Source organism: Lissotriton vulgaris, chromosome 2_1 (genome assembly GCF_964263255.1).
Source record: "Lissotriton vulgaris chromosome 2_1, aLisVul1.2, whole genome shotgun sequence".
In the NCBI taxonomy this organism is placed as follows: Eukaryota; Metazoa; Chordata; class Amphibia; order Caudata; family Salamandridae; genus Lissotriton; species Lissotriton vulgaris.
The window spans coordinates 1,111,801,399-1,112,089,756 of NC_141687.1; positions in this window are offsets into that span (position 1 = coordinate 1,111,801,399).

Consider the following 288,358-nt stretch of genomic DNA (forward strand, 5'->3'; position numbering starts at 1 on the left):
GTTCCGGATCTGTATGAACCTTGCACTGCTGCTGACCGTGAAGCCTCTGTTGTGTACGCGAGGTAAGTTGACAATACTGCTGCTTCTGCTATGCTATTGCTGTTCTGGATCTATATGAAGATTGCACTGCTGCTGACCATGCGGCCTCTGTTGTGTACGTGAGGTAAGTTGACACTACTGCTGCAATGCTATTGCTGTTCCGGATCTGTATGAACCTTGCACTGCTGCTGACCGTGAAGCCTCTGTTGTGTACGCGAGGTAAGTTGACAATACTGCTGCTTCTGCTATGCTATTGCTGTTCTGGATCTATATGAAGATTTCACTGCTGCTGACCATGCGGCCTCTGTTGTGTACGTGAGGTAAGTTGCCGATGCTGCTGCTGGCTGCAATGCTATAGTTGTTGCGGATCCGTATGAAGCTTGCTGCTCTGATGCATGAACTGGCTCCATAATATTTGCGGGTGAAACTATTTTACTGCCATTGCCAGTTTTCTACCTCTACTGTCTGTACGAATCAAGGTCGAGCTGCCTTTGCCTGTGGTGGTGTTTTCTTTCTGTGTAGGCACAGCCTGCATTCATTCCGTTGTCAATACTGCGGCAGTCTTAAATTAACCACTTCAACATCCAACACTTCAGCCACTTTAACAACAACGACTACACATGTTAATCACAGAAGCCCCTGGAGTTGGCCCGCTCGACGCTCGTTTAATCTCAGTTAGAACAGTATTTCTGCCTGACCAAAAGGGAGGGGGAAACTTTGAAAATGTCTGTGATATATTCTCTGCACCGCAAACTTCGTTTAATTCCAGACAGCTAATATTTTTCAGAATATAAAACTGACACTCTCTGTTTGAGGGTAATGCATTTAAACAGACATTTATTTATCCAGTACCAGACGCATTGAAGAATAATTTAATGTATAAAAAGCTCATTTGGAAATTGTGAGTTTAAGAAATGAACTGCCGTGCTCGCTCTAATACAGAGACATTAATTTTGTAATGAAAGATTTATTTAAAAATGAGATTTTACATCTTTAATACATCCATTCTCTTCATTAAATAGGCTGTGGAGCACAGTTAATTAGATTTAATTCCTGCAAGCCAGGGTCTATGCTTTTCCTTTTGGTTACAAAAGAAACTGCCTAGTCCATTTGTATATTGCTTTTAAATTAATTTTGCAACTGAGCCTCAACAAAGAAGTGCTTTCCATGAAAAATGATCTGGTACAGTAAACAGGCTACCAGGGGCCTTATTACATTAAAGGGCCCCGGGAGCCCAACGGGCGTTTGCAACCGCTTTGCGCGCCCCCAGGGCACTTTGGTATTACAGACGGGGCTGCAGACGCTTGTGCAACCCCTTCTGTAACACCAATAGCGCTGGTGCACATAAATCGCCAGAGCTATCTTCAAGGGGGCATTACCTCATTTGCATGGGGGTGTGCCCATGCAACTGAGGGAATCCCTTTGCCTATGCCCCCGCGCCGTATCACCGACGCGGGCGCTGAGATAAATAGGCCCATAGGCGACACACTGACAGTGTGCCACCTAAAAGGTGGTGCACTTTCTGTGCGCTTCCTGAGAGCTGCCCTCTGCAGGAGGTCAAGGGTGTCCTATAGACTCCCCAGAGATCCCCTTGCAGGCGGATGCAGTTGCCTCCTGCACAGTGAAACACTGGGCAGCTGTAAAGAAGACGCTCCGTATTTCACGCCCCAGCGCAGCATGAGTTCATTGCTGCCCTGGGGCCAGCACATTCCCCATAATACGGCGCATTTTCTTTCATTGGGCTGGGTGCATCTTTTTATGCATATCAGAGGGGTACCTACTCACTTTCCCTCGTTTGGGGGTACCAGATGCTCTGCTGGAGGAGCGGGAGTGGGTCTGGGCTTTTAATCTCTAGCATCTGTGGCTACTGGACCCCACTCGGATGATGCTGTATTAATCTGCAAAGCTATACTACACTGAGGGGCACATTTACAAGTCCCTATCACCACAACAATGTCACTTTTTACGATATTGTGGTGGTGATAGGGACTTTGCCTTATTTACAAGGCAGCATGGCTTAAGGCTGCCTTGTAAATAAGGCACCCTTTCACGCTGCGCTTAGCGTAAAAGGGGAGGCAACGGGTATTGCGGTGCGCATTCCAGAAAGGTGGTGTAAATATGGGGCAGGCCAAAATTAAACCTGGTCTTATCCTGGCGCAACAAGGAGAAACATTTAATTTCTCCTCATTTCTGCTGTTTCCATGTGAGCTGCATTGTTGTCGAACTGGTTTTCTAACCACGTGTGGCATGACTGCTAAATCCCCAATAAAGTATAGTCCACCCTTGTTTTCTTTATATTATGGATGTTTCTATGTACTCCTCTACTCTTGGTGATATTGTTCTGTGGTGAGACGGGGTGGCTAGTGTTAGTCCATGCCCATTTGTGCTATGCACCAATTAGGATTTTTCATTCCAACTGGGGTTTACTGCAAGAACGTTGAGGTGTTCAGTGTCAGGGTTAAGGTTCAATTATTTCCTCTTTTGTATGTTTTCTTTCCTTCTTAGCTTTCATGGTTTTTAGCCGCTTACCGCAGAGCTTAATGCAGCACACATTGAAGTTGCAAAATGCTATTTTATTTATTCATTGTTTATGTGCAGTAAGGGACACGTTCATGCACCTCAACAATTAAATGCCTGTTGCTGTTTCTATGTGTGCTGCACAACGTAGCACACATGGAAACAGCAAAAACAAGGAGAAAAAAAAACATTACCGCTTATTGCACATGTTTAAGACCAGGTTTTCTCTGGTTTTAATGTTGGTGCTGCCTCATATTTGTGCTGCCCTTGTAAATATGGGACAGCATCAAAATCAATGGGAGTTGCTGTGGAACGCCCACCGTAACACCCATTGCCCACCCCTTTCACGCTAAGTGGCTTAAGGCTGCCTTGTAAGACTAGGCAAATATTGCCACAGGAATGTCACTAAAAGTGACATTCTTGTGAGGATAGGTGTTTGTAAGTATGCCCCATAGAGTGAAGGTGGCATTTATTCAAGAAACACATATGGGCTTGCGGGAAAACTATTGATTTGCTGATAAATGAGGCCTCACTAACTTTTTCTCCTCCTATAGCTTGTACACCTGTGGCGTCGATACTGATCAATAAATCTCTCCCTTTCAAGGTTGAGTTTGTTTATCTGGATCCCATGGGCCATTATGTTTACCTGTCCAGTTTGCTCTCTGCCATCCCTCTTGCACTCATTAACTCTTACGCACCAAATGTGGATACACCAGAGTTCTTTGATGCAATTACTATGCACTACCACACCTGTGGTGATACTAATGTTATATGGGGGATTTAATTTGGTCTTGAACCCCCTCCTTGACTCAACGAATCCTCAATGGGCTGGTAATTCTGATGCAGTGCACACTTTGCAGCATACTCTTGACTCTTATAACTTGGAGAAGGGTGGCGAACAGTGTAGGTGATGCTGCAGTATACTCGTTTTACTCTTCAGAGCACAACACTCTCTCGCCTTGTCTTTTGGCTTTACTCTTTGAACATTGGCATGTGGATATGTGATATCCAATATTTGCACAGGACTTTCTCTAATCGCTCCCCTGTCCTAGAGATGGCAATTCCTGAAACTCTTGGGGCCCATAGACTATGGTGTTTCTCCTCTGCCTCGCTGCATGATTCAGTGTTTGGAGCGGATATAGCCCAGGTGATTGAGTATTTATTTTTTTATTAATATTTGATCAGTCCCCTCTTTCTTTACAGTGTGGGAAATGTTCAAAGTTCATATGCATTGGACTACGATCTCCAGACAGTCGGGTGTTTTGAAGTTGCTCAGATCTCAACTTAGATCTCTTGAGATCTGACTGCCAGTAGCACAGGTGCAGAATGACTCAGTGGGGAAACGCCTAAAACTGCCTGTAGCTGACCAGGGAACTCACCGGCTAAATCCCTGCAACGTTTCTGCTGCTGAATCCATCTCTGCTTGGTCGCCCTTTTTGCCGTCGTTGGACCTCGCGGTACCCGCTGCGCGGGTCCCGCATCGCCCGTCTTGCTGGGCATTCCTGCTGAGGAGTGGGTCCTTCGCTGGAGTCTTGTGTGGGCTGCAGGGCGGGAGGAGAACACTCTACCAGGGCTGCGAGCGCCAGGTGAGGGACAGGGACTCCATTTCCCAGGAGTCCCTGTGTTGCCATCACCTGCACCTGGACGCTCTCCCTGGTTGCCCCGCCCCCAACCGCCTCATCCCCTATTAGGAACAGCTGATCCCCGCTACGCGGGACGCGTGCGGGACGCCCGGGGCTAAGCCCGGGCAAAGGGCGGGCCCTCTGTGGCCCTCAGAGGCCTGAGGAGCCTGGACTGGGCCACTCCCTTTGTCATTTGTCTGCCAGCTTCTGTGGACTATTGGACCTTTTATTATAACTGTAAGTCTGTTTTCCTATTTTTATTTTTATGCTGTTATCATTATTATCATCGGGACTAACATCAGAGGCTGAGTCACCTTTTCTTTCTTCCCTACACTTAATTTCTGCTACTCTGCGTTATTAAATTTCTGGGGCTTGCTATGAACTTACGTGAGACTAGAAGTATGGCAGCTGCTGGAGCCAAAAAATTGACAGGGACCCTTGATGATTTTATCGTCCGGACTCATGCTTTAATAGATGAAGGGATCATATTAATGGATAGAAGGGTGTCTCAGGACCTGGCAATGGCCAGGAGATCTTCTTTAGGACCTATAGCGCAGGCCCGCACTCCACACGCAGCGACTGGCTCAAACACCCCTGCTATTGTACATAATGAGGGGGCCCATGATGATATTAGCTCCCAAGAGGGCTTGGAGGCAACACCTAACCTTGCCTTGTTAGTTGAGAGCGATTCTTCAAATGGGCCTGAAAATGTTTCTGTGGTTAATGTATACGACAGAGGTCTGAAAGAGGGTGCAATTCCCAAAAAGAAGTCCAAATCAGCCAAAGGTAAAGGAAGGAAAGCACTGACCACTCAAGACCCAGATCAAACCACTTTAGACCTGGCGCCCTCGGACAGCATCCTGGTTGCGCATGCCGCTGACCCGGATGGAGCGGTCCAAACTAATGTGCGTTTATCCCTAAGCCTACCAGATGATACGGTCTTAGATAGTAGCTTAGAGGAAATACTGAATTTGGGTGATGATATAGATAACCATGTTAGAAGCAACGAGGATAGGAACAGCTTAAACATGGTAAATAACAACATCCTGGAAATGTTAAAAATCCTGCTTGAACCAATTGAGGTCAGGTTGCGTTGCTTAGAAACCATCCTAAAAAACATCCACAAAGATATAAGTGCCCCAAGTTTTAGTTTGGAAAATAAGAAACCCCCTGTAAAAAAGCCCACGGACAAACCTACCACAGCTGACAAAAATACCCTCTCTCAAAAAAAGATTGTACCCACTAATCCCACCAATGTTACCATCTCAGGTGGCACTTCTTCAAAAACCACTGATTCCAAGCAAACAACGAACCCAGTAAAAACCAAGGTAACCCCTCAGGTTAAGTTTAAAGATCCAACACCCCCGGCCTCTAAATTAGATCAGACCCCGAAAGAAAAGAGAGAACCACGGAGAAACATCCACCTTCCCCCGGATGCATGCTCCTATGTAGTGATTCTGACTGGGGTCACTGAACTTGTAACAACCGAAACGGAGTCTTACCAAGCCTTAAAAAACAAGGTATGTCATTGGCTGTCTAAAAATTACCCCTTACCGCCTGGCATGCCTAGTAACATCCTAATGGTAGAGAGAACCCCATGGGTGGGAGGCAATAGGAAAAACCTACAAGGTGACTGCGTTGTGGTCACCTTTGAGCATCAAGAGGTAGTAAATTACATCTGTGCTGGTACACCACGCCATCAGGCGAGTACGGTCACTGCCAGGCCTCTCTCCTATTTTTATGTACAGGGGAATCAACCAGACAGTAGGTGGAGCTGGTTAAAGGGCCCCCAGGAGCTTAACTATCGACAGAAGTACAATCCCCCATGGGAGGCTCAATCACGTGGTTCGGAGGAGAGGGGGGAGGACGGGTGGAACGTGGTTAGAAGAAGAAGAGCCAGACCTTTTCAGGGCGGGTTTGTTGCAGGCCCCCAAAATAAATTTTCATATCATGACCATCACTACGTAAATGGGCAAGATAATTACTTTAACGTCCCAACGTTTAATCATTACGATCACCCGTCCTTTATGGACTGGCTAGATTGACAAACATTAGGCCCCTCCACAACACGAGTTTTAATTGCTCCTCGTATTACACCACAGGGCAGTGAACACTCACAAGAATTAAACCCCGAGCCAATTATTGAGTCAATGTTAACCTCAGGACAGGGTCTGGAGGGAGGGACAGCCTCGTGTGTGATTGATGGGAACAAAGGAAGTAGACGGGTGATTGCAATGGCCACTTGGAATATAGCGGGCCTTAGGAATAAGATTGATGATCCTCATTGGAGAGACTTAATAGGCACTATGGACATAATTGCCATGCAGGAAACGTGGGCGACTGAGAATTTGCTCACACTGGATGGGTATACCACCTTTTACCTCCCAGCTGTTAATTCATTGAGAGGGCGGGCTAGAGGTGGTCTGGTTACCTTGATATCTGCAAAAATCTCAGGCATATATAAAGAAATTCCCACTGGAAGCCCCTATTGTTTGGCAGTCTTAATTACATATAGGGGATTCAACGCTGTACTATTAGTTAACTTCTACAACTCCTTTGATAGAGAACATCCACTTGATAACCTGTTGAGGTTAAATTCTTTTTTAATTAGTTTTCAGGAGTCTATGGAGGCTAACTGCATTGTAATTTTACTGGGTGACTTCAATGTTCATAGTTGCAAGGAAGAATGCCCCCCGAACGTTTTGTTTGGTCCCCCAGAAGAAGAGAATATTCATTTTGAACACTCAGAACAGGGATCCTGTCTAGAATCCCTGTTAGCTGAAAATGGTCTAATGTTGCCTGTCGGGGGGGAAGAGGGTATTCCAACTTTTACGGGACATGGTAGTGGGTCTACCATTGATTACATTTTTTTAAGCAGCAGTTATAGTAGTCATATTCTCGGTTATACCGTTGTAGGGTCTCATTTTAGTGACCACAATTCTGTTGTATTAAAAATTGAAAATGTACTAGCTACCAATGTTAGCAATGTGAGTCCAGTAGATAAATGCGATTTAAGAACATCTGATCAGGCCCGCCGAATCAAATGGTGTAAAATAATTCCAGAGGATTTTTTTGGTAACCTATGCATAAGTAGCCAGGAGGCCTTTGCACTCTGTATGGATGATCATGTGGGAGACACCGAGGTGTTAGAGGCGTATAATAGGGTCTGCGCCAATATTGTGTCCAACCTGACACAACAGTGTAAAAGGAAAACACAAGAAAGGGTGGGCTGGTTCGACAACAAATGTTCTGCTGCTAATCGCAAATTAAAATCAGCTTTAAAATCGAATCCAGTAGATAGAAGACTTGTGGCTACTCTGAGGAAAGCATATAAGATCGCCATTGAGAGTAGACGGCGCGAGATCAGAGAGGACGCTTGGGCTGACCTGACCTCAACTGATGTTTTGAAGAGCAGCGCCAAATTCTGGGCCGTGGTCAACCAACCATTTTTTGCGGATTCACACAACAGTGAGTTGGACTGTGGCATCCAAGAAGATAAATGGCACCTGCATTTTAAATCTGTGTATGAACAGGAAGCTCCCGGGGCCGAGGGCATGACCAGCTTATACCAACTTCCTTACAGCCTAACGGTGGATGAGGTAGAGGTGGGTTTAGCCATTGAAAAAATGACCAGCAATAAAGCTCCCGGGCCGGACGGGGTTCCCGCCGATCTTTTTAAAGTGGATATTTTATTTTGGTCCAAAATTTTAGCTAGAGTCTTCAACAGCATTTTTAAAATAGGTATCCCAGCTTCATGGTCCCAATCAGTAATTGTCCCCATTTTCAAAAAAGGAGACAGGGGGGAGCCGGGAAACTACCGCCCCATATCCCTAATAGACTCTGCGGTTAAGGTCATAGGGAGAGTGGTTCTCAGTAAACTTACGGATTGGCTAGGTGAGACTAACATTCTCTCACCCCTTCAGTATGGTTTTAGAAAGGGAAGGAGCACCATCGACCAGAGTCTAAACTTACAACTGTTGATAGGAAAATACACCATAGCTAAGCCTGGATCCCTGTATATCGCCTTTATGGATCTGTCCTCGGCCTTCGACCGAGTTAACAGATCCAAGCTGTGGGGTCAGCTCCTCAGCATAGGCATTGATCCAAATATTGTGTACTTCCTAGCAGACCTCCACAAAGACCTTACCGCCACTGTTCGTTATGACAGAAAAGGGAACTGCACAGGGAAAATTCATATTACCAACGGTGTTAGGCAGGGCTGTATCCTTGCCCCCCTGTTATTCACTTTATATATCAACAATCTGGGCGGAATACTGGGTACAGCATGCATAGATATACCTAGGGCAGGGAAATATACACTGCCCGCATTATTGTACGCAGACGACGCTGCTCTTATAGCTAGAACCGCAGTAGGTCTGCAAAGTCTGTTGAATTCCTTTTATAATTTTATTATAAAGCTGGATTTAAGCATCAATTTTGGTAAATCCCACGTAATGGTAGTAGGGCCTAAAACAAAGGTAAAAAAACAAGCCATGACGTTACACTGTAATGGTCACAAATTATCTAGAGTTCCCAGATTCCCTTATCTGGGTGTAGTGTTTGACGATCGCTCTACATGGCTTCCCCAAATGCTGGAGAAGAAAAAGGTCTTGACACGATCCATATCTGCAGTTCTCGGCTTCTCACGTAAAATCGGGGTGAAACCTATAGAGGCCGTTTTAAAAGTGTACGCTGCCAAATGCATAGCTATCGTTATGTATGGCGCAGACCTGTGGGGTTTTAGGCCTGTCAAATTTCTTCAAGTGATCGAAGACAACTTTTTAAAATCCATTCTTTCCTTACCAAAATCCACGGCAAGCTTTATTGTACATCAGGAATGTGGGGTGGATTTTTTGGAGGATCGGGTCGCTATGGCTCCCCTCCTGAAATGGATATCTGTGTGGCTCAACCCAGAGCTTGAAGTCAATCATGAAATCCTGAAGGACTGCCTTAAACTAGATCACTGGAACAAGATCCCCTGGCTGAATTATGTTGAGCAGTTGTGTGCTAAGCTAGGAAGACCTGAATTGTTCCATAACCCCTCTGCCCTTGTGAAGGCAGACTTGAAGTGGACAAAGAACACTTTTTTGTTGTATAGTGGAATGGACAGGGAAAACAGGGAGTTGATAAAACCTTCGGTTAGGTCGCATCAATTGATTGTTTCCTCAGACCATGATCTGGAGCTTTATTTGAAGGTCGTAAACAACCCAAACCATAGGTACCTTCTCACCAAGTTCCGCCTGAACAAAGTTCACTTGTTAATTTCTGGCCGCCCTGGTTGGACCAGGGACTCGGAACTGAATTTATGTACTTGTGATGGACATTCAATTATGGACACTGCCCACTACCTGTTCTTTTGTATCCACTTTAAATCTATTAGGGAAAAATTTATTATTCCCCTGTTAAAAGGGAGAGGGTTTAGGCAGGTCAAACCAGCGTTATTATACCTTCAGATGCTAAATGATATCTGGCAAATCTATAATGTGGCCAAATTTCTAACTATCGCAGTCAGACTGGGTAAAAAGATTAATTGGGTGTAGAATACCTACCAACAACAACCACGCTCACTGTAAAATTGAATCTAGTTTTTAAAAATCTTGTAATGTTTTTATTCTGATTGATAATTGTAATCCTTTTTAATGATATATTGTGCTTTTTGGACCATTGTTTATGTGTGTCTTGTACTTTTATGGTTTTGAAAATTCAAACCGAATAAAGTATTTCTTGACTTGACTCAGTGACCTCCGCTGCAGCATTGGCCACTCTTCACAAGCTGGTAGCCCCGTAAAGGGATTCTTCTGACCAAGAACCTGCCTACGTAAGCAAGTATGCCCAAGCAAGGGTGCACAGGTGGGGTGAAAGACACAGAGGGACATTGGCCTGGCTCCTTTGTGGCATGAGGCCCGGGACTGTGGTTCCTGCTCTGCACACCCAATTGGGTGAGTTGATGGCTAGAGTAGATATGATCCTCCAAGCATTCTACACTTTTTATAGTGAGCTCCATAACTCTAAGTTCTCCCTTTCGGAAGAGCAGATAGATGCCTTCATAAATGATGTCATGTTGGCTTGGGTGACGGGTGGCCCTTGACAATTCCTTTTGGCACCAATCACATTGTCTGAAATACAGCAAGCCACTGATGGTTTCCCTGGTGGAAAGGCCCCTGGATCTGATAGCCTCACAGCTGAATTCTTCAAAGAGTTCAAGGAGCTTCTTATCCCTGTGATTATTGAAGTTCTAAAGGATGGCTTTTAAGTCTGGATTCCTTTTGCCCCCCACAAGGGATGTCCTGATCTTGATCATTCTTAAACTGGGGATAAATCCAGCAGATATTGGCTGCTATAGACCCCTATCCCTCTTGAACATAGATAGTAAGATGCTTTTGAGGGTCCTGGCTAATAATTTGACGGCCTTAATGTCTAGGATCATGGTCCGGGACAAATCAGCTTCATCCACGTTAGGGCTACTTTGAATAATCTCAGAACATTGTATTTAATGCTACATTGTTTAAAGCCTTTGAATCACATGAATTGCCTTTTACATATGCTGTTTTGCCTCAGATGTTTTGCCTCAGATGTGCCCTGGGTCACTACCTTAACTGTTATACCAGGGGCCGACAGCTAGGGTTCAGGTAATAGCTATCTGACCCCTGTATTTGATGCAGGCAGGCGCACCCACCAGGGGTGCCCTCTGTCACCAATATTGATTGCATTGCTGTAGAACCCCTTGCCTCCCTCTTGTGTGAGCAACATATACAATGAGGTCTGTGGTTTCCTATGTGCCATTACCATCTCTCAATTTATGCTGATGATATTTTATTATTCATTAGGGACCCTGGGAATAATTTTGCACAATTATCTGTGATATTACTAGCTGTGCTGATTTTGAGGGATTACATAAAATTGGGGTAAATCGGAAATATTTCCTCTCATGGGTGACATACTGTGGTTCCCCTTGATCTCGGAGCATGGAGGGAAGACTCAGTACTTTACTTGGGCATACAATTTCCCTGGGCAGTTGACTCCATTTTATGAGATCATTTTGCCCCTAAGGCGCATCAGCTTGAGTCACAGATTCAGCGCTGGATAGCCTTCCCGCTGTCACCTGCTTATAGGGTGGCCTTACTTAAAATGGTGGTTCTTCCCAAACTTTTGTACCTCTTTATAAATATCCCTATTTGCTAAGCAGACACCTTTTTTCCAACTCCTGTCGCTGTTCATTTGACTGATATTGGGGATGGCTATCCGCGAGTGAGTAGGGAGCAACTCCATAGAACTCACAAAAGGAGTGGCTTTACAGTCCTTGATCCCAAGCGCTATTATCTTGCTGCACAAGCACACTACACTATTGTTAGGTTTTCACTGAGATGTCTGGCTGCACACCTCCCGATCAAAGAGGGATCAGTTAGATAGAGGCTATCGGGCTACAGCACTCGTGAATTCTTTGTCCCAACCAACCAAGTACGATTTTTGTGTTCAGCACCATAGTTCTCAATTATCCATGTAATCTATACCATCGGATTTCCTTTGCATGAGCTACCTGCATCATACTTCATGGCTCCGAGTAGTTGCACCATGTACCATGTACTATGTTTTGTGACAGTATAACATGTAAAATAATTCAAGATTGTGTTAAAGGCCTGTTTACAGAAATTCAGCATAGGTGCAATAATACAGTAAATAGGGTTTGGGTAACGGAACGAACAAACTCAAGCTGGAAAGCCTAAAACAAGTACAGCCAGCAAATAGAAAGCCAACAAATGTGAGTTACCAATTCCAACGCCAATGGTGAGCAAGGGGCAGAAGGCATTCCATTGGGAGCTTTCCAAATGTCCCCAAAATATCATTAGCAAATCAGACAGCACAGGTTTCGACCTAATAGGAGAGAGGAAGGTGAAGACATTTGCGGGAAGGTTAGTGAATAGCTTTTTTATAGGACACTTAATAGCGCTATTGTAGTATTATTCAAGGTGCTACAAAATGTAGCTTGTGATTGTACCCCTTCCTATTTTCTTTGTCTTGCTTGTAGCCTGCTCTATTTCCATTTAGTGTTTTTAACCCCTTCAGTGCTGATGACGAGCCCAGGCTCGTCATGCAGCACGGTGCTCGTGTGCTCATGACGAGCCTGGGCTCGTCATGAGCCGTGGAACGCTCACACGCGGAGCTAATTCCCCCGCTGTGCTGAGCGTTCCATTGCGTGGGCGGGTTCATGACGAGACCAGGCTCGTCATGAGCACACGAGCACCGTGCTGCATGACGAGCCTGGGCTCGTCATCAGCACAGCGGCGCCGTGCGCAGCCCCACTCCCCCCCGCACCGCGGGGGAAATAGCCCCGCGGCGAAGGGGTTAAATGTTTCAAATAAATAAACCAATAAGGTCCAGTATGGGAACTCGGTAAACCATAGTGACCCGCAAGTTTCATGTTTGAATGCTCACAGTATTTAATATTTTGAAAGTTCAAAATTAGTACCATGAACTTGGGTAATGATAAGGCATTCTTATTAATAGTGTTTTTCTTTTCCCAATATCTTTGGCGCTGGTTGACGAATCTTCATGAAATTTTCAAAACTTATGACACGCTCTAGTCAGCTCCGATCTTGGAAGTTTCGGGGTGATTTGTCAAGTGGCGGCAAAGAAAAAAGGGAGTCCCAAAACTCGTTTTCCCCCATGTTAATTTCCATAGGAAAAATTGGAACAGGCTACAGCCCGAACTGCTAAACAAAATTACACCAAATTTGGCAAAAAGGTAGCCCTTGGTTCAGAAAGAGCCCTTTTTAGGTCTCACCTAGGCAGAGCATGCGCTGTCTCATTGAGACATACATATATGCTTTAGTGATGGAGTCTTCACCTCCGTTTTCCTATTTGTTTTTAAGTGTGTCTACTAAAATTTCTTACTTGCTATTGGGTTAGCGTGTTTTATGTCCCTCCTTTTTCCCTCTTGGGCACGCCTATTGCTATTGGCCCCTTTACTGGTGTTAGTGCTTTTTTTTCTGTCAGTTGTTTTTGGGTGGATCTCTTCTTTTTAAAACTTCAACAGAAGCTGGTTTCACTTTTATTTGCGCAATCAGTGGTGGGTGCAAATGGCGCTGTGCTACGCATTGAGAACACTACGCCTATTGTCTCCCGGAGCCTCTACTCATCCCTGCCAGTCCCCAGAATTGCATCATCATCATCCCTAATCGCCTTACCACTGCTCCGCACTAAGGATCCGGTCCGAATTTACACTTGTGCCCACCAGACCGAGGAAATGGATGGGCTGGGCAGACTCTGGCCGCTTCCGGCACTTTTCTTTGTTCCCCCCGGACGCAATCACTCGGCTGCATAGACAATGGCGGGTGGGGCGTTGCTTGCCTCTGTTCACCACACTCCCATAAGCTGCCCTGCCCTCTGGAAGCAGGGGAGGTCCTTGATGGCTCGGGCCGCTTTCCGGTGCTCACGCTCTGCAGCTCTCGATGGACTCCGATACCAGGTAAAAGTCAGCCATGTCTTTTTAGTAACTTATGTTCAGTTTTGTTCAATAAACTTTGCATATTACCCGCAGTTAGGGATTGTGCGGCTAAGCAATAGTTATGCAAAATACACCGCCACTATAGAATTGCTTAATTCCAGTGGTGCTGCCTCCTGTGTGCCGTGCCTCACTTGCTCCCATTTTTCGAGTTAACAAATTGGCCCCACGAAGGCATGCGAGAAGCGGGTGACGTTTGTGCTTAATTCTGGAAACCGGTTCAAGGCACGTAACCTTATGTGTACATTCCACAAGTTCTAGCGAAGATTTCCTTACATTTGGCGCACCACGGCCAGTTTTACTTTCGAAGATGGAACACTGGCCGCCGTTTGTTTGCAATGCCATAGGCCTCACATTTAAATGTGAGAACTATAGGATTGCTAATATTTTTATTCATGTGCGCTTTCACATTGTGGCTTAAAGGCGGCTGTGTGCCTGCAACCCCCCTTTATCAGAATTTGAGATCGGGATTCCCTAGAAGGAATTTGGGGTGCTCCTCTCTAACTCAGGCTGAGGAGCTATTCAGAGCGTCCTTCTCTGGGGTGGCGTGGAGTGGAGGCTAGTGCCTACACAGTTTGAATCGGAGCAGGGACTTGGTCATACAGCAGGGCCGTGCTCCTCTTGGAGGCCGTTGGAGAGTTCTCCCTTTTGGGACCTCTGGGAGGTGCTGAGAGGGTTGGCTCCCCTCAGAGCGAAGCTCACTCTGCTGTGTCTTGTGGGAGCGTACGTGGGGAAGGCTCAGCAGCACAGGAGCCCCAGGGATCTCACCCACTAGCAGCCATGTGGTTCTGTAGGCGGCTGCTGGGAATCCTGTGGCCCGGACTGCAACTTTGAGTGTTTGCGGTGCTGCTCTGCGGGGCACGCAGCAGCGCCTGCCCAACATCTTACAGCTGTTTTGGGGACCTGGTGAACTACAGTCGGAGGAAGTTAGCCCAAGTACCCAACAGACTGTCTGGATGGACCGTGCAGCTGTGAGTATCTAATGGGTTGCTGGGTTATCAGTCATTACAAATGTGCGCTATCTTCAGTATTTCCGGAAAGACCCGGGACTGCTGTATCCGCTGGTGGAGGGTAGCTGTGAGTATAACAGTAACTGCAGTAAGAAATTGATGGAGTAGCGGGCCAGCTGTGAGTATGGTGGGGGCCGTTGGAGTGAGGTGTTATAATAAATGAGGCTGGAGTTTTCGTCATAAAGGATAGGGGATATTAGGTTTGAGTTTTTTAGATGTGTGCACTGGTACGTCTTATCAGTGACACCTGAATGGAAAAGACAGACTTAAGGCCTTGTGAGTATTGGAGGTAAGATTGGGGCTGTTGGAAGTATTAGATATACCACAGGCTAATGTCTTCTTGAAAGGGTACATCTGCTAGTAGCCCAGGGGGCTGGGAGGTGCCGTGATTAGGTAAACTCCAGGGGTTCGGACGGGCCTTGTTATTAAAATCTATTAGTGTTTCCTTTTATATATTGGGCTGCAAAGGCTTTCACTTATTGTCTTTTTTACATTTGTGTTTTTTACATTTAATTAGGCTTTAAGCTTCTCTGGTCACTGCATTTTGTTTTCATAATTAACGCGGGCCCACTTTACGTTCGGCGTGCATTATCTAGTTTATTTACTTTGCTGAGTACAAGCACTTCCCAGCAGTGTTTGTGGTTTTTTTCATCTTTAATGCAAGCTTTCTCAATCACCTCGCTTAATTTTGGTTACTTATGTTAGTGTTAAACGTGGAGCAGGTTATCCATTTTTAAAAAATACTGGCGTGCTGGCACAGTAAACATTCACAGTTTCCTGAGCAAAATGTTCAATGTTTTTCCCATCTTGCTTTGAGGATGGCAATCTTAATGTTAGGATTTCGGGCCCAAAGTTTGATAAAGTCCATTGCCTTTGCTTAGGTCAACAGGTTTGCCCCATTTGTGTTTCAATCCTTCAGCAGTATTGCCATGTGGCGCTCCCAACAGCAGACACTTCTTTGATTTTATTCTTGTGGTCGATGCCTTTGGACACAGTTGTAGTGTTGTCCTCTATATCTCTTCCAAAGTGGTTCCTCACATGGCCAAGGCAGCCACTTCACAGGAGAATTCGAAACCGACATGGGAGATAACTTTAAATATGGCGGATTGACCACTTTCACTATGGTTTCACTATGGTTGACGAGGAATTTATGCTACCCTGCTGGATGTGAAATCTGCGATAAAAATATTAATTCTGGTCCTTGGCCTTATTCATACACACTTACCCTGACTTCTAGTGTGAAAGTGATTCAACACCCACGCTAATGTGCTTCATAGCTAAATACATATATGCTCCTAGTGGTGAGACCAACTGGCATTGCACCATTACACCATTTTTAAATGGTGTAAATCCGTTCAGTAGTCCCTGAGAAATTAAAAAATGAGCACAAGCTGCCAACACTCCGAATCAGGAAGTGTTGGCAACCATCTTGTGACTTGGTACAACTGAGTCACAAGAAAACAGAAAAAAGAGCTTAAAAAAACAATACAAGGGGGCTGGGTAGAAACACCCTGGCCTCTTAGGCCTGCTCAGGGGGTCCCACAAGGACCCCCAGGGCCCAGAAAAACAATAAATTAGGCGGAAATTGCGATGGTGTCGTGAATCCCGCAAAATTAAAAAAAAAAAGAAGGGCGGGCTTCCACACTTTTTTTCAAAAAGCCCCCGGGTGGGCCAGGTCCCGGGGGCACTGTGAATTAATTAGCGGGGGCCCGCAGGGGCCCCTGCAGCCCGGGGACCGCCACCTCCCCAGGGCTGTGAAGAAAATGCATGTTGGGGTCCCAAACCCCCCATGCTGCCCAAGGGAAAGGCCAGGCCACAGGGGATGGGGACCCCGGGGCTAGAAGTGGCCCAGGAGTGGGGTCACATGGCCCCCTCCTCAAAAAAAGGAAAGGCCGGCCCAGGGGGATGGGGTCCCCGGGTCATAAATGGCCTAAGGAGGGCGGCCACTCGGCCCCCCCCCAAATATTGTTAAAAAAAATTAAATACCTGCCAAATACCGGGGGATGGGGTCGCTGGGGCCAAAAAGGGCCTCGAGAGGGGGGCCACGCAACCCTCTTCCCTATATTTGAAAAAAAATTACAAATAGAGGTCATGCCCTGGGGGATGGGATCCCCGGGGCCCAAAAAATAGGAAAAGAATGGGGGCCATACTGCCCCCCTTCTAAAAAATGTAATTAAAAAATGGCATTGTGCCGGAGGCCCGCCCCCTCCGTGCATCACACTGCAAAAGCGGCCTGTGGTGCGTTGTAAGTTGGAGAATTAATTCTCCTTGAATACTGTCGCTCCATGGGGGGCCAACTAGCCCACCAGGTACCTCCAGTATGTGCCACAACAGCTTTTCTGCCCCTTCAGGAGGAGCAGATCAGAGGATTCCCCAGTCTGACCCCTCCCACCCCAAGTCATAAAGACTTGTGAAGAAAGCCCACAAAATGAAGCCCACAAAATAATGACTGCCCAGAGAAAGGTGGTTAAAAAAAGACAGGGTTTAATGGCCATTTCAGTCATTTTGCCATGCCCCACTCTATTATAGCATCAGCTGTCTCCCTGTTTCCTCTCTCAAGTGGAACACATTAGGATTTTTGCTCATTCTCTACCCCATAGTAAAAATGGGTGGGGTGTCTTTGTTCCACCTGGTATGGCTACGCTCTCACCCAGAATGGGCCCACAGTTTTTCCATGGGAGAGTTTAGCCCAATCCGCCTCGCTAGGGGGCAAAAAGAGACTCCCACTGAACACCAGGAATTTTTTCAAAAAAAGAAGGGGTAGGTTGGTAGTGGGATAAACTGCCCTGGCATTGGGTTATGTCTCTACAACAAAATGGGCCAAATAGCCTTCCTGATCCCCCCTAATGGGACAGCCCACCCAGGTATCAAGCAAGACCCATCACATAATGGCCCCAGGGGGCAGATTGGGGTTTTGCTCCAGTCTTTCCCTCCTTGTTGGAAAAAAGCCTAGTACAAACCAGTGATTAATAGTTCCTTTAAACAAAATACATAGTGTTGGCCTGTGCAGGAATCAGGCCCGACTACCACTCTAAAATGGGCCCAAAGCTCTTTCTGTGCCTACCAGGTCAGGTAAGCGGAGCATGAAACCCAATAAATATCAGGGATTTTTTTTCTTAAAAATCATGTTTTGTTAAACATGTGATGTCTCTTAATTGTGCTTTGGGGCTTTCCATGTTGCAGGTTTTAGGCCTAGCCTCACAATTTGGGATACCATTTTTACTGTTTGAACTGTGGAAACACTGAGTAGTTGGAATTTTGTGGATCCCTGTAGCTGTCGGATCATCTCTCACAGAAATGTGAAAAATAATCTTGTTTTTAGCTAAAGCCTTGGTTATGCAGGGTATTATGGGTAAGAAAAGGTGACAGGATCCACGCATGTCAAACCACCCTAGACTCTCCTGTGTGTCTAGTTTTCAAACATTTCTGGGTTTAGTAGGCTTCCCTGCGTGAACGCTGAGCCCGGGCCCAAATCCTGCAGCTACCCATATCGCAGAAACTGATTATTTTTCTTGCAGAATCCACAAATCCTCAGTACATTTAGTGTACCAAGGATGTTCGGAAAAACTCTGCAAATTTGGCCTGAATAACTTTTGTGGAAAAAAGTTATGATAGTTTAAATACAAACTGCCCAGAAAGTCAGAAAAGCATTAAGAATTCTAAAAGGAAAAGGCTTACCAGCCAAGAGGATAAGATTCCATGCATCATGCACCAAGGTTTTTACCAGCTGGAAAAAAATTGACTATCCCAGGTTTTACATAAGTATCATCCTTTGAGAGCTATCTGCTCACAACATCAACTTTTATTTTGCACTACTGGGATCACTATATCACAACAGTGTACATTCTTTCAAGTTCCTCGGGGCTCAGCTTTGGATCCATATTCCGTTACACAAAAGAGGAATTTTTCACTCCCTCAACTTTAAGAAGGCTATCAGCAACCCTCTGTATTTTTTTTAAGCCTAATTGCCCCTGACTGTTTCTCTTTTTAATCTGGCTTTGAATTTATGGAAGTCAAACATTTTTGTTAAGTAGTAGCAGGATTTAGAAGCATAAAAAACAAATCAATTTAAATTTAGATCATGTGCAGCTAACATATCACTATCGGCGGGAAATGCTGCTACTCAGTTTTTCACAAAGGCACATATTTAAATTTACTCCCCAAGGTAGATGATTTTGCTGCTCTATGGATGCTCATCATTTAGTTGGACTTCCATTGACGTCAAAGGGGCCTATGTTCCTAAATGGATTGCAACTGGGCCCTAGGTGAGAATGCTTTCCTAACTGCATCGTAATCGGGCCCTCGGTTGGAAAGAAACGTCCCAGATTCGATTTGGACGGAGCAAATGCCATTAGGACGCCTTCCTAAATGCATCAGAATCAGGCCTTAGGGTTTTCCTGTTGATTTATTATTGGGGGAGAGGATGTGGCTGACCTGGAAGCTGGGAAACCGGGTTCAAGTCTCGGCAGCGACGCTCAACATCCTGTGATTCTGGGCAAATCACTTAACCTCCCTGTGCCTACCAAAAAATAAATATGCCCTTCTGTAAGGCAACTGGTGCTCATGTAAAGAGCTCTGATAACTTTGTGGCAAGTTTACGCTATATAAAACTCCCCCACAAAAAAATATTGGCAGCTTTTTGCACAATAACCGGTTTTAAATCGTAAGGTAAAAAAACATTCTGTGTCATTTATAAAGCACTTAAGCTGGCCTCAAAATAACAGGAAGAATATAATTGGCCACTCGCCTTCAGCCCCGTGTGTCCAACCAATACGGTGTTTCTTCATAAGGCAGGGAGTCCTCTGGCATCTGTACATGCTGCTTAAATAGTGAGGACCTGTTGTTTACTATTGGCAGCTTTCTGCACAATTACCGGTTTAAAACAGAAGATAATAAAATATTCGGTGTTATTCCTAAATTGTGAAGCATTTCTAACTCAAAATAATAGGAAGAATATAATTGACCACTTACACTCAGCCCTGTGGTTCTAACCAATAGGGTGGTTTCTGATTGAGGCATGGAGCCATCTGACTTGCTTCTTCCAAACCGCATCCACGATTGTTCTCTGGAAAATGAATAGTCCTGGAGGAGCTTCATTATGGAATAACTCGGCCTCCCCAACACTGCACAGGAAAACAGACATAGCTGCACACTGAGTTAAGGCTCGCCCTGCATTTCTGTGTGTGGGCAAGGCTGATGCCCAGTTAATGAGCACACAGTGACAGCTTCGCAGCCTACCAGGGCTGCTGGGTGGTGAAATATTTACAGCCAATGACAACAATCTACAAGGCCCATCGTTACAGCACCCTCAGTGCAAAGGGGTCTATGCACATGCCAGCTTCAATGATGAGGGAAGAAACAGTCACAATGATGGGCAGTTGTACATGGATATTAGCAAGTGCCGAAATGAAATAAATACTAAGTTGATTTTTTGAAAGTTGGTGCTTTCCATTCCATAGAAAACAATCACAAAAAGCTAAGAGAGCGTGTGCATATTTCCTTTAACTGACAGTTTTATCAAACAAAGGAACAAATCTTGGACTCTGGGAGGCTGGTGAATGGTAAAATATGATGCAGAAGAGGTTGGCGACCCTGCAAATGCTTCTTGTGTTTAATTATTGCTACGCAAACAAATGATGGACTAAATGCTGAATCAATCATACATTCACCCCAGTCAAAACATCTGAGTTAAATCCATCGTTCTTTTGCTCACCATGCCACCCCAGTTTAAACCCAGCCATATGCAAACAAGTCTTGACCCTGTGCCTCATGGGAACAATCCAGACCGAACTGCCGAGCCAGGTCCTCCCTGAAATTGCTGAGCTCAATAGGGGTGCCTTGGTGAACAGTTTTACTGCACTGGTGCTGTCAGCAGTAACTTCGATTTAAAAAAACACAATTAACGAGTATTACCTGCTTGTCCATCCCCTCGCTTGTCGCCATTACACGTGAGGCCTCTCATCTCACCGAACACCTGTCCCACAAACTCCTAACAAATAACCCCCTCACCCCCACACCTCCGGTTTTTCCGTGTCTCCTTATGCCAGTCTTGGTTGGTAGTAGCAGTGCCGGCCTGACTGTCTTGCTCAGAAATTCTTTTCAAGGAAGATTCAAGGTGAAGTTTACACCGACATGGGTACGTGATCAGGGACAGTAGGACTGGTGTTAAATTGACAGCATTATTAGAGAAAGAGCATCAGCTCTGGGGGATTACGGGCCACACTGCCCGAGTCTGCTCTGCTGTGAGGCAGTGGAGTCTCGTGGCATCATGGGGCACCGAGAGGGAGTCTGGCAGTCCAGTTGCAGCTGGGCCACTGCTTCTCGGTGAGCAAGGTGAAGAATCCTGGCTCAAGTGCAGTGCTGGTGAATTTGGGAACATTTTAAAGTATTTTGATGGAATCTGCCTCCTGTTTTGCCTTCCTGAAATGGCTGCAGAAAATCACCTGGCTTATGCCATTCCCAGGTCATAGGACTGTCATTCAGGCACGTTTTATGTCAAGGCTGGATTACGGTAACATGCTTTATCTTGGGACTGATATAAAGCCTCCATTAGCCGGTTACAAGTGGTACAGAATTCTGCAGCCAGAATGCTATATAGACTCCCAAAAAGTGCATCAACTTTGCACCTCCTCTGGGAACTCCACTGCCTAAAGGTGGAGAAGCATACTCACTTCAAAACCTTCTGCTGTATGCACAGAGCAAGATCAGGGGCTGGTCCAAGACATCGTCATGAATTTGTCATACCTTATCATCTGGCCTGTCCCCAGCGCTCCAGTGGACTTTTCCTCTGCGTTGATCCTAGAGTGATACTTACACACATCAGAGGGTGGTCTTTTGCACATCAGGTCCCCAAGCTGTGGAACGCCCTCCCAGAATCTTTGAGAAGCTGTTCTTCATTTACAAACTTTCGAAGACAGCCTAAGACCTGGCAATTTTGAGCTACTGTGACTTGGATAGACCTAGCCTGTTGTGTAATCACCAGCAAACACCAAGCGGGTAGCGGAGAGATATATAACATTTCTTAAAAATAGTAATAATCTTGGCAACTGATGATTGGTAGCTATGAGACACACTGTGCTAGTGGCTATCATTGGTTTATTTACAGTATTAAGTTTGTTATTGGAGGAATATGGGGTCCTGTGAGTATTTAAGGCTGCTTTTTGGGGAGAATGTTGTTATTCTTGACTCCTTTATGTGGCTGAATGATGTCTGGGATGCCTGCTGTTAAGAGAAAGCATGTCGTTTACTCTTGCTCTTCCTCGGATGAGAACGGCCGGATTCCAGCGAAGGTGCTTTCTCCTAGCGGTGCCGCAGCAGGCCCTTTACCTCCGTTACAATCACAGTCTGAGGGGCAGGACTATATTGAGTCTGCAGTGGCCAAGGCTTTGCCTACTTCCAATAAGATGAAGAGAGGCAGATCCTCTCATACTTATGATGCTTGGGAGTCCTCTTCTTCGGATTCGGAGCGACCTTCTACATCTTCAGGCAAATATCTATGGCAAGAAGAAATGTGGGACACCAATTCTCAGGTGCACAAAACAATCACCCCTACAACACATCACCTTGGAATCATGGCACAAGTGTGACTGCGTTGTTGCATGGCAGCCCATTGTGCACCGGCGCAGGGGAAAAGGACAGTAATGTACCCTATCTTGCAGATAGGGTGCATCCTTCCCTTTTCTTTTGACACATGGCAGCACAGCAGGAAGGCTTGCTGCACTGCTGTGTGTCAAATTATTGCAAATTAGGCCCTCACTGTTTATACCTAAGACGCCTCCTGGTCAAATTGCATTCTGAAACTATTAAACAGGGCTGACTTTAGCAATGGCGGCGTCTGGTGCGACAATCTTTTGTGGTCCCCCCTGCACCACCTCATATGACCTCCTCTTTGGATTCCCTGACTATCACCTGGACAAAGGTGCCCCTCATCTCTCCATAGCCGCTCTCTCACATACATTTCATTTGTTTTTAAAGCACTGGCAAAGGCTGGCCTTTCTAATAAGAATGCATATTTACCCAAACAACCCCGTTTCAGCAACAGTAGGAATAGATAATAAAAGGCTGGCAAAAAAAACATAACTTCCTAACCTATTTTAGGCCGTCTGCATGCAGCTCTTTGAGGACAGCTCATAACAGTCACTGTTCTATATTAGGGTTGTATCTTATGAACTGTGGTAACAAAAGGGTCTGTGTGGCAAAAGCAATAACCCACTCAGCTGGCCACATAAAATACAGATCTGTGATCTAAGCGGTATGCGTTCTTTGCAGAAGGCATATTAACCCTCTGTGCTACTTCATGGTGAGTCAGCACTGCCACCAGATACAATTCTGATCTCTCTCACTAGCGAGAAAATTAATCACAAGAGTTATCTTGACATTTTTACTGCTGCCTGAAAACTTGAGTACAAGGAACACTGCCGCATGTGTGTTTAAGTCGTAAGTTAATGCTAAACACAGTGCCCCCTGAGGTCAGCCCCCGTCCCAAGGTCAGCAACTCAGCGCCCAGTGCTGTTGCACCAGTCACACTGCCCTAAAGCCTGCCCTGACTGAATACAATTGAATGCAATCTGAATCTTCAGATTCCTATTTGTTAGAGAACTGAAATGGGTTTTTAAATTACAAAGTGACAAATTAAGATTGAACGACAAAATACCATGGGTTGTACTGTAATTTGAACCTGAGATTTTACAGCTATATGCGTAATTTTGATTGAGATGAGGAGAGGGGCTAAACATATATTTGTACCATGAGATACAACCATATGGGAGAGGGGCTATACATTTCTTTGAGCCATGAGCTATAACAATACGAGTGATGAGGACCCGTATTCCATTAAGATGCCTGATAAAACTAGTCTTCATGGGTCTCTATATGCAAGTGGTGTGTATCTAATAATGTTGAGCGTCATACCCGAAAAGATTTGTAGTGAACATGGTCCATTTCATGTAACCTCTATCATCAAACTGTGCATATATATTGCACACATCCCTCGGTCGCATTTATAAGCATAGACATGGTACTATGAATGAAAATGAAGGGTTTAGCATCATTGAACGTATATCATCCTACCATGCCCCAACTACATGGTGTGCAAGGAAACAACTGCTGTAATCACATATACTACAGGCGTAAAAATATGATCAAATGGCTTAGCTCCAGTACGGAGGCTAGTTAGCGACATCCCCTATATATATGAGTGGTTGCGCACCTGAATTAACCGTGGTTATTCAACAGAATGTTTGTTGAGCTCCAGAGATTGGCAGAGCACTTGTATTTCTAAATAAAGACCATGGCCTAGATGTATCATCATTCCCATTTGCGATTTCTTAATAGCGATTTTTACCGAATCGCTATTAAGAAATTGCAAAACGGGATGTATGTTTAAATTCGCTTTTTTTTTTGCGATTCCTTATTATTCCTAATTTGCGAATTCGCAAGTTGCGAATTCGCAAATAAGGAATAATTTCCCATTCATTCCTATGGGCCAGGAGGCCCATGGGAATGATTGTGAAATAATTCTCAAATTGCGAATTCGCAATTTGCTAATCGCAATTTGAGAATTATTTCAAGGGTGCAGCTGTGTCTCATGGACACCCTGCTGCACCCTTGAAACTTACATGTGTGTGCATATGGGGCACATACATGCCCTATGGGCATGTATGTGTGCCACATGCCACCTTCAAAATTGCTTAATTGTGAATTTTGAATGGAATTCGCAAATTAACACCAACCTCAAATTGGTGTTAATTTGCGATTTCTTAACCTGAATTCGCAAATTGAAATTGCTTCATACATGGCATTTAAGGAATTGCAAAATTGTGATTCCTTAAATGCTTAAGCAAAATAAGGAATCGCAATTTTTTGCGATTCCTTATTTTGCTAATTTCTCATACATCCCAAAAGATGCAAAATGTCCGTTTGCGATTCATTAAGGCCGAAATTCTGCGAATTTCGGCCTTAACGAATCGCAAAAGGCTTGATACATCTAGGCCTAAATTTGGCCAGATGAAGATATTCGACATTGCTATTTGATAACAAGAAAATCTAGTCAATTTAGACATAATGACATCTGGTGTCCTTGATTTGTATGGCCAATTATACATTGCATAATACAAGAACAGTTTGGGAGTCTTTCTCCCTGTTTTATTCAGTACGCTAAATTTAGGGACTACAATTCCCATGATTCCTAGCACACTAGTTTCTGGCAAGCCATATGACTCGGGTGGGCCCAAACATTGCGTGTGACGCACTAAGACTGTGGTTCTTTTAAAGTTGGTGTCTCCCTATTTTCGGTACCTCCCCAGATGGCTTAACGAACCACCAGAGGTACCCACGGACAGGTGAGCATGCAGCATTTATTTGCGGACACAGCGCGGTTTTCTGTGTTTTCCCATTTATATATGAGTTTGTAGGTTGGGAATCGTACTCGTGCATTAGCATAGTTGTTAAAGAATAATCCACTTTTGCGTTTTTGTTTCCGAGGGAGGTATACTGAGAATTCCCCACAACTAAGTAGCTTGATCTGAAATGTTTTTATCAGTATATTCAGCCCAGCTCTGTAACTGGGTTCCAATTTTTGGGATACTTGTCTTCCGTACACATAGGAACATGTCTAGTGACTGTACAGCTCTGTTTCGTACGGCATGAGCTCTGTTCTGTTGTGTATGAGCACAACCAGATTGGAAGCCTAAGGCAATTGTTTGAAGTAATACAAGAGAGAGGGCTCGGGTCATGTGGTCTTGTGGTTGGCTTTCTGCTAATCAAGCATGTCATATCATGCCAGTAAACCCATGTGACAACAAGTGTTACAAACTAACCAAGAATACGAATATACATGCAGAGGCTGTTAGTACAATGACCATACTAATAATAAAGAGAAAGAGAGCAGTGGAATGGCACCCCCATCCATAAAAAGTGCTTTGCAGTACAGATTTAGCACATATAGAAATAGCTTTAAACCGAGTATGTAGCATGGTAGAATTCAACACACTAGTGTATAAGTCAGCATTTTTAGGTTTTAGTCCTGGGTCCAGTTGTCATTTGTGTGCATGGTGGTCCTTTTAAACATGAGATCAATCAGGGTAAAGTGAGAATAAGGTCACCATGAAAATGTTTAGTTTTTTCCTATGTTCTCTCATAGAGCGGTGCCTCCTTTTCCTGAGCCGTGGCCAGGTGAGGGGAGGTCTTTTCCTCGTGCAACACGGGTAAGCATGAAATACACACAATGATGAAATATCATAAATTATAGATGATGATTAAATATATCACTATATAATGTTTCAGTGTCTTGAGCTCGAGTCCCATTGTAAGTCGCGTAAACCTTTACTATTGGATCGTTCTTTTACTCTTTTGCAGATGCTAATAGTAATCTGTCACTTGCAGAGGACTTTCTAATCCCTGAACACAGCTGACTAGGTTGCATATGTTCTAACCTTTTCTTATGTATATTTAGTTTTTCACTATTGCAGTAGCAACATTTTTGTGGTCCTGAAGAAGGCATATGATGAATATATCCCTATTTGCTGAAACTTGTTGACCCCTATTTTCTATTCACAGACAGTAATTTGTTGAAAACTGTCATTTGCACTGTTTTTAAGCTTGAGCTTTGAGAGATACTAATAAAAGGTTTCATCTTTCACTCTTTAATTTTAACTCACTAACTTTCACTATTTTGCACTCCACTCATCACCTCTACACGTATTGATTGTTCACATCTGTAGGACCAACCACAGCATGTTTTATCGCTTCCATCTGAATAGCATAAAAACATCTGCGAGCTCCTCTTTCCCTTTGAAAGGGTTGCAGTTCTTAGTGACACTATTGTGTTACCAGGAGGAGACCCAGATGATGAAGCATGTCACCAATGGTGAGTGATGGGAATCCATCCTTTTAAGGGATATTACTTTGTTGCCTGCAAGAGGTGTATAGGTTTGTGGTTATGGTTTCTCTAGGTCTCATGTGGCTCCAACACATAGAAATTTACAATGTCTTTATGAATAGACCTGTGGATACTGTGGTTTGTATCTAGCTTATGACTGGGGAGTATATCCACGCTAGGTCTTAAAACATTAGCTTAGACCATTCCCACGTCTTAGTTTTTCTTGTACGTTGCAAGCACCAGCAACACCAAACTGCAACACTCCCCCTCTTCCCACATTTCCACACACATGTATACATAAGGACTGAGAAACACAACTCACAGCAAGCGCAACTGGGGGTAATATCAAAACAGGTAGCCCCAGCCGGAAAATAGTCTCGGGTAGGGGCCAAAAGAGCAACCGTGCTCTTACACATGCACCGGGCAAGGCGTTTTTAGAAAAACTGTTACACCCATAGAACCCCGCGAGAGCCACAATCTTATCCCTTCCTCAACTTTTGGGACCACTCCACAACATATCTAACACTGATCTGACCACCCAGAGACACAATGTCGGAAATGGTCTGAAAACACCCTACTGGGATAAGGGGGTGTTCTCAAAAGCTTATAAAAATAAGATATGTCATTAATAATGTTCATAGTAATCACCTTTACTACCCTAATCACTGAAAGATGTATCCAACAATTGTCACCTTCCAATACCTCACCAGACCGCAACTAATAGGTTGATGAGGTCACACCCCTGTGGTAAAATGCAGGTTCTCCAAAACATGGGGAACAGAGTGTATGTAACTAAGCTGAATTAACATTCAGAAAAGTTATTTTTCAAAAACAGATAGCCGGAAGAATATCAAAGTGCACCAATGCTGACTTCTCAGCAACCCCCACGACCCAAGGAAAAAAGAACATTACAGAACTGGAACAAATTGAAGAAGGAAAAACCACTGTTCCTCAGCAAGGGGTCTGCTTAACACCCATGGCCCTCAAAGAGGAGGGAAAAAGTGCATTGGTGTGCATTCCAATTTGCAGTCGAGCCCTTCCATGGCAATATCACCCTAAAACTATAAACTGCAGACTCACGAACTGGTCAGCAGGAACACAGCCACCGGAGGAGTGCAGACGTCTCCTAGGAAAGCCAAACTGCAATGTCACAAAAAAAGTTATGTATATTTATATGGATGGTAATGTACGATCAGCCTACTATGGATAGTCCGGCACTTGAGTACTACTGAGGAAATGCAGAGTCAAGAGAACTTCACTAAAAGGGAACTACGGCGCCTTTGTGGGGATCTCATATATGTTACCTACAATTACACCAAACAGAACACCAGCATCTCACATGCACTACACTGCTCCAATTTGCATAACTTAAGGTACCAGCACATGACCACAGTGGGCTCCCAAGCATCAGCCAGGTCATGTTATGTGTATTCACTAATCCCACATGATGGAGGCACAAACAGGATTTACTTGTCCCACAAAGAAGCCCCTGAGAAAGCAAAACACCTCATGTACCTCTACCTATGTAGCACAAGGGTTAAAATCCATTCCAACAATACAGAACCACATAGAGTAGTTGTAAACATAACCCGATGCGGCATCAACCCAACAGCTCTATACATACTAACTGAACCCACTGATATTCAAAGTGAGCTGGAGAGGAAGGGCCACATTGGTGAAGATATTACATGGGCCCAAGATTTCCCAGACAAAAGATTTTTGGAGGTGACAAAATCTCAAACTCTGTGCGTAAACATGTGTGCTCCAGTGTCCATCTGTTGACCGAGTGTGACTCTTAGTGTAACCGGGACAGTCTTCTTAACAACAAAAGGTCTCCTAACATGGAATTCCTCTGTAGGGCTGTCCAGTTCGGGGACAAAAAGGGGATTGGGTCATAGAGAGAAGGGTTAAATGAATTATGACCACCCCATGTCAGGAAATATGGGACACTGAGGTGTTTGTATACACTTGGTTAGAAGGGAAAGGGCAACCTCTGACTGTACAGAAACTAACACTTAAGTTTATGAGGAAAAGGAATGCTTCCAACGGGTACAAATGCTAACTTAGTGGTGGTATTATATATTCCAACATGCAATGGAGCACCTGTACATTGATGGACCTCTCCTGGCAGTGCTGTGATTACCCCAATAAAGCTCACATGGCCAGAGGGGATATGTACACTTCTAAAACACCATAAAAAGTCAGATGCCAAATGAGTTAGCAACACATAGCCAATCAGGACCTAGAACACATAGTGATCACACACTCCCCATGCTGGACATTTAGACACACTTATTCACTGGCCAAATTGTATCAACAGGAGGCCAAGACCCATCTGTGGTAACCATAAATCAATTAATGTATGACTCCAATGGCAGCAAACAACACTCAAGTAACACTTTTCTACATGTAGTTTTGCATATTCATGCTTCTCCCATTGTCCTGTACTGATTTTCCATTTACTCAACACAATTAGTGGTTGATATTCACCATTTTCCTGACACTCACCTTCCCATTCCAAATGTATCCCTGATTAGTAGGTTTGAATGTGCAAATCAGGATTGGCATAGTTATAAATCTCTGACTTTACATTTGTGAAGAGTCATCTATGAGCTAGTACGAATAGAACTACTATTTCTCCACGTCAGAAATATTTTGTGAAGTGTGCCCCATGTGTATGTGGATCACCATTTGGCCAGCTCTATGGATTATTGAGCACCACTTAGTCTCTCATTAAGGGTTGCACAGTACTGGAGGGATGCAAACTCCACACGCATCAAATTCACGTTCCTGTAAGGTAACGCACCACCAGTGTTGTGCAATTATTCATTAATCCATCAGAATGGGAATAACAGGGTATACTCGATTTTACTGGGAAGAATTTTACTTGGTTTTCTCAGTTTCTTGGCATTAAGGCTCACATTTACCAACTGCCATCAGTAAGTGGTAAATGTCAGCTGAAGTGCGGATGCTGGAAGGGAGGGCATAGAGCAGGTTGTAGAAGGAGAAAAAGGTGCCCTGACAATGAGAAAAAATACATGCTCCTCCCTTACTGAACAATAGTCTGGGCAAGGACAGGCAAGATGCTTGCCAGCAGAAGCCACACATGATTTTACCGGCTGGAACAACCAGCCAGTAAAATCAGGCTTTGTGTTCTCGCACCCAGAAAAATCACGTACGGGTACACTAGGTCAGTCATGAGTAGGCAGAGCAGTATCCGACCCGGAGGTACCACTCCTCCTGATGCATATGGAAGCCATTCTCTTTATATTGCTCATCATCGGGACAACTGCTTATTTTATTGAGCACCACAAACTGCACATGTTTCGTCAACCAGACAGCTCCATTTATCATATACCTCTTGTATATGGTTCAGCATCTGGACAGAGTCTAGTATCAGTGTGCAGCACACACATGGGGCCTTATTTATGAGGCCATGCATCGCTTTTATGCCGCCGGTGCATCCCTTTTTGTGACGCACCAGCAGTGTAAAAAATGTGCCATGTTGTGTCATATTTACAAATTGACGCATCTAGGTAGATGCGTCACTTTGTAAACCCCTGCGCCACATTATACCTGCGCCTGGTATAATGTATGCAGGGGGGGGGGGGGGCATTTGGGTGCAAGAAAGGGTAGTAAAAGTGCCACAGTGAAATCTATGAGATTTCACTGCGCCACTTCTAGTACGCAAATGCGTCAATATCTTATGCCTGCCTCATGGATGGCGTAAGATTGATGCAGGCACATTTCACATGGGACTTGCCCATGTGTAATGACCCTTTGATGGAGTTGCATCACTTTTGTGACACACTCCAAGCAATGCATCATTTTTGCGCCTCCAGATATGTCAGAAATACTGATGTATCTGTAACTCCTTGCGCGATGATGCATCATACTGTAAATATGACGCATTATTGGTGTCGCAAGGAGGGCGCAATGAAAAGTGACGCATTGCTGTTTTCTCGCAGCGATGCGTCACTTTTTATAAATGAGTCCCATTGTTTATATTGACAAGCAACTGGACAACTTCCAGTATCATCAAGCACCGCTCACTGTATATATGATCCAGCACCCGGAGAGGTTCTTGCATCAGTGTTGGCATTCCCTAAGCAATGATTCATCACCTGGATGATACTTCCTTGTGTCCAGGTGTGCCACACAGACTGAGCTCGATTCACAAGGAAAAGCTGTTCTTCTTCACTTCTAAAGGAACACCTATTCATTGCTGTGAATATTTACTTTTGGCTATTCACAAACCTTCCTAATATTATCCCTGGAAAATGGTACCAGCTATAGCTTTCCAGGCATACTACGCCATCTGATATTTCAATAACTCTACAGAGGGGAAATTTATTGCACTGTAGAAATGTTTGTTTTACTTTTTAATCAATGGGTAAACATTTTCCCAATGAAGAAACTCTTCCACATACCTCGACAATGTTTTGTGGTTTTTCATCGCGCTATCCACCCTAGAAGAAGAGTTGTTCCAGTTTTTGGCGTTTATAAATGTCTGACTATTTGCAGGTTGGAAAGGAATCAGAGAGGAGTTTATGAATGGCAACAAACTCACAAGTTTTTAGTCGTTCACAAACTCCTAGCAAATTGCGTCTTGAACGTTCCGCTTCTCACCCCATCCTTGTGTGAGGTTTACTACTCTGTAATCTAAACTGTTATGGCATAAAATTTGCCAGTAGTAAAATAATTTATGTCAGACAGGTACTCCTTTGCGGATAGCTGCCAGGTGTAAAGTTAAACATTTTGGTCTATAAACCTAGGTTTATATGCATAAATGGCTCTATGAATCAACATTTGCCTATATGGTTCAGCACCTGGACAGCTCCCTACATCAGCGTGCACTAACCGCGTAGCATATTGTTCAGCACCTGGACAGTTGCCTGTGGCAATAGCATCTGGACAGACCACTGGGTTACACAGTGCGCTCACTATACATTTGGGTTAACACTTGGACTGTTGCCTATATTAGTGAACATCACACACTGTGTATGGTCCAGCTTCTGGAATGTTCTCTTTATCAGTGAACACCAAACACTGTGTACGGTTCCGCCTCAAAATAACTCTTGTGGGACGGCTTCAGTTTTACACACATCTTGCTACCTTTAGCACTATTTAATTAAAAGTTTAATTGTAATGTCTTTTTAAAAATATGTTAGCTTTCATAGTGGGAACCTTTTCAGTATCAGACATTATTAACTTCACTATGATGCCCTAATTACAAACACGGTGGAATTTTAAGTGAGTATAGGTCTGGGTCATAAACTACTATAACGCCTACTATTCCTAAGCAAAATGTCAGTGTTTCTAATTGCTTAGACCCGGTAACACCGAGTCGTTTTCCAGCCTCTTGTCAGCTATTCTGTGTTGAAAACCCTTTGACATTTTCCACCTGATCTAAGGAGCTAGAAAATCTCCGTGGATGGGTTGGTGGAGGTGGGAACCAGAGCTGCAAGGAAGGCTTGCGTCTGTCTGGGAGAGCATTCTTTGCCACCCCGCAGCAAGAGGTCGGTGAGTGCCGAGCAATTATGGAGCCTACAGCCGATGTAAACGTACTAATTAAGTGTGATCTGATTTCACTGAGTCTGAAATTATGGTTTTTAGAGTTGCCTTACCTAATAATATGAACCACAGAGAGACTTGCAATAGTTTGATGCGGAATTTCATCCAGAGTTATTATTCTGGGCGAAATACCACAGCTCGTATTGCAGGTCTTTGCACTTGTCTTTAACGATTATTGTGCAATTCAATTAAATGTAAAGGAATCTTAAAATGCCTAAATATAGATATTACTCAGGGGGTAATCAAAGCGGAAAGTGAGTCTTTTCTAAACCACGGAATAAACCGGGTTTTTCAATTTTACCAGCTGTGGAAAGCTCTGAAGCTTTTGCGGCTAGGAGAAGATGGTGTAGTCTATTCCTTCAACCTGCAAACCTCTGCCCACCAAGACATTGAATGGAAAATCTTTGTCTGATTTTTAAAGGTATTTGTTGAAGGTGTCAATGATGAAAGCGGAAGATGGCGTGGTCCGATCCCTGAACCTGTACACCTCTGCCCACCAAGACACTGAGTTGAAAATCTTCATCTGATTCTTAAAGGGATTTGCTAAAGGTGCCAGTGACAAAGCAGACGATAGTGCGATCTGTTCCCTGAAACTTCATATCTCTGCCCACCGAGACACTGAATGGAAAATCAATGATTCCTAAAGAGATTTGCTGAAGATGCCAGTGAGAAAGACAGAGCCTGGCTAGAAAATAGCTCAGTATTAATTAGTAGGTAGACCATGCTTGTTAGACATGACATCCTTGGCATGTCAGCAACTGACTTTTTTGCCTACTGTCCTCCTCTGTTTCTGACTTCGTTTTTGCTGGCTTTAGGACTCTGGGCACCTTACCACTGCTAACCAGTGCTAAAGTGCATGTGCTCCCTACTTTACTAATAGCAACATTGGAATATCCACATTTGGCTTATTTAATTTACTTATAAGTCCATAGTAAAGTGCACTACATGGGCTCAGGGCCCGTAAATGAGATACTACCAGTGGACCTACAGCAATGGTTGCTCCACCCACTTCAGCAGCTCTTTAAACAAGTCTCAGGCCTCCCATTGCAAAGCCTGCAGGTGCATTTTTAAACTGCCATGTTGACCTGGTAAGTTAACCCTCTTACCAGGCCCAAGCCTTCCTTTATAATATATATAAGTAATCCATAAGGTAGGCCTCTGATAACCCAAGGGGAGGATGATGTGTATTCAAAAATTAAAAGTAGGACTAATACATTTAAATTTTACATGTCCAGGTAATGAGAACGTTTACATTCGTTTTTCACTACTTCAAGGCCTATCGCTCCCATAGGTTAACATTGAGATTACAGTTTATAAGTGTAGTTTCCAATTGGGAAGAGATGGGGGCCCCAAGTTTGGTGTCTCTGGAACCACAATTTGAAATCCTAAATTATGGCTAAATTTGATTTTAAATTGTAATTCTGAGAATCCACTTTTACAAGGATGGCATTTTCCCACCTTATCTATCTGGTGCCTTTTGCCTGTCTCTGAATACACATCTGGGGTGGGTGACAGCTGGGCTTTGTGCCCTCCCTCCAGACAGCCACACAAAAAGGGAGCTTAGGTGTTAGTAATGGGCCATCCACATCTTGATGGGCCACCCTGGGCAGGATGGGAGGGAGGAGCTGACACTTACACATTAATAGATTGTGTCCTGTCATCAGACAAAGGTCTGCGTGCATCCTTGTAGTGAGCCTTGAGCCAGAGCAGGAAGTGCAGGGACTCTGTGCACTTCAAAGTCCTCTCTTTGATGGCTCCCCCACTTCGAAGTCACAACTGCATAAAAATACTGGACCCTTGACACCACCATTTCAGTTCACCTTTGGGCCTGTGGACACTCTGCCAGGAAGAATGACTGCTCTGATGCTGAAAGGACTTTCAGTCTGCTGGACTGTGCTAGACTCCTGCTCTGATGTGCTGACCTGCTGACCTCTTTGCTTGGGAGTGAGAAGGACTGGACCTTCATCTCTATAACTCGAACCAAAGTGAGCCCAAGGGGTTTCTGGCTTGGCTCCTGTTGGATTGCTCATGGACATCAAGAACTTCAATCCACTCATCTACAGCACCACAACTCTGCTTGCCCTACCCACTAGTGTCAATCCAGTCTGGGGCCCTTGGAAGTATGTATAATGTACTGAAACTGCCAAACATCCACGCATCGCCGGTATTGCGCAGCTCAGAACCGGTGCATTGCCCTCGACACTGACACTGACGCACCAAAAACATTGCATCACCGACTGCGTGACCCATCGCCTATAGTTCTGATGCATTCTTGACCTGCGTGGCTCGATGACAGCCCATCGCCTACATCTTGGGGTTCGGGACTATGCATCTCTGACTTGCAAGGCTTGGAATTAATTCATCACCTACATTTGAAGGGATCAACGACAATGCAGATCCTCCTCTGCTCCATGCATCGGTTCTTCGTTGATGACACAAGAAGGTACTTTGCAGCAGAATAAGATTGGTCCCTGTATCTTTCCTGCACTCCTCCGTGGTCTGCCTGAACTTTTGGATTTGACCTGGTCTAGCGCGAACAGATAGCCCCGGTTGAAAGATTTTGCTTTTAAGCACTATATTTCAAGATATTATTTCTAAATTCATAACTCTGGTTATACTTTTTGGACTTTTGTCATTTTGGCCTTGTTTTGTTAATTAAATTAAGCTCTATTTTTCTAACCACATGTGGTATCTTTTTGCATGATGTTTTCACTGTTTTACTATTTGAAGTGTTGCACAAGTACTTTACACATTGCCTTTTAACCCCTTCCATGCTGATGACGAGCTGAGCTCGTCATGAATATAGTAGAATATCAATTTCCAGCACAGGGGAAAAATAACCACAGCAGCGATGTGGTTAAGTTAAGACTGACTGGTCTGTGCCAAGCTACCAGAGGGTGAGCACATGTTAATTTAGGGTGTGTATCTGACTTCCCCTGACTAGGATTGGGGTTCCTACAATGGGGCATACCCCTGCCAACCAGAAACCCCAATTTCTAACAATACGCGAAAGCAGTCACAAGCAAAATGGTACCCTTGTCAGCAGAAATTTATCTTTAATTAGAAGGGTACAGATCCTTTTAATGCTGCCAGCTTAAAATTGTGTTCATAAGTTCAAAGGAAGACCAGACATTTTTATAGCTTAACCGCATCACTGCGGCGGTTATTTTCACGCTACGTGGCTTTTTTCTAAAAAAGCCTCGTTAGATGACGAGCTCAGCTCGTCATCCGCACACACCCCCCTTGGCTGATGACGAGCTGAGCTCGTCATCAGCATCGAAGGGGTTAATGTTTGAATACACATTTCTTGGTGGTTTGATCTAATGTACAAGCTTATCTTTGAATGAGTCTTAATGTTCTGAATTCACAATTTACGCCATCTTTATCCGCACACCGTCTGCCTGTTGTATAGGCATTTTATTGCCAATGTCTTTTTAACAGAGCTTTGTAATTCATTATTAAGTGACCAAAAAGCATTTTAGAAACGAAGGAATACTGTTTGATAGGGACCTGAAGTTCGATGTCAAGGATTGGAAGGAGAGGGGCTGTCTAGTTTACAGTGGTTCATTCTCAGCTGGAACCTGCAAGCATTGTATAGGAGGTACAATACATGTGAAGGCATATATCTATGTTATGTTATGTTAAATTGTTTTATTGAGAGCTCGAATGCCCAGAAGACCTCTTGGCGCTAGCAACAAGAGACCTCGCCAACGACAGCCAAGCTCTTCTCTGCACAGACAACTGTAAATGGATGTTTATTTATAACAAAAGACATCCTTGACTTGTGCCGAGATCTTGGTCAGGCTGACATTGTTTATGTGTTATAAATAGCTCTGTTGCCATATGTACAAAAGAAACTATCACATTTGCACAATGCATGTATTAACCTTGTACATGATGTGTCAAGGTAACATGATAGCATTTTGTGAAGAGGGTAACCTCTTTGTTTGAATTTGGTACCTATTTCTTAGGAACGCTCCACATTTGATTCAATAGCATTTACATCCACAGATTATCACCACCGTCTCGTTATTTGACATTTCCGCACACAGAGAGTCTTTCGTCAGTTACTATGCACCCCATACCATGTGACCGGAATAGACCTTAAACCAGCACCCGCAATGGTGAACACTCTCAGGAGTGGCGTCCATATTCTGTAGACGAACACACCCAGAAGCTGCTGCGAGGCCGCTCAAACATACACACGAGGTTAGTAAACAATGCAACAACCCGATAAACCATGTCACTAACTGGTTAAACATGCGAACCCGCGAGAGCTAATCTTCCCGTTTCCTACGTTCTTTTCAGCATATAATATCCACGATCAAGAACAGGCATGTGAGTCTCAAACACTTTCATTACTTTTGTCATGTGGGCCATAACATTTGCACAAAATCATTGCGTGAATTAGACAAAATCACAATGTGACACAATATAACCATGTTTTGTTTTAAACATTCTTTGTTACTTTTGTATTACTTTTCCCACAAGGGATATCAGCTGGTGAACATAATGACATTTGTATAAAACCTTGTAATGTATCAGACATAATTACAATGTGACACAATGATCAAACACCAGTGTATCGCTACTGCAATTAAGTTTTGTTTCTTTTTATTGACAGTATCATTCCCTGATGAAGGGCATCACATATGCCCGAAATGCATTGGATACAAAGTTAAATTGATGATGCCTCATTTGCTAAAAGTTGAATGAATCAAATAACTATCTTTGAAAATACAAAAGAAATAAACATTTGAAATCTTTTTTTGAAAACCACAAAACTGTGTGGGAATCCTCTTGTGAACAAAGAGGAGAATTGAGTGTTCCCTCAGGGATGGTTCCGGTGAACCACTGGAATCACTTATATGTAAGATTGATGCAGGCATATTTCACATGGGACTTGCCCCTGTGTAATGACCCATTGATGGAGTTGCATCACTTTTGTGACACACTCCAGCAATGCATCATTTTTGCGCCTCCAGATATGTCAGAAATACTGACGTATCTGTAACTCCTTGCGCGATGATGCATAATACTGTAAATGTGACGCATCATTGGTGTCTCAAGGAGGGCGCAATGAAAAGTGACGCATCGCTGTTTTCTCGCAGCAATGTGTCACTTTTTATAAATGAGGCCCATTGTTTATATTGACAAGCAACTGGACAGCTTCCAGTATCATCAAGCACCACTCACTGTATATATGATCCAGCACCCGGAGAGGTTCTTGCATCAGTGTTGGCATTCCCTAAGCAATGATTCATCGCCTGGAGGATACTTCCTTGTGTCCAGGTGTGCCACACAGACTGAGCTCTATTCACAAGGAAAAGCTGTTCTTCTTCACCTCTAAAGGAACACCTATTCATTGCTGTGAATAATTACTTTTGGGTATCCACAAACCTTCCTAATATTATCCCTGGAAAATGGTACCAGCTATAGCTTTCCAGGAATACTACGACATCTGATATTTCAATAACTCTACAGAGGGGAAATGTATTGCACTGTAGAAATGTTTATTTTACTTTTTAATCAATGGGTAAACATTTTCCCAATGAAGAAACTCTTCCACATACCTCAGCAATGTTTTGTGGTTTTTCATTGCGCTATTCACCCTAGAAGAAGAGTTGTTCCAGTTTTTGGCGTTTATAAATGTCTGACTATTTGCAGGTTGGAAAGGAATCAGAGAGGAGTTTATGAATGGCAACAAACTCACACGTTTTTAGTCGTTCACAAACTCCTAGCAAATTGCGTCTTGAACGTTCCGCTTCTCACCCCATCCTCGTGTGAGGTTTACTACTCTGTAATCTAAACTGTTGTGGCATAAAATGTGGCAGTAGTAAAATAATTTATGTCAGACAGGTACTCCTTTGCGGATAGCTGCCAGGTGTAAAGTTAAACATTTTGGTCTATAAACCTAGGTTTATATGCATAAATGGCTCTATGAATCAACATTTGCCTATATGGTTCAGCACCTGGACAGCTCCCTACATCAGAACGCACTAACCGCGGAGCATATTGTTCAGCACCTGGACAGTTGCCTGTGTCAATAGCATCTGGACAGACCACTGCGTTACACAGTGCGCACAGCAGTTACCAGGCGTGTGCGAGTTCCTGGTCCTGAGCAGGGCCGGGTTGGAAATATCACCGGCCTAGCGACCTACAAACGTCTCATCTCTGATGATTTAGCCCTGATGAGTCACGGGACTTGACTTTCCCGAGACGAAACCCGTGTCGGCTGGCAGTTATGAACATTAAACGAGATTACACCACGGACATCTATTGTGTTTCTCTGACAGCTGCAACTAGCTCTTTACATGTCTATTAAGACGGAGAACCTTTTTACTTGTTTTCCCTCTGGATGTGTGTGAGAGGAATTTGCTGTACAAACACGGTGGAATTTTAAGTGAGTATAGGTCTGGGTCATAAACTACTATAACGCCTGCTATTCCTACGCAAAATGTCAATGAGGCATATTATCAAGGGGGTTTATCTCCGCTTTTTTGGCTTTAAAAGCCAAGAAAACGGAGATAATATTATCTCCCTATTACCAAGCTGTCGCTAACACCAGTTAGTGACAGCTAATAGGAGATAGCGACCATCTTGGGCCTTGCTTTGCATGTCAGTGATATTTATCACTAATGACATGCAAAGTGGGCGTGCCAAGATGTTAGCGACTGGAAACAGTCCCTAACATCGCTATCTCCTATTACCAACTTTTGGAGATATTCGCGCTAAGCGCGAATATCTCCAAAAGCTAACACCTGCCCTGAGCAGTTCTTAGCCATGTTATCCAATGGGAGGTGGATAACATGGCTAAGAGCATTTGCTCGATAATGCATGAATATCGCTGACTTTTCAGCGATATTCATGCATTTCGGCCGTTTTTTATCGCATTTGCGATAAACCTTGTTAATAGCAAGGTTTATCTGCGATAAAAATCGCCGATGTGCGGCGATAATTTTTGTCTCTAAACAAGTTAGAGACAAAAATTATCGCTAGTTGTTGGTAATATGCCCCAATGTTTCTAATTGCTTAGACCCGGTAATACCGAGTCGTTTTCCAGCTCTTATCAGCTACTCTGTTTTGAAAACCCTTTGACATTTTCCACCTGATCTAAGGAGCTAGAAAATCTCCGTGGATGGGTTGGTGGAGGTGGGAACCAGAGCGGCAAGGGAGGCTTGCGTTTGTCTGGGTGAGCATTCTTTGCCACCCCGCAGCAAGAGGTTGGTGAGTGCCGAGCAATTATGGAGCCTACAGCCGATGTAAACGTACTAATTAAGTGTGATCTGATTTCACTGAGTCTGAAATTATGGTTTTTAGAGTTGCCTTACCTAATAATATGAACCACAGAGAGACTTGCAATAGTTTGATGCAGAATTTCATCTAGAGTTATTATTCTGGGCGAAATACCACAGCTCGTATTGCAGGTCTTTGCACTTGTCTTTAACGATTATTGTGCAATTCAATTAAATGTAAAGGAATCTTAAAAAGCCTAAATATAGATATTACTCAGGGGGTAATCAAAGCGGAAAGTGAGTCTTTTCTAAACCACGGAATAAACCGGGTTTTTCAATTTTACCAGCTGTGGAAAGCTCTGAAGCTTTTGCGGCTAGGAGAAGATGGTGTGGTCTATTCCTTCAACCTGCAAACCTCTGCCCACCAAGACATTGAATGGAAAATCTTTGTGTGATTTTTAAAGGTATTTGTTGAAGGTGTCAATGATGAAAGCGGAAGATGGCGTGGTCCGATCCCTGAACCTGTACACCTCTGCCCACCAGGACACTGAGTTGAAAATCTTCATCTGATTCTTAAAGGGATTTGCTAAAGGTGCCAGTGAGAAAGCAGACGATAGTGCGATCTGTTCCCTGAAACTTCATATCTCTGCCCACCGAGACACTGAATGGAAAATCAATGATTCCTAAAGAGATTTGCTGAAGATGCCAGTGAGAAAGACAGAGCCTGGCTAGAAAATAGCTCAGTATTAATTAGTAGGTAGACCATGCTTGTTAGACATGACATCCTTGGCATGTTAGCAACTGACTTTTTTGCCTACTGTCCTCCTGTGTTTCTGACTTCGTTTTTGCTGGCTTTAGGACTCTGGGCACCTTACCACTGCTAACCAGTGCTAAAGTGCCTGTGCTCCCTACTTTACTAATAGCAACATTGGATTATCCACATTTGGCATATTTAATTTACTTATAAGTCAATAGTAAGGTGCACTACATGGGCTCAGGGCCCGTAAATTAGATACTACCAGTGGTCCTACAGCAATGGTTGCTCCACCCACTTCAGTAGCTCTTTAAACAAGTCTCAGGCCTCCCATTGCAAAGCCTGCGGGTGCATTTTTAAACTGCCATGTTGACCTGGTAAGTTAACCCTCTTGCCAGGCCCAAGCCATCCTTTATAATACATATAAGTCATCCATTAGGTAGGCCTCTCACAGCCCAAGGGGAGGATGATGTGTATTTAAAAAGTAAAAGTAGGACTATTACATTTAAATTTTACAGGTCCAGGTAATGAGAACTTTTACATTCGTTTTTTACTACTTCAAGGCCTATCACTCCCATAGGTTAACATTGAGATTACAGCTTGTAAGTGTAGTTTCCAATTGGGAAGAGATGGGGTCCCCAAGTTTGATGTCTCTGGAACGACAATTTGAAATCCTAAATCATGGCTAAATTTGATTTTAAATTGTAATACTGATAATCCACTTTTACAAAGATGGCATTTTCCTACCTTATCTATCCGGTGCCTTTTGCCTGTCTCTGAATACACATCTGGGGTGGGTGACAGCTGGGCGTTGTGCCCTCCTTCCAGACAATTGCAAAAACAACAAGTGATGGACTGGATGTGGATCAATGCCACACACTCCCCCAGTCAAAAGATCTGGGCCCAAATCCATCGTTTTTTTACACTCCACACCACCCTGGGTTAGACAATGGCGATATGCAAATCAGCTCTGACCCTGTTGCCCAATGGGAACAGTCCAGTCCGAACTACAAAAGCCATGTCCTTCCCAGAACGGAATCAAGCATCCGAGGACCGGACCGGTTTCGAGGTAACACCTCTCATCAGCCCGGCTAGCTTGACTCCAAGTGGTGTGGAGTGCCTGGGACCCACGTCTGGGCATCCCCAGCGCACTTAGGGTGGCAATTGCAAAAACAACAAGTGATGGACTGGATGTGGATCAATGTCACACACTCCCCCAGTCAAAAGATCTGGGCCCAAATCCATCGTTTTTTTGCACTCCACACCACCCTGGGTTAGACAATGGCGATATGCAAATCAGCTCTGACCCTGTTGCCCCATGGGAACAGTCCAGTCCGAACTACAAAAGCCATGTCCTTCCCAGAACGGAATCAAGCATCCGAGGACCGGACCGGTTTCGAGGTAAAACCTCCCATCAGCCCGGCTAGCTTGACTCCAAGTGGTGTGGAGTGCCTGGGACCCACGTCTAGGCATCCCCAGCGCACTTAGGGCGGCAATTGCAAAAACAACAAGTGATGGACTGGATGTGGATCAATGTCACACACTCCCCCAGTCAAAAGATCTGGACCCAAATCCATCGTTTTTTTGCACTCCACACCACCCTGGGTTAGACAATGGCGATATGCAAATCAGCTCTGACCCTGTTGCCCCATGGGAACAGTCCAGTCCGAACTACAAAAGCCATGTCCTTCCCAGAACGGAATCAAGCATCCGAGGACCGGACCGGTTTTGAGGTAACACCTCTCATCAGCCCGGCTAGCTTGACTCCAAGTGGTGTGGAGTGCCTGGGACCCACGTCTGGGCATCCCCAGCGCACTTAGGGCGGCAATTGCAAAAACAACAAGTGATGGACTGGATGTGGATCAATGTCACACAATCCCCCAGTCAAAAGATCTGGGCCCAAATCCATCGTTTTTTTGCACTCCACACCACCCTGGGTTAGACAATGGCGATATGCAAATCAGCTCTGACCCTGTTGCCCCATGGGAACAGTCCAGTCCGAACTACAAAAGCCATGTCCTTCCCAGAACTGTTCAGAGCTGATTTGCATATCGCCATTGTCTAACCCAGGGTGGTGTGGAGTGCAAAAAAACGATGGATTAGGACCCAGATCTTTTGACTGGGTTGAATGTGTGACATTGATCCTCATTCGGTCCATCACCTGTTGTTTTTGCAAACTCCTTCCAGACAAGCACACAAAAAAGGGAGCTTAGGTGTGACTAATGGGCCATCCACATCTTGATGGGCCACCCTGGGCAGGATGGGAGGGAGGAGCTGACACTTACACATTAATAGGTTGTGTCCTGTCATAAGACAAAGGTCTGCGTGTATCCTTGTAGTGAGCCTGGAGCCAGAGCAGGAAGGGCAGGGACTCTGTGCACTTCAAACTCCTCTCTTTGATATCTCCCCCACTTCAAAGTCACAACTGCATAAAAGTGCTGGACCCTTGACACCACCATTTCAGTACACTTTTGGGCTTGTGGATACTCTGCCAGGAAGAATGACTGCTCTGATGCTGAAAGGACTTTCAGTCTGCTGGACTGTGCTAGACTCCTGCTCTGATGTGCTGACCTGCTGACCTCTTTGCTTGGGAGTGAGAAGGACTGGACCTTCATCTCTACAACCCGAACCAAAGTGAGTCCAAGGGCTTTCTGGCTTGGCTCCTGTTGGATTGCTCATGGACATCAAGAACTTCATTCCACTCATATACAGCACTACAACTCTGCTTGCCCTACCCACTAGTGTCAATCCAGTCCAGGGCCCTTGGAAGTATGTATAATGTACTGAAACTGCCAAACATTCACGCATCACCGGTATTGCGCAGCTCAGAACTGGTGCATTGCTCTCGACGCTGACGCACCAAAAACATTGCATCACCAACTGCGTGACCCATCGCCTATAATTCTGATGCATTCTTGACCTGCGTGGCTTGATGACAGCCCATCGCCTACATCTTGGGGTTCGAGGACAATGCATCTCTGACTTGCAAGACTTGGAATTAATTCATCACCTACATTTGAAGGGATCAACGACAATGCAGATCCTCCTCTGCTCTATGCATCGGTTCTTCGTTGATGACACAAGAAGGTACTTTGCAGCAGAATAAGATTGGTTCCTGTATCTTTCCTGCACTCCTCCGTGGTCTGCCTGAACTTTTGGATTTGACCTGGTCTAGCGCGAACAGATAGCCCCGGTTTACACATTTTGCTTTTAAGCACTATAATTCAAGATATTATTTCTAAATTCATAACTCTGGTTATACTTTTTGGACTTTTGTCATTTTGGCCTTGTTTTGTTAATTAAATTAAGCTCTAATTTTCTAGCCACATGTGGTATCTTTCTGCATGATGTTTTCACTGTTTTACTATTTGAAGTGTTGCACAAGTACTTAAAACATTGCCTCTTAAGTAAGGGTGGGCGGGCGGCTACGCTCCGTGCACGGAGTGTGCATAGTGCCGGCTTCTACGCATTTTGCGTAGCAGGCGTAGAATCCGGCACTACGCACGCTCCGCAGACGGAGCATAGCTGGCCGCCACCCACCTCCCTCCCGCCCTCCCTAAATACTTTAAATTACATCTGTAAATGAATTAAAAGGCACTAATCTTGCCCGCCGCTGCCCACCGCGTCCCCGGGGCTCGCTCTCTTCGTCGCTTCCGTCTTGGGTAATATTGCGCATGCGCGGGCGGCCGTGCATGCGCCTTTCTCACGAGAAATGCGCATGCGTGGCCGCCCGCGCATGCGCATTATTACCCAAGACGGAAGCGACGAAGAGAGGGTGCCGAGGAGACGCGGCGGGCAAGGTAAGTGCCTTTTAATTATTTTACAGATGTAATTTAAAGTATTTAGGGAGGGCGGGAGGGAGGCCTGTGGTGCGTAGTGGGGCTACGCGGAGTGCGGTGGTGGGCGTAGTTTTTCGCCCACTTCACGTAGCTCCGCGAAGCCCCACTACGCCCACTACGCCCAGGGTTACTCTTAAGTTAAGACTGACTGGTCTGTGCCAAGCTACCAGAGGGTGAGCACATGTTAATTTAGGGTGTGTATCTGACTTCCCCTGACTAGGATTGGGGTCCCTACAATGGGGCATACCCCTGCCAACCAGAAACCCAAATTCTAACAATACGTAAAAGCAGTCACAAGCAAAATGTCACCCTTGTCAGCAGGAATTTATCTTTAATTAGAAGGGTGCAGATCCTTCTAATGCTGCCAGCTTAAAATTGTGTTTATCAGTTCAAAGGAAGACAAGACATTTTTATAGCTTAATGTTTAAATACACATTTCTTGGTGGTTTGATCTCATGTACAAGCTTATCTTTGAATGAGTCTTAATGTTCTGAATTCACAATTTACGCCATCTTTATCCGCACACCTCCTGACTGTTTCACAGGCATTTTATTGCCAATGTCTTTTTAACAGAGCTTTGTAATTCATTATTAAAGTGACCAAAAAGCATTTTTAGAAAAGAAGGAATACTGTTTGATAGGGACCTGAAGTTCGATGTCAAGGATTGGAAGGAGAAGGGCTGTCTAGTTTACAGTGGTTCATTCTCAGCTGGAACCTGCAAGCATTGTATAGGAGGTACAATACATGTGAAGGCATATATCTATGCTATGTTAAATTGTTTTATTGACCCGCACAAATGCTCAGAAGATCTCTTGGCGCTAGGCAGAGAAACAAGACCCATTATGAAGAAGTAAAAAGCCAAGATTTGAGGGTCTTTCAGAAGATCAGAAGATTTGGGGATGTATCAGAATTAGTGCAGGAAATTTGAAATAATCAATGGAAGTTAGGGTAGGGCTATCTCCACTAAAAAAACAACAATAGCTGAAGAGGTGGCAGCTACCCTGTGCTCCTAAAGCATGTCTGGCAACAAGACTTAAATGATGTTATCTTCTTAATTGTGTAATGAACTATTTAAGTTAGGGCCGTTCCAGTGTTTCTGCTTTTAGAATTATAACAGTGGGGCATATTGTACAGTCACATTTTTCGACATGCTGTTTTATTCTTTGTAATGCTTTTATGATATATGCATATCGAAATAAAGCAATCAACCAACCAACCAAAATATGAAGGATCATATGCAACCCCTGTGAGTGTAATAATTCTAGTGCCTGTGAGAGAGTAACTGTCGGTAGGAGTAATCGAGGTCTTGTCATGTGTGGCGAGGCTTTCATATGATAATAATGCATGGTACATACACGACAGTCCTTGTAGCCAGCGACGGCCCGTGGAGGGAGTTACGGTGGGGCAGGAGGGTGGGGAGGGGGAGGGGCAGGGTGGAGGTTGCTAAAAACCGGCATATGGATAATTGCAGGTAAGTAAACAATTTAATTAATAAAACGAATTTCGTAGCGCGCCTTGCATCGCAAAATGCAATGCAGTGCGAGCTACGAAATTCGTTTTATTAATTAAATTGTTTACTTACCTGCAATTATCCATATGCCGGTTTTTAGCAACCTCCACCCTGCCCCTCCCCCTCCCCGCTCTCCTGCCCCACCGTAACTCCCTCCACGGGCCGTCGCTGCTTGTAGCACATAAACATGACCCCATCTAATAATAGAGAATAGATGTAAAAAGCACAGGAAAACAGTTAAATTATTTGAACACTAATGCTAACACATATGTTCCCGATTGACATGTTTCTGTTGAGAAACTCCAGTTCAAACTAACAAGATAGGGAGGGAAAACTTTCCACTTCCTCTGTGCTTGAAATGTAAGCAGGAGGACTCACAGCTGCAGCGGGAAATTACCTTTCAGAGACCTGTCTTGGTATGAAAACAGAAACAAGTAGTATTATCTTCCGCCGCTTTTGTAATGCGTGAAAGTGAGCATTGTTTTGCTCTCTTTTGTAGTAAAGCAAGAGCTGAGTGATCCCAGAGACATCGCTGGTGAAAAGGTATGTAAGGTACCGATGTGATGAGGTCAGGCACATGGACTGATTGCTGAGGTGAGAATTGGAATGACTGCGTGCTGACTCTTGACCTGATTACATCATAAGGCTTACAAGGAAACTACACATGGCTTGGAAATATGTATGGGGTAGTAAAATAGTTCCGCTGAGTAAGTTACATATGCTGAAAACATTTAAGGCGTGATATACAAACTCATTTTGCAGTCAACAACAATGTGATTCACAAAAGTAATTTGGTTTGCGACCACAAAATTGGCTTTTTGATATGTATGGTACCCGTTTTGTGGTTAGAAAATCATTTTTGGCTCATAGCATGGGTTACTGACCCATCCTGAATTGCAATTAGGACGAGTAAAAAATGAAGCATTCCTTCTTAGCTGCAATCAGAGGGGAATATTACCAAGGGTGGCGATATTGAATTATCGCCGGTTGAGCGGCCGTTTTCGGCCGCTAAGCGGTGATAATTCTATTGCTTTATTACCAAGCTGTCGCTAACTGATGTTAGCGACAGCTTTAGGTGATAGCGAGCGGTTTGGGCCCCGCTTTGCATGTCAGTGATATTTATCGCTAATGACGTGCAAAGTGGGTGTCCCCAACCTGTTAGCGACTGAAACAGTCGCTAACCTCGCTATCTCCTATTACCAACACAGGCGTAGCGATGGAAATATTCCCGCTATCGCCAAAAACTAACACCTGCTCTGACCAGTTCTTAGCCATGTTATCCAATGGGAGGTGGATAACATGGCTAAGAGCATTTGGTCGCTAGTGCATGAATATCGCTGATTTTTCAGCGATATTCATTCATTTCGCATGATTTTTATCGCTTTTGAGATAAACCTTGATAATAGCAAGGTATCTCAGCGATGAAAATCGTCGAAACGCGGCGATAAAATTATCGCCGCTAACCCTGCTTAGCGAAAAATATTGCTATTTCTTGGTAATATGCCCCAGAATTTTATTTATGAATGGTTTGCGGCTCAACTTGTAGTCTCAAACTATTGATGAACTACCAATACCTCAAAAGAGATGATCAATAATTTACAAAAGGGAATATGTCTCTTTGGAATACCTTCCCCTTGTGAATAGTTTCGGCAGACTTGAGGGGGGGGAGTGGTCTGGGGCCAACCATGTGCTCCCTCAGTCTTTTCACATATAGGAAACTTTTTGTTATTTAAAGCACCATTAGTTTTGGTAAGAAAGACTGGCTGCTCTAAAAAAAGTTTCCCATTTGTATATGTAAGGACAGGAATGGTGGTTGGCTGTTCTTTTCAGGCTGCCATATCTGTGTGTGGAACAAATCACATGCCATTTCCAAGAGTGAAACGTACATTTTGTAATTATTGCACATGTTCTTCTGTAACCATCTGCAACAGAATATTTTGAGATGCAACCTGTTGCTACATAGGTCACATCACAAAATAAGCGTCAGGTAACAAATTGTTAATGCACAATTTGCGATCACTATTTGTGACATGTTTCTTTGTGCATCAGCCTACATATATTTTAGATAACGAATAGACTAATAGGTTAGGCATGTGTGATGAAATATGATCGAGACCTATTTAACATTTTCTACACACAACATATATCATACACGCTGTTCATCATAATTATGCTGATTCTGATACACATGATTTTCATGTAAATATAAAATATTAAATAATGTTGGGAGGGAGTGTTTAAGCCCTGTAAGATGGCAGACTCATAAATCCTGTGCTCCCAACCTGGCCTAATTTTCTGAGCCCCAGTCCAGTGGCAGTAGATCCCTCACTTGCAGCTCTTCCCCTTGAGATGGTAAATGCCCGCTGGACTATTGAAGGGCTCATAGACTCACCAGACTGGTTCTAACCACTGAATTGCATCCCTGGGTGCACCGTGGGTATGCCATGGCTCCAGTATCCATTGCCTAGTTACTAGCAACAAAGCTTGGTGCTCCTTGTTGGTGGTTTGAGAGGAGATTGTGCTGAGCCGCTGGGCCTTGGTCTATGTGGGCCGCATTTCGAGCCTGTGCCAAGCTCATCCATCTGTGTCCCTTCTCCATTCATACCCTCTCTTGGATGAGGTGGGCAGGGTGGGAGTGGTGAGTGCTTACCTGTGGCACTCTGCTTTGTCCCTTGTTGAGGGTGAGGCCCGCCACTCTTCCTGCCTGCACCGCCGACTCTTGCCATTGACCTTGCCTCCAGAGACGCCTGGAATCCTGAGTCTAGGGTTGCTTTGGTCCCAGGTCTGCTGTGTATGATTTTGGACTGCATTAGGTCCACACCAGATCTATGTCTCCATTTAAGGGCCCACCCTAGACATTATGCCCCCTCATGAAACTTCTTCATCAGCTTGGCCGATGGCCATCTCAACCGGATGTATGACATTACAACGCATGCTTTTACCACGCTTGCTGTTACAACGCAGGTTTTACCACGCATACCATTACAACGCATTACACTTGGGGGTGCTGGATAGTGAATAGTTTAATTTACTATTCCAACTCCAGTCCCCGTGGACACTAGGGAAGGTGTTGGACAGTAAATCAAACTTATTCCTTATCCTAGAGCGCCCCCCAGTGTAATGCGTTGTAATGGTTTTCGTTGTAAAACCTGCGTTGTAACAGCACTGCGTGGTAAAAGTTGCGTTGTAAAGGATGTTCCCCATCTCAACCATCAGTTGGTCATCCTTTATACTTTCCTCAAATATTCCTCCCAAAAGGATTGGTCACATCCCATGCCCCTTCAGCTCTTCCATGAACTTCACAAAGACATCAAAGGAATTAAAACCGCTCTTCAACATGACCTCTGCGGCCTCCAGTGTGACCATGATGATATTGGGGAAAGGGTGGCCCAGTCTGAAACCTCTATCGACCAGCTGACTGAAGAGAGTGATGCCCTGCAACAATGCATCCTTCAACTTGAAGATCAACATATTTTTCTGCAACAGAAGTGCAAGGACCTTGAAAACAGATCTCATTACAATAATATTCTGATTAGTGGAATAGCGACCACAGAGGCTGACATCACTAAATACCTCAGACTTATTCACGAGAGTAGTGGGGGTGAACCTATAAATACATGGATAGAGCCCATATGGTTATCCTTCTCCAAAGAGCTGGGTAGCATACACCAGATGTTCTCACCCGCATCCATCATTTCGTGGATAAGAAGGTGATTATGGCAAAGGCAAGACAGGGGGCTCTAACTCCCTGAATGGCGTACAGCTTCTCCTTTTCCAGGACCTCTCAGTGGCCTGCTTGCTAAATGATGAGGCTTCAACTCAGTAACGAATTTCCTCATCACCCAAGACACTAAGGGGGATATTTAAAAGGGCATTTTACCACCAGAGCATCACTTTTTACGATGTTCAGGTGGCGCAATGCCCTGCTCCATATTTACAATACGACGCTAATCCATTTTGCGTGGCTTAATACTGCATTGTAAATATCGTACCCTTTGATGCAGTTTTCTGCATCAAAGGGGGGGGGGGTGCAATGGGTGTTACTGTGGGCATAATCACAAACACCCATAGCTTTACACTGCCCCAGGTTTACAAGTATGTGCAAATCTGAGGCAGCACCAAAAACTAACGCCATTCAAAAGGAGGCGTTAGAGTGGCACAACGAGGAGAAATGCTTTTATTTCTCCTCATTTTTTGCCCTATCTAGGTGTGCTGCAGAAGTAGCAAATTGGCATTAATGATTGTTTACGTTCGGAAAGTGTCCCTTACGGCACATAAACAATCAACCCTGAAGCGCAGGCACCCTTGCACAATGACCCAAGTTTGCCTGCACTCGCGCTAGGTAGCTTTTTTAGTGCCGGCGCTGTGGTGAGCACAGGGATGTTCTGTATTCTTGTTAATATGGTGCATCCACGCGTTTCTGTAATGACGCAGTTTAGGAGATTTGCTTGCGGCGCTCCACTATTTCATTATTAAAATGCCCACCAATATTTCTGGCCAAACTTTTTCCACATCGTCTTTTCATGGAGTGGCTGTACACATGCTACAACCTCACTTACGCAAAGAAATCACATCTTGGGCGGTCATGTGTCCCACTTAGGCCTAGAGAGAAATGCTGCCATTTTTTACATGTACATGGGTTTCTTCCTAAACTTGCCTTCACTCTCACTCAATGACTTTTGCCACACATTTGCAACTGCGACAATGCAGATTCGTTTTTATGAAACTATACTTGCTTACAAGCCAATTTCACAAAATGCCATCATGTTACCTTGACACATCATGTACAAGGTTAATACATGCATTGTGCAAATGTAATTGTTTCTTTTGTACATATGGCAACAGAGCTACCTATAACATATAAACAATGTTGGCCTGACCAAGATCTCGGCACACAAGTCAAGGATGTCTTTTGTTATAAATAAACATCCATTTACAGTTGTCTGTGCAGAGAAGAGCTTGGCTGTCGTTGGCGAGGTCTCTTCTTGCTGAGGCATCAGCCCAGCAGCTTGCTGATGTCTCTGCGAGGGTTTCCAACTCATGACCATGACAGGAGCCTACATTCTTTCCCTCAGGTAACAGGGGTTGGATCATCCAGTACAGTGTTTCTTGGCAGAACACACACACCCTAGACACGTAGGGTAGGGGGACGCATAGCATGAGTATGCTAGATTTTCTATTTTATTTTATATGCTTGTATATATACATTGTTTTACCACAATGGTAGAACTTTTCATTCTGTTCACTATCCTAATACTTCTAATAACTTCCATTTGCTTCTGACTATTGATCATTGCAGCACATATATTTTATACAAGAATCATGTTGGCCCAATAAATATTGAAAATGTCCCGCAGCATATTCCTTATATGTGTCTCTGAGAGTAAGAGAGCATGAGTGACTGAGCAAAGCATTGCAGATCTGTTACCACGATACCTGGGGGAATCAGGGTTGTCATATTCAGTGGGTGCCAGAACCATTTGCTACCCGCCTAGGGTTAGTGGGGCTTGTGGTGGCGCTGTGAGCTATAGGATGGCATATTCTGAGGGGGTGTATGGAATCAGCCTGGCACCATCCCAATGGTTCTGCTGTCCACAAAACATGCAGTTCCTACTGTAAAGTGGAAATTACATGACAGGGCCTGCCTGTGGATACTGCAGGGGGGGGGGACCCTAAGAATTAAGGGGCACTATGACCACAGGGGTCCAGGTGGAGCATTGTCTTGGGGTGACTGTGGCAAGGCCATCCCAGCCCCACAGAAATTGTGATTAGCAAGGCGCAGCTCTTGCAACAACTGCTGACCCAGCAAATGACAACTGACAGGACATTGAAAAGGAAATTGACCATCCCAGTGGAGCTCTTCTCTTTTCTACTAATGTAAGCCTGTCGTGCTTTGGGCTGGTCATGCCTCACACTTTTTCCTTTATCTCTGGGTATGGGCAGGTGCCCAGAATTGGCATGATGTTTACGCAGCCATTAACTCCTGTTCGACCTTCTCCAAGGATTGATATAGCCCATATGGCAGGGCGGCTAATTTGCTTGAAGTTTTTTATTTTTGAATTCTTCCCATTGATGTTTGTTATGTGTTCCTGTTCTTTGAGTTAAGGGGTTATGAGGAGGATGAGAGGGTATGCACTGGGGTTCAACCTTCATGGCAGCTACATATCTGGCAGGGGACAGAGACAGGAGTAGCATCATTTCTATATCCCTCCGTTTATACACAAACAAGGGGGATTTAGAGGATATATGGACCTGGGCCCCCCTCCAAAGCCTGACATATGAAAAAAACAAGGACCCAGTCTCTTGCTGTGTGGAGTTCTTAGTTATGCTTGTTCCTTCACTTTGAGGGAAAACCATAACGTTTTCTGTGAAACCCTCACCGACAAGAATTACCCCTTGGTGGCATGCTTCATCATAAGGTCGTTACCGTTCCACTACGGAACAGGGCGTGCTGCGACCAGATGAACTATGCGGGAGCACTGAAAGTTATGACTATGTGAGGCAGGCTGTTCTGCTGGGGAGGAGTGAGGTAAAGGAGGGGTGTGTTTAAAAATACCTGGGTAGTGGGTGATGCTACTTTTATTTTTACCACCAGTTGGGATAGTTAAAAAAGAGGGAAACAACGTAGGACTTATGGGATTTAATTTGCCCAAATCCTAATGGCCGAAATATTTCTAGCCTACCCCTATGGCTATTCTTCAGGACCTAGTATCTGATATTGGTGTACCTAGATCCACTCCTACAGTTGGCCTGCTAAACAAAACTCAAATACAGTGCCACACTCTCACGATTACACTCAGGTGCTGTACAAATTTTATACTAGCTGGTAATCCTACTGTGATTAATCTAAAATTAAAAAGCAAAAGAACAGTAGTTATAATGTCTCCACATTAGTTCTAGTTATGCCGTAAGGAGGAGTTGCCAATGTCCCTCCTTACTAGGTGGATACCTCTTTTGTGAGAAAAAAACACAAGTGACTTATTCTCTCATGATTACCACTGGCACATCTAGTATGGTGATCATAAAAAAGTGGTGATTCATTCATTGAAACGTTGTCACTTGTGAAATTTTGCTTTCATTCACTGGGGTGACTATCAGTGTCTATTTCCATGGTTTTTAGACCCTCTTTAGCTTTAACATGAAAGAACATACAACATGAAACATACAAACACACCACAGATAACACATACTTATCAGTGCTGAAGCCAAGGCTGCACAAAAACAATTACGAGACGCGTTTTCCTCTTTCTATGTTTGCTGCAGATTGCAGCACACCTAGAAAGAGGAAAAAACTAGGAGAAATTTGAACATTTCTCCTCACTACACTTGTTCTATGGAGGAGCAACGTTTTGGTGTTGCCCCAGGTTTATTTGATGTTGTAAATCTGGGGCAGGATCAAATTCCATGGGTGTTTAGTGGGGACACTCACAGCAAGACCCATGGAACTCCTCTTTCTTGCAGAGTAAGGAGAGGAAGTGACTTGCGCTATCTTGCCTTACTCCTTATCAACAAGGCTATGAATAGCAATGCAGGGTAGCCTTGTAGATAAGGTTAACCTCTGTATGCCACCATAACGTCACAAAAAGGGACATTCTGGTGACACACGGGGCTTATAAATATGCCCCTTTGTTCATTTCAACTCAGCTATTTTGTATTCTTATGAAACTTTACATACAGAATGCTCTACTGTAGACTGCTGGAAAAGGCCTTTATGTAAGATTCTGTTAAATTAACATTTTTTTATTGGTTATGAATTTACACTGTCACTATCTTTCTAAAAGCGTATACACAGCTAAAAGACAATGATAAACACCTGGAAATAGAGAAGTGGGCTGACTTCTGATATCTGGGTTTTTGGTGAAATTCAGCCATAATTTGGGTTTTAATTCAAAGATGCTGCTAAGATGTGTTGTTCTCCTCGGGCCACCATCCCTCATCTCCTGAATGCACCATTACATGATGCTAGAAAATGGCTGGCATAAGTGTTGTTCTCAAAACAACATTGACCCAAAGACCCTGTGTCAGCAGAAGCTGGACGGGCAGAGGTAATCATTTCCCTACTAAACAAGTACATGGAGGATCCTCAGCACAGATTACTTGTGTCTCCATGGCAACTGCTGCATCAAACAATAAATAGGGGCTTATTAGGGAGCTGTTATAGGGCAGGAACAATATGTGCAGAATGCTCTTCTGCGCTGTTTGTAAATTAGCAGCGTCTGTTGATGAATGCGAGAAAAAGACAGTCCACTTTTGTTTGCAACAATTTGAAAAGTGTTTAAGTTGCAAACAATATTCAGTGTGTTTTCTGTAAAGTCTTTTTTTTGGAGAAATTAAATGAACTGTAATGGGCAGTTTACTGGGATGGAGTGAGCGGGCACTAGGGCTTACACTGAGATTTAGGGAGTTTGTGGGTAAATATTAAGAGATGGAGTGAGACGATGGAGTGAAACAGTAGAAATGCGTTAAAAACTAGAGTGAAGGATCATGGTCAGAAGTCGGACTGGCCTATAGGGCAACCAGGCAGTGCCTGATGGGCTGGTCTGACAGGTCAGTGTGCGGGCCAGTTTTTTTGCTGTTTGTATACCTCTTTTATGGTCTACTGGATCGGTTTTTAGGTATCGGCTCTAGAAGGCTTGCATGCTCTTTTTTGAAAGAGACCTGTTGTATGAAATTTTTTTTTTTTTTTTTTTTTTTGCTCCTCATCTCAACCATGGCTGGCCCAATAGTACCGTGGACTGGGAAAAAATGTGATTTTGAGAAAAAGACATACTGTCTCAGTGCAGGACTGGTAGAGGGTCGATCGTAGTGAGGAGGCGCCCGGACCCTACAGTCATGTCGATTTCACTGATAATCACGAACCCTTGTGTACTATTTCGGTAGTGTATGCCATTAGCCAGATTCCACCATTGCCGTAAACACCAATTGACCTTAAAGAAACAAGGACGTAGGTGATAGAGCAGAGAGAGTGTGTCATGGCTTCATAATCATTGGAACTGTGGGAAAAAAAAAACCCACTCTCTTCATTGGGACCAGTCTAGTTTCAACCAAAAAGCTCTTTTGTCGATTTTCCCAGCCCTAGAAAGGTCCAATTTTGATATATGAAGCATCGAAGAACTCCAGTCCCACAACGTCGGTGGAGAGGCCTCTTTCCAGCGCCTACAAATCTCACGTCGAGCCGCCAGCATTGAGTAGAACAAGAGGTTGTTATTAGTACTACGTTTTTTGTCCATTACCCCAAAAATTACCAGGCTAAGATCTATATTCACAGTAGAACCTATTGATGATGTTAATGTATTGCCTATTGATTGCCACAAAGATGTTAAAAGTGGGCAGTCGTAAAACATATGAGCATCTGAGGCTGCGACTTGGCCGCATCGGGGACAAGCCACTGGTGAACCTGTTGAAAATTTGGACAACCTCTGGGGAGAATAATAAGCCCTGTGAAGGGTAAAGAGATGGTTTCTGCGTAGCCAGGCAGGTTTAACAATATCCCAAAGAACGTTGCAAGATGTTAGCCAAAGTTCATTCACATTTGCTGCAGGCAATAAAGAACCCCATAGCTGGACCGGAAGGTGAAATGTTCTGTCTATCTCCTCTAGGATTAAGTTGTAAAAGTAGGAAACCTCTTTACATTTTGGTGTGTTGTCAAGTAAGCATGATTCTAGTTGGCTACTTCCTCCCAAAGGTCCTTGTTGAAGGCGTGTGGAACCCAATTTTTGTGCTTGCGCCCAACTTGAGATTTGCAAGAATTTAAGTCTGGAGAGATTGGGGCCTACCTGACTCACTAGATATTCCCAGGAAAGCATTTCCCCTTCAAAAAACAAGTCTCCCCATGTTGAAATTCCTGCATCTTTTAGTGGGCTTATCAGTGCATCCTTAGTCCAGCCCGGCGCAGCAGGAAGGTCCCATATAGGAGCACCATTAGAGTAGTAGCCTATTTTGGTTGTGGTTCTAAGGTTATACCAGGTTCTTGCTAGGTCCTGCAGTACCTTCAGCTTGATTTTCTTAAAGAATTTGGGGTCTCCAAACTTAAATAGAAACCCCAACTGACTTAGGCCTTCGCATTGTAATAATGCTGAAAACATTAACCCAATACCCCGGTCTGATGGAGTTTTAAGTAGCATTCGGGCATGTGTCAGCTGAAAGGCCCAAGCATAAATCTGAATGTCTGGGCCGGCTAGTCCACCCTTCTCCCTACGACGTCTTAATTTATTCCAAGAGATTCTAGCAGTCTTGTTCCCCCATACAAATGAGGTAATGTCGCTCTGCATCTTGGCTATCAATTTCTTATCAAAGTAGAGTGGTAAGCTGTTAAAGATAAAGGTTAGTGTAGGTAGGATGGACATCTTAACTAAGTTTGAACGACCTAGGAGCGTTAATGGAAGATGTCTCCAAGAACTCATTAGTTTCCTACATTCTTTAGCCACCATTGTGAAATTTGAATGGGCGATCAGATTAATGTCTTTTACAATTTTTATGCCTAGATATCTCATGTTGTCACAAGGTTGTACTGGGAGTCTCTGTATTATGCTGTTCCGTTCCATGCCATAACCTCAGTCTTTGTGGCGTTAACTTCATAGCCAGAGATGTTACCAAATTGTTGAGCTAAGTTTATGACTGTCGGGAACGCTATGCTGATATCAGAGGTTATGATCATAAGATCATCAGCATACAAAGATACTTTTTTTCCCCAATCTCTATACTTAAATGGAACGATGTTAATATCATCACGAATTATTTGAGCAAATGGCTCTATATAGATATCGAAAAGTAGAGGGGAAAGCGGGCAGCCCTGCCGAGTGCCCCTTGTGATGGTAAATGGTTCCGACAGTCCGCCATTAACCAAGACTGAGGCCGATGGGCTATGGTACAGTAATTCAACCGCTCTGCGAAAGGCCCTGCCAACGCCAAATTTTTCCAAGGCCCCCGACAAGTATACCCAATTGACCCTGTCGAAGGCCTTGGCTGCGTCCAAGGTGAGAATGGCCAAGGGTTGCGATGAACTGGTTGCCATATCAATCGCTCCTATTAAGTCATATATCAACTCATAGAGTTGACGACCTTTAACAAAGCCCTTTTGGTTAGAATGTAGCACTGCGGGGGCTACCTGACCTAATCTCTTGGCTAGTAAAGACGCGAAGATCTTATAGTCAGCGTTAAGAACTGAAATTGGGCGATAGGAGCTGCAGGCGGTGGATGCCTTCCCTGGTTTCAGAATAAGCGTAATAGAAGCTTTGTTCCATGATGTAGGGGGTAAATCGCCATCTTCCAGAATTTGATTGAATAACTTGGTGAGGAAGGGAGCGATATCTGCTGCTATATGTTTATATATCTGTTGTATGAATTTTGAGGCTTCAGCACACCCATAAGTTTCCAATATGCTGGCTCCATTGTTGCTCTATTATTTGTTTGCCCCATTTCTCCATGGGATGCATACATCATGACTCTCCAGGGTTTATCCTTTCCCGAGAGCAGTGATCAACTACTCCTAAACGTACTCATTAGCCATTTTAAGGCATTGTTTCGGGACTCGTTTTTTAGTTCTTCAAGAGCACTTTTAATGAGAACTCCTGTTATGTTTTACCTGCGCTGCACACTGTACATACCACATACAACAAAGTGAGCTCAATCCCTGACTCCCACATTAGCCAAGCTTTTCCCCAGGGCAGCACAGCACTCACCTACTGTATCTCTAACCCTACCCACGTTCAACGTTTCTCGTCTTCTCTGCAAGCGATGGTTGCTAACCACTGATATCACTTTGAAGGCCATAGATTTTGAGAAGCTTGCTTACAGCACACCCTTTGTAAAGTACCCAAACTGAGATAAAACATGAATAGTAACTAAACTGAAAAACATGGTGAAACTGTTAGGTAAATAAAGCAGAAACATTTGAAAAGTTTTTTTATATTTTATTTTATGATTGTTTACAATTTTTTATATAGTGATTCAAATGCTAGCACCAAAGTTGGTAATGCTCTTTCATATTTACTTTTTGTTATAAAATTCCTGATAAGAAAGATGGCTGCATCCAATGTATACTACCCCAGCCTTTAACTAATGCTCTGTGTTAGTGTTGTCCTTTGTCTATCTCTAACAACTCTGCTAATAGTGCCATTACAGCTTCAACCCTGAGATATAACATGACATACATATGTAGTTTCAAAGCATTATTCTCATGGGAGTTGCAGTTTGCTAACAGCGTATTTAAATGTTAGCCGACATTTACCATACTTCATGAGCTTTTCTCAAGCTGACACAGAGTATTGTTGCTTTAAATATTGGAGTGTGTGGAGACAGTAAAACATAGGGAAATAGGGAACAAGAAAAAGAGAAAGAAACCAAGGTAAGTACAATGTTTTTGTGGTGCTTTATTTCCCTGCTTGTAAGCTGCATTACTTAATTTGCTGCTTCTGCATATAGTATAGTAGTGTGTAGCTAAGCTGTAACCTTTCTCTATGATGATCATTTTCCATGTGTTTTTCTTCTTTAGTGCTCCTTCATTTTTGTTTTTATGAATTTACTTAACTGCCAATTCTTATTTTGTTCTCCTTTTATTCATCTACTCTGCCATCGTGCCTTTTTTCAAAGTGTCACTTTCCTTATCTGGGAGTACGTTGTTGTTTTCTTTAGTGCACTCCCCATGCCAATGTCAAAGAACCAGGCATTGGCCAATAAACAATGACAACGCCAATAGTTCTCTCATTGCGAGACCTAGTGGATTTGCCAATGCTTGTTACTGTTGAGTTCCCTGACTAAAACAAACATTGCCTGCAGCAATCTCAAATCCATGCAGTTTTCCATACCTTACAAAACAATTCCACAGCGTGTCTTTATACGCTCAAAACTGAGCTGATTTGTAAACATGGGGCAATTTTTTGGTTATCTAATTCACTAATTGGGGCCACTTATATTTTTGTGCCCAGGTTTATTTTCTGTCCCACTCGACCCTCGAGAGGAAAGGGAGATAGAAGCAAGGCATGAAACAATGGTAGAAGCAGTGATGATAATTAGGACAAAGAAGAGGGATAGTGAGAGTTGGTGGGAGGTGATGGAAAAACATTAAAAGTAATATGAAAAAGTGATAGCAAATTGTTTCGAGGTTAGTGACAAATGCTGGGCTAAAATGATTGAGACAGTGGAGAGTGACTGAAGGATGGGTAAACAGGAAGGGGGGAAACACGGAAAGATGGGCTGATGCGAATCGGGGGGCATATTACCCTAGGGGGGCGATAGGCAATTATTGCCAATTTACGGGCCGTTTTCGACCGCTAAGCGGCGATAATTCTATCGCCCTATTAGCTTTTAGGCAATAGCGAGCGGTTTGGGGCTCGCTTTGCATGTCAATGATGTTTATCGCTAATGACATGCAAAGAGGGCGTACCCAACCAGTTAGCGACTGAAAGCAGTCGCTAACGTCGCTATCGCCTATTAGCAAGGCAGGCGTAGGGTTGGAAATATTCACGCTAAGTGCGAATATCCTCAAATACACCTGTCCAGACCAGTTCTTAACCATGTTATCCAATGAGAGGTGGATAAATGGCTAAGGAGCAACAGGGGGGAACAACAGGCTTACCTGACGCCTTGGCCATCGGGCATTGCCGTGAGGGGAACGGCGGAAAAAGCAGCAGCAGGAGACACGCGGCGGGAGGCGAGGAGGCGTCCCGTGTTACCGGACCACACCTCCCAGCATTCCCTCAGCAACCAGCGCGCCCGTGACGCGCAGTGAGCGCCGGAGGCGCCGATTAAAGGCTGACCCCCCGGGAGCCCAGTGGGGGAACAACAGGCTTACCTGACGCCTTGGCCATTGGGCATTTCCGTGAGGGGAATGGCGGAAAAAGCAGCAGCAGGAGACACACGGCGGGAGGCGAGGAGGCGTCCCGTGTTACCGGACCACACCTCCCAGCATTCCCTCAGCAACCAGCGCGCCCGTGACGCGCAGTGAGCGCCGGAGGCGCCGATTAAAGGCTGACCCCCCGGGAGCCCAGTGGGGGAACAACAGGCTTACCTGACGCCTTGGCCATCGGGCATTGCCGTGAGGGGAACGGCGGAAAAAGCAGCAGCAGGAGACACACGGCGGGAGGCGAGGAGGCGTCCCGTGTTACCGGACCACACCTCCCAGCATTCCCTCAGCAACCAGCGCGCCCGTGATGCGCAGTGAGCGCCGGAGGCGCCGATTAAAGGCTGACACCCCCTATCGCCCCGCGAGTCGCGCGCGGGAGCGACCGGGAGAAGCCCGGGACAAGGGCGGGACAGTCTACGGCAGTCCACGGCAAGTCCAGGCAGGGCTGGGCCACCCACCGTACATCTCCTGCAAACATGGGTAAGCGGAAAAGCGGAGCTACCGCAGACGATGGCGGGAAAAAGGCTAAAGTGGCTAAACAATCTGACTCCATCCTGTCCTACCTTACTTCTGCGGTGGGGGCTTTAACTAAAGAAATTGCCACAGCACAGCAAGAACTGGGTTTAATAGCTAAGTCCCCTTCCTCAGCTATATTACCCGAAGCACAAGCCATCCCTTTAGAGCCTGATGTCATCATAACAAAACCCATTACTGCTACTGTTTCCACTTTACCTCAAGCTTGTGCATCCCAAACTTTGCTTCCCACTGTGAGTCTGGACCCTTTGGGAATTTCAAAATCGTCCTCGAAAAAACGTAAGAAGAGGGAGGTCCCTCCTCGAGTTACTCATGGGATGGAGGAGTCCCTGAAGGACCTTATTGAGGCTCTTTTCGAGGAACGGATTGAACCCCTTTTAGTGGGAATTGCAAAGGACATAGTAGACACTATGAACACATGTCTCGAAGGCTTGCTAAAAAAATGTGTCTTGATAGATGATATAGTAAAAAAACTTGATAGCTTGCATCTTGGCGATAAAAAGGTCGTAGATTGTCACAGAGCACAGCAGTTACCATCACCACCCCTTGAGGCCACTTCCGAGCCCATGGAATTAAACATAGTAGGCTTACAGGTTCCCCAACCACCCATACTTATTACCCGACAGGAGGTCCCCTCAACATCAGGGGAAACTAATTACGTGGGAAGCAAGATTCATCTAAATCTGCCCCCTGCGGTAGTACCCTATGTAGCTGTTTTTCTATGGGTGACCCCGCTAAGGCAAGGCGAGGAGGAGTCAACTCCCGCACTTATAGGAAAAGCAAAAAAATGGTGCGATGACCTAAGTAGCGGTGACTCAAACACATCCTCTAGCATCATAGCCGCAAGAAGGGTAGGATGGGTGGGAAAACGGGCTAAAAATGTGAAAGGTGACTGTGTGGTGATAAACTTCAATAACGACCATTGCCCGAGTACCCTGTTCTGGGATGGATCAGATATTAAGGAAAGCGACAGTCTCAGGGCAGTTCCATTAGGCTTCTTTTACCCCCCACAGCCCCACTTTAATCCACATAGGATGCCCCCCCCAAATATGGTCCCAGCAGCTAATGGGTGGCAAACTGTAACTAGGAAAGCGAGTCGAAATTCACCAACGTACCATAACACAGGCCCTATTATGGATCTGGTTAATCGTTTTAATCCTTTAAGTGACTTGAACACTAACGATTGACTACCCACACCCCTAACATCACCTACAATAGCCATGCCTGAGAGGGTAACTTCCCTACCATGTACATTTATGACCTGGAACGTTGCAGGAATAAGAGCTAAAAGATCGGACCCTACTTGGATACAATATATTTCTAAACATAAGGTCATAGCGCTGCAAGAAACATGGGACACTTCACTTTCCTTTTCCCTAGATGGCTTCCTAAGTTTCATAATACCCGCTAGTACCAGTAACGCGGGGAGAGCAAAAGGGGGGCTTATTACATTTTTTTCTTTAGACCTAGCAGGAACTTTTATACTACTGAATTCAGGTTCCCCAAACATTCTAGCAATAGAATGGACAGTCTCCCCAAGCTGTATCATACTAGTAATTAATTTTTACAACGCCTGGGGTGGACCAAATGAATTTGAACACGTGCATTGTTTGGAGAACTTGATAAATAAATACAGTCAAAATTCACATACTCCTTTCGAAATTTTTTTAATGGGTGATTTTAATAGCCACAAATGTCAACTGCCCTGTCAATCACTAGATGCAGATTCTCCTGCCGGAGTCTGCATTCCTCACTTTGAACACACCAAAATGGGGGAGTCACTTGACCTATTGTGTGCCAATTTTAATATATACGATTCATACAAAACTGCTTCTAATGAGAAGGTCCCCACCTTTAAAGGCACAACTAAGGGGACGATAATTGATTACATATTTATGTCCGTAGGCTTAATCTCAAAGACAAGTGACTATAAAGTTACTGTCTCACCCCATAGTGATCATAACCCTCTGTTAACTGCAATACACTGGAGTGACTTATGGCGCAGACAGGTGGATCAGCCCCGGGTTTGCGCCTTGGCGGTGCCCAGTGATCAGGGCAGACGGCTCAGATGGGGTATGGCCATGGAGGAACGGTTTATGGAAACCTTACTTCCCAAAATTGAGGGACCAATAGAAACTTGTCTAGACCAAACTGCCTCGAACCTTCAGGTTGTCACAGCTTTTAATTGTATCTGTGCACAAACCGTCAGGGATCTTACAAAACCCAAATCTAAGTACCCCACAAAGCCCCACAAATGGTTTGATAGCAAATGCTCAAGGGCACATAGAGAATTGAAACTGGCCCTTAAGGCCAAGGAAAGGGATAAAGAATTAATCTCTAATCTGAGACGGGCCTATAAAGCCAATGTGAGGGCAAGGAAAAATTAGATCAAGAACAATGCATGGAATGATCTACTCAATGTAGATGTTCTAAAAAATAGTAAACAGTTCTGGGAAATCATTAACCACTCCTTTTTTACAGGGGAGAACAATCTGAACACAGATTGTGTAATTCCCTATGAGAGATGGGTACAGCATTTTAGCAATATTTATGGGGGTGAACCATTAGTCTGCCCAAGTACTATTGAGGTGGCTCACTGTGCAGCCACAGTGGTATTTACGGAAGAGCAAGTCCTAAAAGCCATTATGGATACCACAAAAAATAAGGCACCAGGCCCTGATGGTGTCCCGGCAGACTTTTTTAAATATTGCCCAGTACTCTCGAGTAAAGTACTGACCAGAGTGTTCAGAGCAGCAGCCGAAGGATCCATACCTCAAACATGGGCAACATCCATAATAGTTCCCATCTTTAAGAAGGGAAATCGGGAGGACCCCGGGTGCTATCGCCCAATTTCCCTTATCGACTCTACTTTTAAAATCTTAGGTAGAGTCCTTTTGGTCCAACTAAGGGAAAATTTAGAACTAAATGGGGGACTCTCGAACATTCAATACGGCTTTCGTGAGAATAGGGGGACATTGGAACAATGTTCCAATCTCCACCTTCTAGTCTCCAGGTATACGGTGGTCGGGGAGGGGTCAGTTTACTTGGCCTTTATGGACCTCTCCTCGGCCTTCGACCTGGTGAATAGGAGTAAGTTATGGACTATTCTACTAGAGCTAGGTATAGAGGAGCCCTTGGTGGCATTTATGGCAAGGTTACACCAAGATCTCAAGGCAAAAATAAGAGTCACCAGGGACGGAAGGTGCACGGAAAGTTTTAAATCTGAAAAAGGGGGGCGTGGCCAAGATGGTGGGGTGAGCGGACGCTTCCTCCCATAGCTCCTCCGGCCCAGCTCAGCCTGAGCCCTGATTTCTGCGCTTCTCTCCCCCCGCGGCTGCACCGCGGGTGAGAGGACTGTGCCGGAGCTCGAGGGGCACATTTTGGTGCCACTTTGACTTCTGTGGCCCCGGGGGAAGTTCCCGAAAAGTTTATTCGGAGATCGCTCCGAGGAGTAGAGCCCGGGTCGCCCCGAGGAGAAGAGCCTGGAGGCGGAGCGTAGTGCGGCGCTGTCCGCGCGCCTCGGCTGGCCCGAGTGCTGAAAAGCGGAAAGCCGGAGATCCCGAGGGAGCGGACTAGACGGACTCCGCGGAGTGAGGTGGCTTCCTGGCCGGTGCCCTGGTGGCGGGCACCATTGCTGGGCGACGGACCTTAGCCCTGCACCGGCGGTCTCCCCCCTCCCGGGGTCTCGAAGGGTGACGACTTGCGAACTCCGCGCCTGGAGGCGCTGGATGGCGGAGTTCGAGCAGTGCCCGAGCCGGGCAAATCCACTGGTGGTGGAGGGAGGCATCGGTTTTATACTTTCCGGACTCGTTACCATTTGAGAGTCGCCCACGGACTTGCTGGCCCGGGCTGCCTTCTTGGGTCCCACCCTCCCGCCATCTTGTCTTTGTGTGCTGAGCCCAGTGACCCCGACCCGCGCCCTTCTCACACGGGAGCCTCGGCTCGTCCTGGCACCAACTCATCGGCTGCCCTCCCTGGGAGCACGAGGCGGGAGGCCTACACTTCGGACGTTGCTGCCTGCCCTACTGGCCCGGGGGCCGTCTTGCCCCAGGCTCAGACCGCCATCTTGTCGCCTGTGACGCACTACCCTTGTCCTCGGCGAGGGCCTCACATCTGGTGCCCGCGAGCGGCGGCGCTCGCCTACAGCAACTGACCCTGGGCTTTGCCGGGCCCCAAGATGACTGGAAGACGTGGCGCGGCACGAGGAGATCGCACTTTGCCGGAAATGCTCGGCAGGACCCAGCAACTACGCGACAGGACGCAGCCGTCCCCGGGGGCCTCCCGGGCATCAACGGACGCAACTGTGGGCGAGCCGCCGGTCACGCGGTCCTTCATGGAGGACTTATTCAGCTCCCTCAAGGAGGAATTTCAAACTCTTAAGACCGAAGTGGCTGGAGAGGTCCGGGAGGTGCGCAGGGAGGTCGAGGGCCTGGGCGAGCGGGTCGATGCTGTGGAGACGGCGGCTCAACGTCGCGATGAGGAGATAACCCATCTCCAGCAGGACGTCCTCCGCCTCCGGGAGCAATGTGTCGAGCTCCAGGCCCATTCGGAGGACCTCGAGAACAGGTCCAGGCGGAACAACATCCGGGTGCGGGGTGTTCCATCCGCGGATGAAGGTGCGGACCTAGTGGCTTATCTGCAGGACCTGTTCCGCGACATCTTGGAGGAAGGAGCGGATTTCCCAATCCGCATTGACAGAGCACACAGGGTGGGCCGCCAACGCCAGTCATCGGCACCCCCGCCTGATATCCTGGCATTCTTGCCGGATTTCCCCCTAAAGGAGCGCATCATGACGGAGGCCCGCAGGAAGCAACCACTGACCTTTCGAGAAAGACCTGTGGCGCTCTATCAGGACCTGTCCGCCATCACACTGCAGAAGCGCAGGTCTTTCCGCATCGCTACGGACTTTCTGCGAGAGCACGAGACAGCCTATTCCTGGGGTCACCCCTTCCGTCTTATCTTTCGATGGAATGGGGTGCTGCATCAGCTGCGCTCCTTACAAGATGTCTGCGGAGTGCTGGGCCTTACTGCTACGGAGGAGGAAGGGGCTACACCCGCATGGCGGCGTCCCGAGCGGCGGGGCCGACGGAGGTCGAGAAGGCGCCCATCGTCAGCGCCAGCGAGTCGTCCAGACTCGCCCACCATCAGAGCTGAAATGGCGGAGGCCCTGAGGACTGCGGCCAGGAACTTGCCTGAATCTACTGGTGTGGCCTTAACGGCCTAACTTTTCTCCGGAGGGAGAGGCTCTTAGCTTTAACGATGCTGGGCTGGGGGCTGGGGGGGCGAGGGGGGTGGTGTGTGGCTGGACGTCCACTTGACTGTTTTCTGCAGACTCGCCAATTTGGGCTAGACTGAGACTATGGGGTGCTGTTTTCTGCTTTTTGTTTTGGCTGGTTGCCATGAGTGGGTTTTGGGGGGGTTTCACTGTTGGTTTGTTGTGGGGGGGGTCCCGTCCGAAACTGTCCGAACGTGTACGATGCCGCTTCTGGCCTTCCCTGGGCCCCTGCCCCGCGCGCCCCCTCCGCTGATCCCCCGCCTGCTGCATAGCGCGTTGTTTCCCTGGAGGCGATGCCACCCCTGAAAGTAGTGACCCTTAATGTTAAGGGTCTGAATAACCCCGTGAAGCGTAGGGCGATCCTCTCCCTGTTGGAGGGGTCGCAGGCGGATATCTGCCTCCTGCAGGAGACCCATTTGCTTCCCAGAGATTGCCATAGGTTGCGCTCTGCCAAGTTCCCCACGCAACTCTTTTCCTCTGCTGCGACTAAGACCGCTGGGGTGGCCATTCTTCTAGCCAGCTCCTTTAGGGGGGAGGTGTTGTATAAACATGCTGAGCAGAAGGGGAGGCTTTTGGTGTATCGCATGCACTTCGGAGGTGTTGCCTTTACGGTTGGTTCGGTTTACAGCCCCAACGACCACCAGGATCGTTTCCTGGAATCAGTGTTGGTGGACGTTACTGCCTCGCCCGATCGCAATATTATCTTGGGGGGAGACCTGAATATGGTCTTCGACTCCACTCTAGATAGGTCTGCCCAGCGCTTTCCGCAGACAGGGGAGCTTTCTAAGGTGGTACAGGACCAGATTGCAGAGATGGACCTGCATGACCTCTGGCGCACCATGCATCCCACCGTTAGGGACTACTCATATTTTTCCCACGCACACCGCACTTATTCGCGGTTGGATTATCTTTTGGTGAGCGGCCCGCTTCGCTCGGCCGCCACGGCGGCGGACATCGGGGTCTTGTCCCTGTCCGATCATGCGCCGGTTTCCGGGGTCTTTGCTTGGCCGGCGGCCCCCCCTCCAGAGGGATGTGGCGGCTTCAGGACACGCTTCTCCATAAGAAATCGGTAGTGAAGCGAGTGGAGGAAGTCATCCAGGACTACCTGACCCACAATAACAACTCTGACACGTCCCTGGCTACGCAGTGGGCGGCTTTGAAAACAGTCGTCAGGGGAGAGTTTATCTCCATTTCCTCGGCGGAAAACAAGGAACGCCAGCGCAAGAGGGAGGAACTGACGGCGCAGGTTAGGGAGCTTGAGCAGGTCCACCGCCGAACGGGGGCTCCTCGTGTTTGGAAGCAACTGAAGGCGGCACGGAAACTCCTCTCTGCGTTGGATCTAGATCGGGCGGAGTACGCAGCGCTGTGCCTGAAACATGCCTTTTACACCGGCGGAGACAGGTGCGGTAAGCTCCTGGCCCATAGGCTCAGGGCTGCGCAGCAACGCAATGTGGTGAAGGAGCTGGTGGGAGTGGATGGGATCCCGGTTTCCGGTGACGCGGAGGTGGCAGATACCTTTCGTTCCTTTTACGAGGCACTGTACGCTTCAGAACCTTCCCCACCGGGAGAGGCTGAGGCCTATTTGGAATCCGTGACCCTCCCGGCCTTGGACCCCTCCCAGGCGGACCACCTTGAGAGGGACATTCACGTGGAGGAGGTCATCTCCGCGATCGCACGGCTGAAGCATGGTAAAGCCCCGGGCCCGGATGGCTACACGGCCTTGTTCTACAAGACCTTCTGTCCCACCGTCGCTCCTCTCCTGGCTCGCTTGTTCAATTCCTTCTCCGAACCGGGTGCCATTCCACCGGACCTCCTCTCGGCGACTGTGTCGGTTATCCCCAAGCCGGGGAAGGACCGGACCTTGTGCGGCTCGTACCGGCCCATTTCGCTCCTAAATGTGGACCTCAAGCTTTACACCGGAATCTTGGCGGCCAGACTGGGTCTGCATCTACCAGGTTTGGTGGAGGTGGATCAGGCCGGTTTTGTACCCGGTAGGCAGACGGTCGACAACACAAAGAGGGTGACGCACGTGCTGGAAAAGGCCTTGCGCGTCCCGGGGGAGCGGATGCTGCTATCGGTCGACGCGGAGAAGGCCTTTGATAGGGTTCATTGGCCCTACCTCGAGCTGGTTCTTGGGAAACTGGGGATCGGCGAGAAGTTCCGCACTATGGTCTTTAACTGCTATAGGAGACCGTCGGCGTCAGTACGTGTCAATGGACACAGCTCCAGCAGCTTCGCCATTGAGCGCGGCACGAGACAGGGTTGCCCCCTCTCGCCGCTCCTCTTTGCCCTTTATATGGAGCCGTTTGCGCAAAGGATCCGCGACAACCCGGACGCTATTGGGGTGAAGATGGGGCAATACACACATACTGTCAGCTTATACGCGGACGATGTCTTGCTGACCCTAGATGACCCCAGGCGGTCACTCCCTGCCTGCGTCCAGGAACTGAACGCTTTTGCCCGCGTCGCGGGCTTTAAAATGAACATGGCTAAGTCGGCTGCACTGGATGTGTCGCTCTCTGCCGACGCCAGGCGGGACCTTCAAAGTCTCTTCCCTTTGCAGTGGTCCTCCTCCACGGTGCCTTACTTGGGCATTTTGCTTGCTCCCTCCCTGCCTGCCATGGTCGCAGCTAACTATTCCTCTCTGGGCAAAAAGATCAAAGGGGAACTCGGCCGATGGAACAAGGGCCTACTCTCGTGGCTGGGCCGTATCGCAGCGGTGAAGATGACGATACTGCCCCAGATCCTGTATCTTTTTCGCGCTCTACCTCTTCAGCCCCCCGTGGGTTGGATACGGCAGACGCAGGCAGACATCTCCCGCTTTGTGTGGCAGGGCCGTAAGCCTCGGATGAAGCGGGTCCTCTCCATGCTTGCCCCGGAGGCGGGAGGTCTCGGAGTCCCGGACCTCCGGAAGTACTTTCAGGCGGCGCAGCTCCGGTACCTAGTGGAGTGGAGCCGGTGGGAATCGGACAAACACTGGCTCTTTCAAGACCAGGCAGTTGCAGGCCGTACCCTCCAGGAGGTCCCGTTCCTGCGGCGCATTCATCGCCCACCTAATCTCTATGCCTCCTTTATCACCCGGGTCCCGCTAAGAGTGTGGGACGCGGTGTGTGAGCTTCGGGAGCTCACCACTTTTCCATCGCCGTTCACTCCCATTGCTGGCAACCCGGACTTCACTCCGGGTCTGGAGCCGGGGGCCTTTTCCCACTGGGTGAGTGCGGGATGCAGAGCGCTTTTCCAGATCTACGGGCCGGAGGGCGTGCTCCCCTTCCAGCAGCTCCGACAGGAGTTTGGCCTGACGGAAGGGGACAGACTGCGTTATATGCAAGTCCGCCACTGGGCTCTTCAACCCCCAGTGCGTGACGTCGCCGCCCGTTCGATTACGCCCTATGAGCGATGGTTGGTAACCCGGGCCTCGGACGCCAAACTCATCACTGATTTGTATAAGTTTCTCCAACCCCCGCCGTTTCATTACCATAACCCAGGGAGGGAGCGCTGGCACAGGGAACTGGGCAGGACCCTGAGCCACAAGGAGTGGGACAAGATTGCATATCGGGCGAGGCACTCTGCGTACCACACTGGGCTGACGGAAACCCTCACTAAAGTATCCACCTATTGGTACTATTGGCTCTAGGAGATGCGCAAAATAGGCGATAAGGGTTGCTGGCGCGGCTGCGGACAGGAGGGCACCCTCATGCACATTCTCTGGGAGTGCCCGGTGCTGTCGGCCTACTGGAAGGAAGTCTTAGATGAGGTGGATAGGCATTTTGAGATCGAGCTTCCGCGCTTCCCCGCGTATGTCTTGCTTGGCCTCCCCAATGACCTGATGTACCCGTTGAAATCCCGCAGGGGCAGGCAGATTGCGATTGCGCTAGGCTCCGCCGTTCAGAACATACTTGTACTTTGGCGCACCCCCACTGCCCCCTCTATCACTGGTTGGCTGCATAGGCTCTGGCAGGTACTGGGCATGGAGAAGATGTCGCTGACGGTGGCTGGGAATGTTGACCAGTTTGAGGAGCTCTGGCATCCCTTTTTGGCACTGCTGTCCAAGGAATTTCGCGAGCTTACGTGTCCACGGTACTTGCGCCTCCTTAGGCTGACGCCGCCGGCGCCAGCGGCGGAGTGAGTGTGCGGATTGGGGGCCGAGGGTCGGGGGTGGGAAGTGGAGTTATATGCTTCTAATGCTGACTTTCGGACGGGGATGTTGGGGTGTTGTTTTCTTTCCTCTCCTTCTTTGCTTTTCTTTCTCCTTCTTTTCTGGGGTCTAGGGGCTGGTGGAACGGTATGCTTCTCTTTTACTGTGTCGCGGAGTCCTATTCTGGCTTGGCCTTGCCTAGGGAGTGGGGGCCTACAGGGGGGTCGTTCACAATGCCTTATCGCCTTATGTCTTTGCCTTGTTACCCTCTGGGGCATCCTGCCTCCCTCTTTTTCTTCTGACTCGCTGCAATGTTTTGCTTTTTGTACTGTATGTTTACCTGACTTCCTGATCCCCTCCCCGTGTTTTTTTTATGCCTTAATAAAATACTTTAAACCTAAATCTGAAAAAGGGGTGCGCCAGGGTTGCATCCTGGCCCCCCTTCTTTTTACTATTTATATAAATGGCCTGGGGAAACACCTAGAAACAGGATTGGCTGATGTTCCCCGTGTAGGAGGAGCTCAGATCCCAGCCCTCCTATACGCGGACGATGCCGTCCTGATAGCACGAACAGGGATTAGCCTACAGATTCTTCTGGACCGCTTTGGTTCCTTTATGGAGAATCTAGACTTGAAAATCAACGTCTCCAAGTCCCACACTATGATTATTGGTCGTAAAGTAAATATGTTGCAGAAAAAAACTTTTATTTGCAAAGGGGAGATTCTCTCTAGGGTTCCAGTCTTTCCTTACCTGGGAGTCCTTTTTGATCAAAGAGGGTCCTGGGCCCCCCAGATCAAAGCAAAAAGTCTTAGCTTAGCACGATCCTCATCAGCCCTGCTGGCCTTTACAAAAAGACTGGGAGCCAAACCAATGGAGGCGGTGATTAAAATATACAACAGTAAGTGCGTTCCAATCGCTATGTATGGATCTGCGATTTGGGGTTATGCAGGGACGGCAAAAATACAGAGGGTAGAAAACGGTATCATTAGGAACATTTTATCTGTCCCTGATTCCACACCCACTTTCTCTATCCATGAGGAAATAGGTTTACCATATATCTCTGATAAACTAAAATGAGCCCCCCTCCTTTTCTGGGCCAAAACATGGTTGAACCCCGAGCTGACGCTAAACCATGCCATCCTTAAGGACGTCATTGCAAGGGATAACGCCATGAGAATTCCCTGGCTAAAATATATTAAATCTACATTACTAATGCTGGGGAGACCGGAACTTTTTAACGACCCATCCAGCATCAGGAGGGAGAATGTCAGATTGATTAAGCAGATGTTTCTGGAGAGGGTTCGTATGGATAGAGAAGAATTGGAATTGAGGAAACCCATGGTGAGGGCACATATTGTTTTAACGACTTCGCCCACCATGGAACCCTATTTAAAAATCGTGACTAATCCTCTTCATAGACTCCTACTAACTAAATTCAGGATGAACTTAATCCATTACTCTCTAGGAAATTTTCCGGTGTGGTCAAAACCTGATGATGGTCCGCCATGCGGATGTGATCAATTTTCAGTTCAAGACACCCTTCATTTTATATTTTTTTGTGACTTTTATAGCAGCGAAAGGAAAAAATATGTATTCCCTGTTTTGAAAGCGGCGGGCTTTACTCAAATAAGGCCAGCCTTAATCTTCCTCCAAATGTTAGCAGATTCCTACACCATGTTTAGTGTTGCTTGCTATCTAACCGCTGCATTTAGATCTAGGAAAAAAAGACTACCCCAGATAGACCTGTTTTAACTCAAATTTGTTCTTAAAGGAAAATTTTTAATATTTGTAAATAGATTTGTACTTTTGTGTAACAATCTGATGAAATGTAATCATTAAGCAGAAAACTTTTTTGTAATGAGATCGAGTGATGTTTTTAAAAAAATTGTATCTGTGTTTGCTTTATGTCTTTTATGATTTTAACAAAAATCGAATAAAGAGTATTTTGACTGACTGGCTAAGGAGCATTTCGTCGCTAATGTGTGAATATCGCTGTATTCTCAGCGATATTCACGCGTTTAGCCGCTATCGCTGGATATTTTAGCACAATGGAGAAAAACATTGCTAATAGCATGTTTTCTCCGCTAACATATCCAGCGATAGGCAGAGATAAAAAAAATCGTCGCTAAGCCTATTTAGCGATAAATATTGCTACTTGTTGGTAATGTGCCCCGAAGTGTGGTGAAAGCTATCAAAACAGGTGAGAAACGAGATATTGTAAGAATAAGATGAAGATGCAAATAGCTAAATGGAAAGGGGCAAGGAAAAATAGATTACTTAGATCAGAGCTGCAAGTGGGTTATGAAGGGTGAGAGAGGCTAAGATACAGCAGGCAGAAATGGGGGAGAACTGATGATGTATAATGAAAGAAAGAATAAGATAAACGTTCGAGAGAGCAGGGCAATCTAGTTGAAATTATGTTGTGAGAAAGAGAAAGAAAGCATGTGAGAGATAAAGCGCTAGAGTGACAGAGTAAGAGAGTGAGAGAAAAAGAGAAAGATCATTTTAATAGAGAATGCTGTACAACGTTATATAGACCTAACTATAGGGAAATATTGATTAGAAAACTGAATAATGAAAGAGGGAGATGATGGAGAGTAACCCGATTGTTCAAGAGAAGTAAACAGTACAAGCTGGCAGTAAAAGAAGAGGAAAGATACTCTTGTATAGGGTGATATTTCTCTTGTTCATATATTACATATTCTTTTTATGTCTTTATTAACAGCTTATTAAATATATTGCGCTTTTTCTTTCTTTTAGACTTCCTTTACATAGCAAACAATAGCACTTTCAATGGGGAGAAATGTTGTGAAATTTAGGTTTCACTGTATTGTCAATCACTGTTAATGACCTGTTACATTATACATTTCATTAAGATACATAAAAATAACTTGTAAGAAATATAAAATCAGAAAGTTCATGTCCTTTCAAAGATGCAGAATCACGAAACCTTTATCAATCCAAGATTTCAAGCTTGATTTTTGAAAAAAACACGAAGGCCCGGAACAATTCTAATAAATTGCATGAATATCAATCCCCAGTCCAATGCCACACAACTTCTCAAAGCAGTCGGGTTGTTGTCATGAATCTGACGGAGAGGGCATTTAAATAATTTACTTATCACAAATGCAAATGAATTCTGAAAGGCTATGTGCCACAGCTGAGTAATTAGAAAGCAGTCCGAAATAATAGTTAGATGGATAATGGGCATTAAAGTGAAGGTCCCACAAAATAAAAATGTTATTATCAATTTAAAAGAAGACACTCGGGGCCATATTATCAAGGAACGATGATAACATTTACGCCACTTTAGGAGCAGGAAAACGGTAATAAGGGGCTTGATAATATGCCCTTGTGAATTCCCATAGAAGCCCAGGTTCTGGTGTGAACCTGGGCTTCTATGGGAATTCACAAGGGCATATTATCAAGCCAATTATCTCTGCTTTAGTAGCAGTTACCTGCCGCTAAAGCGACAATAATTTTAGCACTGTTCTTAATGTTATGCCCATTGGGCTTCAAGTAACTCATTGCGACAGAGGAATATTTTAGAAGAGGCAGCTGACACAAGTAAAAATCCAAGAAAATCGATAGTACTTAAGAACAAAAGGAGCACCACAACACAGTGATAAATGTAAAATCATACTCATTTCTTGTACTAAATGTATTCCTGCTCTAATTACAAAAAAGGTCATATGGGTGTCATACCAGGGGGCTTGGTGCAGCCCTAGTCTAACTAAATGTGAAAAATAATTTCTAAAATGTGTCATCCAAATTAATATGGGGCAAACTCACTTCCCCCTTCAATGGGTCCACAAATAATCATGCACCTTTTTTCTGAAAAAAGGAAACCGCACACCACAGATATTTAAAAGGTATTCCTTGTATGTGGCCCAACATCGTTGGCAAGATAAAAGGTTCTCCAGTCCAGCTCACTGAACTCTGGCAAATGGGGGTATCTGCTTATAAAATACCCCCATTTAATCCTACGGATGTGCTTTTGTTTTCATGGAAAGATCTGATCTTTGCCATTCAGTGAGCAGCCATAGATTCCAAATATGCTCTTAGTATCCATTATGAGAAGAGCTCTGCCTTGGAATCTGTAGTAGATGTCATCCAGATTCTTCAACTGTTTTGCAGAGGTAGACTGTGTTAACTAAATCCTTTCTGGAAAAGTATCAGTACAATCCTGTTACTCCATTGATTTAGTCAGGGTCAGGGTAAGACACAATCACACCATAAGTTAACCTGTGCTGGCCAACTGGTAGCTGGCACAGAGCGTTCAGGCTTAACTTAAGAGGCAATGTGTAAAGTATTTGTGCAATACTTCAAACAGTACAACAGTGAAAACACCACACAAAAAGATACCATACCTGGTTAGAAAAATAATGCATAATTTAATGAACAAAACAAGATCAAATGACAAAATTCCAATAGATCAAACCAGAGTTATACATTTATAAAGATTACATGAAAATATAGTACCTAAAAGCCTAAAGCACCAACCAGGGCAATCTAGTCACACTAGACCAGGACAAATCTGAAAGTTCAGTCCATCCACGATGGAGCACGGATTGGATACAGGGTCTAGCCTTGGTCTGCTATAAAGTACCTTAGATATATGGTCAACAGAGCCGAGATGCAGGGAGTAAAAGGTGATGTGTTGACTTTGAAGTACTGGATTGTAAACAATGCATTATTGTTGAGCCACACAAATCGGAGTTGCGTTATCCTCGAACCGCAGGATGTAGGCGATGCATTGGGAACTGGAGGCAATGTGCAGCACATTCAGCAATGTGATGGTGTTGGTTCTTGCGGCAGCAGAAATGCGCTGAGGGAGATGCGCCAGTTCTGATAGACACAGCATTGTTGATGCATGGATTTTGGCAGATGCAGCACTTTATACCCGCTTATAAGGGTCCAGGACTGGATTGGTACCATTTGGCATGACAAGACTTGCAGCAAACAAAGTCTAGGTGCTGTTGTAGGTTAAAGAGATGTCTTAGATATACCTGAGACTTAGAGTCAAGTCAAGTCAAGTCAAAACCACTTTATTCGATTTAGTTAAAAATCATAAAAGCATTCTACAATCACATCAGAAAAAAGGGGCAATACAAATTCATGAGACTTAGAACATAGGGCAATCCACAATGCCCTAGGAGTCACAATGGGTTCAAGTGAGTAGTACAGTTCTTCCTCAGTAGGGTGAAGGGTAGCTAGCAGCAGGCCAGCACAGCAGAAAAATGGTTGTTCCAGAGCAGCAGTCCAGCAGAGTGGCAGTCCTTGTTGCAGAACAGCAGTCTTTCCTCCTGGAAGAATTCTTTACAGGTCCAGTAGGGTATTGAGTTGGTAGGGTCAGAGGTCTAGCACTTACACCCAGTTGTGCCTTTAGAGTGGAGGTGACTTCAAAGAAGGGTCTTTGAAGTGCACAGAGGTCCCTACTTCCTGTCCTGGCTCCATACTCACTCACTACAGGGGGGTATGCAACTGTTAGCGTGGAGACAGGACATAGCCTATTCAGGTGTAAGCATCAGCTTCTATCTCCCATCCTGCACAGGATGACCAATTAGGATTTGGATGGCCCATCAGTCACACCTAGGCTACCTTTGAGTGTGCTTGTCTGGAGGGAATGTAGAAAGTCCAGCCCCACCTACCCTAGAATTGTATTAGAGGTAGGTGGTAGGCACACTGGGCTAAGAGCAGAAAAGCGCCAACTTTCTAAAAGTGGCATTTTTAAAAGGGTAAGGATAAATTTGACTTTACCAGTAAAGAGGATTTATCATTACCCTTCCATTGATATGAAACATGACAGATGTACTGCTTCTCAATCAGGAATTACAACTTAAAAGGGTTTTAAGGAATTCCCAATGATAACTCATGAAAGAGGTTGGCATCACAGTAGTGAAAAATGTTTTTCACTACCAGGACATGTATAACTTTAACAAACATGTCCTACCTTTTAATTACACAGCATCCTGCCCTATGAGCTTCCTAGGGCCTACATTAAGTACTGCATATTTTTAATAAAAAGGGAGTTTAAGACTTAGCAAGGGGTTTTAAATGCCAAGTTGACATGGCAGTGTAAACTGCACACACAGACTCTGCAGTGGCTGGCCTAAGGTAGGTTTAAAGGGCCACTTGACTGGGTGACAAAATGCTGTGGTAGTAAAGAAAGTCATATAATAGGAATGCTGTGGGCCCCTAGGAGCCTCAGAACCTGGTGTCACTGCATCTGCTGCACTATTTATAGCTTTGACCCTGAAGTACATGTGGAATGGATCCCCTCCTGGTAAGTCATAGCAGAAGCATTTGCTGAATGTTGCATATGTGTAATTATATATATATATATATATATATATATATATATATATATATATATATATATATATATATATATATATATATATATATACATACATACATACATACATACATACATACACACATATATATATACTGGTAATTACAATTGCAAAACCGAATATGCTGTATATGTCCTGACGTGCACCTGTGGGCTGCGCTATGTGGGTAGCACGAAGCTACAGGTGCACGTCAGGATATTGCAGCATATTAGGGCCATCCTGCACAGCGACGCAACATACCCTGTTGCCAGACATTTTAAGAAAGTGCCTGCCAACAACATCAATTGCCTTTCTTACTATGTAATTGACGCTGTGAGCAGAAAGAGGAGAGGAGGCAATAGAGAACGCCAACTCCGGCAACTGGAGACCAAATATATTTTGGACCTAGATTGCAAATGGCCCAACGGGTTGAATACGACGGAATACATGCACAGCTTTCTGTAGAACAAGCAGGGCGGGCATCCTCTTGACACGTTGGTTCAACAATTAGGTTTTGTAAACATTAACATTACTAAATCTGTCCTTGTAAATAATACTGTATATAAATTCTTCACATACATTGCACTTTTCCTCAAGAAAAATTTCTCAAAATGTATTAGCTGATATTGAATAATATTTTATACATTCAAATGTTTTTAGGATTCCAAGAGACTGTTTAATCAGTATAATTAATGAACTAAGCTAGTTCTTTTTGTGTACAGATGATGGGACCTAGCATACACATTTGATGAATTTGAGAAATTCACACCATTTGCACTTGCACTTTACAAATTTAACGGGATGCACTCTTAGCACTTTCTAGTTACCTCTCCAATTCTATAGACTACATAGTGTGCGAAAACTAAAAGAACTGTTTTAACTATACTTACATCTTATGGTGCATTAAACAACACAGGGGTTGATTATAAACAGATTTAACCGGTTATATATTTCCCCATATTCAATGACTAAGAATACGGCAAATACAAAAGGATTTATACTTTGTAGAGAAGTAGTTTTAAATGAAATGAACTGTATTTATTATTTTAAATAAGTTCAGTGGCACGCGTGCAATTAATAGGTCATGGCAATGTATATATGTAAATATGACTATGTTATCTGATTGTCCTGTGTCAATAGAGATATGCCTTTCGGAAAAATGTTGGTAATGCAGATGACAACAATACAGCAGGATGTTTTCTATGTCATTGCACATGTGATCTATGACGTAAACAGTGGGAGAGGCACTCTTGCACTTTAACCCCTTCGATGCTTGTGACGGAACCATTCCGTCATGCCTCACGGTTGAGCTGTGCGGATGACGGAATGGTTCCGTCACGACCACACCCGCAAATGGAATGTTCAGCACCGGGGGAGAATCGGCGCCGCACGCAAGGTGTTAAATATAGATGATGGTGTATTCAAACTGTGACACGTGATCAAGGGCTTACGGGCTTGAAGCGCGTTGTGTTGGGTCACTTGAAATAAAAATCACTGCCCATTTGAATACCTCAGAGGTCTGTAACTCTTTCCTCGCCTGACTGCCGCTGCGAGACTTCAGGAAGTGGTTTGAGTGTTTATATATATATATATATATATATATATATATATATATATATTACCTACTGGCTATCGCCAGTAGGTATATATAGTTAGAATTTTTTCCCTATGGGACTTTTGAAAATTCTATGTCTAATAACTTTGGCGTTTGTGGACGGAATCGGCTGAAATTTTCAGGAAAATGGCACATTTTGTTTCTGAGCAGCCCCTGAAAATTTGGTGGGGTTTCGTCAAGGGGGGGCTGAGAAAAAAGGGGGGTCCCAAAACGCGTTTTTCCCATTCATTTTTCCATAGGGCGGTTGGACTCACTTTTAGCTCGAACGGCTGAATGGATTTGCACGAAACTTGGCAAAATTGTAGGGACTGTTAGCCCGATGTGCCTTTGCTAGGTCTCAATATATGTGCTCCAGTAGTTTTTGAGAAATTAACGTTCAAACCAAGATATATATCTGTAACAGCGCTCTGGGCAGCGATCCGGTCCGCTTACTTTTCGCTTATCGGAACTTTGCGCGCAGAAAGCTGATTGGCTCTCCGGTGTCTGTCAACATTCTAAACAGTCCGGAGCGGACGCCATCTTGTCTCTCGGTAGGATCGAGAGAGAAGAAGAGGTGGAAAACGAAGGGGGAATTTAATGAAAGGGGGCAAGGTATCCCCCTCTTGACCCCCTAGGAATGTTGTTGGGGTTATTAAAGGGTCCCGTGGGGAAAATAAAAAAAAATTGATTTTTCACGGTAGAAGCGCGGCCGCGAACTGGTAGCGAAACGGGAATTCGCCATTTTGTGCTTCGTAAATTAAATTACTAGTTATAAGTGGGTGCGGGAGACGTATCCTAATCCCCTATGTTTCCTGAGGGTGGGTGAGGAGGCTGATATATGTTGATACATCTCTTCCAGCGGCTGTGCGTGAGCTTTTTTTTTTTTTTTGCTGCGTGACAGTCCGGAGCGGCCGCCATCTTGTCTCTCGGTAGGATCGAGAGAGAAGAAAAAGTGAAAAACTAAGGGGGAATTTAATGAAAGGGGGCAAGGTATCCCCCTCTTGACCCCCTAGGAATGTTGTTGGGGTTATTAAAGGGTCCCGTGGGGAAAATAAAAAAAAAATGATTTTTCACGGTAGAAGCGCTTCACGGGCCGCGAACTGGGCCGCAAACTGGTAGCGAAACGGGAATTCGCCATTTTGTGCTTCGTTAATTAAAGTACTAGGTATAAGGGGGTGCGGGAGACATATCCTAATCCCCTATGTTTCCTGAGGGTGGCTGAGGAGGCTGATATATGTTGATATATCTCTTCCAGCGGCTGCGCCATCTTGCCTTTTTTCGAATGCCACAATTTTGTCGTGCACGGCAGCCATTTTAGATGCCAGGCTGGTCCCAGGCTATCACCTACCCCTGCGGATGTAGTTTATGGCCCCAGCTGTAGAGAATTCAGACATGCCAATCCTCCTGATTCAGGCGTGTGAGTACTGATTTCAGTGCTAGTCTCCCGCCTCCCGATTTCTGCAAGCAAAAACCCGGGGGCATATTACGAACAACTAGCGATAATTTTTGTCTATAACTTGTTTAGAGACAAAAATTATCGCCGCACATCGGCGATTTTTATCGCAGATAAACCTTGCTATTATCGCAGAAAAGTCAGCGATATTCATGTATTATCGACCTAATGCTCTTAGCCATGTTATCCACCTCCCATTGGATAACATGGCTAAGAACTGCTCAGGGCAGGTGTTAGATTTTGGAGATATTCGCGCTTAGCGCGAATATCTCCAAAAGTTGGTAATAGAAGGTAGCGATGTTAGGGACTGTTTCCAGTCGCTAACATCTTGGCACGCCACTTTGCATGTCATTAGTGATAAGTATCACTGACATGCAAAGCCGGGCCCAAGATGGTCGCTATCTCCTTTTAGGTGTCACTAACTGGTGTTAGCGACAGCTTGATAATAGGGAAATAATTTTATCTCCGCTTTCATGGTTTTTAAAGCCAAAAAAGCGGAGATAAACCCCCTTGATAATATGCCCCACGATTCCTTGGGGGTTTCAGCTGACAGGGCTTGGTATTGTGTTACATGGTAATTTTTCCATGAAACGTCAGAGGGTCGATGTAGGGGTTCTAGAAGAGGTGATAAACCATTTAAGCCTCATGAACAAGCGCATGGTCTTTTAAAGATTTGTGAAGTACTCGGGGCGGCGGTGTGTGTGTGCCCTCTTTCAGGAGCGGGCGGGGGGGCACTGCCAGCAACTTGCCAGGTCAGGTAGTGTTCAACACGTGCATCACCCTTTCTCTGCCTGCTATTGCGCTCCATGCTTCGGAAAGGTAAGAAAAAGAACGTGCATTTGAGTTTGAAATGTCCGATCCTGCAGCAGCACACTTCCAAAGCCCACACATGACAATAACCCGATTCAAGGCCCCATTCACCCGTTTTTCAAAAAATAGATAACACTCCAACAAATTAAGGTTATAAAACTTTATTAACTTTTAACGATAATGAACAGAACAAAAACTAAAAACATTTAAACATTTATTAACACAAAAAGCAACAATGGTTAGAAGCTGTCTTTTGTGCGAATAGTCCCAAGGCAGCACAACGTGCAGAGTTCTGGACGGCACCCAGGTGATGTCGCCTGGGTGCCGCACTGGTTTAGGGATCCTACAATGCTGCTCCGAAAATTGGCGTGGGGCGTCCCGGGTGGGGCGGGGGGAGGCCTCGTCAGTAGCGGTCTGTTGTGCGAATAGTCCCAAGGCAGCACAACGTGCAGAGTTCTGGACGGCACCCAGGTGATGTCGCCTGGGTGCCGCACTGGTTTAGGGATCCTACAATGCAGCACAGAAAAACAGCGTGGGGCGTCCCGGGTGGTGCGGGGGGAGGCCTCGTCAGTAGCGGTCTGTGTCCAGTGTCACATGGCTGACACAACATGTACGACAGGCACCCAAGTGATGTCCAGTAAACTGCCGCACTGGTTTTGGTATCCTACAATGCTGCTCCGAAAATTGGCGTGCGGCGGCCCGGGGGGGGGAGGGGGGAGGCGGCGTGAACGGGCCTCCCCAGGTGGCGGCCATCTAGCTGAGTTGCGCTCGCTCTTGCGGCCACAGCGTCTCGCTCACCATGTTGTGGAGTTGCTCCCACTCTTGCAGTGCAGCGATAGGCGGCTGCCACATGGCTGTCAAAATGGCGGACGGCTCTTCGGTTTTGGGCCTGGTCCACTGAAATGGCCCTGGGACACCTTGGAAGTCGGACGCTTGCCTGCTAGGGCTTGGGCTCCATTCTCGAAAAGCGTCCCCTCAGCCGTGAAGATTGTATAAAAGTCTTGGGGGCCCCCGACTCCCGCAGGCTTCCGGTGGGGAGCGGCTGACATGATTGCTCGCGGAATGACCACGACGGAGCCAAGAGATGGTGGTGCTCTCATGCTGACGCCAGCTTCAGTCTGAATGATCCAGAAACAAGGTGGGGCTTTCATCGTTTGGGAAAAAAAAATGTTCTAAACCAATGAAAAGTGTTATTTTTAGGTCATATGACCAAGCCTTCCATCTTTAGGAAACCAAAAGTAAAATGAACCAATGAAAAGTTTTATAAACAAGTCACATGACCTGTTATGCGACATAGGGCTACAAAAAGCGTAGAAAATCCGTTGGCACGTGAGGCGGCGTCAGTAGCGGACCGATGTGCGAATAGGCCGAAGGCAGCACAACGCGCCGAGATCCGGATGGCACCGAGGTGGTGTCCAGCAAATTGCCGCACTGGTGTGGCCATCCTACAATGCTGCGCCGAAAGATGGCGTGTCCAGCTGAATTGCGGTCACTGTTGCGGTACAGTGACTCGAACGCGCCGAGATCCGGATGGCGCCGAGGTGGTGTCCAGCAAATTGCCGTACTGGTGTGGCCATCCTACAATGCTGCGCCGAAAGACGGCGTGTTCAGCTGAGTTCCGGTCACTCTTCCGGCACAGTGACTCGAACGCGCTGAGATCCGGATGGCACCGAGGTGCTGTCCAGCAAGTGGCTGCACTGGTGTGGCCATCCTACAATGCTGCGCCGGAAGTCGGCGTGGGGTGCCCCGTTGGCTTATGAGGTGATGTCAGTAGTGGACTGATGTGTGAATAGGTCGGAACCAGCACAAGGCGCCAAGATCCGAATGGCAAGTCCTGGATGTTGAGTGCCTCAGTTGAGATTTCTGAGCAGTGCTTGTAGAACTGTCTGAAGCTTATTTGCACCTGCTGCAGCTTCACTAGGTCCGGCGGAACTTGTTGCCTTTTCCTTTCTGCTTCTTTTCCTACAATGCGTTTCTTCTGAAGACACGACCAGGTCCCTGAATGTGTGCAGGGGGACGCTATTGAATGAATGAACGCGCCGAGATCTGGATGGCACCGAGGTGGTGTCCAGCAAATTGCCGCACTGGTGTGGCCATCCTACAATGCTGCGCCGAAAGTCGGCGTGGGGTGCCCCGTTGGTTTATGAGGTGATGTCAGTAGCGGACCGATGTGTGAATAGGTCGGAACCAGCACAAGGCGCCCTGCACTGTTGAGCCTTTTTCAATGTCTGTTTTTTGTTCTTTCCCCTCCATCAAAAACAAAACAAAAATACAAGGCGCCAAGATCCGAATGGCAAGTCCTGGATGTTGAGTGCCTCAGTTGAGAGTTCTGAGCAGTGCTTGTAAGACTGTCTGAAGCTTATTTGCACCTGCTGCAGCTTCACTAGGTCCGGCGGAACTTTTTTCCTTTTCCTTTCTGCTTCTTTTCCTACAATGCGTTTCATCTGAAGACACGACCAGGTCCCTGAATGTGTGCAGGGGGACGCTATTGATTGAATGAAAATGGCGGCTTGACACAAAGCTGACTCAAGCGTTACTGTTGGTGCTATACAGACAAAAATTGGTTTTCAGTTTGTACATTCTTCAGGTTTTTTTTTCCATCCAAGTCTGATTGAGAGTTTGTAGAAAAATGGCTTCAGATTTTCCACATACTACTCTTCAACATTCTTCCTAAATGTAACAATGTGAAACTCACTAGGAGAACGGCTGTTTCTGTTTCCTTTCAAAATGCTGCCACCAATATTTTCTGAATGGAAGACACCATCTTGTAACATAAAGGGCCGAAAGGGGTTCTGGTCTGGCCGATGGTTGGTGGAGACATTTTGACTATATCTTGGACCTGCCCGGCCTCGCCCAAAATGGCGCCGGTATAAATGGGACTCGTAACTCTTTGCCCGCAAATGTATATCTAGAAAATGTTATTGTAAGTGGCCCTGTCGTATTTTAATTACAAAATGTACGTCCACCGATTCCGCAACTGTTAGACACCTTTGTTCTTGTCACCTAATGGCCCGCTCGTTACGTTCTTCTACAGTGTAAATGTCTCCTCATCATATACGATTTGAGTTTGCTCCGTGGCCGGCCCACGTGGTTATAGGCCCGTATTTGTATACTGACATTTTCACAATAAAGGTTTTTAAAACAAAACACGGTAGTAGTATTTTCATTTGTAAAGTTTTTACTTTTAGTGACTGTTTTCGAATCAGTAAAAGGCAAGTGAAATAAAGCAGTCCAATTACATGACGGATAAAAGGTATAATATGTAGGAACGCAGTAAAGATAAATGGTCAAGGGCAGTTGTGTTTTTCATGTCTGCAACATAAAGTGATCGATAAGAATCTGATAATCAGGCGTATCGGCGACTAAGACAGCAGGCCGAATCTCTTTTACTCAACGGCTCCGTCATGGAAGGAAGAAACGCCCTTTTTCTCGAAAAAGGAATATATTTTACTTGCAAGACAGTTGTAAATTTTCCGGGAAAGTACATTAGCCTGGAATATTATAACATATGTTTGAAAAAAAAATATTGTTCGAAAATAATAAAAAGCGTAATTTTTAGGTCATATGACCAAGCTTTTCATCATTAAATTAACAAAAGTAAAATGAACCAATGAAAAGTTTTATTAACAAGTCACATGACCTGTTATGCTTACGTTACGCGCTGCGCGCCGCGCCTCGGATCACTTCCGGGTGCGCTAACGCGGCGTGTCATAAAACGCATTACGCGACAACGTAGGTCAAGAATATAGTCTAAATGTCTCCACCAACCAGCGTTCAGAACACAACCCCTTTCAGCAGTCCAAAAAGTTCTGTTAAATGACAACAGAGGGGACAGGCAACAAGAACCATCAGTCAAAGAGGGGAGGGCAAGTTCTTCTCTTCCGGGTCATGTTGGGGCGCTACCGGAACTGATCGAATTGGTAGTCTACAGTGTTTCTGGATGTTTCAGACTAAAGCTGGCGTCAGCATGAGACCACTACCATCTCGTAGCTCCGTCGTGGCCATTCCACGAGCAATCATGGCAGCCGCTCCCCACCAGAAGCCTGCAGGAGTCGGAGGCCCCCAAGACTTTTGTAGAATCTTCACGGCTGAGGGGACGCTTTTCGAGAATGGGACCCAAGCCCTAGCAGACAAGCGTCCGAGTTCCAAGGTGTCCCAGGGCCATTTTAGTGGACCAGGCCCAAAACCGAAGAGCCGGCCGCCATTTTGAGAGTCCTGTGGCAGCCGCCTATCGCTGCACCGCAAGAGCGGGCGCATCTCAACTACATGGTGAGCGAGACGCTGTAGTCGCAAGAGCGGGCGGAAAACAGCTGAATGGCGGAAGAGGCACAGTGTAGCAAAAGCGGGCGGAATGGCAACTAAAACGATAAAGGGGCGCCTCACTACAGCTTGTCTTCAGGTCAAACGGATTGTGGGACAAGGTCCAGAATTGAAGAGTCATCAAAAGGCAAAAAGTACCGCCGGACCCCGGGAGCCGGCCGCCTATGTCGGGGGCGATCTCAGGCTACACCAGTGCTATAAGACTTGGGGAGGGTGTCGGAGCCAAGCGTCTTCTCCGAGTCCATGGCCATCACAGCGCCCCTCAGGGGCCTCCGTCAAGCTGTTTAGGAAGGTAACATATCACATTGTTTTCTAATGCAGTCAGGTCCACAAACGACACTCACTTACTTTGAGAATAGTGAAGCTGCAGTAGGTGGAAATAAGCTTCAGACAGTGTTACAAGCGCTGCTCAGAACTCTTAACTATGGCACCCAACATCTAGAACTTATGCTATTTGAGAATGGTAGTGACATCGAAGCATCTCAGGGACCAAAACCATTAACGTACTTTCACGTATGAAAATCTTACTTGGGGAGGGGGCAGGAGCGAAGCGCCCCCTCCCAGTCAGCGCCACCACACCGTATGTTGAAAATCTGAAGCCATCGTTCTACAAAGTCAACCAAACTTGGATTGAAAAATCTAGAAAAATGTACAAACTGAAAACCAGTTTTGGTCTGCATAGCATCAGTAACAACGCTTGAGTCAGCTTTGTGTCAAGCCGCCATTTTGATTCAACAAAGCACAGGCATTGAAAAAGGCTGAAATTCAGAACTCTAAACTATGGCACCCAACATCCAGGAGCTTGCTATCCGGATCTTGGAGCCTTGTGCTGTTTTCGATCTATTCACACATCGGTCCACTACTGACATCATCTTATAAACCAACGTTATGTAAATAGTTTTTTAATAAAATGTTTTACCCTGTTTCTTTGCTGGTGTGTTGTCTATATTTTTAATATTTGCATAGGGTTTGTCATTATTTTGTGCGGGATGGGTGATGGAGCCGAGCTGTCTTGCAGCCCTCATGGTGTGGAGCTCAGTTCATCTCACTATTTTCGTATTTCTCAAGAAGGGTTGTTCCTAATATTTCTATTTTAGCGAGGTCAAAAAGAGATCCAATTAGTGGCCTACTGATTTTGCTCGATTACTTTTATTTTTTTACACGATTTTTCACTATCTGCAAAGACTAAACAGAGTATTGCGACTTTGTGCTTGTTTGTAAATAGAGAATGATCCAAAGAGAACCAATTCTAAAACAGTAAATGCTTGGACAACAATCAATCAAATGGAGAGACAAGGAGGTACGACGGATTACAACGGGGGTAAAGGCCTGCGTTAACTACCCTTCTGTATCTGCAAAGAGAGAGTACTACTAAGGCAAAAGAGGGGGGGGGGCAGCGTTCAAAGCACATCAGCGTGCATAAATACGAAAATGTTTTTATCTATCACGTACTTGACATTTTAAAGCTTTTCATATTTGCTATTAAAAAACCAATGAAATTCACAGAAAAAACCATAGGTTATAGTGGATATATAGTTAGGAATTTGCATTTACAAAACCTTGAAAATTCAATGAAAAAACCATAGGTTATAGGCCATATATAGTTAGGAATTAGCATTTACAAAACCTTATTTTACTCGCATAAAACCATTGAAATTCCATATATAGTTAGCTAACTATAAGCGCTAACTATATATCGCGCACCCGCAATCCACTGCTGATGATGTCACATATTACATCATTCATGACATGGTCAGTGACATCACTGATGACATCACTGATGACATCTCAAATGACATCACTGATGACAACTCAAATGATATCAATGATGACATCTCAAATGACATCACTGATGACATCACTGATGACAACTCAAATGACATCACTGATGACATCTCATTTGTCATCACTGATCACATCACTCATGTGATAATACAATGAACCTCTTCAGACTCTAATATAACCTTACATACACTCAGTATAAACAGACACTCACAGACTGTCACTCATCCATGGAGTTACTCACACACCTAGTCAGTCATGCAAAGAATCAATCACACCTCCATTTCCTCAACTATACAGTTATACACATCTTACTTATTCAAACATATAATAACACATATTTACTCTCTTATATAATCCCTGATACAAGCTCACAGTGATCGATACAGCCACTCACACATTCACTGGGTCTTATGTTCAGTTATTTATATATCTCAACTCTCACATGTATTGTGTTTTACATACGTACTTACTTGCACATGTAGCAATGAGAAATCCATTCACTCACCAACACACCCATGCACAGTCAACCGCCCATATAGCTGTTTCCACATGCACTCTTGAACTCATACTCCTAGTGAATCAACTGCTTACACATCTATGCACAGAGTCACGCACCTCCCAGCCACCCACACACACACTCAGCCTCCCATTCAAATATTTGGGCAACCAATCAATAACCCATATGGCCACTCTTATAGCTACTGATCAACACATGCAGCAGCTTACACAACAACAAACATACTGATGCACGAATTAAGACAGTTTAGTCACTAACCCATGTACTCAGTGAGACACATTTAATCACTCACTCATACAGTCAGTCATGCACCTACTAAATTCTTCATCCAGACACTTATACATCCACTCATTTTTCAATATGTGAAACATATTTAAACTTTACAGACACATACAATCACTGGTTGTTTTGATCAGTGATGTCATCAGTGATGTCACTGACCATGTCATGAATGATGTAATATGTGACATCATCAGCAGTGGATTGCGGGTGCGCGATATATAGTTAGCGCTTATAGTTAGCTAACTATATATGGAATTTCAATGGTTTTATGCGAGTAAAATAAGGTTTTGTAAATGCTAATTCCTAACTATATATGGCCTATAACCTATGGTTTTTTCATTGAATTTTCAAGGTTTTGTAAATGCAAATTCCTAACTATATATCCACTATAACCTATGGTTTTTTCTGTGAATATATATATATATATATATTCGAAAAGGGAAGCCCAATGTGGAAGAGCCTCACAGCAGGTTTTTAAGCATAAATTTCTTTACTGGAAGTTTGCCGTGCAGAGGAAACCAAAACTTGCTGCTTGACAATGTTAATCCGTTAAAATCCGACGCGTTTCATGCTCGTTCTGGCATTTCATCAGGGACTCTGGATTCAGCGCTTTGCTGATGGCAGTTCGTTTTAAATAGCACCTTTGTGAAATTGAAGGTCCGCCTCAATGGGCGTCGCCACCCCAGTGGCCTTCTGGTCCTTGTGGTGCTGCTTTATTCCCAAGTGGGCCCGGTGCCATCAACAATTCTTATCAGGCATAATATTACCACCGTGGGCTGCAGTCAAAGTCACTTCCCTGTTCCGGCATCTTAGAACCCCCACAACCACTCCTGCTCCCCACGCGGTTCTGTAGTTTATACTTCACCGCCGGGTCTGTGTTCGAACAGCGGGGCTCCTCCGCGACCTAGGCCTGGCCGCTAAATGTAAATTCGAAAAGGGAAGCCAAATGTGGAAGAGCCTCACAGCAGGTTTTTAAGCATAAATTTCTTTAATGAAGGTCCGCCTCAATGGGCGTCGCCACCCCAGTGGCCTTCTGGTCCTTGTGGGGGTTCTAAGATGCCGGCACAGGGAAGTGACTTTGACTGCAGCCCACGGTGGTAATATTATGCCTGAAGTTTTGGTTTCCTGTGCATGGCAAACTTCCATTAAAGACATTTATGCTTAAAAACCTGCTGTGAGGCTCTTCCACATTGGGCTTCCCTTTTATATATATATATATATATATTCTGCTCGCTCTCCGTCCTTCATAAAGAGATAGGCACTCCCAGGGCTCATTCTCATCCGTTTTTATTGTTATCTTCAGCAAAACATTACGCGTTTCGGCTACTGCCTTTATGAAATGTTTTTACATACACGCTTTAAATACCGTCATTTTTATTTACAATACTCTTCTTTCGTCATAGCATTTCCGATCATGTGACCAACAACACCAAAAGTGGATTTTGCCATTACAATGCGAGCCACCATATTGTAATGGTTACATTCCATTGGGAGAAATAATATGTATATACACCCAACTTCTTACAATAAATTCATATATCCATATTGTTAACAATGAATTAATTTATAAAGCAATATATTTGCTTTCTAGTATGTTAACAGGGATCTGTTTACGCACCCCGATTGCCGTATTTTATTCCTATTGTGCCGTGTATTGGCTATTACTTCTATTCTCTTACCAGGGAACATTTCAGTTATCATGCCGTGTATCAGCAATTTCATATCATTAAGCAATACCATATTGTCGTCACTATCACATGCTAGATGTTAATACAAGGACCACTGGATTATTGGCCTATATCACTAATTTTTCATTTCTTTTGTTTCACTTTCCACTCTTTGCTAAATCTGACACTAACTAATCTCCTAGATGTACTGCCATCTCTTCTCCACTGACTTTTCTATCAATGTTTGGCTTTGCAAAGTAGCCAACCACTGGTCCTTAAGATGTCAGGTAGACTGAGCAACAATATTTTGCTTGCCCAAACTTCGTTAGTTTGCATCCAGAGAAGCCTGATCGCAGGAGATATTCCCTTCAGTTAATTCCCCAGTAGCTGACCTTCAAATGCAGACTAGTGCTAGTTGAGTAAGAAGGGTACTAGAAGCTCCGTTGCCATTTCTACTGGGCCACAAATTTCTGATGCAGAGAATCAGACATCACTGCTGTAAGCTTCAAAAGCATGCTATCATCTTGAAACAGGATTCTGCATACTCTACCGTTTTTTTACTGTTCCAAGATCCACGATGGCAGATCAGTGCGAAGCTTTACTTTTTCTTTTTTTTAAGCACATGCCCTCCACATTAAGTTTACATATTTAGTTTTTTGTTTTATTTCTTAATTTACTCTACTATTTATTTTAGCAAAGGTGTAGTACTGAAGATTCTGGACCCGTGTTATAAACATCGTCGTATCATGACGATTTTGGTATTGGCAGACCGGTAATGATTAAGATACTATGTACAAGCATTTCCGTCATATTCGAGGGACGAAGTCACCCCGAATTCAGAGTTTCCGTCCTGAACCCTCGGGTTCCATTTTGTGAGTGGCAGCCATTTTGTGATTGCCCTCACCTAGGCACAATGACTGAAGCCGAGATCGAGTCAGAAGGACACGTATACCTTCCCTGACTCCTCTATGACCTGGGCGAGCTGAGTCCACTGCCTAAAGCCAAACCTGTTCGGCCAGTTCCTTTCCCAGTGGCCGAATGAGATTAGCATCAAGGCGCACATGTCGTAAACCTTTTTCATCGCACACCGGCTATGTCTAATCTCACACACACCTGTCTCTGTTTCTTTCTTTATGACTTGCTTTACGATGAGGAGGTGCCCGTTTTTATTGGGGGTCCGTCGATATCTGATGGAAATACTGGGCCTTACCGGATAATTGATTATGGGTTGGACAAACTGAAATATGGGCTTATCATCATGACTCTGATTTTTCTTTGTAGTGGAAATATGTGAATGGTCAACTGTAAAATAAGGAATGTTTGCCTAAAGCATAATATTTTGAATAAAAAGGGAAGGCTGGCTTTGTAAGATTGAGCAGTCTCCTGAGAATATACACGTTGTTGTACTTCTAGGATACCTGTTACTGGCTGCAGCCAATAAATACGATCTTTGACTTCACCTAGAAGACTCTGTGTTTCTGTAGTCCAAAACAGGAGAACTCGAAGTCTTCGGGTGTTGTACCCTGGCACCGCCGGGTTCTTAAAACCCGGTACTTCAGTTGGCGCCCAACGTGGGGCGATTTCAGCGGTACCGGTCCAAGCCAGAGGTTCGTGAGGAGCTTTGTGTGAAAATTCTGGAGGAAGGCCAGCCACTTCATCGACCCCTGTTTGTCGACGTGGTCCGAAAGTCTTTGCTGCGAGGTTGCCCCTTCCCGACGGCTACGAAGGACTGCTGCCCTGACTATCGCCCTGTTTTGGACCCTTGATGATTGGTAGAGCGAAACGGTAGACGAGTCTTCTGGTGACGTCATCAATACCTTCAGTTAAGTATGAGTGGAGCATCTCCTAGTCCTTAGTTTGGTTCTTAGTTCTGGTATCCTTCTAGGATCACTTTGATTTGGAATTTGCAAATCCCAAAGCCGAGGGACTCGTGTATTCATGAAATTATTGTATTTGATAATCCTTAGAAGTTTGAAGCTAGACTAGAGAGCATAGAGGCCTGGTCTTAGCAGACTTGGAAAAATGTTTTGTTTTGGCAGTAATAAGGATTTCCGATTGGAGGACTCGTGTCCGATTCCTCTCATTGGAACTCCAACGTATGAACTCTATGTGAAGCATGGCGTAGGCCCTATCGCATATAATGAAGCATGGATCCGATACACCAGAAAAGATGGTGTTTTAAAATGGCCTCAATACGGTAGTTTTGACACAGAGATTTTTGATAATTTAGAGGTCAAACTTTTTAAGAAGAAAGCCCGGCCGGCAATGTTTGACTCTTTTCGCACATGGCGCAAGGAAGCCAAACAGAGAGAAATTAAATTAGCGAAGAAGAATAAACGAGAGCGAGGTATGTCTATGGTACAAGCACCGGTTGCGTTTAGGGATAATGAGGAAGAGCAGGAAAGCGAACAAATGCTTAGGGTAAAGAAGTTAGCGGTAGATAGATGCTACCCAGTTTTGCCGCTTAAAGACCAGGAAGGAAGGAAAGATCTTGAGAAAGATCCTTTAATGTCACACCTTTTGAGTTCACCACCTCCCTATGCACAGAGTGCTACGACACCACTGCCACCAGTTGTGATTGCACAACCTCCAGTTGTTGTGCCACCTGTGATTCCACCACAGCCAGCTCCTTTTCCGTTGGCTACTCATCCTTTGGCGCAGCCTCCTCAGGGGCCGCCACCTTTGTCTCCTTCTTCGTCTGCTACTTCTACGCCTGTTCTTACTGTTTCCTCCATTCCGACTTTAAATTCTCCTGCTACTGTTCCGTCTTCCCTTATTCTTTCACCTTTTTCTTCTGCTAGACAACGAATGACAACTGCAGTTACTGGTTTCTTTTCTCCTTTGTTGGGACAATTGGGTATGTCCCCTGTTATTGAGCGTAGAGAGTCACGTAGTCGGTTGCCGAATATGGATGAGTGTGCGATTTTGGATCATATGGCGCGTAAATGGATTATGTATGATACCCAATATGATCTTGAGGGTATTATGCATGTTTTTCTTCAATGGGAACCACCGAAGCAATGGTACGTTTTTGATATGATCTGTGATTTCCTTGTTGAGAAATGGGATGAGGAAGTAGGACAAGCTCCTGATAAGTTGTATAGTTTACGTTCCGAATTTGCGAAGGGAACGATTGTGAGTCCATCGGATGTTGAGAAAGCGGTTGCGACATTGTTGTCATTTAGGAGTGAGTCTCCTTCTCGACAGTTGTTTGAGTCTGATTCTTCAGTTGGGAGAAAGGCACGACAATATCCGATGAGGGAAGTTCCTCCTGTGTGGAAGGAAGAAGTGCCTGCTGGTGTAGGTAATAATCCACCAGCTGTACCAGCTAATTTTCAGCGTGTTTGGGTACATGTTCCGTGGAAACGTGCTGAAGTTTTAGCTATTAAGCAGCCTTTGCCTGATCCACGCAAAAATCCAGCAGGGTACTATAAAGAGTTGACTCAAACTGTGAGCTCGTGTATTATGAATTTGGCAGACATCGACATGTTGTTCGGCAATGTTGTTCCGCAACCCATTTGGAGTAAGATTCGTCATACGGATCATGCGGATGAATTAGGTGATACATGGGTTCATCTTAGAGACGCCGACAATAGGCAAGTAGGCGCTGCTAAGCCTGAGGATTTGATTACTGAACTTCCTGAGAAAATTATTGCATATATGAAGACTTTAATGCCCGAATTGCGTGTCAATTGGGACAAGTTGTCTGCATGTAAGCAGAAGAAAGATGAAACAGTGTCAGACTTTTTCACAAGGTTCAAAGAGACATTCGTAGATCATAGTGGTCAGGATATGGCTACCGAAGGTGGCCAGAGATTGTTTGTTGACAAGTTTGTACATAATTTGCTTCCTGAATTGTGCAATAAGTTGAAAGATTCTGAAAGTGTTTGGGCTGTTTCCACGTCAGCCCAAATTTTGGCTACTGCCCTGTACTATGAGAATAGGCGCAAAGATGAGTCAGAGAAAGTGGATAAGAAGACTAAGGAATTGAAGACTAAAGTTCTTCTACAGCAAGCTTATCCTTATTTCTAGTCAGCGTGATTATCAGCAGCCTCAGCAGTATTCTAGAAACTCGCAAATAAACAAGCCTTTTCAACAGCGTTTTCCGTATGGGCCTAATCAGTGTGCATATTGCAAAGAAGAGGGTCATTTCAAGAATAGTTGTCCGGTTTTGTTACAACGCACGAATGGTGCTTCTGGTGTGAGCGGTAGAGGTGCTCAACAAGTGCCTAGAGGTAGAGGCCGTGGACAGAATGTACGTCCTTTGCCTCCGCAGAACTCAATGAATTGTTTTGATCAGCAGCAGAGTTCATCTGGTAGGACAGCACAGTACTATGTGGACGATTACTATGTTGAAGGTGATGAAGCGAATGGTAATGATTGTTAGGACAGCCATGGACAAAGAGAGGGAGTTGTTTCAGTTCCAGTAGATCAGAATGGATCTTATGTTGAAGTGATTACATCAGGTGTGTCAGAACCTTTTCTGTTGGATACTGGTGCTACAAAGAGTTCTATTATGCATTCTAAACTCCCTGGCGCACCTTTGTCTGGCTTTGATAATGTTTCTGTAGGTTTTTCTGGCGCCCCCGTTACAAATCCGATTTCTGATCCATTGTCTCTTTCTGTTGGTCCGTTTAAGATCGAAGCACCCCTTCTTTTGACTACAGGTTGTAATGAGAATTTGTTGGGATTAGATTTGTTGAAGAGATTGTATGCGACATTGTATTGTTCTCCATCAGGAGTACATCTTACTGTAGGCAAAAGAGTGATTTCTCCGATGTACGTGTTGAAAGATTATTATTATTATTATTATTATTATTATTATTATTAAAAGGCTCTTCTATAGCGCATGGCCACTCGGGAGCATCCCAGATTGTCTTCCATCCGAATTGTCTCTCTTACCAGATTCATTGTGGGCTACTGGTCCGAATGATGTGGGTTTATTGGACATTCCTCCATATGTTGTGACGCTGAAGGGAAATGCTAAGTTACCACGCATTCCACAATATCGCATCTCGAGTGATGATGAACGTGCACTTTTAGCAATTATTTACGATCTGATCGAAAAGGGTGTCATCAAGGAAACGAGAGGTAATGTGTGCAATAGTCCTGTTTTGCCTGTTTTGAAGAGAACTGATCCTTCACAGCCTCCTGTATATAGGTTTGTCATCGATCTTCACGAAGTGAACAAGATTGTTGCTCAACAATTTCCAGTTGTGCCTGACATTACGGCCTTGTTGACTCTGGCTCCAGCTACTGCTACATGGTTTTCGGTGATTGACTTGAAGAATGCTTTCTTCAGCATACTGATTGCCATGGAGAGTAGGGATTATTTTGGATTCTCTTTAGGAGGTCGCAGTTTTCGCTTTAAACGCGCTCCTCAAGGCTATTGCGAGAGTCCATCGATCTATAGTCAAGCTTTGAAGATACAAGTTGATTTGTTGACTTACCGGAAGGTGCAGCCCTTATCCAATATGTAGACGATTTGCTAGTCGCCGCTGATATAGTGGAGATTTGCAGGGAAGCCACTTTGTTGTTACTGCATCACTTGTCTGATTGTCATCATAAAGTTTCTCTCTCGAACTTGCAATTTTGTCGACAAGAAGTAACCTACTTAGATCACCTCTTATCGAAGGAGGGAAGGAAACTGACCCCAGAAAGAATTCAAGCTATTGCGAAAATGAGTGTGCCTACCACACAGAGAGAAGTGCATGCGTTTTTGGGCATTACGTCGTACTGTAGACAGTGGATCCCTCATTTTTCATTGCTAGCGAAGCCTTTGATAGCTCTTACTGTTAAGGATACTCCAAATCCTATTCCTTGGACTGACGAATGTCGAACAAGCTTTTCTGAATTACGCAATGCGTTGTGTTCGGATCCTGTGTTGGGTACTCCCGACTACAGTAAGCCTTTCACATTGTATGTCCACGAGAGAGAGGGCTGTGCATTGTCAGTCTTGACTCAACAGTTTGGCGATAAGCAACGTCCATGTGCGTACTTTTCGTTGACTTTAGATCCGGTAGCTAGAGCGTTGCCGAGTTGCTTGAGAGCTACGGCGGCAGCGGCTGTTTCAATTCGACAGTCTGCTGGTTTGGTTATGGACAATACGTTAGTTGTCATGGTTCCACATGCAGTGGATACCTTGTTGAATCATACGAAGACACAGCATTTAACTAGTGCTCGGTTGTCAGGTTATGAGCTGACGTTGTTAGCGAGTCATGTGCACATTAAACGATGCAACACGTTGAATCCAGTCACGTTGCTGCCGATTTCAGTTGAGACAGATGATGATAGTGAAGAACAGCATGGCTGTTTTCTGAGAACTGAGGAAGAAACAAAAGGGAGAATAGCCTTGAGGGATACTCCTCTTTCTGAATGTGATGGTACTTTGTGGGTAGATGGTTTGTGCTTTAAGTTGCCGAATGGTGATACGACTGCGGCATATGCTGTTACGACTTTGCATACAATTGTTGAAACTGCACGTATCCCACATAATTCAGCACAAGCAGCAGAATTGATTGCACTTACGAGAGCATGTGTGTTGTCGAAAGGAAAACGAGTAACCATATATACTGATAGCCAATAAGCTTTTGGCATGGCTCATAGCTTTGGACGTTTGTGGCGTGAACGTGGATTTTTAACTTCGCATGGGAGAAAGATTCAGCATGGACAATTGGTGAATGAGCTCTTGAGTCACTGACCTTACCTTTACAAGTTTCGATTGTGAAATGCAGTGCACACAAAAAGGTTACTGATGATGTTGGCCGTTGTAATGCATTTTCTGATGAGATCGCAAAAGAAACAGCAAAAGATGTAATGAATCGAATGTATGTAGCAGGCCCTGCAAGATGGGTTGGTGATGTTGGAATGTGTGAAGATACGATTGAGAGTGTGAAATCCATTCAAGCTGAAGCTACAGAGAAAGAGTTGGATGAATGGAAAGAAAGTAAGGGTAGATTGGATTCGAATGGTTGCTGGACTGATTTGTCAGAGCATCAGAGATAGTTGTTACCTGATGTGTATGTGCTTGCAGTGGTGACGATGGCTCATGGAATGGCACATATTAGCATGAAAGGGATTTGTAAGTTGTTGGCTCCAGTATGACAGAATGCGGGAATTCCAAAATGTGCAGAGAACTTGGTGAAGAACTGTATGGTGTGCCTGAAATACAATCCTGGTAGGGGAACTCCAACTCCAGCTGGTCATTTTGCTCCTCCAATGTATCCGTTTGAGGTTTTGCAGTTAGATTTCATTCATATGGAAAGGTGCAACAATTTGAAATACGCACTCGTTGTTGTTTACCCCTTTTCAAGATGGGTAGAGGCATATCCCCTAAAGGACAATTCTGCCCTATCCACAACCAAAGCCTTTGTCAAGGAATTCTTCCCTAGGTTCGGAATGCCCAGAATGGTCTGGAGTGACAATGGAAGTGAGTTTGTGGGTCGAGTGATGAAGAGAGTGAGTGAGGGGCTAGGCCTTCAACAGAAGTTCCAATCAGTTGGTTTAGTAGAGTGCTATAATGGCACATTGAAGTTGAAGTTGGCAAAGATTCAAGCGAGTTCTGGCCTTAAATGGCCTGACGCTCTGCCTTTAGCACTCCTATCAACGAGAATGACTATTCATTCACGAGTGGGACTTAGTCCCTATGAGATTGTGTTTGGCCGTCCGGCCAATGTATGGGGAGTGCCAAGGCTGAGGAAATACAGTGAACTCGAACATCCTGTATTGCTTGATTATCTGTACGAATTGACGACTAAATTGCGTGTTTTACACCAACAGGTCTATGATACTTTGCCTCCGGTCTCTGAAACTCCAGGACATCCTATCGATCCTAGATCATGGGTGCTGATCCGGAATTTCCAGCAGACAAAGAATGATCAACCATGTTGGACCGGACCTCATCTTGTTCTTCTCTCAACGAGATCAGCTGTTCGAGAAGAAGGGAAAAAGCATTGGATCCACGGCGTACATTGTAAGAGGGTCCCACTGCCTCTCCTGTATGACCGTAGGATCCAGGAGAATATCGCTGATTCTGAGACTGAGAGTGTGCTTCGTTTTCTGCCTTTTAGCGATGCACGTGTAAAAGGAACAATTTCTGAACAAGAAAGCGATAATATCCTGCAAGAAGCTGTGCCACCATCAAGTCGATTGAACACTACAGAGCCTAAACTTTTGTTTCAGAACCAGACAGTACCTGGAAAGAACCGCTATATTCTGAGGCCGAGAACTATAGACAAATAAAAATTATTTTTATTTTTGATTGTGCAGCTCTCTCATCTGAGAAACTTGCTTATTTTTGTTTTTGAACTGCCATCTAGTTCGGCTGCTAGGGTCGCGGTTGCTTAAGTCTTTGGAGTGCACCTGAAGACGTTAGGTCGACAGTTCTGGTTGGTCTAAGGGAGTTGCCCTGGACTGACAGTAGCATTCCTTAGCATGGAACACCCTACCACCGCGGGAAGCTACTTAGAGAGGATGGAGTTTTTCAAGATGGAGAGACCTGCCAAACAAATGAACTTTAAAGCCAGAATGTGTACAATAATGACAAAGAAAAGATTTTTGATAATATGCATTTTAATGTTGCTTAGTGTAATTATGTTTTTGATTGGATATGTTTTCTTTTCTTTTCAAGTGACCTTTGCATCTACTACACAGCCCATACCTCCTCCCATACCTCCTCCTACTGTTTCTTTGCATTCTTTTCACCCTTTTCCTGAGCATGAGTCCACTAGAAGACTAGAGTTTATCAATAACTCCTTCATCCAGCTTTTGCACCAACACCAATTAATAGTGAATACGACTAATTGTTGGGTGTGTGGTCTTATGCCACATACGACGGATAAAGGTATTCCATATTTGGTCTTGCCATTTAGCTACAATGGTTCTTTGTGGGCGTTTCAAACGATGTTCATATATGCCATCGAACCATATCCTCCTCGTTCCACGAGAAGTAACTCGAGCAACAAAGCATTGGTAGTAGGAATTGCAAATATGAGCAGAACAATTGACTCGTATAGAACGATTCCTAGAGATGAGTTGCAAGCTTATGTTAGATGGAATATAACGAAATATGGAGTTGCTTTGAGTGAGAACAAGCGAGCAAAGAGATCCTCCTCGATTTGGATCGTACCCCATCAGGGTCACCTATGTCTGCAAGGTAATGGCAAGAATCCTTGAGCTCAGTTAGGGAGAAGTGTCTGCACTGAGACATACGTTTTTTCGTCTCAGACTTCCCCTCCGTTTTTAGCAGCTAAGGGTACCTATTTCATTTGCTATGACAGAGCCTATACATGGTTGCCCCCTGATTTCTCGGGCACATGTTTTGTCTCGTTCCTGTTGCCTCCCACCTACACGGCTATAGCAGATTACCACAGGACAAGGATAGTTAGAGGTGTCATAAGTGAAGAAGACACTGCAGGTCAAGAATTTGGAGATTTTGTGAAGGGTTTTCTGCCGTTTTGGGGACCTATGGTTAACAGCAGGAACATAAGGCAATTGACCAGGGTGGTTGAATCCACCATAGTTGAGACTGCCGGTGCCCTTAGTAATTTGACGGCTGAGCTCCAGTCGGATCGCCTTATGACTCTTCAGAATAGGGTTGCATTAGATGTTGCACTTGCAGACCGAGGTGGGGTATGTAAAGTGATCCAATCAAGTTGTTGTATTTTCATCCCCGACAACGCTCTGACAGTTTACCAGTCCATTTCCAAATTGCATAAGATCTCTGAATCTATCCACATGGATAAAGGAGATTGGTCATTGATAGGGTGGTTCTGGGAACTGATATCTGCCTAGGGATGGAAGATTCTGATAGTCATTGGGATGATCTTAGCCATTCATTTCCTGTTCTGTCTATGTATACAGTGTGCTCCTGTAATATGTGGCCTCTGTGCTACATCGTGTGTAAGGAAACCTGTATCAAGAAACGAGCTAAGAAATAGGATGATGCTACAGCAACATCTTAATGACTTTATGAATACAGACCTGGACTCAGATTAGCATGAGTATGGGTTATTGCCTATGTAAGGGCAAAAGGAGGGTCTGTAGTACTGAAGATTCTGGACCCGTGTTATAAACATCGTCGTATCATGACGATTTTGGTATTGGCAGACCGGTAATGATTGAGATACTATGTACAAGCATTTCCGTCATATTCGAGTGACAAAGTCACCCCGAATTCAGAGTTTCCGTCCTGAACCCTCGGGTTCCATTTTGTGAGCGGCAGCCATTTTGTGATTGCCCTCACCTAGGCACAATGACTGAAGCCGAGATCGAGTCAGAAGGACACGTATACCTTCGCTGACTCCTCTATGACCTGGGCGAGCTGAGTCCACTGCCTAAAGCCAAACCTGTTCGGCCAGTTCCTTTCCCAGTGGCCGAATGAGATTAGCATCAAGGCGCACATGTCGTAAACCTTTTTCATCGCACGCCGGCTATGTCTAATCTCACACACACCTGTCTCTGTTTCTTTCTTTATGACTTGCTTTACGATGATGAGGTGCCCGTTTTTATTGGGGGTCCGTCGATATCTGATGGAAATACTGGGCCTTACCGGATAATTGATTATGGGTTGGACAAACTGAAATAATGGCTTGTCATCATGACTCTGCTTTTTCTTTGTAGTGGAAATATGTGAATGGACAACTGTAAAATAAGGAATGTTTGCATAAAGCATAATATTTTGTATAAAAAGGGAAGGCTGGCTTTGTAAGGTTGAGCAGTCTCCTGAGAATATACACGTTGTTGTACTTCTAGGATACGTGTTACTGGCTGCAGCCAATAAATACGATCTTTGACTTCACCTAGAAGACTCTGTGTTTCTGTAGTCCGAAACAGGAGAACTCGAAGTCTTCGGGTGTTGTACCCTGGCACCGCCGGGTTCTTAAAACCCGGTACTTCAAAGGTTTCCATTATGAAGAAAATTGACACCTTGTTTTTAGAAGGCAAGTCGTTTTTTTATGCCAGTTCTCTTCCTTGCAAAAGTCCACACAGATCAAGCTGACATGTCCTGCTGTACCAGTCCAGGAGTAGCTTATAGAAGGTTACATAACCCCAGAAGGCATTCAGTCTTCAGTGTAGCTTACTTCAAGAGCTCTGAATTACAGTAGTGGACAGATGCAACGGATTCTCAACCTTTGGCCCTTTCCCACCATCTGTCCAAACTCCTCCTTTGCTAGGGAACGTGTACATGTGTGTTAACAGTGTGCTTGTCTGAGCGCAGGATAACCACTGTGTTTTGTAAGGGCATTGTGAGGAATGTGCCTTTATGGATTCAGGAATAACGTTGTTTGTGAGTTTCGGGTAAGTGGTGTACAGGTTGCAAGCATTGCATGTGCAAGTGCAGAGTGTGGAATAAACCTGTGCGAGTGTAGCATGAGGGATGTGTCAATGTGAGGGCAATAGTGTGCATGTGGACTCTCTGCATGTTCTGAATTTGTGTGCATGCACTTTGCAAGGGCCAGACCTATTGGCCTTGGTAATGCATTTTTGGATTATGGCTTTGACTTGCAGAAAACAGTGCATGGAGTTCAAATACAATGGTGCGTGCCTGTGCAGTAATGGTAGTTAGTTTTGATATGGGAGATACAGACTCTGTCCAAGGAAGTTAAGGATTGCCGGGCCAGCCGGTGAACTTAAATGTCACCCTTGTGAGACCGGCCAGTTACTTTGATTGCACTTGGGCCTGTGGCAATCTAGCTACGCCACTGCCCAGAAGGGATTCAGTCCAGTGGAATTTTCCCACTCATAATGCGCTTTCCATAACAACATCTTAAACTACTGCCCATTCTTGTTGATAGCTTTCTGAAGGTAAACTAGGTCATAGTCATTACATACTCAGAAACAGAGGTCAGCCCCTTAGTTTCAAAATGGGGTTAGCAGCTTTCTTTTATGCAAATTCGTAGTGTCAAATCAAACCCTTCTAGAAAGCTTATGAGGCAAAGATTCTCCACATTTTACTCTATGGATTGGAATATTTATTTACGTAATCACATGTACCTGAAGGGGTGATTTGGAAGCCCTTCTTACAGTACTCAATCCTTAATCAAATGAGACACTAAGGATAAAGTTAGGTATGTGACACATAAAAGTGAAAGGCTTTAAACAGTTAATTAAATATTATCATGAGTTTTCCTTTGAACCACCAAAGTCATTAAGAGATGATGTCTTAAGAGAACAGATTAAATGGATTTTAATAAACCTCTTCATCCTGTTAAAGAAGGTCTTAAATGTTCATAGCATATTTTTAGCTCAATCCTTTTACCTGAAAGACATGTTATGCTCGACAGTTCTCAACAAAACAAATGGCATCATTTCTGACATTTTGTGTAAGATGAAAGTGGGTGAATTATGCAATCGTAACAGAAACATTTGCACAGTTCTAATTTTGAGGGCATTATCAAGTTTCCCTCAGAGAATACATTAAAATCTGAATTGAAAACTCTTGCAAGCAGAATAGTTTAAATGATGTTATGAAGTATTATCTTACGATATAAGCTTGGATCCAATCAATCAACCAAACATTATTTGTAGAGCGCGGCTTGTCACCCGCAAGTATATCCATATGCTTGATGCCAACCGCAAATGAGGAGTTGGCGAAGTTAGGCTGTTGTCAAGTTCAGTGGCAGCTTGCAGAGGGAGTGCTACTGGCAGATGGGAAGGGCGGGGGGCGGGCAGGGTGGTGGTGTAATGGACTTGGACATACGACGGAACGGAGTTAAGGAAGTAAATAACGAATTAAAACTATTTACCTTGCACTCGCTGCATCGCCAACGTAAATAGATTTGGTTAGTTGGATGGCACACTCAGTCACTATGGCACACTTGCCAGTGCCTCAAAGCAGCAGCTTTCACTTCTGGTGATGTAGTCCACGTGAACAAGTGCTGGTGGCTTGCCAAAATCTTGGGGGCATATTAGCAAGAACCTCGTTAAAATTATCGCTGTTTAAGCAGCAGGAAACTGCCGCTAAAACGGTGATAATGGGCTTGCTAATATGCGTTTTAGAATTCCAATAGAAGCCCAGGTTAGATGTGCAGGACATCTAACCTGGGCTTCTATTGGAATTCTATAACGTATATTAGCAAGCCCATTGCCGCCGTTTTAGCGGCAGTTTCCTGAAACTAAAGTGGTGATAATTTTAATGAGGTTCTTGCTAATATGCCCCTTAGTTCTTCAGCACACTTGAGCAAGTACCATGGCATCATGGGCGCATTTAGAGCCAATTTTCAGGGGGGGGAAGGGTTAATACTTCCAGCATTGTAGAGCCAAATGTCGAGGAGGGTTCTAATACTTCAAGCAAAGTGTCCTTGTATAATGTAACTGGGGCTCATGCAAAGTGACTCAATACCTTCGGTGGGGTTCGAGCTGTATAAAACTACAAAAACCAAAAGCCTGAGTTACTTTTCAGGAAATGCATTCTCTCGCGGAGGCAGCGAAAGTAATTTGCAACTTTAAGGAATGGGCAGAGTGGAGAGATGCAGGGCAGGGCCGGACTGGGAACTAAAATCGGACTGGCAAAGGGCGCGCCCCTCCCCCGCGGGTGGGGGGCCTCTAGGAATGAGTGAAAAAACAGGAACAGCAAAGCCTTGTTATCAAGTAAATGGTCTTTTAAAGATCTGTGAAACACTCGGGTGTAGCTGCGATAAGACGCCAGCCCAGCAAGCCCACAGCAGCCTCAAGAACTGTCTGTGTGTGTGTCCTGGAAGCTGTCTCAGCCCAGGCTGACACACATGAAGAGGGGTGGGGGGAGGTTGAATCCCTTTGAGCCCTATGGGTGTTGCGCGCCTGCATTTCAATGCAAATTTCCTCTTCCAGGGCTCTACAAGGAGGGGCAAGATGGCCGCTGACAGACTGTAGGGAGAGGACGTGTTCTCCCCTCTCTCCCTGAAGGTGACTACCGAGTAGAAGGTGATGCGGCTTTAACGAACTGTAGACGGCATTTTTTTCTGTGCTTCAAGCATTGGCATACGAGAGAAGTGAGGATATGATACAGAGTTCGAAGGGTATCTCCGTAATTTTACCCATAACGGAGTTCAGATTGATTGCCAAGGCACTAACCTCTTTGACAGTGGGATCAGTGCTGGCGTGGACATTGGCTCACACGCGTCAGCTGATGGTGAAAGTTTCTGGCTGGAGGCAGCAGCGTCATCGGCATCAGAGGTCAGCAGTTGTTGCATCCAGGCTCTGGCGTTCAATGGCTCCGAAGATTGCGAAAACTCTGAGGGAGGAGAAAGCTGTCTGGAGCGAGTCGGATGCTCCGGCAGCCAATCTACGCGCAAAGAAGCTGATGCGGACCCAGGAGGAGCGGGAGGAGCTGCGCATTGCCGATCAGGGGAAAAATACCGCGAGAAGTAAGGAAGCTGGTAAAGCAGGGGAAAAAAGCAAGAAAAAGGAAAAAAGTAAGGCGGCCTCCACAAACAAAGGAAAATCGCTAGAACAGACAAACATGAGGCAACCCTTAGTGTCCGAGGCATTTCTACCTGTTGCCGCTGCCAACCCTCGCGGGATATCAGTTGTTGAGGTATCCCCTGCAGACCCCGATGCGAGTTTAATAAGTGACGGTGCTCCCACAGTTCGGCTTCTGGCCCAGGATATGTTCACAAAAAGGGCTCTACAGACGGAAAGGTCTGAAACAAACTTGCAGGTAACTGTTGGTGACAATGAGCATGTGGTTGCTGAGCCGTTGGAAGGGGTAATGACACAGGAGCAAGGGAAAGACAGCAGAGAGACTGCTGCTCAGGTGAGACAAACGAATAATACAACTGATTTTGAGGAAGGGTTGGATCAACAGGAACGTGGAAAGGAGAAGGAAGCGGCAGTTGATATTGACAGTGTTAGCCAGCAGGCTGAGGAAAAGACTCGGTCCACAGACCCCGATAAGATTTTGGCGCTAACAGAGGCATTATCAGAGGCATTAAGAGAGGAACATAGAACTGATAATATGTATGAAGTAACCATTCCAAATTTGGTAGTTACTGTAGGAGAGGATAACATTGGACCTAATTTGAACAGTTTGACTATACTGGGGGTTAATATGGTTACTACTACCAATGATGGTTTAACGGTTTTACCAGGCTCTCCGGCTGATGAGTGTTTCTTTTCTGTAAATGAGGGGGAGGGCGAGGATGAGGGTGAGGATGTGGGTGCGGGTGGAGAAGGGGGGGAGTGAGTCAGAGGACTCTTCTAATGCTGAGGAGGTGGAGAGTGACCAAACGATGTCAGGTTTGGTAACAGAGACAGTAGCCACATCAGGGTCTGGAGAGGTTTCAGAACAAGAGTTGTCTGCAAAGCGTAAATCTAAAGTTTTGACAAAAAAACGAAGAAAATCAAAAGGCATTATGAGCCCTGTAATTACCAACGTTGCAAAGAGACTTGATTGGGATTACTCAGCCACGTCGCAGATGTGCCAAGAGGCTGTTGAGCAAAGACCTAGGCAAAGTCAAAGTGATAATCAGAGTCAGGGCCAATCACAGGGGCAAACTTCACCAATGGGGTTTGAAATTATGTTTTCAATGTGGAAGCAAATTCAAACTGAGGCAAGAGCGGAAAGTCGCAGAGCCAGGCAGGAAAGTAAAAAGATACAAGGCTCCCTCCGAAAAGTAAATAAAGTATATGCAGATTTGGCAGGGAGAGTTACGGAGGTAGAAGAAAGAACTGGGGTTCTGGAAGATGAAATGAAGGGTTGGAAGGAATTCAGACAGGAGCAAGAGAAGACTAACATCGATATGCTATGGAAGCTGGAAGATTTCGAGAACAGGCAGCGTAGAAACAACATTAGGCTTTTGGGTATTGCGGAAGGAAGAGAAGGGCAGGATGTTAGAGCCTATGTTATAGAGCTCCTCAAGGGTGCATTTCCTGATTCCAAAGGCTGGGATTGGGAGTCAGAGATTCAGCGTGCACATAGATTTCCATTTACACAGAGGAAGGGGGATGTCTCAAACAAGCCTAGAGCAATTTTTTTTTTTTTAACATCATTTTTATTGCATCACCAATAGAAATGTACAGACAATATAATCATCAGTAAATATTCAGCATGTACAAGATTAGTATGGTCCAGTCCTTCTCCATCCGGGGGGTCCACCCCGTCCTCGGTGTGGGTGACCTCATCCCTGATCACTTCTCGTAACTCCTCACAACGTCTGACCGCTACATTAGGCAAATATCTCTGGGTTGCTTTTGTGATTTTCACCCCTCCCCCTCCCCAAATTTCGGTACCCCAACACCTCTCCAAACCAGCTTCCTACCCACCCTCCCCCGTGGTCGCTCTGCGTTGAGTTAACAGTGTAAAAGTGTCTGGTGTGTTGCAGGAGGAAGCAGTCATTCGCTAAGGTGTGTTCTCCTGTGTAGTGATAGGGTCTGCCCGGTCCAGTTCGCTCTCGCCCTCCTGCCCCTCATCATCCATATCAAGGAGAGCCTGCACCATCACTTCCCATGCAGTTGCCCTCTCCAGAGCTTTCTCGTCATTCATCCTCCAGGCCATCTGGTACCGCAGAGTACTTTCACACGCGGCCCATCTCAGGCACTCCCCATACCATCTTTTATACGTGGGCCCCACTCTGGACTTCCAGTTTCTCGTGATCTCCCGCTTGGCCAGAATAAGCCCTAAATCTATAAATTTACTAGTCGTCTTGTTCCGAGGCGTGTGAGGGAACCAATGAAGGACGCCAACCGCTTTAGTGAACTGGATATCCCTATCCGTCGCGCCGTTAAGGGCCCGCCCAACTTCCTGCCAATAGTCTCCCAGAGAGGGACAATCCCACAGCATATGACCCAGATCCGCCCCAATTGTGTTACACCTGGGGCAAGCAGCGTCGTCCACCCCAAAATACTGTTGGATTTTCCCCGGGGTGAGGTATGCCCTGTGAATGACATAGAAGTGGATTAATTGAAACCTGGCATTTCTCGAGCTCTTCCGTGCCCGCCTTAGCAACTGGCCCCAGGTCGTGTCAGGTATCTCCACTTGAAGGTCCAGCTCCCACTTGGCCTTCAGGGCTGCCAAAGGCTGCAAGGCCTCCCGCTGCATCCTAGAGTACAGGCACGTGACAGCCTTAAAAGTTCCCGCCGCCATCATTGTGTACTGGCAGGCCATCGAGGTGCCCGGTTCCTGCAGCCCTTCCCCCCATTGGGCTTGCATGGCACCCGTGACTGCTGCATGCAGCAAGTAGTCGCCCCTCGGAAGGTCAAATCGCTCCTGCAGGTCCTGGAACGGCAGCAACACCCCATCTTCATAGAGATCACCCAGCATCTGTATTCCCGCCTCCTCCCATCCTAGCAAGCGCGACCAGTCGCCTCCATGTGGGAGGGCGGTGACCATCCCCAGCGGAATTTCAGGGGCATACATAAGGCGGACACCCGCCCGCTTACGGGCCCGGTCCCAGCAGAGCCGGAACGTCTGCTCCTCGACCGTCAGGTCTCCCACCCGGAGCTTCTGGTGCAGCGTGATGTACGCCAGAACGTGCCGCGGGGTGCCTTCTACTCTCGCGTCCTCGGGGCCTCTATATACTCTCGCTACCTCCTGAGTAAAAATCTGCAGCTGCGCGGCCAGGTAATACCCTTCAAAATCCGGCACCGCCATACCTCCTTCATCTTTGGGGCGCAACAGAGTGTCGAGCGCTATGCGCCTCCTTCCCGTGCCCCATAAGAACGCTATGACCAAAGACCTCAGGCGTTTGAAAACAGAGCTCGGGATCCATACCGGGAGTGTCCTAAAATAGTACAAAAGCCTGGGCAGGGCTATCATTTTAAGCAGGGAGATCCTACCAGCCAGGGATAACGGCAGAGTCGCCCAGAAGTCCATGGACCCCCGCAGGGCATTAATACAGCGAGTGATGTTACCGTCCAGAAAGTCGGCCGGGGTATGATAAACATAGACCCCCAAGTAATGCAGACAACGCGGCTCCCACCGGAGTTCCTGTGCGGTGAGTGGGCACGGTTCCCCCGGCCTCAGAGGGAACAGGCAGGATTTAGGCCAGTTGACCCTCAGGCCCGACAACCGGCCGAACTGCCCCAGTAGCTGCCGCGCCCCCTGGAGCTCGGGGCCCGCATCGGCCAGAAACATCAGCAGGTCATCTGCGTACAGGGAGATGAAGTGCGGCCTGCCCCTAAATGATAAACCTGCGTAGTGGCGGCCCAGTCTGGCCTCCGCAGCAAAGGGTTCCATTGCCAAAGCGAATAGGAGCGGGGATAGGGAACAACCCTGTCTAGTGCCACGCCTGATCGGGTACTGTCTTGAGATCAGAGTGCCGACTCGAACCCTCGCTACCGCCTCGGTGTACAGGACCTTGGTCCATTTTATGTATCCGTCCCCCAGTCCGAAGCGTCGCATCACCTCATACAAGTATCCCCATTCAAGGCTGTCAAATGCCTTCTCGATATCAATGGAGAGGACAAATGGGGAGACGGCACCCGGCCAGTCCGCACCCATCAGTCTCGTAAGTCTACGAATGTTATGAGTGGTGTTGCGTGTCGGTATAAAACCACACTGGTCACCGTGAACAAGGCTTGTCATGTGTACCAGCAGTCTGTTGGCAAGAATTTTACTGAGGATCTTGTAGTCCGTCGTCAACATGGACAACGGACGGTACGAGGACAGAGCCGCACCCTCTCAGCCCGGTTTCAAGAGTGGGATCATGAGGGCCTCGCACATGGAGCCCGGGAGTCGACCCTTCGTTTGTGCCTCATTGTACACCTCGCGCAGCCGTGGGGCAAGGTATTCTAGGTATTTACTATAAAATTCGATCGGTAGCCCGTCAAGTCCCGGGGTCTTATTTCTGGCCATCTGCTTTACTGCACAACCTATCTCTCCAAGAGTGATGGGCCGACCCAGCTCTTCCGCCTCCGAGTCCTCCACCCGTGGTAACTGTAACCCGTCCAAGAACTCTTCAAGCTCCTCCACCCCTCCCGTTCCACCACTCTCATAGAGCCCCTCATAATAAGCACGAAACTTATTCAGGATCCCGGGTTGAGTGTGGCAGGGCTCCTCCCCCGTCTCCTGGATCCCCATGATCGGTACTCCCCTCCGAACTGGGTTAGCGAGCCAAGCCAGCATCGACCCCGCCTTATCTCCCTCCGCATGCGCCCTTGTCATGTACGCCTTGTGGTCGAAGCTACGCAGCCGCTCCAGCTCTACCGCCAGCCCCTCCCGTGCCCCGCTAAGCCCCTCCTGCAACTCAGGGTGATTCGGGCGCCTCTTCTCTAAGTCTCTCAGCCGTGCCTCAGCCTTATCTAAGTCATCCAACAGAGTTTTCCGAGCCCCAGCCGTGTGCCCAATACAGTGTCCCCGCACCACCACCTTGAACGCATCCCATTCTACCGCCCTCGTGGAGGCCGAGCCACTGTTCTCCTCAAAGTACCTCTCAATTCGCTCACCCAGGGCCTCCCTGAACAACAAGTCATCTAGGGTGTCGGGTTGCAGGCGCCATGTTGGCACGCAGTTAACAGTCACCCTCCAGTCCAGAGAGATCAACAAAGGGTTGTGGTCCGATAGCGTCCTGGCCAAGTATTCCGCCCCCCCCCACCGCGGGGAGCACACACGCCGAACAAAGAAACGCGTCCAGCCTCACGTGCAGGTCATGTAGGTGCGAGTGAAAGGAGTAGTCCCTAGTAGTGGGGTGCAACGCCCTCCATGCATCCGTGAGGGCCCAGCTCTCCTGCCATTCCAACCTACGCTTGGCGACCCTATGCACTGGGGACGCGCGCAGCGGGGGATGGGACCTATCTAGTAACACATCCTCAACCGAGTTGAAGTCCCCCCCCAAGAGGACCGGCCCTGCCAAATAACCCGCCATTTTGCCCGAGATGGTAGACCAGAATGCGGGCAGGTCTACATTAGGAGCATACACATTACAGAGAGATATCACCCTGCCTCTCAGCCTCCCTTCCACCGCCACATACCTGCCCTCCGGGTCCACCAATGACTTTGTGACCTGGAAGGGGACCCCCGCCCGTATCCAAATCAGTGTCCCCCTTGCAAAAGCTGAGAATGTCGTGTAAAACAGCTGCCCCCTCCAGCGCCTCTGCAGAGCGGCCCCTTCTTGCTTATTAAGATGTGTCTCTTGCAGGAACGCTATATGAACCCCCCTACGCTTGAGGTATGCCTGAACTTTATGTCTGCGCGTCATGGACTGCATACCCCGCACATTCCAGGTCACACATTTCAACGCCCCAGTACTAGCCATCCCCCCCTACACAACCGGACCAGACAACAAAGAACAGTGTCCTTACAAGTCCCGCGACCACGGGCCCACCCACCCACCCTCTCCAAACAGGAAGCCAAACCCCTCCAACAACAACTACCCCCCGAGCAACCCCAACTGCTCGCAACACCCACCACCCCAGGACAGGCCCCCCCGCAACTGGAAGTACCCCCATCCAAACCAACACTCCCGACCACCCCTCAAGGAAAGGTGGTAATGGTCGCAGTCCCCACTGCGGTGACCTTAGGGGCCAGTAAGGCGTGGCTCGATGCGATAGAACCTCAAAGCAAATCAGCCCCGCGCACTCCACCCCGCAATCCCCACATTACAGCCCCCCAAAACCTCAAGTAATAGCGTTCCACTGCCACGGGCCCAGTGCCCCGGTGTCCAACCAACTAGTTCACTCCACCAGTTCAGTTCAACACGCCTCAAGTATCTCCCCCGAAGTCTGCGGTGTCACAATAGGGCCCCGGGCTCCACCAAATTCCGATTGTCCCGTCTCCGAGCCCGTGCCCGGGTCCTCTGATTCTGTGCCCTTCCCGGACTGACTTCTGGAGGCCCTGGATAAGTCCGCTACCGCCTGTAGCGCCGCCTGCCTCTCCGCCTCCGTCTGCGACATCAATGGTTTGCCGGTCCTCCTGCGGTTCCTCCTGATCCGTTGGGATTGCCTGACCGGTTGCGCCACCTTAGCCTCCTCCTCCCTGGCCTTAGCACCGTCCGTTCCTGCTTTATAAGTGTCCCACCAGTCCCAAGCGTCCGCGGAGGACGTGAAGAAGAGTGACTGTTCATCCACCACCACTCTCAGCTTGGCGGGGAACAACAGGGAGTACTTGATGCCTTCCTTGCGGAGCTCCCGCTTGAGGGACAGAAAGTTTGCCCGAAGCCGCTGCGTCTCAAATGTATAATCCGGGAACATAGTGACTCTGCTGTTGTCCACTTGAAAGGGCCCTGCCTCTCTCGCCCTCTGTAAAAGCCAGTCCCTGTCCCGGTAATGGAGCAACTTGAACACCACTGGGCGAGGAGGGAGGCCCAAGGCTGGCGGGCGCGCTGGAACCCTATGTGCCTGTCCCAGGGAGAAGAAGGGGGACAATCCTTCCGGTGCCACCTCCGTCCGCAGCCAGTTATCGAGGTAGCCCACCATGTCGTCGCCTTCGATTTTTTCCGGCAGGCCCACTAGGCGTACGTTGTTGCGCCTGTTCCGGTTTTCCGCATCTTCGGCCCTCCGTTCTAGCACCTTCAAGCGGTCCATCACTTCCGTCATCTGGGCCTTCATCGTTGTTTGGCCCGGGGCTAATTCCTTAACCGTGATCTCCACGGACTTCACCCTGTCCTTAAGTTTATCATGGTCGGCCTTCAGGAGGCCCAAGCCCGTCGCCACCTGAGCTATATCTTGTTGTAGGGCGTCCTTTGTGGTGGCGATGGCCTCTAGGATACGATCTTGCATCCGCTGCAATGCCGCTTGGTCTCGCTCCGCTCCCTCCGCAGCTTCTGTATCGGTCGCACCATCTCCCTTCCCCTTCGTCTTCCCCATCTGGGCCGGCCCGAGCGGTGGCCTCCGAGTATGGTCCTGGTCGTTCTCCGAGCGTCGCCGGGTTTCGCCCTCCGGTAGGGTCCCCGGATCCAATGTTATCTCCAAGAAGCAGGAACATTGAACGACCGTCAGCCCGGCTGGCGCCAGTCGTGCCAAGGGCCCGGGGCTTTCGTCACTGGGTCACTGCCGCACTATCGCCGCCACTACCAGGGGGCGGTTCCCAGCCACCGCCCGAGGGTGCGCCCAAGGTCCACTCCGGCACCTAGGGAGAGGCGCGATACAACCGCTAGCACCTCCGATTTGTCAGGGAGCAGTCCTTAGTGGGTCTCCGGGCAGATGACTCCGTCGTCTCCGAGTCTCATGCCACCGCCGCCATTTTAGGGTCTGCGACTTCTCGCCTGGGTCCAACTTTCAAAGTCGAAATACTGCTGTGGAATGGCTCGGCGTCGTCCTCCGTGGGCACCGGACCCTCCGCAGTACCTTCCAGTACCGGATGATATCGATTACATCGGGGTCCGATCAGATTTTCAGGATATTTTCCGGGATCGGGCACGGAGCTCCGAGCTCACGCTGCCTACCTCCTCGGCATCCAAGCCACGCCCCCAAACAAGCCTAGAGCAATACTTATATATGTGGGCAACTATCTGCTGAGAGAGGAAATAATGGCGAAGGCAAAACCACAGGCTAAATGTAGATATAAGGATGTCGAATTCTTCGCTAGGCCAGACTTCTGCCATACAACGGTAGAACGGAGGTGGAGACTGCGGGAACTGATATCACCATTTCAAAAAATTGGCTGCGAGGCATATCTAATGTTCCCCAGTAGACTGAAAGTGGTAAGGGATGGTCAGTTTAAAATTTTCTACTCCGAAATTAAAGCAGCTGAGTTTCTGACATGGTTAAAAGAAAGGAACCCACAGAATCAAACACAGTCCCAGACACAGGCTGATAGAGAACGAGCGGTAGCTCTGGTTGCCAAAGGAAAATAAAAGATAGAATATGTACACGTTTGTATAAAAATAGAGAAGAAGCACAAAGAATAGAGAAATGCACTGTATTGAAATGTATATATATGTATGCTGTAAAATGTTCACCTTGTTTGTTTAATTAGGTAAAAGGGAAGGGGGAGGGGGGGACACGGTGGTCCCATGCAGTCACAGCTGTCACACATAGGTCCTACGGACCTATTTGCCTGTAGGGGGGGTGGGACAGTGAGGGTGGGGGCTCAGGGGGGGAAAACGGGGGGGGAGGAACATCAAAAAAGCTGGAATTATTGCAGAGGAAAAGTAACCTGGAACACATGGATCAATAAAATAGAGAAACTATATGAGTTGTATACGGCTGTGAGCCCAATATGTATTATGAATCAGTTCGGTATCTGTAAAATTAAGGATAAATTACCTAAAAAACCAGGATGAACACTCGAATAATGACGTGGAATGTTTGCGGACTTAATGATAAACTAAAAAGGCAGAAGGTGGCTGTCCTGATCAAAAGTCTAAGACTAGATTTTTTAATACTTCAAGAGACACATATACAGGCGTCCGAAATTCAACTGCTTGACCAGTTAGGTCTTACCGTTATAGCGTACTCCAGACAGGGGGCTAGGAATAGGGGGGTGGCTGTAATGGCAAGACAAAGAGACATTACTACTAGGAAAAAATGGGAGGACGCTTGGGGAAGGTGGGCTCTAATAGAATGCTTGATAGGAGAACGATGGGTAACCCTTGGCTCTATCTATGGGTCTACAGGAGACGATTCGGAAATCTTTGAAGAGATCGATATTGAGTTGGCGACCTGGGCCCCATATGTAGTAATAGGAGGGGATTTCAATATCAACGGAGCAGGGGGATTGGGTCTGGGGTTAGGACCTCCAGTTAAATATAAAGGAAGGAAGAAAAGAGTGTTTCAAGCAGTTTGCTCCTTAGCTAGGAATAATGGGTTATTGGATGTGTGGGATACTCTTAAGCCAGGACAAGATGGGTATACGTACTACTCAGCACCACACAAAGTAAGTGCAAGATTAGACTATTTTTTAATTAGTAGTCAAGGCATTGATGGTGCAGATATTGAGAGATTACCAAGATTACTAGCGGATCATAATCCCCTAATTGTCACCTTAAAGGGAATGGTAGTTGCAAGGAGGGTCTCAGAGTGGACATTTGAAAAAGCACTGCTGGAGGATGAGGCATATATTCAACACATGAAGAGCTGGATAACTGAATTTATGACAACAAATAGAGATACAGCAGCTGTAGGGACAGTATGGGACTGTTTTAAGGCAGGGGTGAGGGGGGAGACTATTAGTTTTGGGGCTAGGAGAAGGAAACAGGAGAAAGAGAGAAGTGATGCCTTAAAGAGAGAATTACTGCTAGCGGAGGAAGAATTAAGTAATAGACCAGATCAGAGTAGTAATGGAGGTGCATTAGATCCTGCCTGTATGAAGCTCGCGAAATTGCGAATGGAAGCAGAAGAATATATAGCAGTGAAGGCGGCTAAACAATATGTGGTTAATAGAGAGAATTGCTATGAGATGAGTGAAAGAGTTGGTAAAATGCTAGCAATTAGAGCAAGGCAAAAAGTATCATTCGGAGAGATAAAAGCAATAAAAGATAGCTTAGGAGGGATTGTAACAAGTGTGCAACAAATTAGAGAAGTCTTCAGGAATTTTTATACGAATCTATACCACGAAAATGATGTAAAAGATCCCGAAGACATAATGGAGTATTTGAATCATTATGAAGGGGCTGAGCTGGATGAAACAGAGAAGCAGAGGATAGATAACCCATTAGATCAAGAGGAAATAAAAGGGGCTTTGAAGAGTTTACCATCTGGAAAAGCGGCCGGGCCTGACAAGATCCCGCTAGAGTTCTACAAGGTGTTTTGGGAGGAGATAGGGGAAGATATGGTACGCACTAAGAAACAAGCACAGAAGGGAATGTCAATACCAAATTCCTGGTCCGGGGCTGAAATAGTTGTTATTTTAAAGAAAGGAAAGGTACCGACAGATCCGGGGTCATACAGACCAATCACGCTCATGAACACCGACACAAAGGTCTATTCAAAAGCACTGGCAATAAGATTCGCCAGTGTAATAATACCATTAGTCACTGCCAGTCAACATGGATTTATACCTGGACGAGGGACCACGCATCACTTACGGAAATTAATAACCCTTATGGATACAATGGAGGTTATTGGGGAGCCGTTCGCGGTTCTATTGTTAGATGCTGAAAAAGCATTCGACCGTGTATCATGGATGTATCTGTGGAGTGTTTTGGAAAGAATGGGGTTTGGAAATGGTTTTCTTACAGCGATAAAGACCTTGTATAGGGATCTAGTAGCTAGGATTAGAATAAATTCGGGAACAACGGAACAAGTGAAAATAAATAGGGGTACTAGGCAGGGATGCCCGTGCTCCCCGCTACTTTTTGCAGTATATTTAGATCCGTTAATACGGAGATTAGAAGCAAATGTGAGTATACCTCCAGTTGCCACACCTAGGGGGGACTGTAAGATACTTGCTTACGCCGATGACGTGGCTTTCGTAACACCAATACCCACAGAGGCTATAAGATATGTGGAGCTGGAGGCTAAAGAATTTGGGAAAGTGTCAGGATATTCTTTGAATACTGGAAAAACACAAATTATAAAAAATAACAAGGCTATATGTCAGGATCCACGGGTGGTACAGACAGGAACGTATCTGGGCATAACTATAACCACAGAATTAGAAAAGCTAGTAGAGCTAAATATAGACCCCACTATACGAAAAGTGGGGATAGAGCTAGATAGACTTAATAATCTACATCTCACATTGGTTGGCGGAGTAAATATCATAAAAATGCTAATATTGCCGAAATTTTTATATCTGTTCAGGACAATCCCGCTGTGGTTTGATAACCTTTGGTTTGAAAAAACTGAACGAATGATTAACAGATTTATCTGGTCTAAAGGTAAAACTAGGAGAGCAGCAAGATTTATGGCACTTCCACGGGAAAGAGGAGGATGGGCACTACCGGACCTAAAACTTTACTATTGGGCTGCAGCCCTACAATATATGGTAGGATTAATAGGTGGAGCAGAAGTGGAAGGAGAAGATCATCTGGGTTTATTAGCGATATATGGCATATTGATGGGAGAAGAAGTTAAAAATATATTTTTGAAGCATTTTGACACAGCTTATTTTAAAAGAACACAATTTAAGACTATTTTGGGTGCACATAATATTTGGAAGGTGTTTATTAAGAAATTTGGACTGGGGAAATTTAATAGATACACGAGGATAAAAGAGAATACGATATTTCCTGAAGATATATTTTCTGACTTAGTGTACACAGAATAGTACCGAAAAGGGATAATAAAAGTGGGGGATCTGATGGCCCCACAGGGGATGAAACAATTTGCAAATTTACAGGCGAAATATGATTTGTCAACAAGACATTTCTTCAAATATTTACAAGTAAGAAGTTTCCTGCAAAATAAAAGGGGGGGATTGAGAGGATTTGAGAAAAATTGCATACTAGAGGCAATACATAATGGAGCAGACTGCACAATCAAAAGGTTTTACGCAGAGCTAATTGACTCTAAAACAGATGATATGGTTAAGTGGGGGGAAAGTTGGTCGGCGAAGTTGGGCATAGAGCAGGAGTGCTTTAATATATCAGTAGAACTAGGAAAGAATATCTTGTGCTCTGCGTCTCTGCAGGCTCAGCATTATAAAACCATCTATCGGCTATACTACACTCCAGCGAAACTTGCACAATGGGGGGCGACTACTGGTATAAATTGCCCTAGATGCAGAAGTCTAGAGGCAGATGGAATTCATATTTTTGCAACATGCCCATGTCTATTGACAATATTGAACGAGATAGAATTGTTTCTTCAAAGGGCATTGAAATTATCTATTAATTTAACACCTGCAATTATTCTGTTGGGGGTAGACTCGGGCAATGAACATGAAGAGGGTAACTATTTCATCTTTGTCGCCATGGCAGTCTTTAGATTATGTATTGCCTCAGCCTGGTTAGAACAATCGGCACCAGCATTCCAGCAATGGTTAGCCAAGCTTCTAAGTATATATAATCTAGAAAAAGCAATGTACTCAAGAAGAGGAAAGAATGCAAGGAAACTAGGATTGAAAATATGGGAGCCAATAATGAAATGGAAGGAAGAAGTGTAAAGTGTATATAAAGTGTATATAATGTGTATATAATGCATAAAAGGGCATAAGGATCATCGGGGTACAAGGGAGGGGAACTGGTATTAATAAGAAATAAAGTGATGTATAATTTGTTTATATGTAAATATGTAAGTTTAACGGATGTGTTGTTTTTGTGTTAAGTATTGTCTGTGCAAATACTAAGGTATGAGGGAGAAGCTGTAGATGCAATTTAAGTTATAATGTGTCATATGATGTGTATACTTTAAGATTATATATTAATTTTTTACACTTCCACGGTGGAAGCATTATTGATTTACTTTAGCAAACTGTTCCTCACCCCCTCTCGGTTTTAGAGGGGGGAAAATATCTGTAAAATCTGTTAATAAAAAGATTTAAAAAAAAAAACATATTTCCTCTTCCGCCATGCAGCGCAATTAAGCACAGGCGGGCAAGTGTAACGGTTACATCGTCGAGGTACATCAGTCACCAAGAAAGTAAGGCACAGCCCATTCTTCAGCATTGCAGATGGCTCGGACACAAATAAACAACACACTGCTCCAGGGTTGAATGGCAGATCCGGTCGAGCACACTTCGGCAATGTCGAGAATTCTCCACTTTGGCATCAGGGACTGGCTCCTAGATGGAAACCCTCCATTCACATGCTTTAGAAATCTCTGGGGGGTGGACCCACAGACTCTGGCTCAACTGCTCCTGTTGCCATCATTATTAAGCTCTTCCTGTCGGGATGATTCGCTCTTTCCCCTTCTTACAGGCAGGATACTCCAGACATTGAAAACAGGAAAAATAATTATTTTCCAGTTCAGACTTCATCTGATGTTTCTTCGCCAGAGGGAAGCTTGCTGTCAGGGGCTCTAGGCATGGGATGGAAGACAAGTGCAATATCTGGATGGTGGTGTTTTTGTTGTTGCTGGTAATTACCACTTAGTTGTCTGTTTCCTTATTTGTTTATTTTACTTTTAATTTCACCACCATTACTTTCTCCATTCACCTTCTCCCACCATCATTTACCTATTTGTATTTGTATAAGGCATTTCTAATGCGCTAACTGTCGCTCCGAAAGGGGCATCCTGGCACTGAGCTAGTGTGTACTACAAATATGGAAACTTAAATAGCAGCCATTACCAAACTGTCTGATGAACTGTAAATCCAGGTTTTTAGGTGCTTCCTGAAGACACTCTCCTGGGCTAGGAGTCTAAGGCCCTTAAGCATGGCATTCCATGTCTTGGAAGCCAATACCGTGAGGGTCCTACCTCCCTTGGTTTTATACTTGAATCTAGGGGTGTTAATTAGATTACCACCAGATGACCTCAGGCAACGTGAAGGATCATAGTGTACAAAATGTCTCGCCATGTACTTCAGGCCTAAATTATTAAAATCTCTGAAAGAGGTCAGCAAGATCTTATACAAGATCCTCTTATGTAAGGGTAGCCAGTGTAAGGCCTGGAGTGCAGCCGTGGAGGAAGATCTTCTTGCTAATTTAAGTACCAATCTTGCCGCCGTGTGTTGCACACTCTGCAGTTTTTTTAGCGTGGCTTTTTTTACTCCGGCCATCAGGCCATTACAGTAGTCTAAATGAGATAGTATCACCGCAACCGCTACCGACTTTCTAGAGTCAGTAGGCAGGAAGTCAAAAAACTTTTTTAGTGATTTAATAATACTGAAGCAGCTTCCTGCTGTATTCCTTACATGCTGGCCAAAGGAAAGAGCAGAATCAAAGAGTACACCTATATTTCTTGCCATTTCCACTGAGCGGGGAGGAGCAGGTGAATCCTTGGGCCACCAGTCCTTGGGGCAAAAGTGGACATCTTTACCCAGAGGTAAGATTTCAGTTTTGTTGCTGTTACATTTTAGATGGTTATTGTCCATCCAACGGAAAACTTCAGTCAAGCAGCTCTTGAACTTTTGTTCCGTGTGACTCTATCAATGTAATGAGGGGGACCATATAAACATTGAATAGCAGAGGGCTTAAAATGGAGCCCTGGGGGACCCCAGATAAGACCTTTTTTTCATTGGATAGAAAAGGGCCCAGGGAGACCGTTTGAATTCTATTGGTCAGGAAAGACACTATCCAGGCCGGGGCAACATCAGTTACACCTATATCTTTCAACCTATTGATCGGAATTTCATGAAAGATGGTGTTGAATGTTGCCTTGAGTTCCAACAGGATCAGGACAGCATTTCTGCCCTCATCTTGTAAAAATTTGATGGAGTCAGTGAGCTCAATAAGGGCAGTTTCGGAAGAGTGCCTAGGTCGAAAGCCTGACTGTTGGGGTTGTAGGATATTGTGAGTGTCAATGAAGTTATTGAACTCTTGGAGTACCATCTGCTCGGTTATTTTACCCAAAACTGGGAGAAGTGATATTGGGCGAAGATTGGACAGGTCAGTGGTGGATTTATTGAGTTTTTTCATAAGAGGCTTAAGAATCGCCTTTTTCCACTCTGGGGGGACCACTCCTGAGCATAGTGAAGCGTTGACAATCGCGTTGAAACGGGATTGACTACATCAGTTAACTGATGGAGTATTAAAGGGGGACATGCGTCAGAGGGAGCTCCTGATTTACAGGCCAGGATGATTTTCCTGGTCTGTAAAAGAGAGGCCGGTTGAAAGGCACTCAGGGTATATGGCACTGTGTCACTCTCTTGTATTTTCTTTTTTTTTTATAAATATGATTTCATGTAGAAAAAACAACCAATAAATGGCATTTCATGTCCTCATTCTATCATTATGTTAAAAGCCTTTTATCGCAAATGTATTTCATGTGCCAAAGCTACAGATCTAAATGTCTAAACAAGGATGGTGAAAAAAGAGTAAGAGTTGGGCAGTGCACGCTTTTGAAGTGGCATGGTCCTACGTGCGACCTCCAAATGGCTCTTTTCTCTGATGGTTGTGCTGAGGTGATCATGAGGTCATCTGTGGCCAAGCACAATATGTGCAGTGTGGACTAAGACTGCTTGATATCAATACCGGGTTGGACACTACCAGAGAATGGAGCAAAGGCACAGAGCGGTCAGAAAACCATACAACCGCACAGGGCTGTGGGAACAGAGCACTACTACACGGATATAAGGTTTGAAGAACACCAAACTACCTCCAAGGCAGAGAGCTGTGAGGATGCAACACGACCACACAGGCAAGGTACAGTGAAAACACAAGACTACCACACAGGCATGGGACTCGGTGAGCACACCTCATCTACACTGGTACAGCGTTCTAAAAATACCAAATATCACACAGCAGGATGCAACACTACACACAAGCAAAGGGCACTAAGAACTGAGCACCACAAGACTGAAAACAAACCATTGCCACAGAGACTTGGGGGCATATCCTCAACAAAATGCGATAAGTATCGCAAATCGCGCTTAGCGCGTTTTTTCATATCACCGTCTATCGCTGGATTTTCTCACCCTGTTAGCTGCATATCATCAGCGCAGTGCGCAGAGGTGACGTGAAATCCAGCGATAGTGGCATAAGGCAGCCATAGCGGGATGAATCCTGCGATGATTTTCGGCAATAATGGAAAATCTTGCTAATACACAAGTGTGGACTTAAACTTAGACTCCACCTCCCATTGTAAGGATGGTTTAGTCAAGTTTTGATCAGGTGTACAATACCTGCGATACTTGTGGTTAGCGCTACTTTATTTATCGCTGATGCTGCTTTGAAAATAGTGCTAAGTTGTGCTTCCGTCATTTTTCATGCAATCATTGTAAGGAACGCTCACTTTGCATGCCATTAGCATTAATTATCGCTGACATGCAAAGCGTTAACAAAGCCGCTTCTATCACAAGTAAACTAGCGCTACATGATCTTAGTGTGGCCTTGCTAATAGTACAATAATTAAATCGCCGCTTTTCGGCCAAAAAGTGCAGATAAAGTGGCGAAAAGTCGCTTGATGATATGCTCCTCAGAGTTTTAAGAACACAGCACTATCAATTTGATGTAACATTTTAAAATGACCCACCAAAAAGGCATTAGGTGCATAACTTCTATGCAGCCATGAGGCAGTTGGAATATAGGACTGCACACCGGCAGAAGGAGCAACACTCCACCGCGTTGGCACAAGGTTATGAAGGGATAGAACTACCACTCGGCCAGAGACTATGAAAAGGCAGCTCTGTTACACAGGCCAATGACTGTAAGGCACAGCACTTGTGTCTGTATGAATAATTGGAAGAACAGAGCACTATCATGCAGATGAGGGTCAAAGCAATGACAACATTATCCAAGGAGTATTATTGAGTCATTGCAGCCCAGGAACATTCCTTGAATACATAATCCGGATACTAAAACCCACTGTGCTAATACATAATTATAATTCGGGGAAAGGGCTTAGTAAACACAGCCTTACCACCCATACATAGACTGTGAGGATACTATTACTATAGAGATACAGGCCTGAAAGACCACATCACAGCCATAAAGACCAAGGAACCTAAGACCACAGCGACCTCATTTAGTCAATCAATCAATCAATCAATCAGGAGTTTGTTAAAGCGTGACTACTCACCCGTAAGGGTCTCAAGGCGCTAGGGGTGGGGGGGGTGGGGGGGGGGGGGAAGGTTCCATTCCATCAAGGAGGGGCTCTGTCGAAGAGCCAGGTTTTGAGGTTTCTTGCGAAGATGGGGAGTGATGTTGTCTGTCTGAGGTGGAGCGGAAGGGCGTTCCATGCTTTGGCCGCGAGGAAGGAGAAGGGGCGGCCTCCCGATCTGGTCTTTCTGGTGCGGGGGACCACGGCGTAGGAAAGCTGGGCTGATCGTAGGGTCCTTTGGGGTGCGTGGGATTTGAGTTGGCTGTTCAGGTATGCTGGTCCGGTGCCGTGGAGGGCCTTGTGTGCGTGGGTGAGCCTCTTAAAGGTGATTCTCGCCTCGACAGGGAGCCAGTGGAGTGTGCGCAGGTGCTGGGAGATGTGGCAGTGTTTTGGCAGGTTGAGGACCAGTCTTGCGGCGGCGTTCTGGATGTTCTGTAGCTTGCGGATGAGGTTTTTGTTTATTCCGGCGTAGAGTGAGTTGCTGTAGTCGAGTCTGCTGGTGACCAGGGCGTGAGTGACTGTCTTTCGGTGTTCGAGGGGGATCCATTTGAAGGTCTTACGAAGGAGGCGAAGGGTGTGGAAGCAGGAAGATGAGACAGAGTTGATCTGGCAGTCCATTTTGAGCTCAGAGTCCAGGATGATTCCCAGGTTGCGTGCGTGGTCTGTGGGGGTTGGTGGGTTTCCGAGGGCGGTGGGCCACCAGGTGTCGCTCCAGGCGTCGGGGTTTGGGCCCATGATGAGTACTTCTGTTTTGTTGGTGTTTAGTTGTAGGCAGCTGTTTTTCATCCATTTGGCGACGGCTTCCATGCCTTCTCGAAAGTTGCGTCTGGCGGTGTTGGGCTCGTTGGATAGGGAGAGGATGAGCTGGGTGTCGTCTGCATATGACACGATGTTGAGTCCAAAAGTTCTGACGATGGGGGCAAGTGGAGCCATGTAGACATTGAAGAGCGTCGGGCTGAGGGAGGAGCCCTGGGGGACTCGGTAGGTGTGGGGTCCGAGAGGAAAGGGGGGAGTCTGACCCGCTGCGTCCTGCCGGAGAGGAAGGAGCAGATCCAGTCGAGAGCCTTGTCCTGGATTCCTGCATCGTAGAGTCTGCTTATTAGGGTGCGGTGGGAGACTGTGTCGAACGCCGCTGATAGGTCGAGGAGGATGAGGGTTACTGTTTCTCCTTTGTCCAGTAAGGTGCGGATGTCGTCTGTTGCGGCGAGGAGGGCGGTTTCCGTACTGTGGTTTTTTTCTGAAGCCGGATTGGGAGGAGTCGAGGATGTTGTGTTCTTTAATGAATGTGGCGAGTTGGCTGTTGATGGCTTTCTCGATGACTTTCGCTGGGAACGGGAGCGGGGAGATGGGTCTGTAGTTTTTGAGGTCGGTGGTGTCCTCTGAGGGTTTCTTTAGGAGGGGTTTGACCTCGGCGTGTTTCCAGTCATCGAGGAACGAGGTGGTCACCAGGGAGCGGTTGATGGTGTTGGCGGCTCTGTTGAAGATGTGGCGGGGGCAGGGGTCCGTGGGGGCCCCTGAGTGGATTGACTTCATTGTCTTCAGTGTGTCTTCGGTGGTGAGGGCTGTCCAGTCATCAATCTCTGGTTTCCGGGTGTCGGGGGTGGTCGTTGAGGGTTCAGTGTGTTGGTTGTCTTCGTCGAAGTTGTCGTAGATGCTCTTGATTATTTGGTGGAAAAAGATGCTGAGTTTGTTGCAGAGGTCTTGTGAGGGAGGGATGTCGGAAGACTCGCTGGTGGGTTGGGCGAACTCCTTGATGATGCTGAAGAGTTCCTTGCTGTTGTGTGCGTGGGTGGAGATTGTCTTCAATCGCTTTTTTCCTCGTTTCTCTGATCAGTTGATGGTAGGCGTTGGTGGCGGCTCTGAAGTTGTTGTGGGCTTCTGTGGATTTGGTGTTTCTCCAGGCCTTTTCGAGGCAGCGGCATGTGCGCCTGGACTCTCGAAGTTCGGTGGTAAACCATCTGGCTTTCTTGGCACGGGTATTGTTGTTTTTCTTGAGGGGAGCTGTGGTGTTGGTGCTGTCCGAGATCCATCTATGCAGGGTTCGCGCTGCGGTGTTGGGGTCGTCGTTTTCCGCGATGGTTGGGGTGGACTTGTTGAGTGAGGAGGTGAGCTGGTCATCAGTGAATTTAGTCCAGTTTCTTTGTGGAAGCAGGTGCTGGTGTCTGTGGATGGTGGGTGTTCTGAAGGTAAGGTGGACGCAACGATGGTCAGTCCATGGGAGTTTGGTGGTGTGGCTGAAGGTGATAGAGTTTCCTGTAGTGAAGAGGGGGTCGAGGGTGTGTCCTGCTGAGTGCGTGGGCTTGGTCACGATCTGGCGGAGTCCAATGTTGTGGAGGTTGTCAAGGAGGCATGTGGTGTTGGGGTCCAGTTGATTGTCAAGGTGGAAGTTGAGGTCTCCCAGCAGGGTGTAGTTGGTGGATGCGATGGCCTGCGGGGAGATAATGTCTGTGATGGAGTTGGCGAAGGGTCCGCGGGGTCCAGGGGGTCAGTAGATGAGGGTTCCTCGGAGGGCGGCGGTGGGGCTGGCCAGTATCTTGAAGTGAAGGTGTTCCATCAGTTCTGTGGACTCATCAGGGAGTGTGCTCAGGCGGAGGCTGGATTTGTGGACGATGGCGATTCCTCCTCCTGGGTGGGTGGGGTGGTCCTTCCTGGAGATCTTGTATCCTTGGGGGATGGCGATGGCGATGTCCGGTCCCGAGGTGGTGTTGGTCCAGGTTTCGGTGAAGAATGCTACATCTGGGGTGGTGCTGTCGAGGAGGTCCCAGATTTCTGTGACGTGTTTGTGGAGGGATCGGACGTTGAGGAGGATGCATTGCAGGGTCTTCGGTTCGGTTGTGTTCTTGTGGGCGGGTTGTGCTGGATCCGTGTTGTTGGCGGTGCTGCAGGTGTGCCGGCAGCGGTGACAGCTGAAGGGTCCATGGGTGTCGGCTGGTGATGCTAGCTTGCAGTTTTTGTTGCAGCCTGGGTTGAGTGCGTGGAGTGCTGCTGGGTCATAGCGTTGGTGGGGCAGAGGTCCAGGGTTCCTGGTGCTGGTCGCAGACGGGTCGCAGACGGGCGCAGACGTGCTTGCCTTTGATGCGCCTTCGGTGCACCAGCGGCGCGCCCGCAGCCCACGGCCGCGTAGCGGCCGCGCAGTGGCCGCCATTAAGTAGGGGTCGGGGAGGGCTGGGCAGCTGGGAGGCGGGAGCGGGGAGGGGAGCTGGATTTGGCCGGTCGCGCTGGGGGGAGGGGCCGCGGGGGCAGCAGCGGCGGGGAAAGGTAAAGGGAGGAAAGAAGGGATAAAGAAAAAAGGGAAAATAAGCAGAGATAAGGCACAAAAGAGCAGAGATGCAGAAAAGAGCAGAAAGGTGAAAGATAGAAAGGGCCGAAAAACAAGTGAAAACGAGTGAAGGAGCAGAGGGAGAGAAAGGGAAAATGGGCAGAAATAAGGCACAAAAGAGCAGAGGTTCAGAAAGGTGAAAGATAGAAAGGGGAGAAAAACGAGTGAAGGAGCAGAAAGAAAGAAAGGAGACAGAGGTCCACTGGACCACCCGGGATGAGGCGCAGGCAAACCTGCGGATGGAGGAGGGCCTCGATCACCAACACTCAAGAGTGCAGGGGCAGGGGCACCTCACTTAATGGTGGAGCTGCGAGGGTGGGAGAGCAATTTCACTGACAATGAGTCTGAGGGTGAGGGTTGTGAGAACACTGTATTAACACCCGAAACCAGGCTGCAAGAAAACATCACTAACTCCCAGATAAATGGACGTAAGATCACGGCGCTGCAAGTTGTGGCAACACTGCATCCGGATAAAGAGGTATATGAACCTAACAGTACATTGGCAGCTTGTGACATTTGAAAGTGGTGGGTGTAAAATTTGTGTGGGAGTGCACGGCGGCGAGCAAGCATATCGAGCAAGCCTGAACAACCTGAGGGGGATTTGGGGGGGATCTCCCCCGAGAATTTTTTTTAATAAAGAATGGCCTTACTGGGACATCTTAAGGAGTACAGGGGCCCTGGGCAAAACATATTTAGGGGGCCCCCAGCCCCTGTTACCTACACAGCTTTGAATATATGGTCCAGTTTCAGCTGTTTCATGCCCTCTTTGACCACGTCACTGACAGTGCACAGCCATTCCTCCAAAATTCTAAATGTGTTTACATCTATAACATAGATGGATAGTGATGAAGTGTTTTCAATATTGCAACACAACAGCAGCTCACTAATAATAATGCAAATAATCTCTGTGATGCCATTTCTCATATGTGTGTGAGGTACTGTTTTGATATAGAAGTAACTTTTTTAAGGATGTTGCATGAAACATAAACTAACATTTCTCTGCAAAATGTCACTCTGTAATAGACTAGTCTCCAACATCACCCACATTAAAAACAAATGTCAAGAAAACGGTATTAAAAAAATTCTGTTTATGAAGGTCTAAAGAAAATAATTAAATTAATATCAAAATGGTTAGAAATAGAAAAATGTAATCAGTGAATTTATGCAGTGCAATAAAATCGCTCATAACAGGCAAATGTATGCACTAAACTCAAAATACATTCACAGTGAATAAGCGTCTGGAAGTGAAGAAGTGAAATAAGTTAAATTCTGTCAGCCTGTGCTCAGTCACACCTGCAGCTCGAAATGGAAGGCCAGACTCCACTGACTTGCACACTTCAATCAATCTGCATCCCCAGGGCTCCACTTAATGTGAGTGCTTCTTTCAAAGAAGATTAGCACAGCAGCTTCCTAGGTGGAGGTGTCCTGACCTTTGACCGGCTCCCTGCATTTGTGACACTTATATCATAGGCACTACGATCTCGGCCACTGCTCCCTGCTGAGGATGGACCGGGTGGGAACGTCCTGGAGATTAGGCTGGATTGACCTCTGAGTTTTAACTGGAAAGGACATCTGAAACACAGGGGTGTAACACAGGCCCCGCAGCCCCAGCAGTGTGGGGGACCCCCGTGCTCCAGGGCCCCCTCACTCATGAATTTAATGGTGCAAGCATGCCACTGACTTTTCATTTATTAAATGGTTGGTGCTCATGTGCACGCCCTGGCCCGGCTGGGCCTTGAGGCTTTTCATAAGTAAATGGTGCGCAGTTTTCTCCGCCGGCGCAGGTCTGTGAAAGAAAGTGTGGCATCTGATGGCCCCTGCCTGCATGCAACGATGTGTCAGATTTGGGACACTGTGTGGCTCCCTCACGAGCGTGCCTGGCCTCCTCACACCCCGTGGCCTTGCCCTGAGCCGCGCACACACCCCTCACACTTCCCAGAGAGTAGAAGGTGAGCGCCTCGGCGCCGTAGGTCATGTAGTTGCTGTAGCCCTGCACAGAGGAGTAGAGGCTGCAAATGATTTATTGTCTTGGGGCTGCCCTCCTGTGTGGTGCAGTGCTATTTGTCAAGGGTCAGATGGTTTTGTGTCTTGATAACTGAGATGAGAACTTCGGAGCGCTGGTTTCACAGGTGACACCTAATCACGAGACACAGTGCCCTCTCTGCATTGACAAAATGGCACGGGTGACCCTTCTGAATAGTCCCCAGGTCTCCACACCCCTCTCCTACCCACCCTCTGTGAGGATGTCTATGACCCGGGCCATGTGATGTCTTTTCTGGTTTGAGTAGGTACAGGTGGGCATTGCGAAGGCCCCTTGGCTACCCCACCTCCGCGCAGCAGCATTGGAGCAGGGAAATGAAGCTACGTTGATGGTCAGGAGGGTGGGCACTGGGCAGAAGTCTGGGGGTGCACTTTGGAGGGGCAACAGGGAGGAGCGTTGCACTTCCATGCACAGGGGTCGTGTTTGTGCCTGCTTTCATGTTCCAGGGTACAGGGGTCCATCGATTAACATATGAACACACCAGTCTGTTCAGAGGCCAGTCCTGTGCTTGATGGTCAGGGGGCGGTTGGCTTTGGAGATGGGCCGGGTATGCAATGTTAGCTACCAGCCCTTTTTAAATTCGACAGTCCACGATTAGAAATTAGGAATAAACGGTTGCGAATAGGTGTGCCTGTTGATTTTAATCACACTGCATTGTCACTAGCAGTTCCAATGGTTCTGCTTTAGCGCACTCACACTTTTATTGGGTTCTGTTTGGACACATTTTTTTCTTCTTTTGAATTGAATGACGACCAGTGAGGAGAAAAGGGCCCAATCTGGTATGAATTTGCCAGTTACCCCAAGGGTGGTGTTCCCGTGAGGTGTCATTCTCTTCGCCACACATTTTTCTGACAGATGATTTTTCTGCAGAATTTGCTTTGACACATTTCCAAATAATTTTGGGTGTATGCACTGTGTAGACTGAATTTTTCAGTCTTCTTTGTGGTGTTCCATGCGACTGTCAAGAGATGCTAACCAATATACCAAATCTTCTTTCCTGTTTTTTATAAGAAATATTTTTTTTTCAAAAAAATAGTTCAAGTGTTGGACGCATCGCAGTAGATACCTATGAAAAAATGATAGCTAGGAGGGTACTGCCAAGGCGAACACTGATACGAGACTGATCTGTTGCATGGCACACTGACATGATCTGCGTCCATAAGACAGGGTTTCATTGGTATTGATGTTCTTTGAGTGGAGGGCAACCCTGTTCTTTCTTTTCCCTCTGAGCTCCTTTATGTGATAGACTGCTTGTTCGGCGGCTCAGCCGTTAGAGCTTTTTTGTTACTTCTAAGGAAGAATTGAAAGTATCTTCTTTGGTTTTTAATTGTTACTGTTTGTGGACCCAGTTCCCTGCCTTTTTCTGGTTCTCATTTAACCATTCATGTGATGTCCTGTTTGTTGTGTTATTTGTGAGCACTTAACTTCATTTGAGACACATTTATTCTGACAAGTAGTACACACACTCACCACACAAAATCTAAATGGATAAAAATTGCTCAGCCTTTACTGATGAACAGATAGTGGCAATTTTAGCGGGCCCTTCATTATTCCCTGGTGCTCCCCTTAGAGGTACAACAACAGCAAGGGAGGAATGAGAACGATTGAGTACTTTAAAAAAGAAACAGGTCAGAATTGCTCTACATGGAGCGCAAATGACTGAATACCATACAGCTGGAGTAGCACCAGCTAGTCTCTTAGTAAGGATTGAGCCACGCATATTCCTGGAGGATAGCAAGTTTAAGCTTGATTGGAGCTTTTTTGCTAACAAATGCACGAGAGATTGGCTCATACTTATCATCAACACTGCCAAAAGGTTAAGTGAAGAACTTCTTAAAGAGATCCTTGACCTTGAGGAAACTATAAGGCTTGACACGACCCTGGTGGATACCAAAGAGCAGCTACAAAAGATCCAGGAAGACCTAGCTGATTATAAGAATGATATGGTAAATCAAAAACTAAAAGGACTGACCCATAACTTAGAGAGATACACACACGAATGGGCGTTTCCCTACGTGAAAGACGAGTACTATCAGACGGCTCCAGAACAACAGAATTTAGGGGGACGCCAGTGGGGGAGGGGCGAAAGACAATACACTAGATGCACCCCCAATCACTGGACTTTTGACAACACGTCCAGTGAGGAAAAAGAAGATACCTCTCAGGGCAACCGGGTCAGATTCAATTAGCAAGACCACAATAACGAAGACTTGTGAGCCATTCTGAGGTCTTTTTAAGGTCAGGGTCAGAGGAACAATCCCAGAGGAGGTAGCCAGGCGGGAAGGGGCAGAGGCCGAGGCAATCAACCTCCGCAATGGCAAGTCTACTCCCCCAGAGTGACCCGCAGTCGGGGTCGGACGCAGAACTGAGTGAAAGTATTGTGGTTAATCTCTCGGATCATGTACTCACGAAGAGTGAGGAGAGAGTCCTTAATAACGGGTTGGGCTTTGTCCCCACCCCGTACATGATTCTTTTAAATGCAAGATAGAGTTCCATGAAACCATGAGGAAAATCAAATTAAAGAAATTCTTTGCTAATACTAAACAGGATGACACGAAACTCTTTGGGACCAATCTCAGAAGAACTACTTTTTGCCCCCCGGCCACTGTGGCGGGACCTGCAGTAGCGGTTTTTGAGTCACTAGTCCTACAAGATATAGAAAAGTTAGAGAAGAACCAAAACAAGTTGAGGCATAAGAACAAGACCAAAGAGGATTGGGAGGCCATTAGGAGTCTCCAGGATAAGCAAGCCTTGACTATTAAGTCACCCAATAAAGGTGCGGCGGTGGTTGTCCTTAACTCTACAGATTATGATGCTGAAGTCATGCGCCTTCTGGGAGTGCCTGACAACTATCAACCCCTCAGCCGTGACACTGCAGAGGAGTTACTTAAGATCATACGTGAGATGGTGAGTGAAGCCAGGGAAAGGAAGTGGATTTCTGCTAAGGAGGCAGAGATCCTGGTGAATAACAACCCCAGGACTCCGTCCTTCTATACCCTTCCTAAAATACACAAGTCTGCCCGTCCTCCCCTAGTCCGCCCGATAGTTTCGGGCATCCAGTCAGTTTTGGAGCCCCTCTCAGAGTACGCAGACTTTTTTCTTCGAGAGTCAGTTGTTAATCAGAAGTCATTCATCAAGGATACAAATGAAGTACTTAATATTTTGGAAGACATGCAGTTTGACCTGAGGAATGAGCTCTTTGTAACCATCGACATTGAGTCTCTATACACCTGTATCCCCCAGGACGCTACGCTGGTGGCAGCAGCATGCGCCCTGGGGGAACAAGAGTGGTTCTACGCCACTACCCAAGCATTTGTGTTACAGTGCGTCGAATTGGCTCTCACGAGGAATTATTTCAGCTACAAAGATCAATTATACCTCCAGATCTCTGGTACTTCAATGGGGGCCACTATGGCCCCCAGTTTGGCCTGTATTTACGTTGGGCAATTTGAGGAGCACGTCGTCGACCCTGCCAGCAATCCCTCCCAAAGCCACCTTCGGCTCTGGAAGAGGTATATTGGCGACGTGCTCTGCATCTGGTCGAGAACCAAGGAAGATCTGGTTTCCTTCCTCCAATGGCTCAATGTTCAGGATCCGAGTTTAAAATGTACTTGGTCCTACAACCGGTTCAGGCCAATGTATTTGGATCTGGTCATTGAGTTTAAAGATGATACCATTAACACTTGTGTTCATCAGAAGCTTACCGACAGAAATTCGTTGCTCCGGTATGATTCTTTCCACCCCCGGGCATTAAGGGATAATCTCCCGGTGGGACAGTTCCTCCGCTACAGGAAGAATAGTTCTGCTAACAAAGCTTTTCTGGAGCGGTCAAATGATCTGACCTACAAGTTGAAAAACCATAACTATCCCAACAAAGTGGTCAGACAAGCCAAAAAAAGAGCCCTTAATACACCACGCAGTGTTATTCTTGAAAAAAACATAAAAAACAGACATGACTGCATTCCGATAGTGATGACATTTAACCCCCTGGCAACCAAAATTAGACAGTCGATACAAAAGCATTGGTCGCTCCTATCAAACAACGATTTTCTTATGCCACCTCCCAGGTTTGCATTTAGGAGAGCAAGTAATTTGAAGGACAAACTTGTACACACTCGTGAACCCATGGATAGAGCATTGAGTACCACCTCCATCCCTAATGGGCACTATCCATGTGGTTCATGTTCTGTGTGTCCACTCACGAAGAAGAGCATGAGTGTGACATTGGCTTCAGGCAAGGAGTGGTTCCTGAACCATTTCAGCAACTGTAATACCACGCATGTGGTGTACCAACTGCTATGCCAGTGTGGTTTGCAATATATCGGGCTCACGTCGCACAAAATCAATGTCAGAATGTAAGAACACTTGAGCACCATAAGAGCAGGGAAACTCACAACCAAGCTAGTACAGCACTGCTTCAATAAAAAATGTAGTTTCACTTGGACCGTCTTAGAAAGAGTCAAGGGAACCACGCAAAATATGGAGAACCTGTTGTTAACCAAGGAAGCTTGATGGATCTATAGAGAGAAAAGCGACCAAATTGGGCTGAACGAGATCATAGAGTGGAATAGGATCAAGCTGTAGGCACCTTTGGTACAAACGCTCTGCTCTTTGGTGTCCACTGGGGTTCCAGTGGACTCACCTGCTGTTTTTGGTAGGAAGTGCAACCGTGCATCTGGTTGGATTCTCTTTTGCATCAGCAGCCTTAGCCTTCTATTGTTTGCACTACAATCACTATGCAAACATTTTCCATAGGTATATCTTGATAACTGATTGGGAGTCACATTTTATAGTAAGCATGGTGCTTCATTGCTGAGACTGGCAGCTCTATCTTTAAGAATTTCAAAAATATTTTTAGGGTGCAGCATACTTTTTCGACACCACTACAATATGGCTGCCCATGAGGACTACCAGTTGTTTGGTCCCCGTTTTTTAATCTTGTGCTTAGTGGGCTGGCAATGTATTCTCCTTTACTCACGTTTTTTGTGTAAGGACTTTTGATCAGAAGTGTATTCAGCCTTAGAAATTGGAATCTGGATCTTAATTCATTGCACTTATATGCTTGCTTGGCCATCTTAAGATGGCGGCCGCCCACGCTGACGCTGGTCATGTGACCTGTGTCCTTAGGCGTCTCAGCGTATGCAACGCTTTATCAATGAAAAGCCAGGCGTGTCTCCGAAATCGGTGGAGACAACGCGCTCCACGTTCAAGTACACATTGAGGAGTAGGGGATCGGGGACCCGGGACCTTTGTCTATGGGCTTCCTCGAAGCATGAGTGACATGGTAACCCCGTGTCTAAACATTAGCAGAAATTGCCGATAATTTGCATACAATTACAATGGGCATATGCCGGTGTCTTTATCTACCGACATTTAAAACGCCATCATTGTGTTATCGGCTCATGAGGATTGATGTGTGCAATACTTAACGTGGACATCGCATATCTGTGCTACCTAGCTTACGGAGAACGCAGGAGATAAAGGAGCTTGCTCCCCGTGCTTGAATACAATACATTATTTGTGTTGCGTGTTCTTGTATGTGTTGAAAATGGATATACAAGTACTTTGCACGAAAGAGGCAGGCGGGCTTACAATTTTTTTGAAGTACTCACGGGTCCCTGGAATACCTGCATTAACCCCTTCCATGCTGGTGACGAACCCCAGCCGTCATGCACTACGGTGCTCGTGTGCTGATGACGGCTGGGGTTCGTCATGACCCGCCCCTGTTCGTTTGTTTACCGCACGGGGCGGAATCGGGCCAGCAGGGAAGGGGTTAAACATGGTACATAGTGTACATGAGGACTGTGGTCGGGTATTCACTCGAGCATGGTCGTTTAGTAACATCATTGACTTAGATAATTTGTGATTTCACAAGTTTTAAGAGATAATCCTCACTAGTTATTTGGCTGTCCTGCAACTTATGAGTGAGCCATAATACTAATGTGATACTACAACGTAAGGAGTCGATCCTTTATAACCATGGAAAAGTGTACAGTTTGTTTTTAACAGTCTGACAACGAGTATTGTTAATTGTGTTGTCCGTGTGGTGTCTTGTCCCCTGTCTTTCCTCTTTTTCATATGTGCACTCCAGATTGATGATCACAATCGCGAGGGCCAAAGTGTATTTTAAGAAAACCTCACTGCAGGAGGATCACGTTTAAGCCCATTTCCCTCGACAGCTGGTATGACGCAAGAAAGCTGCTAGAGGGTAACTATTGCAGATGATGTGATTTGAATTGGAATTTGAAACAAGGCAGTCAGGGTCTTTTTTATAACATGTATTGTATTGTTTTCTTCTACTTGACAGTCGCTACAGAAAAAAGTGTCCAACAGTGGTGTGGTGACAAGGTGTGTTGCCCTGACGAATCTGACGTTACTTTTGAGGCAGAGAAACATGTTGGCGATAGGTAATGGTATGCGATGTTAGCTACCAGCCTTTTTTTAATTCGACAGTCCACGCTAAAAATTAGGAATAAAAGGTTGCGAATAGGTGTGCCTGTTGATTTTAATCACACTGCATTGTCACTAGCAGTTCCAATGGTTCTGCTTTAGGGCACTCACGCTTTTTATTGGGTTCTGTTTGGACACATTTTTTTCTTCTTTTGAATTGAATGACGACTAGTGATGAGAGAAGGGGCCCAGTCTGTTGAGAATTTTCCAGTTACCCCGAGGGTGGTGTTCTCATGAGGTGTCATTCTCTTCACCACACATTTTTTGACAGATGACTTTTCTGCAGAATTTGCTGCAGAAAACATTTCCAAATAATTTCTGGGGTATGCACTGTGTAGACTGAATTTTTCAGTCTTCTTGTTGTGTTCCGTGCGACTGTCAAGAAATGCTAACCAATATACCAAATCTTCTTCCCTGTTTTTTATTAAAAATATAGTGTTTTCTAAAAAATTGTTTGAGTGTTGGACGCATCGCAGTAGATACCTATGAAAAAATCATAGCTAGGAGGGTACTGCCAAGGCAAACACTGATACGAGACTGATCTGTTGCATGGCACACTGACATGATCTGTGTCCATAAGACAGGGTTTCATTGGTATTGATGATCTTTGAGTGGAGGGCCACCCAGTTCTTTCTTTTCCCTCTGAGATCCTTTATGTGATAGACCACTGGAGTAGGGTCAAGACTGATTCTCATATGGTGGGTCCAAACTGAGTTGGCATGGTGTAAAAAAAAAATGGACGATGGACTGAGATACAACCCCAAGCAATTAGCAGTGGCAGAGTTTAATTCAACCATTCTATTCATCAGTGTTTTGTATGCGTCTATGTGAAGCCATATGTAGGACAGTTATGCTCAGACAATGGTCCCTTGAAAAATGTGCTACTAGAACTATCTAAAATGAGTCTTAATAAGGATGAAAATGGTCCTGGGACTTGGCCTCAAGTAATTACCAGCGGCTGAGATTAATTCAAGCATTCCACTCATCATTTTTTGTATACATCAGACACAACTGTACCATCAAGAGGCAATGTAAATAGAAAACGCACTGTGCTGTAAATTAATGCAGTTTCATGTAGCATGATATAATCAACAATTAGTCTCACTAAACGGTAAGCTCCCATTAGTTTAAATATACACCACACATTTGGCTAGGCATTGCTTTCTCCCTCCACCCCCTCTTCAGCCACCCACCCATATTCCTTTCTTTTACTAGCTGCCAAGAAGGAAAGATGCTAGCATTTTAATATGCTCACTGCATAGGGGTGTGAGTATTCATAATAGGACTTCCCAGTAAGGCGTATGAGTGCAGGAATACACTGAATAGGCCAGTATCAGGCCAGTCCATCTAGCCATCAATTAGAGACCTCTGATATGTTTAACAGGCAAGTGGTAGATGTTAGGTTCATTCAGAATATCCCTCACTTACACTGCAAACCTGGAAACCATAGAAAATGTACCTGATTTAATATTTCTATAGTGCTGCATCCCTCTGAAATAATGACAGGCTCTACTGTTGGCACAGGTACAGAAAGATGTCTAGCTTCTGAATATAGCTATCCACCAACTCAATCAAATAAAGTTTATTTAGCAAATTCTTCCACAGAATTGAACTGAGTAACCTAATATTTTCCCTCAAAGGTTAATAATTTTTAATTTTAAGATTTCAGTAGCAAAGAGCTAGCAGAATGGAGGTTTCGGTGTAAATAGTATTGGGGAACAGTTTTTCATAAGCATCCAGATGAAAGGCCCCAGGAAAAATGTGGGATCTGGATAATTCCATTTTCTTTACGTTTTTTAAGTGGTTAAAAATCCAACTCAAAATACAAACTACAGCATTTTATTACACCTGGGAGACAAAAGGCCATCTCTAGAAATGTAGACAGCTGAAATTAATGTACTTGCCACCCTAGGTGTGACGACAGGGGCCATGGCATATAAATTGGCTAATGGACCAAGTGAGCACCAGGCGTTCTTCCGGTATGTCCTAGTTTAGACCAGGACAATTCACCACATAAACAAACACAAACCTTGGCAAATCCAATAGGTTTTGCCTATGCAAGAGCTATTGGTTTTGCCAGTTTTTTTAGCCATCTTGTACAGCAGTGTGAAGTGGAGTAGAATAAAGTGGTGTAGAGAGGTGAGGAGTGGCATAGAGTGGATTGGCATAAAGTGGAGTTGAACAGATTGGTTTGGAGTGGCATAGAGTGGCTTGGAGTGACGTAGAGTGAAATGGAGTAGAGTGGAGTGATGTAGAGCAGAGTGAAGTGGCATAGAGTGCAGTGGCATGGAGTGAAGTGGAGTAGAGTGGAGTGCCAAAGAGTAAACTGGAATGGAGTGGACAGGAGTAGAGTGACGTAGAGTAGAGTGGTGTAGAGTGGCATACAGTGGAGTAGGTAGAGTAGAGTGTGATAGAGTGGAGTAGTGCAAAGTAGGGTGCAGTGGTGTAGAGTGCAGTGGCGTTGAGTTGTACAGAGTACAGTGGAGTGACAAAGAGGTAAGAGGCATAGAATCGAGTGGTGAACAGATCAGTGGTGTAGAGTGCAGTGGCACCGAGTAGACTGCAGTGGCATAGAGTGCAGTTGTTTAGAGTGTAGTGGCATAGAATTCAGTGACATAGATAAGAGTGGTGCAGAGTAGAGTGGCGTAGAGTGCAGCAGCATAGAGTGCAGTGCATAGAGTTGAGTGGTGCTGAGTAGATTGTCAGGCATAGAGTGCAGTAGTAGAGTGGTGTTGAGTACAGTGGTGTAGAGTGCAGTGGTAAAGAGTAAAGTGCAGTGGTGTAGAGTGCAGTAGGTGTAGAGTAGAGTGGTGCGTAGTGGAAAACAGTGATGTAGAGTGTAGTGGCATATAGTAGTGCAGAGTATAGTGCAGTGACATATAGGGCAGTGGCCTAGAGTGCCGTGGTGCAGAGTAGAGTAGAGTGCCTGAGGTGATTGGTGTAGACTGTAGTGGCACAGAGTGCAGTGATGTATAGTGAAGTAGTGTAGAGTGGCATAGAGTGTGTAGAGTAGATTGGTGCAGACTAGAGAGTCGTGAAGTGCAGTAGCCTAAAGTGCAGTGGAGTAAAATGCATTGGAATGGAGTGGCGTAGAGCGCAGTAGAATAAAGTAAAGTGGTGCAGAGTAGAGTTTTTCAGAATGTTGTGGTATAAAGTGCAGTGGTGTAGAGAGCAGTGGCATAGAACATTGAAGAGTAAAGTGCTGTTGCATAGAGTGCTTAGCATAGAGTATACGGATGTAGAGTACAGTAGCATAAAGTGAAGTGGCATAGAGTGGTGCACACTAGAGTGGCATGGGACGTTAAGTGCAGTGGCGTACAGTAGAATGGTGCAGAGAAGAGCAAAGTGGCATAGAGAGCAGTGGAGTAAAGTACTTGGTAGGAAGGAAAAAAGCAACATGAAAGCGGAACTGATGGCAGGGAATAAAAGCCACATGGATGGTGATATAGGAGAGGGACTGAAGACACAAGCACTGATACTGAGTGCCTGAGCACAAATAAAAAAGTAGTCCCATAAACGTAAGCAGTAGATGGACACAAATACTTAGACTGTGCTGCAGGGGAGAGCCAAACACAAGATGAAGACATCATGCCTGCATGATATGACACACATGTACACAGGAAATAGGAGCGATGCTGAGGCTAACAAATGGTAAGCTACGGGGCGGGGGGTGCTGTAAGCCTACTGTCTGAAACAATATGTCGCGCAGAGACAGTGCATGTCCTTTCTAGGTAAAGCCTAAAAAGTGCTCTCTCAGTGCAGGTACATACTCTTCTCTTGCAGTCCAGACCGTCTGATTCCATCTCTGACTCTGAGAGTGTGCGATTTACCTTATCTCTAGTAAAATGCCCGAGGAGTTCATGGGACCACTGTTTCCCTTTCATGGGATGTCAGGGGGCGTGAATTTGGAGTGTGCCTCTTCATTTGTGACACATAGTTCAATGTGGCTACCAGTTTCCTTTTTCTGCTGCACCCACATCTATAATACAACAATGGTGAAAAGCAGTGGCATAACAAAGGCCCCTGCAGCCCCCGCTGTGTGGGAGGACCCCGAGCTCCGCGGGGGCCCCTCCAGCACTGGCAGGCCCGTGGCTTGAAAGCTTTCGAATTGATCAGGGGAGTGGGGGCTCCCTGCATGTACTTTGCAGAGGGGGGGGGGCTTAAACTTTTGTTACACCACTGCTGAAACAGTAGAGCGAGGCCGGGCCAGGAGACGCTTCCCTAAACCGGCAAGTTTACAGGTGTGCCTGTCTTTCTGCATTTTTCAAACCTGGCACTATTATGGTGAGATGGAGGGACCTCGCGGCACCACAATTTATACTCGTTGACAACAGTGAATGGGTCGCTGGGGAAAAAGTGTGCGCGAATAGAAGAAATGTGTCCCACTCCATTAAGTGAACGCAGAGAAGCCAGGCAGTGACAAAGAGAAACACAAAAAAGAGCAGAAAAGAACAGAGTCTACATCTTCTGTGTTGTTTGTGCAAATTACACATGTGGGGGTCAGGGTGAAATAGAGCCAATTGTGTTTGATGATTTGTTTAATAGCGAGAGAAAGGAGGCACATCTTATGCAGCCAGGTTTGGAGAACAAATAACCAAAGAAAAAAAACTGAAAGAAAACAAACTGATTACACTTTGAAGAAAGAAAGTAAGAGATAACGTATGATGGAAGCTTTTAGGAAGTAAGAACGAGAATGAAAAGAAAGAGACCCTGAGAGTTGTCATAAGTGGCAATAAAGTGCATGGAAAGGAGACATTAAATCACTGTGTGCGTCGTGAGAGGGAGGGTGCAAGAACACCTTGTGTGCTTTGATTGACCATTGACCCTGATGAAAAAACACTGTTGGTAAATTCCTGGCATGGGGAAAAATGGGCACCTGGGGCACAGCAGAAAGCTGTTATATTCTGCAGCTAAAAACAACCCATCTTGGTAAAGAGGCGAGTGACATGTGCAAATTAGACCTAAAGCGGGGTACGATCTTTTATTCCACAGCTGACGTTAGTGTTTGGGAGCCATTTTTGACATCATCTGCTAATGAAAACTGCAGAATACTGCATCCATTTACAGCACCGAACTACGAACCCACAGCACACTCAAAACCAACTGACATAGAGACTGGTGCCATGTACACAACAGACCTGCCAAAAAAATGTACATCAATACACGGCATGTGGGGAAACAAATGACCGTTGTACTTAGAACTGTAAAGCGCAAAAAGGACACCTAAAATGTGCTGCTGAACGGATGTGTATGAAAATGCAAACACTTACAGTTCATGAACCCTGATGCTAAGGTAGGACTCTGTCTCTCTTACACTTCTCCCCAAGCCACACCTCGATAACAGTAGCAAGTCTGCCTCATAATTAATGGATGGGTATCTGTGCACTCACGTCCCTATCCCCGGGACTCCTTTCCATGTTTGTACATGTGACAGCTCAGTTCTATGGGCTATGAGTCACAGAGGGACTTGGGGCGGGTCCCTGGATAGACCGATGTGAAAGGGACCCACCTCGGCCGAGTTGCTGTTACGAACGGGAATTACCCGGTCATTAATGTGCCTGTCTAGGGTGACCAACTGGCATAGGTGCAAATTCAGGACGGTGAGTGTAAAAATTCAGGACAAAGGGTCAAAATTCAGGACAAAAATTCAGGAAAAAAGGTCAAAATTCAGGAAAAAACTTCAGGACAAAAGGTACGTTTTACAGATACGTCCGAGGTGGTCGAGCAATAGTATATAGGTAAGTAAATAGACAACCATCTAAGTACAAGTCAAAATAGGTTTATATTAGGTTGAGACAATCGTGCACTTCGCAGTTTTTCAGTATGGCTGCAGCTTGCTGCCTTAGACAATTCAAAATTCGCATCTCGCTCCAGCAGGTACATTAATCACCAGCCAATGGTGAACCGCACCTGAATATAAGTGAAGCCGCTTTTATATATATATATATATATATATATATATATATATATATATATATATATATTCACTGAAAAAACCATAGGTTATAGAGCATATATAGTTAGGGATTAGCATTTACAAAACCTTAATTTACTCGCACAAAACCATAGAAATTCGCATGTATAGTTAGTTGCAATAACTATATATCGCGCACCCGCAATCCACTGCTGATGATCTCACATATTACATCATTCATGACATGGTCAGTGACATCACTGATGACATCACTGATGACATCATCCAGTGTTTGTATGTTTCTGTAAAGTTAAAATATGTCTTACATATTGAAGAATGAGTGGATGTATAAGTGTCTGGATGAAGGATTTAGTAGGTGCATGACTGACTGTATGAGTGAGTGATTAAATGTGTCTCACTGAGTGCATGGGTTAGTGACTAAACTGTCTTAATTTGTGCATCATTATGTCTGTTGTTCTGTAAACTGCTGCATGTGTTAATCCGTAGCTATATGAGTAACTATATGGGTTATTGATTGGTTGCCCAAGTATTTGTATTGGAGACTGAGTATGTGTGTGGGTGGCTGGGAGGTGTATGACTCTGTGCATAGATGTGTGAGCAGTTGATTCACTAGATGTATGGGTTCAAACGTTCATGTTGAAACAGCTGTATGTGCGGTTGGCTGTGTGCATGAGTGTATTGGTGAGTGAATGGATATCTCAGTGCTACATGTCAAAGTAAGTACATATGTAAAACACAGTACATGTGACAGTTGACATATATAAAAAACTGAGCATAAGAGCCAGTGAATGTGAGAGTGGCTTTATGAATCATTGTGAACTTGTATGAGAGAGTAAATATGTGTTAGAATATGTTTGAATTAGTAAGGCGTGTATAACTGTATAGTTGAGGAAATGGAGGTGTGATTGATACTTTGCATGACTGACTAGGTGTGTGAGTAACTCCATGGATGAGCGACAGTCTGTGAGTGTCTGTTTACACTGAGTGGATCTAAGGTTATATTAGAGTCTGAAGAGCTTCTTCGTATTATCACATGAATGTTGTCATTAGTGATGTCATCAGTGATATCATTTGAAATGTCATCAGTGATGTCATCAGTGATGTCATTTGAGATGTCATCAGTGATGTCACTGACCATGTCATGAATGATGTAATATGTGACATCATCAGCAGTGGATTGCGGGTGTGCGATATATAGTTATTGCAACTAACTATATATGCGAATTTCTATGGTTTTGTGCGAGTAAATTAAGGTTTTGTAAATGCTAATCCCTAACTGTATATGATCTATAACCTATGTTTTTTTCAGTGAATTTCAATGGTTTTTTAACAGCAAATATCAAAAGCTGTCAAATGTCAAGTACGTGATAGGTAAAAACATTTTCGTGTTTATGCACGCTGATGTGCTTTGAACGCTGCCCCCCCTCCCCCCCTCTTTTCTCTTAGGAGTACTCTCTCTTTGCAGATATTGAAGGGTAGTTAACGCAGGCCTTTGCCCCCGTTGTAATCCGTCGTGCCTGCTTCTCTCTCCATTTGATTGATTGTTATCCAAGCATTTACTGTTTTGAATTGGTTATCTTTGGTTCATTCTCTATTTACAAACAAGCACAGAGTCGCAATACTCTGTTTAGTCTTTGCAGATAGTGAAAAATCGTTTAAAAAAACAAAAGGAATCGAGCAAAATCAGTAGGCCACTAATGGGATCTCTTTTTGACCTCGCTAAAATAGAAACATTAACAACAACCCCTCATAAGAAATACGAAACTAGTGAGATGAACTGAGCTCCACACCATGATGGCTGCAAGACAGCTCGGCTCCGCCACCCACCTCACCCAAAATAACGACAAACCCTATGCAAATATTATAAATATATACAACACACCAGCAAAGTAACAGGGTAAAACATTTTATTAAATAACTATTTACAAAACTGTTTTATACTTTTTGTTGCCCGATCCGGCTAGCTCAATCGATCGAGCATGAGACTCATGCACTCTGATCTCCTTGGCCTCAGTCAAGCATCAATGGTAAGATTTTCATACATGAGTGTACGTTCATGGTTTTGGTCCCTGAGTTGCTTCGTTGTCACTTCCTTGCACAAATGGCATAAGTCCTGAATGTTGGGTGCCATAGTTCAGAGTTCTGAGCAGCGCTTGTAACACTGTCTGAAGCGTATTTGCACCTGCTGCAGCTTCACTATTCTCAAAGTAAGTGGGGGCCGTTTGTGGACCTGACTGCATTTGAAAACAATGTGATGCGGTGCCTCCCTAAACCGCTTGACGGAGGCCCCCAAGGGGAGGTGTGATGGCGCAGACTCAGAGGGGACGCTTGGCTCCGACCCCCTCCCCAAGTCTTGTTGCCCTGGTGTGGCCTGAGATCGCCCCCGACATAGGCGGCCGGCTCCCGGGGTCAAGCGGAACTTTTTGCCTTTTGGTGACTCTTCCATTCTGGACCTTGTCCCACAATCCGTTCGACCTGAAGACACGTCCTGCGGTGCCCTAGTCCGACCATCACATATTCCTGCGCCAGGAAACGGCGTGGGATGCACTAGAAGGGAGAGGCGGCGCGAACGAGCCTCCCCCACCTCCCCAGGTGGAGGTTTTTCAAGTACACCCCAGCGCTTTACGCAACCAGCTGAGTTGCGCCCGCTCTTGCGGCTACAGCGTCTCGCCCACCATCCACTTGAATTGCGCCCACTCTTGCAGTGCAGCGATAGGCGGCTGCCACAGGACTCTCAAAATGGCGGCCGGCTCTTCGGATTTAGGCCTGGCCCACTAAAATGGCCCTGGGACACCTTGGAACTCGGACGCTTGACTGCTAGGGCATGGACCCCATTCCCAAAAGCGTCCCCTCAGCCTTGAAGATTCTACAAAAGTCACTGGGGTCCCCGACTCCCGCAGACTTCCGGTGGTGAGCGACTGCCATGATTGCTCGCGGAATGGCCACGACGTAGCCACGGGGTGCTCTCATGCTGACGCAAGCTTCAATCTGAAACATCCAGAAACACTGTAGACTACCAATTCGATCAGTTCCGGTGGAGCCCCAACGTGACCCGGTAGAAAAGAACTTGCCATCCCCTTTTTTGAGTGATGGTTCTTGTTGCCTGTCCCTTCCGTTGTCATTTTACAGAACTTTTTGGACTACTGAAAGAGGTTGTGTTCCGACCGCTGGTTGGTGGAGACATTTTGACTATATTCTGGACCTACGTTGTCGCGTAATGCGTCATATGACGCGTCGCGTTAGCGCACCCGGAAGTGATCCGGTGCGCGAGGCGCAGCTTCCCGGAAGCGATCCAGAGCGCGGCGCGTAACGTAAGCATAACAGGTCATGTGACTTGTTAATAAAACTTTTCATTGGTTCATTTTACTTTTGTTATTCTAATGATGAAAGGGGTCCCGCTTCGCAGTGGAGGGTCTGCTGAGGCTGTTTGTTTGCTCAGAGGGGCTCTGAAGACGAGAGCGGACCGGGGATTAGCACATTTCTTTTTGCGTTACTGAGGGCAGAAGGAACTCGCCAGCAAAGGACTCTAACTCCCAGGAGCCGGTGCTGCAACACACCTGTGCCGGAGTCACGCCCACTGGCCCACGGGACCTTGATTAACTCTCGCGGAAACTGCTGGCGCGGGTCCCGCTTCGCAGTGGAGGGTCTGCTGAGGTTGTTTGTTTGCTCAGAGGGGCTCTGAAGACGAGAGCGGACCAGGGATTAGCGCATTTCTTTTTGCATTACTGAGGGCAGAAGGAACTCGCCAGCAAAGGACTCCAACTCCCAGGAGCCGGTGCTGCAACACACCTGTGCCGGAGTCATGCCCACTGGCCCACGGGACCTTGATTACCTCTCGCGGAACCCGCTGGCGCGGGTCCCGCTTCGCAGTGGAGGGTCTGCTGAGGCTGTTTGTTTGCTCAGAGGGGCTATGAAGACGAGAGCGGACCGGGGATTAGTGCATTTCTTTTTGCGTTACTGAGGGCAGAAGGAACTCGCCAGCAAAGGACTCCAACTCCCAGGAGCCGGTGCTGCAACACACCTGTGCCGGAGTCACGCCCACTGGACCACGGGACCTTGATTACCTCTCGCGGAACCCCCTGGCACGGGTCCCGCTTCGCAGTGGAGGGTCTGCTGAGGCTGTTTGTTTGCTCAGAGGGGCTCTGAAGACGAGAGCGGACCGGGGATTAGAGCATTTCTTTTTGCGTTACTGAGGGCAGAAGGAACTCGCCAGCAAAGGACTCCAACTCCCAGGAGCCGGTGCTGCAACACACCTGTGCCGGAGTCACGCCTACTGGCCCTATTTATGTGATTGTTGTATCCGCAGCGCGGAACGCGCGCGGACGCGCGCCCGGGCGAAGCCCGGGACAAGAGCGGGCCCTCTAAGGCCCTCAGAGGCCGAGGAGGCCGGGACGGGCCACCCCCCCTTGGCTCGCATCATTGAGGAGGTAGATAGTTTAATACACTTATCTTTTTTATACCCACCCATTGATTTTATCAACGGACCTGAACTTCCTTGTATAAAAACTCAGACTGTGTTATTACGTCGCATTCCCTATATACATCTAAGTCATTACTAATTACATTATGTCTCAGAAAGGGGTCACCACTAAAGCTACCTCACAGAGGGGATCGTGCAAAGGGACACTAGACTATCACTTTAATAGGACAACAGTGCTCACTCCTGATGAAACAGAAGACAATGATTCCCGCCAGTCCATAGTTAGTACACCCACCACTCCCAGCATACAATCTTCTTCGCAAACAGCTGGCTCTGCACAATGCCTCTCACTGTGGGAGGAATTAAATAATCTCTGTAAAACCAGGTACGTTCCATTGGAACCGTTAAACGAACAAAACAATGTCCCATCCTGTACCTTAATTAGTGGCTGTACATCACCTATTAATGACTGCCCGCAGGAACCCCCCTCCCACCTAAAAAAGTTAACATTCAAAGCACAGTACTCCCACAGATCTCCTGTGTTAAAAGGAAGCACAATGGGATTAAACAAAATGGGAACCACCCAAAGCTACAAAAACTGTGCCTAAGACCCTCTATGTCTTCATTGTCTTCTAATAACTCCCCTTTAACCACAGAAACAGCAGCTAAGTTTGACCAGACAGTACCTCCTTCCCAGCAGGCTTTACTGTCCCAGATTGAACTACTGGTCAAAACCCTCTTATCACCTTTGTTGGAAAAAATTAACACTCTAGGGGATAGGCTGACGGGAATAGAAGAAAGGATTAAGGATAGCTTCCCACCCACCAAAATTATCAAAACATCTAACCGCTCTCAGCCATCTGCTGCCTTTAAAGAGACTACGCCTCCTACATTAAGCAAAAGTGCTCAATTTCAGCTGCTAGCCTCTGATACAATAGTCTCAAAAGCTCCAAGGGTCGCTTCCAAACCCGTATCAACGCAGCATAACCTTGCTAGAACAGAGATTACAAAGGTACCCCATATACACCTACCCCCGGAGGCTGCCCCATTTGTGTCTGTCCTGGCGGGAGTACCAGTACTCCCATATGGTAAACCCGAAAGACAGCAAGACTTACTTAACAAGGTTACATTTTGGCTAGCAAATAATAGACCCCTACCACCCGATCTTGATGGTCGAATATTGAGTGCTAGAAGGGTGGGCTGGTTAGGCTCCTCCCCAAAAGATATTCCCGGTGACCTAGTGTTTGTAAAATTTAGGAACAGACACGTTGTCCCATACTTACAAACTTGGCAGCCCCAAGAAGGAGACGGTCCCATATCCACCTGGGACTTACATGACTTTTACCCTAGTGCGCAATACATCTCCCCTTCAAGACCAAATGCAAGGTACAACTACCTGATGGGTAGAAGCGCCTGTGTATGGAATGGTAGTAGCCCTTTCGCTTTCAATAGGCCAGAACCACTGTACAGCAGTTACAAGCGTGGAAAGCGCTAATAATTTGCTTATATTATGGGACAATTTTTTGTAACGATAGAACTATGAATGCTAATCTTTTGAAATACGTGTAACTAAGAAGGAAATTACCCACACAGGCTGGGTGTATGTTTTTTAACTTATAGATATGGTGTTAATGCATGTATGTTTTTATGATTGTTTTTAACTGTACGCTTTTATGATTTTTAAATCAAAATCGAATAAAGCAAATGAAATGAAAAAAAATGATGAAAGGCTTGGTCATATGACCTAAAAATTACGCTTTTCATTGCTTTCGAACATTTTTTTTCCCCAAATGATGAAAGCCCCACCTTTTTTTTTCTCACTCTGACTTGTAAAGCAAAGGACCCAGATGCATTTACAGTTTATCACTAACAATGTTCCAGGCTAATGTATTTTCCCGGGAAATTTACAACTGTCCTGCAAGTAAAATATTCCTTTTTCGAGAAAAAGGGCGTTTCTTCGTCCCATGAGGGAACCGTTGAGCAAAAGAGGCTCGGCCTGCTGTCTTAGTCGCTGATAGGCATGAATATCAGATTCTTATCGATCACTTTATGTTGCAAGAGTAGAAAACACAGCAGCCCTTGACCATTTATCTTTACTGCGTTCCTGCGTATTATACCTTTTAACCGTCATGTAATTGGACTGCTTTTTTTCACTTGCCTTTTACTGATTCGAAAACAGTGGCTATTATTCAAAACTTTACCAATGTACTACTACCATGTTTTGTTTTAAAAACCTTTATTGTGAAAATGTCAGTATACAAATACGGGCCTATAACCACGTGGGCCGGCCACGGAGCAAACTGGAATCGTATATGATGAGGGGACATTTACACTGTAGAAGAACGTTACGGGCGGGCTATTAGGTTGCAAGAACTAAGGTGTCTAACAGTTGCGTAATCGATGGACGTACATTTTATAATTAAAATACGACAAGCCAGTTACAATAAAATTATCTAGATATACATTTGCGGGCAAGTACCATGGGTGACGTTAATTCAAACTTTCAATAGTACAGTAATCAATAACACATCAGAACTTAATATCAATAGGGATGTCGAAATGTTCAATCAATTCTCGTCCCCGCCCGCCATGTGCTTCAAAACTGCATACGTAGCTCGTGATATCAAGGTTGGGCAACCAGTACACAACAAGGAGTTACGAGTCCCATTTATACCGGCGCCATTTTGAGCGAGGCCGAGCAGGTCCAGGATATAGTCAAAATGTCTCCACCAACCATCGACTATGATAATGTTCATAAGCTCTATTGATTAGACTAACACTCCTCTCTCCACATGAAATTAATTTGCCGCAAGTTAAACATGTCATTTTCATTTGTCCAAAGTTCTTCTGAAGATTTAGAACCGTTTCCCTTGCCTCTGATGCTGTCACTGCCACTTCATTGGTGGATGTACTGGCAGGTCGGGGGTTATCCACCAAATCTCGAATTTAGGCAGCACTATAATTAATCGGGTGCCACCTCTCCATATGACGATGCATGGTATAATTACCATAACTATATATTTTTTCGGTTCCTCTGGAGGGTACATCGTGGCAGATGAGGCAGGTAACGTACCGGGCATTTACCTTTTTTGCATGTGGAGGAAAGGAAAAAAATTCGAGCGTCCGAGTTCCAAGGTGCCCCAGGGCCATTTTAGTGGACCAGGCCCAAATCCAAAGAACAGGCCGCCATTTTGAGAGTCCTGTTGCACCCGCCTATCGCTGTAGCAGCAAGAGCGGGCGAAACTCAGCTAGACGGCGCCCCACTGCAAATGAAGTGCCTCCACCTGGAGAGGCGGGAGAGGCTCATTTGCGCCGCCTCCCCCCCCCGCAGCATTGTAGGATGGCCACACCAGTACGGCAACTTGCTGGACACCACCTCGGTGCCATCCAGATCTCGGCGCGTTGTGCTGCCTTCGGCCTACTGTAGCCGCAAGTGCGGACGCAACTCAGCTGGATAGCGAGTGAAACACCAAGGGGCGCCCCACTGCAGCCGAGGAGCCTCCATCTTGGGGGCGAGGCACCGCATCACATTGCTTTCCAATGCAGTCAGATCCTCAAACAGCCCCCACTTACTGACGCCACCTCACAGGCCAACAGGGCACCCCACGGCGACTTTCGGCGCAGCATTGTAGGATGGCCACACCAGTGCGGCAACTTGCTGGACACCACCTCGGTGCCATCCGGATCTCGGCGCATTGTGCTGCCTTCGGCCTATTCGCACATTGGTCCGCTACTGACGGCGCCTCACGGGCCAACGGCTTATTTTGGCTTTTTATAGCCCAAAGCCGCATAACAGGCCATGTGATTTGTTTTTAAAACTTTTCATTGGTTCATTTTACTTTTGGTTTCCTAATGATGGAAGGCTTGATCATATGACCTAAAAATAACACTTTTCATTGGATTAAAACATTTTTTTTTCCCAAACGATGAAAGCCCCACCTTTCTTTTTCTTACTCGGCAATCCAAAAAGGTTCTGTTAGATGACAACAGAGGGGACAGGCAACAAGAACCATCACTCAAAAAAGGGGAGGGCAAGTTCTTCCCTACCGGGTCACGTTGGGGCTCCACCGGAACTCATCGAATTGATAGTGTACAGTGTTTCTGGATGTTTCAGACTGAAGCTGGCGTCAGCATGAGAGCACCACCATCTCGTAGCTCCGTCGTGGCCATTCCGCAAGCAATCATGACAGCCGCTCCCCACCGGAAGCCTGCGGGAGTCGGGGGCCCCCAAGACTTTTGTAGAATCTTCAAGGCTGAGGGGACGCTTTCGAGAATGGGGCCCAAGCCCTAGCAGACAAGCGTCCGAGTTCCAAGGTGTCCCAGGGCCATTTTAGTGGACCAGCCCCAAATCCGAAGAGCCTGCCGCCATTTTGAGAGTCCTGTGGCAGCCGCCTATCGCTGCACCGCAAGAGTGGGCGCAACTCAGCAGAATGGAGGATTTTGGCACAGTGTACCAAAAGCGGGCGGAATGGCAACTGAAACGGTAAAGGGGCGCCCCACTACAGCAGACGAGCCTCCACCTGGGGAGGCCCGTTCACGCCGCCTCCCCCCCCCCTTCCCGGGGCGCCCCACGCCGTTTTTCGGAGCAGCATTGTAGGATACCAAAACCAGTGCGGCAACTTACTGGACATCACCTGGATGCCATCCACATCTCAGCGCGTTCTGCTGCCTTGGGACTATTCGCACAACAGACCGCTACTGACGAGGCCTCCCCCCCCTCCCCGGGGCGCCCCACGCCGTTTTTCGGAGCAGCATTGTAGGATACCAAAAACCAGTGCGGCACCCAGGTGACATCACCTGGGTGCCGTCCAGAACTCAGCACGTTGTGCTGCCTTGGGACTATTTGCACAAAAGACAGCTACTGACCATTGTTGCTTCTTTTTTCAAATTTTTTTTTAAATGTGTTTACTGTTTTTGTTGCTTTGTATATATTTATAAGTTATTAAAGTTGTATAATCCTACTACTTTGTTGGAGTGCTATATATTTTTAATGTGACACATAATTGTAAAAACTTTGATGTACAAAGAGGCATCCCTGGAATCTTCCGCTTCAGGCTCGGTCCCACACACCCTCACAGTGAGAATCCCCTCCCCAATCACAATACAGGATGGTTATCAGATAGTAGAAATGTGTGTGGTGTGACGGATCTCATCGAGTGGGGGCCTTGATCTACTGTAACTCCTTTGAAGAGGGGTAATTCTTTACAGTTGAGGCCATAAACTAAATCCGCACGGCTAGGTGATAGCCTAGGACCGGCCTGGACAATTAGACACAGAGGAAGAGGAGTGTCAGAGGGTGCGGTAGTGAATAGGGTGAAAGGGTGGTGTCGGGCGGGCACAGGGTGTGATTCTCAGGGAAGAACAGCGCAGATGGGGGGAGGTTTATGGCCCATGCATGAGAGAGAGAGCGGGGGTGACCAGTGCGTGGGGGAGATGCTTGCGAGGGTGGGGAGCCATGCTGAGGATCGGCGACGTGCAGAAAGTGGGTCTGGTCAAGGCATCTAAAATGGCTGCCATGCACGACAAAATTGTGGCATTGGAAAAAAGGCAAGATGGCGCAGACAATGTTTATCAATACGGATTAATTTATAACAATTTTTTTTAACAAAATATTTACTCGCAGTGACAAAATGGCGGTCAACACTTCCTGATTTCCTTCGAATCGAACGTTAACAGACGTCACGCAGCAAAAAAAAAAAAAAAAACGCTCACGCGCAGCCGCTGGAGGACATGTATCAACATATATGAGCCTCCTCAGCCACCCTCAGAAAACATAAAGGGTCAGGATGCGTCTCCCGTACCCCCTTATACCCTGTAATTTAAATAAAACGAAATACAAAATGGCGAATTCCCGTTTCGCTACCTGTTCGCGAACCGGGAAGTGCTTCTACCGTGAAAAATCATTTTTTTTTTTTCCCACGGGACCCTTTATTAACCCCAACATCATTCCTAGTGGGTCAAGAGGGGTCTACCTTGCCCCCTTTCATTAAATTCCCCCTTCGTTGTTCTCCTCCTCTTTTCTCTCGATCCTACCGAGAGACAAGATGGCGGATGCTCCGGACTGTTTAGAATGTTGACAGACACCGGAGAGCCAATCAGATTCGCTTCGCAAAGCTCCGTTACGCGACAAGTACGCGACTGGAGCGCTATCCGGGACGCTGTCACAGATATATCTGTTTTTTAAAACCTTAATTTCTCAAAATCCACTGGAGCACATATATTGAGACCCAGCAAAGGCACATCAGGCTAACAGTCCCTACAATTTTGCCAAGTTTCGTGTAAATCCATTCAGCGTTCGAGCTAAAAGTGAGGCCAAACGCCCTATGGAAAAATGAATGGGAAAACGCGTTTTGGGACCCCCCTTTTTTCTCGGCCCCCCTTGACGAAACCCCCCCATATTTTCAGGGGCTGATCAGAAACAAAATGTGCCATTTTCCTGAAAATTTCAGCCGATTCCGTCCACAAACGTCAAAGTTATTAGACATAGAATTTTCAAAAGTTCCATAGAGAAAAAATCCTAACTATATATACCTACTGGCGACCGCCAGTAGGTAATATATATATATATATATATATATATATATATATATATATATATATATATATATATATATATATATATATTACCTACTGGCTTTGTCAGTGGTTGTTAGTTGCTTAAAATAATAAAAACAAGCAGCAACCATGGCTTTGTTGGATATAATATTGAAAATACTTCAGTTAAAAAAATGATGAGACAGTGAAAGAACGATAACCTGTTCTTTTTAACTTATTTTACAGGCTTCTTTATATAAACTGTTTTCTCATGTTGCTAAAGTTGCAGCATTAGCGTTTTGCCTTTTATTTTACAGAATGCCCTGCTGTACACTGAGGCAGGAGGAGGCCGCCACATGATTGACCAGCCCAGACTGCCCCATTGACATTCTGTATGTGGCAATCAGCCCCATACAGAATGACAATGGGCGGGTGGGGCTACTCTTTTGCTCAAGGAGGAGCGCGAGGCGCCCCATCAGGAAGGTGAGGCCTCTCACAGGGGAGCAGCGCTGCTCCCTGTGATGGCCAAAATTACGGACAAAAGCCGTCCGTAAAAGGTTTCCTCACGGACAACGGACTTGAGGTCCAAATTACGGACTGTCTGTGAAATTTACAGACGGTTGGTCACCCTATGCCTGTCAGGCTTTGCCGGGCCTCCGTCCAACTATTGTGTCCGAACTGGCCAGCTCTAGGCATACTTCAGCACTTGCAAGGAAGGGGGGCAGGTGTGGTACCTGGCAGGGTGTGAGAAGAGTTTTGAGAGGATTGGCGGGCACCGGGCCACTGGCTGATTGCTAAAGTGTTTTGCAGTGTTCCCTGTGGAGCAAGCTCTGTGGGTCGGAGTGAAGACAGTGGAAGGTGAGTGTTTGGTCTCTTCAGCCAGCCGTTTCCAGATTCTTCCTGAGTCATGGGTTATACCTCAAGTCGTGGCCAGCATGACGGGCGGGTGGAGGAATCGCATGGGGGTGTTGCACGTTAGTGGGGGAGGTGGGAGGGGTTTATTTAAAACAAAATAAACTCACCTGCCCCGCATCCTAAGATTTCCTTCTGCTGCAGCTCTCCTCAAGAAGCAGCCTCCCACAGGCAGCCTCCCTCTCCACCGCCAATCACAACGCTGCAATGGCAGCATTGTGATTGGTGCGGACAGCGCCAGCCGGGTACCTGTAGGGAGGCCATTTTCTCTGCAGCCTACATAGAGAAAATGGAGAGTGGGCATGACTGCTTTGGTCAGCCCCAGAGGGCCGACCAAACAGTCCGTCCCACAACATTGGCTAGCCACGCCTACCCTGCTTTACAGCAGACCCACCCGCCCGCCCGCCCACAACCAAGCACTTCTGTTTTCTCACAGTGTGAGAAGAAAAAAGATAACATGGTAGTTTTACCATTTTATGTTTCTGCTTCTCGTACTGTGAGAAAGCAGTGGGGCAACGCCCCTCTGCCCTAATGGTGGAGCCGCTCCTGCAACACTACCAATTACAGTTGTGTTTGGGAACATCTACACAAGTAAAAGGCTGTGATTTCAGAGCACTGCATGTGAGCATGAGCTGAGATAACACTGCAATACCACACAGACATAGGACTATCAGATCACTGCACGCAAGCATGAGCTGTGACAAATCTAAAATACCCCAGACAGGAATATCAGAGCACTGATTGCAAGCATGAGCTGTGACAACACTGCAATACCACGCAGACCAGAATATTCGAGCTCTGCATGCAAGAATTAGCTGTGACAACACTGCAATACCACACAAACAGGAACATCAAAGCACTGCATGCAGGTATGAGCTGTGACAACACTGCAATACCACAACAATACCACAACGACAGGAATATCAGAGCACTGCACGCAATCATGAGCTGTGATAACACTGCAATACCACACAGACATAGGATTATCAGAGCAGGGGTTGTGTGAACACTGAACTATCATAGACAAGTCGCGTAATTGAAGGATAACCCTCCATTATTGTCACTGACAATGGCACACACTTTGTGTCTAATAAGATGTGCACATTCCTAGCAAACAATGACATGAGACACTTTAAAGTTGCTTTATATATTCCCCATCTTCTAATGGGTTAGTTGAGAGGGTAAACAGATTGGTGAAGGAAGGTACTCAAGAAGCTCAGGATGATACCAAAGTGTGGTTGCATAACATTTCGCCTCACAGTACCACAGCAGTGTCACCTTTTACTCTCTTAAGAGGAAGGAAAGTACATACAGATTTGGGTCTTTAATGGCTACAGAACAAACAGTGTTTCGAATGGGCAGCTAATGAAGATAATGGTCTTGCAGCTCATGTGAAGCAAAAGTAGCCGACTATGAAATTGAGGCAGGTCGATGGTAAACATTTCTTCAAATACGGACTTGGAAGTAAATGATTGGGCCCTTATTACAAATCCTAGGAAGGTTGCCAAAGGTTTGTCAAAGTTTTCCTCACTAGTTCAAGTGACAAATGTGAGCAAAGGCTCTGCGCTTCTTGGGAACAGGGGCTGATGGAACAAGAGGTCGTTGGTTCACCTCTCAGACGCTCTGGCTTGGTCCTTAATGAAACTTAATAAATGGGAGGTTGATAAATGTGACTGGTCTAGTTGGTTGCAGGATACAACCTCAGATGCTTCTCAGTCTAAAAGCAAAGATGGCACTAGAGTGATCACAGATTCTCAGTGCATCATCTCACCCGGTCGTGTGGACACAATTCCTGTTGTTGAGGGGGTAAATCAAAAGGATCCTAGTTCTCCCTGGAATGTTTCCATGACAATGTTGGTGTGAGCAGTCGTCAAAGGAGAATGCCTTCCAGGTTTGATGATTATGTTTTAGGTTAAGATATGTAAACTCTATGTCATCTCTATTGTTATATTTTGTATTCGTTCATGTTATTTTGTGTGTTTGTTACTTTCTAAAGGAGGGAGAAGTTGTAGTATGGAGGTATTTCGTTCCAACTTGGTGCGCAGATGCCTCCAGCCTCAAGCCACGAGCACTGTGCATTGTTCAAACATCGTTCCACGACCGATGTTGGAATGATGTGTGCGGGAACTCTGGAAACCTTAATTCAGTTTACAGAGACCTTCGAACGCATCTGGAGCCTCTGTTGTGGGTGTCTTGTTTTGCCAGAATAAAACATTCGTAATGCCTACCAGCTTCGCCTGAGAATTAATTTTAACAACTAGCTGCTTCGTAAGGGCAAACCCTAGATGGGAGAGTCAGAAATGTTCAGTGATGCCTTGCAATACAGAGAAGCTCAGGGTGCCTCTTAAAGAAATCAATTTTGTGCTTTAGGTAGTCTCAGTGCTCCCCTAGGGCCACACGGTTTGAGCTGTTAGCTTCTGGGGTTTAGCCTCCTACTTGAATCAGGTTGTTTACTAAAGGCTGTTCAGAGCTCAGGTCCTTTCTTCCTCCTAAATTCCCCTTGAGATAACAAATGGGCCAGACAAGTATGTTCCTTCTTTCTACTCTAATCCGCTCTCGGGAGTGGAACTGGCTATTCATTCCCTGGACCTGCAGAGGAATCTATCTCTCTAATACGCAAAGTTTTGCTACTATGACTCCTGTTTCTTAATTTTAGTTTTGCTAGCAGAGGTCGTAGATTTTTGGTGCCTTCTTCCATGGATGTGTCAGAAATCTGATTGCTGCTGCTTAGCCTGCGTTTGGTGTGGACGAGCTTGATTACTGTGAGATGGTGTATGACGGTCAAAAAACTTCAAAAACTTTATTTGGTTTGCAAAGTAGAAAACCATAAAAGATTACAGATCTCATAAAAGAACAGGACATATCCATATCCTAAGCATATTACACCTCAATCCCATTGAATACATAATAAAATATATAAACGCCATATATGAAATTTATTAAAAAACACCTATAATCACAGGGAGGGTGGGCCATCCAGTTGATAAAAGGAAATACTAATGTTACAGATGAGTAAATTAACCAGTTAAATAGGCCATGTGGCCTCAACACTGTGTTACAAAAAGAACAGCCATCAGTTAAAAATTAATTTTCCATACATGTTCTATATTTCAGTGAACATTCCAAAAATCCAACCACAAATGGGATGCATTCAGGCTTTAACATTTGTAGAAAATAAAGGGCTGGGCGCACTTTTTTTTTAAGTGATTTTATAAAAGAACCTCCGGGGAGCATCATAGAAACTACAGAAGAACATGAAGTGCAGCAGGTCCTGTGGAGACACTCCGTCGCAACCACAGGGTGCTAGCACTAGTCCTCTATGGCACCCCAGAGGCACACCTAGTAAAAAGTGAAAATAATCCATTCTAAACCTGGTCAATAAAAACCGCTCGTGGTTCGACAGAGGCAATAAAAGATATGGCTCAATATCTGGAGTAGTTATTTTTGAAAGTAGGGGACCCCTATATATTCGTACTAGTATACTTGCTATACATAGGGAAGTAAATCAGGTTGGTAACGGTCTATAGCCAAGTAAATTCAAAACTTATAAAAACTGTATGATGTTCATTATACTATGTATGTTTGTCAGTACCCAGTGTTTAAGTGAAAAAGTCACCCAACAAACCAGTTTAGAAAAAGATTATTTCATTTATTTATTATAAAGTTTTTTTCAAAAAGATTTTTTTGTATCTTTTGTTAGTGTTCTTGTTACGTATAAAATTCTTTTTTTCATATTATTACATAGCAGGAAATAATTGATAAATCCCATACATAAATTATTAAAACAGTTATAAACAGACAGTGAGTGAAAATAGAACAAATGGTGTTAGCAATACGGCAAGATGGTTCACAACGCGCGTTTCGGCCAATGTAGCCTTCCTCAGGTGGCCGTGTATTGCTCTGAAATTTTAAAAAAACATATTACGGGTGAGACTTGGACACTTTAATACACTGGACAATATACTACATTTAATTATCTACATCAACAGACAGTTATATGTACATTTGTTTAGACAAAGGTGAGATCCACAGTTGTATACTATCCACATTTGGGACGCATTTCATGATTACATCATAACCTCGCATGTACAAGACAGATTATTATATACATGTTCATCAACATTTTAATCATTATTTCTTCCTCCGATTACCTTGTTTTTGTATCGCATCATTTTGTTATGAAAACTCACTTTATCACCATATTGTCCTCCGTTTCTCAATTCAGTAATTAAATAACATGAGTATATTTCATTTTACCATCATTCGTGTTTCATAATAGAAATAGATACAGACCAATCAAATTATTTGTAATGGTAATTTGTATGGGGGTAATATCGCATAATTTATTGCATATATTTAACATTCGGGTATATGTACTTACGTAACCAAAGGTATCCAGACCTTGATATGTAAACTAGAATAGGTATTTATTATATTTGCCAGCTCTTGATTGTAACACTGAAAGGAAGTAAGAGAAGAAAAACGGAGGGTCATGAATTTCTCGTTTGTGGTAAAGTTGTGGTTAATCCATATTGGACAGACCTCACTTATATTCATAAAAAGTTTCTCATGGACTATTTTCCTTAATCTATATTAGAAGGACCTCATTTATATTCAAAAGGATTTCTCATGGACTATTTTCCTTACATGCTTATACCTAGCATATTTGTCATACTAACTAGGCTGGATAATCTATCTATACGAAGTTCACTTACTTGGATGTAACACAAGTGGTCTTCAAGTAGCTATGATTTTCTAATGGTCGCGTTTTCTAAGTTTATGTAAAAATTTCGTAACCTATGGATAGAAGAATAAGAGGGCGCAATATAATAAGGGACTTTATATGAAGCGATCTAATATACAAGAAGTAGAGATCTCATAACTTATAATGTCTACCGTAGTTAAGAGTCTGCCGAAATGTTAGTAAGTAGCCGTCCCGATGTTGGAATTGGTGTTCCGATATCGCTCTGTTGATAAGATATAACACGGATTGCTATGAGTATAGTTACGATACGTAATACTTTATATTCTCAAGTTAGTTGTGATCAGAGATCTGTACCTGTCTTTGTAGTATATAGTTCATAGGATATCGTCTTTTATTTCTGGTGGCATCTATCTGTTTATATTATACTCCTTGTAATCTTTTCTTATGATAGAAGTGCTCTAGAATGAGAAAACAGAGAGCTGTAAATATATCTGGGTGTTTCAAAATGAGGATATATATACAGTACACCTAGACTGCCCTGGTATGATATCTCGATTTTAATACTATGTGATGATCATAAGTATGGAGACAAACCAAACCGAGGTTTCTATAGATAATCTCCAGTCAGCTATCCGGTTCTATGTTGCTCAACATAACATTGTACATAACGTGATGGAAAAAGAGGAACAGAGATTACTTTCCTGCTGGTTAACCGGTTCTATATGGTGCACGTCACGACTTAGTGCTATATGACATATAACGCAATGGAAATGCTGTAAGAGATAATTACCTAGGCAGTCTGTTTTTAAGTCGGCCGAGAGGCTCGATTCCGTAATAAAGGATCGGTTTCTTGGACTACGATACAAGACAAAGGTATGCATTAATGCTTGTTAGGCAGTTTTCTCACAGAGAGACGCACTTACGGGGCAGCATGCTTACCGTTTTATAGTTGTGTTATTTGGTCAAGAGCCTCTCGGTATTCGGCTTTCAGAGCCACATCGTGGCGGGTCCGGCGTGGTGCGTGACTGATGGCTGGATGCAAACATTCGGTGTTCGGCACGCGCCGTCTTTATATAGTTGGTCTTTGTTAACGCAAACATAGATCCGACGCCCGACATAGAAACTGGACTGGAGGCGCGTCTGTATGACGATGATGGGAAGTGCCTGAGATATGTAATAAACAACGGACTACCAGGATATCTATAAGGTTATAGCACACGGGCGCTGGATATATGACATAGACAGCAGACTAGATAGGTAGTTGTTTTCGTGAAATATAAACCGCAAAGATGTTCGTTTTTAAGGAAAATAAGATGAGTTTTTCCTTATATATGTAACAGAAAATATTTCATAAAAATTGTGATTAGTGAATATCCAAATTAAAATTAATAGTGACGATGGAAGTGGTCTCAATATGTTTCATAGTAAATTATTACTGGATCAGCCGATGAATATGATCACAGTATATTTGATAGTAAATAATTACTGAATCGGCCAGTCGATATTTCAATAAAAAAGGGTCAGTTAGTCGGATAACTGTAACATAAATTCACATATTGATTGAGTTTTGATATTGCTTATACATATTTTTCACGACGGTGCAGTTGGTTGAGTGCTTATGAAGATTATATATAAGACAGAAATGAAAAGATGCTTATATATACGTTGCAAGGAAGTGCTGAGAATATGATTAATTAGACGCTATGTTTTTGTTACTATTTCTATACAACCTGAATGGATGGTAATTACATAGTTGGTATACATGTGCTTAAATGGACCTATACATACAGGCACACATATGGCTACCTAGCCTATATTGACCAAAAAAGTCTCCTTCATAGAATAGCCTGTTCCCATGCAATTTCTGAGTTTAGGCCATTCTCAACAGTGTTAAACATAAAAATATGGTAAACCTCTCTTTTTTTCCTGACTTGTTCACAGCAGAGCCCTGCTGTAGGGAGGATTTTTTCAAGTATGAACCATCGGACATCGTCTGGGGAGTGGTGGTTTTCTATGTAATGAGATACCATGGGCGCAGACATCTTATGGGTACGAATTGCAGATCGATGTTCCGTTAAGCGAGTATTCATTGATCTGGAGGTCTCACCTATATAAGCCTTTTCGCAGGGGCACTTTAGGAGGTATATCAAGTTTTTAGATTTACAATTATTCATAGCTTTACTCTCTACGGTAATGCCATTATGGCATATTGATTTCCCCTCTATGCATTGTTGGCAAGACTTGCAGCCCCCGCATTTAAAGTTTCCGTGAATAGGGCGAGCGTCCACTATGCTACGTTGCGTCATTTCTCTTTGGATGGGCATCACGAATTTCCGAACGCTGGTTTTTGATAGTTCTACCCCATCTCTGTTTACTTTTTTGAGCAAGATAAAATATTTCTTTACAAACACTTCTGCAGTTATAAAATCAGGTCTTAAAAACAGGTCTGGGCGCCCCAAGTCTCCAAAGCAACCCTTCATATATTTTAGACATGGAATATCAAGCATATGGTTCAGACTCACTACTTCTTTCAATAGCTAATGATTAAGGCTTAGATCTTTATTCAGCTAACAATTGAGCCAGAAAAGCAATGGACGTATAGCCAGTGTGTCACAAATAAATGCTGTCCCTGTCTCTTTGTGTACTATTAGATTAGAGGTACCATTGGGTACCCCCAGCAGTTGTTTTAAGAAATTATTCTCAGCCACCTGAATTCCCTCCGAGGCTACATATCCCAATAGTTCACTTCCGTAAATGGCAATTGCTACACATTTTGCCTGGTACATTTTGAGTAATGCCGCAATTGGGCGCTTGCCCATGTTTGTGGAAAAGTTGAGAATAGATGCATTTACTCTTTTCACCTCCCCCTTCCTTCTCCTAACCAGGGCACTCCAATCCAGATGATCATCCATCAGGACACCCAAGTAAGAGAAGGTTGGGGTTATAGGCACCTTCTCTGCATTCACCCTAAAGGAATACTGCTTCTTAGGGCGTAACCCAACTTGCATTACAAATGATTTTGATTTATTTACAGACAAATCGTGATCTGCCATAAAACTGCAAAAGGTGTCTAACAGGGTTTGCAGGCCACTTGGGTTCCAGGCTAGGAGAACCGCGTCGTCCGCATAAAGGAGAATGGGCAGATCCCTTCGCCCCACATACGGAAAATCAGCCCCTGTTTCTATGAAGGTCGTTAATATAAAAGTTAAAAAGAAACGGGGCAAGGATGCACCCCGGTCATTCACCCCTTTCAATACTGAAATCCCTGGAGATCCACAGGTCCTGAGCAAACCTAATATTTACCCTCATATTACCATGCAGATCCCTCAGGAAGTCCACCAGGTTGTCCTCCACCCCCATGGCCCTCATGGACTGCCACATCTTCCCCCAATTGACACAGTCAAAAGCAGAGGAGAGATCCATGAAGGCCATGTAGATTGTCCCTTTTCGGGCAACCGTGTACTTCCCGAGGATCAGGTAAAGATTGAGGCATTGGGTTATAGTAGAGTTATAGTAGAGTGCCCTGGGCGGAACCCATATTGAATACCTGAAAATTATCTTGTTATCTTCCGCCCAGGTTGCCAGTCTATTCAGTAAGACCCCTCCTACAACTATTGCGATCACCTTTTTTGAACACTGGTACAATAGTGGATGAGCCCCAAGACTTTGGACACCCGCCCTTATCCGCCGCATTAAGTACACCCAGCAAGACCGGGGCCCAAAGTGAAGGATTTGATTTAAATAGGTCCGGCGGAATACCATCCGTACCTGGCGCCTTGTTACACGACAGACCAGCAATGCCTTTCTCCACTTCACTCTGGGAAAATACAACCAAGGCATTATTTTGAACGCTAGCTTGCGGTTGAACTAGAGATAAATCACTCTTAAAAATACAGCTAAAATGAGACACCCAATCCTCTTCCGATATGTTGGTACAAAGACCTTTATCCATAACCCTTTCAAAAAGAGGTCTATTAATGATTCCCCAAAATTTTGCGCTACTGCCTAACGTGCTAGGGTCTACCAATTCCCGCCAAGTTGCTTCCTTCAGTTCCGCCTTGCGGCTTGCCATTATCTTTTTATAGTTAAGTCGGAGGGCACGATCCCTCGGGTTATCTTTCAGAGCGTCCTTTAATGCTCTGACTGCTTTAGAGCATGCAGAATTAAACCATTTAGGATCAGTCGAAGACATTTTTCATGCAGGGACAGAAAGTAAAGCCCCCACCTTAACAACAATCTCTAAAAAAGAGTTGGGGACGCCTACTGCTGAAGAGTCAGGAGACACACAAGATGCGAGTTCTGCATCACAAGACTCTTGGACCTTTTCATAGAAAAGGTTTTGGGTCACCTGAGACCATTTAAGGCGACGCCTACCATCTTTCAATTTAAACACACCCGGCACTAACTCCCTGGCCCTCCTATTCAATATACCAACCCCAAATGCACACACACTGGATTGTGGTCATTAAATGGGCTCTCCATAATGTTAAAACCCTGAAGGATAGACTGAAGGCTAACTGGATATTGAACAGGGGGCACTTACCCTTGGAGGACGCTGCTGCCGCAACTGCCCAGTTGCCGCCTGGAGTGTTGGGCCACCTGTGTTGCTGCTCCTGCCTACTCCCGCCCACCCAGGGACTACAATTCCCGGCAGCACTTGCAACCAGGACACCGCCTACGTTGTTCCGGCGCCCAGTGGTGCACAAAAACAGCTGGAATCCCCCGCTTCTCGTGACCCGCTCTGGTTGCGCCAGGCTAAGCCCGGGCAAAGGGCGGGCCGTCAGTGGCTGTCAGGGTTTGGCAGAGGCTGGGCTGGGCCCCCCCTCCAAGAACTTCTGCTTGAACTGTGGTGCTAACTTAGGAACCACTTGTGGGTCAGTGAAAAGGGAGGCTTTTGTATATGACTAAGGGAATAGGGGGTGGTTTGAGATCATTTGCAGGCCTGTGACTAGGGGGTGTTGTAGGTTTGTTGTGTTTGGCTAACTGGTGTGGTCTTGATTGGCCTCTACAGTGGGTCTTGTACCTTTTTTTCGAGTTTTGTAAGTCAGCCCATAAATCCCAGTAGCAACTGTTGTAAGTCTCCACATTATAGACCTTATACATAATGGCCAGAACGGTACAAAAAAGGTTATCCAAGCTCATTCTGCTCACACCACGTGATTCCCACCTGGCTGGTAAATTAAAGGTAATCCCCCCCCCTACACTTGATAAACCAACTGCAATTGACAGAATGTTGCGCAAAGCTATTGGGCAGTCGCTAACGAAATAGAGCACACAGAGAGGTGTCTCTCATTAACCCCGCAAATTGACCTCACTCCCTCGCTACATGATTTTGAGATAGAAGCTTCTTTAACCTCAATAAACACTCTGCCATATTCTGAGCTAACTGACATTCCTTGTGCTCAGTTGGTGACTACTAACGACCGAGAGATACATATAATGGGGGAGACGGCACAAATCGGTAAGAAAAAGAAGACTAGCACTAAGAAACCAAGGCAGAAGAGGGGTAAACCCATCGAGGCTCTGATTGAAAAGCCCAATGCAGCTGCAAAAGTACGTAGAGGGAGCGGGTCACATACACAAGCTCCCCCGACGTGGGTAGCCCAAATTATTAGTGACCTGCAGACTCATTTTGAGCAGCTTATTAATTCTTAGCAGGCTAGACAAGGTAGTAACCCTGGTAAAAACAAAGGGGCCGGGGTGGTATTACATTGCCCCCACCAACCAGTACTACAGCAGTGGAGGGTATTACCACAAACCCGGCCGCGGCACTATCTAGTAATTCTCCAAAAGGACAAATTACCACCGCATACGCCCTTTACAGCCCCCAGGTTCCCAGCAGTCACATACTAGCCAGGCTCCTAATGGTCACACTACAAGCTCAGGCGAGGTCATCCCCGGTGCAACAAAAGGCACTCATCAAGCCATTGTACATTGGCATCCTTCACCCGAATCCCCATCTCGGTTCCAAGCAGAAGGGCCACCCCCCATGGCAACCATCAATCCTCTACCCTGTATAAATTTACCTCCCGAAGCGGCACCATATGTAACCATACTAACGGGGGTCCCGGAGTTGAAGCCAGATCAAACAGAGGCCTATGACGAGATTAAGAACAAAACCATGTTCTGACTGAATTAGCATAGGCCGCTAGCAGGAAATGAACAGGGGGAAATTTCATTGGTCCGTAGGGTGAGCTGGTTGGGGAATAGGCCCCAGGAATTCCATTGGCGACTGCGTGGTGGTAAACTTTAGGAACCACCGCATTGTCAATCAAATATTAAGGTGGGGATTGACTAGCTATTCCAGTAACATCAGATCTATGCCCTTAAGTTCCTTTTATTCAAGGGGTATCCACAGCCCGGGCTTAGATCCCGTCTGGCGAAGTAGAAGTGATAGTAACTTGGTTAGGTTTTGTCGCCCATTCCCATATGCGCCCTTCACAAACCAAGGAGCACTGAACCTGAAGAATAGATTTGATCCTCTAATGTCCTTGGAGGAGTTGGATTGACTACTGAGTGATAGAGTCACCCCCAAGAGACACTGCAGGGAAAAAGGTCCCTCCCCCCACATTGCCCAGACCATAACCACTTCCCATTACCCCTCACTGACTGATTTATCAGGCACAGTCTTAGAGTTGACGGGCGGGACCAGTGAGGGTCTACTAGTTAGGCCCCCAGTTAGTATGGAAACAACAGGGTTGGATCTTATCCCCTTACGCCCTCAGCAACTGGCGAACTCACACAACTCCCCTAGGCCCAAGGAAGTCCCGAATAGCGATAGGATAGAAAACAATAACCCAGCCACACTTCCGTCAAGAGTGACACAAACGCAGGAGGGGTTAAAGTTGCTATCATGGAATATAGCGGGACTAGCAGCGAAATTTGATAGTCAGGACTGGAAGCAATATATCACCAAGTTTCAGGTAATCTGTTTGCAGGAAACCTGGGTGATTGACTGCAACCCTTTTTTTCTAGCGGGGTATAAGTGTTTTTCCGTGCCCACCCAGAAGTCACCCTCAGGGAGAGCCATGGGAGGTTTGAGCACATATGTGGATCTACAGGTGGAAGCTGTGCGGACCAACTTAAATTGGTCATCACACAATATGCAGGCCCTTGGGTTATACACAAATTGTCATGATTTGCAGCGAGTGCCTGCAAAACTACTCATCCCAGAATGCTCGGAGGAAGGGAGGAGTCAAGGACATATAGGGTCACGTTGCGCAGCCGTGCGCTGTACGTGATTCCACACTGGAACCATAGTGTGATGTACTGTGTGTTAGCGTTCTCGGCTGAGACGCTGTTCCTTATTAGAGCCTGTGACGGAGGACGGTGGCTGCCAAAATCTCCGCTCGAGATTTCCTGTCTTGATTCCGCTGCCAGCAGCTGCGGCGGTAGCTGGCCCTTGTGCGTTCTCGGAGGAGACGTTTCCTGTTATTTAGAGTTGCTACGGAGTGCGGCGGCTGCCAAAATCCATTTCTGGACAATTTCTGATCCCGTTACAGCCTGCAGCTGTGGCTGTAACTAGTCCTTGTGTGTTCTCGGCTGAGACGCGGAATACATCTCGAGGAGTGTTTGCCCCCTCCCTCCTCTATGGAATTTCCTGCTGTTTTTTCCTCTTGGTGATATAAGGAGGTTGGAGCTGCTCTCCGGTTCATTACAGGTAGGAGGATGTGTTTAATCTCTACGCACATGGGGTAAGCCTCCAGAGAGGATATTTTCTCAGTTGTTCTTTGACACTAATTCAACTACTCTTCATTGATTGAAAAGACTGTAAACAATTTCTGGTTGGAATTGATGGAACTTTATTTATTCTGTTTATTTTCTTTGCCAAAGTACAAGACTAGTTGTGCCACGCTCTTAGAAGTCTTTTTTCTATTATCATTTAAGACACCCTTGGAACTATTCAATTCCCGGTTACTGGAAAAGGGTTGTTACTTTACTATTGTTTGGGAAAGAGGAATGGTATGTATGGGACAATGTGTGTTGACATATTACGCTTATGATCCTAAGAAGAGGTGGCCAGGAAATGATTGTGGTTTTATATTTTGCAGGCTGCGATTGTTCAATGTAGAGAGGTGCATCTACTACAGGCAGCATAAAGGAAGGGTTCACCTCCAGCCAGATACTTTAGGGTAGGTGTTACACTAGCGAGACTGAAATGAGAGTAGTCTCAAGTGAATGTTATAATATTTGTGTTTTCTCATTTCAGTTGTCTCTTCCGTTGCAGTCCCTTCCCTTTCCTATCCCTCGATTGATTACCTCAAGACTCTGTGTAGGTTTAGGCAGTCAGAGTGTCGGGAAATCAGGAGGTGGACCCCTTTAAGCATCACCCTGATCCTGAGGAGGCGACAATCGTGACACAAATAGGTTAAACATCATCCTGATCAACTTGTATAACACTGTGGGAGCCAACGGGAAGGTATCCACAATAAGAGAATTGGACACCTGTCTAAATGTTGAGACTGCCTCAAGGAAGAGCGCAGTGGCGTCGCTTGTGGTTCTAGCAGGCTACTTTAATTGCCACCTGTGCCTGACCCTGAGACCTGTTATTAAGGATTGGTCCTGTTGCACGGTTGAGGATGGTCCGCACTTCCTGCATTCCCCCGAGGGGATGGAATTGGACAGGGTTTTGAAAAGCTATGCCCTTGTTCACACTATTGACCTTGTGGCACTGGGAAGTGGAGATGAGATCAACCCCACATTTAAGGGCAGAGGATGTCGTTCCTTCATTGACTATATTGTGGTCTCCAGCCTATTCTATTTAAAGCCTGGATTAGAGGGGGAGACATTGAATGGAGTATATTTAGTGACCATAACCCCCTAGTGTTGGAGTTAAAAGGCCTGTCCTCCAGAAGTGTTAGTAGAGGTCTTCGGGGTAGATAGCATAGAGTTGGCAATGGATCAGGGGAGACGACTTAGATGGTCCAAAGTGGATGGGGACACTTTTTATAAATCTTTATTGGAGAAAGGTACAGATGAATTTAAGATGTGTCTCGACCTTTCCGTGGAGGTGTTGCTGTTGTTAAAGCATTTGAGGATATGGCGCACCTAATTGACGGACTATTAAAGACCACTAAGAAAGTGGAAGCAAACACCATCCCCAGACCTTTACCTAAGTAAGGTGGAGCAGTGGGCCCCCTTCCTTATGAGGGTTCTAAACCGGCGTTTGCATCTGGTCTCCCGCGTTCTTGGTCGACAGCAATAATAGTGCCCATCTTTAAAAAAGGGAATAGGGACAATCCCCAATGTTACCAACCGATATCCCTGATCGACGTAACAGCGAAAGTGTTGGGTCGCGTAGTCCTCAATCGCCTCACGGAGTGGGCTGATGCACACCAAATCATTACTGACACTCAATACGGGTTCAGGGAGGGAAGGTCAATAATGGATCAATTCTTGAACCTCTATCTCCTGGTCGCTAAACACACCATAGCTAGTAATGAGGCAGTATACCTAGGGTTTATGGATCTCTCTGCTGCTTTCGATCATGTTAACAGAGAAAAGCTGTGGGCCCTGATGACTAGATTAGGGGTTGCACAGGACTTTGTTAATATATTGAAGCACTGCATTGGAATACCTCTGCTAAAGTGCGCTTCAACTTGAAAGGGGGTACCACATCACCTTTTCCATGTAACAGTGGGGTCAGGAAGGGTTGTATTTTAGCCCCATTTCTGTTTTCTTTATATATTAATAATTTAGACATGGAATTAGGCAAACTAGGAGTAGATTCCCCCCAAGTAGGTTCTCGTCCTGTCCTGGTCCTGTTATACGCGGATGACGCTGTGCTTTTAGCCTGTTCGCCTAAGGGACTCCAGAGTTTGATTGACGGGTTTGTCAGCTTTATGAACACGTTAGACGTATCTGCAAATTTGGATAAATCATACGTTATGCTGACAGGGACCAAACCTTGCAAGAAGTTCTCTTACAAGATAGGTACTCACAAACTAGGGCAGGTTCAGTCCTTTTCCTATTTAGGTCTGTTATTTTATGGGTTTTTAAACTTCAAACTTCTAGTGGAAGAGCGATGCACGAAACTGGTGGCCTCGACCGGGGCGATAATGAACTACGGACGCAGGCTGGGAAGGTGATCGCCCGAACAAGTTATGAACTTGTACAGATCGATTTGTTGCTCTAAAGTGGCATATGGGTCAGAAGTTTGGGGTTTTGCAAATACCCAGCAGCTACAGGCAGAGGAAAACAAATACTTTAGAAAGTTAGTCAAACCCTGCAAAGTATCCCAGCCTATATTATTCACAAGGAATTAGGAGGGGCATACATTGAGGACCTAATAAAGGTTAGACCTCTTATAGCCTAGCTGAAGATCTGGACTAACACTGAGGCAGATCTAAGCAGACAAATCATTACAGACTGCCTGAAAAGGGATAAAGGAATGAGTATTCCCTGGTTAAAATATGTGAAGGGCGCATTTGAGGGAATTAGTTGCAAGAATCTTCTTACTAACCCCAGTGAAGTTACCCCCCATGACAAACTGAGAGTCAAAAATGTTTGGGGGCAATGGGCAGCCTCATGTAGGGCCGCTGTAGAAGAACATAAACCCACAGTTGGTGCTTATAGATTATTGAAAATAGAGGAAGGAATGGAACCTTATCTCGCCCTCATATACAGTGCACGGGACAGATTTTTAATTACCCGTTTTAGGCTCAACCTTTTACATCGCATACTGGCTGATCCACCAGGTTTTACCTCAACTGTTGAGTAGAAGGGTACCTGTGGCTGCGACAATAGGTCTCTGCAGGATACCCTTCATTTTGTACTTTTATGTTCATTTTACACTTTACCTAGGCGTAGTTTTTTAGTAGGAATTTTAAAATAGGCAAAGTTTAAACACGCCAAGGTTGCTTTAATGTTTTTGCAAAGGGCCAATGATCCTCACACTCTGTTTTGTATTATGAATTTTATTAAGGTTATTATAAGGCTAAGTAACTCAAGAGGGCGGTGTTGAATGCATTTATTGTCAAATGTTTTATTACGGGTATATGAATTGTATTTTATGGATTTTTAACAGTTTATTATGTACTTTTATGGTATTTTTTAAAACTGAATAAAGAACTATTGATGATAATGATGACTGAAGGCTAACAGAGATCAAAATATGATCTATAAAAAACCCTCCACTACGCCCTTTAAAGGACGGCATGGGCTGTTTACTAGATAGTACAGCGAAAGACAAATATGAAAACAGATCATATTCGTTAAGCAGATCATTGAGTACATTTCCCTGCGCTGAGTGCTCGAAGTGGAGACCCCGTATCCTCGCACATCCCATATCACCCATCCTAGTTGATTCTGGATCACCACACCGGTGAACATTAAAGTCTCCAACTATCATAAGGCTATGAGAAACATGAGAACAGTGCTGCCTAACAAAAACATTCAGCAGTGTTATCTGGCAGACCCCTTGTCTATTCATTGCATTATAAAAGTTTAATAGACACACACTAACATTTCCATGCTTTAATAGAATAGCTTGGGAGTCACTTTGGGCAAATGGGAGGACCTTAATCCTGCAGTTCAAAGCTAGAGATGTAAAAATAACTAAACCACCCATAGCCCTACCACTTGCTGAAGGGGCGGCAGGGACATAAAAAGCTTTGTACCCCTCCAGATATAGGTTGCAGTTCACCAGCCAAGTCTCCTGTAAGCATATAAGGGAGAATTGACTGATAAACTGCACCCATATCGGGTCTGCAATCTTCTCTGCCAACCCAGCAATGTTCCAGGACAGAACATTACAGTCCACTACCCTGGGCGAATCCCTAGATGATACAATGGGCAAAACCTCTGGTGCCTTTGGAATAGGGAGCTCAAAGTCCCCGCACCTGTAAGAAATGAATGAGCTGGTTCTAAGTTCTGAACGGTTGATGCTTGGGGCTCTAAACCACCAAACAGTCAATCACAGTAGTCCAGCCTTGAAAGTACTGCAAATCAGTTTGGGCCCTGCAGAATGGAAGAAAAATGGCAACTCTCCGGTAATTTAAACCCATCGCAGACAAACCTATCACTAAAGTTTCCAGGTAGAGCTCACTCTTCACAGTTCAATCCCTGCTGGCCAGAGTTCTCCGTACTCATTGCGGTAGTATAAAAGTAACTAAGATCAAAGGGTTGAATAGCGGATCTCACATTCTGATTAGACCCACCGCAAATATGATGCACTGCCCTGCTATCACTAAAATTAATAATTATACAATTACCCTCTATATCCTTTGTTCTGCGTCCTATCCAGCTTACCCTGCGAACAAACAGGATATTACTGTATACATTCAAAGGGAGGGGTCTATTAGTGTTCATCCAATACACTGTTTTGTTCTTTAACTCACTAAAAGACTCCACCCTACCCCTGGCTAATTCTGGTACTCTTGCCAGCACAACAACATAGGGGACAAACTCAGGGGGTAAATCAATGTGTGGCAACACATTCTTTTGATAATCAATAGAGCTTTGTGGTCCCACCAGCCCTCCCTGCTGTTTATTGCCATTCCCCCCTCCCGACAGTTGTTGATTGGCGCTCTTTTCATGTGAGCAGTCTTTATTTCCCTGAATATTATCTCCAGCCAAAATGCCGGGGCCGGCTACAATGTTCCTGGCCGAGTTGCCTGGAGTTGGGTCTGAGGCGAGCATATGAGATGAAGGAATAGTGCTCGATATGTGCCCTGAACCATTCCTGGGGAGATCTTTGGCCTCGGGACACTTTGGCGAGATATTCTTGATAAGAGAAGAATTTGTTGTAGATAGCTGTTCTAGTTTCATCAGTCTATCCTCAATAGTCAGCAGATTATCATATACAGGCTTTACGGAGGCTGATATGAGCTCCCCTAATTTCGTCAACAAACCAACATCAGTCAAAGGCAAAGGTCCATCTTGTAAAATCAGAGGGAGACTATTTAGAGACGGATGATTCTCACCTTGTTGCCCTGGGCTTGAGGGAACCACATCTACATTTACCAAGTTAATCGTGTTGTTTGATTCCGGCTTCTTAGATTTTTTTCCCTTCTGTGCTCCTCCACTTGCTTCTTTTTAGAGGCCGCTGCCGATTAATTTTTTGCTGAAATATGGAGGACTTTTGAGATGGCCCCTGAGGAAGCAGGGGCGGCTACCCCGCACTCCACCTTATCCTGGTCTAACAACAAAACCTGAGGGGACCAGACACAAGTTTGGCCCGAGTCCGCGGGGAAGACGGCTGCAGAATTGTGCGGCACCGGGCTACGAGCCAGCGCCAGGTTTCCCAGAGAAGAAAGTTTAGCAAATATTGGGTCCTGAGAGAGTCGGCGCTCAGTAATTGCTATTTCCTTTTCCAGAACTGAAGTAGCCCTGGTAATAAACTGATCTAATGTCCCGGCTACGTATCCACCCGTAGTTGCTTTCCTTGTCTTCCCTTCACGGCCGGCCATTTCAACCACAGATAGTTCTCAAAAGGTAACAAGAAGGATGATATTGGATTTTACACTTATATACAAGTCGTAAACTGGGAAGTTTACCCTCCCTGTTTACGACTTGTATATAAGTGTAAAATCCAATATCATCCTTCTTCTTACCTTTTGAGAACTATCTGTGGGTGAAATGGCCGGCCGTGAAGGGCGATGTTAGAGGAAAGCCCGGCCCGACCTCTTCAGTCCTCTAACAGGCTCAAACGGGCCCGCCCTTGCTGGTAAAGCTCAGTTGCCTCCCAATCAAATGCTGGTAAAGCACAGCAGCCTCCAGTCAAATGCTGGTACAGCTCAGCTGCCTGCGGATCAAATGTATGACGTTCATATCAGACTATGGAGAAGCACTGCAGGTGGTTGCCATCTGTGATGTCTGCAAGGTGGCCACCTGGGAAGTTCTCTCCATGTGTATTCTCCTTTACCATTTGCAGGTGAAAGAAGCAGTGACCTGGAGCATGACTCCAAAGAGTTTAATGGGGTCTCTGTTCTGACTCTGTTATGATCCCTTATTTTAAATTGCACGTGTGCTTGCAGTATTCGACTTCACGTGGTTCTTATATTGGGGGTTGAATATCTGGTTGGAGGTGCTGTCCTGGTTCCATCTCCTGATCTGAGAAAGGGGATATGAAAGTGGCCTGAGGAAGTAATCTCCATCCGCCTACCAGTGATTTTTATCACTCCCGTGGTCTCATTCCACTCCCTTTCCTTAGATCCCTCCCTCTCGGTCTGATCTTCCATTCTAATGGCAGCTGTAGGTTTGGCAGCCACAGGAAGTGGAGGTGAGAAAGAGAACTTTTCCATCTGCTCCCTGCGGCCTAAGGTAAGAGTTAAACAATAAGAGGTTGTGTTCTTGGGGGAAAATATCTTGAGAGGTGCCATTCTTGGTTATGGCTCTCCTCATGACACAAGGACAGGGATGAAGAATCTGCTCTCAGGAGCCTTGAATATCATTGATAATCGGGTGAATACTTGTTTTCTTTATGCGGTTCATTTTCTCTAATCTGAGTAATACACCTATGGTCGCCTGGGCCTTGCTTACACTATCGGAAACCACAAGAATAAATATATAAACAAATAAACTGATAACTAGATCACATTAGTCATAGGCTCAGGCAGGGATAAGTTACAGGTACTTTTTTAATGTGTCAACAATTCCAGTGGTAAATATTTCGGTACACATAAAACAAGAACATGAAAACACCAAAGGTCTGGTGGCTCAGAGGGTTAATGTGTCCACTGCAGGGGCTTGTGTTCTAGCTCATGGTCACAGGTTCAAATCCTGGCAGGTCTACTCAGCCTCTCATTCCCCTGAGGTCAATAAAATCCGTTTGGTAAAAATAAACTGCTGTTATTCAGTGCAAAGATGCCTCCGGTTGAACGATGCTTCACAAATATACATGTTATGAGTATATGGTAAGGGTATGTTTTAGCGTTCAGTTTATGGCTACGTATAGATTTAAGTTTAGAGTGAGTGTTACAGTCCGTGTTATGGTCATACTTAGTGTAAAGGCCAAGTCCAAGCTTTGGTTAGTGTTAAAGTTTAAGTGTTACTTTAAGGATTGATGTTATGATTAGTCTCGATGTAGAAAGGTCAGTGTTTGGTTTATAGTTAGTGCTAGATTTTGGGTTAGTTAGAGGATCTTCTGCAGTTTTTAATGAAAACAGTGTGAGACTGATGAAACGATTAAAAGAAAAAGAGGATAGGAGAATGCCATTTTTACTTTGAGAATAATATTTGAAGATTCACCCAAATTCATGTTTTTCGCCCATAATTTGATATGATAAGGGCCATTGTTTGCGCTCTATAAATATCATTAATAAATACATAAATAAATAAATACCATTCCACATAAAGAAGGACAAACTCCCGGCGGAACTCATAACTATCCCTATGAACAGAGTCTGGAATGCAGCATTCGCATGTCTTAATTCTTTTGGTTAAACTATTTCCACCTCAATGCACAATTACAAATACTAAAATGCAAATAGATGGTAATTGTGGAGGACACGTTGCTTCGCCTGAAAATGGGCAGTGTGAGATCCTTCCAGGATTAAGAGGTGCTGTACCTGCTGATAGAGTTGCCTCAGCGTCAGCGGTCGCTTTGAATCACCCATGTTTTTCTTTTTACATTCCTGGCTCACTTCGTATGCTGCATTTGATGGTTGGCTAGGCTGATGCTTCTCTGATGCCTCCCCGATAGAAAAGAATGCTCTGCCCGGAATGTCAAACTTAAAAAAGAAGATTGATTGATGTACTTCAAGACGATGATTAAGAGCGCCGCTCTGTAGCAGACACAATACGTGGCTATGTGAGTTAAACTTAAAAAGTATGCAGAACGTACCCGCTGACATTAAATCTGAAAACGTTGAGTCATCTGGGTCTTGTCACTCACCAGTATATAAAGTAGCCTGCTTGCTGTGAAAGAATATTCTCTGCTTGTGTTCCTATTTCAGATAATCGCAGTGCGCATGCGTAGTACAAGATATTTTAGGCCAGTCTGCGTTGACATCAGTGTGAGCCAAGAGTTGGAAGAGCCGGCGCTTTGCTCACCTGCCAATCACTTGCATCGGCGCTGCGTCTTGGCTCGTGTTGCAAGATACAGACCTTACCCTTTGTGATAAGCAACAAATCTAGAGCCAGGAACCGCCTCACACCTCGCCAATATTATCAAGGCACGTGACGTGACGCTAGGTGTGATCAAGCGGAGAAAGAAAGCATCCTGCCATCCTAGAAGCAGCTGGCACTGCCAGAGCCCCAGGCCTGAGAGCTTCAGAGGGAGATGCACAGATGTGTGCACACCTGGCATGGAGGTACAGATGTCCTATTGATGTCCTCTTAGTGGGCAGGACATCAGAGAGCTATCTCTGCCCGCGGGCACACTGCCATGGGCAGCACAAAGCAAAAGGGCCTAGTCGGCGAGGGAATGCTTGCAAGCACGTAGGAGACGGGTCTCTTTAACTCCCCGGCAGGCAGAGCACAGAGAAAACGCTTTTATTTCATGATCTTAGTCGCTGTGCGACTTCTTTCAGTTCGCTTGATGGGGGCCCAATCAAGGAACCCATTTTGTACAATAGCTGAAAACCCTCCATATAGTGCACACGAAATGGCGTTTCCTAGCCCGTAAGTATACCCATTACTACACCATGCGCGAGTAATTCTTGCTCATTTGCCGTTAGGGGCGCATCCCGTGCACGAACTGAGCACTATATATATATTTGTCATGTAAACATACAACAAACATTTTATTAGAATATGGCAAGATGTCTTCAAGATTCAAAAAAAAGAATATTTTTTTAACAAGTGGAAGCGCTTCACCTTAGTGCATCTGATTATATATCTGCATCGAGTATTTATTTAAAAAGTGAGCGTTTTAAAGCATGAACTATGGAACATTATTGCACTGATGACAATGCAATTAGTGAACTAAGAGGCAGGACAGGGTTCATATATACACAGTATGTAGGTTAAATTCTTATTATAAATGGAGAAACATCATTACATTTTAAATTCAAACACGAGAGGCTATTGTAAAATCAACATCATGAAGAGGCATATTTGAAGGTGCTTTCATATAAGATAATAAACAAAAAGGAGGCTTGGCGAAATAAAGTATTTGCCTAGGAATGCACAATTTAGTCAAACAGAGAAAAGTGGATTGATGCCAGATTTTCTAGGGACATATTCTCAAGAACGTGTGATAACCATCGCAAAAGTAACTTAACGCAACTCTCAACATCGCAGTCTATCGCGGGAAATTTACGCCGTGTTAATGAAGTATTCAGAACACGGCGGTACTATGCATACTCTCCAGATAAAGCATAAAATGACCGCGTTAAAATCAATGCTACACCGCAAAAATGTGAAACACAAACGCAAAAAAAGTTGGGATGAGGCCAATCTCGATACAAAAAGCAGCGAAAAACAGCGGCAGGCTTGCAAATCCCACGCGTCTGGCTAGAAAATGCACTATAAAAGCTACAAAAACAACACACGAGAAACATTACAAAATGCGTAGCAACATGGATGCACCCTGACCAAGCGCAGAGGCCAACGCGAATCCCAAAAGTCCCACAGACCACCAGCAAGGAACAACGGGGTCGGGGAAGGCCAGGGAGAAGAGGGAGAGGAAGACGGGGTGCCGTCTGCAGGAAAACCAGATCAGCGTCACAGAGGTGACAGAACACTACCATCAACTGACCCACAATTAGACTACTGTGAATGCAGTCGGAGTGTCGAGGAGGCCAATGGAGGAAGCCAAGAGGCACTGGCATGATGTGAAAATCTAAAACAGGCACAAAGCCGCTGCCAACAGGAAGGCAGCAACAGCCACAGGAGGTGGGAGTCCTGTGCCACAGGAGGAGCTGGAGGAAACAAAGGCCACAGTCATCAGTGTGGAGACGGTGCAAGGAGTCGGGAGTCCGGACACAGCTCGGGAGGACCTGACACAACATCAACAGGGTGAGTAATGACCAGGGACTGGGGGGGTGGGGGTAATGGGCACAATGGCACACATGCACAATGATGTGTAGCACACTGCACACCCACAATGACCCTGGATAATTTCCCTGATCCCCGTGGCACACTGCAGCACACACACATAGCAATAACAGCACATCCACATTGACACCAATGTGGTACAATGCGCAAACCCGGCACTGCAGAACAGAGGACTCAACGGGCTCCGCAGATGTGCAGAAACAGGCCTACTACATCTGACAGCTGAAATGGAAATGTACACGTACAACCTCACATCCGTCATGTAGTCCAAATGTCCACTGTCCCGCATCTAAAACCAGCATCTCCAAAACAGTCACAATGTACATTGTAATACAGTCTGCATGTAAACAAGAACAATGCACCAACATACATGTCAACACAATGTCAACATGCATCTCCCCTTCACATTGTAGAAGTACACACAGCACCTCCAGCAGAGCAGAGAAGACCACTTAACAGTGATGCCAGAGAGGACCACCACACCTTCGACACCGACACCCTACAACAGTCCATGAACATCCCACGCAACCCACCACCAGGACCAGGGCCGCAAAGCTACATCAAGGAGAACACAGCCCCTGCAACAGACCACACCCGCAGGCACGGCTGGCTCCCAACACTTCACCGACTCACACATGGCATCCCAATGTCAAGTGTCAGAATACCAAAAGGAGGTGGCCGAACAATTGCACGTGGGGTCCAAACCGATGGAAGGCGAACTAGATCACATATGTGGGTGTCTAATACCCTTCAGGGACCACCTACACCCCACAAAGGAGACCCACACTGCCACAGAGACACATGCAGATGCATATCCCCAGTGCAGAACTACGCCCAGGGGCACGCAATTATCAGTCACAGAGCCACGTTGGCTTGGCGTATGATTGGCCCAGTCCACTTCTCTTAGGTATTGAGTGGGTGACGACAAAGCTACATGTCCAAGCTGAAACCCGCTGCCTGTGGTGACATGTCTGCCTCCGATGTACACAGCACTATGTAATGTAGTAGTGGCCGGGGCCCTCATGCATACAACCAGACCAGAGGGACACACGCAGGTAGTATGTGGAACTGGCTAGGGGCACATGCGCCCGGCCCCTTTATTGTACAGTGACGCCTGTGCTGAATTTGTGTGGGGTGAGTGTAAGTTAGCCCGCATGGAATGGTTGGTGCTGGCAACAACTTGAACAGTGCACATCATTGAAACGGAAACAGAAAACACCAGGATACCAGAGTCAACTGCTGAACAACATGGAGGGAGCCAGAGCAAGTACAGAGGTCACCCACAATTCAAACAGAAGTGTCAATAAGTTGCAGTTCACTGAGGTTGGGGCACTAGAGCTGAGCACGCTCATGTGAAAAAAATGTCTAGGATTGTGTCCCTTCGGGATATTCCTGATGCAGATGCAGTAGGGTGTGTTATACCTGCATCATCTTCCTCATCAACATCCCAGGTCTCCCACCCTGCCTGAGGTGACATTGCTGCGCAACCTCTTTACAGCACAAAACTCAATCAGTAACGGTGCATGGGTTGCAGTGCACTGAATCAGTGGCACCTGGAGTGCTGAGCAGGGTATCAGACAGATGATGGCATCCACGACATGTGTGAGCAACTCCGTCAGTCTGCCAGTACCACTGTTTCAACTCTAGCAGATGGCGGTTGGAGGGGGTCCTGCAGATGGTGGTGTATGCCTCCTGCGGTGATGCCATGTCCGGGCCAGTCAGGACTCCATTGGATGTGTGAGCCGTGGTGGACCACAGTTGAGGCCGGAGGCAGCGGACAGCGCAGGGCCACAGACACATGGCGTTGACAACGTCAAGGCCATCATCTCAGAGGCCATAAAATATTGAATTAAACAGGGTCCCTGACATGAGTTGTAAAGAGTTAGTGGCCTTGGATGTAGATCGGCCAGCACAGGCACACCACCATGGGACGGTGACTTGCGGTCCACTGAGGTAGGGCCACGCAAAACGAGCGGGTCCTCTACGATGTCCAAGGGGACTGTGGTTAAAGGTCATGGTGGACAGTGGAAGGTGTCCTCCAGAGCATGATGCAGAGTGCAGTAGCCGTCCAGAAGCAGCAAATGGAGGAGTGGAATGCTACAGCCTCGTTGCCACCACCAATTCGGTATCAGCTACATGAAGAGAAAACTACCCCCTAGTCCATAGACCCAGATGCCACCAAAGTTCGACCAGAGAGTGTCCATGAATATCATGGAACAGACTAAGTGGCACCAGGGTTGAGAGGGGATGCAGTCTGCGATGATGCCGGTACACTGATATAAACTCTGCCATTGCTAAATCAAGACTCTGTGAGCTACTGAACCACAGTGTAGTCCGGAGGCAGCGGTCAGCAGTGGCCCACAGCCATGTGTCATAGGCTCACGATGCACAGAGTTAGTGACACCAGGGCAGTTGTCAGTAGTGTTTGAACACCTCCGTAACTATGATCCTGTTTTCATCCCGACTGCAGCACATCACCCTCTTACCCCTCTCCTTGCATGCAATAATATGTACTCTGTCTTTGAAAAATCGATGCTCAGTTCCAATTGTGTGACCTACTCATGTGCAGCGTAGGCTGAGGGCAGTAGTCCAAGTGGGCCCACATGCACGTGTGGTTGTGATGCTATGCACAGACTTGGTGTCACCACATCGAAGGGAGTACAGTGACATAAAATCAGCCATAATTAATGTTCTCTGCCATGGTGTAATTAAGACTCAGTTTCAAATGTGTGACCTACTTGTCCGCTGTGTCTGACGGTAAAGTACGTCAATGAAAAAGGAGTACTGCGGGCCTGTGTTGCAGAGGCCTTGATGGTCTGAGGAGGTTGCCAAGGTCACGGGCCTCAGCCTTGGAGCTTGCACCAGCATGGGGCCCTCTTCGACAAACCCCAGTGTCGACAGGTGGGCATTGAGGCCTGGGTGCGCAGGGGCGGGCAGTACAGGTTCAGGGACCTGGGTCCCGGGGTGCAGCAGGCGCATAGGATCCCAGGCAACACCGCCATAGCAAAGGCCTCATGGTGGGGTGGGAGGCGCCGCCCTGGCGGAGATGTTGGGCATTCAGGAATCGGACCATGCTCAGAATTACATGCTTTTAATTCGCATCCCTACGCTGGCCTGCCGTATGCCGGGCCAGCCCACTCCGCTCACACTTACAGGGGTCATAACAAGCTACATTTCTGCATTCTTCCCCACTGGCTGGGGGGACATGGTTGCATCCACTGTCCACTATACTCCAAACACCAGCGGTGTGTGTCGACATGGATATGTGTGTGATCTGCATACAGAAGTCTGGCCCTCACATCCACGCCACACTTGGCATTGTGTACATTCTCATTCATTGGCCTCCTTTGCACATGCCTGGTCCCCACCTCATCCCACATTCTGCTATTGTGTGGCTGAGGTGCCATGCCATTGATGGCTGATGTACATGGCTGGCCCAGGTTCCACCAGCAAGTTGTGCAGTTGTGTCTGGTGGGTGTGCATGTTGTTCGGCATGTTGTATGTGACCTTGTGATGTGTGCATTTACAGTGTTGTGAGTAGCATGATTGTGGAGTTGAGGTGTGTGGTGTGTTCATTTGGTGCTTGCCAACGAGCGGTGCATTTCCGTGGGTGCAATCCTGGTAGCGCAGGTTGATAATGGACTGTCAGAATGTGTAGGGATCATGCACACTGCCTGGGTGTTTGGCGACGACATTGGCGGAGATTCCCCTTTGGTCCACTATTGCCTGGACATTGGAAGGATACGTGCCCTTTCTGTTGCGCTTATTGTGTGCAGTGTTGCCAGGGGGCACAAGTAGGACATGCGTGCAGTCAATTGCCCCCTGACACGTGCGGGAAGCCAGTTGTGGCGTAGATGCCTTGCTTGGTCTCCGGCTGTTTCTGTGCAGTGTAGGGGGAAGTATAGATCGTGGGGTACCAAGCTGATGGTGTCATCCATGACCAATGTGAGGGACTTGGATTGGGCTGGCTGTTTGACTCCTCCGTCTCAGGCGGTTGTTGGTTGGAGGGTACCACAGGCTGACTCATGCAGCAAGGCCAGCTGCTTTGTCTGAGGTGGGATGTTGGTTGTCCGCTGTGTTGGTACCGTCACCCTGCGGACAATGGTGGTCAGGATGCGGAGGATGGTTGTCCCTTTGAGCATGTAATGGGCAATGACATTCTCTGGTGTTGGGTCTGTGAGATTGATGCATTTTCTCAGGGTCGCTGTCTTTGTCTGCGCTGCCTCAGCGTTAGTCAGGGGGGGTTCTGGGTGTTGTGGCGGTAGGTGTTGTGGCCCTGTCGAGGCTCCGCACTGCATGATTGTTGGCTCCATGGCATATGTTGCCCTTCAGATGTGACTCTGGTCTGGGCTCCCTTTTGTGGTGCAGGCTGTCGTCCGACTTTACACCAGGTCTGAGCAGGTGTTAATTTCCTGCTGCTAACGCACCTCATCGCATGTTTTGTGATCTTATCGCCTATCTAGCTGGTCATTGAGAATGTTGCGGAGGGGTGTTGTTGCGGCTTTTGGCACAGGAGCGCCTACTCTGCATCTCATTAGCGATAGTTGCGGGGGCCATCTATGGCGATGTTTTTTGCTGCTGCTATCGCAGGTAAACTGGTGATATAGGTTGTTAACACCAGCTTGTGAATAGGGCAATACATTTATCACCACTTTGGCTGTGATAAAGTGTCGTTAACTCAGCGATAAGTCCTTGAGAATATGCCCCCTAGTTTCCTACTGTGAAATTCAGACACTAGATTGTTATCTCTTTCTGACATCAAAGTTTAATGCTGTGTCCTTAATTCTTGGAGGATGAGATTAGAACATAGGTGAAAGGCATACCGCACTTTTTATTTTTGGCACTGTTACATAGTGTGCACTGTTCTCAAAGATGCATTGCAACACACACAGATATGTAGTGCTCTTTTTTTCAGCCAAGCAGATTTGCTGTGAGTCACAGGGTGGTGAGTCGATGCCAGGATTCAAACCTAGTTCCCCATGTTGCATGGTCGACAGCTATAGCCTATACGTCACATGGATTCCCATGAGCACTCAGCATGGCTTGGGCTTGAGGTTCCAAGAGTTCCTCGAGCTGAGCCAGAACAAAGCATCTAGCTCAAGCCTGGCCGGAGTTTTCAGTAGCTCGTCCACCTCTACCAATCAGATATAACATTGAGCAGCTATGATTTAGCCAGATACAGGATCCACATTAATCCCAGTGAAATGTGTTGTGCCCAGTGCAATTTGCAGACATGGGACACATTTAGTGATGCCAGCACTTTGTATGCTTTCTATCCAGAGCAGCAACCAGCAAGGTCTCAAGGACATGTCTTATTTTATGTTCCTCCTATTTTCTGTTCCATCTGCAGCCAACACAACTACCTTGCTTCAGAGCCAAGAAGGAAACAAAGAGGGTTTTTAAACAATGAACTCACTCTCTCCATTCAAAAGAGGCCAACCACCTACCCAATCAAAAGCCCAAATGTCCATTTGACCCTTTCCCCAACTTCCCTTCCCACACTCTCCATCCACAGCAGGCCGTCCCACCAAATAACATATTTAGAAAGGGCTTTGAGGGCACCCAGGTCATTTTTAATGTCTGCTACCTCCCGGGCCAGGTTCTGCCGTCCACATCTGAGCAGCACCAGCTCAAGTAGGACGCGGTGGAGGAGGCAGTCTGTTGTTGATGACAAGGAAGGGGGCTGGTTGTGTACGCAGCAGTCAACCCCGACTGCAGGCAGCATCAGAGGTGGTGTGGTTTGATTGGAGGCAAGCCTGGCAGTCAGCCCAATTAACTGGAGGACCGTGCCTCCTCCTCTTCCTCTCCCAAGACCATCAGCCAGCGACATTCTTCTGCCACAGCCCCTAACTTTTGGCACGGAAGCCAGGTAGCCATCTCTCGCTCTGATGCTTGCTGGCCAGCTCCAGCAGCAGGAGTTGCTATATTAATAAAGAAAAAAAAAAGAATCGTGATGCTCAGTGCAAACACACATTTATACGGTCTATAGTGGCATGGCACAGGAGCAAAACATTGCTGGTCCCCTAATGCCCTTGGAATTAAATTTTGATGTGATTAGTCACGGGGCCAAGCTTTTCCCTCACAAGCATCACATAAATATAATGTAATAGCATTAACTGCAAGGACAGAAGCCAGACCACTAACATAATTGAAAAGTGATATTAGTTTAAAGGATTTCATAGTGAAACTGAACAGACTATTTATGTGTGTTAATAAATGAATTAAGTGCTGCCAGTAATGAGTAAGGCAAATGTATGCTGCACAATAACTTAACTACATGTGCAACAATATTGGAGCCAAGCTGACAGGTCTGCTACTCTGCAGCATGTTTTTGGAGCAGCTGTAATGGCATGGTATTAACTATTATCATTACATCCAGTGGCCCTGCTCTTCTCCTACTCCCTGTTCAATTGTACAAACTTAGGGGCTGATAGTTAGAGTCTGCCAGATGGGATAATCCATCAGACATGTGGCGGATAACATAATTTCCCATCCGCCATATTACAGTAGACAGCGCATGGAATATAAATGAGGCACTGTAGTACAGAGAACTGGATATATTTTTTTTATTTGTCATGTTTGTAACGGAGTATAACATCGGATTGGCTGTTTGATCTTCTTTATGTTAGCAAAAATCTTTTCTTTTAACAGTATTACACAAGACATGTAAAAGAGGGAAAGGGAAAACGTACCAAAAAAAGGAGCAGGAGAAAGGTACACACAGGAGAAAGTCAGCTGCGAAAACAGGAAAGATAGAAAACACAGGGAAATGCAGTGATAACTAACATTAGATTGGGGCGTTGAAAAAAGAGTTTTGCAGCACCCAGAGGCCTGTTACTGATATTGTATACTCGTTAGCTATTGCCCTTGCCTGACTCCTACCATCTGTAACTATTGCCCACTAATGGGGGTCTTTCAACCACATACACAAAAATATTAATCTTATCTCTCCTGCCAAAGAACACTTTCAGTACTAAGGGGCAAATTTGCGAGCCCATTGCATCACTCTTGCACCATGCAACATGGTGCAAGAACAACAGAATGCAAAAAAGAGGTTTCTGAAGCCACCGAAGGCCATCTCTTCTGGCCCTAAGTAGTTTAATAAATATCAAGTAGAGTAACACAGATCAAATCACTGTGATCCCTTACTCTGTGTTGAGGTTAAAAGGCAACTACCATGGCTTTTGACACATTCCCAGAACTAGTAAACCTGGGAATGCGCCAAAAGATACTCCTCCCCAGGTGAGGTGTAACGAGGACAAATATCTTTATTTCCACTCATTACTTCCTCTTTCTATGTGTGCTGCCTTCTGCAGCACACATAGAAGAAGGAGGAATTTGCCTCTCAGGATGGTTTTTGTGCAGGAATGTGCCCCTTCCTGCACAAAAACAGACCTGCCTGCAATGCAGTCACCCTAGTACCATGGTGCAAGGGTACCTGTGTTGGGGCTAGGCAGTCAAAACAGCACCAGTGCAGGCATAAGGACAGGAATGCATTGCATTCTTTAAAATCCTGTGCATTCTTGCCCTTTACCAGTAACGCAGCACAGAGCAACAAGGTGACTTTCTGCACTGCCTTGCACTACCTTACCATAAATATGGCCCACAGTTTTTAACTAGTTCTTACCTGAATAGATTACGTGTTGACTGCTACCTCAATGTTCCAAAACCTTAATGTAGGGTTCCCCAAAAGTCCTTCTTCATTCAAGTGATAGTAGCAGGCTAGTGCTAAAAGGGAAAACATCACAAAATTAATGGGTCTGACTCGCAATGATGCTTGCGAGGTGAAATATATCTGTAGGATTATTCAGAAGGATTATATAGCACATGCTAGTAGACTGAATGAAAACACAGAGTTAAGTGGGTAATGCTGGACTGAGACCTCCATGACAAAAAAGTCATAGCAAACAACGACGAGCAGTAGTGACTTGTATGCAATCTGGGGAGCTAGTATTTAATTTATTAAAATTAAAGAACTAACTTTACAAAAACGTTGATTCAGGAGTTGGAACACAGGATAAGGTTACCCAATGTTGTATAATGTTTGTGAACAACAAAAGGCATGATCCACAAAAGGAAAGTAAGTTACGCTTTTGGTGTTACTTTACTCTTGCAGTGTAAGTTTACGACTAGTAACTTCTCCATCAGCAACTTTACTTTACGAGTAATAACTTTGCGAGTAGTAGCTGTAAGTATCTCTTATTATTTAGAAAGGAGTTACTACTAGTTTGTTACAACTGGTAAAGTAACTTGTAGTGCAGTTACACTCTAAGAGTAAACTTACACCAAAAGTGCTACCTATCATTGGATAGACATAGTTCTAAGACTCAGCACTATGGCGATGTACCTTTCATTGGGACGTGATACTACATTATTTTCAAGAGGGAACCCTGGCAATAGACAGTCCCCTGCGGAGTGTAGAATCCCCAATGAGGGAAGACGGGAGTAACGATGGTGAGCCTTCAGAATTCTCTGCACCTATTGTGCACCACTCCGGGGGACCGATGTCTCATGTGCATCACTAGATAATTGCTGTCAATGAGCACCCTTGGTGGGTGATGACTACCTAATTTGTGTAGGATAGGGCCCAGCTGGAATTAGATGGGCTAAATTTGTCCTGTTTGTCCTGTTATTCATGATTTGACATACTTCCTTTCCCTCCGCCTCCAGCTCCCTGCGTGTCACAGAGAGAAATGATGTATCACACTTACCCACTGGATGTTTAAGGCTGCCCCACCTTTGCCAACCTATCTATCATAAGGGTTTAATGGCATGACTTATCAATGGCACACTCTAGAGAGCACCAGTCCTTCCACACTTTGCCCCACTTTGCCCCACCTCCTCCTCTGGATACTCCGTGTTAGATGAGTTCAAGGGTGCCTGCATGATCATCGGTCAGTTATAGTTGAGGATGAGCGGCGGCGCCATGTGCTTTTCTCTCCAATAATGAGGAGCCTTACTTTACCTTGCGGTTGCAAGTGTGAAAACCCATAGGGATGCACACAGTTCTTTGATGTTCCAGTTTCTTTTTGCTTGGTTAATATAACTCAAGAATCTGACCCCTTTATCAACTATGTTTATACATTATGTTTTGCCATACCCCCACTCTAATTTGGGAACCACCAGGCGGAGGTCAAGCCCGTTCTGGGGATGGGTACTTGCCAAGCAGTAGGCTGTTTTGCACGACACCATGCCTTGACACCTGTTGAACTGTATGGGTGACCGAATGGGTAATTGTTCCGGTAATTGATTTTCAATACAGATATCGCCAGTCATTCATAGAGCTTTGCTGTTGTTATGTCTTTTTTTGATATATAACTGACTGCTGTGATACTTATCATCTGCATTGCTAAATTTATGTTCGTACAAAAGTATAAACTTTAATAAACAGATTCAAACAAAAAAAAATGATGTCCCTTTCATGCCAGGGTGGGTGGTGGGGCTGGTTTGGGCTAATGTTTAGTTAAGAAGATCCTGTAATAGATAGCACAATCTGAGGAAAGGGGTTAGGGTATTTGTGAATGGATGGGAAGGGGGTATTTGGAAAGGAGAACTAAAAAAAAACACAACATTTATCAAGATGATGAGCAACACATCATCATCACATATGTTGTGGAAGGAATGACACAGTTCAGCTACCAAATGCAAACAATCTTTAAGTCCCAGGGTCCCAAGCTATCTAATTGTTATGTTACTTAGGGTTAAAAAAATACAAAATAAGGAGGACACACACAATTCTACAAATTGCTAAAATGGATGGTGGATTTGCATTCTTCTACCTGGAATGTCCTTTTTGAGTGCAGGGCTGAACTGGTCCAGTAAGCAGGAGTGTTATGGACATTTTGTGTAGAAGAAGAAGAGAATGCCTGAGGAATGCAAATAAATAAATGTCAATATTGTATAGTCAGGGTATGCTTCATGGTGGATGAGGCTCAAGAGGGCAAAGCATAGGCTGGTGCCAGTCATTTGCATTTAGCTGAGAAGTTACAGCAACTCTTTGCCACCAATCCCAGACAAGTGGGAAGTTGCATGTACCTGGCTGATCAATCTCAAAAATGTGAATACCATTTAGCTGTGTGTGTGTGATGTGAATCCAGTGACTGTACCCCAATACCAAAAACACCTAATTAGAGTTTGACATTGGAGCCAGCCAACTGCAATGTGTTTGCTAATCAACACACCTCTCTCCAGTCCACAGGGGTAGCCCTCTTTGCGTTGTGTTGTTTGTTTCCCATTGAAATAGATAGGCATTGTTCCTAACTTTCTTCTTCTTGGTGATGTAGCAGTCCCGTCCAACTCCCAACCCAAAAGAGACAGACCTGTAGTGTTGAACAAGAAAAGCACAAAAATATGATCAATTTGTGGAGTTTTGAAACTAAACTGACTGGTCTCGAAATAATCTGAAAGTACATGAAAGGAGTGGACCATGTAAGTAATTAGAAATATGAAAGCAAGCACAGCAATCATACAGCAAAATCATTCCCCAGGCCCCAAACACTGTAAATTAAGTTTACAAATTAGTCACAACACCCTCTCAGCTACAACACAAATCATCGATCACTCTATATATCACTCATTGATGCCATAGTTACCTGTTCCAATCGTGGTGCGCATTTGTCTATTGTATCTGTTTTCCAACTGAAGTGACTCTCAATGGCAGTCATTTATAATTAATTATCCTTACAGGCAGTCCAGATATGGAATGGAAAAAAAGGATGGTGGATAGGATGCACTGTCTTATGTCGTTTAAGTGAATGGGGTGGCTTCTTGTGTACACACTGGTCGACTCCATACATGTGACTTAATAAATGGAGCTGTGTAAGTCAGTCAAACACCAAATAAATAAATGACCTTTGTTAGACCTGGCTTTCTCAGCAGGTTTATTCCCAGATATTTAGCTTTTTGTTGGTTTTAGGACTCTGGGCACTTTATCACTTCTGATCATTTCTAGAGTGCTTATGTTCTCTGTGTAAAATGTGTTTAAGGATTGGTGTTTCCATGATTGGCTTATTTGACTTACTACTAAGCCCCTAGCACAGTGCACTGTGTGTGCTCAGGGACTTTATGTCAAATGCTGCTAATGGGCCTGCAGCACTGATTGTGCCACCCAAGCAAGCAGCCTTTTAAAAGGGGTTCAGACCTGCCACTTCAGTGTCTGCGCATAGTCTCTACTGCCATGTCGACTTGGCAAGTGCATCCACTTGCCAGGTCCTAGCTTTTCCTTTTATTAAAGAGAGTCACCCCTAAGGTAGGCCCAAGGCATCCCTGGGTGCAGTGTATGTGAAAGGTAGTACCAAGGACTTTTTAAGGATTTTGGGTGCCCTGGGTGAAACGTATCTTGGGGCCTCTGTTCGGAACAGCTTAGATTTTATAATCCAGTTTCAGCTCTTCCATCCTCTCTTTGGTCAAATTCTAAATGTATGTACATCTGGTATTCAGGGATAGTGATGTGTGTTTTCAGTATTGCAACACTGCAGCACTCACTAATATAACTGCAAATCTTCTCTCTCACACCGTCCCATTTCTCATATGTGAGGTACTGTATTGATCTAAAAGAATTTTTTATATGGATGTTGCATGAAACATATACATATTTTGTTTGCAAAATGTCTGGAATAGACTCTCTCACATTACAAGTAAAAGATAGAAAACACTATCTACAACAATCTGTTTAAAAAGTATTCAAGATGATCAGGACAAGACTCTCTGCAAAACATAGCTGGCTCTATCAGGGGAGCCCCTGAAAGGCTGGGGCCCTGGATTAGAGCCCAATTTGCCCATGCCTCAAAACGTCTCTGGGTAGGACATGTACTGGTGTGTGTGACATGTCCTGATAGTGAAATACAGTATTTTTTGTTTTTCACTATTGAAAAGCTATCTGTCCCATAGGATAGAATGTTTTTATAACATCTTATAAGTATAACTTCCCTTTGGGACAAGGTAGGAATATGGAGTTTAGCATGGATGAAATCAAAATATAAAAATGCATTGCTTAGTAAAGATGGGTTTTTATGTTGTGTGTTTGAAAATACAATTTTTATAAAGTGGGTATTTTCTTGTTTAGCCAACCTGTGTGACTTTGATGGTTTGTGGATTGACTGTCTGGTTTTGGAGTGACAGAGGCTGGGGGTGTGCATTCACTGTAGAAAGCAACTGTGGGGGGTGTTGAGGTGTGTTATGCTTTTCCTGGACAAGTCAGGGCTGGGCTGAATAGACCTGGGCTGCATTTAGAGTAGTGGGAGGAGATTTCCTTGCACCTGAATGAGCCTGGTCTGCCTTACACAATTCTGTCTCCACCTCTTGCCGGGAAGCTGTACCAGACAGGACAGAACTGTTTTTGACTGAGCACAGAGCCTCTCTTCCACAAGAGAACAAAGAGAAATGTAGTATCAATATTGGGGCCCAGACAGCAGAACTTTAGAAATCTTTTGGACTCAGGTGGAACCTCTGCCAAGGAGAAGAGCTGGGAAATCTGAAGAAGAAGTACTGCCCATTTGCTGTGTGCTGTCTGGGGTTGGCCTGCAGTTGCTGTTTCTGCCAAGGAGAGGACAAAGACGTTGCTGTGTGCTGTGAATCCTGCTTGAAGAAGATTTCCAAGGGCTTGAAGTAGAGCTTGACTCCTGTTCTGAAGTCTCAGGGACACAAAGACTTCACCCCCATCTCCCTTGAACTTCCTAGCTGTGGGTTCTGACCTGCCAAGAAGGGCCTGTTTTAGTGTTGGACCTCTGGGGGTTGTTCCTGCTGGGAGCTGGGAAAAGAGACACAACTAAAGAAGTGTGACACATCCATACCTGTTTCCAATGCAACACCGATGTGCGGGAAGAATTCCCATGTAGTGCCACTGTGCTGCTGAAGAAACCGACGCAGCGCCTGCCTGCGCCTGGAGAAGTTGGTTCATACCAAGTCTCATGCACCGATCTCTGAAGTCTGAGTTTACCACACCGACTTTGATGCAGACCCTGCTGTGCGACAACAAGAACCGATGCATCACCCCCACCACATCGAGCACCAGCGCATCCCCGAATCCCCCTGCATCACTCCGGGGCATCAAGACTACAACAATGCTGGGGCTACAGGAAGAAACCAATGCATCACCTCCCCGCAAAGTAAGGAACCAAAGCATCACCTCTCCTGGAGCAAGAAGCCAACACATCACCTTCCCTGGTGTAAGGAACCGATGCATCACCTTCCCTGTGGCTGTTTTTGTTTTTGATGCATCCAAGGTACTTTCGGGCACATTATGATGGCGGACGGACTTCTGTCCATCCGCCATCATACCGGGGCTTGAGACTGGCCGCTTGTAATGCTGCGGTCCCGCACATGAGATTACAATGCAACTGCCTCCGTGTGAGTCACATTGTATATCTCTGACATTGTGGTGAGGGCTCCTGGCTTCAGCTCCCGCCGCAATGTCTGAAATGCACTGTTTGCATTTCCCTGCACTACATGCCGTGCCTGCCACCTGGTGCAGGGAAATGTAGGGGGTACCCCCACAGAGCACACTCACCCCCAACACAAGAGGGCCTCCCGACAGGCCCCAAAAGAACATACCGGCCAGCCTGTGAGTGGCAGTTGAACCGCCATATAACGGCTGGCGGGGAAGCAGCATTGTAATATGGTGGATGGTGCCTGCTAGGCACTGCCACCATTTTGTAGATGCAGATGAGCCTGCCAGGTAATCGTATCAATTGTCTGTGGTGACTCATGGCGGACAGACTTTGCATCTGCCAGCACACCACCCGCCATCGTAATTTGGCAGGCAGAGAAGTGCTTCATGATGGCTGTGAAACTGCCACCGGCAGGCTGCCGGTGGCGGTTTCACCGCCATCGTAATGAGCTCCTTTGTGTTGAAAGTGTTGCATCTATAGTTTGCTATTGACAGAACTGTTTTTACTTTTTAGAAGTCACACCTTGATAAATGTATGTTGGATTTTTGTTGTTTTGGTCTTCTTTGGTTTAGATAAATATTGCCTATTTTTTCTAAACTGGTGTGGTGTCCATTTATAGTGTTTTCACTGTATTACTGTATGTGTGCACAAATACTTTACACACTGCCTCTGAGATGAGCCTGTCTGCTTGTGCCATGCTACCAAGGGGATGAGCAGGGGTTAATTTAGAAGTGTATCCCCCTAACCCTGACTAGGAAGAAGGGTCCCTACTTGTACAAAGGTGCAAACCATTGCCAACAAGAGACCCCCATTTCTAACATTGGGGGTCAGTGGTGAGGTTTAGGATTCGCATTTGTGCCGAACATACAGTGATTGGAATACACTGCTAGTATAGTGCATACCATTACGCAACCACATACTGTTTTTTTCTGTTTTCTGGTGTCCTCCTCGATGTATTTTTGATACTGAATAGCTGTTGCACCTGTGAAGTCTTAACAAAATGGAAATCAACGTTTGTCACCTGTACATCTACACAATGAAGGAGATAAAAGCATTTTGCAAGGAGAGGGGGCTGCCTGTGGAGAGAGATCCACAAGGAGGATTCTTGAGGCACATCTCTATTCTTATGAGGTCACACTTTGGGAAGTAAGACTACTAGATGATTCTGAGGTGGAGGATTCCTCTGACAGTGAGAGAAAAACAGAGAAAAATGAGTGGCTTCTACCTGTTGAGTGGAGGCCTAGAGAGTTCGACTGGGATCTGAAGAGGGCTGAGACCAAGAGGGCCATAGCCTAAGAAAAAGAAATGTGTGTAGCTCAAGAACTGAGCTTGGCTGGGCTGGAAGTGGAGTCCATCTCAGATGGTGGCAGCAAAAAGGTGTTATTTAGTGCTGAGGGAAAAGTACACACACCCAGAGATGTGGCGTCTGACTTGAAGGAGGAGGTTGACATACACCAGGGCATTCAGGGTTATGATGTAGCTCCAGTGGTGCGCAATGTCCCTGACTTAGATTAGGAAACTGGCACAGGGGATCATATTCCTAGTGGTGGGAGGGATACTCTACTGACTCTAGATTAGAGGTACAGGGAGAGGGTTCCCCCATGGCTGAAGTCCTGGTATGTGAGTGTGGAGACCACACAGAAAAGTGTGGGTTGAGTGACAGAGACAGTCAGACACTTTCTTGCCAGTCACAGGAAGGTGATGTGGAATACTTGTGTGAGGCACTGGATGGTGAGGCAAAGAGTATTTTGGTTAACACCTGTGTGGGGCTGTGTGATTCAATTGTTGGAGAGCATATTTTAGGTCCCTGTTTTCCATAGCTAGGCCAAATCTTGGTGGAGTGTGAATTCTCTGACCCCATGGAGCTCGCACCAGTGGCAGACCTTTTGGTCGATTCTAGAGGGTCTGAAGAAGCATATGGGGGTGATCCTAAAGGAGATGGCTCACGTTTTCCCCAACCAAGTGAGGTAGGGGATGGTTATGGTAGCCCAGATAGGTCCCAGAGTAGTGGGAGGGGTGTAGGGTCCCATGTCCTGTCTCAGAGGAGAAGGAGTGGGAGTGGTCTGTGTCACGAGGGGCCCAAAACCCTGTCTCAAAGCCTGGTTGGTTCCATGAGGGAACACAATGAAGGGGCCTGGTCTGTAACTGGAAGCCATCTCCTGAGGGGATCCCAAGGTATTAGGTAAGCTGGGGGGGCTGCTGTAACAAGCGCCCCACTAGTTCTGGTGTCTGGCAGCACCTCTCCATTTGGGAGGGTGCACAAGTCCGGAGAGAGGGATGAGGGGAGACCAAGTCCCCAGTTGAAGGACCAGTGGGTCAGGGGTCATCGGCTCTGAGGCCAGAGCACCCCAGGACTGACCCTTTTGAGGCCATTTCTGGCCCAGTGGATCTTCATGCTTGGTCAGGTGGTCAGGAGGCTGGAGACCTGCACCAGGCAGACTCTTTCACAACTCCGAAGGAGTGTGTTTACCTTGGGAGGGGTTGGTGTACTCCCCCAAAAGTCCTGGGTTGTCTGGCACCGGTCGAGCCTAAGGGTGCAGACCCTGAGTTGGAGGGCCAGGTTCAGGTTGTCCCCCCTGACCGGGAGGAAAGGGTAACTGCTAACAGTGCCCCTTCTGGTTTTTATACTGGGGGCACAGCCCCAGGTGGGAGGATGCAGGGCCCCAATAGGTGGGTGGAAAGATAGCAGCCTCAACCCTGACCCCTACCCAACCTAAGGGGACAGACCCACGGCTGGGATAGCAGTTGCAGGATAGCATACCTTAACTGGTGGGTGAATTGTGCAGGTCACCTACAACAGGTGCCCTTACAATTCTAGAGTCTGGAGGTACCCCTCAAGGGGGAGGGTGCAGAGCCCCCAGAAGGAGGACTGGGTATGGGAGAGCTCACCCCAGCCCCTTGTTTAGCCTTGGGGTACGGACCCTTGACTGGTGCACCAGTTGCATAATAGCACCCCTGAACTGATGGGAGAATTGTGCAAGACACCAGACACAGGTGCCCTGACAATTCTGGAGTCTGTGGGTACCACACCAGGTGGGAGGGTACAGAGCCCCAGGGAGGAGGACAGGGTGTGGGAGAGCCCACCTCATCTCCTCTCCAATCTCAGGGTACAGACTACGGACTGGTGGGTTAGTGTCAGGATGTCATCCCTGACCTGACAGGAGTGAGAGTGGACAAAGGGTGGCAGGCAAATGGGGTTACGGCCCCCTACTCTCTGATGCCACATGGGTTACAGAACCATGAAAGCCCTGGGGCTGAGGCTCATCACTATCAGTGGCCATTGTGGGTTACTGTCCTGGTGGACAAGTAACCCCTGGGGGAGACAGGAGTCACACCCCATGGGTGGACTGGGACACACCACTGTGTTGGCCATGTGGGTACTATCTGCCTGCTGGGACACATTTGTGAGCAAGCTAAGGTTAGGTGCCACGCAGATGGCGTCCCCAGGTGAGAAGGAGAGCTCCCCATGCGTTAGCATAGTAGGCCATGAGAGCATGGACAAGGGTTACAACTGGGTTTAGCAAGGCATAGAACCAAAACATGCCCGGGTGTTGTGGGCAAGGTCTAGGTTCTATAGCCCCAAGAAGGGAAGTCTATCAAGTAATTGATTAGTCTACCCTGGAAGGAGGTTGATTTAGACCTGGATTTTCCAGCGGGTTTATCCCTAGAATTTTTTATTTTTGTCCTCCTGTTTTGACTCCATTTTTCTTGGTTTTAGGACTCTGGGCACTTTACCACTGCTGATCAGTGTTAAAGTGCATATGCTCTCTGTGTGAATAGTGTTTATGGATTGGTGTTTCCATGATTGGCTTATTTGACTTACTACTAAGCCCCTAGTACAGTGCACTGTGTGAGCCCCTAGTACAGAGTACTGTGTGTGCCCAGGGCCTGCAAGTAAAATGCTGCTAGTGGGTCTGCATCATTGATTGTGCTACCCAAGCAAACCACATTTTAAGAGTGTCTCAGACCTGCCACTGCCGTGTCTGTGCGCAATCTTTACTGCCATGTGGACCTGCCAAGTGCACCCACTTGCAGGCCCTAACCATCCCATTTATTACAAGTGAGTCACCCCTAAGGTACACCCAAGGTATCCCTTTGGGCAGGCTTCAATTTATATGAAAGGTAGGACATGTACTGGTGTGTGTGACATATCCTGAGTGTGAAATACAGTGATTTTGCTTTTCACTATTGAAGGGCTATCTGTTCCATAGCATAGGATGGGAGTTTATTTATAACATCTTATAAGTATAACCCCTAATTGGGACATTGTAGGAAGATGGAGTTTACTTTGGCTGAACTCAGAATATAAAAATGCACCTCATAGTAAAGTTATATTCTGTGTTTTTAAAATACCACTTTTAAAAAGTATGAATTTTCTTGCTTAGCCATCCTGTGTGCCTCTGCTGGTTTGTGGATTGACTGTCTGGCTTTGGGGTTACTGGGGCTGGGGATGTGCAGCCACTACAGACAGCCACTGTGGAGGGTTGAAGTATTCCTGGATTAGTCAGGGAGGTGCTGAATAGACCTGGCTGCATTTAGAGTAGTAGAAGAGATTTCCTTGCACCTGAATGGTCCTGGTCTGCCTTACACAATGCTGCCAGGAAGCTGGACCAGAGAGGTCAGGACTGGTTTTAACTGAGCACAGAGCCTCTCTGCCACAAGAGACCAAAGATAAATAATGTATAAATATTGGGGCCCAGAACTTTAGAATACTTCTGGACTCAAGAGGAACCTCTCCCAAGGAGAAGAGCAGGGAAAGCTGAAGGAGAAGTACTTCCCCCTTGCTGTGTGCTGTCTGGGGTCAGCATCCAGTGGCTGTTTCTGCCAAGGAGAGGACACAGACATTGTGCTGTGTATCCTGCTTGAAGAAGATCTCCAAGAGTTTGAAGTAGAGCTTCCCTTCTGTACTGAAGTCTAAGAGACATAAATACTTCACCTCCAGCTCCCCTGAACTTCTTGCTGGGGGTTCAGACCTGCCAAAACATGTCTGTTCATGTGTTGGGACCCTGAAGGCTGTTCCTGCTGCTGAGAGCTGGGAAAAGAGAAGCAAATAAAGAAGCATGATGCATCCGCACCTGTTTCTGATGGAACAACACAGTGCAGGAAGATTTCTATGCATTGCCATTGTGCTGCTGAGGAAACTGACGCAGCACCTGCCCACAGCTAGAGAAGTCGCCACATGCCGAGTATTGTGCACCGATCTCCAAAGTCCGAGATCACCATACTGACGCCGACGCAAGCCCTGATGTTCGACAGCAAAAACAGACTCATTGTAGGACTGTTCCTGGAGAGAACAACGCAGCACCATATCTGCCACCTCCGCATCGAGAACCAGCGCATCCCTGGATCCCCACGCATTGCTCTGGGGCCCCAAGTCTACAATAAAACCAACACATCACCTCTCCACACATTAAGAAACTGATGAATCACCTCCTCCCCAGTAAGGAACCAAAACATCCCTTCCCTGCACATAAGGAACTGAAGCATCACCTTTCCTGTGGCTGTTTTTGTCTTTGATTTTGACGCATCCAAGGCACTTTGTGTTGAAAATGTTGCATCTATAGTTTACGATGGACAAACCAGTTTTTATGTTTGTAAGTCATGCCTTTATTAATGTATGTTGGATTTTTGTCATTTGGTGTTGCTTCGGTTTTGATAAAGATGGCCTATTTTTCTAAACTGCTGTGGTGTCCATTTGTAGTATTTTCAGTGTATCACTGTATTTGTGCAGAAATGCTTTACACACTGCCTCTGAGATAAGCCTGTCTGCTCGTGCCAAGCAGGGGTTATTTTAGAAGTATATTCCCCTTACCCTGAAGAGGAAGATGGGTCCTTACATGGACAACAGTGCAAACCATGGCCAACGAGAGACCCCCATTTCTAACATCCTTCTGCATACTTTTTTAAAGCAGTTTGATGAAAACATAAGCAAGTTCTCATCGCTACTGTTGCATGCCACTGAATACCCTTGAAACGTTCTTCAAAGCGGGGAACTGCAGACAGCTGTTGCCTAATCCCCACAAAAGAAATCCAGTGTACAGTGATACACAGTTGCTTGACAATGCTCTTTCAACAGGTAGATAGTATGAACAGAACTCAGCTGCACAGCTTGGCCAACCAATTGCCGCACATCATCGGGGAATACTATAACAGCAACTCTGGCAAAATAGGTCCGGCTGGCAACCTTCTATTTTGGGAAGATGACTACCACAAATTATAAAAATACCACTATTTCCAGAAAAAACCAAAGGGGGAGGTCCAGTGCTAACATTTTAGCTAGCTTCCCATTGTTTAATCATTTTGCTAGGTGGTTGCTTTCGTCAGGTCCTTCCTGCCCAAACATGCCCATAATAGCAGCCTGGATTTTTTTTTATTTTGTGATGCCACTGAAAGAGGCTACTTTTGGAGGTAGACTCAATGTACATCTTGGGAGTATCACTGTATGCAGGGTGTATGCATCTGAGTATTGTGCGATTTAGAGTTTCCTGATGCGGATGATGCTAGCACACTACAGGGGATAAGATTGCTTTGTGTAATGCTGCCCTCCTCTTCTTCCTAATGAACACCTTCTACTATCACTGTGAACTCACTTGCTTTTTTTCTCTCATCACCATCACCAGCTATCTTTTTAAGGTGCTCATCCCACCAGACTGCGTGATGTTCCTATAGATTGTTACTAAGAGTGTTGTACGTGCACTGCTGATTTGTTTAAAGAAGATTCTCTGATGTGCCCTGCTTCCTGGGTACCACGCTCTGAACCAGAGTGTTACTGTGATTCACGTAATAGCATTCTCATGAACTTGGGGTATGTCCCCAGGGCACTGGTCAAAGGTCCTCCAATTGGGGCTCACCATAAGTTTGAATGCAATTATTCTTTATGTAGTTTCTTCACAATGCAAAATTTCATGGAAAATTCAAACACTTCATTTCCCACAATGCATCATTGGTGCTGAACTTCTCACCCAGTACAAGAAAGCCATATTAGACACAAAGAAAGACTATTTCTCCTCAAAAATCCAACTAGCGGAGAACCGGCCGAGAGAAATCTTTTCTATCATCCAAGACCTCGCCTTCTCCGACAGAGCTTCACTCAAACCATCACCCTCTCAATCACTATGCGACTCCCTTAATCACTTCTTCCTAGATAAAATCAGTAAAATTAAAATTAAAATTCCCCCCCCATCCCCGACCTTCACGGACCACCGACGTCCTCCAGCCACCGCTAATCTGGACTTAATTCCCCCCCTATCGACCGACTCATTTCTTTCCATTCTTCCGTTGGTCAAGTCCGGCTCCCCGCTGGACCCCTGCCCTGCTTACATCTTAAAGCAGATTTACACCTTCTGCCCCCTACCACCTTTAGTGCTCCTCAATAGCTCACTGGCTCAGGGCATCGTTACCCCAGCACTTAAATAAGCAGTGATCGTACCGATCCTCAAAAAACCTGGAGCGGACCCTTCCGACCCTGCTAACTTCCGTCCAATTTCCCTCTTGCCTTTCCTGGCAAAGGTATTGGAACGACACGTTGTCAAAATATTGAGTGACTTCGTGGAAAGTCATGGGGTCTTGGCCCCAAGAAAGGCTGGCTTCCGCCCAGCCCACTCAACTGAGTCCGTCATAACATCAGTTCTGGATAACCTCCGACAAGGAAAGGACACCAATCAACATCAGGCCCTGATCCTCCTAGATCTTTCCTCCGCATTCGACACCGTGGACCATACCATCTTACTTTCACGGGTCGAGGCGGCGGGAATTCGAGGAACAGCCCTACTATGGTTGTCCTCCTTCTTGAGCGGTCGGACTCAGGCGGTGCGTCTGGGAGAGTTCTCTGCGGAATCTTTACCCATCCAGTGCGGTGTCCCCCAGGGTTCCTCACTATCCCCCCTTTTATTTAATCTCTACATCGCCCCCCTTATTTTTGCTTTACAGCAGCTGGAGGTCTCTGTGTACAACTATGCAGATGACCTCCAGCTCATCTTCCACCTGTCCTCTGCCCCAGAGTCCATGTCTAAGGTTCAGTCCATCATGACCTTTATCCAGGACTGGATGAACTTCAACCACCTGAAACTCAACCCCGATAAAACGGAGTTGGTGTTGAGAGGTGGTTGCTCCAGTCCCTGGTCCCCCTCCTTCTGGCCCCCATCATTAGGTCCCCCACCCACTCCTGTATCCTCTGTCAAAACCCTTGGCTTCAAAATCAATAACCAACTTTCCTTACATTCCCAAGTCTCTGCTGTGGTGTCATCAGCCTTTCTGTCGCTCAGGACTATCCGCAGAGTCTCACGATTTTTCGCCCCAGACGCGCTCAAACTAATTCTTCTGGCCATGGTGACATCTCGCCTAGATTATGGCAATGTCCTATACCATGGCATGCCTGACTACCTCATGAGGCGCCTCCAGCTGGTTCAAAACCAGGCCGCCCGGCTGGTTTTTAACCTTTCTAAATCACACCATGTTACTCCTCTTCTTCTTTCCCTCCATTGGCTCCCTGTCCGGCAGCGCGTCTTATTCAAGCTTGGCTGCACTATCTTTAAAGCCAGGACAGGTTCCGCCCCTTCCTTCATCAACTCAGCTATACATTCCTATACTCCGTCACGAGACCTCCGATCCTCCTCCCACCACCTTCTCGTGGTTCCCCGTTTCAAACGGAAGAAATGGGGTGGTTCCAAATTTGCTACCACGGGCCCAGCTTTCTGGAACTCTCTCCCACTGTCCCTCAGATCCTGCACTCAATACCCCCTCTTCCGCAGAGATCTCAAGACTTTCCTCTTTACCCAAGCCTTCCCATCCTGAATCTCTTCACCGTTCTCCTTTTCCGACCGACTGAGTAGCTGTTATCAGTGAGCGACAAGAAACCGCCAGGTATACGAGCGCTATACAAATCCCTTCAAATTCAAATTCAAATTCTCATGATCATAACTTTACAAATCCAACTGCATTTCGGCCTGAAAAGGCCTTCATCCGGGGATAATTTGTAATTTTAATACAGCATGTCTTAATATACAAGGTCACGGGGTCTAGATGATAACGTGCACTCTAGCCAAAAGCGGTGAACTTGTGCCTTTAAAAGTATCACTAAGCGTGCCTGAACCAAGACATAGATGCATGGCTGGGCAAAATAAAAGATAAAAAATGTGTGCGGTCTCGGTAAACTAGAAAATATTGGGTGATCTGCGAGTCAAACGTTTGAGTGAAAAACATGTGTATTGTGCCATAGAATGTAATGTTGGGCCTCAGGCCCACATCCTATAAATAATGGACACCGACTTCAGGAGGGTTAGTGTAATAACTGGCCTCGAGTACGTGCACCCGGGCCCTTTTATTGACTGGGCCAAGTCACTTGTGGCACCCGTGATGGATGGGAGTGGGGGTGCAGTGTGTCCAGCCCTCGAGGGAGTGGCTGGGGTTACAGCTTCCTGCGGAGCACTAGAACGGCTCCAGCAGGACACTACACATACTATCAATATGACAGTCATTTCTCACCAACAATCCGTAAATATTGTTGTTGACTCCTGGCACATCAAGGCAGTCCTACTTTCCCAACATGGCAGCGGATTCTTCACTAGTAACCCGTAAAGATCGCTATAGACTCCTTGCACTTCACGGTAGCCCTAATTTCATGTTAATAATTCCTCGCACGTTTTTTTTTACCAGAGCATATAACTTCTCTAACACAGCTGACGAGAGGAGAGGAACGCGCTGTTACAACTTTACGAGTAAGTCGCTGCAGTCACACATTTTTAATGCCACAGCTTTTTTACATTAGACATCGGATTTTTTAACATCTACACACGATTATGTAGCTTGTCATTATACAGCACAATGCACATGTTTTTCAATCAAACATTTGACTCGCAGATCACCCGATATTTTCTAGTTTATCAAGCCTGCAAACATTTTTTATCTTTTATTTTTTATTTTACTCAGCCATGCATGTATTTCTTGGTTCAGGCGCACTTAGTGATACTTTTTAAGGCACAAGTTCACCGTTTTCAGCTACAGTGCACTTTATCATCTAAACCCCTTGACCTTGTATATTTAGATACGCTGTTTTTAACATTACAGATTATCCCTGGATGAAGGCCTTTTCAGGCCGAAATGCATTGGGATTTGTAAAGTTATGATCATAAGAAGCACCAATGATGCATTTTGGGAAATGTAGTGTTTGAATTTTCCATAAAATTTTGCATTGTGAAGAAACTACATAAACAATAATTGCATTCAAACTTATGGTGAGACATCATCTTTTTTAAGAGTTAGAGCCCCAATCGGAGGAACTTTGACCAGTGCCCTGAGGACATACCCCACGTTCATGGGGATGCTATTTAGTGGTTCGTACAGATGGGACATTAGGCCTCCAGTACCGTAGTGCTAACCTGACTTATCTCAACCAACACTCGCGTAGCAAATGGAGCATATTGCAATGTTATCCCCCTGCTTGCTAATCATGAAGAATCCCAAACTGGGGATGAGAACTTTTTTAGTGTGCCACTGCAAATACTTGAAGAAGTGGAGCTAAGTGGCTGTGTTGTTATCCTCTCCGTTGGGCATACTGCAACTGTGGTAGGGGTAGGTGAAGGTCTCGGCTTCGCGGTAGTGATGGTGATGATGGAACCACTTCCCTCTGAGCTGGCTGGGTCAGAGGGGTCATCTGAACCGTCCTCCATTCACTTTCGATAATTCTAAGGCTTTCAAGAACTTTCCTTTCCCCATGTATCTCAGGCAGGTCTTGGACTCATAGGGCGTCAAATCTATGTCTAGAATATCATTTGGGGTGTTTGGCGATGATAGTGGAATAGCCTTTATTTTAATGCTGGAGATTGTGAAGCCATCGGCTGAAGTGCAACATCTTGCTCAGTTGGAAGCTGAACCTTTTGTTCTTCTTCTCCATTAGGAAGTACTGCTGCTGGCTGTGGCTCCTGTTGTCCACATTCCTATGACGATTGGTTACTTTGCAGCTTAGGCAAAGCCAGTTCAGACTCATGGCTTGCTGCCGTGACTGCAGTTGCTGCATTGCTGAGAGTCATAGGCTTGGACTTAGCCTCAGTTTTGGGTGGTGTTGTTGATGCGGGAGTGCTGCTACCAGGCTTTTGCTTCCAGCGGAGGGTGCAGCAGTTACACCACATTTCCTGAAAAAGGTCTATTGCAGAATGCCAGTGGTGGCAATATCCTCCTTCTTCTCCCGTTCACTGGCCACATTCCTGGCAGGAGCCATCTTCAAGATTGCTCTGGCAATTGCCACTTAGCTGCGCAAGCAGAATTGTAGGAGGACTTAGGTGTGTCACTGTCAGTCTTCTGCCTGGCAGTGCTATGTGTGATATCACTTGTGCACCTCCTTCAAAGCAAAAAACAAGAAAAGAATTCAGTTAAACATGGCATTTTCAGTTTGAATCTAGGACAATATTATTTAGTGAGGTAATCTCAAATAAATAACAATAGTGTATCCGTTCAAAACCTAACATATTATATTTCAACACATAGATTGAAAAGTTTACTTTATGTGTCTCTAGGGCCTATGCAACACCTATGGAAGGAAGGGGGTGCTAGGAAAATGGAATAATCCTTAAAAAAATGGCTGCTGGTGTGCGCCTATGAGTCAACTTTGCCAGGCAGTGGATGCAGGGTAGAAATTGAATAATCATTAAAATAATTATGAGTGAAGCACACCTATGGCAGGCAGGGGGAACAGGGGAAAATGGAATAATCCTTAACTAATTATAGGTGGTGTGCACCTATGGCCTGTTTCAGTCAGGGAGTGCAAAGGAAAAATTGAATAATCCTTAAAAAACGATTGCTGGTATATGCCTTTGGCAGGCAGGGGGTACAGGGGTTAATTGAATAATCCTTAAAAACATGATTGCTGGTGTACACCTATAGTCTATGTCAGGCAAGGGATGCAGAGCAAACTGGAATAATCCTGAAAAAATAATATTGCAGGCGTGAGCCTATGGGACCTATGGCAGGCAGGGAGTGCAGGGGAAAATGGAATAATCCTTATAATAATTATTGCTGATATGTACCTATGAGATCTATGGAGGGCAGTTGTCGCACAGTGACAATTGTATAACCCCTACTAATGCCGGTGTGTGCCTCAGGCCTTGAGACACCTATGGCAGGCAGGATGTGCAGAGAAAAATCCAATAATTCAAAATAAATATTATTACAGGTGTCTCCCTCTGGACAATGAGTAATCCTATAGAAGGCAAGGAGAGGAGGTGGAAATGGAAAAAAAAATAAAAAACACGTTTTGTACATACTACAATCATCTTCAAGCACATTATACTGGGCATATCTGGGAAGAAAAAATGTATTAGAAAACAAAAAGGCACAGGTCTCTCATATCACTGTCCCTAGAAAATGGCTTTGAAATGTTTAAGAAAAGGATTTAACACACTGGCTACATAAATTGGCCACCCTCGAACATGGCAACCAAGGGTGAAGGCATGGACAACAAAGAACACATGCATGACTAAAGCAAAAGGAAAGCACGCTGGTTACACAAAATGGACTCTGTCACATGGCCAGTGACCCCCAAGGGCAAAGGCATGTACATGTTCAAACAACCAGCAAGAAGGAATGGACAACAAAGAGAACACATGCAGGCATATGGCAAAAGTACACTGACTACACAAAAATGTCTCTGGCTACAAGTTCAAGCAACAAGCAAAAAGGCATAGAGAACAAAGACAAAATGGTGGCCTGTGGCAAATAAACACACACACACCCACTGGCCACAAAAAAATAAATGTCCACTTGGCCAGCAAAGAAAGGAGGCATGATAAAAAAAGAAGAAAGCACTACCATTAATTCAACAATGCCAAAAAAGAATATTATGTCAAGTTAGAAAAATGACCCACCACAAAAAACCCAGAGCATAAAAAATGAACGCAACAAAATACTTTTTAAAACTTGCAGAAAAAACATAAAACACATTTTGCCTTTAATCCAAAGCCATCATTAAATGAACAGCTGTTTCTAAAAATAATATACCACGGAAACAATTGTTTAATATATACCCAATGCCTAGTAATAGCTGGCCGTGGATGTGGGCAAACTAGGGCCGAAAGTAAAAAATAGTGCAACATGGAAAGAAATTGTTTTAAACGTTTTAAAACCAGTCTCCCTGCCCTGCTAAAGCAACGCAAACATTTACCCATAGAAAAAAACCTAAAAAAGTTAATTGCAAAATAGTCTAGTATTAAAAATTCAGGCCACCCACAATCTAATTTAAAAATCGAATTAAAAAAACCTAAAAAGGAACAAACTTATCCAGACATTTTTGAACTTCATTGAGTGGATATCTCACAAAAAGTCCTTAAATTCCAATAGTAATTATGCATCAGGGCTTGGAGATAAAGATAGTGATCCTTTCACCTCCATCTCCAAATTAAAGGTCACCAAAAGATGGGTAAAGCACTGGGAGAAGGCTTGTGGAAAGGAAGAGGAAGTTGAAGTCTCTGTGAAACTTCCTTCCTGCTGAAAAAAAGATAAAATAAAAAATATGTCTTTTGTGCTAAAAAAGTTCCTGAACTGTCCATTCAGGTAGAATAGTTACTCAAATCCTATTTTGCTGCTTCTCGAGTAGTTAAATATACTCAAGAAGCAGCCCTCTGAATGCAACAGCTTGTGATTGCACACATTAGAAAATGGCACCAGAAGGCTTCCTAGTGACCATATATCATGCTAAAGAATGCCAAATCTTGTTAGCGCTTGCCAATTTGCTTGATGGAGCCTTGCATTGTTCCAGGTGTCATTGCTTTGCTCGAACAGAAGCAAATTTCTGCCACGTGGCAATTGGCAGAAATTTCTGGGACTCATGTTACACTCTTTTTGAGTAGCTGCAACCATTACAAATCCCATAAACATAAACATACCTCTGATACGCTCTCCTCTTTGTTCTCCTAAGGCTCCCAAAGGGACACTCTTTTTGAGTAGCTGTACGCATTACAAATCCCATAAACATAAAAGTGATGTGCAGAGACCAAATTACGACAATTCCGTGACATGTTGGTGTGTGGGCAGAAACAAGCCGCCCTCGGACACTAGAGAAAATAACACTGTCACTATGTGTACCTTCTGTTTTTAACCTTGCCAAGGTGTCTTTCAAATAAAGCAAGCTTTGAGGCATCTTAAACAATTTTTATTTTAGGATTCCCCCATAGCTATCAAAGAGCTCCTTTGGCTCTCAATGTTGAGTCTGTCAGATACTTTGGATATCTGCATGAGGACTCGTTGATGAGGTATGTTACTATTAACCCTGGTGGGCAAGAGTCCTAATAAAACCCTAGGGAGGTTTTATTTATGGAAGTAGATAGAGAACAAGTACTAAGGGGTTCTCTCCTGTTGATATTTTGTTGGTTACTGAAAAGACATTTCAAAGCCTTTGCCAACCATCTTTACACCAGGGACTACCCACCTGTGGAGTGCTGGGTGCAAGGCCATGTTATATAGTCAAAACACAGTGCCGTTGGCAAAGACTATGTAAAGTGGGAGTCTATAAGTTATGAATGGTTGGGTGCACAACTGAAGATTATGCTTCACTGCTCAGGGATCAAGTACACTGAAAGGAGGAGACACTCATAGATGATTAAGATGTAGGTGTATTTGAAAGCATGGTCCTATGGCTACACTCCATTGTTCACAGCTGATGACTGGGTATAGCATGTGTTAATCAACTCTGGAAAATTGTCCTAAGGTCCTGGCTTAAGGAGACAACTTAGAGGCCAATCCTTGCTGCCCGTTGCCAAAGGTTCTGGGGCAGATTTACAATAACTGGCACATCCCCAGGGATGCGCCAGTTATTGTGCGCCGCAGCTCCGCCACCCATGGTGCGCCGCATTTACAATGCGGCGCACCATTGGGCAAAAACGGCACAGATGCGTGACGCATCTGTGCCGTAAAGGCGGCCCATTGCTGGAGTTGTGTCGCAAGCGCGACGCAGCTCCAGCAAGGCTCAGGGGTGCCCTATCTGTCCAATGCTGCGTCAAGCCTTACACCTGCTTCAAGCAGGTGCAGGGTTTTGACGCAGCATTGGCCTAAAAGTGACTATGGTGAAATCTTGTAAATTTCCCTCAGCCACTTTTGCGAGGCGCACCTGCCCCGGAACGCCCACCCTGCGCCGGAACGCCCAAATGTGGCGCAGGGCTTTACAACGTGATGCATCTGCCTAGATGCGTCACGTTGTAAATGGGTCGCAGGGATGCGCCACGTTTACGCCGCCGTTGCGTGACGCAAATGTGGCGCAAGTCCAACATAAATCTGCCCCTATGTGTCTTGTGAGTTGGTTGTTCACACATGACCAGGCACAATACTGACCTGGTGCCTAATTGTCAGTCCGCATGGCCAATGGCTGATTAGTCATATAATTGGATAACATCGTCAGTGATCAATAAACATTTAATACAGGATGTAATATGTAAGCTATGTTATGTTATGTTAATAACAATTTCTTGAGTGCACGTACACCCTTGGGTTTCTTGGCGCTTTAGGTTCAAGACACTAGGCACAATTCTAAGCGTAAGCCTGTTGGAAGAGCCACGTTTTTAAAGACTTTGTTGTAATTCAAAAATCCTGCCTCTCAGGGGTGTCACTGATACGTAGTCCATAAAGCAGTAAGAGACTGACACAGAACTCTGAAATATCAAAGGACAGTTTATTACACTCATATGAGGTGAGGCTGCGTCACCCAAAAGCCATGGCAAATGAATGAGACAGTCTGAGGAATTCAGAAGGCTGGCGCCTTAAATACATTTCAGACTTACACAGTAAGCATACATGCAAGGGGCAGTCCTGGCTCCTGTGAGCACACCAAAAATACCTAATATGGACATACAAGTTCTCTTTGTTCAACCAAGTGGGAGGAGCTAACAGTTTCAGAACGTAGTGAACAAATTCCTATGTAAAACTAATCAGTAACAGCTGCAGACTCTACCAGACATTTCTGAGCATGCGTGAAAGTGGAGGAGGCTAAATTACTGTTACTGTAACTAGGCAGACTTCAGGCGCAGCTAAAAGGAAAGTAGGACAAAGCACATGGTGAGCACGTGGCAGCAAGATGGCTGCTAGGAAGAAAAAATGGCTTCTAAATAGCAGATAAGATAACTTCTATATGCAAGATGGCTTCTGCTAACGCTAACCCATTTCTGCCAATTTACAACAGTCGCCCGTTTTAGCGTTTGCTGAAGACATTCATATGATCCAATAGAAACATAGAAAACAGGTGCTCATTAATTTGCACATAATTTCGTCAAGTTCCTAATTCATTGCTAGATAAGCATCTCCATTCTAAACATTTCAGCAAGGGTATGACCAAAAATACTAAAGAAGAGGACATTAGGTCATAAACATACATACAAACAGTAGGAGAAAGTAATGACCACTATTACAGAGAAAATTAGCATTTTCACAACCCTAAGCAATAGCAAATCCTAAAATCTTTCAGAAAACACTATATACTCATGTGAAACAGTGGCAATGCAATCCTTTTTTTTTTTTTTGTCCTCATACGCCAATAAAGATATTTTTAGTATTTGATTGTACCAAGAATCTTTATGGGAGCTCTTTGTGCAGACACCCAGTAAAAATCTCACAGTGCCACAATGTGGACAGTCAGCTCAGTCTCTCACTTTTCCGGACCCTTTGACTGATCTTCGGGTGGATCATTCTGCAGAAAGGGCTAATCATTGGACAAAGTTGTTATAAACCATCGAGCCAAATAATGCAGGGAGTCCAAAAATGCTTCCTTCTCTTCCATACCATAATATCCAAACTGAGAGTGTGCCTAATTGCCCTAATCCAATTTACATATGTCGGAACAATGGTGCTCACCCATAGTTTACATATTTCCCTGTAGGCTAAGACAATTAGATAAAAAAATAACTTATTATTATCTCGTGATACATTCTCATAATTAGAAGGAATTCCAAAAAAACTTGTTGCGTACTAACCTGTATTTCATACCCAAAAAGGGCTTTCATACCTTCTTGTATATCAAACCAAAATTCTCTAAGTGCGGGACAGGTCATGAACATGTGCAGGTCATCTGCTTTTTCCAAATTGCACAACAGGGAGTAGGCCCCTTCGAAAATTTGGCAAGCCTGGCTGGAGACCAATATACTCTATGGAGAGAAAATAAGTGGTTCCGCTTTAAATTGGCAGGTGAGACCGTGAGATGTAATAAATCAAAGGATACTTGCCATAAATTCTGCAAGTCGGTATCCAGTACTTGATCCCTCCATAGCTGATCTGGGAGGGCGAACTCTCCATCTTCTTCCTCAAGTATTGTCCAATAAAGGAATGATGTTTTAAGAGTTCTAGGTTTCTTCATTAGGAGCTCATCGAAAACAGTCTTGACACCTTCATCCCCTGTAACAGCCTGGGTCCAGCTTTTAATTTGAAAATACTTGAATTTAGATAGATTCTTATCTGTAAGAACAGAAATGTCTTCCCAGCTCAAAAGGTTCCCTCCAGGCAAGAACTGGCCCCATGTTCTGATATTTGCATTCTGCAAAGCGATAGATAATAAATCTTTAGTCCATTCAGGAGAGTCAGGAGAGTCCCATATTGGGGCGAGAGCGGAATAATATGGAATATTCAGCGCTCTTCTAGCTCTGGCCCACACATATGCCATGTCTCTAAAAACCTTTATTCTCACTTTTTTAAAGTACCACATGTCTCCAAACTTAAACAAAAATGCATTAGATCCTCCCTGGATCTCTGATAACATGTTTTGAAACATAAAGTCTGTTTCTGTCTCCCCTAGGGTGTCAAATAACCTTATTCCCGCTTTCAATAATAGGGTCCAGGCATATACTCTCAGATCCGGTGCGCATAATCCACCCTTGCTTTTCTTCCTGCGAAGCTTTTTCCAAGAGATCCTTATGCCTTTAGAGGCCCAAATAAAGGAGTTCAATTTGGCTTGAATCTTGCTTAGTTTGGCTTCATTGAAGGCAAGTGGAATGTTCTGGAATATGTATATTAATTTAGGTAGCAGCATCATTTTTACTACATTGATTCTTCCAATTAGGGTCAGAGGCAAGAGTGACCAGCTTTTTAAGGATTCCTCAATTTCTTTCTGAATTTTAGAAAGATTTTTTTCTGCAAGTTGATTTATGTCCTGCGTGATTTGAATTCCCAAATATCTGATTTGATGTTTCAAAATTGGAATGGAGTTAGCATAGGTTATATTCCAACACATACATTCTGATTTGGATTGATTAATCAGGTAACCAGACACTTGACCAAAGTTCTCTGCTGCTTTATATATGAGAGGAATTGATTTGATAGGGTCAATAGTGTACAACATGAGATCGTCCGCATATAAAGCAACTTTTTTCACCCAGTTGTTATATTCAAAGGGTATAATATCTTGATCTTGTCTAATCTTTTCTGTGAACGATTCCATATATAGGTCAAAGAGCAGGGGGGAAAGCGGACACCTCTGTCTTGTTCCTCTCTGAATTTTTATAGGAGAAGATAAGCTTCCATTTATTAGTAATCTAGCTGTCGGAGCCTGGTAAAATGCTGCTATTGCCCTACAAAAATTTCTCCCTAGATTAACTTTTTCTAATACTTTAACTAGAAATGCCCAATTAACGCAGTCGAAAGCCTTGGCGGCGTCTAATGTGATAACCGCTAGTGGGACTTTAAATTGAGAGGCAGCATCTATTGCACCCACCAAAGCTTGTGTAAGATCTTGTATAGAGCGGCCTCTGACAAAGCCCTTTTGGTCTAGATGCAATAGTTGGCCTGCTACCCCATTTAGTCTCTCTGCTAATATTTTTGCCATAAGCTTATAGTCCGTGTTAAGGAGGGAAATCGGCCTATATGAATCACACTGGGATGGTCTCTTCATTGGTTTTAAAATAAGAACCACTATGACATCATTCCAAGAGACAGGAATTTTACCTCCTTCCTCATATATAGAGGTAAAAAGCAATTTCAAAACTGGTATTATTACAGGTGCTAGCACTTTATATATCTCGGAAGGTAGCCCGTCAGGGCCTGGAGCCTTACTTTTTTTAGCGGAATCTATTGCCGAAGCTATTTCAATGGGGTTAATTTCTCTGTTAAGATTGTTAGAGGCCTGATCATCTAAAGCTTTAACCTGATATTGATCTAGCCATGACTGTATTAATTGCTGTTGTGGTAGGAGGTCTTCTCTATATACTTCATCAAAATGGTGGTAGAAAGCCTGATCAATATCTGTACTTTTATCTGAGATCACATCCGTGTTTGATATCTGTACTTCCTTAATAGAGTTCTTCTTGATATCTTTTTTTGTTTTCCAGGCTAAAAGTTTTCCGCTGGCCTCGCCATATTCGAACTGTGCTAATGAGCTAGCCTGCCAACGTTTCCTCAGCCTTTCATCTAATAACTGTTCCAACTGTAATTTACATGTTAGCAAATCTTTCTTATTATTCTCTTGATCAGTCAGGCTGGGATCTAGTGCATCCTGTTGAAGAGCTTTAATCCTTGTTTCAATCAGTGAAATTTGTGCCTTGTATGCTGAATATTTTGCGATCTGAAATGCTAAAAGGCGCCCTCTCAAAAAGGCTTTATATGTGTCCCAGACAACCGAGAATGTAGCTGTACCTAAATTAAAAGTAAAGAACTCGTTAGATTCCTTAAGTAACTTATCTATTATTTCATCTTCCAAGAGAATACTTCTGTCTATTGTGTATCTTTTAACCAACTGTGGACCTGACAATTTTAAAGTTAGAGTGACCGCTGAGTGATCAGAGATGTGGGCACCAAGATATTTTATCTCCACCACTTGCTGAGCTAGGTGTCCTGCAATCAAAAAAAAGTCTAATCTAGACTTATTCCGTAATTTCTTATTGTGGAAAGTAAATTCTCTTTTTGTACCATTTTTTTGTCGCCAGATATCTTTCCATCCAAACTGGATAATCGCATTAGATAGGACAGCTCTAGTTTTGGAATTATGTGTGAACCTTACAGTGGTAGATTTATCTAGCTGTGGATCAAGTACTAGGTTAAAATCTCCTGCAAGAATCACCGGATCCTCATAATCTAAAAGTTCAACAAAGAGGTCTTTAAGAGGAAGGGTGTCATCCAGATTAGGACTGTAGTATCCCGCAATCGTAAACTTAAATGCTTGTTGCTGTATTTTTCCTATAACCCACCTTCCCTTTTTATCACACTTGGATTGTAACAAAGTTATCTCTGAATTAGATTTAATCAGTATAGCCACCCCTTTGGTAGTAGTTAATTGCGAGGTGGTTATCACCTGCTGAATCCATTTTTTTCCCTTGAAAATATCTCTTAATTCTTGTTCGGTAGAGTGGGTCTCTTGTAAAATAAAGATTTTTTCAGGTGCATCTTTTAAGTACTGAAGAATTCTCTCTCTTCTATGCTTAACCCGTAACCCATTAACATTCCATGAAAGAATCTTAAGGTATGATGAATGAGTTACCCTATCCTGCATTATTTCTCATAATGAATGTGTTTAAAATCAAACTTTGAATGTGGCGATTTTGACATTTTTTTTTTCCCCGGATGCTCCCCACCCAGTGCCTTCCCCTCCCTCCCCCCCCATCCTGACCCTCCCGTGCCTCCCTGGAGAACCCCCCTCCTTTTCCTGGCCTACTTGGGCCATTGAGACTCTTTCTCCCGGGTGTCTACTTCATATACATGGAGAGCATTGAAAATATATAGCTGAATTTTAATGATAGTTGATGCATGAGCTAAAATTCTCAGTGCCTTGACTGTTCATTGTCTTGTTCTCTTAAATTGTCATCTGTGAGTAATTGCAGGTATTCTTCTGCCTCATCCAACCTTTTTAGGACTTTCATTATATTTTTATACATCACTTTCAGTGATGCCGGAAATTTTAGCTGAGAGGTAGCGCCAAGTTGTTTAAAAGGTTCTAGCAGCTTACCAAGCTCCCTCTGTCTAGATGCTGTGATGGAAGACACATCTGATCTGATCTGATAAGAAAAGCCGTCTATCAAAAGCTCGCTGGTTCTTAATGCCCTATTGAGGATCTCTTCTTTTAGAGTGTACGTCAGAAAATGTACTAGGATCTTCCTAGGCCTGCTCTTGTTTGGGTTCTGCCTGAATGGGTCCCTGTGAACTCGTTGGATATCTTTTATTATTTCTTCTTCAGACATCTCTAGATCTATTGTTTGTTTAATCAATCTGGCCACAAAAGCTTTGATCTTTCCCCCTTCTGCCCCTTCTGTAACTTTTAACAGGCGTAAGTTATTTCGCCTTTGTGCGTTTTCTAAGGACTCCATTTTTTCTTGGAGTCCTTGCTCCTTCAGTCTGAGATCCTCAAGCTTTTTAGTATGTTGAGTAGCAGACTTTTTTAGTTCTGCTACTGAGGATTCTAGATCAGTAGTTCTAGCAGCTAAAGCATCGAATTTCTCCTTAATCTCCTGCTGATTAATTAGTGTTGCTTCGAAACCACTTTTAACCTCATGACTCAGGGCTTTTAGCATTAGTATCACTGACTGATCCATATCTGAAATATTTGTGGAAACTGCAGATAAGCTGTCCTCGCTGTTAGAATTCATTATATGCGTTAGAACTTCTCCAGATTCAAAATCCTTATCCTCAGAACTATGTATAGTGTTTTGTTTCGAGGTTTCTACAGGGTCAGAGACTTCCTCGAGCTCCAAGTCCATCTCTAGCCCCTCCAAAACTTGGTACTTGTTAGTAGTTTCCAAGCTGCTTATAGCTACCCCACCTAAAGCCTCTTCCGACAATTTAAGTTCTAATACTGAAGGCACGGCTTTGAAATATGCCTTCAAGGAAGGAGGTGGTTTCGTCTTTTCAGCTATTATCTGAGCTTTAGCACCTTTTTTTCCAGCTTTTTTTAGAGATTTTATCTTGGATTTTGATATAGCAGTAGGAGGAGTGTCTAGAGGGGCATTTAGATTGGGTTGCTTTCCCCCCTTGCTCCTAAGAGTATATCCCGAAGCCAGGGAGCCTTGAGTCTCTCTTTCTGACATATGCAAGTCTGGGGTTAATAAAGCTAGATCCTTCAAAATCTCACTTGGCCCGTTGCATTGTGGGTTTGGTGGTTTTAAATTCCATTTTATAGTTTCAATTTTTCCCCCTGGGTAGTAAAAACAATATCTGTATCCAGCTCTTCTCCCCTTCTTAAGCTTATATGCAGCCTTAAACCATCGTATTAAACCCTGTTTTGAGGCCTCATATGTTCCTACCTCTAAGATGCAGGTAGTAGAACGTGGTAGAAGAGGAGTCCTGGCCCCTGCCGTGTCAGTATGAGTAAGCCTCTCCAGACTGTTTGTTTTTTAAGCTCTGACACGAAGAAAACAGGAAGAAAATGATGAAAACGGAAAAAACACCAAATATCAGCAAATCTGTTCCCCTTCAGTAACCAGCTCTGTCTTTTCAAGTCGCTCTCGCTCCCACCGCCATTCAGTGCTCAGGAAGCTCAAAAAAGCCGGTGCAAGCACCTTGTGCCCCGGGCTCCGCTTTCCGCTTTCCCCCAGCCTGAGTCGTTTTGTTTGTTTTCATTTGTTTAATTTTGATCTTTGCGGCTGCTCGAAAAGCCGATGGAAAGGGAGAAAACGCCAAAGCTCTAACACAAAGGAAACTGCTCCCGCTGTCAACGTCGTAGAAGCTTGGAGCCGGTACAAGCACCCTGTAGCTCGGGCTACGGCTCCGCCCGCTCACCTCCGCTCTCCGCCAGCCAGCCTGAGTTGTTTGTTTAGTCCTAGTTTGGCGGCTGCTGTATTGCTGTAGCAGTTACCGCTTGCGCCGAGAATACCAAGAAGGAAAAAAGGTTAGAACAGCATTTTTTACCGTTCGCTGCCCCGCTCATACTCCGCACAGCACAGACACACTAGGCTCCAGAGTCACCCGACTAGCCACGCCTGCTAGCCGCCATGTTCTCCTCCAGCCTGCACCGGTAATGCAATCCTTCAATGCTCTCATGTTGAATAGGGATACTCTTCCACAGAGAATGAACTTCTATTTTACCTGTACTAAACAGAATACTACTCTAAAATACTGCAAGCAAGACAATAAAAATTAATTCCACAACACCCAGTAATTAACCATTCAGGAATCACTTATATGATCACGACTTATACCCAGAGTCCAATTCCAAGTCTCTCTGGCAGACTTTTATTGTTCATCGAATCTCTTCTTCCATCACCGCATGAGCCTCTTCATTTCAGGCCTTCCATGGAAATGTGTCTCAGCATCCGTTGGAGTGCCCTTTTGGCAAACACTCATAGTTCAGTCGAAAGTCTCAATGTCTCAAGGCAGTGCAACAGTGTCTCTCATCTGCAGCAGACACTACAGATATTATGCTCTTCTTTGATCATGAGCACAGGTCATCTCGTGCCAACCAGAACTACATTCTCAAACTCCAACACTCCTTATTCAGTGTCAGAAGACGCTCAAGCTGCTCATTCATGGGCACCATAAGATAGTGCCTCTTACCAATCTTGAATTCTCCATTGCACTGCTCTTCCGGTAGGCAAAAGGGGAAAAAGGGAACGATGTAGCCAAACTCAGGCAGAGACTCAGGCCAAGACTCAGACCAAAGGGCTCAAGGGGCTCAGGCCAAAACTCAGGCCAAGGGGCTCAAGGGGCTGTACACTGTCAGATGTTGCCAGTACATAACAGGTAGTTTTTGCCCTTTTTCCAATTCAAATTCTGTTGCAAAACCAAATCCTCTTTTCTCTCTGTCGTGCGGCACTGGCCAATGAAGCAAACAAAGGACTTGGAAATACCATTGATGGCGTGCAGATTCCTTACTGAGTGCTGGGACTATAGACCAAAACGTCCTGTTTTCATCTATGGCTGTCAAGGATAGGAGTTAGAATTCGTCTTGGTCATTCGTTCTGGAGGGTGCCACTCTCCCTTTGACTCTGTAATATCCTGCAGAAGCTAGTGATGTAGGAAATGTGACACAATTCTTAATTTCCTTCAATTTAGCACAAAAAACAATTCAATATTTAACGAGGGGACGGCAAACAGTTGGCCTGCAATGTTCAAGAGAGTGGTCATACGCCATGGGACTATCATGATCTAAAATACACTATCATTCAATTCTATCTGAATAGATGTCCTTACACATAGTGGCATCATCTAATGGGCTAAACATTTTCCTCAGTGAGTAAATCTAAGTGTTCCTATATCCCTCATCTAGAACACCTCAAAAGCGAAATCACATAAAACAGATGATATGGGTCATTCAGACAAAGGCTTATTTATCAAAAATGTGAAAACAGAGAAAAAACACGAGCTACAAAACTCCTAGTGTTTCCATTATTAAAACACATGTGGTCTATCAAATATTAAAACAGCAGAAAAAAGAACTGAGAACCTAATTAGAATGGGCATTACATGTTTCACATTCAAGAATGAACATACAGTGTCTCCCATTGAGATGGAAAACTTTTCTTACTATACTATTAAATCAGTTAACCAATCTATCACTAAGCTGACAGTCAGACTGGAAAGCATCAAAAATATAGGCCTAAAGAAAAGTCTTAAGAGAAAGAAACAGTCTGGTCAGGTCATACAAAAGGGAATTATACATAATGTGGTGTTCCTATTACATCTCTAATACCAAGAGTATGGGTAGTACACAAAGGTCACAGTAGCTGAAAGTTGAACTCTACTGCTGGCCGCTACACCATATACGGTAATCTCAGCTAATGGTCCAGTTCCTTCTTCAAGGGGAAAAAATGAAAAATTTAGGTCACCATTAAAAACAGCCACAAATCTATAATTTCATCCTTAGGTCCAATCAAGGATATGTATATAAATCTAGGCCTGCCTGTTCCTTAAGGGAGAAGGGCAGTATTGAAGCTTCCTGTATATCTCTTTTATTTTACTTCAATACTATTATGGCCAAATTTTAACATTCACTGGTGAGGTGATGTATTTCATGTAACATTATGTCTGTGAAATTTAGTATCAACGCAGATATTAACCTCGTGGTGTTCGGTGACACATACCGTCATACATGTCTCTTCACAACACAGGCAAACTTGTAATAATATCAAAAAGCAGCTACATGAAACAAAACAACATTATCAAGCCATCAAATATACATGCAGTATAGTAAGCACAAAAAGCATAGACAAAGCACAATGGCACATGTAACATACAGTAACGCATGCATTCATGCAACCCAAAACCCAAAATCCAGGCCTGCTTAATTTGTCAAAATCAAAATTACACCAAAATTACGCTTTCATTTACTCACACCCCACTTTTGCCAGGTGATCATCAGTCGCTGGGGATCAACTGGCAAACAAAAACTTACAGTGTCACTTCTGACACACAGGATGAGCAGGAATTATTCATAAAGGAGAAAATGCAAAATCATGAAAAAAAACACACAAACATTTCTTTTCAAAGAAGTCATAATAAAAAAACCCATCTATTTTCAACATACTGCTAACACAGCGCATATTAGACAAAATCTCAACTGTTAACCAACCATCCTTCTTTTAAAACATGCTAACCCACTTTAATATTGACTGTCCAAAAATAAAGTACTTTCACAGACAGGCACTGCGTCCCGTGCACCAGTCCATCCTTGAGACCCTTTAAGACGCTTGGCCCTCGAGGCCCTGGGGGGCCTTTAGGCCCTGCTTCTGTTTCCTCTCTCCAAGGCTTGTCAGGAATGCACTTCTCGGAGACAAAGCCCTAATGTAATGAGCTGCAGATGTGGACGTAAAAGCCTCACGCAAGCCGTCTAATGTGCAAGCTTGAAATTCTGCTAGTCAGAGAAGCTTTCCACCAAGCAGTCATTGCTCCATCTATCTTCACTTACTGCTAACCCCATCTCACTGACCTTAAGGTCAAACTCTGCCAGGCGAACCGTGCGCTCCTTTAGACCCTTCTTCCTATTCCCTCAATCAAACTGACAAAGCCAGAAACCCTTCCCCAGTCATTCTAAGCTACAAAAATCAACCCTGTTGAAAAACACATATTATATAAATGACTTATTTTAGGGATAACATTCATTTAGTCCTATATTATAAAACATTGACTGTGAACAATTTGCAGAATATAATAACATAGCATACCAGCAGTAAATGAAATGTTTGCTACCACCCTATGCAATGGTACTCATTTATCAACCCTACAAAGATGAAAGACAAAATGAGCCCTGCCAAATATAGAACCTTCAACTCTGATATTAAACATAAACCTCTGCACCGGGCACAGTGGTTCACTGAGCTATAAAGAACAACCTCGACTAATAACAACCCACAAGTTTGTAATATACACAAATATGCATTTTCTGAAAGCCAGAAACACTGCAAAGCTATGGTAAATGACAAGAATGCTGTTAAAAAGTCAATTTTTACTCAATTTCGACTTTTGACTTTGGGGCACTTGAAAATGAAAATCCTACAATTGTATTACATATTAATCATCCTCAGAATGTGTTTTACATGTTGCAAAGAGCGAACATGAGGCATAGGCATGTAATGCCTTAGAAAAATGAGCTGTTACGCCTGCGCCAAGTGAAAACCCAACATGCAAATGTCCTAATTATGCAGTCACACATTACTTAAATCAAATTTTAATTTTAGGAGGTCATAGTATGAGTATTAAGCTTTGTGAATATCTAAAAACGATTTTAAAAAGCACTTATTTTTTTTCAAATAATTTTTCCATGATTAATAATTTTTTTGTGTCTAAACCCAATCTGAAATACGAAACCCCATATAAAAACACTGCATCCTTTGCCTATTATTTTTAGACGCAGTCATGTATGAGCCTATGCGCAAAAGCCTTACTGAAAACAAGACAGATTTTCGCGCCAGAATTTTAAAAGGACATTGAGCAACAAAACCAGAAATATACCCCTTTTTCTTTTTACTGTGTTTAAAAAGAGAGGAAAACCACAATTGAAATGTCTTCCTGTGATACAAAATAATGAACCTTACTTTTGTAACCCTCTAAAACACTTATTCTGAAATGCTAAATTCAGACCGTGATGAACTAATGGCTAGGCTCTGGCTGAATAAATATTCCAATGTCATTTATGGCCTTTCAAAAACAACATCTGCCGTTCTCAAGGCAGGAAAGGGCCTGCACAAAGCTGAAACCCAGAACTTTCAGTCTTACTGAAAACAGACATTTTTAGAAATGCGTGGGCCACAAGATGCATTTAAACATAGCAAAAATTCACTTTAGCTGAAGTTTTAGCATTTTACATGTATGAAAATGCATGTAAGTAAAAAAGGCTACAAATTTGTTTTCCCTACAGAACACACAATTTAATTTTGAGGCCTTTCATAGCACTAGTGAATGTACATTTTAACTTTATCTATTTTAAGCATTTAACATTTTACACAGATGTGCCTTTGCTTAGTCTATAAATTAAAAAACAACATATAGCGATTTTAGCAGGTAACATGGCAAATTACTGCATTCTTATTTAGTTTCCACCTAATATCAATTAATCCAACATTTTTCTTAACAGACTGAAAACATCAAGAAATCCACAATCACGCATTGAGCTCCTTCCACACAGAAACAGAAATATTTTAAGCATCCAGGACACACAATACAGCGCTTAGGGCATGTGTTTCATAAATTCGCACCAACGCTATTCACAAACAGAAGTTACACTAACAGGAAAAAAAACACATTTAAACACACATTGACCCCACAGATCACCACATAGGACTGACACACAAGACAACTCACAAACGGAACTTAAACCAAACCAATTGTAAATGCCAGTTGTACGTCATATTTACAAGGAACGCTTGGCAATAGTGTTTCAATTCACAAGTTTTGACTGGCAGAGCACCAAAAATCGCTCTGCATTCCCCATTCATAAAAGTGCACAGAACAAAGGATCCTTATATCTATTATGTCCATATTTTAATTCCCTGGGGATACAAAATCACCAAGGAAGAATTATGTTTTCACACCTAAACCTATTTAGGTATCCCTTCTAAGGGAAGCCGGCTCATTTACTTCACATCACATTATGGTACCTTTCACAAAAGCAACAGATTTTAACATGTGAGCTTAACCAAAGACAACAACAGGCATGCCAAAAATAGTGCAAAATATACACTACTATCAAAAGTTGAGGAAATATCCTCGCATGACCTGCCTATATGAGTTGCAACACATACATATCAAATCAGATCATATCAAATCATATTCATATCATATTCATCAAAGGTCAAACAAAATCCAAAGTAGACAAGTCTATCTCAAATACAAATATGCCCCAGTAAGCGTTCCTAAGACTACCTTACCATACAATGGCATCCAAAACCTAGAACAGGCGCCACAAAATTACTTTTACCAAACATAAGCTGTCCAAATTCTAACTGCCAAGTTCTAAATGATCTAACAGTCTATCTTTTTATGTTACATTTTAATACTCACGCCAAAAGTGTTCTCAGTCAGGGGTGACATCATGGGGAGGATCAAAAATCAGGAAGGACAGAAACACACCGAGCTGCAGACACAAGGAATCACCAGAAGCACCATGCACAGCATACCTTCTTTGCAAAACCCAGTCCCATGCTGCTCAGTAGTTTTCTGTCTCCTGACAAGGTGATCACTCCTTCAGATATTCACCTCTCTGATGAGTCCCGTCTGGGGTGCCAACTGTTGTAATTCAAAAATCCTGCCTCTCAGGGGTGTCACTGATACGTAGTCCATAAAGCAGTAAGAGACTGACACAGAACTCTGAAATATCAAAGGACAGTTTATTACACTCATATGAGGTGAGGCTGCGTCACCCAAAAGCCATGGCAAATGAATGAGACAGTCTGAGGAATTCAGAAGGCTGGCGCCTTAAATACATTTCAGACTTACACAGTAAGCATACATGCAAGGGGCAGTCCTGGCTCCTGTGAGCACACCAAAAATACCTAATATGGACATACAAGTTCTCTTTGTTCAACCAAGTGGGAGGAGCTAACAGTTTCAGAACGTAGTGAACACATTCCTATGTAAAACTAATCAGTAACAGTTGCAGACTCTGCCAGGCATTTCTGAGCATGCGTGAAAGTGGAGGAGGCTAAATATATGCTGTTACTAGGCAGACTTCAGGCGCAGCTAAAAGGAAAGTAGGACAAAGCACATGGTGAGCACGTGGCAGCAAGATGGCTGCTAGGAAGACAAAATGGCTTCTAAATAGCAGATAAGATAACTTCTAAATGCAAGATGGCTTCTGCTAACGCTAACCCATTTCTGCCAATTGACAACAACTTTAGAAATGCCAGTAAATCATTGCTCTGTCTAATAGGAAGTGGAAGAGTGTTCCAAAGAGAGGCAGCCAGATGGTGAAAGCAGCTGCCACCCTGGCGTTTCTTCTTAAATGAAGAGACATTTTCAAGGCTTAGATGTGTAGAGTGTAAGTTGCGCTGAGGTGTATAGTTAGTAATGGACTTCCTAATGAATATAGGGCCATTATCATGGAGCGCCCTGAAGGTGATGCACCCTGCCTTGAAAGCAATTTGCTGGGCCACTGGCAACCAGTGGAGTTTTTCCAACCCAGCTCTAATTGATTGCCACTTGGGTTGCTTCCAGATGAGCCTTGCCGCCTGGTTTTGAAACACCTGGAGGCGTTTTAGTAGGCCAGTCGGAAGACCCAAGTAAAGAATGTTAGAAAAATCCAACCGGGAGAGGACAAGGGCAATCACTACTTGAATGAGTGCAGGGTGTGTTAGAAGGTGGGCAATTTTCCCAATCTTCCTGAGTTGAAAGAAACTAGAAGAAACCACCATTCCTACCTGCCCTTTAAGAGATAGATCCTCATTAAGTATGATCCCTAAGCTTTTAACCGATTGGGTCTTTGTAGGAGGGACTCCCATATCAGTTGGCCAAAACTGTCGACCCCAGCTCAGTTCACTTTCCCCAGGCAAGATCAATTCTGTCTTGCCTGGGTTAAGTTTGAGATGGTTTAGGGTCATCAATCTCTGTATATGTGACATTACGGCCGGGCATTCGGCGGCTGAGTTCAGAGTATTTAGGGGATTGATTAACTGAGATCATCAGCATAGTTGTACAGGGTAAGTTTATAATTTTTTAAAGAATAAATCAATGGACGAAGATAAAGATTAAATAATAGAGGGGAAAGTGACGAACCTTGGGGAACACCACAGGTAGATGACATCCTGGGAGCTGTGAAAGATCCTAATCTCACTGACTGTGTACGGTTTGTGATGAAAGAGGCAATCCAGTTCAATGCAGGGCCCCTGAGGCCGGCCTGCTTGACACAGTTGATCAGAATGTTATAGTCAACCGTGTCGAACGCGGCCGACAAATCAAGGAGCACCAGGGCCTGATGGATACCCTTATCAGCATTAGATCTTAACGTGTCCTGGAAAGCCAAAATGACAGTTTCCGTTGAGTGAGATGGTCGAAATCCCGCTTGATTTGGTTCTAAATATTCCGAACTTTCAATAATATTGGACAGACACCTGGATACATGTGCCTCCAGGAGTTTGAAGAAAAAAGGGAGGAGGGAGATAGGCATATAGTTGGCTGTATCTAGGGCGTCTGCTCCTGGTTTTTTCAATAATGGGATCACAATGGCATTTTTAAACCTATCAGGGACCTTGCCCTGCGTAAGTGATTCATTCAAAAGAGGAAGGATTCCTGATGTAATAGCTGAACACACCTCCTTTAGAATATGGGGGGGGCAGCTATCAAAGGGCGAGCCAGATTTGACACGCGAAAGAAGTTCTGAAATGGTCTTATCATCAATAGATGGTAAAGTGTCTAAAGTGGCAGGATTGTAGTAGATGTCTTCAATAGGATCCCCACCAGGGAGACTTTGAATATTCTTTTTTATGATGGCAATTTTACCTATGAAGAAATCATTTAAAGAGTCACAAAGTTCCTGCGAGGTCGTCAGAGGAAGCACAGTTCTTTCGCTATTACACAGATCGTTTACTATGTTGAAAGTGTCTTTGGTTTTGTTTTGAGAGATTATAATATTCCCAGAGAAATAATTAATTTTACTTTGTAGAAGGATCTTCAAATATTTTCTGCGAGCCGCAGTATATTCCCCCTTATCTTGGGGCTTCTATTTTGCTCTCCACTTTCTTTCCTTCTGACGTACCTCGAGTTTTAGTTTCTTAAGGTCCGAGGTGAACCACTTGTGAGCATCCCTAGTGCGTGCACGTGTGAATTTTGTTAAGGGCACATGAGAGTCAGTAGCTTTTAAGAGCCAGTATGAGATCTCCTCTTCCATAAAGTGTACCTCCTTATTGGGTGCTGGCACCGTAGATGCCAGTGTTTTAATAAAGGCAGGTATATTAATGGCTTTCCATTTCCTAGTTTCTCTGCCCGCCATGGGTGGCAGTTTAGTGTGCCCACCAATAGTTAGCGCAAACTGGATAAATAAATGGTCAGACCAAATGCAGGGCATAATAGATGATAATTAACAGGGAGGGTAAGCAACCAAATTTGGTCCAGCGTGTGACCTTTTTCATGCGTAGCCATGTGTATGTGCTGAGTTAGGTTGATGTTTGAAAGTATTTCTGAGAGTTCCATTGCCTGGGGATCACTGATGATATTATCAAACCAATAGTTTAAGTCCCCGAGTAGGAGTATTTTTGGATACTTGGTCACAAGGTGTGCAATCTGTTCTGCCAGAGACATTGGAAAAGGAATCATGGTTTGAGGTCGATAGAGCAGGACAAGTAATAGAGCCCCACCAGCTGTGTCCATTTTTATTACTGTATTCTCTGTGCCACTCAGGGTCAGAGAAGGCAGTTATATAAATTTATGCTCTTTACGGATGATGGCTGCTACTCCCCCACCCCTTTTGCCCACCGGAAGATTCTCAGCTATGATATAATACTCTGATGGAAGCACCGCGAGAATGTCCGGCAATGAGTCCTGGGAAAGCCAAGTCTCTGTGACCAGGAGAATGTCAGGTTTTTCAATGGTGAGCAATTGAAAAAAGTCCTTTTGGTGCTTAACCATAGATCTGGTATTAAGATATAGGCACCGTAGCTTTATTTGAGAATCAATAACCAATGAAGTATTAAGATGTGTGGCGTTTGAATAAGCTAGTGTGTCCTGAGAGATGCCATAAATAGCCGTACGTCTCCGTATGTGAGGAGCAATAGGAGGGCAGAGGTGGGGTGGAGGTCTAAGAGAAAGGAGCTTACCCGCCGAATAAATATGCTTTTAGGCATAGCCCGTGGCCCCAGGGCCCAGTCGGGCGCGGATGGGGCGCAGACGGGCTTGCCTTAGGCGCGCCCGCTGCGCTTGTCCGCTGCACGTAGGCGCAATGATGTTTTATAGACGTATGTGAGTGGTTGAGCACTAGAGCGCCACCCTGCCACAATGGCCGCTCTGCGCGGCTCCACCAGGAAGTGAGTGCCTCCCTCCACACAAAAAGCACGAGATTGCTGCGGTGGACCGGGGAGAGCACTCGGATCAAAGAGCACGCTGCCACAAGTATGCAGGTAGTTTCACAAGCAATAATTTAAAAATGATCAAATATACATTTAGCAATTTAAAAGCATCAGGAGCGTATTTGAATTCGTGGGGCTAGCGCGAGAAGTTGTGTGTGTTCTCGAGCGCGTCGGCCCGTCTGAGCCCTTAAATACACTGCGAGTGGTTGAGCACTAGAGCGCCACCCTGCCACAATGGCCGCTCTGCGCGGCTCCACCAGGAAGTGAGTGCCTCCCTCCACACAGTGCATGATTGAGGTGCACATTACAGTTAGCTTACCACCCACAATTAACAAAATTCTGTTGTTTTTAGGTTTTGTTCTTTAACGATAAATGCACTTTTACTATGTTTTTTAGGTTAATTATACAGGTTTTTAAACATACATCATGATGCTATGAGCAAAGCTAACCATAACATTACTTTAATCTTGTCTTTGTTTATGAGGGAATTTCTGTGTTTTTCCACCACAACCTATGATAAATTCTAAGCATTGATGTGCATGCATTCTGGCTGTGACTAGTAGACAATAGCTGCAGCATGGGCAGCGTGAAGGGCCCGGACTCTCGCCAGGCGCTGAGCCATACCCTCCGCGGCATGTCTACCCTCATTGCAGACTACCTTCAGCCATGCCTTGCAGGGTGGGCTGCAGGGACTAGCATGATTTTAGGCCGTGTAACCTAAGCATCCATGCTCTGTTATCCACAGGTTTCAACTGTACAGAGAGTGGGTTATCTACAGGGCCATGCACAGCTAGTCTCCTTCAGTCCATGAAGCGTGCCCCAATGTTGATATTCTAGGTGGGTGGTACTGTCCCTTGCTCGAAGCAGTGCCCAGCGATGATGATTGCACCCAGTGGTGTGTATTGGTATGGTGGTAGTAGTGCCTCTACAGCCTTCTTTCACTATGTTCCCTGTAGAAGGCATGAACACGTGTGTGTGTGCCGTCCACTTTCCACCATTGCCCAATGTCTCTCTGAAAGCGCCTGCAACAAGAGAGAGAGCTAATCAACTGTTCGTTAAAAAGAGGAGCAGCCGCTTTTTCTGGGAGGAGCTTCGCGGGCGACCAAGATGGCCGCGTAAGCTCGGAGCTCCGCGGACCCTCCGACCCTCCGCAAATATCCTGCTGAAAATCCTGATCCACGTTAGTGGATTCTGCTTGGTGAGAGGTCGCAGACACGGGAACTGCTTTCCACTTTTAAATCTGTAGCTCCTAGGCGAAGTTACATCGAGCTGAACTTCGTGCCAGTGATGCGCCATTGTCTCATGGGTGGGTGCTGCTTGTACCGACGCTCCGCATGATTGGAATGCGAAGTGGACATCTTTGGTCCCTGCTGGCGAAGGGCATGTAGCTGCGGAGTCGCCTGCTACCGGCCTGGTTTGTTTGCTGACTTCGCCTCTGTTCTACACATCTGCTTCCTTGTCCGGGCGGCGTAGACCTTTGTTCTCCTTGGGTCCATCATGGCCGGCAGAGGGGACCCCGACAAGACGTCGAACAGAGGTGTTTGTAGGACGACTCAGACGCAGCTGAACAAGATTGATCGATACGCTCAGCAGCGGACTCGCCCACGGTGGTGGCCTCCTCTAAAGACCTGCAACGTGCGGGCTCGCCTGAAGGTTCCGAGCCTACTCTGAGTGACATTATGGGGACCATTGCGGGCATTCGGTCTGAAATGCAGAAGCAACACGAGGTCCTGACTCATAAGGTGGACAACCTGGCCGTGGATCTCAACCTGATCAGGGCCGACTTGGGGAAGACCAATGATCGGGTGAAATCCCTTGATCTCAAGACCTCCAGCCTAACTACCAACGTTTCGGACCTGCAGGCGGAGGACCGGACCTTAAGATCGGTCAACGACCAATTCTCCAGAAGGTTGGAGGATTTTGAAGGGCGTACAAGGCGGCAGAATGTCCGCATTATTGGTATTCCGGAGGGAGCGGAGGAGGCGGCAGTGGACCTTTTTGTGGAGGACTTGGTACAGACGCATCTCGCACCTTCTGGCCTGAGCAACTTCTTTTCTGTGGAGCGTGCCCATCGGATACCTGGCGGCCCGCCGAAGTCGGGTGTTGCGCCTAGACCCATCATTGCCCGGCTCTTCAACTTTAGAGACCTGGATGTGATCCTTCAAGCCTCCCGGAGACATGGGCCGCTCAAATTTCAGAACTCTGAGGTGCTCTTTTATCCGGACTTCACCAGGGCCGTTCAGAGGCAACGTCAGAGTTTTGCAGGGGTGAAACGACGCCTGAGAGACATGGGTTTTAAATACTCTATGCTGTTCCCTGCTAAACTGCGGATTGAGTACGAGGGCTGAGCTATGTTCTTCGATGTGCCGGAGAATGCGAACGATTGGCTGGACACTTTGCCACAACGCCGGGAAGAACACGACGAACATTCCGGTGGCGCAACTGGTGGTTCTGATCTCTAGGACTGGGTTCTGCTGTGCTGCTTCTGGCGGTTGGTGTCCCTGATGTCTGTGACTGCCAATACCAATGCTATTCCGATTTTGATAGTTTTCCTGTTTTTACATGGAGGGTGGCGGGAGGGGTTTGCAGAGATTCCTTACTCCTCTAGGGACTTTTTGTAGATTAGTTTATGGGGCGACAGGCATACTGCTGGTTGGGGGGGCTTCTTAGTCTGCTGCAGGGGTGCAGGGTGGTGGGTGGTGGTGGGGAAGTTTGCTTATACTCTTTTCTCTCTTTCTATCTCTTAGGCAATGGGATGTATATACTGATCAGTTTCATTTGTTGTTGAGGCTTGTTGGGGTTGGATGGGGCCGGGGACACGATGATGGGGGGTAGGAAACTACGAGTCCTCAGTTGGAATGTTAACGGGTTGGGTGACCGTATCAAGAGAGGGGTTGTGATTCAACTGATTAAACGTCATATGCCTGATGTCGTCCTCCTTCAGGAGACGCATCTGGTTGGAAACACGTGCAAAGCACTTAACCGTAAAGGGTACAAAATGGTGGCTCACTCGGGGTTCTCCTCGGGATCTCGGGGGGTGGGAGTTCTTGTTTGTACGTCCCTTCCGCTTGAGGTCGACGTCACTGTGATCGATGAGAGGGGGCAGTACGCCGCTGTGGCGGGTCGATGGGAGGGGCGCGCCCTGACATTACTTTCTGTTTACGTTCCCCCGGGTCTACAATCTAGCACCTTCCAGGACCTTGGTGGCGCCATTTTGAATTTGCCTGCTGGATTGCTGATAGTGGGGTGTGATTTCAATTCGGTTTGCTCCGGCTCCTTGGACCGCCATCCGCCTAGAGACCTTCGTAGCTCCCAATTGTGGTTGCCATCTTTCCTCGAGACCATGGGGCTAATAGATAGCTGGCGGCTTTTGCATCCCATTCCTTCCACTCAGGTGCCCATGGTAGTCTTTCTAGGATCGACTATGTTCTCACACTGGCTGCACACGCGCCTGCTGTTTCTGAGGCCCGTTTTTTGGCACAGGGTATTTCTGATCATTCCCCGCTGTGGGTCTCTTTTGACTTTGACGTTGTCATGTCAGACCGACCGGCGGTTGTTAACCCGAGGTATTTCCGCAATCCCAAGACTCGTAATCTTCTAGCCAAGGCCATCAACCTCTATTTTACTGAAAATGAGGGATCGGTTGCGTCGGCAGCGACTTTATGGGAGGCGTTTAAGACGGTTTTGAGGGGTGAGGCTTTCTCTCTTATAGCGGAGGCCCGTAGAGTCAGGGATGCTGATTTAGTACGCATCGAGGAGGAGATCATGGAGCTTGACTCCCAGTTGGAGGCAGAGCCCGATCCCGCTCTCCTGCACGACCTCTCCCTCAAACAGTCGGAATACCGCGACCTTGCTACAAACGCTGCCCTTGTTTTAGCTAAAGAACAGCAGGGTCGGATATACGACGTCGGCGATAAGGCCGGGAAGTTGCTGGCCTGGCTGGACAGAAGAGAGATGGCTAGCCGTGTTGTACCCGAGATAATGGGGGAGGACGGAGTTGTCGTCACTGATCCAAGTGCCATTGCAGAGTCCTTTGCTGATTACTTTCGAGGCGTCTACACCTCTGTTTCGGACCGGTCTGTGACCGATTCAACAGTGTTTCTTAAGGCTGTCGATCTCCCGTGCCTTTAGGACGAGGAGCGCGGCGACCTGGATAGGGACGTCTCTGTTGATGAGGTCGCCCTTGCGATCCGCTCACTGCGATCGGGCAAGGCACCTGGTCCCAATGGTATCCCGGTTGAGCTATGTAAGATCAGGCCGGAAGTGGTTTCCCCACACCTGCGTAACATGTTTCTAGAAGCGCAGGAGACTGGCCTACTTCCCCTGGACCATGTCAAGGTTACAAGCACCCTTACCTGTAGGTTGCTTGTAGGTGGATTCCGCAGAGACGTTATGGACCAACTTCCCCAAATTCTAGGCAATTCCTAGTGGTTTATATATTACACTGAGGTAATCATTTAGAAATCAGGGAGGTAGGCCGGATCGTGGACGCTACCTGCTTCCTTAATTGTCGACCTGCGAGGCAATAAAGAAAGCTGTTTGTAATCTCAATTTTGTATATCTATTCTCAATTCTACAGCATGAGAGTTTTCTTCCTTATAGATTCTCCTAGGCAAATTATGTGCAAGCCTACCTGCGACTGTAAGGCCTAGGCGTCACGTCCGTGTTGTCGTCGTGAAGGGTGAAGTAGAGTAGAGCTGTGTTGAAGTGGGATGGGTTGCCTGAGAATCACCTTGTCACTGAAGAAATAAACAATTAAGAATAAGTTACTTCCTTTCTTATGTTTGTCTATTCCTTACTACAATTCCTTACTATTTTATCCCCCCACTTACTCTCTCTGTTCTTAGTTGTGTCTTCCTTCACTTTTTCTTCCTAAACAAATAACATTATAAACAAAACACGTTTTGCACCAAATCACTCTAACAGAACTAGTGTCCCAAAAGTTAGCCTTGATACTTCTCTAAGCCTAAAGTTCAAAAGAATGTCCAATTCAGGAAGTCTCTATTCAAGTTTCTCACAATGGATCTTCAAAACAAAGTCCAGGTAAGTTTGTTTGAGTTTTGAACCCCTTGTCGCTTGCTTGCGTTGGGCGCCTGATGAGTTAAACAATAATGAAAGTTTTCACTTAGCTTTTGTCTTTTCTCTTTAGGTGCGCGATGCCGAGTTGCAGACCTTCGAAATCCTAAGGGCGTTGGCTGGTGTCTGCAGGCTCCGAGGATTCTCCAAGACGATCCTGTGCTGGGCGATGGTGAAAGGCAAAGCGTCGAGCAGCATTGGGTGTGGCCTTTTATAGCTGTGCCACACCCAGGGTCTTCTGACGTAACGCGCACCTTCCCCCTGCGTGCGCTTTTCACCGCGTGCGCTCGCACCGTTCTTCTGCGTGCGTTTACACTGCATGCGCTCGCGTCCCTAAAAACTCCGTAATACAGCTGACAAAACATTACTCGCCTACAAGTGCACAATTCGAAAAGAAGCACATCGTTCTCTTTAGTCTCCTAACAATCAAAGCAACAGCGCTTGACCAATACTACCAGAAACGGTTTCAATAACAGTATACAGTGAAAATCGAAGTGAATGAATAATCACATGAAAATGAATACATTGTTTATACACATTTACACTTGACATTTCTGGAGTGCTGGTTGCACGGGACAGGGGTGGGTTTCTTGAGGGGGCAAACTGCTTTCGTGGGAGCCGTGGGAGCCGGATGTATGTGGTTCATAACAGTACTCCCCTCTCAAGATCCCTCCCAAAATGTGTGGAACAGGTTTTAGTTTGTTTGGGTTATGAAGATGGAAACTTCTGAGTAAACGAGGAGAATTCTGTAAGTTGGAAAGAGGTTCCCAAGTTCGCTCTTCTGGACCATAACCTTTCCAATGTATTAGATAAAACAGTTTTCCTCGAATTCTTTTTGAATCTAAAATTTTCTGGACTTCGAACTCAGGGGTTCCATCGATGTGTAGGGGTCCAGGATTCTTTCTGAATCTAGTCTTAGGGTCACAAGGTTTAATCAATGACACATGGAATACCGAATGAAATTTATACTTGGAGGGTAACATTAGTTTAATACTGACTGGATTGATTATTTTCTCTACATCAAATGGTCCTATGAATCTTGGACGAAACTTTTTACAAATATTTATTTTTAAGTTCTTTGTGGATAACCATACCTTATCTCCGATGGAGTATTTAGGTGGTGGTTTTCTGTGTAAATCCGAAGATTCTTTTTGACTTTCTTTTGCTTGTGCTAAATGATACTGAGCCAGATTTTGTACATGAATTAGTTTCGTAATGTGGTCTTCCAAAGATGGAATAGCTGAAGGAATCAATATAGTTTCTGGGATATTTTTAGGGTGGAACCCATAGGTGCAGAAGAAGGGTGAAAGAGTGGTGGAGGAATTATCCATGTTATTGAATGCAAATTCTAAAACCCATAAAATATCTGACCATTCCTTCTCTTCTTCTACCAAGGCGCATCTTAAAAACTGCTCTATGGTTTGATTGGTTCTTTCTGTTAAACCATCAGTTTGGGGATGATACCCAGAAGACGTGCGAATATCCATATCTAAAGTTTCACCTAAATGTTGCCAAAAGTGCGAAACAAATTGTGGACCCCTATCAGAAATTTTTACCGAAGGAATACCATGTAGTCGAATTATTTCTTTGGAAAAGATATGTGTTAACTCTTTTGCAGAAGGAATTTTCTTTAATGGGATGAAATGCGCCATACGAGAGAAATGATCGACTACTGTCAGAATTGTGTTAAAACCTTCCTTGGTTTTCGGAAGCTCTACAATAAAATCAAGAGATATTGTGTGCCAAGGTTCAGGGGAAATCGGGAGAGGAAGCAACTGACCACTAGGTGCTTGATGTTGTGTTTTATTCTGTGCACAAATCACACAAGTCTCAATATAAGATCTAACATCATTTATCAAGGAAGACCACCAGAATTTTCTTTTAATCAATTGACTGGTCTTGATGATTCCGGGGTGCACAGACATAAGTGTGTCATGATGTAACTGTATTATTTTTTTCTGTAATTCTGGCGTGGGTACAAAAATTTGTTCATTCATATACAAAAATCCTTCTCTTAACTGTAACAGAGGATACAAATCATACCAATCTTGTGATGTTTTTTCCTGAACCCTTTTTTTAATGTCTTCCATTACATCGGAAACAATCACTCCAACCTTAAAACAATGGTCTGGTAGAACAGCTTGAGTTTTTTCAGAGGAACCTTCTTTTTCTTCTAACATTCCCAAACGTGACAAAGCATCTGCTTTTAGGTTCTCTTTTCCTGGTCGGTAAGTTATCACAAAGTTGTAATCATTAAAGAATAATGTCCAACGTAATTGCATAGCAGTGAGTGCCTAAACAGAGCGCAGAAATTGTAGATTTCTGTGATCAGTATAGATCGTTACAGGATGTCTTGCCCCTAACAAGTAATGACGCCATTCTTCGAAGACTGCTTTGATGGCTAACAACTCCTTGTCAGCGATAGCGTAGTTTTGTTCTGTAGGGGTTAGTTTCCGTGAATAATATGCAATTGGATGCATTTGATCTGTTTCTTTGTGTCTTTGAGATAGAATCCCTCCGATGGCAAACTGTGAAGCATCTGCTTCCACTATAAAGGGATTAGAAGGATCCGGATGCATTAATACAGGAGCTGTGGTAAACTGTCTTTTGAGATTCTGAAAAGCTTCCTCTGCATCGTTATTCCAATCAAATTTCACACCTTTCTTCAGAAGCCTAGTAATTGGGGTTATCAAATGAGAAAAGTTACAGATAAAACGTCTATAAAAATTAGCGAACCCCAAAAAACTCTGTACTTGCTTCACTGAAGAAGGACTGCTCCAATCTAGAACTGCTTGGATTTTCTTAGGATCCATTTCTATACCTTCTGGACTTAAAACATACCCCAGGAATTCGACTCTAGTAGTATGGAATGTGCTTTTCTCAAGTTTTACATACAAGGAGTTGTCAAGAAGTTTTCGAAGAATTGCTCTTACTTGTTGTACATGTTCTGTGGTGTTTTTAGAATAAATGAGAATATCATCTATGTACACAATACAACAGATATCTAAAAATTCCCTAAGGACCTCATTTATAAAAAATTGGAACGCTGCGGGAGCGTTGCAGAGTCCGAATGGCATAACCTGATACTCGTACAGACCGAATTTGGTACGAAATGCTGTTTTCCATTCGTCGCCACTTCGAACTCTAACCAAATGGTAAGCTCCTCGCAAATCCAATTTAGTAGAAATGACGGCATCTTTTAATTGGTCTAAGAGAGTTGGAATTAAAGGAAGTGGATATCTGTTCTTAATGGTTACGTTGTTAAGAGCTCTATAGTCGATGCAAGTTCTCAACTCGCCTCCCTTTTTTGGGATAAAAAAGAGAGGAGAGGATACAGGAGATTTCGAATGTCTAATAAATCCATTTGCCAAGTATTCGTCTAAATAGTCCCTTAAATGGTCGTTTTCTCTTTCGGTGAGTGCGTAAATTCGACTACACGGTAGGGTAGCCCCAGGCACTAGATCTATTCGACAATCGAAATCCCGATGTGGTGGTAAGGTATTGGCCTTTGATTTGTCAAACACATCGTGAAGGTCAGAATACTCCTCAGGAATTCCTTCCAAAAGTAACACACTTTTTGAGTTCAGGGGGAAATTACTACCTTGAATCAGTACTTTGGAATCTTGTGACAACAAACAGGTTGATGTACAGTAATTCGAATCTAACAACACTGTCCTCTCTACCCAATCGATTTTGGGATTGTGCTTAGTGAGCCAAGGTATACCTAGAATCAAGCGAAATTGAGGTGCGTCAATGATGTCAAAGGTTATGTTTTCTTTATGGACATTCAAACAAGTCATGGCAAGTGTTTCGGTGTGAAATTGAATTAAACCTGATGATAACTCTTTACCATCAACAGCTCTGACCACTTCCGGATGTTCCTTGGATTTGGTTTTAAAATCTAATTCTTTTAAAAACATTGTGTCTATAAAATTGCCTGTGGCCCCTGAGTCAATTAAAGCGTCAACCGTCCATTTTTTCCCTGATTCTGTAAGAGATTGCAAAGTGACCTTTATACTAAGATGTTGGGAAGTTATTTCAGGAGTTATGGAGGCCAAACTAGAAATCTTACTCGACAATCTGACCTCTCGATTTGTCGAGCTAGTTAGTTTTCCGACTGTTGTACTAAAGCTACCTCAGGATTCTTCCCCTTGGGTTTGTTTGGGCGCACCGGGCATTCTTTAACAAAGTGGCCTGACTTGCCGCAATACAAACATTGGTTTAATTTTCTTCTTTTGTCCTTTTCTTCTTTACTTAGAGGACCTTTGATAGTACCTATCTGCATGGGTTCTCCTAAATCAATCTTGGGTGTGCTTTCTGTTCTCATACTGTTATTTCTCTCTTTAAAAGAAAAGACTTTAACCTCAGTCTTTCCTTTTTCGCCTCTTCGTTCTGACAGTCGATGATTCAGTTTTACCACTAAGTCAATGAAATCTTCTATAGTATCTGGAGGATCTAAAATCTGGGTGACCATATCCTTTAATTCGTCTTTGAGTCCCTTGTAAAAAAGGGAAACCCTTTTTTCCTCTGGCCAGTGAGCTTCAATTACTAGTCTATTAAATTGAGATATATAATGCAGCAAATCCGACGAACCCTGTTTTAAATGTAATAACTCATGGTCTGCTGATTGGACAAAGACATGTTTTGCGAACAGTTTTTTCATGGTATTTTTAAACGTTCGAAGATTATAGAGAATTGGGTCATCACGATCGACTATTGGCACTGACCATAATGCTGCATCACCTCCTAAATACGAGAGAATAAAGGCTATTTTAGAGGAGTCATCGGGAAAGGCTGCTGGTTTTGCTATAAAATGTAAATGACATTGATTTAAAAATATAGAAAATTTATTACTATCTCCATAAAACCTTTCAGGAGGTGCTAAAGGGACAGGTACTGGAGTTACAACTTGAATCTGAGTTGGCGTTGAAGATGAACTAGAATCAGGATGCAAGGTTTGAAACCCTGGCTGAAAAGTCGCTGGTTTGAACACAGACTTCTGAGTTGGGGAGAAATTCCAAGTACTAGGACCGGATGGAACAGATTGCATATTACTTCGAATGTCAGCGACCTCTCTACGAAGGGCTGCGTTATCAGCTTGAATTGCAGTTAACAGATTTGCCATGTCTTGCAAAGAATTTGCAATGGAAGGATCCATAACGTCTGGGCGGAATAAATATCGTGGGCTTTGCCTTCTGTCAAGGTTACAAGCACCCTTACCTGTAGGTTGCTTGTAGGTGGATTCCGCAGAGACGTTATGGACCAACTTCCCCAAATTCTAGGCAATTCCTAGTGGTTTATATATTACACTGAGGTAATCATTTAGAAATCAGGGAGGTAGGCCGGATCGTGGACGCTACCTGCTTCCTTAATTGTCGACCTGCGAGGCAATAAAGAAAGCTGTTTGTAATCTCAATTTTGTATATCTATTCTCAATTCTACAGCAGGAGAGTTTTCTTCCTTATAGATTCTCCTAGGCAAATTATGTGCAAGCCTACCTGCGACTGTAAGGCCTAGGCGTCACGTCCGTGTTGTCGTCGTGAAGGGTGAAGTAGAGTAGAGCTGTGTTGAAGTGGGATGGGTTGCCAGAGAATCACCTTGTCACTGAAGAAATAAACAATTAAGAATAAGTTACTTCCTTTCTTATGTTTGTCTATTCCTTACTACAATTCCTTACTATTTTATCCCCCCACTTACTCTCTCTGTTCTTAGTTGTGTCTTCCTTCACTTTTTCTTCCTAGACAAATAACATTATAAACAAAACACGTTTTGCACCAAATCACTCTAACAGAACTAGTGTCCCAAAAGTTAGCCTTGATACTTCTCAAAGCCTAAAGTTCAAAAGAATGTCCAATTCAGGAAGTCTCTATTCAAGTTTCTCACAATGGATCTTCAAAACAAAGTCCTGGTAAGTTTGTTCGAGTTTTGAACCCCTTGTCGCTTGCTTGCGTTGGGCGCCTGATGAGTTAAACAATAATGAAAGTTTTCACTTAGCTTTTGTCTTTTCTCTTTAGGTGCGCGATGCCGAGTTGCAGACCTTCGAAATCCTAAGGGCGTTGGCTGGTGTCTGCAGGCTCCGAGGATTCTTTAAGACGATCCTGTGCTGGGCGATGGTGAAAGGCAAAGCGTCGAGCAGCATTGGGTGTGGCCTTTTATAGCTGTGCCACACCCAGGGTCTTCTGACGTAACGCGCACCTTCCCCCTGCATGCGCTTTTCACCGCGTGCGCTCGCACCGTTCTTCTGCGTGCGTTTACACTGCATGCGCTCGCGTCCCTGAAAACTCCGTAATACAGCTGACAAAACATTACTCGCCTACAAGTGCACAATTCGAAAAGAAGCACATCGTTCTCTTTAGTCTCCTAACAATCAAAGCAACAGCGCTTGACCAATACTACCAGAAACGGTTTCAATAACAGTATACAGTGAAAATCGAAGTGAATGAATAATCACATGAAAATGAATACATTGTTTATACACATTTACACTTGACATTTCTGGAGTGCTGGTTGCACGGGACGGGGTGGGTTTCTTGAGGGGGCAAACTGCTTTCGTGGGAGCCGTGGCAGCCGGATGTATGTGGTTCATGACAGACCAGAGGTTGGCCACCATTGTGGTCACCCATAAGGAAGGGAAGCCGAGAGACTTGTGTTGGTCCTACCGTCCCATTTCTTTCCTGAATGCTGAGCCTAAGATTCTCGCCAAGATAATCGCTAACCGACTGATTGGTGTTATCGGCGCCTTAGTGCATCCGGACCAGTCGGGCTTTATTCCACACCGCAACACTGCCCTTAACTTGTGTAGACTCCATGGCGCCCTGGCCAGGGCCCACACCCTGGAGGAGCCGGCAGTCCTTGCGTCCTTGGACGCCACGTTGGCTTTTGACTCTCTCGAGTGGAGTTACCTTTGGACGGTGCTGGCGAAGCTCGGTTTTGGCCCAGTGTTTGTGGGATGGGTGAAGCTTTTGTATGCTGACCCACTGGCTAACGTTGCCGTCAATGGCCGCATCTCGGCGACTTTTGCCCTTCATAGAGGCACCAGGCAGGGTTGCCCCTTGTCGCCCCTTTTGTTTGCGCTCGCTCTTGAGCCGCTTGCGGCCCTGTTACGTACACACCCGGATCTGCATGGTATAAGCTGGGCCCCTGGCTTCGAGGACAGAGTCTCTCTTTATGCAGATGACATTCTGCTTTACCTCACTTCCCCCTGCAAGTCACTTATTGTGGCATGTGATGTACTTAGACATTTTGGCCGGTATTCTGGCCTTGTTATTAACTGGGCCAAGTCTTCCCTATACGTACTGAAAGGGGACACACCGCGCCTCCCTAGAGGCTGCAACATCCAAGTGGCCAGCCAGGGCTTTAAATACTTGGGGATTTGTGTCTCTGGTAATGCGAAGGCGCGCTATGAACACAATTTGCTTCCCCCTTTTCTGCGCCTTCGGCGTGAAGTGGAGGGTTGGCGCAAATTTCCGCTTTCTTTACTCGGGCGCGCGGCATTATTTAAGATGATGTCTTTGCCCAGGTTCCTGTACGCCCTGCAGAACACCCAAGATCCGGTCCTCGCCCGATACTTCCGAGAGATTGAAGGCCTTCTACGTGCCCTACTCTGGGACGGCCGACCCGCGTCGCTATCACGAAGCTCACGCTTCCGTGGTACGACGGGGGTATAGCACTACCAGATGTGCGCAGATATTACTGGGCCTCCCAATTGGTGGCTATCAATCATGGTTTCTATGGTCCGGAAAATAACCCTGGATATGCGATGGATAAGTGGCTCTTGAGTGGTGGCAATTACTACAGGGCGCTGTATTCGAGGTCTCTGGATAGGCGGATGTCGGGTCCAACGAAAACTGCAGTTCATATTTGGAGGACAATCACCAAGGCGCAGGGCTGGCAAGGCAGGCTGACTAGGTTCACCCCATTGTACGATTCAGATATTTTGGGCAAGTTATGGCACTCCAAGGGGTTTGACAAATGGGACCTCATAGGTATCTCCAGGGTGGATGATATGATATAGAAGGGTGAAATCAAGACCTTCTCCCAGCTGCAGGCTGAGTATCAGCTGGGTAACTCAGAGTCTTTCCGATATGCCCAGTTGTGACACGCACTGCTCTCTGCTAAACCAGCTGAGGGGGCGATTCCAGAAAGCTCCCCGTTGGAGGACAGGGTGTTGGATGGCCATATGCCTGACAGTGCCATCTCACTGTCTTATAAGAAACTTATTAATGTTCGCACTGACCTCCTCCTGGGTGTGCGGGATCAGTGGTTGCGTGATGGATTGGAAATCGATGATGAGGATTGGCAGAGTGCAGTTTCTTCCCCTAAGGAAGTCGCCATTTCCTCTCGTCTCCGGCTGGTGCAGCTCAAAATCCTGCACAGGGTGTACGTGACTGGCCCCCGGCTTGTGCATATGGGCTACTCGATCGATGGGCTTTGTCGTCGCGGCTGCGGCGCCCTTGCCACTTTTATGCACATTCTTTGGGAATGCCCCGCCATAGCCACCTACTGGAGACGTGTGCATCAGATTATGGATGAAGTGACTGGGGTGGTAGCGACTGCGGAAGCTAGGAGATGCCTCCTCAACATTTGGGGACCGACGGATCACAATGTGGCTCAGACGCAGTGGGTGACCCTCGGCAGCATGGTGGCCAAACGCGATATCGCACAGAAGTGGGGGGCTTCGGCAGCTCCCTTGGTGGTGCAATGGAAAGCCAACATGGATTGGTGTATGTTCAGGGAAAAGACGGTCTATGTTGCCAGGGGTAAGCCCAAAAAGTGGTTGAAAGTGTGGGGGGCCTGGAATGCTTACAGGGGAGATATTTGTGTGCCCCCGGAACCTGTCCCTTTGGAGGAACATCTGTCGCCATAACCTGTGACACCAACTCTGACACGCTGTAATGTTGTATCCTGTTTCCTCTTCTCCCCCCTTATATCCTGATCTGTTCTCCTGTATCCGTGCTTGTGTTCCCACTGCTCCCCCTGCCCCACTGCCAACGCTTCACTGGTTTCTTCTACCCCATTGCCACTCTTTATGCGCCTTCCGGCGTCTTCTTCTTTTCTTTCTCTATGTTCCTATGAAACAAAATAATAAAATCAACCTTCATTGTACTGTGACATTTATTCTTGCGCTATTGCTCTCCTGCTTCTACATGCTGCCTTGCCTCCGGGATGTTAGGCTGAATAGCTGTGTGCACTTTTCTAAATAAAGGTTTTAAAAAAAAAAAAAAAAAAAAAAGAGGAGCAGCCTTTCAATAGAATATTATTGTCTTTTTTGAGTCCAACCTGTTAACTAAAGCTTTTAACCCCTTCCATGCTCATAACGAGCTCAGCTCGTCATGAGGCACAGTGGAGCTGTGCTGATGACGAGCTGAGCTCGTCATGAACAATGGAGTTCACCATGGGCCAGCACAGGAGGGGAAAATGCACAGCAGCGATGTGGTTAAATGTTCTGACATGAATTATTTTGTGCATAGCTTAACTGAGGGCAGCTAAAAATTAATAAAAATGACCCAAGAGCAGTGTCAGGACTTCTTGAAAACTGTCCCGGTGAAGTCGATATCCGTGGAAGATAGCACTTCTTTAAATGGTACGATTACTCCTGAAGAAATTATTGCCGCAATTAAAGCTACTCGTTCTGGGAAAGCTCCAGGGCCTGATGGTTTCCCTATTTTGTTCTATAAAACCTTTCTTCCAGTGATTGTTCCCAAGCTTCAATCGGTCTTTGACGCTTTTATTAGGGATGGCTCTGTCTCTAGCACGGCGGCTGAGGCTACCATTGTCGTGATTCCAAAAGAGGGAAAAGATCACTCAGAGCCCAAAAACTTCCGTCCTATTTCCCTTCTTAACATGGAGGCAAAGATTTTTGCTAAATTCTTGGCCAAGAGATTAGAGTCCTTCATTCCTAAACTGGTTCACCCCTCTCCAACGGGCTTTGTAAAAGGCCGTCTTGCGCGCGATAATATACGTACATTTTGCCATATTCTTGGTGCAGCTAAACGTTCTCTTTTCCCTGCCGCGGCCTTGGCCCTTGATGCTGAAAAGGCCTTTGACAAGGTCTCTTGGCCTTTTCTTCGAACTGTCTTGTGTGCACATAATCTGGGTGACTCCTTCAATAATATGGTAATGTCCCTATATTCTCAACCTAGGGCTAATATAAGGGTCAATGGTGCTACGTCGTCCTTTTTTAATCTTCGCCAGGGCACCAGACAGGGATGTCCGTTATCTCCACTTTTGTTTCTATTATCCATTGACCCTCTCCTCAGATTGATTGAGATAAACCCAAATATTAAAGGTTTTGCTTTTGGACCCCATCGTATTAAAACTGCGGCTTACGCGGATGATGTTCTTATTTTCTCAGATGATATTGTTTTGGCTATCCCGGCTATTTCAGATACGATTTCCCTTTTTTTGAAAGTCTCAGGATACACCTTAAATAGGGATAAGACTGAGATGTTCCCCTTGAATGCCTACTGTTTTTCTACGCATATGGGCTCTGCTGGTTTCAAATGGCAGTCTAAGCAGTTAAAATGTTTGGGTATCTATTTTTGCTCTACCTTATATGCTACCATTGCCTATAATGAATCCCAGACTATTCTTAAAGTACGACGTCTCTTGGATACTTGGTCGCTTAAACACATTTCCTTGTGGGGTCGCCTTCAGACCCTCAAAATGATGATTACACCTATTATTAATTTTGTATCATCTATGCTCCCAGTAAAGTTATCGGACTCCTTCTTTCATGAAATTGATGTTCTGACCTCTAAGTTTCTATAGAATGACAAATGGGCTAGGATTGCATATAAATTTTTACGAAAGCCTTATGATATGGGAGGTTGCAATCTTCCTGATTGGGAAAAATACCAAACTGCCTTTTTGGCGTCTCAAGGTGCTCTTTGGTTCTCTGTTCCCCCTATTCATATTCCTTCCTGGCTGTTAATAGAGCAGGAATTGGCTTTTCCATTACCAACTGCCTCCTTTTGCACTGCATCTACCTTGTCTATCCTGTTCTCCCGCTCGATTATTCTTGATACTCTTGCTGCGGTACGGAGGGTAGACAAGAAAGTGGCGATGCCACTGCACAAATCCAGGTGGTTGTCTATTTGGCGGAATTCTAAAATCAAAATGAATATTGATCCTTCTCTGATGTCTTATTGGGCTACTAAGGGGATATAGCTTGTTAGACACCTTTATGGTTCTAATAATGAGCCACTTCCTTTCTCATCCTTAGCTCAACAACATTCTTTAACTAATTTGGACTTTTATACTTTTCTTAAAATCAAAGTAGCTCTTGCTAAGGTGCATCTTCATCCTAATTCCCCTACGATTTCTCTCTTTCTAATATGGACTAAATCTGGTCATGTAGCCTCTAAAATCTACAGATTTTTATCAACTGTTTCATTACCTACTCATACGGTTGCTCAACATAAGTGGTTGCACCATTTTGATCATGGTGTTACTGACCATATTTCGTCCGACACCTGGCAGATGATTGGTAAACTTTCTCTTCGCAATTAGATCATCCCATCGTTAATGCAATCTAAATTTCTTTCCATCAACCTCCTTCATTGGACTCCTGTTCGTTTATATTCGCTCAATCTCAAAGAGGATAACCTATGTTGGAGCTGTGGCTTGTTACCAGGTGACTTTCCGCATATGTTTTTTGAATGCTCCCTCCTCCAACCCTTTTGGGACCTCATCCACAAACACCTAACGCTCATCTTTGATATTAAGTTCCAACTTTCCTTTCCATTAATTCTTCTGGGTCCATTAGCTGCCCCAGTCCCACTTCCCTTAGATACCATGGATTTACAGCTGCTGGATCTCCTATTGACTATTGCAGTGAAAGTAATTCTTATGGATTGGAAATCCTTTTCCGCTGTTTCTTATCACACTTGGTGGGCTTGGGTTTCCTTCTTGCGAAGTGCTCATATCTCGGTCGATCATGCTCACCTTTCTCCATCTATTTCTAGTGGAGTTTGGAATTCCCTGGATAATTATATGGATTTGTCAGCAAAAGGGTTGATTGAACAATTTCCCTTCGATTTGTCTGTATGAATGGCGTCTTGTTTTGTTGAGGTGGTTTGGTGGAAATTCTTTTCTCCTTCTTTCTTCTTCTCCTTCTCTGTCCTCTTTCCTTTTCCCATCTTTTCCCTTTTTTCTCTCTTTCTTTTTTCTTTCTTTTTTCCTTTCCTCTCCTCCCCTGATTATACCAGCTGATAGTGATACTTTTGATTGTAGACTTTGCCTAGCCACTTAATTTATTTCACTTCATTCATTTATCAGTTTTTGGCAGGCTACTTTTGTTTATTGATGTCTTGGTTACTACTCATTTTTGAATTCCAGTTTCTAATTGCTTTTTATCTCTTATCAATTGTAACACTTGTTCATGTATTGTGTATATCTATTTGCTTTTTTATAATAATAAAATTCTTTTGAAATGAAAAAAAAATGTATACTAATATTTGCCTAACAGAGATGTGTTGGTGTATCCATCCAAATAAAACTTTGACTATTAAAAAAAAAAAAAAAATGACCCAAGGGTCACCTCTGTGCACATCACTGCTAATTGTACCGACAAACATGCCTAAATGTATCTCTACTTCACCAACATGAATTTGCCTTTTGCAATCAATAAAATGCTATCCACCCCCGGGCCGGCAATAGGGAAGTGCGACTGGTGCGGCCGCACTGGGTGCTGACATGTGGAGGGAGAGCTGACCTCAAGGGGAGCACTGTGTTTAGCAGTAGCTTATGATTGGAGAGATGAGGGGCACTTTTGCCTGGTGATCATGAGGGAATCCGAGGAGGAGGTCTTTAGGTGGAGGGCGCCAAATGATTGTGCACTGGGCGCCAGCAACGCTAAAGCCGCAAGGCCCACCCCCTCCATTAATCACCATTAAAACAGTAATCTCTCCTCAACAAGAACTGAAAGCTGAGCGATTGTTCCTCTCCTTAGCTCAGGTGTCATTGGAAGCATGTATTTGAACAGGTGAAATTAATGTGCTCTGTTCCAGGTGCACTGCTGGCGTTGCTGCCTGCACAAAGTGGAGGTAGTGGGCAACTTTCTTGTAGGACGGGTCACGCACACACGTTTTTTAAGTTGACCAAACAACTTACACTCACACTGTGGGTGCCTAAGTCACATTGTACCATTTATTGCAAATCTAAGGCACAAAACATGGAAATGCTTTTATTCTTGGTAAGATTACACTAGACATTTTGAGAAATGTTAGAGTGTCTAAAAAGAAATTGGCACACCTATTTTCCCTTGGGCCACATGTTAGAGTGACTAAAAAAGAATAGTCACACTTATTTTTCCTAAAACCACTTGAGTGTCGCAGAGACATCCATCCAGACAGGGATTACTCCCAACCTCTAGAAAAATGCAGTGAACCATCACCCTGTATGACAAGATAGGTCATCATGCATGCTAATATTTTAGAAAAGAACAGCAAAGTGGGAGATTTGGAAGAAAAAATAAATTGGGGAAATATATTTTCTATAATGACATGTATGGAAACAAAGGCCATTTCATAAGGGAGACGGTGAAAATAAAGGCATGTTTTGCTTAAAAAATTATCAGTCTCCAACCTGAATCAGGACTCTTTGCATGTATGGGTTGTGCACAGGCTGAGAACAGCTACCCGTAGTGCTGGCAGCACTTACACCAACCTCGCAGAGCTGGGAACACTTTGCCTCACACTGCAACCTGCATCAGATTAACACACCATGGGGCAGATTTACACTAACTGGCGCATCCCTGCATATCAGCAGGGATGCGCCAGTTATTTTGCGTGATGGTTGAAACCTCTTGCGCCACCATAGATGCGTCACATTCACAATGCGGCGCACCATGGCGCAAGGATAGAGAAATGCGTGATGCGTCTGACTGCGTAAAGCTGACTCGGTGCTAGAGTTGTGTCGCAAGCGCGAGGCAACTCCAGCTCTGCTCAGGGATGCCCTCTACTTGCTGTGCTGTGTCACTCCTTACGCCTGCTACAAGCAGGCGTAAGGTTTGGACGCAGCAGGGACGTAAAAGTGACTCTGTGAAATCATGTAGATTTCACTGTGTATTTTTTACCGGGCATCCTTACAACAGAATGGCCACCCTGCATACATTATACCTGACGCAGGTATAATGTAGCACTGGGCTTTACAACATGACGCATCTCACTAGATGCCTCAATTTGTAAATATGTTGCATAGTGGCGCATTGTTTACGACGCCGCTGCGTCACAAAAGTGACGCAACGACGGCGTAAAAGTGTCACAAGTCGCTTGTAAATTTTCCCCCTTGCCTGAATACTTTAAGGTCAGCAAAACACTGAAATATAACTAAGGCTCCCAGTTTTCTATTTTTACAGATAAATACAGACAGGAAACAATGTGTTTCTTGTCTGTATTTATTTTTAAAAGCAGAAAAATACAGAAAATTGTGCATTTTGTGAGTAACGTTTGACACTGTCCTTTATGAATTCCAAGCCAACATCTGAACAGAGGAACTGCATGGGGAGTTAAATAACAGGATGGGATTTCCTTAAATGTAGTTATATATTAACATATATTTGTATATATTGCTAATATTTACATGTGGGTGTAATGTTCTGCTATATTGGCTGCCTAATTTTGCTAAAACACAACAGGCATTTAAAGTATGAGTGCATATTTATCAGTTAAATAAACGTGGGAATACACCATGTTACAACTTCATTTATTATTTAAACACAACATAAATGTGTATAAATACCAATAAGACGGCTGAAAAATAAATATGGATAAATACAGACGGAAATGTTGAAAAAATAAATACCATAAAACCAGGGGCCCTAAATATAACCCACAATGTACATTATGGTTAACTAATTTCAACCCTGTAAATACAGCAGTGTACTGTACTCAAGCTCGTTTCTTTTTCACACTGTACTTTTGGACTGTTGTAGTAATTGTTTTATGGAATATAAATTGCAAAGCTAGCATTCATTCTATGAACTGCTGTAGATCTCGACTGTTGGGGTGCTTCTGAGAACGGAACTGTCCAGACATGGAGCAACAGTATTAATAAACCACAGCAACTCTGCCTGAGCTAACTACAACGGACCTCTTTCAATCTTAAGTAAAACGTGCCTGATGAACAGTAAACAAAGGCAGTTGTTTACTGCCTGCCGAGATCAGTGGGGCTCCTGGATCACTTTCGCCAAAGAAGCTTAGCTAAACATTGTGACATTGGGGGCTGGTGTCACTCTCTCTGACACAGCTGGATTGCTTCTGACCAGTCACCTTAGCTGAAGTCCAGGAAAGGGATGGGACATTTGAGGCTGAAAATTGAAATTGTATTTACAATTCACATGAGTGAATTGCAACCTGATAAATGAGCAGAGCTATTCCTGCCAAAAAGCGCTAATGGTCAATGAGCGTGAGCATACAAAATGGACACCTCATAAGCAACACTTCTTGCCTACCTGCACTTTGCATCTGGGACTTGTAGTTTGGCCATGTAATTAATTATAATTGGGATTCAAACTCCCTGCATGTATCCTTTATTACAATATAATTTTGATTTACTAGTAATACACACAACTTCAGAATGCATTTTCAGCGCTTTGTAATTTGGATTTGTTGTATATTTAGCTTGAGAGGATAAACTAGATTCCCTATTCACATTTAGTATTTCTTCCTACCACAGTCTGCATCAACAGAGAGGTAACATACAGTTAAAGAAATTTATAAATACAATAAATGCGGTTGAAAAAACATATTTGGCGAGAGTTTGGCTTGTGCTTTGGCTCTTGGAAGCAAGTCAGAGCCCTGGCTCAGCTCTGGCTCAGGTCACCTTATAAATTCTCTGCCTGGTCCACCTTTACCTAATACTGAAATTTTAACGTAATTGGGTTTCTGAGAATCTTCATGGAGCTTTCTTTAATGAAAGTTGCATATGATGAAGTCCCTGCTTACATTTCACATTTAACTTCATCTTTCGTTCCCTAAAATATTTTTTCCAGATGATGTATTTCTGTTTTTTTTCATGCAACATGTGACTGTTGTATAGTGCACTTTGTGAACTGAGCTGCCTTCAGGTGTCTGGGTAAGTTTGAGCTGTGGATTGGTATTCATGACAAGGCAATAGTGAGAGCGGTGGAGCTGAGGCTGAACACTGAGCAAATGTAGCACAATATCTGTCAGTTGGTCATAAAGGTGGTCACACTTCAATCACACCCAGACCTTGATCCCACTGTAGAGCACACAAATCAATGGTCACATAAGTGCTAATTTGTTGTAATCGAATTCTACCACGTGTGGACTGTCATTACTACATAATTCTAAGTGATTAAATGGAAAACTGTAAGAGGGAGAGACAAAACTGTAAAAAAAACTGACGGTGACAAAGGAAAATATAATGCAGTGCTTAACACTGAGTGTGTAGATCTGTGTTTAGGGGAGGGTGAAGTGGACGAGATGAACGTAGTACGTGTAAAGGGGGAGAGAAGAAGGTACTTCAAAGGAAAGAGATGACATGTCAAATATCCAAATGAAGCATTTCAGAAAGATTAATTGATTTTGCCAGCAAACATCGGTAGTGCCGATAGGTCTGCTAGGCCAACAGCCATCGTTGTGTTATATGTCTCAAAGCAATAAGAGAAAACTCAAGAGGCACCCCAATAATGATGAAATGATGAGGACACTGTGTGAAGCACAGACTTTTAGTTTACATGTTTAAGTAACCCCTTAATTACATAAGCTATGCCTCTTGGAAAGGTTTCCTAGATAGGATTAACTGGCTATGCCCCTTTTAGAGACCTTTTTCATCTCATGTAAAACACTGACCATGGGGGAGGTTCCATACCGCTGGATTTGGACCCTACTTCAACATCAATGGAGGAATGTTCTACTCACCCATGAGTTTACTTTATATATTAAGTAATCACTAACATTATTGTAAAAAAAAGGATCACAAAATATCATTTATAAGTAGTAAGGAGCTCATCGCCAAAAGGCGCAAACTTGTTAAAGCTTTCAGGAAGTATTTTGCTGTATTCTTTGTGTTGCCTTAGGTGTCATGCTGTCTGTTGGACCTATCATCCTTAGAATGGTCTTCCCCTGCCTTTTTGACCACTTCTCTCCACTTTTTGATGAATCATTTTATTGGCCATAGGAGTCTAAGCACTTTACTGTATACCTGATTTGCATATTTAGTTTAATTTAAATTCCCTGTAAAGTGGTATACCATGCACCCAGGGCCTGTATACTAAATGCTACTAGTGGGCTTGCAGCAGTGGTTGTGCCACCCACACAAGTAACCTTTAAAACCTGTCTCAGACCTGCCTTTACAGGGCCTGTATGTGCAGTTTACTGTCACTTTGGCTTGGCATTAAAAACAAATTTCCTAGTCCTAAACTCCCCGTTTATTTCACATATGTCACCCCTGAGGTAGTCCCAGAGTGACCCTAAGGCCAGTATGCTGTGTAACCAAAAGGCAGGACATGTACTTTAAAGTTTTACATGTCATGGCAGTGACAAACAGCTACATCAATTTTTCACTGCTGTGAAGCGAACTCCGTCCATGGACTATCACTGGGGATTCCTAAAACACCTTTTAGCTGCAATTCCTGATCTGAAAAGGAGTAGCTACACCATGTTTAATATCTTTTGAATGGTGTTGATAAATCCTCTTTAATGGTAAAGATGAATTTGACCATTTTAGAATGCCACTTTTGGAAAGTGGACATTTCACTGCTCTAACTTTCTGTGTGCCTGCAACCTGTCTCCAATACATGTCTGGGCTGGGTGACAGCTACACTTTGTGCATTCACTTTAGACAGCCATAACACAGGAAGGGCTGGATGTGATAGGGGATTCATCTGCATACTGATAGTCTTCCGGACAGGAAGTGGGAGAGGTGGCTCACACTTACTTCTGAACAGGTTTTGTCCTGCCATCACATTGATGGTGTCAAACATTCACCCCAGTACGGATATCTGGGCCTAAATTCATCTTTTTTTGATCCCCATGCCATTCCAGTTTGAACCCAGCCATATGCAAATCAGTCTTGACCCTGCTCCCCTTGGACCCAGCTCTTTTTGCATTTGTCATCCCAAGTGGGACGGGTATGCCCAGACGTGGGTCTGGTGCTCTCCATGCCAATGCTTCATTTATTCAGCATCCCATCCATAATTTGATGCTGCAGCACTTTTCACCCTAAGTGGGTTGGGTATGCCCAGATGTGGGTCAGTTGCTCGCTGTGTCACTGGATTCAAGATAGCCTGGCTGATGAGGGGTGATAGCCCAAAACTGGTCCCTGGATGCTTGATTCTGGTCCAGGGAGGACCCGGCATGGCAGTTCGGGCTGGACTGTTCCAATGTGGATCAGGGTCATGGCTGATTTGCATAGGGCTTGGTTTAAACTGGAATGGCATGGGGAGGAAAACAACATTGGGTTTAGGCCCAGATCTGTGTACTGGGGGAAATATTTGACAGTGTACAGCATTCTATCCATCACTTGTTCTTTTTGTATTTTTCAACCCGAGTGGGACGAGTATGCCCAGACATGGGTACGATGCTCTACATGCCACTGGAATCAAGCTAGCCTTGTGTATGAGGGGTGATACCTGAAACCGGTACCAGGATGATTGTTTCTGGTCCAGGGAGGACCCCGTCTGGCAGTTCAGGCTGGATTGTGTCCCTGATGAGCAGGGTCAAGACTGATTTGCATATAGCTGGGTTCAAACTGAGAAAAAGTACAATGGATTTAACCCAGATCTCGTTGACTGGGGTTAATGTTTTACTTATTCGCATTCTGTCCATCATTTGTTACTGCAATACTTTTTGCCATAAGTGTGATGGGTTTGCCCAGACGTAGGTCCATTGCTCGCTGTGCCACTGGATTCAAGCTACCCTAGATGATGAAGGGAGATACCATGAAACCAGGTACAGGAAACTTATATCTGGTCCAGCGAGGACCTGGCTTGGCAGCTCAGGCTGGAGTGTTACAATGAGGAACAGGGTCAAGACTTATTTCCCAGATCTCTTGACTAGAGGTGAATGTTTGATTTATTCAGCATTCCATCCATCCTTTGTTGCTGCAGCCCTTTTCACCCTAAGTGGGTTGCGCATGCCCCGACGGTGGTCACCTGCTTGCTGTGCCACTGGATTCAAGCTAGCCTAGCTGCTGAGGGACGATACCTTGAAACCCATCCCAGAATGACTTTTTCTAGTCCAGCGAGGATCTGGCTCAGCAGCGCAGGCTGGAGTGTTACCACGAGGAACAGGTTCAATACTGATTTGCATAGGGCTGGGTTTAAACTGGGGTGGCGTACTGAGCAAAATGACAATGGAATTACTCCAGATCTCTTGACCTGGGGTGAATGTTTTAATTATTCAGCATTCTGCCCATCGTTTGTTACTGCAGCACTTTTTGCCCTAAGTGGGATGGGTGTGCTCAGGCGAGGGTCCCTTACTCGCCGTGCCACTGTATTCAAGCTAGCCTGGCTGATGAGGAGGGATGTTAATGTTTAAAATAGTCTCAGGTTGGGCATAAGGGCCTGATGCTGACATAAAATGTAGAGAGATTTGGGCTTTTGGTAATCATATTTGCTCTCATGGGCCCAATTTAAGTGGATTTGCAGAGCCTGATTGACTAGCCACATAATGGCTAAGCATAATAATGGTTCTGTTGGGTAAGATACATTGCTTTAAAACTGCTTATTAATGCAATCAGGGAAAAATGCTCTCTGGTACACACATAAATTGAGAAATCAATGCTCAAAATAAAAGGTCATGTTATCAAGGGGTTATATAAGGCAATTTTTATCAGAATTCATTCATTTTGTATCAGAATTGCTTCATTAAATGATAACATACAATGCATGATAAGACCGTCAGACAAAGGTGCAATTTGTGTGACATTTAGTGAATAGTGCTAAAATGAGTGAAAACATGTACAGTGAGAAGAAATTTCCTATATACAAATATATACAAGTGTTTCATTGGGCAGATGCTGATTTACAACCAAGGATTCTTAGTGTTCCTATTGGAATCCTGGTGGTTCTGGACCTACCAATTACGCCAAGGAGCTTAGGGGATCAAGGAACAGGTCGTCCCCCTCTCAATCTACTATCAACAATACAGGACCTGTTCCAAAAGGTGAAGGAATTCTGCCTGGTCAACGCCAACCTATGCTTGCATTATGGTGGGGTAGTGGCCAACAATTCTGGCTGTTTCTAGACCGGGCTCACCACTTTCAGAGCTTTTATTAAAAAAGAGAGAGCGCTATTCACCACTTTCTCCTAGCTTACTCTCCCTCCCCTGCCGACAGACTAGAGTGAGTAGAGAGAAGAATTTGGAGAAAGAAGAAAAAAGTGAGGGGAATAGTGGTGTCGCCTCACGGGAGTAACACCATGGAGGCTCTGCAGGAAGGTACTCGCCTGCCGCCTAGGTTCTCATCATCAGCGTCCACCACTCGAACCAAAAAGTGTGAGATGAAAGAAAGTAAACAGTGAAAAGGATGGTGAAGGTGCTAGGGCGACAGTACCTGTCTGTGCACCAAAATTGGTACACTGCAGGCCTGGACCAAACAGTGCGGAGAAGGGTAACACAAGTAGTGCCACTCTAATCCTGTGAAATTAAAAGTGAGCTAGAACACGCTGACCATCTCTACTTTATTCTAGGCTGCCTGTATGCTCGAATTAAAACACCAACATGTTTAGTTGTCTAATAGGAAACTTACGGCAACTTCTTCAGGGCTTGGGTCTGTAACTCCACCTTGCACCAATTCACTGGTGTTCCTGTAAAAATAAAAATAAAAAGAAAAGGCAATGCACTCTCTTTGTCACTGCTAATCAGATTAATGGCTGACTATCTCTAAAATAGAAAGTGTACTGCGTGTTGAATACACATATCGGTTCCCCTTTGTTTGCTTATATCTCAAAAGATTTACTGTTTCACATGTTGTGGAGGGCATACCTATACCTCCTTTCTGGTTGTGTCAGTGTCACTTGTTTATAAACCGTTCTTGAGAAATGCTCCCGTCAGTCTCTGAAAACACACACAATAAAGGATTAGTACTGTGTCATCCTGACTTACGTCTGATTCATTATTTACATACAGGGTTTATATGGTGTTGTCTCACTCACTCAACAAGTGTTTACCTTGCTGCTTACATCGCTATTCAGCTATCTGTGTGTGACTACTTTGTTATAGCGTTTGCTATTAGGCAATGAAACATGTCTGTTTACTTTCTTTCATCTCACACTTTTTGGTTCGAGTGGTGGATGCTGATGATGAGAACCTAGGCGGCAGGCGAGTACCTTCCTGCAGAGCCTCCATGGTGTTACTCTCGTGAGTCGACACCACTCTTCCCCTCACTTTTTTCTTTTTTCTCCTAATTCTTCTCTCTACTCACTCTAGTCTGTCGGCAGGGGAAGCACCGCTTACAACGGATATATCGCATCGCGCTGCCATTGCCACGCGGGTATTACATCGTGGACGACACCACATCGCATGTCATCTGGATGTATGCAATTGTATCGCATTGCCATATACATCGTTAAGGATTACATCGTGATACATCGCATTTCAATATACATCGGGAATTGTGTTGCGTGCATATGCGAGCAGAATTTGTTTATTTAACACAGTATATTTAGCAAGATTTGTTTATTTGAGAATTGTGTTGTGTACATATGCGAGCAGAATTTTGTTTATTTAAGACAGTTTATTTGGCGAAATTGGATTATTAAACACAATTGAATGAATTGTATTAATAAACACAATTGGAAATTGTGTTTATTTAAGTACATTGAAGCGAAATTGGATTATTAAACACGACAAGGAAAGCAGCGAGTATCCTTTATTGAGTATATGAAAATGTACCATTAACAAACATTGACATAAATGTGTAACTCCAACAACATGTGGCAATTACAGCATTCATAACTACAACAAGATGTGTTCTGATGGATAGCTAGGCAGACTTTGGTGCTGTCATACAAGGTTCGAGCTTCCATCCACTCATAGCAAGATAATCTACGAGCAGAATTGTGTTCATAAAATGGCAATTGTGTTTCTTTAAGTACATTGAAGCGAAATGTAATTATTAAACACTAGAGTTTATTTAATCAGCGCATATGCGAGCGGAATTGTGTTCCTAAAATGGCAATTGTGTTTATTTAAGTAAATTGAAGCAAAATGAGCGGAATTGTGTTCATCAAATGGGCGGATGGATGTATGGGTGGGTGGGATGGGTGGATGGCTGATGGTGGATAAATGCTGGGGGATGTATGTGTAATGTCTACAACCATTTTTTTGTACTGAAAGGGTACCCTTACAATAAAAAAATATGATTAGCCCAACTTTACAACTTTCCACACATGTAATGCGTGCTGTGCAGTGCATCACACGAGCAGTTAGTGAAAAGTTAGGAGGAATGAAAAATGTAGTACTTTCCTTCAATGGGTGACATGGGCTATTTATATTAGCAACCCGTCTTATATGGTCCTTTGCAACTTCTGCATCCCCATCAATGCCCAATGCCTCAAACGTGTTAAAACTACTAGAACACTTGATGTAGCAAATATGTTGTAGGTTAGTTTCTGCTAGCTATCCAACGGCCATGATCTTTGAGGGCTATGCTGAAAATGCTCTCTTGGAGGAAAGGAGCAGGGCCAGATGATGGTGGTGGAGCCCATTTTAACAAGCATTGGCCCTAATGAAGACCTGGCACAGACAAGGGTATTTTGTTTACTGGGATAGGGGCCCGTCGCCACCTTGGCATGGCCCTCCTGGCCACTGACTGGCACACTGTAGCAGGGATGTCACGCCTGCATTACCATCGAAACGAATAAACAAATGAAACTCTTTAAAAGCTGCATGCCAATGTGCTGTAACTTTTACAATATCCCTGCCAAAGGAAGAAGCCAATTCCTGGTAACTGACCATAAAATTGGCGTCACGTGAGGCTGAAGTCTGCAAGCCACAGGTTTGATTTGGTCAGCCCAGATCAGGAACATGGCTAGAGAACGCCAAACTAGCTTTGCAAATTTAATATTTAAATTAATCTGCTCTCGTGCTGTAGAAGCAACTAACCACGTTACAAACGTATTCACAGCGACCTTCATAAACTGCAGAGCTATATCTCTCTACGATCGCATCTTCTAGGGTCAGGTCAGAGATCTTTCAGCCTTATTGAGGCCCTACATATACTATTAATGTATTTCTTATGCCACATAACTACCCTTCAGTTTCCACTGATGTGGCAAGTGAATGTCAAGGAATCCAGAGCACAAGACCTTCGAGGCCTTGGCAAAGAGTTGAGATAGCTCAGAGGAAAGAGAACGCACACAGACACATTCTGCAGAGACCGCGGGCAACACAATATATACCCCCCACCCCCCGAACAACCCATTGGCTATAACGATTTTCAATGTGCGGGCTAAACCCTTGCGTTGCAACATCGTGCAATGCTAAAATGGACGATGTGACTGCATTTGCGATGTCGTGACGGCGATGTGAATTACCGCAATGTGATTCAGTACGATGGAGCATCATACAACCGTCGGCAGGGTAGGGAGAGTAAGAGAGATAGGGGAAAGTGGTGAATAGCGCTCTGTCTTTTTTATTGAAATCTCTGAAAGTGGTGAGCCTGGTCTAGAAACAGTTAGCCTAGACAGAAGTATTTGGTGCCATTATTGAAGGGCAAAGCTTTTCTTCAGGCAACACCAGCTCTCCTGTATTTACAAATGCTAGAATCACCTTTGGTTATGTTTAGTGTGGCTAACTACCTTGTTGCTGCTGTCAGGTCTAGGAGGAGGCGATTGCAAATGTAATATGGGGGTCTGTACAGGAGGATGAAATGTGTTCTTTGTATTTGTAAAATTTTAGCTAATAATTACTTTTTTTTAGCTGTTTGTAAACTGTGTATATATATTGCCATTGATGTATGAAATTTTTATGAAATTGAATTGCCCTTTTTTAAATTTATTGTAGTATGCTTTTATGATTTTTAACAAAATCGAATAAAGTGGTTTTTTGACTTGACTTGAGTTAGCCAGAATTGTTGGCCACTACCCCACCCTAATGCAAGAATAGGTTGGCGTTGACCAGGCAGAATTCCTTCACCTTTAGGAACAGGTCCTGTATTGTTGATAATGGTTCTGGACCTATGACTAGCGTCGACGTTTCAACCCTCATCCGCCCCAGTGAGTGGTCGCGACGGGTCTTTCTCAAGACAGGGATGCGGGTGATTGATGCTGACAGTCTGAAATTGTAATGGAGACTGTGTATCAGAGAGGCTGTAAGTGCACATGAAGTTACACCCGAGGATTCCAGGGGGAGAATCTAGTACTCACTTGAACTCCAGAGTCTCAGCCTGAATCAGCGCTGCGCGGTGGCCAATCTTATATGTGGAGGAGGGGTAGGGAATTCGGTACATCGCACAGTTAAGTTGCAGATGAAAAGCAGTCTGTGTGGGAGGAGGGGAGACCAGTAAGATGATCCCCAAAGTTATGTACAGCTATCCTAATCACGGTGTGGACTGAGCATGCAGGGGGCACGAGCGTGTGAAACTATTTAAAGTAGTATAGGATAAAAGCCCATGTGTGTCATGCGGTAATATGCGGTAACGTACATGTGCTCAGTTAGGAGAAGCTCCATGTATATCAAGTCTCGGTGGAGTCCTGGACTCACAAACAGTAACTTGCATGCAGTGATATATGCTGCTCAAGTGGGAGACGCATCATGTATATTAATTCTATGCGGAAGTCCTAAAGGCGACTCACGAGCAGTGACTTACATGCGGTTGATAGTGGTGTTAAGGGAGTGAGTTGTGGGACTAATACCTGATAGGTGAGCGCTTGGTGGGGCAAGACCGGGGGCTGGAACGTTAGTGTGCCCCAAAGGTTACACCTGTACAGTGTGGCATGAAATGGTGGAAATCGATGGGGAACACACCCTCGATCAGCGAGTGCTCGGGAGGGGGGAACGGAGGGAAAGGTCAAGTGTCGCCCTTCCCGGGGGAGCAAATGCAAATGATCGGCGGTGACAGAGGTGCTGCGTCCCTTCGACTGCATCAATTCATTACTGCTGGCTCCAGTTTACAGAGTGGATAAAGGCAGTTTGCAGTTTGTCAGTGAAGGCAATTTGTATGTTTTTTTTTGTGTATGAAAGAAGGGCCTTCTAAGCTCAGAGGACATACTTTGCATGTTCCACATTTAAAGTGGCCCAGAATCGTTGGAAGTCCCAGTTGGTCCCATAGGTTGGGTGATTTATGGGGTTTAAGGAAAGCCTTAACAACACTGTTGTTCACATTGCTTCCTCTCTTGAAGGCAAACAAGGGGTTCTCTTCCATATTCAGTTCTGGTGCGACCAGATTCCAGTATTTCATCACAATTTTCTTCACCGTGCTGCTCTTTTAAAAAAACCAAAACTTTTCATTCATTTTCAGAGTTATTACAAAATAAGACAGTCTTTTGCATAAGAAATCATCATAACACCAGATGTCATAATTACACAAGTCAATCATTATTACAAATTCACAGTTTCACCAGCGGTAAACGGCCTTATTCAAGTCCCGTCCCACCACCCATCTCATCTCAATCCTCATCTGCCTCTGAGTCATCTTTCTCCCCATCTGATGGAGGATCACAAATACTCCCTCTATATTTGTTCCATGTTCCCCAGATTTTTGTCCATTTTCTAGGGCATCTTCTACCAGTAAATACCGCCCGTTCAGCTATCATTGCTTCATCCATGTCTCTGCTCCATGCTGTGAGAGATGGCACCTCCGCTCCACCCCATTTTTGTGCTATATTCCTCTTGGCTATTATAAGTCCTAGTGTGACAAAACTCTGCCCATATCGTGTGAGATCATTTGGCTCCCATATGTTTAACAGGCGTCGTCGTGGTTCCAGTACGGGCGATACCCCCTCTGATTGTGACATGGTGCGCGTCACTTGTGTCCAGTACGGTGCTATTTTAGGACATTCCCATATAGTATGGAAAAAATTCCCCCCTCTCCGCGGCCTCGGAGACAGTAGGGGTGTTCTATTTTTCCCATTCTGTGCAGAACAAGTCTAGTGTAGTATGAGCGAAGCAGGATTCGGAGCTGCACCAACCTAAGACGTGAGGGTATGCCTACCTCCCTAGAGGACGCTAACGCTTCTTGCCATTCTGAGTCGTCCATATCATCTATGTCTTGTGCCCATTTAGCTCTTAGGGGTCCCATAGTGTCGGGCAGGTTGTTCACTAATTTGCGATAGGTAAAAGAGATGGCCTTCTTCTGCATGTGATCGGTTAGTAACCTATCCTCCATGCATGGGGGATGCCTCCGGGACTTCGGATCCGGGTGGCAGCGCCGTCGTCAGGGCATGTCTAATTTGCGTGTATCTGAATAGTTCAGAGGACGTCAACTCGTAGAGGTGTTGGAGACATTCAAATGGCACTATCTCACCTCCCTGCCATAAATCACCTACTGTTGATATTCCTATATCATCCCATTGATCGAAGCCTTTGCTGTTTCGAAGACTGCCTATTTTTTTCGTATCCCACAGCGGAGTAAGCCGGGTTCTCACCCTCCGCCATCCCAATTTGGCCTGAGCAGCATGCCGTAGTACCAGAGTATGACTCAGGGGGCCAGACATTGCTAATGCCATTTTCTTGTCATATAGGAGTGAAAGCATACCTCTCTTGCCCAGCTGGCCTGGCCTCTGACCACTATCTTGAACGCCTCCCAGAGGATATTGGTCTGTTCCTTTTTTGAGCGCCTTTCTAATTTTCTTAACTTGTAAATAGCCAGGGCGTATTGGATAAAGGTGGCGCCTTCTATGCTGAAAGTGAGTGTACCTAATCAATATAGGGGAATGGTCAGAGATGCCTCTGGGTCTGATTTCTATAGACTCTACGTTTTTAAGACTACCAGTGAAACCCAGGAAATAATGTATCCGAGTTAAACTATTATGGACTCCTGAGTGATACGTAAATTGACGTTCTGTTGGGTGGTGTCTTCTCCATAGATCTATAAGGCCCATAGCATTCAGGAAACTCCCAAAGCGTGACTCTCCCGATGCCCCAGATCTGACGGGAAATCTTGCCAAGGTTTCATTCAGAGTTGCATTAAAATCTCCTCCAATAATGAACTCTCCCTCTGGATGTCCAAGCAGAAATCCACTAAGGTCTGGTAGGGCCACTGCATGCAGCGCCGGGGGGATGAAGACAGGTAAGGGCAAGGTTACCAGTAGAGATCATTTCAGTTTCAGTTGATGTAGATGCCATCAAGATTGAGGCCTTGTTCACTTCAGTTTCCGCTGGCGTTGATGCCATCACTGTTGATATTTCTGTTACTGCATTGATTTGGCAAACCACGAGCCCGGTGGGAAGAGCTTCACATACAGCTTCTTCCGCGATGGGTTGTGTCATTTGAGTTAACACCGGAATGTTTGTTTCCGTGTGGAAATCTCTCCGTGTCCCTCCGGTTGGTAGAACCTCACACATGAGTTTCCTCTCTGGGCTCCTCTTCCTCTGTTCCATCTTCTCTGAAGGGACCAACCTTGTTCTGCACTTCCACGCCGGTTGGGTTGGCGGTAGCCTTCGTCTGAAACATTTTGCTGTTGTGCAGCTTGGAGGCCCTGTCTGCTTGTTGAGGGTCCTTCTTGTTCAGAATCCGAGCTGCTGCCAATGGAGGAGTTGGATAAAGTGTTGAAGCGTCTTGGTCCTTGTCTGCTCTTATTTGTGAAAAATCCTTGCTGGTCTTGCTGGTAATATTCGTCAGCTAGGTATGGCATTTACATCAACTGAAACTGAATTGATCTCTACTGGTAACCTTGCCATTACCACACCTGGAGTAACTAACCAACAAGCCATTGAGAATGAGATGACCGGTCCTGTCCAGCATGCCCAAACCAATGTGGATATCTCAGACCCCATTATCAATCTTTCAGACCACATAATAAGCACGGCAGAAAGGGAGGTGCTGAGCAAGGGGCTCTCTTTCGTCTCCACAGTCAGGCCAGCTACAAAAGTTCTTCCGAAAAGTAAGATTGAGATACTACTTTGGTAAAAACGAATACACACCTAAACAGGAAGCAACATCCTTTAAACCACCTTCCTCATTTACGCCCGGTTCATATTGTAAGACCCAACGCGTACTGGCATTTGAACAGGTCGTGATGCAAGAAGTGATGGCATCCCTTGAAGAGAGACAATACATCAAACACAATGTCACCAAAGAGGAAATTATGGCATTGAAGGAACTGCGGGAGAACCATTCGATCATCCTGAAGACAGCAGACAAGGGTGGTGCAGTGGTGTTACAAAACACCTAGGACTACGTCACTGAAATCGAACAGCAACTTGGGGTTAGAGAAAGTTACGAACCAACTTCAAGAGATCCAACATCAAGCATCAAGTCACTCATCGAGATGCTTACTGAGTATGGTGTCAACAAAGGATTCCTGAGTACCCCTGAAAAGGAATTGCTAATCAACAAGGAACCACGCATCCCAACCATATACACGCTGCCCAAAGTGCATAAGAGCTTGGTAAATCCGTTCGGTAGACCAATCATATCCAGTTGCGGTTCAGTTCTGGAACCCGTAAATCAATTTATAAACCATTTTCTACAACCACTGGTCCCCCAGACTTAGTCCTATGTACGTGATTCCATGCACATAATACAACTACTAGAAGATCAACCATACGATAAAACCACACAATTCATGGTAACATTGGACGTCTCTTCACTCTACACCTCCATACCCCAGAGCAAGGCCATTGAAGTCATTTGTGCCACACTGGATAGACGCCCAGCACCCCATTGGATACCATCAAGCTACCTGCTCGACCTCCTAGAAATTGCCATGAAAAAGAACTGTTTCATTTTTAAACAACAATTCTACTTCCAGTGCAAGGGAGTGGCTATGGGCACGACCTATGCACCTAGCCTGGCGAATATATATATGGACAGCTACGAGGTGGAACACCTGTTTACACATGAAAATCCATATATCGACTCGATAGCTGTCTGGAAGAGATATATAGACAATGTCATCATGATATGGTCAGGCACAGAACGCGACCTACAAAGGTTCTTCAGATGGCTTAATGAAAGAAGCAACAACATCCAATTCACCATAGCCTACGATCGCAACACCATAGCCTTCCTAGACCTCACATTTCAGGTAGAGAATGGCCTGATCTACTGTGAACTCTATAGGAAGCCCACAGAGAAAAACACGTTAGTAAAATAAGAATCGCACCACCCTCGAAATCTTCGAGATAACCTGCCCTATGGACAATACTTGTGAATGAGGAGAAACTGCACCAGAAAGGTTGACTTTCTTAGAGAGACTGAGGTATTGACCAAACGCCTATGTGAACGGGTCTACCCCTTGGGCTTACTAAAACGCGCCAAGAAAAGGGCTTGGTACTGCCCCAGGAAACAACTCTTAACTCTCAAGGAGAAGAAACCGGCAAGTGACAACATAGTATGTGTTACGACTTTTCACTCAAAAAGCAACACAGTGAAGAAAATTGTGATGAAATACTGGAATCTGGCCGCACCAGAACTGAATATGGAAGAGAACCCCTTGTTTGCCTTCAAGAGAGGAAGCAATGTGAAAAACAGTGTTGTTAAGGCTTTCCTTGAACCCCCTAAATCACCCAACCTACGGGACCAACTGGGACTTCCACCGATTCTGGGCCACTTTAAATGTGGAACATGCAAAGTATGTCTTCTGAGCTTAGAAGGCCCTTCTTTCATACACAAAAAAAACATACAAATTGCCTTCACTGACAAACTGCAACACCACTAATGTCATCTACATTATTCTGTGTCCCTGTAACATACCATATGTTGGACAGACCACCCAAAAGGTAAAAATGAGAATCTTGCAGCACATGAGTAAGATCAGGTGTAAAGTTCAGGGCGCACCACTAGTGTAATACTTCACTAGCCTCAATCATAGTCTAGAGAACATATGTTGGAGGGTGATAGAAAAAATCCCTGCCAACCCCAGAGGTGGTTCCATGACATCTGCCCTTAACCGGAAAGAATGCAAATGGATACACACTCTTAACTCGGTGACCGCCAGCCTGAATGAGCATGAAGAGATATCTAAGCAAATTGGTTTGCTATAAACATGCTGTTATCACCAAGTTACCTTGCCAACTGTTAATTTCCTTGAACACCCAACCCACTGTTAGCTTTGTTACACCCTGAAGCTATACAACCTATCCATACATGTTGGAATTTCAATTGATTGTCGTACTAGCATTTGATGTCTTTTTTTCCGAATGTTTGCATCATCACTTGATTGTCAACCAAAATTGCTTTGTCGCTATACATTTGTGTATCATTACCCTTTGACTGCAGTGACTGGCAGGATAATGTAGTATCCTTGTGCACTTAAGGGTATTTACAGCCCACATTTATGTTAACCTTGCAGCAATATTTGTGATACAATACTTGCTCCAATTATGTGCATTGCTCCACAATCCTCTCATTTTAATTCTTAACTTGTAACATTTACTAATATTTTTCCTAATACAGTAACTGCGAGCTGGCCATATGTGCAGTGCTCCACCGATCCTTTCGATTTAATTTGCAATATTTACTCGTAATGGGTTCTCAATACAGTAACTGCGAGCTGGCCACATGTCCATATCTGTGCGCTGTAAATTGAGTCCTCCAACAAGCAAAGCCCTTCCAATTATGTGCACTGATCCACTGTTTCTTTTAAATGTTTAAATTGTAACGTTTACTCGCAATGCTTTCCCAATACAATAATTGCTAGCTGGCCACATTTCCACCTCTGTTTGCTGTAAAATGAGTCCTCCAACAGGTAAAACCAGCTTCAGACTTCCCCGAACTACATTAGATCACTACACATTATCACAGGCGCCGCGTGAGACAGTAATTGGCTGGACGTCTTTGCTTGGCAACGGACGCGCTCAGCGTGCACGCGACTTTGCAAACGGCCTTTATCTGCTCTGTAAACTGGAGCCGGCAGTACTGAATTGATGCAGTCGACAGAAGGGACACAGCACCTCCGTCACCGCCGATCATTTGGATTTGCTACCTCGGGTAAGCGACACTTGACCTTTCCCTCCGTTTCCCCCTCCCGAGCACTCGCTGATCCAGGTTTGGTTCCCTGTCGATTTCCACCATTTCATGCCACACTGTACGGGTGTAACCTTTGGGGCACACTAACGTTCCAGCCCCCGGTCTTGCCCCACCAAGCGCTCACCTATCAGGGATTAGTCCCACAACTCACTCCCTTAACACCACTATCAACCGCATGTAAGTCACTGCTCGTGAGTCGCCTTTAGGACTTCCGCATAGAATTAATATACATGATGCATCTCCCACTTGAGCAACGTATATCACTGGATGCAAGTTACTGTTCGTGAGTCCAGGACTCCACCGGGACTTGATATAAATGGCGCTTCTCCTACCTGAGCACATGTACGTTACCGCATATTACCGCATGGCACGCTTGGGCTTTTATCCTACATTACTTTAAAAGGTTTCACACGCTCGTGCTCCCTGCATGCTCAGTCCACGCCGTGATTAGGATAGCTGCACATAACTTTGGGGATCATCTTACTGGTCCCCCCTCCTCCCACACAGACTGCTTTTCAGCTGCAACTTAACTGTGCGATGTTCTGAATTCCCTACCTCTCCTCCACAGATAAGATTGGCCACTGTGCCGCGCTGATTCAGGCTGAGACTCCCGGTCTGAAGTTCAAGTGAGTACTAGATTCTCTTACTCGAATCCTTGGGTGTAACTTCATGTTAACTTACAGCCTCTCTGATACACATTCTCCATTACAATTTCAGACTGTCAGCATCAATCACCGGCATCCCTGTCTTGAGAAAGAGCCATCGCAACCACCCACTGGGGCGCTTGAGGGTCGAAACGTTGACGCTTGTCATAGGTCCAGAACCACCAGGATTCCAATAGGAACACTAGGAATCCTTGGTTGTAAATCAGCATCTGCCCAATGAGACACTTGTATATATTTGTATATAGGAAATTTATTTTCACTCTACATTTTTTCACTCATTTTAGCACTATCCACTAAATGTCACATAAATTGCACCTTTGTCTGACGGTCTTATCATGCATTGTATGTTATCATTGAATGAAGTAATTCTGATACAAAATGAATGAATTCTGGTATAAATTGCCTAATATAACCCCTTGATCTCATGACCTTTTTTTAGCATTGATTTCTCAATTCATGTGTGTACCAGAGAGCATTGTTTCCCTGATTGCATTAATAAGCAGTTTCAAAGCAACGTATCGTATCCAACAGAACCATTCTTATGCTTAACCATTAAATACCCAGATTCTGAGGGACACAGGGTTACCCCTTTTCTTGAATAGCCACATTATGGTGACTAGGTTCTTGCAGCCATTACAGGGATCGCTCACCTAGTTCTAAAAAACACAATTCAAATCCACCCAAAGGGACAGGGTGGGACATTCTAACCTCAGGGCCATCTCCGGGTTTCCTAAAGGGACTCTCCCTTAGATTAAAAGATAAAAGAAATGTTTTTCATGTTATGAGTACTCCTTTAGTAGCACCACGGTACAATGAGAAGCCACAACTGTGGTACCGCAGTACCGGGAGCAGTACAGGGGTATTGCAGTACAGCAGTAGCAAAGAAATAGTTAGGAAAGCAGTGTCTGGTCATAGACTAGAGCCTTTGGCAACAACAATAGTGCTGGCAATTAGTTGTTGAGTGCAGGACTAACCCACTACTGTCCACAAGTTAAAGCATTGCACAGAGGAGTGTTGGACGCTTGTGTGGCGCAAGGCCAACAGCTGTGTGCAACGGGGTCTTAGCCATCAGTTGATGATTAAGGGTTAAGAGCCTGGCCAGTGGCCGGGTTTTGAAGCACACCTTCTGCTGCAAAAGACTAAAGGCCACGTACAGAGGGAGTATTGGAGTAAGCGCAGAGTTTATCACAGCGCCTGACCAGCACAACAAAAGGTTAGGTGCACATGGGGGGTTGACTGTCTGCAGGAGAGATTTAACACAGGGACAAAAGCATCACTCTTCCTCCTGTTTTCCCCTTGCTACTTCCCCTTTCTGAGCATTTTCTCCTTGCTTTTCCCTCAATTTTCTCTGCATCCTCCTTTCCTTTTTCCCAGTTTCTGAGGGCCTTCACCTTGCTTTCCTCATGTTTTTATTGATTGAGCAGATCACCATGAAGCAGTTGTTAACTCCAGTGCCTTGAGACTCTCACAGGTGATTTGCTATGCTTTATTAATTACTGACTAATTGATTGAAAGCTTATGGACACAGATGACCTTTCCTATATTTAAAGTGGCAAGAGAAATTAAAATCATCCCAAAATTGCATGTTCAATATTTTAATTCTATTTTCAGCTTTCAAAAATGTGTTGTATATGGGTTTTTTATATGCTTACCAAATGCAGATGAAAGTAAGAGTGTGAGGGACAAATCTTCCTGATCCTTTCAGTCAAACTGCTGACTATATGTATGAGTTTCACAGATTTATTATAGTATTGTATGCGATCAGCCTCACCTGAGTACGTGTTAGACAGCATTAAAATGTTATTTTATTATAAGATGACAAGTTTTCACAGGTTTCTTCAACTACACCTGGAAAACCTACTGACTCTTCAAGTGTGAACATGTAATTTTACATCTTGACATGTGAATTCCCATTATCAGTTGTAACACGTAATATAAAACCTTTATTTGTATGTCGAATATATCAAGGCCTCATGAATCGTCAGTTTTAAAGTGCATGGAAGAACTTGAATACATTAAAAAGTTGAAGTAATGGGGATGCTCATTTGTTTATGTTCAGCTTAGTTTACTCAAATACACTTTATAATGGCTAAATTATCAATATATTCCATTAATATATGTGGTTTAAATGATAAAAGAAAAAGAGGTATATTGGCCCAGATGTTATCAACTATGCGGGTGGATGTAGTTTGCATTCAAGAGACCCATATCACTTGGCCCAATAGAGGGACCCTAAAAGATCTTGGGTTGGAAGTGGTAGGATGCACTCGCCAAGGCTCCAATACACGTGGGGTTGCAATACTTAAGAGACGTGAAATAGGCGAAGTTAAAAGAGTTAAAGAGGATCCAACTGGACGGTGGGTAATTGCAGAACTTAAAGTTGGAGGTTTGTTAGTTACTATATGCTCCTTGTATGGAGCTATATTGGACGATGCGGGTGCATTGGATTTTTTAAATATAGAGCTGGCACAATGGTCACCCAATATTATCTTTTGTGGAGACTTTAATCTGCATCTGGAAGAAACTTTTGACATTAATAGTAGGGCTTCGTACAAGGGGAGGAAGAAGAAGGTATTTTTAGCACTTAAAGGGATCATCGAAGAGTATAGATTAATTGATGTAGGGCATGAGAAGCGAGGAAACATATTTGGGCACACTTTTTTCTCTGCACCGCATCAAAGATTTTTTAGATTAGATTACTTTTTTGTTTATAAGGGACTATATGATGATCTAGCACAAATTGAATTTGAGGTTCTCCCAAAAGTCATCTCAGACCACAATCCTCTAATAATTAAGCTTGCCCTAAATATGGTTAATACTACACGCGCATGGTCTTTTGACCGTAAATTACTTTATGACCCAGGCTATGTGGAGCGCATGAACGTTTGGATCCCAGAATTTTTTCATAACAATAAAGATACTACATCATCAGAAATAGTTTGGGATACTTTTAAATGTGGGGTTCGGGGTGAAACACTCAGTTATCCGAAACCAGGTAACTTCTGAACTTAAAAATCTTAGAGTTTTAGAGATTCAACTTATGCAACTATGTAAGCAAGGGTTACCTACGGAAAATACTACAAAGAAATTAGTAGCTCTAAAAAATACGATTTACCAACGACATGCTATGAAACTTGCTCAACAGATCTCTGCATATAGGACAGAACTATATGAAGTGGGTGAAAATTCAGGCAAAATTTTGGCAAAGAGGGCAAGGCAGAAGGCAGCTTATGCTTGTATCAATAAAATAGATAATCATTTAGGGATAACAGTCAGCAGAGCTGAAGACATTCTGGGAGTTTTTAGAGATTTTTATTCTCAATTGTATACGGATGAAGCTCGTCCTGAGTGCTCAGACCAGATTAATCAATTTGTTAATCCAGTATTGAATACTATTCTTTCTATTGAAGAGAAGGAGAAACTAGATTTGCCATTTACTTGGGAGGAGATAGAACTCTCTTTAATGTCCCTAGCCTCAGGAAAAGCTGCAGGACCCGACGCCATTCCACTAGAATTTTACAAACACTTCAGGAATGCATTAAAAACAGAATTATTAGAGTTATGTTTAAATGCACAGCAAGGTAACTCCCCACAATCTTGGCATGATTCTATCATTACGGTGTTCCTTAAAAAAGGTAAACCTCCTTTATTGCCTTCTTCTTTTCGCCCCATTTCACTTATAAACTCTGACAGTAAAATCTTTTCTAAAATCCTAGCGGGTAGACTTTCCAATATTATTACCCCTTTAGTCTCTAAATACCAACATGGGTTTATCCCAGCTAGAGATACCGCTGATCATATTCGACGGGTGATTTCTTTCTTGGATTGGTCCCAAGCAACTCGGTCTAATATTGGATTAGTATTTTTAGATGCTGAAAAAGCTTTTGACCGGGTTGCTTGGGATTATCTTTGGGAAATTTTGCTTAGGAAGGGACTAGGTCGGGGGATTGTTAAAGCTTTGCAAACTTTGTATATTACCCCTAAAGCATATATTCGAATTAATGGACAATTATCTTCACCCTTATTAATTTCTAGAGGTACCCGTCAAGGATGTCCCTGTTCTCCTTTACTTTTTGCTTTTTATATTGATCCCTTAATTAATCGGTTTTTTTTAGAAATGGATATTAAACCCATACATTTAGCCAATACTAATTACCGAGTCCTTGCTTACGCCGATGACATCGTGATTTCTACTACAGATGTTCAAACAGCTATACCCATTATTGATCAAATTGCCAAACAATTCGGATACTTTTCGGGCTACAAACTTAATTTAGATAAGACCCAAGTTTTGTGCGCTGGAGAAAACCTACCTGCTAATATTCCCACTTCTTCTGAAGTCACTTATTTAGGTATTAAAATCTCGCTACCTATAGAAAAAATTCCAGAGCGTAACTTAAACCCTATTATTGCTCAAATTAACACCCTATTACAGCGTCTTGATCATCTGCGATTGTCCCTCTTCGGCCGTTCTAACATTTTAAAAATGCTGGTCCTACCGAAGGTTCTATATTTATTTCGCACAATTCCTCTGGATTTCTCATTACATTCTCTCAAAATTTTAGAAAGAACAACATTTCGTTTCCTTTGGGGCTATAAACGCCATAGAAAAGCAGCTAAAAAAATGATTCTTAGTGAGGAATGTGGTGGTTGGAATGTACCGTATATTCTTTTTTATTACTTTTCTGCTGTTTTACAATATATTGGTCCCCTCATTTTGGGTGAAAGAATTGAACTTGCAGAATGCCAGACCCCATCAATTTATCAACTGCTTTTGGGTGAGAAAGTTAAGGGTAGCTTCTTGAGAATGGTAGAACCCAGTTACTATAAAAAAACTAAATATAAGACTTTGAAATCTGCTTTTGGAATCTGGCAGAAAATTTGAAAACATATTAAACTAGCGAAATTAAATTTCTATACTCCTCTTATATCAACTGAGCTATTTCCAGAAGTTTTCTTTGATTTAATTATGCACAGGTGGCAGCAGAAAGGAATAAAGCACTTGGGGGACTTATTTTGTAATGGGCAAATGATCTCGTTTCAGGAATTAATAACCAATTTTTCCGTGGGTAGAAATGATTTTTTTAAATACCTACAACTTGGCAGTTTTCTACAGGGCCACCCTCTTATGCCACCGATTAAAAATTCTTTATTAGAGCTTTTACAAAGAAAACCTCGAATAGGCCCTATATATTTAAGTTTAATGCAGGAATTTGGTGATGATCTAGGCCAATGCCAAATTAAATGGGCCAATAGTCTAGGCATAGCAAATGCTGATGTTTTATTGTCAATTAGAATGGCTGCAGAATGTCTTATATCCGGGATGATGAAATCCCAACACTTTATGTGTATCCACAACCTTTATTATACTCCTAAAAAAGTAGTTAAATGGAGTACGATGGCAGGCACGAATTGTAGCCGATGCGGACTGTATGCAGCTGACGAATTACATATGTTTTTCTTTTGTTCTAAGTTATCATTATTGTTTCAAGAAATTGAAACTTTTTTATTTACTATTCTGAAATGTAACATAAAGATAACTAATGAATTAGTACTGCTTGGTATAGATCATACTGTAACTTGGCCTAGACCAATCTCTTATTTTCTTTTTCTGTGTATGGCTGCAATTAGATCTTGTATCACCAAAGAATGGATTAGCCAGGATCCCCCTACGTTTTTTATGTGGAAGGAAAAATTATTATTTATGTTTAATATGTAATCGGCTATCTACAAGCTCAAGGGGGTTAAAAAAAGAACTATGGGAGAAAAAATATGGGCACCAATTGCTGATTGGATTTAATTTAAATCTATGTATTCTACAGTCGCTATTCTAATTCTGTTTTCTGCCAAAATTCTGTCATATAACTTGCTTGCTTTTTTTCTTGGAAATAATTTGCCCTTTTATTTACATGTTTTTTTTCTGTCTATGTTGCTTAGTATAACGCCTTGCTGTATTTCCTTGCAATAAAACAATAAAACTTTAAAAAAAAAAAAAAAAAAAAAGTTGAAGTAATAATATTATCTTCCTCCTGGCTTTCTTAGTGGCAGCTGGCTTCTCTACCTCGCCATTCTCTCTTTGGTATCAGTTCCATCCACAACGCAAAGGCAGGATGATTTTGTGCAGCAACAAACACCTTGCTGCACAAAAACAATACTAAGAGGCATTTTCCTCTTTCTACGTGTGCTAAGAAAAAAACAAGGAGAAATGTAGACATTTCTTCTCGTTGCACAATGTTGGAGAGGTGTACAATTCTGACACATTCCCAGGTGTACAAGTGCATGTAAATCTGGGAATGTGTCAGAATGTATGGGTGGATGCATGGGAACACCCAATCTCCACCCATGGCATGGTTTCCTGGCGCTGAGTAAAGTAAGGCAGCAATTTGCACTGCTTTGTGTTACTCTAGTTTTAACAAGCTAAACAGGGCATTGTGGCTTGGTAAATTTCATTTAGGTTTGGCTTCACCTTTGTGTCCCCTTGCTTGGTTCCAAGGCGACGCAAAACCTTTATGAATAAGGGCCTCAAAGTGTTCTAGCTGCAGGGGATTTTCCCTTACAAAGTTTGGAGTCAGTAATGATATCTTCATCTGGTTTCATGTTAAAATACCTAGCCTATTTTTTCAAAGTGTGATTCTGAGTTTAAGTTTCGTTCTTCCTATAAGCAATATCAGTGCCAGGGGCTGACTGACTATGTGCCTATGGGGGCCTTCACATGCTGCATGAAGCAGTCTCATTTTGTGTCATGCCTTTTGAAACTAAGGGCCATGTTTATTAAGGGTTGCGTCTCGTATGCAGCATGTTGCGCGGTGCAAAAGCAACACAATTCTTGAAATGTGATTTATCAAGCCATAAAAATCCCGACTGCGTGGCTCAGAGTGGCTTGATAAATCTGGAGTGTACGCAATGCATCGCAAATCACTACATTGCGTTACTCGGCCCCAGGGAGGTGTTCCATGGATGTGTGTTCCTCTGCGACACTCATGGATTTACCATTACTGGTAGACGTGAAAATGCAACAAAATGCTACGACTACCTAGGGGAGGCTCAAAAAGGAGAAAAAACATTATTTCTCCTCATTTTTTCCTCTTTCTATGTGTGCTGCGCTCTGCAGCACACATAGAAAGAGGAAAATGCCTCAGGGGATTGTTTTTGTACAGGAAGGTGCCAAAAACAATCCAATGCATATAATGTATCTTGCCCTTACCATGCAATGAAGCACAGTGAAAATGTTCAATGACGTATGGTTCTCTTTGTAGTTTCCCCCAACCCCTGATGGGAGGTTGTTTAGCTCCTTTATTGGAAATGTGTTGGTCTCAATGCCTACCAATAGTTATATATGGGGCCCAGGTGAGGTGATCTCAAACTGTGTAGCCCTCGAAAGAGAAGAAAACAGATTTCTTCAGAAATTGTATGTTTCCTTCTCTGCCTCAAAAGTTATTTGTCACAAGAAACTTGAGCTCTCTCTTTTATAGAAGACCAGATCAATACCTTATTAAGGCTCTCAATCTGGAAAAATGATGAGGTTGTATTAACAAGACAAAGAGTTAGAGATCCCTTGGATTGCGTCTGTTAATGTTGTATATTGTAAAATTGGGATGGAACTAGTTTTTAGAGACCCATCAACCTGTCACTAAACTAACAGAAAGAGTGTGGCCGGTGCATTTTTCAATCTTGAGGAAACTCGGTGGGTAAAGCTTTTGGCGCAGCAGATAACTGTGGGAAAGTACCTGAATCTGTGTGAATCAGACAGTACCACCGACTATATATGGTGTGTTTAAGGTTGTTGGGAGCGCTCTTTATTGTTCCGACTTGGGTCTGATACTGTCTAGTATTTGCTTTTTTTCCCTCTGGGCTACACACAATATCTTGTTGCTAAGCCCTGCCCATGTGATAATTTATCAGGACAAAACATGCTCATTTTATGTTATTTTGTAAATGTTATGCAGGTTACACAAAATTGTGCTTAATACCCCTTATATAAAAGTACTGCAGCAATATTGGCCAATGCAGAGCAGCGTCCAGGTTTTTATAACTTTTATCTAAAATGGTTGTTATTTTGTATACAAGGGCATTTTTTTTAACGTTCTATGGGAGCACGCCTGTCCATGCTGCTGTATCTCCCTGATTTGTACTGTTTGCATGTTTTTGCATTATAATATTATTATGCAGTGCATCCACATTTTCTGGTATTTTTTTATGAACTGTCGTTTCATTTTCACTTGAATTGTGTTTCTGCTTTTATGGAAGCTTTTTATGCTTCTGAACAAAGATTTTATTGATTGATTTATTGACATAGTTAATTTAACAGTAAATATGAATGGTTTTGAAACTTCACTTACTGGCGAATATGCGTTTTTGACATGTTTTCCAATCTGATATATGTGTGCAGCATTGCATTTGTGATTTTCATGTTTAGAAGAAAAATTAAATTTCTTAGAAAGTCTTGGTCTGATCTTTGAAATAGATGGCTTTTGACAAATATAAGCCCAATTTGAACAAAATCCTTATTTCCTACAGGAGAGTTGGAAGCAACCCACCCTCTGGTACTGATGTTTGTCTGCAGTCTGCGCTAGAGACCACAAAGTATCCTTATAAACAGTCTGGGAGATCATTGACTGGAGGTGAAATATGTTTCGTTTATGTCAAAGAAGCAATCTCTGAACCTAATTGTGATCAAATTTGCTGTCGCCGAGTCTTTGCTCTAACTCATTACACCTGATAGGCCTTGACTTCAGTGCCCTTGAGTCGATTAAAGTCACATTTTTTAACTCAATATGAGATGGAATCTTGTTTGTTTCCCCATATTGCTGTGATAGGAATAATGCATTAGAGGTGCTGTTAGATGTTTTTTTGAGCCGTAAAATAGCTGACTGTCTTTCTGAACAGACAACGCTTGACAGGCACTTTGCCATCATCACCCAGATGCACCAAGGTGAAACACCCCGAGGCCCAATTACAAATATATTTTTAGTCATATAAGTAAGATTATAGCGCAAAATATCTTATTTACAAAGGATTCCTGGCAGGCATTAATGCATCAAACTACTTCAGATTTCTGCACCACGAGGAAAGAGAAATCTGCAGTAGTAATCAACGGAAGTGAGCGTCCAGAGTCGTGGTTTTTGTCTCGGAAGTTTGGGAATGTCCCTTAATGTACATGTTTGTGGGCATTCCCAAACTTGCAAGGCAAACACGTACGTTTGTGGGCTTCCCAAACTTTGATCCAATCTCTTTCCTCATAGGACGTCAGACATTTACTTCAGCTGCAGGCTGGAGTAATTCCCATTTCAGGATAGCAAGAGAGGATCAACTGTTGATTTGCTAGAGCAGTAGGGAAGAGCTTTCTCCATAGGAAAAAAGTTTTCCCAGCAGGAAAGAAGAACTGTGGGGCAGATTTACAAGATACAGTCCAGAGGGTGCCCAGGGTAGCCAAGGAGCCCCGAGGGAAAGGCGAAAAGACATCTAAAAGTGACCACCACCAGTTAGGAGAGGAGCACCTTTTCAGCAAAACACAAGTCAAAGAAACGCTGAGTGTGAGAAACCTCACAGAAGGATCAATAACAAGCAAAGCAAAATAATGTCCTGAAAACTGTGGATGTGACAAAAGCTCCACAACCATCTAATAACAAGAAGCCTACTTTATCTGCACGTCGTTGAGGGGCGCAATAGAAGCGCAAAGCAGACCAGCTGGCGGCAGACCCTTATGAGGAAATAGCAGTTAAATGAATAACTCCTCATATGCAGTGCAGTATCAAAGAAAAATATATAGTTGGTCACACAAAGGATAGACTTGTAGTTGCAATATAAATGTCCAGTGGTGTGACATTTCCACATTAAAGGGTTTCCTCACAGACATACAGGTGAGTATACATTCCTCAGCATGAAGAGACTCCTGCAAAAACAGGAATCTCCTGTATAATGAGCATAGCAGTACTCAAATATCACCCAGAGAAAAAAGAATTGCTTCGCAGTCACGAAAGGGAATTCAGAAGAAGGAGCAGCGAAGGCAGCGAAAGCAGCGTCCCACCGTGAACACAATGGCAGGCGCTACCGGCACTTCTGACAGGAGTGTGGCACGGAGGAAACAGAGCAATAGGTGGCATAGAAAACAAAAAGAAAAACGTTTATATGTCCCCCCGCGCCCGCTCTGTGAAAGCTGCTAATCCATACCCCCAAGGAGTCCGCTAGTCTGCTTCGGTAGATGAAGAGGTTCGGCTCGCAACACAGAGCCTCAGCCGGGCGTGGCCGTCTTGTGGCAGCTCATGCCACTTCCCCATACCTCACATGTTGACAGTGGCTTCTTAAACCCAGGTACCACTATTAACCTAACCAGCTACTTTGCTGTGCTTTCTCCATACTGATCCATTGATTATCATCTTTCAAGTGTCCCTTTATGTTAGGTCCTGAAGAGATCCCCTATTGATGGTGGGGTCGAAACACCGCTGACAAAATCGAAAAACAAACCACTTCTCAGCCCCTACCATTATACTAGAAGACTAATATTAATTATTGAATATCCCTGTTCGTTTTTTGTAAATATTTAAAAACCTATTTGTATCTCACAATTGTCACCATTGTTTTTGTAGGTTCTACTTTCACTTTGGACACCATACACTTTCTTCAATCAATTTAAAAGTGCATTTGTATAAATTACTTACATTCAGGAGTGTCATGTTGTATATGGTTGCTATGTCCCTCTGAGACATTTCTTTACCCATGTGTATTCCCATTGTGCTTTAGACTACTATATATTGAAAGATTCCAACTCCCACCACTTCCAACCTCTAAGCAGCGGCGGCGAAGAAGGAGACTCAGAACCCACAGTATTTCTGGCAAGAAGTTTTATTCTTTTAAGATCAACAATCCACGCACAACGTGGTTCGGGCTTCAAGAGCCCTTGATCACATGCGGTTTACAGATCGCCATTGCATTTTTAAGTGTTTACTTGTGCATATCCTCCGTGTTGTTTAACCCATTGGGCCACCTACTGTCGAACTCCAAAATGAATACTGTTTCTAATTGTCTGAGTTGACGTTCCCTATTTCCACCCCTCCGTGGTTTTGGCAGAGCATTGATTACATAATAGGTAAGACAATTAATATCATTCACATGGGTTTGTTTAAAGTGCTCTGCTACTGGGTACGCTGGATCGCTGTGGAGAATGGCTCTTATATTCTGCAATTTTCTGACAGGCACCTGTAGCTTCGTACTACCAATATAGTTAAGTCCACAGGTGCACGTCAGAACATATACAGCATATACTGTTTTACAGTTGTAGTTACCATGAATTGGAATTGGAGAGTCACTAAATGGAGTCGAATAGTGTGTCTTATTGCAGCCAAATTGACATGCTCTACAAGTAGCACATTTTCTAAAACCTCTTACTGGTTGCAACCATGTAGCAGCCTTTCTAATCTCAGTTTTGTTATCGAGAATAGACCCATTGTCTTTCCCCTTCTGAACGTGATCATAGGTTTGTGCTATTCTGTTGCGGAACACATTGTCTGTTAACACTATGGGCCAGTGTTTCTTGATAATAGATCTAATTTTTCGTTCCTCATTACAATATGTTGTAATTAATCTCGGAGTATCCACATCACTTGACTTAAAAGCTGTTTCCTGTTCTTGATCATGTAAATCAACATTATCACTTTTGAAGAGACTATGTCTAGGTCGTGTACTAGCTTTTTTCGTAGCTTCATAGATGATTTTATCACTATATCCTCTAGCTTTCAACCTTTCCAACATATCAGTCAAGCACATATTAAAATCTGCCTCATTGCTGCAGATACGCTTGAGTCTCAAAATTTCTCCATAGGGTATACTTGCAATTAATGTCTGGGATGTGAACTATTCGCATGTAGCGTAATATTACCAGACGCCGGCTTTCTGTATAATGTAGTTTCAAATTTACCTTCTTTGATGTGAAGCCTCACATCAAGAAATTCAATTTGGGTTTTGTGAATATGGGACGTGAAAACTAAATTCATGGAGTTATCATTGATATCTTTAATAAATTGTTGGGCTTCTGCCTTATTGCTCTTCCACAAAATAAAGACATTGTCTATGTATCTAAGGTAAGTGATAACATGCAACTCAAATGGTGCCTGGTGTGTCTTTTTGATAACCTGTTCCTCCCACCAGCCGACATGCACGCATGCGTAACTGGGGGAGAAACAGGCCCCCATAGCCACACTTCTTTGTTGTTTAAAAACATCTTTGTTAAAAAGTAAGATTGGTATTGAGGCACCATGAGATGAGCTCCAAAATTACTTTATTATGTTCATAGAATTTGCATGTTCTTGGGTCTAATAAATGTTTTACTGCGCTCAACCCCAGGCTGTGATCTATACTGGGGTAAAGCGATTCTATATCATTTTGCATATGTTGTATATGGATGCTGTGTCCCTCTCGGACATCTCTCTACCCATGTGTATTGCCATTGTGCTATAGACTACTATATATTATATAAATTGTTAACAGGTGCAATTGTTCCTTGTTACACCATGGGCACCATGACTCAAGGATTGACAGATGTGCCAGAACTTCTGACGCAAAAGTCACTCATTGCTGGAATCATGTTGCAAGCACGTCGCAACTCCATCAATCACTACACTACATCACTCCTTACGCCTGCTTCAAGCAGGCATAACGTTTTGACGCAGTGGTGTCCTAGAAGTGGCGCAGTGAAATTTTATAGATTTCACTGCAACACTTTTGCCTGCACACATTATACCTGATGCAAGTATTATGTGACACAGGGTTTTACAATGTGACACAGCTCCCTAGATACGTCACGTTGTAAATTGGCTGCATGTTTTACGCCACCGCTGTGTCACAAAATTGATGTAACGGCGGCGCAAATATGTCGCAAGGGGCTTATAAATCTGCCCCTGTGTGTTTGCGTAGGGGGTCTAGTCCCCCTGTGCACCATTGTACTCTATGGAAAAGAAAAGGAGTCCACTGAAACTGGCAAATGACATTGCCAATAATGCACATGGAAAACATCAGCCTGGCACAGATTTCCAGGTGCTGGCGTACAGGAAAACATTTGCATCTTGTTTTGTAAATGTTAGTCAGTGCATTTCATAATTGCTACTTACTCAGATTTTAAGTTAATAGAAATTCACTAGAACGTAATTAATACATAATTCTTCATCTAACCAAGCAACAGTGGTATAGATCTAATCAAATAGAGTGGGCTGATACTTCTTTCCCACAAACGCTTCTTGTAATAGACTAAGCACTTCTAACACACCTCCCCAAAACTCAGAGAAGTATACTGGGTGTCACTGAATGTGAGGTTACAATTTGAGATTTAATGCCTGCCTATTAAATCAGTTCATCTAAGGAATTCATCATACCTTTCCTTAAATATCAAATTTACAAAAAGAAAGTGGTCCTAGGATGTGATATATTTTTCATCATCGGACTTCAAACATCAACATCACACGCATCACTAAATCCACCATTGTTCATTGCAGCTTCCTTCTGATTCCCTTATTATTTTCAGGAAATACATATAAAATGTATGCACCAAATTAATTTCAAACAGTTTCCTTTCATTGTTCACCAGTCATAATGATTAAGACTGCTATTTTTCAAGCTTCTGCCACCTGCGCTCTATTGTGGTGCCTTGTGTGTTTGGGTATTCCACCTTAATATGGATTCCAGAATATCGTTCATACTTGTGTATTAGTGCCAAAATATCGAGGACCAGAAAGTCGACAAGGTAAGTATATAAGGGTTAGCATAGGTTTATTATTTAGAGTTGGCGAATGGGATTCTCCATCAAAGTCTGAAGGATATCTCATCTGCTGCTTACAAGACACATAGACTATGATACACTTACCCTCGTGGTAATTTAATTATTATATTTTGGTAGCAAGATGTTTCTGTAGTGGATATTTATACCTGCAAACCTATGTTTCAACTCCAAAGAATTTTATGTAATGAAAAATGTACACATTTTAAAACCTTATTGTCACCATATTCGACCATATGCTCATGAATGTTGCGAGCAAATGCTTTATTGCTTAGGTAACTTCTCATCTCTAGAACTGCTCCCAATCACTATATAATGCCCACATACCAAACTGCAGACATCAAAGGCTGTATTACATAAGGTGCCCCAGGGGCGCAAAAGGCGTTTGTGCCTGCTTTTCTACCCCCCCCCCCCCCCCCCCCGGGCACTTTGGTATTATAAAAGGAGGTACAGACGCTTGTGCGTCCCTTCTATAATACCGATAGTGCTGGTGCACTTAAAGCGCCAGCACTATCAACAAAGAGTGTTACCTCATTTGTATAGGGAAGTGCCCTATGCAAATGAGGGATTTCCTTTGACCCAGCACCATATTACAGATGCAGGTGCAGAGTTAAAGAAGCGATCAGTAGGCACACTGACAGTGCCATTTAAAAGGTGGCACACTGTCAGTGCGCCTCCTGACGGCAGCACTCTGCTGGGGGTAAAGGGGTTCCCATGGACCCCATACATCCCCTTGCAAGCGGGTGCAGTCAGTGACTGCACTCACCTGCAAGGGGATCTCTAATCTCCTTTGAAAGTGTAGGTGGGGTGCCACTTGCACTGTGAAAACATGGAGCGGCTCTCAGTGGTTTGCAGCGCAAGCTCGCAGCTGCCCCCAGGGCAGCACATTCACCATAATGGGGCACATCGGCTGCACCCGGCGCACCTTTGAAAAGATGCGCCGGGCGCAAACAATGCCAATACGTAATACAACTCCAAATATGCTGGTAGTGCGCCAAGGAGACAAGGAGGTTCCATGGCTTAATCAATAATCTGACCAAAGTGTGCAGTCTGTCTGATCACAGGCTTGCACCCCACAGTAGATTCAGACAATTATATTCCTGCAGTTGATATATTAAATAACTTATGGCCTGAATCACAACGTCATGCCAGCATCGCTATTTACATATGCCAAGACATATCTCTATTGACAGAACTTGAATTTGTTGTTTTATGCACGCGTGCATTTCTGCTAATATGGTAAGATTCTGCATAGGTTTTGGGCATTCAAACTTAAGTGCACATTCTAAAAGTCCCATAAACATGCAAGTATGGGTGTATTTACAGCCCTAAGCTAGCACCTCCATCCAATAATAATTGGATCTAAGGTGTTCTTTGTCAAGAACAGGAGTACATTTGTGTGAATGGTGGAAAGGGTAGAAAACATCATCAGAATGAACGGGAGATAGTTGTGCGATTGAATTATTCGTGGATTAACTATTTACCTTGTGTACCACTGGCATTCTTTGAGAATCACAGGACAGTCACGAAATTCTAATACTTTCGGGCAAGGCCTCTAAATGTACATTTGTGGCTGAAATACAGATAGGAGATTTGTGAATCTGACTCATAGAGGTGACTGACTTGATGCTAATGGTAATTGTTTACAGCTTGGAACACTGTAAGGTCTGCAGTAGGTAGTAACTTACACAAACTAGTAACTGAAGAATTATAAATCAGTAGCCTATGGGTGGGGTAGCACTAGGTAATGTGTAATGTAAACATGAGCACATGCTGTAAGAACTAGAAACAGCAGAAAAGGTATCCCACTTCCCAGCCTCCTTCACTCGACATGGTTATGACGGTCCTTGTGTTTATAACTGTAAAATTGTGGAGTTCAAATTGAAAGGAGCATTATTATATAGATACTTGGAGCTGTGGAAAGCACTAAGGCATATTAGCTGTCACAAGCATCACTTGCCTTGGTCTCGAACCTAGGGGCAGATTTAAAAGCCCCTTGCACTACCAGTGAGTCACTTTTTGTTTATGCACACAGCTGCATATTTCACTGCCGCCACATATTTACAAGGACAGGAAAAGCCAACCTGTGTGACTTTTCCTGTCCTTGTAAATATGGCCCCTTTACATGTAGCACTTTGTGTGAAAAGGGCATTCTGTGGGTGATGCTGTGGGTATTCTCACGCAAACCCCTGAATCGTAAACCTGGAAATGCGTCAGAATGCTACGCCACCCTAGCAGTGGCCCAGCAAGGTGCAACGAGGAGAAATGTTTTAATTTCTCCTTGTGTTTTCCTCTTTCAATGCGTGCTGCATTCTACAGAACGTATTGAAAGAGGACAACACCACTAGGGATTGTTTTTACGCAGGAAGGTGTCCCTTCCTGCACAAAAACAATCTCCCCTGCAAGGGTGCCTGTGCAGGGGCATGGCAGCTGTTTCTGCGTCAGTGCAGGGGAGAGCACAAGAATGCGACATATTGTTGTAAATATGTAGCATTCCTGTGCTTTGAAAGTGCCACAGCGCTGCACAGCCAAAGGGTTTTAGGTGCCACACAGCAGCACTTTCTTGTAAATCTACACGCTAGAATTTATGAGTTACACATTTGTATAGACATTGTGGGCAAGGAGACATCCTTGCTGCAAAATTTGGTCTTGATATAATGCTCTCGGGTAGGATGTATATGCTCCCTTGCTATTGTTGTGTTGGTCAATTTCATCACAGACAACCCTTTCTGTGCAATCCGTGTCGGCCACGGTGCCAGCCAGCAGTAATGGACTGTAAGTTCTCTGTTTTCCATGATTTGCACTAATTTACTCTTACATTTCTATATGTATCCTAAGGTGTTAATCTGGGCATTGGGTAAAAAAGTATGCGAACTACTCAGTGGAAATTCCTATGGCTTGATCATGAAGATGTTCTGAGTCTGCAAAGTGACGGCGGGTTAAATGCATCTAAATGTGTTTTTCCCAAGTTCCTTGACATACCTGTTGTTATCATATCGTCCTGAGCCCTTTCATTCATCACATTTTAAATACGTAGTGATGTTTTGTGAACCATCCACTTAAAGATGGTGAGAAGGCACAAAACACACCTCTGCGTCCCTGGCAATGACCACTTTAATAAGTGTTCATTATAGACCATCAAATGTACCAATAGGAAACCTCTAATCAGTGCATCTCTTGTGCTCCGCAGATGGGCCCACCATGTTCACGACGCAAAATGTCTTTTCTCTTTCAGAAATTCTGCTTTAAACTTTGATGTGGAATTACCTGTAATAACGCAATTACACCCGCTCATGTAATTTTAGTAATTTGGAGGGGAAAAAAGCTTCGGTATACTGCCCATCTATTTGCGACTCTGTCTTGCTTTTTTTCTAATATTACTTTCCTTGCTTCTCTCCTTTTCTGTCTAGCATTCTCGACAACGGGTTTCTGCTCATATTTACTAATGTAGTACATGAAGATGTCTGCATAGGAACTTCAGAACTCTAAAGTTGGCATCTGTTTATAGTGAAATGCGCTAAGGCAGAAATATGATAATGTCTCTGCCACAAAGGTTGTTCAAAATGTTTAGGTTAGGTCTGATTCTGAGTTTGTCAGAGTAAAGGTGCTGTTTGTCGAACAATACTCTGGGGTATGTTATTAAGCAGGCGTGATAAATGGTATTTATAATAGTTAAATTCTATTTAAATACTATTTAACTATTAAGAGGAACAACATCAAGATTTTGGTACTTACCACACCAAAATCCACAGGTCTTAAATGCCATGAGCAAAACTATTGACAGTACGAATAGCATTTGCTTTACTTTTATACTATAATATTAAAGAAAATATATAATTTCTTTTGATATTGTTTTTGTTAATAGTGTTGTATTACATTGCAGTATGTTTTCATTATATTATATATTTTATTAGAAAATGGATTGGATTTTTAAAAATATATGTTTTGACGGTACATATTTTCTTGGGCTGATGGGTTTAACATGAGAGTAGGTGGATGGTGTTTTTTGTAAATCATATATTAATTAATGTTATGAGTCTAAAGTACAACAAGGCAGCAGTCCAATTCAGCGTCCCTTTTGTTTCAATGTGCATAAAAGACACCACACATGTTGGCCACAGTGCCATTGTCAAGTAAATTTGGTTCAACACCCATGGAAAAATATGCACTCATGGAAACAAGTGTATGGAAATACAGTGGCGGCTGCTCCTGGAGAAGCTGTAGTGGGGAGCAAAAGGGGTAAGGGGGTGGTTTAAAAAAAAGATATCTTACAGGCCAGATGGCCTGCTAGCTGGCCACCGCCTATTCTCCATCCTCTCTGTCCTCTTTGTGACTTCTGTGCAAACAGGAAGCAAGAAGCACCCAGGTTCCCTAGGCCAATCACAACACTGCAATGCAGCATTGTGATTGGTCTGAGAACTGTGGTTTGGTGCTCAGACAAGGTATGGGAGCATGGACATGTTCTCCACCAAGGCTGTAATACGGCCTGGGTAGAAAACCTTTAAGGGGCGCATGACTGATTGGGCACCCCAAACAGCAGGCCAAACATTCATGCACACTTACAGACTGCCATCACTCCTCCCCCCTGCGCTGCCCAGCCCCGCACACCCCGTCAAACTGCCACGGCACTGAAAAATAAAATGATAATAACTCACATAATTATGATTTTCTTTTTTTCTTTATTGCAGTGCTGAAAGGCAGTGGTGCGACACTCCTTTGCCTTAGCGGAGGAGCCATCCTTGTGGAAATAAAAAAGACATACTATGTCGCTCATATATTCTAAAAAAGGAATCATATTGAATTTTCTATTCATATCTCCATTTCCATATTCAATCCATGAAGAGTTCCTCTTGAATACATCTTAATGTGGGTTCATTAAATATTGCAGCACTAGTGATGATTTAAATGTATACTAAGCGATTCCAAAGGGGATGATGGACAGAGCGCTTCAGCAAATCAAGCACTCACCCCCAGACAACTAATCTGTGTTTAAACCATCATCATTCTTTAGCTCATCAGTCAGGCTATCTTGAATCCAGTGGCAGAGTGAGCAAGGGACCCATGTTTGGGCATACCCTGCCAACTTAGCGCGAACAAAGCTATACAAAGGGGATGATGGATGGAGCGCTTGAGCAAATCAAACACTCACCCCCAGTCAACTGATCTGGGTTTTGTAATCCATCATCATTCTTTAGCTCACTCCACCACCCCAGTTCAGACATGGCCATATGCAAATCAGTCTGACCCTTTGCCTCATGGGAACTGTCTAGCCCGAACTGCCAAGCCATGTCTTCCCTCGACCGGAAACAAGCATCCTGGGAACAGTTTCGGGTTCATAACCCTCATCAGCCAGGCTAGCTTGAATCAAGTGGCAGAGTGAGCCAGGGAACCACGTCTGGGCATACCCTGCCAACTTAGGGCGAACAAAGCAAAACCAAAGGGGATGATGGGCGGAGTGTTGAACAATGCAACCACTCACCCCCAGTCAACCGATCTGGGTTTAATCCATAATCATTCTTTAGCTAAATATGCCACCCCAGTTCAGACATGGCCATATGCGAATCAGTCTGACCCTTTCTGACCCTGAGCTAAAATGTGATTATTATGTGTGGGCAAATTTTGCAAATTCACAGTACGCGAATTTGCGCGAAAGCGTACTCGAAGTTCGCAAATTAAGCAAACTGTCGAAAGATTGCGGATTTTTTTTTTGCAAGTTCGCGAGATCTTTTTTCACCGTGGCTACCGCGAAGTTACCCATGCGGTCGTATATGGGCGCGGCCATCTTGTTTTTTACTGTTCGCTTTGTGTGTTTCCGGTCGCGATTTGCATGCTCGCATTTCCTTGTCCGGGTCGCAGTTGCGTGTTCGCATCCGTTTTTGGGTGCTCGCAAGGAAAATATGGCACAGACTTACCCACACGGTTGCAATGGGCGCGGTGGTTTACAAAATAAAATAAAAAGGGTGTTTGCGGTGAGAAAAAGTAGGGTTTGTCCAGTTGAGACATTAAGAAGAATGATTGACATTTACTTTGAATGGATGGATGCCTGGATGGTATCTTCCTCATAGATAGCATAGGTGTATGTAGAGTAGACAGAGTAGACGGTCACTGGATGAAGAGTGTTAGTTTGAAGAGCATGCAACACCGCACGTCCATGCCAGAGTAGCAAAGCAGAGGAAAGTAGAAATTGTAATTTTTAAGAATACTCCCTTGACAAACAGTAGTTTGCAAGCACAGCATATATTGTGTATCTATATTGTATAGTTCACATTATCAAGTCAAGTCACAAGTGCCTTCCTCCGGCGATTACGGGGACCACTCACTACCTATGTTAATAATTTTTTTCAACTCTGTCATTCATGTGTGGCCTATCGGTGTTCAATCAATAATCAATCAATAAAACCAAAGCACCTAAGTTATCCCTTATATAAGCAAATATCATGTGATGGGATATATGATCATATTATCTTCTTCATTTTCCTTTTGTAGTAATCAGGGGCAGGGCAGGTTGAAAGTTAAATTAATTGAGCAGTAGCCCTTGGTGTCACAGAGTATGGCCAGTACCAACCGTAATAGAAAAGTAAGAGCTTACCCACCTGCATGTACTGGTAACAGTAACGCAAGTCTGCATCATCATGGCTTGCGTCTGTTTTTCTTGGGTGCAAACTGACTGCGCTGGCATTATGCCGGCTTCCACAAGTTTACGTACACTAATTTAGCTAAACAAGAGAGAAGAAGAAGACAGGTATAATGTCTGAGTCTAATGTAGTGAGTCCATAGTGCTAGTAGAATTCCTGAAACTACCACTAATTTTAGAGCAGAGGCTGACGAAGTGGAAGATTAGATAGATACATGCCACAAATGTTATGTACTGTGCTTGCAAGTTGCTTGTACTACTGTGACACAACTTTCTGTTGAATTATTTTGTGTTAATCTTAAAGAGTATTGGTTACAGTATTTTTTTCTTTCTTCATATAGATACTCCTTCTAAACCATTGAGGAAGGAGTTGGCTATCCAGGCCAGGTGCCGGAAGGTGGAGGCAATTGAATATCGGCGGCTGGTGGCTCAGGAGGAGTCTCAGTCAACAACAACAGCTGCATCCTCCTCCTCCACTGCCCCTGAGTCAACAAGCCAGAGCAATCCTCCAGCGGTACGGCGCCATGGTCCGCCAGCCACCCGCCGCCGCCAAGCAGCGCAAACAACAGCTGCTCCCCACAGTACATGCAAGGCGCGTGTGTACCGCGTAACCCTGAGAGTGGCCTACCTTGAGCAGGAGGTGGAGAGGCAGAAAGTTCTGCTCAAGGCCCTCCGGAAAGAGCTGCGGGACCACTTAGCCACAGGACACCGCCGGCCAAATTAGAGACTGTCCCTTGCCCATTTTTAAAAGACTTTGGGGGGGGGTGGGCGTTGGGGTTTTTGAACTTTTGGCAACATTTATCTCATGGACATTGATTGGGGTTAGGGAGGGGGGTGGGTCGGGTCTCGTGGTATAGTTTTTTTTTATAGGGTCTAAATAATTATTTATTTTCCACTTAAACATAGCATACACGTTTTTACTGTTTTGTGGGGGAGGCAGGGGTGGGATTAACTGTTTGTTTTCCTGAAACTTAACTGGCTGGTTGATTCAAATTGTCTAAGTAATTGCCCAAATTTGTACAAAGGTGCCACTGACAGAGTTAGTGAATTCAATTGTCCTACTACTTTACTAGTACTACCGTCAGTCTCTCCTCTCCTACTCTATTATTCTTCCTCCCCCAAAATGCTTATCTTACCTGTGATTCGTGTTTGAGAATAGGGCTAGGCACAGGGCTGGCTGCATGGCAAATGGCGGTTAAGGTTGGCTATGGAATCCTGGATGGAGGAAATGGCATTGTTGTGGTGGTAGTAGTAGTGGTACACACTGGCAGTAGCAGCATATGAAAAAAAAGGAAATGAGACATTGAGTGGCCTGAGAGGAGCATTAGAACAGCATGATAGTACAGTACACAAGAACAGCACATAAATTGTAGCCTAAGCAATGCTAAAGCATTCAATCAAATGTTAACTACTAGTTGCGTGGATTATGGCTACTACAAGAACTAGTACCGAAGGACACAGCAGCGTAAGCTTTAGTCACATGTAGGGGGATGTTGTTGATGATGAATCCACTCGATGGTGGACATGAAATTCTGAATTGATTTGCAAATACTCATGGGTGTGTGTCAAGCAGAATAAGAATATATCCTCGGATTCCTTGACCTGCCTTGAAATTGATTTTCTGTTCCTTTTGACCTTATCCTCCCCAGCAAGCGTGTGGAATTATTAGTGTCATTTAGTCACACCTCAATGAAAACCAAACAGCCCGGGGGAAGAGGGTTAGGGTTTGAAAAATGGATGGGAATGGGGTTTTTTGGTAAAGTTTTTGGGAAAGAGAAAAAAAACACAGTACGCATGGACAAACAACAATGAAGAAAAGCAAATATTTGTATATGAAGATATCCATAAATCTTTTAAGGGACATAAAGGAAGTGCATGCATGAAGTTGTTTGCTAAATGGATGGTTAGGTTACTGAAAAGTAGTACTTACTACAACTTACTAACTAGTACTAAACAATTAGACAGTACAGGGCTGCAGTAATTACGCAATTTCACTTGCCTATCTGCCCTCAGAGAGAATAAACACTTAGTAGTACATTACATTAGTTTTAAAAATAGCGAAGAAACTTATCAAATAGCTGTAGGCGTGAATTTGAAGCAGAGAACAAACGCACATAGTCGTACTGATAGAAGTTCACAACAATAACATTATTTAAAAGATAAGGACAATTGAAGTGATACTGTAACTGTATGTTGTAGTTGTCCTGGTCAAATTGGGAAGTTGCATGCATCCAGCCATTCCTCTTATTTGCGGTACTCCTCCATTCCATCAGGAGCTCCGTCAATCAATCTTGGTGACCACACAGTCCATTGCCTGCCTGAAGGATGCGGAATTGTGGATTGCTATGGTAAGCCTCAGTTAATGTTTTTCTCATCGCACAGGGTAAGTGCCGGCCTGTAATTGTCGATGAAAAAACAGAAAGGGATATTAAAACACCTCAGAGGAAAAATATAAGGTACGGTGTGTAGTGCAAAAATAACACTTTCACTTTCAGAGGCAACATTATTACATACATGCATCATTTCTAAAGTGCCTACTCTGAGTGTATGTTTCCAGGATAATAATTAGCACACAGCAGGCCAGGACCATGCAGATGGTCAAGGCAGGCACCACTGAGTGAACCAACCTTCATGTAGCATACCTCTTTGACACAGACAGACAAAGCAGATGTAATTCTATACAGCAAGCCACATAGCCGCAATTTTACATGAACCGCTGTCTGGACTCTGGCATAACACTACACTGCACTCCATACTATGACCAGACAGATATGTAGTTCTGCTGTGGTTGTTGTTGACTTGTTTACCTGTTTGCCACTCACAAAATGTCCATAGTTCTTCCGTAAATCGACGATGATGATCCATCCATCCCAATGAGTGACTGTGAAGATATTATGTAACTTTGGTCATCATGACTCATCATCATCATGGTGTTGGCAAACTCAATGTTGTTCATGCAGTCACAGTCTACACACAGTGAGTCCAAGGACATTTTCAATATTAAAAAACGCAACGTAGTGGCCCCTTCAGTAGAAGTACAATTTGTATTAACCCCTTCGAAGCTAATGACGAGCTGGGCTCGTCATGGCGCTTACCTGCCGTGCGCGGATGACAACGCCAGCTCATCATGAATAATGGTCATTTTGGTTCTTCAGCGCAGGACGGGAAAACGCCTAGCAGCCATGTGGTTAAACAAGATAAACAAAGTCAACTTGAGTTACATTTAGTGTGTAAAAGATTAAATAATAACAGAACACATAGGATTTATTTCATGCACAACAAACAAACAGCAATTGCTTTCATCAGAGCCAGACAGCCAGTGTTGTCCACTGCGTGGCATCTCATCATTCATTACCTGTTCCACTTTTTGTCAGCATTTTATTCTTAAGTGAAGGGCCACAGGGCATCCTCTCGTCTCAATTTCGGAAGTAATAGTCAGCATAGTCAGTCATTCCAGTCCCACTTCTTTTGAGGGGACTCGTCTAGGAAACGACAGTTTCTTGATTCCGCGTAATCCGGCCATCTACCTTGAGGGAAATGGATAGGGGGAGTCTGGAGGAGGAGGATACAGGAGCATGACTGAGTTGTGAACTTGTGAACTTCAGGAATGCAGACAGTGGCACCTTCAATATGGAAATAAGAGGAACACAGTGCTGCTGATGGATTTTTTGTAATTAAAGTTTTGTTGTGCTAAAAGTTACAAAACAAAGAAAGACACACAGAAATAAAAGTGAATAAGGAAGGAAAAAAAACAAGTATTTCAAGCCTAGGTGTCAGGGAAGTAGAGCTCGTCCTCAAACTCTGTGAATTGAACCGGGAGTAGGTCAGCAAACAGAGAAGAACTTCTGTCACCTAAGTCGGTGTCTTTTTCTTGTTGCGTGAATTCACGTATTTTGTAATCTGGTGGTATGAAGTGCTGATTCATCTTGATCATTGTTAACCTCTCCACATTTTTGGGTGAGAGGCGGGTCCTTTTTGAAGTTACAATGGCACTAGCAGCACTGAAAACACGTTCAGAAGACACATTTGCGAGTGGGCAAGCCAAATAATTTATAGCCAGCTTGGTGATCAGTGGCCATTGAGGCCTTTTCCCATACCAATACACCAATGGGTTCTGATCAAAGAAGACCTCTGTTGGGTCATCCAGATAGGCCTGCACCATCCACACAAGGTCCTCCACGGGTGCTCCACTTTGCATACAATCTGTTGCCTTTGCATCAACACTGGAACGAGCAAACCCTTAGTGAGTTATCCAATCCGCTTCCGACAATATTACGCTGGGCCTGGTGTAGGTGATGATACAGCTGGTGGTGTCGGTAATGGCTCTGAGGAAAAGTGACTGCCTTAGGCCACAGAAGTGGACCTTGACGCCGGATGGGCTGCTGCTTCAGTAGTACTTATGGTGGTTCCTTCAATTTCCTGCCGCTCTTTTTCGAACCGATTAGCTGACAGAGCTAGCCAATGTTTGTACTTGGAACTATCTGCTTCAGAAAAAGGAATTAATGTATTGCTGGTCAGTGCCTTTTAGTACCGTGGATCGAGAATAGTGGCACAAATGTAATGTTGTTCTGAATGTATTGCTTTAAGCCTTGCATTGTCAACTAGGCTGCTTAATAAGCTCTCCGCCAACTGATATGTGTCTTGTTTTTCAGCATCAGCTCGGAACGTTGAAGAAACCGCCTTCAGTTGGTGCTCTAGCATGCGCAACGATGGGATACCTTTGCCAAAGTACAGTCCTCCCTGCTGACTTCACGCGGAAGACCTCAAAAGGACAAAGCATGTCTGTAAGGCTTTTAACTAGGTCCCATTCCTCCACCTCTAGCCTCATGTCTTTCTTAGAAGCACCCCGTGCGTGGAAGACATACTCATTGATTACCAAGTACTGCTCAAACTGACTCTCAAGCATGTAGAAGGTTGACTTCCAACGTGTTGCCACATCCTGGATGAGTCCTCTGACTGGCACTCTACGGTCATGTTGAATGATCCTCAGCTGCTTCCGGGCCTTAAAAGAATGGCTGAAATGTGCGCAGATTCTTCGCAGGTGGTCAGTAACTTGCTGACTGTGTTTTCTTTTTTCAAGAAATCTTGAACAATAATGTTAATGCTGTGTGCCAAACACAGCACTCTGAAATAGCCACCATCAGCCTTGGCCTTAACTATATCACTGCCATTATCTGTGGAAACATAACCAATCATGCGCCTTCTTGGCTGCAGCCATTCAAAGACCTTACTGTTAAACTCATGCAAAATGTTTACTGCAGTATGAGGTTTCTCCATGGCAAACATAGCTACTGTTGCATGTTTCCGGGTAGCTTGAAAAATTGTGACACTGTCAACACCTGCAGCTATCTTCTCTCTCACCCCCGCAAAAGAGACCCAGTGTGCAGTGATGGACATGTAGTCAAGGGCTTGGCAACTGGTCCACATATCTGTTGTCAGGTGGATAGTGTGAACAGCACTCTTCTGCAAAACTGCCCCAATCACGTCCAGCACATCTTGATGTAGTGCTGGAACCGCAACTCTGGCAAAATAGGACCGGCTAGGAACCTTCCATTTAGGGCAGACTGTTGCCACAAATTCTAGAAAACCCACCCCTTCCACGAAAGTGAAAAGGAGAAGGTCCAGCGCTAACGTTTAAGCCAGCATTGCATTATACAGACATGCCGTTGGGTGGTTGCGTTCCAATGGCGCCTCCGACCAAAACATGCTTTTAATGGTGGTCTGGACCGTTTTCATATGTGATGATGATCCAGACTTCTTTAACCCAGTTAGGCTCATTGATGTACTTTTCGCATTGGTGTCTTCACCAGACTCTTACTGTGCCACCTAGATGTTGCTGGGGTAGAGGGTGTGGGCGCTACCACTGCAGTGCTGCTGCCCCCCTGCACAAACAGCTCCTCGTCATCAGATGCAATATCAATGGCTACATTTGGAGTTCTACTTTTTGGCTTTCCGGATATTACTTAGGTGCGCCTTCCACTGGATGCTGTGGTGTTTTTGGAGATGACCTCTCTGGCCTCCAGTACCATAGTTGGTACCAAACTTACCCAGACTAACTACTTGTTTACAAATCAAACAAATAACTTGGTTTTCTGCCTTTTTGCTAATACTAAAAAAGTCCCAAACTGGGAAGTTGAGATTTCTGGTGGTGGTGGAGGTGCCACTTTCAATGCCAGATGAAGTGGAGGATGAGCGTGGCGGAATTTGACTCTGTTGTGCAATTTCAGCACCAGTACTTGAGGTAATGGAGGTCGAGCTGGATGGAGTTCCCTGCCGGCCCTTCTGAAGAGAAAATATGGAAGCTGTAGGTTGTGTTGGTGTAGTAGTTACCTGTGTTGGTGGTGGTACCAGTGCCACACCGCCCACATCCCACGCAGCATTTTGGGATAGGGTAAAAATGTCTGTCTGCTGCATGCTCGCTGGGGCTGGAGTGACGACTGTGATGACTGCGTCGTCATCGTCAGACTCTTCATCAGCAGCAGAATATACCACTTCTACTTCTTCTTCGTCATCACCCATAACTGAAAGCCTTGCGGGAACCTTCCTTTTCCCCAGCTTTGTCGGCTCATGGCGTGCTGCCCTCTTAGACTGAATTGGTGGGTGCCAATCAAGATCTAGATCAACAGAAGGAAGGGGGCTTGAAGAAGAAGTTGTACTAACCCTCCTTTTCCTTTCTGGGGATCTGGAAGACAATGGATCATCAGGAGTGGCTTGCTCGGCTGATACCTCCTCTGCATGAATCTCGATTACCTGATGTGCAGTTACTTCTAGAGGAACAAGTATTGTGGGCAGTTGTGGCTCTCCTAGTGTCTCTCCTTGTGCCTCTCCTTGCGCCTCTCCTTGCGCCTCTCCTTGCGCCTCTCCTTGCGCCGCTCCTTGCGCCTCTCCTTGCGCCTCTCCTTGCCCCTCTCCTTCAGCCTCTCCTTGCGCCTCTCCTTGCGCCTCTCCTTGTGCCTCTCCTGGTTGCACCTGTGGTTGTCGTTGCAGCTGTGTATGAACACTCGTTAGATGAGTTACACCCTGCATTGATTGGATGCTACTTTGCGATGAGTCAACACCAACATCACTGGTCGATGGTGAAAGAGCAATTAATGTGGCTGCCTCTGTGGCACTCATGGGCTTGGGCCTAACTTGGCGTGGTGGCACTGAGACCAATGAAGCGGAGGTGCTGCTCCCAGCTTGGTCCCCGGCGGACACCGCTGCTGCAGGCATAGTTTTTTTTCCCCAAAAAAAGTGGTGGTCGGCACACCAGTATCCTTGGTAAGTGCCGCCACTTGCTTCTTCTGCTCCTTCTTACTGGCAGTGGCACTGGCAAATTTCTTGGTAGAGGAGCAACGGCTATCTTTCTTTGGGCCCATCTTCTTCAGATGTCGGAACAGTAGGACGCAGTTGCATGAGTTGCAGAGTTGTCTGTGGCCACATGTGATGTCACGTGACGTGCACACAACGCAGCAGGACTTCTTCCTGGCACTACAACAAGTGATGATGATGAGGATAATTCCTGGATCTCAGTCTTTGTGCACCTAAAAGCAAAGAAGCCAGAGGAACATCAGTTAAATAAATGTTGCATATGTCGTGCTTCAATTAATACTATTGCAACTAGGCATTTATTATTATTAACACAACACACCCAAAAACGGAAAGACCCAAAATAAAAATTGTATTTCTAATCAAAAATGGATGTTTAAATTAATAGAAGAGAGACCCAGAGGGAATTGTTTCATTCACCTATTCATAACCCTAGGCCTACTGGCCCACAAGCTTGCCGACCTATGGCTAAAACTGCCTGGCCTCAATATGCCCCCCCACCCACATGGCTAGGCCAACAACAACTACAAGAAGGCTAGGCCAAAAGGAACACCAAAAAATCGAAATACACACACAAATCACCTCAATCCAATGCCATCCATGCCCTAAATGATGTTTAAATTTAAGAGACCCCACAGAAAGACTTGGTCCATGCACCACTGATTACCCCTTGGCATAATGGATGAAAGCAAGGCAGACTGGGCGCAGGCTTATGGCACAAAGCACACTGCCTGGCTTCAAAATGGCCCCTAGACCCCTACCCACATGGCCAGGCCCTGGACCAGGCCTCAAAATGGCACCCACCTACATGGCCAGGCCTTGGACCAGGTCCCAACAACACCCAAAAAATCGAAATACACACAAAAATCATCTCAATCCAGTGCCATTCATGCCCCAAAAGATGTTTAAATTCAAGAGACCCCACAGAAAGACTTGGTCCATGCACCACTGACAACCCCCGGGCATAATGAATGAAAGCAAGGCAGAATGGGTGCAGGCCTATGGCACAAAGCACACTGCCTGGCTTCAAAATGGCCCCTAGACCCCTACCCACATGGCCAGGCCCTGGACCAGGCCTCAAAATGGCACCCACCCACATGGCCAGGCCCTGGACCAGGCCCCAACAACACCCACAAAATCGACATACACACACAAATCACCTCAATCCAAAGCCATCCATGCCCTAAATGATGTTTAAATTCAAGAGACCCCACAGAAAGACTTGCTCCATGCACCACTGACAACCCCCGGGCATAATGAATGAAAGCAAGGCAGAATGGGTGCAGGCCTATGGCACAAAGCACACTGCCTGGCTTCAAAATGGCCCCTAGACCCCCACCCACATGGCCAGGCCCTGGACCAGGCCCCAACAACACCCATAAAATCGACATACGCACATAAATCACCTCACTCCAAAGCCATTCATGCCCTAAAAGATGTTTAAATTCGAGAGACCCCACAGAAAGACTTGGTCCATGCACCACTGACTACCCCTGGGCATAATGGATGAAACCAAGGCAGACTGGGCGCAGGCCTATGGCACAAAGCACACTGCCTGGCTTCAAAATGGCCCTTAGACCCCCACCCACATGGCCAAGCCCTGGACTAGTCCCCAACAACACCCAAAAAATCGACATACACACACAAATCACCTTAATCCAAAGCCATCCATGCCCTAAATTATGTTCAAATTCAAGAGACTCCACAGAAAGACTTGGTCCATGCACCACTGACTACCCCTGGGCATAAAGGATGAAAGCAAGGCAGACTGGGTGCAGGCATATGGCACAAAGCACACTGCCTGGCTTCAAAATAGCCCCTAGACCCCCACCCACATGGCCTGGCCCTGGACCAAGCCCCAACAACACCCAAAAAAATCGACATACACACACAAATCACCTCAATCCAAAGCCATCCATGCCCTAAATTATGTTTAGATTCAAGAGACCCCACAGAAAGACTTGGTCCATGCACCACTGACTACCCCTGGGCATAATGGATGAAACCAAGGCAGACTGGGCGCAGGCCTATGGCAAAAAGCACACTGCCTGGCTTCAAAATGGCCCCTAGACCCCCACTCACATGGCCTGGCCCTGGACCAAGACCCAACAACACCCACAAAATTGAAATACACACATAAATCACCTCAATCCAATGCCATCCATGCCCTAAATGATGTTTAAATTCAAGAGACCCCACAGAAAGACTTGGTCCATGCACCACTGACAACCCCCGGGCAGAATGAATGAAAGCAAGGCAGACTGGGCGCAGGCCTATGGCACAAAGCACACTGCCTGGCTTCAAAATGGCCCCTAGAACCCCACCCACATGGCCAGGACCCGGACCAGGCCCCAACAACACCCAAAAAACCGAAATACACACAAAAATCACCTCAATCCAATGCCATCCATGCCCTAAATGATGTTTAAATTCAAGAGACCCCACAGAAAGACTTGGTCCATGCACCACTGACTACCCCTGGGCATAATGGATGTTAGCAAGGCAGACTTTGTGCAGGTCTATGGCACAAAGCACACTGCTTGGCTTCAAAATGCCCCCTTCATCCCCACCCACATGGTCAGGCCATGGACCAGGCCTCAAAATGCCCCCCAACCACATGGCCAGGCCCTGGACCAGGCCCAAACAACACCCAAAAAATCAAAATACACACAAAAATCACCTCAATCCAATGCCATCCATGCCCTAAATGATGTTTAAATTCAAGAGACCCCACAGAAAGACTTGGTCCATGCGCTACTGACTACCCCTGGGCCTACTGTCAAACCTGTCCACGTCGTCCCTTACCTTGTCCGTGAATGAAGCCCTCTTGGATGACGCAGATGATTTCGCAGAGACGCAAGGGACCAACTTCCCAAACCGCTAACTAAATCTTACTGATTCTATTTATTTACAGCAAGGTTTAAACTAGGGATTAGGGAGGAGGGCCGGTACTGGACGTTGCGGTGTAGGGTTTTGTTCTTGCTGTCGACCTGCGAAGCAACAAGCACAAAGGACTTTAATAACCTAATCAAACAGGGATTCTCCTAACTATCTTTAAAGTTTTTAACTATTCTATCTAGCTGTTCTTGAAAACCAAAGTCATTCAGGGTTTTCGGATATTCTCCTACCTGCGATCAGCGTAGTGTTGGCTTTCGTCCAGTATTTCTTTGGGTAGTTGCGATAAGGAAGTCGTCAGACGTCCTCTTAGGATAGGCAGTCAGCTTGTATTGTCAGGTGGTTGTTGTTTAGCTAAGAAATAAAAGGAAGGATTACTTTTGATCTTTAAAAGTGTTTTCGCAACTTCTCACACTAGTACCTATCACTTACTTGTATATTACTTCTAGATTCTTTGTCCTGGGGGTTCTTGTCTTTTCTTGTGACTGATAAAAGATAACACAGACCTAACAATACAATAACCTAGACGTCTTTCTTCACATATCTTTCATTTAGGATCAAAAGCTATATTCACTCTTAGTCTAGAAATCAAGATTATTCACAGCACACAAACACTTTTCACGTTAACCAAAAGATCTGAATTACAATATTCAACATTAATCAAGAATGTCCAAAGTCTCTTCCTTGCATCCTTTCTGCAAGTCTTTTAGAGTTCCCAAAAATTATTGTCGACCTTTCTTGCGAAGGGCGCCTTTAAATATTCAAAAGTACTTAGCTTTCCAACTTTTGTCCTTCAGGATTCTTATTCCGGTGTGCAGGGAAGAACCACCTTGAAGATGAGCAGCAGTGAAGTCCTGACGAAGCCGGAATGCCATCAGGTGAGTTCTCAGCAGAGCTGCCACTAGACGCGACCTTCGCCGGAAGAAAACCGAAGGCAAAGCGCCTTCCAGAAGGCTGGGTGTGGTTTAAATACCGGACCGCACCCAGCCGCTCCCTGCTACGCACAGGAACGTGCGTGAAGACGGAGACTTCATTTCTCCTTGGATGCGCACCAAAAAGGTGCGTGTGAGGGATGCGGGGAGAGAAAGACTAGACCTTCAAGCACAAGGTCACAATTTAAAACTAGCGCACTTGTCCAAAACCCCTGAAATAAAAGGTACACTATGAAATCAGGCTACAAGACCAAAGTAATACTCATATTAAATGAACAGTTGAAGGCATGGTTGGACATAATACAAGTTAAAAGGCTTGAAGCATAAAAGTATCATACACCTAACCACACTGACTAAGAAGCGTGCGGGGTGCACGGGACAGGGGTGGGTTTTAATGAGGGGAATACTACATGTGTCTAGAGGGCATGTGTAGTAAAATGAGTCTGAATAGTCATGAGTAGCGTGATTCATGACAGTACTCCCTCCTCAAGATCCCCCCAAGAACCGTGGTAATGGGCTTCGGTTTATCAGGATATCTCAAATGAAAAGACCGGACCATTCTGGGAGCATTTTTGAGATGTTCTAAGGGTTCCCACAATCTTTCCTCAGGGCCATAGCCTTTCCAATCTATGAGGTAAAACAGCCTTCCCCTAACTCTTTTTGAATCAAGGATTGACTTAACTTCAAACTCCGGACGACCCTCAATAATGATGGAAGGTGGAGATCTAGGAGTACGAGTTTGAGAATGGAATGGCTTAATCAGAGAGACATGGAAGACAGGGTGTATCAAATACTTGCGAGGAAGAATTAACCTTACACAAACTGGGTTAATCACTTTTTCAATAGGAAAGGGTCCAATAAACTTTGGATTAAATTTCCTGTTTCCTTTCAACTTCAGATTCTTTGTACTCAACCATACCTTATCTCCAGGTTCATATTGAGGTTGCTCAGTTCGATGTTTATCCTTGGCCTCTTTTTGAGATTCCTTAGCTTTCGCCAAGTTGAATTTAGCCTCTTCCTGAATGGAGAACACCTTAGAAACATAGTCAGAAACTGCAGGTACAGACTCATTGTTGCTAGAATCTTTAGGGATACTTTTTGGATGAAACCCGAAATTACAAAAGAATGGAGACATCTTTATGGAAGAATGTTCAGAGTTATTGTAGGCAAATTCTAAGGGACTTAAAAGATCAGACCATTCTTCGGAAACATTAGGTAACATACAACGAAGATATTGTTCAATAGTTTGATTGGTTCGTTCAGTTAAACCATCTGTTTGGGGATGGTAACTAGAAGATAAACGAACCTCCATATGTAACAAAGCACTCAGATTTCGCCAAACTTTAGAAATAAATTGGGAACCTCTGTCTGAGATCACCACCGAGGGAATTCCATGTAGTCTTATCACATGGGTCATGATTAACTGAGCGAGTTCCAAGGCTGTAGGAAGCTTTTTTAATGGAATAAAATGGGCCATTCGTGTGAACTGATCTACTACTGTCAAAATAGTATTGAATCCCTTCTTGGTTTCAGGTAGTTCGACAATAAAATCCAACGATATGGTATGCCAGGGTTGAGGTGGAATTGGCAGTGGCATTAACAATCCACTAGGGGCTTGATGAGAAGTCTTGTGCTGAATACAAATACTGCAAGTTTCTACAAATTGTTGAATGTCTTTAGACATTGAAGGCCACCAAAAGCTCCTTTTAATTAGGTCCATGGTTTTCAAAATGCTAGGGTGAGCCGACAACATTGTATCATGATGAAGATGAATTACGGACTTTCGAATCCTTTCATTAGGAACAAAAATTAAATCATGGACCATCATCAAACTGTCTTTCTCTTGAAGAAAAGGATGATCTTTCTTCCATTGTTCAGAATCCTTTTCTCTTAAAGCTTCCTTGATGTCATTAATAATGTCACACACAGATAAACTCCCCTGAAAACAAGAAGTAGGGATTACGGGATGAATTTTTTCAGGTTGATCTGGGCCCTTGTCACCAATTCTAGATAAAGCATCCGCTTTTAGGTTCTCTTTTCCAGGACGATAAGTAATTACGAAATTGTAATCATTGAAGAACATAGACCAACGTAATTGCCTAGCAGATAAAGCTTTTACCGATCTTAAAGCTTGAAGATTTCTGTGGTCTGTGTAAATAGTTACCGGATGACGAGCCCCTAACAGGTAGTGACGCTATTCTTCAAACACAGCTTTTATTGCCAATAACTCCTTATCGGCAATTGCATAGTTTTGTTCAGCTTCTGACAATTTTCTTGAATAGTAAGCAATAGGATGCATTTGGCCGGTATCAGAATTTCGTTGTGAAAGGATTCCGCCCAAGGCAAATTGAGATGCATCTGCTTCTACTATAAAGGGTTGACTGGGGTCTGGATGACATAAAATTGGGGCCATAGTAAACCTCTTCTTTAACTTCTGGAAAGCTTCATCAGCAGCCGGAGACCATAAAAATTTCGCTCCTTTTCTCAATAACT